The 243,793-nt window shown below is 42.4% G+C and overlaps 2 protein-coding genes across 2 annotated transcripts; both read right to left on the bottom strand.

Annotated features, from left to right (window-relative positions):
• Nucleotides 1-17,099: 17,099 nt before the first annotated feature.
• On the bottom strand, nucleotides 17,100-92,575 carry LOC115904554 (basic salivary proline-rich protein 1-like). Its single transcript, XM_030950046.1, has 2 exons — nucleotides 92,510-92,575; nucleotides 17,100-17,882 (listed from the first exon to the last, which is right to left on the bottom strand). Exons 1-2 carry the CDS (start codon nucleotides 92,573-92,575, stop codon nucleotides 17,100-17,102), a joined length of 849 nt encoding a protein of 282 aa, XP_030805906.1.
• Nucleotides 92,576-95,307: 2,732 nt separating this feature from the next.
• ESRRB (estrogen related receptor beta) lies at nucleotides 95,308-133,704 on the bottom strand. Its single transcript, XM_030949659.1, is given in 7 exon segments — nucleotides 95,308-96,154; nucleotides 102,326-102,595; nucleotides 108,463-108,624; nucleotides 109,242-109,352; nucleotides 123,594-123,710; nucleotides 133,294-133,636; nucleotides 133,638-133,704. Coding segments are annotated over 7 exon segments (1,302 nt in total). The 5' UTR covers nucleotides 133,692-133,704; the 3' UTR covers nucleotides 95,308-95,909.
• Between the last annotated feature and the right edge of the window lie 110,089 nt (nucleotides 133,705-243,793).

Genomic DNA, 243,793 nt, shown 5'->3' with positions numbered 1-243,793 from the left:
TTTTATATTTCTTTCCCATGGGAGAAAATCATGCCATTGTTTTTTCCTGTGCTGCTACAATAAGCTACAAAGCTGATTCTGATGAAAAAATAGACTATGATCTCTTTATGATTGATCAAAGCAGGTGATTTTGAACTTGGTTTTAATCTATTATTTAAACAATATGCTAAATAAAAAAACACTTGAATATCTTCACATTTGTTTTACCTTTATAGTTCTTAGTGTTTTTTTAAAAGAAAAATCATATTCACTGTAAACAAGCAAATTTGTAGCTTTTACTCTGACTTTCACAGGCCTGTTGACGTCACTTCTACAGCCACTGCACATAGGAGTACAGTTCACATGGTACCACCTAACAGCTCTGCTGCTTCCCAGAAGTGTCAGTTCTCCTGTGTGAATGTTGTAAAGGCTTCTTCTGTGTGGATGTGAATGAATTCCGTGGGTATTTATGTATGGGGGCTAGAAAGGGACACCAGAAGAGAGTGAGTCAGAGGGCAAAAGAGCATGCTAAGAGGTCGTGTCTGAAAGTCTCTCAAAACCTGATTAGCTCTAGAGTCAGTAATGCTGTTGCATCCATAAGCATGGATATATTAGCATGTGAGGCAGACAAATTTGTTGAAGGCCACCAGGCCTCCATCAAACATCAGGATCAACAGTGGGATGCCAAACTCACATGGTGACTGAGGCAGTGGTGGCTGCTCTCTGCAGAAAGCAACTACAGGTTCAATACTGCCCAGTGTTGTTTTTGTTTTGTTTTAATTTGTCAAGCTGGATTTTGGATAAAAACGACAATTTATTAAAAGTTGGCAATAAAGCATTAAAATTTTATTAAAGTGTGTGGAATATGTTAGCCACATACACTAACTTTAAAAATGATTTAAAATTTCATTTTAATTTATTTAATTATTTTTTCAATTTAATTTTTATTTAATTAAATTTTAATTATAGGCATTTTATTAGTATTTGGACATTTCCTTATTAGATAACTAAATCCTGAAGAGCAGAATTAACAGTGACATGCTGGAGGACAGAAAATTTTATATGAAAGAAGGAAGGACATCAACAGATGAAAATAGTATTAGAATATATAGGGGAATAGACTGGAAGGGCTAGGACTTACTTTGCCATATTTTGGTACTGGTAGATGCCACTCTTCTCTCTGGCTCTTAGATGTGACTGGAAACAGGAATATTAGTTTCTTTCTTTTTCAATTCCCAGGTGAATTTCAACTGTCATTGAGTTAATGCATCTGATGAAAATTGTCTTTTTTCACTTTCCAGCTAGCAATAGCAAAACTAATTAAGGCATAATTTTTTTGCACAATGAGAGCTGGAAGTACTGGAACAATGAAAACACATGGTTTTGTTCTGTGGTGAAGACTGGAAATATGCTTGTCACGAATAACTGTGGTTTATAGAAATGAAAGACTATTATGTAAATTCGTATTTGTCAGAGCTGCAAAATGGAGACTAAGTACCAGCTCTGCTGCCAGTGTTATACAGACCTTTGATTATGAAAGGCTGAGTTCTGTAGAGCACACCAGTGCACAAGAGACAGGCTGGTTGGAGAAAAAAACTCAAGACTTTTATTCCCTGCAAAGGCAGTTCATTCAAAGAGGTGTTCAGACTGCTGGGAATATCTATTTCACCCTAGGCATGCTTTTACTGTGTGCTTCACAATAGGACATGGTTTTAGTAGTGCTCTGAAAATTTTAAATCTGCATGAAACACGGCACAAGCTTGCAATGATGGTAGGATGGCTTTCAGGAGATCAAAGAGCAGCTTTTAATATTCAAATGCTGTGACTGTGTATCCATAAAAAAAATCTCATAAAATCATTAACCTTAAATTTTAATGGAAAAAGCAAAACCTGTTAGTTCTTCAGACCTTTACAGTGAGATTTCAATTGACTTTGAGGCAAGGATTTTGCTCAGTAATAAAACTGTTAACTGATTCAGTTGCTACAGTAATTACTTGTTGTGTTTTGCTGAAAGGTGATCTAGCAAAGCAGAACATGTCTCTCTGCAATTCTCAGTATGATGCCTGTGAAGAGCCATGTATGGGTAAATTTAAAATTTGAAAGAAAAATATACGCTATTTTATTAGCTAAAGATTTAATTTTCCTTTTGCTATTACAACATTAATTTAAGCACCTTACAATTACTGAAAATATTCATGATTTACAAAGCTGTGTGAGACAGAAAAAAAGCTAATTTTTCTATTATCTGTGTCTCACTTATTCACTTCACTGTCATGTGAATTAATCCAACATTAGGCACCAAAGCATCAAATGTAATATTAACTACTGGGGGATGTTATTTGCCTCATATTGCTCACCTACTGTAATCTTAAATAAAAAAAACCTAATAGAATCCAGCTCATGAGACAACCCTTCACTGACAAAAAGTCAGTGTTAATTCAGGATCTTCCCCTTGATTGAACAAGTCACTGTAGAAAACTGAGTGGAAATAAAATTTGCTGCGGACCTCATAGTGAGGAAATGCTTCCCTGGATGAATAATTCCAGTGTTCATGAGCTCAAAGACTTGTTGTGGCAGATGTGGGAGGAGAGAAACAAGGTGTCTAAGTGCACAAGGTTCACCTCATAAAGGAAGTTCTCACACAACGATGGGCTGTGTTATCTTCTGTGGTGGCTACAGCTGATCCTTCTCCTGGCCCTTCCTTGAATACACTTTGTCCTTGAATAAAAATTATCAAGTGCATACATAGTAAAGAAAAGGGGTAAAGTGTTCTAAATTGATTTTATTAGCTAATTTAAAATCTTCATAACCTATTTGAGATGTAAAGGTCTAAAATATTGTACTCATAAGAAGTGCTTTTCCAACATTCATAACTGAATTTAAGTTCTTCATCTTCTAGGATAAAACTTTGAGTGTGCTAATACAAGAAATACAGGATAAGCATAAGAAGAAAGCTGTTGACACCAAAATCACAGATTTGCTCACTTACCTTTCTTCCAGACCAAGCATCATCCCCAGAGAATTTCTGTCTTGTCTTTTACAAATTAAATCCATACACAAAGCATTCTTTGTTGATGCTCTTACTCTATTAACTTCTCATTTGTATGTTTGTGGTCTCTAAGACAGATCAGAATATCAGTGTTGTGCATGTCCTTGTGATTCAAAAGACCTTCAGCTCTGTGGGGTTTAACCTGTTTTACTTAAGGGAGGCATGGCTGTAATTGTGTGCCAGGTTTTTCCTGTATTTTTCCCACATGATTGTGTTTTGACACTACAGACAGGTCCATGATGAGCTATAGAGGATGGGAATTTGGTGACTAATGACTTTTAATTCCTTCTGCTGTTGTGCAGGGCTGTAAAAAGAGAAAATCTTAGCAGAGCATGTTGTTCAGTAGCAAGGTAAGGTTTGGATAGGGTGATAGGGTCCTTCCAAGTCTTGTGGTACCTGTCTATCTGAGTTAAATGACACCTAACCTTGGTCAGGCCTGGAAGGACACTTTTTGTTCAAAAAAAGAAAAAAATGTACACGGTGATAAGACCATTTCCTTTCTCACAGTGTCTCCTTTAATGTCAGGCCTGAAATATGAAGTCATTAGGGGATATTAAAACAGTGCTGACAAACTAATTAACAAAAGACATTACGCCGGATGGGCTCAATTTATCCTTTTTAATGGTTCTTATAAATGGGTGCCGCCAATTAAAATTAATAAAGATTTACCAGCGATTGCCCAGCATACACTGTTAAAGAGCTTCACTGAAGGTCGCCTTAAAGTCAGCCTTGTCAAAGCTGCAAGTTCAGCTCCCAACACCAACCCGTGCTGAGCTACCCTCAGTTACATTTTCCCAGGCAGTTTCTCTTTCTTTGTGTTTGGCTGAAGTTTATACACTTCTGTCTCTGCCTGTCTAAAATCTCATCCATCTGCCTGTTGACTCTATTAAAAAATATCCCCCCATGCACTATTAGATTTGTCACAGTTTCACAAAGGAGAATCTCAACAGTCAGTATAATGAGAACTTTGTTCTTTCCAAATCTGTCTGTTATGACAAAATCCTTGACTAACAGCTTTCATTTTAAACCACTCTTTATTTTCTTGCTGTCAAATTAAGGTACAACAGTGTCCCTGCTTAGGGGAAGAGTATGGATGATTGAGAATGCCCTGTGTGGCTATAGCTTTGTACAGTCTAGACCAGACTGAATTCTGCCAGGCCATGCTCTTATGGCTTCCAGCATTTCTCTATGTGTTGGTGATAAGATATTAAAAATATGAATTATGAATGCATCAAGGGAGAAGGCTGCTATTACCCCAGTGCCTAAAACTTGGTGACAAATAATAATTTCTTTGCAATCTGTCCACCAAAGGAAAACAACTAGGAGACTAGCCATGCAGCCACGAGCTTACTTCTGATGTTCTGCCCTCCATTTCCATTTTGTAAGGCAGGCAAACTGGCTGAATGCCACTCTTTTTTCACCCTTGACAGAAATGCTGTCAGAAAAACTGCTGTGAGTGGATAGATGGAGATGCAGCTGTAGCTTGTGCTGGGCTATGTTGCCAGGTCTATGCGGGTCTCTGTGTCATGGGAATGTATCAGTTGTAATGGGCAGGAGACAGACTGCAGGAGAAGATGGAATTGTCTGCCTAAGAACTGAATTCTCTGGCACAATCTTTTGGTGTTGCTGCTATTAAGGCTTCCCCAGAAGGCAGCACTAAGGGCCAGCTGATGTTGTCTTCTCATGCATATTTAGGTCTAGATTATCAGTGTGAGATGGCAAGACATGCTGATGCTTTTGGAGAATAGCAAACAGTTCCAGATGCATTACTCTTCAGTCCCTGGGAAGCAACTGCTGTATGATAGAAGGAGGACCCCAGAAACAGTATCCTCTGTTTTGTTCTTTGTAAAAACATTGATGAAGCACAGTAAATTAACAGTTAAAAAAAAAAGGGAAGAGACCCATGGGAGCAATGCTAAACATAGTGTTACACGAGTTAGAGAAACAGCTCAACTGATTTTGTGGGACACCACCTCAGATTGCCACAACCAGCGCAAAGTGACCCTGCTGGGTAAGTTGATGAAGGTTCAGGGAAATGAGAAGGATTAAATCTCTGAGAACTTCAAGAGAGCTGAAGCTTCATGTTGGTGTATAACTGTAACTGTCTCACTGGAGCTGGTTCCTTGCTTTTTTACTTTTGCCACCTCATTCCCCCATTTTGAGTATGCTAAGCACATGCAGGAAATCTATACATTATATTCCAGAAGTGAACATGTCCTCCTTGTGAAGCTTAAAGGACACGATAACAGAGAAAAGATTTGCAGATTTTTTGAGCAAGACGAGAGGGAGGGTGTAGGAAGGAGAAAGAGAAGAAATAAAATCTAAAGAGGAACTGGAAAGAAAGTTAAACTGAATCATTGCTACTGAGTAGTCTTTCAAATTGCTCTTAACCCTTGTCTGATATTTTAGTAACTCCTCTAGATGAACACTTATAAATCCTTTTCTCACTTACAAGCAGTATTCTTTGGCAGAAAGGTACATGATTTTTTCCAATTAGGAGTATGACACGTGGGGACTAAGGGTCAAACTTTGGATTTTGGAAGCAAATTCTCTGCTCTATTGAAACAAATCAACTGCAAAATTATAGGATTAGAAATGTGAGTCCATCCAAGATTTTTCAGAAATGACTTGTGGGTTCAACCTGTCTCAATTTCTGTATTTATTTCTCTTCTATTTGCTGTGTGAAAAGACGACTCAGTTCTGGACAGGGTACAGTGGTACAGCAGTGGATGGAAACTCTAAAGCCATTTATTCTTAGTGGAGAAGGGATAAATCTGTTACCAGGCTTCCTGTAGAGTGTCTATGGCTAAATCTGATTATTTCAAAACACATCTCATTACAGAGCTCTCAGAATTCCTCTTGAGGTGACTGAATACCTAAAAGCCCCAGTAGATGCAACAGCTATGGGATCAGTTGCCCAGCACAAATTCTCTGTTGGTTTGTCTAGTGAGTCCATATTTCAGCTGATGACAAGAAGGTATTTGCACACCATGTCAGCATTGATTTTAGTAGTATGCAGAGTCTGTACTTTTCCTATTCCACTTGTTTAAAATCTCCTTTTCTGTAGTGTTGCAAATATCCTTGAAACAAGAATTTTGTTGAATACAGGTTACTACCTTGTGTACTATTACACTTAATGTGACAGGACTATAAATTGTTTACTGTCTCATAGTAAAATTTTGGCACAGATATTTATGGCAGAGGTCCTAATCTTTGTAAATCTCCTTAAATGTCTTTTCCTGTGCTATATTAAAATAAGCATAGTCCTTTAAGCTTCTGGTGCCTAATAATGGTGCTTAGAACAAAAATTGTCTTCAGATAATTAATTTTTCCTCTTAATTTTCTTTCTTCTATATCTGATGCATATGTAAGCAAGAGCTTTGTAGTGTCCCTGTAAGCTGTTCCATGTTTGCTCTCACTTTTCATGTTAATTTGAAGAAGGGAAAATGAAGAAAGAAAATGCATCTTCTAATTTAAGGAATATTCACCTAAAGGCAAGAATTGTATTTTGTGTGTTAAGACTTCTCTTACCCGATCCCCTACCTGTCCTGCAGCAGAGGATGCAGGATTTTTTCTAGCTTTGTACTATTCAATCTTTAATTTTCAGTTGCTTTTGCAGGTTTGCTTGAGCTAGATCCCCAGTAAAATATCAAGTTAAACAGGTGTAAAAAACAGCAGTTGAGAGCTAAAAGTGAAAAGCAGCAGAGCATTGTAATTTCAAAAAGTCTAAATAGCAGGAAAGAAAATAGAATGTGAGAGATTTCACTGTGTTATCAAGTTTTGTTCCTACAAACAGTGGCTATTCTGGAGCTTCCCTGGCTTAATCTCCCACAGTGTGCAGAGCTGGGGGCACCTGGTGATTAATGGTGGCAGATCTCTCAGTACTCCTTTGGATCTTTGCATCCTCATGGGCCTTGTCACCTAAACTCCTTGGCATCCTGGAATCTTCTCATGCAGTGAACATACAAACCCCCCTGCTATTCAGGAACAGCCATATATAAACTTCAGTCTTCTCTGGCTTGAAAGTTTGCTTGTGTACGTTTGGGTATGAGCGCTCACCCTTCCATATGCAGTGACTGCCAGCCAGACTTTCAGGGTGTGTTAGAGGGAAATATCGGGGTCTATGTGCTGCAACCTGGTTCTAGGCTGCTAAGGTTTTCAGTTTCCTCAAACAACCCTGCACTGAGGGATCACCAGCTTTTGCCTGCACTCTTGATGTACAGCACATTAATCGTGCCCTCCCTAATTCGTGCTTCAAGATAAATCTCTTGCGCTCCCATTATTGGGCTAATTGCTGTGGATTATATGGCAGTCAGTTGCTCTTTGGCAGGGAAAGATTAATGGAGGACACTTCCTTTGTTTTGATTTCATTTGCTAATTGCTGTATGGAGAAGTGGTTATGTTAATTCATCCTCTCCCCCTGTTAGATAGCAAGGTTTTGTTTAGCATGTGCTGGGAGAGGAGCAGTTGCCAGGAATCCTAAACGTTTCTTTGTCTTGCTCTATGGATTTGGGATGGTTTTAACAACTCACAGAGAGAGTGCTTATATGTTTATGTGGGTTTTTTCTGTGTTTCCAAGCATAGGATGTGCTAATTACAGGTGCACAAAATGAGGAATAAAGAATTTTTTGCATTTTGTGTATGGGCTGAATTGTTTGGTTGGTCTCTTTGTACCTCTGTCAGACTCATGGCAGGAAGTCAGGACCCCACTGAAAAACCTGGGCCTTTTAATTGAGCATATATGTCACCATTCTGGCCCCTGGACAAGGGACAGAGCCTGTGAGCAGCTAAGCACCTGGGAATTGAGTGTTGTTACTAGCTTTGTTTTTATTAGGTAATTTAAAAAACAACTGTGACCAAGTGTGCAGTTTTCTCAGCTTTAGATAGATGCAGAGGTCTGAGAGAACTGGACAGAAAATTAAGCCATTCACACTTGTTAACCAGAAAGGAGTCCAAGCCAGTCACTAGTGAATGAAAATTGCTGCCATCTGTTGCTTGTTGTTTGGCTTCTGCAAAGTGTCTGGATGTCACTCTTTCCTTCTTAGACAGATGTTTCCCACTGCACATCTGCCGTCCAGGATTTGTGCTAACTGCCACCCTCACCGCAGCAGAGATGCCTCAGAACAGAGATTTTATTTGAGTAACAACTGAAAGATGTAGTTGTGAAGAATCTGCCCAGTGCCTTCTATAATTTAATTGCTCTATGAATAGATGAGACCCCTCAGTCTCCAGAATTATCAGCTTGACAGTTTTTACTAGAATAAAATTCTTTTGATCCGGTGGCTGCAGCTATTAATTTAGGGATCCAGACATAAAGGCTTTATTATAGAAGACTGCCAGTCTTTTTACCGAGAAACCTCTCAGCCAGTCTTCTTAGTTTGTGGAAGATGAACAATCTGGCCATCTTTAGATCTGCATGTTTCAAAGACCTTTAAATTGAGCACAATAAAAATCAACCATGGATAGTGACAGAAATAATTGTGCTAAACTATTTATGTTTCTGGTTGTTTGTAGCAAATGGAGGGAGAGGATTTAGTTATCTTTGGATTTATAAATTCCAATTATTATTATTATTATTAAAATTCCAGTGGAAGCCTATCTGTCTTCACTTTATTAGACTATAGAGCATACTTACCTGCTCCAGACTGTTCATTATTTTTCTATTGCAATGAAAATGTTCTCTTTTCTCTGCTGGCATCAAGCAGGCAGAAGGAAGCATTTTGGGGCCTCTCACAATTTTGTTGCCCCATTGTTATTGCTATTGTTTCAAGGTAGGCTCTCTGAATTATGTCACTGGCAATTTCTGCTGTGCCTGTGTTACTTTTTGCATCCTTTTTAATCTTCTTCCCATTGCTGTGAGCTTAGCCTACAGACGATCTTGGCTGAGCAGTAAAATTCCACTTCCTATAATGTCCATACTTCAAATAACCATGCAATGTCATATCTGATCTTGGATATTGCTGGATTACAAGTTAGGATTCTTCAGCACTTCCTTGATCTTCTTAAAAAAAAACATACTTTTTTATTCAGAGTGCATTCTGTATGCAAACTGTCAAAATTGCTTTGTGTAGGCCTTCAAATTGTATTTCAGGTCTCCCAGGAGGATTCTGATTTCAAGAATTTGCCAGGAGGTTTTAAGACACTGCCCTGTTTCAGGTGTCTCAGAAGATGGCTGGGCAGGCTAACCTCTGCTCTGTTATAAATAGTTCCATTTGGAGCACTTGGAACTTCTCCTATTTCAGGTTGACAAACTTCAGCCTCAAGCAGGTTTCTTGGTATAAGGTAGTCATTGTCTGGAGTGTGAAAAGTGGTTTTCAGAAATCTCTTCACAGCTACTGAGAGCATCAGAATTTACCACTCATAATGTAGCTGGGAAAACTGCTTTATTTTGCCATATATATCACTGCTATAATGTTTCTGTAATTGTGAGTGAGGGTGGGGGAAACATGAAACATTACAGGATGTTTCATGTTAGAAATGAGTTTGAGATAGGCTGTGACTAGCAGTGTTTTACAGTGGGTGCCTGAGAGAAGGCCCACTATGAACTAAGTCATGTGGAAATGATTCCAAGACACTTAATGTATTTTGCAATTCATAGTACTTATTATCTATGGCTCTCAAAGCACTTTCAAGAAAGGTTAATGCTGTGAGAAGCCTTTAACACAGGGGCTGCTGTTTTGCATGGAATAAACTCACAGAATATTGAACAGGGCAAGCTGACTGAGAAATGCAGACAGGAAAGTTGGTTAGGAAAAAGATGAGGCTCAGCTCCTCAGATGACTAGGTAAGCTGCACTGCACATGGTACTCATTTGCTGCTAATAAACTGATTTTGCTCCAGTAGTCCTAGCTCTTAGTTAATGTCTAAACTCTGGCTATTGCTCCCTACTGTGAACCATCAATGAAACAGTTGCAAGGCTCGATAGGGGAGACACAGTTCAATAGCAGGGAACAATAGCATCAGCACACCAGGACCTCTTCAACCTAAAGGATGCAACAGTCAGAGGCCTGTGAAGACACTTATGGCTCTAAGAACAACAGACAGCATTGCCATCATGGCATTGAAGCCATGAAGCCTAAAGGTAAAGTAGCTAATGCTCCCTTGAAATAGCAAAGAAAAAAATGTACTACAGTGACCTAGCACTTAGCTAGAAGTGGCCTTCATCTTGCATGTGTGTGTGCATCTGATGATTTAACTGAGATTATACATTTTTTAGTGCACTACTGGAAACATGAGCTTGCAACACATGTTACTGGTGGGAATATGGTCTGGCATACACCACTCATCTGGAAAGGAGTTCTTGATGAAACATCATTAGCAGCGAATTCACCAGGAGAGCAGAAATTATTTCCATAGACCACAGAATGAAAACCAATCATGCTAAGTATTGGTCCCAGTTCCTGGCAGTTTCTGATAAACTTGAAAGCTGTGTAAAGGGAAGGGGTTTAGGACATTTAGTCCCGTGCCTCTACTACTTTGCCAGCTGTTGTTAGTTCTAGTAATAACTGATTCCTCAGGGTGACTTTCCTGATCTCCTAATCTTTTAATTAGCCAGAACTGATAACAAGGAGGTGACCTCTATAGACAGGGCAATGGAAATTATACTGAATCCCAAACAGAGGGGAGACTTACACTATTTTAGAGTTGAAAACTTATTATTTAAGGTAACATTCATTGTTCAGAATGTGGCATTTCCCCTATGAAATGACGCACAGGTGGAGGACACAAGCATGCAGCTTTGAAAGATACCTAAGGTATTATTAATGTACATGCTACAGGAACAGATAATGATAACCTCATGCATACCCACACTACACAGACATTTTATTTGTGCCCTGTGTAGAAGAAAGACCATGTGCAGCAATGGAGGGATGGGGCTTTTTGACAAAGTCTGCTAACTGCACTGGATATTTGGACTTCCTCTGCCTTCCTTCCTGCTTCTGTGCTAAAATTTGCCTATTCACTTCATGTAGAGTATGACTCCCAGTGTTTGTTGAGAAGTCACTGGAATCTAAGCACATGCTTTTGATGAAGCTGATGCGGATTACCTAAAAAAGGAAATCTGTCTCTGCCAAAATGCTCTACGCTGTTTCATCTTCCAAGGCAGCTTCCACAGGAAGTGAGCTGCTGGACATTCTCCTTCCCAAGTCAAAGAACACAGAGAAATTGATACCTGCTCTCTGATGTGCAGGTCACACTCTTGTGGATCCTTGTAAACTAGCAACCTTGTAAAGCAGGAACCAGCTAATATTCTCTCAGTAAGGAAGGCAGCAGGGAATACACTGTTATGTACCTATCAATATGTAAGAGAACATAACAGAAAGGGATGTACTTTCCATGCTTTTCTGTTTCCTCTTTGAAAATAAAAAGAAAAATCCGGGCAAGGAAATGTAGAATTTATCATCATGGTATGTTTCTGCCTCTGAAGTATGTGATGGGTGTTTCAGGCAGTTTTCTCCTCACTGAGGAGAGACCTAATTTACTTCTCCAGCAGTGCTGCTACAGCTATGGCTTTGCTTAAAATGGCTGTAGATGGCTGTTGTACAGCTGTGATGTACCACATCTCACCAGCTGCTGCCATGGGGGGAGCCCATTCCCAAGGCTCAGTAGTGTCTGTCCCTTATTAGGCTACAAGTGCAGGATGCATGGGAAGCCCCTTTATGTTATGGCACCTTGCCTTCCAAGGAGAGTTGGCGTTGAGCAGGCAGGAGGCAGACAGGGGACTCAGTGGTGAGTCTTCATGGCAGGATGTGGAGGATACCAGGTTATCTTGGAGTTTTGAAATAGATCTGTGGAGCTTTTGCTTTGCTGCCATTCCTATCAAACCTGTGTTTTAAACAATTGTTAAAGCTGTGCTTCCTGCTTGTTTTTAGAACAGTAAGCTAGTTGGGTTGTAGACATCCAGTGAAGTGGAAATGTGCGTATGTTAGTTATTCTTTTGATTTACTTACTCATGCAGAGGAGGTGGAGATGAGCCATGACCACATGGGTCCAGTCATTACAGAAACACAAAACAGATTGACCCTTACCCTAAAGCTGTTATAGTTTACATGTAACTGAGTTGATTTTTAGGAGAAAATGATGATTTGTCACAAAGTATTTGAAATACTTGAAGAGTCTTCCAACTCTGTAAAATATATGAAATGATCAATGGAGATTATAATGCCCAGTTGTGCAAAACCTTGGGTGATTACTAGGGCCTGATTGTGAGAAATTATTTATACCATGGTAGTAAAGGGAGTATAAGCAAAGCAGTTCCATAATTTCCCATAGTTTCAGAAGGAAAGCCATTAAAAAATTAAATTTGTTGCAAAATGAAATTTAAAATGCAGAATGCAGTGAGACAGTATCCTTAATAGAGGCCAGAAGGGTCATATCCATTGATTTTTATTTTTGTCCATGGGATGTTGCCATCTGAGAATACTGTCATGTCCCAAGCTGAATTCTGAAATAGGGAGTCTGCAAGTTCATTTAATCAATCTGTAATTATTGATTTGGTTTCGGAGGGGAATGTATGGTCAGTGAAATGACAGGCTGGCTGTACTTTCTGTTCTCCTCCCAGAACCTAAGGGAAGACCATGATAGCCCAAGAATATTGCCAGAATCTGTCTGGATGTTTACAATGACTGTCCTATCTTCAGTGATTCCTACATTGCAATAAGGAACAAAAAAACATTGCTTGTTCTCATGCATGTTCTGTTCACTTGCTTGAAACCTCAGAAAGAAATTTCCTCCAATACGGCAGCTGGAAGGTGTCCAAAATGGGTTATAACCAGAACTACTACCCCAAGAGAGTATCTGCTCTTTCTGGGAAACAGAAAATGCACATCAATCAGAAAAGCACACACAAAAGGTAGGCCATAAAATGTTAGTAGACCTGGCCACAGATGAAGCTTTCTGGCCTTGATACAAATATAACTGTGTCATGCAAAATCAGTTCTTGAGCTCCCAACTCATCATAACCAACAAATTCATCTTGGGTAGATGCACCTCTTCCAGTTTGTGCAACAGGATAAAGCCTACTGTTCCTAAACTGTCTATGGCTCATTTCCTTGACTGATCCTGTTCCTGTCATCAGTTCATTGGAACATGGTTACAGAAATAAAAATATGTGGACTGAAAAAAATGTAGTGCTGACACAGTGAGAAGAAGTACCAAGTTACCTGTAAATGAGTCAACAGAATCCTACAGACCTGTCAAATTAAAACTGGATGGATCAGTGAGCCTGAGAGAGGAGAGTACAAAGGAACATAAAATGTCCAACAGAAATCTGCTCACACACAAAAATGAAGAAAGAGGTTCTGAAACATGTAGTGAAAAGATGAGGCTTGTAAACAATAGAATTGAGGTAAAGAGTGGGAGGGAAATATACCTACTTATACTGTAAGGAAGTTACAATGGAAGGGAAGAGTAGATTCTTCAGTAGATTAGAAAGGATTATATTATCTGAGGGTACCACTACATTTTTTTCAAGTCACATGGACAAGACTTCAAAGAGACAAAGACTTCTTAAAGACTAACAATGTGAGATCAGTCTACACAAAAGACAGGAAGGAGTTCCCAACAATCAATGTAACTGCTAATAAAGTAGCACAGACAAATATATTTAGGTTTTATTTGAGCATCAGCTAGTGCTTGCACATAGATAATATGGACAATGGGATCTCTAGGTGAAGAATCTGGGGACTGCAGTAAAAGTGAATGGCTCCAGTGAGGGATTCTGAGTGTCTGTTTTTACAGAGCACTCACCTTCAAATGGTTTTGATCTGCCATACCTATCAATAAAAAAAATTGAGCATGCTCCATAAAGCCTAGGCCCTGGGAGTTAGCTCCTGAATCTGCTAAGCTCTGAAGGAGTTGCCTGATTTTCTTAGCTGATGCACACCCCTTGCTTGAGATGGGATGAAACCCAGGTGGACCACGCTCTGCTGGAGACACCATAAGGCCAATGGAGACACTAGGGAAGAAAAGTAAACTAGTAAGATTGATGTCTCCAGAGAAAATTCAACGTTCAGTGCTTAGATATCCACTGCTCCCAGAGTCCCCTGCCATTGTTTGGGTGGATGTTTGCTGGGAAGCATTTTCACTGTTCTTGGAGTCTATGGAGGAATGAAAATGATTTATTCTAACAGATAATAGTTTGGACACAAAAGTAACCATTTCCATCTGGCTGTAAATGAGGTACCAAACCTTTCATTAGAACACTTATTTTGGATCTAAAATACTAAATCATTCAACCTGTTGGCTATTAAAAGCTTGACAGTTTAAGATACAGAATCAAGACATTTCTGGAAGCTGGAATTTTCTCTCTATAGACTGTTCTAGTCTTTGATGTGTATAATTTGTGATTTTTCAGTACAATTTGAAAAATGTAGTTCTTCATGGGTTTTTTCTCTGTTTAATAAAAATCATGTTTTTTTGAGTTATGTGATGGTATATTTAATGTTTGGTGATAATGTGATTTCATTTTAACTACCAGCTGTCTGAAAGACACATCTAAGCGATTTCAATGACTCCTTTTTAGCTGTAGCAATCTGGGAGATCAGCCTGTCAGGTAGCAAAAGTTTTATTTACAGTGTGTTTACATGCATAGGCAAACTCCTTTTTTCTTGTTTTTCCTGTGTGCCAGGGATCAGGAAGAATGTTAGTACTTAGCAAGACTTCTCAGTTGTCTGGAGTAAAGAAAGGAAATGGCCTCTGTACTTGTTCTTCTTAATTGACTTCTGTTTTCCTGAGTAGAAGTTTAAAAATCCATTGCAAATCAAGAGTTTTCTCACTGTTGAGCAACATGTAATTCCAGGAAGATTAGTGTAATCCATCAGATCCATTCTTTTGTTCTTTGGACTAACAAATTTAGCTAAAATCTAATTTCTTAGTCCACTTTTATGTCCACTCCAGGAGTTTGAAAGGTTATATGGATTCAACATTCAATAAGATCGAAGACTTAAACTGAGGAACAGGAAATATGATCTTAAATCTCTTTTAATCTTGTCATGCAATTTTCCATTTTGAATTTCTGTGGAAACACTGATTTTATTTTTGTGTTCACCATTGAACATATATGCTGGTATACTCTGTATGACAATTCCCCTGACTAAGAGGATAGATTATACCTATACCAGTCTGAGTCAAGCAATAGTACAATTTAATGTGCACCCATTTAGGATCCTAATTTTTGCATTTTATTATACTAAAAAAAATCACGGGTTCATTTTTTATCAGAAGATTAATTTGTGTCAAGATCTAATTAGATTAAAATTGGAATTCAATTACAGTGCTCAGCTTTAGATGTTTTATTTTTGTTACCTATCCAGACTGTTGGTGGTAGTTTTACTTAAAGCTTTAGAAAACATTTTTTTACTGAAAATTGAGTGTTAAATCCATCTATATTTAGGGAATTGAACAGGTTGTTTGTTCATGTCTTTTGGTATTTTAAACTAGCTTAATTTCCCCTCTCACATGTTATTTTTCTTAATATTTTGTAAAAAAACCCCCAACTTTTCCTGGCCTTTCAGTTCCCAGTTGATTTTTCAGCTTTCAGTGAACAAGTCTTTGAACTGAACTAGTTGAATAAACCAAAACATTTCCCTATACTAAGAAAAAAGTTGTCCAAATAAGATTCCTATCTTTTAACAAGCCATGAATCTAGAAGTTTGGAGAGTGGGTTATGTGGATTTAGTGGTTTGGTTTTAAGTGTCAACTGAGAACCTGTACTACTTGCTCTTTACAAGTTGATTTTTAAACAGGTTATTTAAGAAAAACCCCAAAGGGAATATGCTTCTGCACTTCAGATGCTTTGGTTTACAGTCCAACAGAAGTTTAAATTACCTATATTTGTAATGTTTCCTGCATCCAGTGACAGCAGCAGTGGCTGATAAAGGAGCAGGTGCTGAGTAGGTTACATGCATACCTATTACACTGAAAACAGTAAAAATGTAATCTCCCTCCCACTACTGCTGGAAGATAGGTGTTCATAATTTCATTATATTATTTCTGCCTAGAGGTGGGTGTGCTGTCTTCTAAGCTAATTCTAGGGGTTTTTTTCCCCCTCTTCATTGTGGAGCATGCAAATAGATTAAGGAAGCCCATTACACACTGAAAGTCTTGCTTTGTTCAAAAATTAGATTAGAATTAGGGTGAAGGTATTCAGGTACTGAATGGTACAAATCCTGACTTGTAACACCAGCCCTAGACTGACTATTCCAGTGTCTCTTCAGCTATTCTAAGATGAATTGTGTTCAAAGAGAGGCCATGTTCAGGTTTCCTTAAAATGCAGCCTGCATCATTCTTTGCTTTTTGTCACCTGTAAGGCCATCTTCTTGCATTGTTGTAATACTGCTAGCTGAATTTAGTTTCATTTTCTCTCTGTTTATAAATTTCTACTGTCAAACAGTTGACAGCAGGACCCAGCCGTGAGTATTGTGGAGTAATCCCAGGAGACGAATGGCTGTCCCTCTGTTTCACACTGGAATGTCTGTACTCCTGTACGCGCTTTGTACTGTGAACCCCCTCTTCTTTCCCTCTGGGTTCCACTTTTGTCCAGGGAGCCTTCCTGCTTTCCGGCTGAGTACCCCCGGTGAGTATGTAACATTGGTTTGGTTTGGTTTTTTCCCCTCACAGCTCCCTTTGAGTTCTCTCATTTAATGCCTGGAGCTCTTTTCACTCAGCTATTCAGTCAGCAAAATTTACGACTACATACTGCTTTCCCTGAAGTTTTTCCCGTAGGTGTGTTTAAAGCATGGTTTGAAGGAAATCAGGATGGTGACTCTTGCTCTTTTTATGATGAATAAATGTCTCTCATTCACAAAAAAAACCAATAACAACAATAAATGTGTTCCCTGCCGTCTCTCCCTACTCTCAGAAAAAAGCCTGCATCCTTTGCTATGTTTCCTACGGGAAGGCTCTTTGGAGAGGTCGAAAACAGCATCCTTCATATTAGAGTTGTTGAAGCCTTTTTATCCTAACCAACAAAAACTCTTTACTGCGTTTTTCACTGCTGCTTAGAAGCAGGGCAAAGTTAGAGCCGTGTGCTTCCGCTGCCGAGGAGAAGCGGGAAGGAGCTGAGCCCCGCTCAGGGCTCCTCGGAGCGAGGGCGCGGAGCTCCCGCGGGCCGCTCCGGGGCTGCGCCTGCCGCTCGGCCTCTGCCCACGGGGCGGCGCCAGAGCACCGCGCTTGGCGCGGCGGGGCCGCGGAGCCCCCGGAGAGCCGCGGGCAGAGCCGGAGTTCCCTGCGCGCTCAGTGGAGCCCCGCTCTCCCTGCCTAGGGGCGGCCTGAGGGCAGAGCCGGGGTTCCCTGTGCCCTCGGTGAAGCCCCGCTCTCCCTGCCTAGGGGCGGCCTGAGGGCAGAGCCGGGGTTCCCTGTGCCCTCGGTGAAGCCCCGCTCTCCCCGCCGAGGGGCGGCCTGAGGGCAGAGCCGGGGTTCCCTGTGCCCTCGGTGGAGCCCCGCTCTCCCCGCCGAGGGGCGGCCCCGGGGCAGAGCCGGGGTTCCCTGGGCCGGAGCCCCGCTCCCCGCCGAGGGGCGGCCCCGGGGCAGAGCCGGGGTTCCCTGTGCCCTCGTTGGAGCCCCGCTCTCCCTGCCGAGGGGCGGCCTGAGGGCAGAACCGGGGTTCCCTGTGCCCTCGGTGCAGCCGCGCTCTCCCCGCCGCGGGGCGGCCCCAGGCCAGCGCTGGAGGAGGGGACACCATCAGGGAGCCGCTGATGGCCCGGCCGCTGGGCTTTCGCCGCTCCCCGGCGCGGCGGTTCCGCGGCTGCCCTGCTCTGCCCCCTGCTCTCCTCTTGCGGCGTCGCAGCCGTCGAGCCCGGGGTAAGGGAATGCTACGAGCTCCATCTGCAGCCCTGCATTTGTTACCCGGTGGCTGGGGAGGGAAAAGCCGAATAGGTTAGCGTGTCTGCCCTGGGAGGCTTGTCACGTCGCCCCACACAGTACTCGGGTGCTGCCTTCAGCCACCACCGTCTCTCAGAGTACCAACCACCTGCCAATCTCTTCTGCATTGTGTTTCGATGCCACATTAAAAAATTACTCAGAAATCTGGAAAAGCTTTTCAAAGTAATATTTTTAAACAATCCTCCTTTTCATCAGAGATTGGCAGACACTTAGTGAAGAGTGGACCAGGATCCAGAGAGTGTGAAACAACTGTGCAACCATTTCATGTTGATTATGATACAGACTCATAGAAATATAGGTGGTATGAGTCTGGCCCAGGTTACTCCTGTAGCTCTATGGGAAGACAGCTGGGAGAGCCTGATTCTGCACGATGTCTGAATGTGAATGTTGGCTACTTTGGGGACCAGTGCACACTGGAAAATACAGTGGACATCTTTGAAAATCACTCTATTACAGTTTCCCTCCATTAAATGCCTCTGTTTTGCTAAACAGAGATGTAGGGAAGCTCTAGTGTGCCTGTTGCCATCAGTTTAGTGTACAGCAGCTGGCTTGGTGGCGAGGCACGAGGAGGTGCTGGTGGATGGTCATGTAGGGCAAGGTGGCAAGGGAATCCTTGATTATAGTTTGGTCCTGTGTATAACTGTGGTAGAGAACTGATCAGGCCTCTGCATCTGAGGGAGGTTGAATAGAAGACAAGCTAACATAAAATGTATTGATAAAAGTCTTTCTATTGCATGAAAAGTGTTGGTGCTCAGGCTCCACAAGTCACAAGCCCACAAGCTCTGTCTCCAGTGACAGTACCCAGATGTGCAGCTCAGAACATCGATGTTCCTGCTGGTGCTGGCAAACAGGCTGAACTCAGAGCCAGCTTTAGCCCAGTGTATTCTTTGGCTTCTCAGACCTAAGTTGCTCTGTGGATCATGAGGGAGTGTGGGAGCACCTGGGAACAAAGACATCCCTGGGCACTAGTGGAGAGTGTAAAAAATAGATGGCATGTTGGTGAGAAAGCAGCTTAGCAGTTGTGGTGTTGAAGAGCGTGTACTCGTACTTGCTTGCATAGAGGTGGATAGCTCAAGCAAGGTTGTCAGTGGCTTCCTGTAACTTGTCCAAGCACCACTGCCCTCTGTCTGCCTTGCTTTCTGTCTCAATGGAAGGTTTTGTTCCCAAATCCTTGCTGTATAGCCATTTAGAAACAGATGGTCATGGAAATGCTGAGTGTTCAGATACAGCAGAGTAGTAGAATTCCTTCATCTCTTGATGTAAATGCCAAAAGCTGCAGGGACTACAGCAGTGAGGAGTGGGAAGGGCAGTCTGGGGCTTTAAGCTTCCTACAGGAACCACCTGATGACACCAGTCTGTATAGTTTTGCGGCCCTCCAGGAAACTGAGAAACATGCTGAGAGATTGAATTCCAGAGTATAGGTTTCTATTCAGGGGATAAATCTTGCAGAAAACTCTTTTGCTACCTGGTGCATGAACCCTGATGTCCTGCAATCCTTAGTATCTTTCTCAGAGCACCCCAAAGTACTTAGCTATGTTTTTAAATGCTCCACTGTCCTATTAGTTGGTCCAGAGTTTAAAGTCCTGACTGACTGATGGGGGCCCCAAGGCATAGAACTAGGTTACGGGATTCTTGCAAGGTCATACTAGTTTATTAGCTCCCATTTGCTGGCTTAAAACTTTAAAGGTTTTATAAAGCTTCAGAGCTTAAATCCCCTTTCAATTCTCTGTCTCTGTGATTTTTTGCCTTTATTTTTTTTAATGTAAACCTATTAAATCTCCTATGGGCAGCCTTTTCTGTTTGTAGAAGATCACATAATCTAACTCATGGTGGGAGGAGGCTTCCAAAGCTGTACATGCTAGACAAAAATCCTGCTGAGTTCTGTGTATTTATTTAACCTCTGCAGAACCTGACACGTGCAGAAAATAGTTTTGTCCTATGTCTGAAAAGAACAGCGTGCTTGTGAACCATGTGAGGATCCATTGGCGCTTCTGGTCCACTAGTTACCACAAGTGAGTGTTAAACAACATTCAAAATGAGAAAATCCTTTTAAATAAGCAAATTGTGGGTCTTAGGAAATCTCTGAGTTACTGATAGTAGCTTTTGTTCCATTTGGGTATTTCTTTACTGTTTCAAGGACTGTAAGATCACCTGGAGAAGATTCACCCTGGATATGGAATGGGAGACAGCTAGGGAGACTGCAATTTCCTATTAGTACTGTTTGGTGGTGCCTTTGGGAAAGACAATATCACCACATATCTCTTCTCTTGCACTTCTCCCTTTCCCAGCCATGCTGTAACTGCATCATGCCCTGTCTTTGTATGCCAGAAGTCAAAAAAGAACAAGGGAGTAATGGGAAATCTGATATGGAAGTCAGTTGCTAAAGAATAGGGATATAATTAATGCCAGTCGACATAGTTTTATGGAAACTAGGTCTTGTCAAACAAACTTGATCTCAATAATGTAATCTCAAAGAATGGATTGTTAAAGGCAATTGTATAGATGTGAGGTACTTATACTTTCATAAAGCATTTGGCTTAGTACTGCCTGATAGTCTGGCTAAAATTTTAGTATTACACGATATCAGTGAAGTGCCTGTTAAATGGATTAGGAACTGGTTAGTGAAGAGAGCTCAAAGGCATCATTTGTGGGAAGTATCACTGAATGAGAGAGTGTCCAGGGGATTTGGCAAGAACTGATATCAAGTGCTATTCAACAGGTTTGTCTATGATTTGGAAGTAACTATCAACCCTAGCTGAGTGTTAAGTTTTGCAATGTCACAAGATAGGGTGATAAATAATGAGAAAAACTATAATATAAAGTGATTAGCATCACAAGGAAAGTTAATTCTACCAAAATGTGTATTAGCAGTCATGTTCAAAGCAATACACTTGGGAGCAAGTATCTTTCAGTCCTCCATTCTGTAGCTTTATATTAAAAAAAAAGTTATTGCATTCCTTTGAGTTGACCATAGGATCAGGAAGTGAGAGTGCTCTGTAACCTCCGTATATGGCACTGGCAGACTGCTAGTAGAATGTCGCATACACTTGAGTTTGTAGTTTTTAAAGGAAAGTAGAAAAATTTAAGAGCTCAAAGCAGAGGAACCAAGATTATTTGGAATGAGAAAATAGATCTCAGCTAGTTTCAAAAACATTGAGAATGGTAGTGTAGAAATACGTCAATGGAGAAAAAATCCCAGGTGCACTTTTACCCCCCCATGATCAGAGGACCCTTTCAGGACAACAGGAACCAATATCTGGAACCTAGAACAGTTTCTATTTCTACAGAAATTTATATTAAAAGAAGGTACATTTCTTTCAATAGAAGAATCAACAAATATTGGAAAGACTTAAAAGGATGTTTTTTGTTTTGCATATCCTTAGCATCTCTCCAGTGCCTTAACGAAAGAGTCATTTTAACTCGTTCAGATCAAAGTGTAATTTTGTGGTCTGAAATGTACAGGAAGACATCCACATGGACTTCACTCCCTTAAGTATGAATCCATGAAATTAACACAGTGCTAAAGTTTCCTGTAGGCTAAGCATCATCTTTGTCTTTGCATCATATGAGGTCATAGGCAGCCCTGCAGTGTTTCACTGTGCCCATATTCAAAAAGAGCAAACCACATGACCAGGTGATGTATTCTGTATACATATACATACACTCTATATCTGTATATGACTTGCAAAAATCCATTGTTCTTCCATCTTGTGCTCCCAAGCCACGAGTGAGTAAAGGCTTCTGTTGCTAACAGCTTAGGCTGCATTTCCAACCTGCTGCCTTCAGTCATCTTGCTAAGTCAGGTAGCCTGCTGTGTTCCAATCTTGTTTTCTGGCCCCTTTGCCTACACCTAGAGCTCCTGACTCTTCTGAAGACTTTGTTTGGTCCACATTGCTCTATTTCCCTCTTCCTCAACCTAGATTTCAGGTAGGTTATTTCTGGCCTTCTGTACTGGTAGGCATCAATGTGGAGAGCTGTGAAAAACTAAAAAGATGCTAAGGAAGTCTCAGTAGGTCCAGGTAAGGAAATGCTCTGTTGTGTCCCCTTTCTGTGCACCAATGAGTCTGCAGATCCAGGGGAGGGGCAATATTGGAAATACTCAGAGGCCTTGGACAAAAATTAATAAGCAAAGATGGGAGCAGGCAAAAGATATGAGATAGAGGAAGCAGAAAGAACCATAGGAGGAGACTGACAGGAGGTCTTTCTAATTTTTTTTTATTAGAAAGTTTCAGGGGAATAAGAAAAATAATTTGCAGCCAAAGCTGCAGTTTTGAAAACCCAGAGGCTTATGTGTCTGTCTCATGAAAGAACTGCAACACAATCCTGTTTCTTTCTCATAATGGACATGGGCATGTGTCCTCTCCTCCTGTTTTGTGCTTCCTGTGGAGTTGGGTTTGCTGAGCTCAGGTATCAGCTGATCCTGTTGTCAATACTGATGCTGTGTTCCTGGCAGTACCCCTGCGTTCCCACAGTGGCTGTGGCCAGGGTTAGTCACCCTTGCAACAGCTGTGTGCCCTTTACCCTTGCCTTCATTCTCTGTAATGGCACTACCACTGATTTAATGGCATTAATGTCTCAGATCATTCTACTTCCACTGGCCTTCTTCTTTTATCTTAATTTGGCTGGAAGAAATGGCAGCTTTTCTTGTTGTTTGCTAGTGAACCTGCCTAGAGCAACTTTGCAGGTGGCAAGGAAAGCGATGTGTCTGTGGCACAGAGCAAAGCCTGCCAGTGTCTCTGTGGACCAAGACTTTTTCTCAGGTATGTTTCATGTTCTCAAATACAATGGCTTATTTTGTGAGTTATATTTTTTTCTGTTCTGTGTGTGATTAAATCAGCACTCTGTAAAGGTTTGTGAGAGGAAGAGAAAAATATTTGGCTTGTAGGATAGACAGTATTAAGCTGGTCAGGATTCTTATGTGGGATACTGCAAATATTTACTGCAGCAAATCTGAGCTGGACTTTTCCACAGGCTGGTGCAGCTGTAGGACTGTAGCAGCTGTAGGACTGAGCCCTTGCCAAAGAAGCACTTACTAACTCACACAGAATGAAAAAGTTCCAACCGGAGAGACTGTTCTCAGAAGGAGAAATTGCACTATTCAAAGTATTTAGCTAAAGGAGGAGCTAAAGTCAAGTTTCAGGTCCAGAAAAGTAGACCAGGAACTAAAGCCCAAATCCCTTATATCTGATGTAGGTCTCCTTCTACATGCAGGCTTCTGTACTGCCTAATGCAAATTTGGGGAGCCAAAACATGTAGATTCAACAAACTGAGTATCTTCCAACAAAGCTGGTTATGCCAAAGACACAAGGAAAAGAACTCCACAGCCCATAAGCAGTTCTGTGGATGAGATGCTTGGACAACTATCTAATTATCTCTCTTAACATCTCCCTCTCCAGAGGCAGTTGTTAGGAGAGATAATTAGATAGTTGCCCAAGCATGGGCAGACTTGTGGCAACTGCTTAACCCATGTCTCTCTTTGAGTTCTTGCAACTGTCTTTTGTGTTTGGGCTGCAGCATGTGGCAAATGAACTTTATGATTCCAACTTTATTTGGAATCTTAGGGAAGATTGGGAGGTTTAAATAATTCTCTATGCAGTCTATGCCTGCAAAATACCATATTCCCTTTCCTTTGCCAATAGGAATGGAACTGTGTTTTGATGTGTGGTGCTTTTATGTGCAGACATGAACTTTGGGATTTTAGCACATATGGAAACAAACCTAGCTCTACTTTTACATTTGCTCTACTTTTCCTGTTTTCAGTGCTATTTTGGAGCAGTTCCTGGGACTGTTTATTTCAGATTAATGGCTGCTTCTTCTTTGTGCCCATTTGGACTGGGACTGCTAATCAGTGCTATCAAAAGACATCTGAGTAGGTCTTTAATTCACCACCTTACCCTTCCTAGAATGATTGTTGTGCTTGCTTGTAGGTGGAAGGATGTGTTCTCTCCAGACCCTTGGTATTGCATCATGTAAATGCAAGGTCACTTCTACAGCACTGGTTTTCATCCAGCTCCACTACTGCTTGTAAAGCATTCTCTAAAAACTGCCGGGCCTTTGGAATGAGACAGTCTCAGTCTATTGCCAGTGGACATCTGGATCACAGTCACGGCTGGCATTGACCAGCCCCCTTGACAGTAGTCTTGGCAAAGAAGTCAGGAGTTGAACAGACCATTAGATAATTACAATCTACTCCTGTGCCTTGCAATTAAAGATCCTAAAGAAATGGATGCAGAGGGTCCTCTTGTACTCATAGAAATAGTAAGTCCATAAGTATAAGTAAGCCCATAATAAGTAAGGAGTAATAGTGGCTCTGAAAATGTTTTGTTTTCTCTGACACAAACCCCTGTGTGTATGGCAAGCTTTTGCAGAGTTTCCTGACCAACTGCTATCTCTCCTAGGTGGCTTGCAAAGCCAGGAGGTTTATAGAAGACAGGCCTGGATCTTTCTGTGGCTTGTTTGTGCTAACCATCCATATGATGGTTAAATGTTTCAGTTGTAGAGTTTTCTATTGCTAGCTGAGGAATCAGAGAGAGTATAGTTCTAAAGTGTAAGCTGAACTTTAAGATATCTCTTCTTTCTTCTCCAGGTTGAGCACGAAAGAGTGGAGAGTTTTATAAGTCTGAAAATCTGACATTGAAGTTGTTGTTTTTCTAAGGAAACAAAGGGAATGGGGATTGATCATAGCATCTGTTTTCAACCTTTTTTATTTTGCTAGTATTTTTAGTGAGAAAACTCAACTTTTCCATTTCCCCTCTGCCCTCTTGCTCTCCTGTGAGAGTGAACAAGATTGATAGCTGGGCCTACACACTTAGAGAAGTTTGAAACTAACAGTGTAAATTGAAGCTGGATTTTCTGTAAATATTTTCTCTTAGCAAAGATATTCCTAAATCAGCGGTGTTTGTGTCTATTGTTTGCAGGTCCTCAGATAAAGTGTGATGAAATATAAAGTCACTAGTCAGCAGCAGCCTGTCTGAATGGCCTTTAATGAGGCTTTGGTGAAGAGTGTTTTAAGACTTTGTCTTCAAAATCAGAGCCTTTGCCTGTGCTATGTTAGCACCATTTCATAGCCAGAATCTGTATGAAGAAACTAATCTAGAGGGAGACTTGACTAACAGACCCAAAATTTATTTGGAATCAAAGGTCAGGACACTCACGTTAATTATGTTGAACTGTCTCAGCAGTAGTTTGTAGTGCACTTTTCTCTCTGCATCAGTCCTGTGCTACATTTATTTCCTTTACTGATGGTTTGGACTGATACAGAAACTGCTAACGGATTTCTGTAGGGAAGACTTCACACTCCAGATAGAATCACCTCTCAAAATGAATATCACTTTTGTTGTTACAGTGACCTATGACAGAGACATTATTTTTACTTTAATTTGTGGCTTATAACAGGGGAGTTAAACAGATTTCAGGACTGTAGTTCAAACAGGTATGCATGTAGAATATTTTTGTCACATGAATCTTGCTGATTCCCCTCATTCTTGATTCTCTCTGCTGTTTGTCACATATCATTTCAAGAGCTAGCCCCATCTCTGACTGCAGCTATTCGTTATCAGTCCCTTTGCCTTTACCACTTCCATTTGTAATTTAAACACCCTAATTTAATAGGTTTGTCTCATTATTTTGATTAATCATATTAACTCATATTAATTAAGAGATGGATTTAGGTAATGACAGAGGTTAATGGAGTCAGTTTTCACTTTCCCCTGGTTTTTCAGGGAAGGGGGGACTTCAGTAGGAAGAGAAAATAGAAAGAGAGACCAGAAAGAGTGAAAAAGAGAAACTGTTAGGGGGGAAATCTCAGTTAGCAATCAGAAATTCCCTGCTAATTGAATGTCTGATTTTATTAATGATGAAATTTATAAAGGTCCTTAAGAAAAGAAAAGAATTTAGCCAGTTCAGCAGTTAAGTGTGAATATTAACTAACTCCAAGATAAAAGTTAAAATATCCATTTTCTTTTCTTTTCTCTAGTTCTTTAAATAAAAATCTCTCTTTGACACTTCATCCCATTAGACCTCTAGCTTCCTTTGCCATCCATTGCTAAATGTCCGGAGACTATGCAGAGAATGTAATGTCCTGTATGATTTAAGAAATGCTGACCCTGGAGGACAGGAAGTTAATACATGGATCACCTTAGTGCTTATTTTCCTTGATGCTTGCTCTCTGATGAGGCTTTGGTAAGTGGGAGAAGGTTTCCAGCTCTGCCCTGCACTCTGTCTCTGCTCTGTCACACTTGTTTCCCTGAGCTCCAGAAAACACCAACCCCGAGCAGAGTGTCAGATCCAGACTGAATTTTGTGTTGGTGCTGTGGGCTACATTTCCATCTTCACAAAGGCATGGGGAGTCATTTGCTTGTCCAAGACCTCCATGGCAGGGTCTCATGGTTATTATTCCCAGGCATGTGCAGACTACTCCTAATTTGTCTCTTTCCTATTTGCACCAATGCTATATAGGCATGGAATCCCATTTGGGGAGCGGAACTCTTCATAGCCCTACTACCATTGTGCAAATAATAGCATGAGGGCAAATCAGTGGAAAGGACTTTCATCCTGTGCTCCATGACATTTCAACTGACCTGCTTCAGTCAACATTTGAACAGAAAGTGATTTTGGAGCTGGAATCAGTTGGTAGTGAAGTGTGGGGTTAGCTATGCAAGTCGCCAGAGCAAGCAGTGAACCTTTTTCCTTACCAGGGAAGACATTTCCATGACAATAGTAACATTCCAATAGTAATATTTTTGTAAGAATGGTAACAAGTTGTACAAAATTTAGTGACTTAGCCATACAGGAACAAAATCTGCTGTGCAAACCCTAAATTAATAAACCCAAGTAAGCACTTTGTACAATTTGTCACAAATCTGACTCAAAAAAAATTAGACGAAAAAAGTTGTTTTGTGAAGCAATTGTTACCAAAAATATTTTAACAAAGTTGACATCTTTGTATACACTCTTGCAGCAAATGTTGCTGTTGAAATGTGGTACCCATAGGTGACTTGTGAAAGGTAGCCAGTGAAGTTTGTAAGACCAGGTTCTTGTCTGAAGTGCAGTGCACTGTCAGCCCAAATATTATAGGGCAATAAATTACAAGGCAAAACACTAGGAACATGGTGACCATTTCCTGTGAAGTGCCTGGGGAAATACCCTTTCAGTGAGACCAATTGTAGTCATTGTATTTATGTTAAATTGGTAGAATATGCTGTCTGTGGAAGGACACACAGTTCTCTTGAGTATCCAGACTGTGCATCTGTGGGACAGTCCTTGCTCTCAGCTACTTTAAAGTTTGCAACATAGACAATCTCATATGAGTTTTTAATTTCATCCAGCTGAAGTGCTAATACCTAACCTGACTACCACTCAGAAAAAAATTAATATTTATTACAGAAGTTGATTATTTTCTGGTGATCTCTCAGTAAAATTGTGGAAATCTAAAGTGGAATTTTTCCATAATCAGTATTTCAGAGTGGATGAATGTGACACATTTTTGTTCAAAATGCACTAGAGAAGTTGAAATCTGATAGACTAAAGACTGACTGACCTTTTTTGTGACTTTGATGAGAACATCAAAAATCAATTTTGCTTTATGTATGGTGTTTCAGAACGGGTAAAAAATATACTATATTTCAAGATTGTTGGCAACTCAGAAATGTTGACTATTTTTATGAAGATAGGAAACACTATAAAATTAACATTCTATTTGTTGTAATTTTGTTTAATCTTTGCTTAATATAAGCATAATTCAACGAAGGAATGATTTCTGTGCAAAATGGCAGGTGTCCTGAACAGTGGAGAACCACGAGTTTGAAAGATCCAGTTGGTATTCCCAGTTCAGTATCTTTTGGCTTGCATATAGAGATATAAGCCTGTAGGACTTGTATTTCAAAAGCACGAGGTTCAGAAGAGAGAGAATGCTGGGTATGTACCATTAAGGGACTTCAGAAATAGATGACTGGAAGCATCTGAATGCAGCCTGACATTATGAAATAACCCAGCAAAATTTCACTAAATTGGGAATTATAACAATATAACTGGCAGCATGTTTTTGTTCAGAGAGCTAAGGTCTTGTTCAAGCAGGGAAAGCCTCTCAGGCAGACTTTGTCTCTGTGGAGTCTTCCTTTGTGGTTACTGACCCATCACAGCTTCTTCTCTACCTGGGAGTATTTCTAAAACTCCAGTCTCTGAAATCCTGATTTCCCTTGAAGAATTCTTACTTTATTAAAGTCTGCAAAGCTTTTATCTCTTCAGAAAAGCTTGAAACAGTGGAATATTAATGGCTCAGAAAATGTAAAAGCCTGACAGGAAAATACAATACTTGTATATGAATGTGTGTGTATATGTGTGTATATATATATATGTAAAATTCAACAGTACCTTGTGATATTTTAAGACATTTGGGAGATTATTTTGGAAACCAACTCACACTTGAAGTCTTTCATTTAGCAAAACAGTCAATGATCTCAGTGAAGGTTCAGAGGGACAGGACATCAGGTACAATATTTTCACTGTGGTATTGGAAGGACAGAAATACTCCTTTTTTGAGACTCCTAATGGATACTATTTAAATTAATAAGTGTCTAAAGGGCAAGTTTGAAAAAAAAGCTTGACTTTAAGGGTTAGGATTTTTTTTCACACTCCATCATTATTGTTTGAGGTTTTTTAATTACAATGAACATACAACCAGAGATTTGCATACTGAGAAAAAGTACTAAATAGGCAAAAGCAGATTGTACTGTTGGAGTCTGACTACAAATAAAGATTGAAAAAAAAGAGCACAGAAAAATTCTATAAATAGGATATTTTTCACCTAAATAAACCCTGTGGTAGTTTAATCCTGACTTTTTGTGTGTTGAATTTACACCAGATGAAAGTCAGTGGAGTTGCTGCACAGTGTACAGTAGCACAAGGTTAGAACCAAGTGCTGTATCATAAAATATTACATGTAAGTGTATACATGCTTCTTTGTGGGTGCACTGTATCTCTGTGTCTATGCATATTCAAGTGTATATATTTCACAGCTGCTGTCTGCATAATTCACTTCCAAACCCAGCATGCGTTCATTTTCATAACTTTTTGTTCTATTACAATATTAATGGGACTATCAATGGGAAAGGACAAGAGAAGCATTTTTAATGTTTATCTGACAGTTGCAAATTTCACTTGAGGTTGTTTACTGGGATCTGATTGTTGGCAAAGAGGAGTAGGAAAGGCAGCAAGATGAATGGGATCACAGGAAGAAGAGATGTATTTATGGGTCCTCTTAGCACCATCTAAGAGTACTAAAAAGTCCTGTTTTACCCCTCCTTTACCCAGTCTTCAGTTTAAAACACCAAAAAATGAGGGATTGTTTTAATTAGCTTCTATTTAATCCAGGTGGCCTGTTCAAAGTGAAACACATTGCATTTAAATATGTGAAAAATAGGTGTATATGTATATTCTCATCCAGTATCTTTTCCCCAGTGGGAAAAATGCCTGCAAATAAGAGAGAGTTTGTGGACTTGTGGATGAATCTGCAATGTGATGTCAAACTGTGTACCAAATTACTGTCTGAACTTGTCTTTTTTGACCTTCAGTTCTTGGACTATCCTAAGTGAGACTTATTTTTTTATGGGGAGAGCTAAACATTTTCCCAATTTTGCTCTGCAGTTTTATGAATTGGGGCATTGCACATCCAAATTTTCTGCTCTACGAAAAACATTACCTCAGGCAAAGAAAAAAAATGGGCAAAAAAGAGCCTCCAAAACAACAAAACCAACAAAAAATTTGGAATTCAATTTGTATGTTAGTTTATATTTTAAAGTGTTTGAATTTTTCAACTAGAAGTTCAGAGCAACTGACTTTCCATGAGCCAATGTTTAAGAACAGAATAAAAAATTTATAGGCTATGGGTAGCACAGAAATGGTAATGTGGTAGCCTAAGAGTATTGTGTTCCACTCCGGTCACCTCTGTCACAGACTACTGCAGAAACAGAAGAATTTCAGAGCTAGGTAAAGACAAGGCTAAGTTCTTGGGAAAAACAGGCTGTTTATCTGTAGTGGTAATGTGAGGGAAGAGTTTAATTTTTCACACAAAATGAAATAAATTTTAACTAGTTATGTAGATTTGAACTGCTAAATTTTCCTTTCCGGAAATCACAACTCATGTGGTTCTCTTGCTGTTCTTCTCATTAGGCTGGGCTTTTTTGGTGGACTCTGTCTCCTTTGATGCACCTTGACTGCTCCACTAAGAAACTTTTGTATGGGCTTAGGCCACCACTACAGAGCACTGTGGCAGATTTTTTTCAAATAAAACGTATGAAGTTTCTACAGGAAGCAGAAACTTTCCCCAAAATTATAATTATGTCAAAGGTAATTAATTTGGAGGAAAGCTTGCAAGAACTTTCATTTGTCAGTGTATAAAATAATAATTGTCATAGTACATAGTACATGAATTCTTACTGTGCTTTATCAGTGGGGAAAAATAAATTTGGAAAGAAAAAGATAAAAAACCCTTGAGAGAGAAATCAAACAGCTGTACAAATTGGATGACTTCTGCCATTTGCTGTCTTTTGGCCAAGCAGTTCTCAGACAGAGTTAGACTGCTTTGTCTTGCACCGAAAGTACTGTGGTAGAAATAGATGTATCACAGGTAGTACATGGGAAAGACAGCTTGGATGGGTAATGAGGGAATTTGACAATGAACCAGTCAACCAAAACAGTGACCTTTCCAAGATGCTGTTGTGAGCTTGCCTGATCTGTGAGCATTTGGGCTGGATTGTTTTGGTAGGGACTCCCTTTTCTGACCTGTGGTCCTGCCTTTCCTGGATCCCTCTCTCTCCCATTCTGTGAGCTGGGGAGACCCATGGAGGCAGACAGTCTATAGTCATGCACACAGTTCAGCTGCTTGGAAAACTGTCATGTGGGAAAAAGGGGGGAGGTGAGAACGTGCTTCACTGCTGCTTGTGACAGGAATCCCAGGGAGACACAGAGACATCAGTGGAGTCCACACATCACTGCCCCTTAACTCCACTCACTGTTTATCAACTACCAGCACTAATTTCTGTTCAGTGTTATGTTTGGGTTAATTACAGTTAGGTTCCTTTCAGTAGTTGGGTTAATTACAGTTGTGTATTCCCTGTTGTCACTGCCCCCAAAAGAGGGTCTGATCCTGGCTCGGTTTCCTGCCTGCAAAGTCCAAATTCAAACTGGGACTAAGGTGGTCTGGGGCAGTGCTTTGTTAAAAAGCCAATGGAGCATCAGCCATGCTGCAGGTGTCTTTACCAAAGGCTTCCCCAGCACTTTAAAATCAATCTAGATTTAGTGTGTCCCTGTTTAGAGATCCTTCCATGCACTGTACACAATGGGCAGTACACTTACCCCTGTGATCCATGTGCAGCTCTCTCTACAGTGCAACGGGTCCGTGCCCACCTTGAGAGCTGAAGCCTCCTTATTTGGAAGATCTGCAGGAAAAGAAGAGTCCTACCCTTTAGTTTAATACTGAAATTGTTGGTATAGTATCCAAACATATATTAACTGGCTGCCAGGGCCAAACCCACTGTAATTTCTCCCCAGTTTGCTGCAAACTAGCCTCTGGATTCCAGTTCTTTGTAGCAAGATGGCCTCAGCAATCTACCACCCTAAAGGTGGCATCAGCAGTGCCGTTATTCTCTCATGCAAATATCTACATCTTCAGTCCCAATCAATGAATCTTTCTAACCTGATTCTTCTGGTAAGAAACTAGAGTGTTTTTTGGTCATAGACACAGCCTTCTGCACAGGGGACAGTCTCATCTGTTGGTCTAACCATTAAACTGAAAGTCCCTGTCTAAAGACACAGGTCCCTCTTCAGTGCAGTCAAGTCACTTGACTTCACTGTCCCAGCTTTTTCCTTTGGGGAAAGGAATTCAGCTCCTTCTTGCAGGGCAAGGGCTGAGGAATGCAGCTGACAGACTGGCAAATGAGCCTACTGGAGTGGAGTAGGCTCATTTCTTCCTCTTGGTTGTACCTGATCCTATTTTTAGGGCCCCTATGGTAAAAAGTACAATCTGGGAACAGACACCTCTCACAGCAAAGGTGGCAAATATTTGGTAGCTTCTGGAAAAAGCTCTGCAGGAGTGCTTTCAAAAGGTGCCTTTATGAAATAAGATAATACATAGGGGAAATGGAGAACAGTTACGTGCTAAATTCTACTGTACTAGAACAAGGCAGAGCTGTACAATCCTGACAGGAGGTTGGTTTAAAGTAGATAAACTTCTGTGCTTGGCTGCTGGAGGCTGTAGCACCCAAGAGCATGAGAATGTTTAAAGAGGAACTAAGCAAATTTGTGGATAACAGACTAATTAAATTGGTGCCAAAGAGAACTTGGGGAGGTACTGCTGAATGTTACAGTTCTGAAGGAAGAAAGGAGCTGCAAAGATGGATTTAGAAGACATGGTACATGGCTCTGCTCAGCTTGCTTTGGTTTGGAGTGTTGTGTATGACAGAAAACTGGTGTGACAGGACTAAACGTGAGGTGACCTGTGGACAGAATTACCAGAAGAGCTTGTGATCCCAGTGGCCTACACAGGTTTTATGTGAAAGTAGATACCTCTGCTGACTCTGAGGTGGGTGTAGCACTCAGTGAATTGTTTCCTCAGGGTGATATTGACTGACATTATTATTTATGTGCTTTAATTTTCCTTAATATATCCCAGGTTGGCTGCTGGATGAAACGGAATGGACACCAACCGCATAAATCCATGAAAAAATACCTTCAGCAGTGCTATGTATGCACCAAGACTGGAGCTTGTTCTGTGGCTCAGGATGTTGGGACAGACTGTGTGCTTTCTGCCTCTTATTCTTCAGAAGCCACTTCAGCAATGAGCATTGATGTGCAGTAGGCTCTGCTGGAGCATGCTGGCGGCAGTGATTCTCAGCTAGGTGACGTGATCACAGATGGTACATGTTCATGCTTCATGCTTATCCTAGAAGCTTGTTTCCCAGGATCATCCCAAAATGTTGAGAACAACTATGTTATTAATGCAGAAATATTATTACAATGCCTTTGAAGCTGTGATGCTGAAAGTCATGTTCCATGTGCTTATGTGAAGCTCTGCTCTAAGACAGCTTGATTCCATTTCCAGGTCATATCCTGAAGTAGTAAAGGTGTTTGCTGTATTTATTCTCTCTTTCCAAAGGAATGTCTTGCAGCTGTACACAGCTCTTCTCAGAATAACCTTTCATAGGACACAATGGGGAAATTTGGGAGTTATGTTTAATATATTTGTAGTTACCTTTATTCATATTCATAAAGTGCTTTCCAGGCATTTACAGTGCATTTTCTCATCCTGCTCCTAAAATAAGGAAGTGTTATGTCTAACTTGAGGGAAGGAGAGTAAAGGTAGAAGAAGGCAAAGGCTTTTGTTTAGGATTACCTAGTGGCTCTGCAGAAAGAGTCACTAGACATTGACATCTGAAGTCTGGTGCTTTTATTTGTGCCTCAGAATTTGGCTACGCTGCTGATGGTTTGGGGAATCACTAAATAGTAACTTTGCTATGCTTGGTAGTAATAAACATACTCTCATTTGTACTTCTTGGGAGGGTGGCACTGAAGTGTGCATGATGGGAAGGTTGTACAGACTGGCGAATAAGTCTCCAGGTTTCACTGGGTGCTGGGTACGTGAAGATGAGAAGAAGCAAAAACTCTGAAGTATCAAGTTGAATTTAGCAGTAGAATTTATTCTCACTGGATGTTGTAGGTGACCGAGAATATAAATGATATTAGGTATTCAAGTCCATTGATGGGTAATAAATGGAATGGTTTTAATACAGCCTTTGGCTTTATTAACTGCCCAAAGGACTGGGAACTAGAAGAGTAGGTAGACACTTTGCCAAACACCTGGCACCAGCTGTTGGTGAGACAGGATATTTGGTGTGATGGACCTTTAGTCTGTCTGCTCTTATGAACTTCACGATGCACATTTTGCTATGACAATCAATATAAGCTGTAGTCTTGAGAATGATGGATAGTTAGTAATATTAAAAGCTATGACAAGGTCCTACAGCAACTCTTCCACTTCAATATTCCTTGCTCTGTCCTTGCAGCACTTTATGCAAAAGCCCAGTTCTCCACTCTAAGAAGTTGATAAGTATCAGGTAGCACAGGTCCTGCTATCAGAACTGGTGGTAGGGACTTGCTCAATCTGTGATTACATAAGTCATACTGATCTCCTACTATGCTGTGCTCATGAAATTGCAGTGTTTCAGAAGCAGTTTGAGATCCTTTTATGTTGATACATGAGCCAATGTTAAACGTTGTTGTTCTAGACTTTTACAAATATGTTAATTATGTTCTGTGTTCTCTAAGTACTGTTACAGCAATATTGTTCACTTTCTGTCCTGACTTTTGCTGTCTGTGTTGTGAAGTAGTCTGACATATATCTGGTTTACAGGTGCCAGTGTTTTCAAGCAAAGTGAAATTATTCCAAGCTCTTTTTGAAATGAAACACTCCATGTGCCTAGTACATAATAAGCCTTTTTTCAAATGCCAATTGAGCAACAAAGCTGATGCCATCTCAGTGTTTTGTATACTTTTGAGAAGTCAAATGGCCAGTATTAAGAAAAGCATGTATCCTGCATCAAAAATGTAAGACATAAATGAAGCAATTGGGGACAAAGCTTCCCAGACCCCTTCCTTATTTTCAAAAATCTTAAATAAGTTTTAATTTGAAATCTGGTGTTCATTTGTGGGCTGGGCTTGTAACATTCAGCTTTGTTTCTGTGACTTACATGGCTGGGAAAGGAAGAAATTTTGGAGCATGGTGAAGTTTTTTCAGAAATCACACACCTCTGTGTCTGCTTGGGAAGAATGTAAATGTTGTTGCTGTGTTTCCCCATGATTGTCCAGAAGATAGCCTCTTCGGCATTCCACCGGACGGCCACCTGTCCGCCTGTAATAAATGATGGCTATAAAGGGAAGTGATTGCAGCTACGATACAGCCAGCAGCATTTGTTTATATTCTTATAATATGTATCAGATTGAATGGAAATTATCACAATTGACAAATGGAGAGTGAAGATAGTTGGTGGGTATGAGGAAGCTCAGTAAGAACTGGGCCAGCTGCAAACTTTCTCCAGTGAAGGCTGTCACCAGAAAGCAGGTGTCAAGCCAGCCAGTGATGAATGGTGAAGCTGGAGGCTTGCTTGTGTTAATGATCCACATATCTTTGTATAGCAGCTCACAGTCAGTAAAGCCTTTTGTTGCTACTCAGAAAGGCTCCTGATGGGTAAAGGCTGTCATTTTGGGCACAGAGTCTGTAATTCAGTAAATGAGAGGCAAAGCAGAGGAGTATTCCTGAGCATTTCTCCAGAAGAGTAGTACTGACAAGCAGTGTTTCCCCTCATAGTTTAAGCATTGGCAAGACCAGATGGCTGAACTCAAGCAGAGCACACCTGGCTGGATGCAGAAATGCTATTATATGTTACTATAATGATAATACTGTTGTGTGAACAGGGGAAAGGGATATTCCTCAGAACATTTTCAGATCAATAAATTGCCTTACATGAGTGCTTTCCTGGATGGCTGCTACTATTTCTCCCTCTTGTCTCTGTGTAGACGTAACTCTTCCTTCTCCAGATCAAGAAACTCAGTATGTCGAAGTGAGAAGTCTAAGAACTTATTAGTGGCCTGGAGAGAGAAAGTGCATTCAATCTGAAAACAGACTGAATGTTTTAAGCTCCCAGTAGCATCTGATCTTTTTTGCCAAGTCTTTGGAGGGATACTGGAACTAAAGAAAAATCTTGGACCAGAGATGAAAAAATGTCATGCCTTAACCCTAGCTGGCAGTGAAACACCATCCATATGCTCCCTTATTCCCCATAACAGGATGAGGGGAGAAAGGATGAGAATCAGAAGAGTAAAAGTGAGAAAACTCATGGGCTGCGATAAAGACAGTTTAATAGGTCAAGAAAAAGCCATGCACACAAGGAAAGCAAAACAAAGAATTCATTCACCACTTCCCATGGTCAGGCAGGTGTTCAGCCATCTCCAGGAAAGCAGAGCTCCATCATGTGTAATGATTACTTTGGAATACAAATACCATAATTCTGAACATTCCCCCCTTCCTTCTTCTCCCTCCCCCACTTAAATGCTGAACATGATGCCAATATGATACGTGACATACCTTTGGTCAGTTGATGTCAGCTGTCCTAGCTGTGTCTAACTCCTTCTACACCCCCAGACTCCTTGCTGGTGGGGTGATGTGAGGAGAAACTATCCAAAACAGCATAAGAAACAATTTCTCAAGACAAGTAACAGCACCCGTGGTGCTTGACATAAATATAAAACAAGAGTGGACAAATCTCTAGAATATATGCAGCTGGTAGAAGCAGTGAATATATGCCCTCTATATGCCCTCTGTGATTTGCAGGAGAGCTTTTTGGATTCTACATGTGAAGATATTTTCCTGCAGATACCTGTAATGATGTGCCATATTCTTATTTCCTGTAGGAAGCTTTGGAGGTGGGGTTGTTGAAAGAGATGAAGTAGGAGTGGCTGTGGAAGCAAAGTGCAGGTGAGAGTGCTGCAGAACAGGTCAGTTCCATTCTTTGTGCTTTTTTCCCATTTTTGTATGAAGGAATAAAGATAGCATCACCATCTATCTTGAGTGGAGAGAAACCCTATGGAACAGGCAACAAGATCTAGAAGAACTTAATGTCTTCTCGCCCTTCTGTTGGTCTCTGAAAATGTTCCATATGGGCCCAATCTATTTGTGAGTCTGTGGGATACAGAGCTGACTTGACAGAAAGCTCCTCAAGAGAGAGGCTCATCACATAGCTACGGTCAGGAGTGGGAATAGACTGGGTTATAAGGTGCCTTGTGCTCTTCTGTTTACTAAAGTACTGCCTTGTGGCTGGTAAGGGCGGCTACCCCCTGATTCTTGGAGCCTTTCCCCAGAGGTGTCTTTTCAGTTTGGTAGAAAATGTATGTCCCAAATATGAGAACTCATTACTCCTGCTGGATGATAAGTTCAGGGAGTGCTGCCAGTCAACCCTATGCAAGGACTTTGAACTTGGAAAGGAATGTTCTCTCTCTTAATTTTCTATCCAGATACTGAATACTACTAGGGAAAGGGTTATTCATGAGCTGGGTGATTGAAAACAACATTACAGAAAAGTGAAACATTTGAAAGAAACTCCAATTTTTCCCTCATGCATTAGCTCTGCTGACAGCTGCTACCTTAGGTTTCCCCAACAACACAGGAAGCTGTTGGGTACAAATAAACTCTCCTTTCTTTTTTTTATGCTGCTTACAGTTAGAAGATGAATGATTATTTGTCTGGCTTCAAATGGAACAGCACTATTGGCTTTGGCTTGCTTCCTTGTCTTAAATTTCTTTTCACACCTCATGTTTGTGCAGTGAGAAGGCTCCTCTCCAGGGACCTGGCTTAGATAGAGTTCACTGCTCTACACACTACTGTCTGCTCTTGCTAGGACAGAATGTTCTTTGCATAAATTCATAAATCACAGAATGCCTGATGTGATCAATACATCCCTTCCATATTGAAATTTTGCTAATCAGCTTCTCCAAGAAAGTAGGAGGCTAAACTTGGTACGTATACGCTTCAAATCCTGTTATGTCTATCAATATGCTGTTTCAGGGGATTTTGGCACAGATGCTGGCACTGTAAAGTCTCTAAAGCAGTAATTATGATGTATTTCTGCTTATGAACCATTGTTCAACAGTAGGACATTATTTTTATCCTCATGTTTAGAATGATATATTTATTTTAAGTTTAATGTCACAGCTGTGGGCTTGTATTCTTAGTTCTGCCATCAACTCCTGTGCTTTGGAGAAATCACTATTGGTCTCTGTCCTGTACTTTTGATGGGACAGCAATACTTCTGAAACCACTCCAAAGTCTTTAGGCAAGATGAACCACCCAAAGAATGTTTTGTGCATAAACTGCTTGGCTGAAAGGTAAAGCAGAAACTTAAAAATCCCTTTGTTGATTTCTTAATATCTTATTGTTAAAAAAAATAAAAAAATCAACTCTCCTTCTTATAAAGCTTTCAGCTGAATAATTTTGACACTTGTTTTAAACCTGAAAATCCTTACAATAGGAAAAAAGCTGTTTATTGCCTTAGCTTTACTATACTTTTCTTTGTGTGTTACATTGACAAATTTGTGTCATCTCTTAATACAGAGAAGCACAAAATGGTGTTTTAAGGGTGAATCTAAGGCAGTCTGAATTTATCGACTCAGACCTGGTACTGAGGTGATAATAAAATACTTACAACTTTGCTTAGATAAGTGCCACTTTGTTGAGGTATCAGAAGTAAGGTCTCTGCAGTTTTAACAATTAAATTAGCTACTGGCAGTAATTAGGCGTTGCCTCCTAAATATATTTGTTAGCAGGCGTGGACACACCTAGACTTGTGATGTGTGATTGAGTGAAAGATATGTCTTAAAAAAACCCCCAAAACATTGAAAACCAAAATCATGTAACAAAACCATCAACTCCTCCTCACTTTTGGATGTTCACTTTCTGATGTTTGATGGAACATTATAGATCTGAAGGGCAGTACTGTTGCACTCATCTAACTGGCATTTCAGTAATAACTTAATTTGCTGCAGCTTCAGCATAGCTGTGCTTACCCACTTTAGAGTTTAACTGAGTATTATCCTTCATGTTCTTACTCCGCTGTCTTCTTGTAGCTGAAGTTGAAAGTGTCTGCTTTCTACTGCCATATTCTTTTGTGAACACTGACTTTCATTCCGAGATACACTTGAGCTACAGAAACATTTAAAATTAAATGGAAAGAGATAACAGGCAGGCAGTGACAGCATATCTCACCAGTATAGTGCTAAATTAATTAAACACTGTGAACTCATTAGTAAAGTTACAGAAGATACAGGAGGCCATAATATATATTGTATATTATATAATTATATTATATAATTATATAATATATAATATAATTACATAACTGCCACCTGGATATTTTCCTAGCTGCAAAGGCTTTTCCCCTAACACAAACTGCTGTGGGTTGGGTGTGAGTTTTCTTTTCCCAACCAGGACTTTTGTACATAGTATAATGGCCAAACTCAAGTTTGGAAAGTCCTCTCTGTTTCATCAGCACGAATGTATGAAAAAAAAACCCAGTGGACAATGAGAGGAGCTGAAAAGGATTAAATTAGTCTGTGAGGATACTGTCAGTGGAGGTAAAAATGAGTGTAAGCTGACAAAAGCTGTTGTAGAGCTAATGAGAAGCAATGGGCTGAGCATGGCTGCTCAGTGTGCTTCCTAGAGAAGAATGTCTTTGCTCTGCTGTTGGTTGGGAAACTTTCCATCTTTGTCCTCTCTATTCACATTGACAAAATCCATGGGAACTTTGGCAGTATGAAGCAGCTGTTAATGTTGCAACAAGAATTCATGTCACTTGGTATCCTGTTTGATGATGACACTATTGCGTACTTTGAGAAGGACAGTAGCATTTGGAAATCTAGCATTTGGGCTTCCTGAGCTAAAAGTTTCCTATTAACTGCCATGATGAACTACATTCAGCAAAGCAAGAAGGAGAGCTGTGTAACTTAGATCTTCTTTGATACTTGAAATATACTCAGAAGTGAAACCAAAATACCTTTAGTCAAGTATAGAGGTTGTTGTAGGGCAACAGTGCCCTGGCTATTTTGATGTACTCAAAAGAGCAAAGTTCATCTTTAAAATAAATGGGAAGGAGTTAAATGAAACCCTGTGACCGGGAAGAAGGTAGGACTGAAAAATAGAATCTGTATGGAGCATTATTTCAGTCCAGAAGAGGTCTTGTCTCTTTGGTGTAGGATATGAATCACACACACGCATACACGCTCCCAACTGTGTACTTGTTCTCAAATTTCAATCTAGATGGTGACCTCCGCATTTTGTTCTGTTGCATCGCAGACATCTTGCATGCAGGTGAATATTCTTCCCATACAGAACTGAGGGCCCTTCTCTCTTGAGTAAGTCTGAGTTGCCCCTACCTGCTGGATAGGAGCAGGAGGTATAACATCGCTGGTCCTCCTTTTGTAACAGTTTTGCCCTCTGTGAAGGGTGTGTCCTGTGGCAGTATATCTCAGCATATCCTCGGTGCATAATTTGCTCTGGAGCTGAGTTTTAACAGCGATAATTACGTTCCCTGTTGTTTTCCAATAAGGAACCACCACATGCTTTACATGGGTTAATGAATTGAGTACCCCATGTGACATCAGTCTCTCTCATTATGTTTGTTCCTGGTGAATGAAGTAAACTAAGCATTATGATGGGAATTGACAACAACTTGTAGCCCAATGCAGACCACACAGCTCTTTCCACTAAATGAAAGGGCACATTCACTCTGAGCTGGATAGCTTTTGGGTTCTGACTTGCAGCCACTAGCTCATGACATTAGGCAATGCTTCCTCTTCTCCTTGTCTCTTTCTTTTTCACTTTGACTCTTCTATCTGCTCACCTGAACAAAATCCAAGTGAAGAGAGTTAACAACAAATAACATGGGGTGGGAATCTTTCCACTGCACCCTCTCCCCACCCCCCCTCCTGTCCATACAAGATTGATAATGAAACTGATACCTTTCACCAGCGTAATTTTCATATTTAATGAGCGTGACTCAGAAACTATTACATTAATTAGTCAAATCCCACAAACCGTTAATGGTGCACGTGGTAATTAATATTGTATTCAATTAAAAGATGACCTGTTTCAGGTGCCTTCCCCTTGTTTGGGGGGCTCTTTGCAGACAGCGTATGTTCCAATGCCTGAGGCCAAGCCTTTCATTTTGTTCCAGTGGTGGGCAAGGGAGGTATTTTTTTTCCTATTTAGATTTTATGTTTTTTTTCTCCATGAACATATGCTGGTTTCTCCCCCCAGCCCCCGCCCCTCCTTCTCCAAACGTGCTGCTCTCACTATACAGACAACCTGCTTGCTGTGATTTATGGGTTAGCGCAGCGCGGGGCTCACAGACTGGAAAATTTCCAGTTTACACAAGAATTCCCTGAAAAATGAGCTTGGTTAATTTATTTCTTTCATTAACGAGTTTGAACTGTGAGATAATCTTTCTGAAGCCCTCTATCCTCGCCTTCACAAACACTGAGAAGCAAATAGGGTTCCTGTTCTGCTTTCACAGGGCTCAAAATTGCACCTTAACTAGCTGTGGACAAGTATGTGTGGTCAAAACTTATTTTTGAAACGTATTTAAAGAGGAGAGGATTTTTTTTTCACCTGAAGGCGTGGAGGTCCTAAGTCCTAATGTTAATGCTGCAGTTCCGCTCATCTGAGTTAACTCACTTCTATATCCTGCCTGTGGAGTTGCTGCTCATTGGTTCTGTGGGAGGAGAATGCAGGCTTTAAGATAAGCCCCCTCTTGTTCAGCTGTGGTTCACTGGTTGCCTAAAATCCACAGACTTTTTCCTGTAGTTTCCTGTGCTGTTTCCTCCTGTTCAGTATGAGATGAGGAATTGTGCACAGGACCAGTCCTGATGCTTCTGTCTGCTGATGTCATCTGAGGACCACTGGTTACAGTTGGGGTTGTTTCTTCGTATCAGTTTGGGCCATTCCATTAGAATCATTAACAACAGCAGTGATTGTCTGTGGTGTGCTACGACTACTACCACTACCATTCTAATAATAATAATAATAATAATAATAATAATAATAATAATAATAATAAGAATAATAATAATAAGAATAAGTTTATTTATTTTTGTAGTGTGTGTGTGTGTGTTTTGTTTGTTTGGGCTTTATTTTAGCTTTTTCATTTTTCCTCTGTTGTCCTGGTCACAGTTAGGGTATGTTTCCATAATACTTCTACTCCATGTTGAATGGCTTGGAGTCATCTGGCTAAATCCTTCCAAGACCTTGCTTGATGTCTCTCTGATTTTTCTGTGTTCTGATGTAAGAAGGATGTGGACTTATTGGAGCAAGTCCAGACGAGGGCCATAAAGTTCATGAGAGGACTGGTGCCTATGAAGACAGGCTGAGAAATGTGGGGCAGTTCAGCCTGGAGAAGAGCAGGTTATGTGGAGACCTCGCAGCAAACTTCAAGTATCTGAAGGGGGCCTACAGGAAAGCCAGAGAAAGACTCTTCATCAGGAACTGCAGTGGTAGACCATGGGTATAGACTGAAAGAGGGAAGATTAGATATTAGGAAGAAATTCCTTACTATTAAGGCAATGAGAGATTGGAAGAGGGTGCCGTTGGAGGCTGTGGATGCCTCAGTTACAGCAGTGTTCAAGGCCAGGTTGAATAAGGCCTTGAGCAGCCTGATCTAGTGACATCCCTGGCCAGGCAGGGAGTGGTGGGGACTCGATGATCTTTACAGACCATTAAAATAACTCAACATTCTGTGATTTTGTGACATCCAATGGGGCAACAATGAATATTGCTCTAACGTTGCTCACTTAAGTTGAATTACGAGGAACCAGTGTCAGCAATAAAAGCAGCCTTGGCTGAGGCTGGTTCCAAGAAAAAAGTTGTGAAGGAAGTAACGTTGTGCAAGTTTTGTGTTCCCCTTGGGATGCCTTTTGCAGCTGCAGTGCGCCTGGAGCTCTGGGCTTTGTGGTTTTGAAAACCCTAACCCCAGGCTCAACCTTAACTGTAGGCAGAGCAGTTAAAGAGCCCTGACCTATGTGTCTCAGAAAAGTTGTGTATGTGGATGAATAATAAAATGTCATTTGTTTTAAAATCACCCTTTTTGCTCTCTAACAATTTGATATCTTGTTTAGCCTGTGGGCTTTCTCCTGAATCACTGCTCTCTAAAGAAATCTCGTTGTTTCTGTAGTATTTTTTTTAGTGTAACGAAAAATATGTGTAAATTTCTGCAGAACGGAAGGTAAAAATATGCTAATATTGAAAATATGCTATTTTTTCATAGACTTTGAATGAGAAATGCATGAAACATCACTGGGATTGTTTTCTAAATAAGTTTCATTATTTTTTTAGATAGTTTTTAAAAGCCCACTTTTAAACAATTTAATACTGATGCTTTGTAAACACATATTATTGTCCTTTAAATCAATAGAATTTATAAGTTTTTGGACTTTTGATACAGTATGTTCTGAATTTGTGGGCTCCTTTATATTTCCACTGAGCCTCCTGACCATGGGTTTGATTCCTGTGGAAGTCTCTTGTGATTCTTTTGTGAATATTTTTAGGAATCCAGGTACTCTGCAGCATAGCCTGAGAAATGAATGATGCAGGTATGCCTATATTTGATTTCTGTGCCTTATAGGGCAGGAAGAATGTTGTCTTCTCTTCCTTGACAGGAATTATTATTTACTTTATTAAATACCTTTAAAAGTACCAGCTGAGTAAAGTATCACAAACTCTTTTAACGTGCATATGCTTCCTTGTGAAGGGCAGGTTATATAGTGACCGTTTTGTCCATATAGCCTTCAATGCTTTGTGTTGAACAGAGAGACAGATCTTTGATGTGGAAGTTTAGCTTAAATTTCTTCCTTACATTACTGTGCTAGACCATATGGTTAGAGGAAAACAAGTGAATTTTCCCATATTTTTGAGGGCTGGAGTTTTCCACTGAGCAACTGATGATATTGATTAAGAAGAGTGGGGGCAGGGCAAAGTTGAGCACATGTTGAAGCTGGGTTCCTGTCTGTCCTCTAGAGACTGAAGTTAGTGGGGTAGCATGTGAAGTCCCCTTGGTGAACAACAACAGTCACTGAATGTCTGCCAGTTGTTCTCTTCCCATCATTAGGTAGGAAGCTCATTGTGCCTAAATGAAGGAAAGCCTAATTTTTTTTTTTTTTTTTTGGGGGGGGGGGGGGAGACATATAAATGCACATATTTCATAACAGGAAAAACATAAGAATTCTCTAAGTCTTGCTGACAGTGCTTTAGTCTCAGTCTGAGGGTAAGCTCTAAGATAGGTGGGTAAAAAATTCTTTGATCATGTATTAAAGTGTGGAAGGTAAGACAGCTGGACTGAGGAGAAACCGTGGGATGGGTGTTGCTTGATAAACTTAGGATGGAAGAGACTTTTACATTTGGGTTTCTTAGAGTTCTCACTTAAAAGGAAATAAAAATGTGAGTAGGAATGTAATTCTTCTGCCTTCGATTCCTAGGACAGTCCCACTCCTTTAACATAATTTGCAAATGAGAACAGATTAAAGTAATGCTAGTTGACAATCTCTAAAAAGAATCAGAGGAAGAAAATGTGATTCAGTTCTTCTGCTTGAGAAAAAGACATTTCTAGATCAAATTACATTAGAACAATAGATAGCTGCTTTTTTTCTTTCATTGTAGAAATACTTTTATTTGATTTCCAAAAATACTGCCATGAAGAACTGGGCATATTACTTGCTAAGTAACTAATTTGGAGGATAGATGAAAACAAATAACTTGGATGTACCTACATTTTATTTTTTAGGTTTTTCCTCAGTTAGTGAACCACAAGTAATCGGACTCAATATATTTATAAAAACGAAATGTCATCCTAGAATAGGTTCCACCCCGAGGCAGTTGTCTGCTTTATCTGCTTGCAAACATGATGCTGTGTTTTTAGCAGCTCTATCACAGATACCTTGCAGAGGATCTTTGTATGGCCCATGCACAGTTCTCAGCCTTCAACGATCATAATTCAGAAAGGCAACAGGGTTTTAAATACTATTCATATCTGAGTTTTACCCTTCTTAAATCTCTTTGCCTTGACATTTCTTTTTGCTTCGTACTAATTTTCTCTTGTAAATGGCTGTTCTTGTTCCTCCATCCATTGAGGTCTAGCTGGCCTGGGGCTGCTAATTTGTGCCTTTCTCATTCAACAAGTTCTTCAGGGACCTCACTGGTTCTGTCTGTAGGGAAAAGGGCATTTTCCACCACCACTATAATATGCAGTAGTTGAGCTTCTGGAGGAGTTCCATTGACATAATCAGTTCTGTAAACCTGCCTATAATACATCCAAAGTGACAGGCATGTAAATATAGATATCACTGCCAAAATCTGGTAATGCAAAAACCATAAGGATGCTCTGAGAGCATAATGTTTCTGTTATTAGTTAGCTACTTTTTGTGGAACAAATCTGCAATTGAAGAACACAGTTGAAGAACTTACTGGCAGTCTTCTCCCTTATCTTTTCTGTTCCAGATCCAGCTGTTTGTTCTCTGGATGCTAATACAGCAGAGTCCATTTATAATTTCTGTAGCTCACAGTCCTTTGTCTGATATCTACTAAATCTTCTAGCCCTGAGCCCAGAGGCTTCTCATTCATATTTTTTTCCCTAGAGATTGAATGAGTAACTCCTTGGCTGATGCCCAGTTTGTAGCTACCTGGAAATCTCCTGTTTTGGGAGTACTTGCTTTTTAACATATCTTATTTTGTATCTTATTTCATATGTAATGTAGACAAGGACACTGTCTTGGCCTTCACCAAGAGTCCTGCAGGCCAAGTTCTGGCCTAATGGAAGGTGCATGAATGCCCTACCTGTGAACATTTATGTACACCATCATGACACGTTTCACTTGTTAGGACAGTTACCCTTTCTCTCTGTTCCAGCTGAGGCTCCTCTCCCTTCATCATCTCTGTCGGTATTGATCACCAAAATTGTCAAGACAATAGTAGCTGTGATCCAAAGCACATGATTCTCTTAGTTCAAAGGAAAAGATGTCTGGGAAAATGCTGTTTTTTATTTTCTTTTTCTTGTTTACAAAGAAGATACATAAAGGCAAATAAACGGGGGTTTTTTTGTACTGGTATGACTGGATAAATCCCAGCCTGAGTCAAAGTTGTCTCTCACCTTCCTCCTGAAGCTCTCTCTCTATAAACATGTCCCCCAATATAGATGGTTGCTGTTACATTTCATTTCTCCTGGCAATCTAAGCAAGAAGTAACTCAGATTCCAAGGATTATCTAGCCCCTCATCTTGGATGGAACATCTAAGCAAGGCAAATGTAGTGGCGTGCAGGATTAGGCTTGGAGTTTGCAAGGAGCCTCAAGTACAACATCAAATGGTCTGAAACTTTCTAAGAACCATTTTGAAACCCTAGAGATGAGAATCTTCACATTACTCCTATTTGCTCAATGGTACCTGGGTTAGAGGACGTAAGATTTGGCTGCTGGACATGGATACCTTTCAGAGAGCAGGAGACACTGCACTTTCCTGATCACAATGCTGAGAGCTGCTTGTGAGGATGGCAGTACCCATGCATGAGGAAAGCAGCTGTGAACTCTGCGTATCTGTGTCTCTGTGTATATCTTGTGTGTGTGTGTGTGTGTGTCTCCATTTCCAGCACAGGAGAGAATCCAACAATATTTCACCCAAATGAGAAATGTTATTCTGCAGATTAAAGCCACGCAGTGCCTGGTTTTGTCTTTATTTATGCCTTTCTATTTCCTTCTCTGCTGACATGGGTGCACATGCCGGGAAGCACTGAAGGACATAATTGGCGTTGTGAAAAATTATTGGGAAGCCAGGACGTTCCCTTGCAGTGATCCCCCCCTTCTCTTTCCCATCTGTCACCATCTAATGTGACAAAGTTTTTATCGGGCATTGAGGCAGAGGAGATTAAAAGTAAATACTGCAATCAGGAAGCAGCTGGGGGGAAAATGTAACACATTTCACACTAAGCTGAACAGCTCATCAACTTAGCCTTGTATATCTACGGTGGATGAGAGAGAGGGAGGGAGGGCTGCAGGGGTGTGGTGTGGTTCAACATGCTTCTCCACACTGGGAGTGTGAAGACAAACAGGACTTGTGCTTTCTGGCACTTGCTTGCTTTGGGAAGGGAAAACCTCAGGAGCCCTGTAGCTCTCCATTTACTTTTGCAACAAGCTCCTGTAAAACACTGTTTTCTCAGTCCTCAGTTCATATATTTTTGAACTCCCTTCCTGCTTTAGTGAAGATCTGGATGCTATCATGTCCTGTTCAGATAGGAGGCTTTACCAAGCATCTATCTCTTGCTGTTGTGGGCATCCAGATGCCATGCCATCTCTGGGGAGGAAAGTTTGTTGGCTAAATGGGAGATACTACAGGGAGATACAATAATGTTTCATGCTCATGAAACTGGACACTGAGATATTCTCAGTACTGGGCACTGTTCTATTCTGTCCAAATGGATCTGCCTGCAAAGGCCAAGAAACTGAAAACTTTGTATCATATTGCTTTATTCTTATTTGTGTATATAAAACTTAAGGTAGTTTTCCAGTCATATTTTCTTACAAGACTTTTGGAAGTATTTGTTTTCATTCCCAAAAATGTTGTCTGCTTCATTTTTTGCTGTGATGATATCACACGAGCTCAGTGCTGTTGAACCTAAATAGACTGGTGCACGTGGAGGACTGTGAGAATCTTCTTATCCCTAGGATAAACAAAGCTTTGGAAAGTGTTGCAGGCTTCCCTAGTATCCCTGCCCCTGTGAATGTGTCATCTGCTATGGAAGGTCAGGATCATCCTACTTCAGGAGAATCTCAGTCTCCAGCATGTGTTTGGTCCTTGGCTTTATAGCTGAGTGCCAATAAAATCTAATCTCTGTCATTTTGGCTGTCATTTCTTGTAAGGCGTTTTTTCTTCAATTTTGCTGGGAAATCCCTGTTTATTTAATTTTATGTGATAGCCTTCATTTACAATTACTTTGTCATTTTCATGTCACTTGCTCTTCAGTGTTGATGAGATGGTCCTGTCGTGGTTGACAAGTTTTCTAAGGGTAAAAAAACCCCTAAAATCTTTACAGCTACTTGCTGAACAGTTAGATTGAACAGCGTCTCCTAACATGGAGGTCCTTTTGCTGTGCTTGGTAATCTTTCAGGATTCCTAAAACTATAGACAGCCTTGGCTCTGAGGTAAGTTTTTGTAGCTTTTGTTGTTTGTTTATTTGCAGTTTTTTAGTGGTGGTCTTCAGTTTCGAAACACTCCTAGTGCAGCTGTGGTGGGGAGCCTCCTGTTTTGGCCTTATGTTAGCTTTTGGTGCCTTGTTCTGGTGGTGTCACTCTGGGGCCATCCAGAAAAACTTGGCCAGGTTGTAGAACATATGCCAGCATTAAATATTTTGTCCATATAATAACACTTTCATTATTGGCTAAGGAACCCTTTTATCTCTGCAGTGTGAAGGTAATGAGGTAAGAATGTCAAACTGGGAAGCTTGACATGATCTAACATGCACCTGCATCCCAGAAAGCCAAACGTAACCTGGGCTGCATCAAAGGCAGTGTGCCCAGTACTCTTCTACTCTGCTCTCCTGGAACCCTACTGGGAGTCCTGCATCCAGCTCTGGGGTCCTCCGCACAAGAAAGATGCAAACTGGTTAGAGAGGGCCCAGAGGAGGGCCACAAAGAGGTTGAAAAGGAAGGAGCACCTCTCCTATGAAGATGGGCTGAGAGAGTTGGGGTTGTTCAGTTTGGAGAAGAGAAAGCCTTGGGGAGACCTTTAGAGCACCCTTCCAGTACCTACAGGTGGCTACAAGAAAGCTCAAGAGGGACTTTTTACAAGGGGATGTGCTGATAGAACAAGGGAGAAGGGCTTTAAAGTAAAAGAGGGCAGGTTTAGATTGGATATTAGAAAGCAAATTTCTCCTGTGAGGGTGGTGACCCACTGAAACAGGTTGAGCAGAGAAATTGTGGATACCCCGTCCCTGGAGGTGTTCATAGTCAGGTTGGATGGGGCTCTGAGCAAGCTGGTCTAGTGGAAGGTGTCCCTGCCCAAGGCAGGGAGTTGAAACTAGATGATCTTTAATATCCCTTCCAATCCAAGCCATTCTATGGTTTACAGTAAGGCAAAGGGCCATTATTATACTTTCTTCAGTATCCCTGCATTATAAAACGTAGGTAACTTACTGAGATTTTTTTCTGTAGCTCATATGAGACCAATAACTGCTTGCTAGTGTTTGGCAGTTAAATTCTCATAGTGCTGTCTGTAACAAGCCCTCATTATGGACTACTCATATGCTCTTCTATTGATGCAAATATATGCTTTATCTTAGGTCAGTGGGCCTTGATCTGGTCTTCTATGTCATTGTTTTTCCAAACATCTGAAGGGCACTGTCATCTTACAGACCACAACTGGAAGCTTTGCTCTTATAGTCTTTCCTCTCATACTGGCATCAAAGCCAGAAGGAGACAAAGGAGCCACTGTCATGCAGAACATAAGATACAGAGGAAGTAAAATGAGGAGGAAGGAGCTCGGGCAAAAGTGCTGGATGGGCAGAGGAATGTGTGTGGGAAAGATAAGACTGGACCATGAAACCCTCTAAGGATGGAAGGCTTCTGTACCTATACCCTCCTTAAAACCTCATTTGACGTCCAGAAGATTTTACACCTTTTGGTATTATGTAAGGTATTGAGCAAGCTGCTAGGGCTGACCAGAATAGAGATGGGACATGCATAACTTGGGGACTGACAGCAGCTGCATTGGCCTTTACCTATCAAGAAATTGCTGGATAAATCCCCCTATGTTTTCCACCTGCCCCGGAATACATGTTACATGGGACCTTTCAGGCTGATGCTATCAATTCCTTAGAAGGATTTTTCCCCTGTCTTAACCTGTGCCATATTTCTTTTTAGCTCTGGCACTAATAAAGGATATGGCAAACAGTCCATAATGTAATAAAGGAGGGAAAGATTTTTCTCTCTTTTTATTTTTGACTGCACTTATTCTTGCAATATGTCAGCTAATTCTGAGAGAAAGAATTAGCTGAAAGAAAAGACAATCATCAACACCTGGAAGTTTTATGTAATTCTAGGGCTAGATTATTACCTTTTATATTCAAATATCTGTGAGCTATTTCTTTTTGGGTTTCAAGAGAACAAATTTTGGTTAAAATCCCTGAGCACCTGGGTCTCTCACCCACTTTGGATAATTTGGCATGACTTGGTCTTTGATCAGATTAGAGCCAACATTTGTACTGCAGCCATTTCAAAAGTGATATGGTGGAGAAAAGGTCGATACTCAGCTTACACCATGGCAAGAGCCATGTTTGCTAAAAGCCACTGTTGGCCTCACACTTTCACAGGCACCATATTTATTAGAGAATCTCTGGGGGTTTTTTGTTTTGTTTTGTTTTGTTTTTTAATGCACCTCACTTAATTCTCTGACAAAGTCATGGAGGTAGAGATGGTGTTGCTCCTTTAAAACTTTTAGACTGGGTGGAGAAAATATTTAGGTTGATTACCTATCATCTCAGTCATGAGTTCCCAGCTTCACTCTGTATCCCTTAGGTTTGGAAATGTAAAAGCTAGGTCCAAGATCTGGGATTCCCTTTTGGTGGGGAACAGCAGCAGCTGATCAACTCAGGCACGTACCTGGTGCATTTCCTTTCCCACTCCAAGTTAAACAGAGGAGAAGGGAACTGGATGATTTGCTTCAAAACTTTAGTGCTGAGCATCATATTGTGCTCAGTATTTGCTCAAAATTCTTGCCAGGAAGTCTGCCTGAGTATTCCTCCTGTTTAATTTTTTTTGCAACCCTTAAGAAGCACAAGGAGCCTATATTGATGGCTACTGATGTTTCATTGCTAGTAGTTTTCTGTTTAATAGTATTTTTTTAAAACAGAAGGAACTGATTGTTTTTAGCAGCTACTGTCTGAGGGTGCAGTCATGTGAGCAGGCAGACTCAACTCTGGGTCATGTCCTCTCCGAGGACTGCTTTACTGCAAGAAGCCTTACTAGAAGTAGTGCAGAAAGTAGTACTTTTCTAGGGTTAGGTGGATGCTCTCCTGCTAAAGATTCTGCCTTTTGGATAAGACATAGAACTGAAGTTATGAACTCTTTCATATTTTCTTAAGTATTCCCTGACTCTCTGCTGGGTGTGTTGCTTGTGCTTTGTTTGGGCAATACCAAGTACTGTGATGAAGTGCAAGTAACTCAATGGGATTTATACGAGCTTATGAAGCGGAGAATAAACCCCATAGTTTGCACAGTAAATCAATTTGTAAAGTGCTTTGGGATCTTTCTGGATGAAAGGCCCTATATAAATGTAAGGCATGACCATTCATCATTATTGAATATGAAATAGAGATATACACTCTATCAAGCTAGAAGCAATAGGCTTGGGCTCATGATTGCTCGCAGGACCCAATCAGTCATCAGATCATGACATAATGTAGCTAGAATAAAAAAGAAAACCCACAGCAAATCATTTCAAGAAATGCAATTAATGGGCATCCAGTATAAATAGTGATCTTGGTCAGGAAGACTGGGCTTTTCCTGAGCAGTAGAGTTGATGTCAGAGTGTTAGCAAGGGAAGGAAAAATTCCTTACCAGCTGTACACCATATAAACCTACAGCTAGATAAGAAAACGTATCTATGCTTTTCAGAATTGGCTTTCCATTTGGGAAATGAAACAGAAAATGGTTTTGTAAAGTGTTAGCTTTTGTTCTACAATGCGCCGCAGAGATGTTAATTTTTTGCATCAAGTTCTAGTCCAGGCACCTAGTGTTGTCACCTAAACTTGGTTGTCAGATGTAGCATCTGTGGCTCTGGCAATGCAACATGCACATCCATGGCAGCATATATAATCTGTTTCTACTGCTTATCCTTGAAGATACTGACTGCTGTCATGTGCACTGTTTTGTGACAAATACGTCAAAACGTAGGGTGCTACAGTCCTCTGCTTCAAGAGCCAAGCAAACTGAAGGCCTTCTTCACTTGTGCTGGAGTTCTTTCTGTCTGTATACTTGCCTTCTGAGGCAAGGCAGTACTTTGTATGATCTTCCTCTCCTCCTCCTTTTGGTTGTGGTGATGTGTCTGTCTCAGACTGCTGTGATGCCATGGATATAATATTGTACTCTCATTTGCTTTTTTTTGTTTGTTACCTAAGAGAGATTGAGCTTTTATAAAATAGAAGGGAAGGAGGTGAAAACTGAAATAAGAAATATGAAGGATCCCATTTCATAAAATCCATCTTACCACTGATCAGCTCATGAAGAATGGGAAATTCCCATCAGCTCTTCTACTGCCATGACCACCAAGCTGCAGCCTCAGGTTGTATATAGTCTATAGTGCCCTATATTGTCGCCTGCAGCTATCTTCATCTCTTGTACAGGCTTGCAGCTGACATGTTCTGAAATCACTAGATGGAGCAGATACAGTGCCTTAGACTACCCTTCTTTACCAGGGGTGCTGCTAACACAATTCAATATCCCATCAGAAGTATGACTATAGGGAAGACAGGTGGAAAAGGCCTGCTTGTCCTCACTGCTCCATATTGTGGTGTCCTCTCTGGAGAGCTAGACTGTTTTCTATTGCTTTCTTGACAAGGTAGGCCATCTTTCTTCTCCCTCTCTCTCTGTTCATTTAATCTCAGAGTGAGAAGATGAGGGGAATGCTGAAGTCCTGACCTTTCCTCCGCCCCTCACTCCCCAGCCTTAGCTTTGAACTAGCTATTGTGAACCAGAGACCTTTCTTTTGCCCACAGACTAGAGATTGTGGTTCAAAGATTTGTCCGTTTTGCTTCCTTTGACTCTGCTAACAAATATTTGGACCTTCTTCCCGCTCTCCAGTGAGGCACAGGTGATCAGGCTGTCCTGCTATGTCTGGTCCATGTGGCCTCAGAGAAGGCAAAAATTGTGGTGTCTGATACAACCATTTAAGGGTCAGATACTGAACTAGGAAAAAAGTATGTAGGAGTTGGGGGAATACAATTTGTAAATTATTCCTAAATGTGCCCTAAATTGTCAGTTGCAAACAAATTCAGCTGCCCTTATATCTGTTTTCTGTTCTGCACATGAGGTGTATTTTCTGACCTTGAATTACAAATCATATGTTGATTTTGTGGTGTTGCTAAGGCATATCAAAATGTGTGTGTAATTTTTGCAAGAAGCGTGGGTTAGAATCCATGTGGTTAGAGAGCAGCTCTGCAGCAAAGAACCTAGGAGGTCAGGTACACAAGTTGAAGATCAATCAGCAGTGTGTCTGAGGTAGAGAAAGCTGAGTACCTACTAGGTTGCATTAATGGGATTTTATCCAGCAACTCAAGGAGTGATTATTCCCGTCTATTAGGCAATCACAGGACTGTACCTGTAGTCCTGTCTTCATTTTTGGGCTTCTTGGTATAGGTAAGATGTTGACAAAGCAGAGCAAGCCCAACAATGACAAAGGTGGTTAGAGGACTGGAGTACATGATATAAAATGAGAGACTGGAAGACCTGAGTTTATTCAGCTAGGAAGAAAAAACTAAAAGAGGTCTAATTGTAGTCTTCAACTGCCTAATGGATGGTTAAAGGCAGAGAGAGTCCCAGAGAAAGAATGAGGAGCAATGAATAGAGCCTGCAATAGGGGAGTTACAATAGCTCTGAGGAAAAAGTTCTTCATAATGGGAGTGGTTGTCTTCTTCAGAAGAGACTCACAGTTCGCCCTGAGCAGTCTGATCTAAGTCTGAAGCTGGGCCTGCTTTGAGCACAGGTTGGGATCAGAAGACCTCTAGGGTTCCTTTCCAATCCTAATTTTGTGATTCTAAGTGTGATTTATAAGACAACTACACTAAATTATGCAGTGAGCCAAGTTGGAACATGGACTAAAACTAGTTCTCTCCATTAGCCAGAGAAGTGGATAAAGAGCTGAATTATGTACATGAGTTTTGGTTTTTTAGTCTTCTCTTGAACTGAATCAGAAGAATATCCTGAAGAAATGGCTTCCTGAAGTCAAGACATGCTTTATTTGGTATTATACAATGGGTTTTTCTTGATGGATGGTTGCATGTGTATGAGCTGCCCTCATACATCTAGCTTATGACGAGTTTCAGTGGCATTAATTAGAACCAGAGGGGACAAGTGTGCCCCTGTGAGTTTATTTGTGCTTGATAACTACCTTAGAGAAACTGAGTAGTATAAATGAGGGATCATAATCAGAGATTGAAATCCCTGCTCTGTAAAACACCCTACTGAACAGAGTACACCATGAAAGTTAGGCTTGCATTCAGACATTGTTTAATGTCTTCTTGATTGTTTTCGTGCTGCTTTATTCTGTCAGAGGGAGTATCAGAGTACCATAATCTTTCTTCAGTTCTGCTGACTGAGAGAGCTGTTGAAAACAGAAATCCTGAAGGAGTTCCTGTAGTTAGTGCTAAGTTTCAGGTAGTATGAGAAATGCATTTGTACTCTCTTTGTGAATCTGTTTCCAAATGTTTGCTTATTTTTATTCATGTTTTGCTTACCATCTTTAAAATAGTCTGGGTAGGACTTGGTTATCTGAAAGCTGTGGCCACCAGTGTATCCTGTGTCTTGGCATATGCAAAGCAGGCATAGGGCCATCAAAAGAAACACAAAATAGGGGAAAGTCCCACTTCAGAACGAAAGCCCCAAAACTTCCCTCCAGTTTTGAGGAGGTCGCTGGATGATTCCTTCTCTCTCAAGACACCTGTTCTCACAGGAAGAGCAGATATGTTCATAGGGTAGCCAGTTGTCTTATATCAAACAATGCTGCAAGGACAGCTTGAGCTGAGACAGGTGGACTGTGCTGCACCTTGGGGCTGGCCCGGGTTTGCTGGAGAAGGTGTGGTGTGAAGGTGTTTTAGGTGCTGTATCTGTTTTTTTTCTAGGAAAATTCTGGCTTGCTGCATCTCCACGTCAGCTTCCCTCCATGTTCTCACTCTGTGTGTCAGAGTCATGGAGCCAGCAGCAGCCTTGGGAATTGCTAGAGAAATCAGTGTATGCTTCTCATAACCTTGCACAGCTCAGCCCTTTCTTCCACTTCACTCTGGAGTTTTTGGCCTCAAGCTTAGAACCACCCTGCAAAGATCAAACTGTAGTGGGGAGCAATAACCCATTCTCTCCTGGAGATCAAGAAGAATATGAAGGACCCATGGTTCATCCAGCCTAACAGACAATTGATGACACTTGTAGCACTCTCAAGCCCTGCTGCAAGATATAATATTTAATGGGACGACTAAGGCCTGTTGGAGACAACTAATTAAACTGATAGATGACCTCTATGTCTGCTAGCAAAATCAGTGTTGGTTCCACTGCAACATTCTTGTCTGAGGGTGAGAGCAGCTCCTGGTGTTTTGGCTGGTAAAGGTAGAGAACTGGTTTAAAGTGCGGTTTTGGTTGAACTGGTAAACCCTTTTCATGTATACAAGTGTTTGTGTATTATTTTCAAGACTTCCTCGCTAGGTTTGTATGGATGAAAAAGTTTCACAAGTCATTGCCTGGATTATCAAAAATTAATTGTTAGGAAGAGCTTCACAGCAGTGGTGTATTACCAAGTCTGCAAATAGACATGTTCTTCTGCTCTTCTTGGGTTTGATAGACAAAACCATGGAGACTGGCTGACCTCACCTTGCTGGAGCCAACAGTGAATATGAAACCAGTTACTGTATCACAGACCTATTTCATTGTTTTGCTTTTGTACATTTCCACATTGTTACATTACAGAGCTGCCCCTCAGGTAGGGTATGCCAACCCTTTCTGGGAGGAAGCGTGATGGCTTTGCAGGGCCAAGCACTCACGTGCAGTAGCTGTGCACTTGCTGGCTGCGTGCTTACCCAGGTTTCACACTAGGATCTCTGGAGGAACATCCCAGAGTTCAGGTAGTATAACCTGAAAATATCTTTTTAGAAATTAGTTTCTACTGCACCATGCAAGAACTTCCCAGACTCTCCTGAGGCTGTGTGCACAAGTGCTCTCTGCGTGCCTGTGCACTAAGTGAGTCCAAGTGTGCTTTCCCTTCAGCCCATCCCTGCCTTTTACTGAGCTGTGGGACAGCACATGTGCAAGTGCTCTTCTGCTTGTGACTGCATTGCTTATTGCAAGAATATTCAAAGGCAGGTGATGGAAATGTGATTGAGTGATTTAACTGAACAGTGCAGTGAGCACTGAAAGTTTGTCAGGCTTGACATCTTCCTCTTTTTAGAAAATGGATCAATTCAACTATTGGTGAGCCATGGCAAAACACCCACGAGCCCAAACTTGTGCAAATATTGACAAGATTACGTTTCAGGAAACACAGATGTTGAGACTTGGAGGTAGCAAAACAGTCAGCCCTCAAAATTGTGCTGTGCATGGAGACTATGGGAATGTCAAATGCTGACATGAACAGGGGCTTCTTTAACATATTATGGCCACAGGATTTGCTTCAGGTTGTTTGGGGTGATCTTGTTGTGCTATGTGTGCTGGCATGGCAGACTGATGAAGAGATCAGTTTGTGCTGAAATACAGGACATGCTCACTAAATCAGTAACCATAACTTCAAGCAATCTGTTCAAAATAGTCTGGAAAAAAATCTCTCCTTGTATGTACACATTCCACCCTCACCCCTCAGCTGGAAACCATCTTGTAACACATGTGAAGAGAAAAAGCATGACTTAGCACTTTGCATGGAATCCAAAGCTATTCTGTGGCACATCATAAATTGTTATCTGTTGTTAAGAAGTTATTGATCAGAACTCAGGACCTTTTCCATTTATACCACAGCTTTCTCAACATTGAAACAGAGATAAGTTTTATGCCCACTTTTTATCCCTTGGGCATGCCCCGATCAATCCTTAAAATGGAGTCACAGGACATGCCACACCTTAGTGGACTGCGTGGCCTGTTCCAGGACTTCCTCTGACCTCGCGCTTTTGGAACTTTCTTCACTGTTATCTTCTTGCCTTTTTTCAGAAGCTCACGTGAGTGATAGTAAGACCACATTTTCTTGATGTGGTGTGAGCTTTCAGCCTCATTACCTGTAGAAGAGGTAGATATACCTGATCTGTTAACTTCTGCTCTGTCCCTGTGGGATCATATCTATTTCAGGTATTTCCAATTGAAAATTGTAATTACAGTTATACATAGGAGAGCCAAACATATTGCAGTATAGGTCTACATGGATATCTCAGAACATCCTACGTTAACCCGATTTCCAGGGACCCTTTGCAGTTGTGGAAGTTTTTAAAAATTTGTGTTTCCATTATCAAATTCATCTGACTTTTAAAATAACTGAATTTTCCTGTAATGTTGTCACAAGAGGGCAGAATCGGAGTTTGTACATGCAGTAACATTTAGCACAACTGAACAAATTGCTGTGTATCAGCTGAGCCGTGGTAACAGCTGTGTGCACAACTAGCCTGCAGCAGACATGGAGTAATTCCACTTAACGCTGTCTTCTCCCAGGTTAAGTCAAATGACCTTGCATTTATCACATGCCAGAAGCATGCACATGCTCAATTATGAAGCTAGGATTATATGCCACAACTTCTTAAGGCTCAGTAACTTAATCCGCTATTTGAGCCCTAAAGGCTGTTTGTGTACCTTGAATGGGTATCTTCCTTATTCCCCTAAAGCCAGACTGCACTGGCTGTCAGAGTAGCAGAGTCTGCTCTTTGGAATGCACTGAAGAATCTGCAGCTCATTTCCTTACAAAAAGCTAGTTTTGGAAATCTGGGACTGTGTGGGTAGCCCTGTCCCAACCAAAGTTACCTTCACCTAGTTACTGATAGCTTCCCAGCATTAACTACTTCCATACCCATGGCTGAGTTATTTCTACCATTGCAACAATCTCAGCTTAAAGGTGACTAAAGTTGTTGACTTCAATCTGTTTGGCAACTACAATAACCACACAGATCACTTTGAATTAATTCATTGGCAAATACATAATTTTAAAAAATTATAATATTATAATTATTATATGTAATATAATAATATATATAGATAATAGTTGCTGTGATTTTCTTTCCCATTGTTACTGGACTTTGAAACAGCCTTTCATTTATAAAGAAACCACTCACAACTTTGGAAGTAATAAACACTCAGTGAGAAGTACCTACTGAACTAGTCTGAATCACTCTGCTTTCTAGGTGAGATCCATGAGGCTGTAGTCCAGAAGGGACCTAAAAAAATGTTCTTTATGATGGCTGTCTTTACTAGCAGGTGGCACAACTATAAGGGGTGCTGCATGTAGTGTTTTCCTGTTGATCTGCTTGAAACTACAAATGAAAGGAAAAATTAAAAAGAGACTAAGTTCAAAAACACACTTCACCCCTGAGCCATCCAGGTTCCTGAAGGAACCACATCATAACCAATCAAATACATTCTTCCCAAATTAGCATCTCTTCTAGTTTGTTAAGCAGAACCTGTAAGACTCTTATGTTAGTGTCTTCTACAGTACTACATACAGCTACATCTGCAATCACCCTTACTCAAGAAGCATCTCTAAGGAGATTACATGGCATGGTCCCACCTTGCAATGGAGAGGGTACTCAAATAGAGGTGACTTGTTGGTGGAATTTGTAGTCTCTGGGAACAGTGCCACTGGACAGAAGAGAATATATGAAGGATTTTACTCTCCTGTAGTAAATTAGGAGCTTGTCTTGAGAGCAAGTTGCTCTCTTTCAGGGCAAGTTTAGATGACCTCAGTCTGAATCATGGATATTGTGCCTCCTGTTTTCCCTTTTCCCAGCTGCTGTTGAACACTTGAGATGGCACTGGCTTGTTATCTGTTGCTCGTTGTGGGTACAGAGGAACCTGTGCTCTGTGTGTGAGCATGCATGTGTGTGTCTGGCTGCCTGTCATTACAGCACTAATGGAAATACTGCACGGATCACAACTCTCAATTAGCTCCTCGGGAGATTGCTGTGACAGCCAGTTACTGAACAGCAAGGCCTGAAGGAATGAATTAATTTGTAGTACACGGCAGTTAGAGTCAGAGTGTTAGCAATGGAATAAGACAGCAATAGACCCTGATTAGACTTTGGCTGCATGGTGCAAGAGACGGTTACCTGGGGCACTGTTACCTGTTACCTTTCTTTTTTCCTCTATCACTTCTGGAGTTAGAAAATATCTTGAACCATGAATGAATGAGTTTAGAGCTCTTAGTTCAGTTCTTGGAATCACTGTCTGTCTGCCTGAGGCTGTTTGGCAGCAGGCAATGGGCTTTCATTCAACACAGACAAGGGCATGCTGCTCTCCTCCTGGCCTGGAGCCAGCCCACAGGCACTAAAGTGAGTGGTATTCAGGGGAGGTAACCCGATCTTTCTGTCCTCTTCAAACAACAGCTCTCTTCCTTATTAGTTCAGATAATTGTGTATCACAGAGGGTGTCCTAAGCCTGCTGCACCAGGGGATGCGGGTGTCCTGCCTTTGCAGTAATACATTTATACACAGGCTTAGAGGAGCAAAATGTGCTTGATAAGGCAGTCTTGGCGATCTTTTTAGACAGTGTAAAGTTTCCAGGGCTTCTGCCCACAAGCAGCCACATGTTCCCTGTACTCTGGTACCACGCTGTTCAAAGATTTGCAGTCTCTTATTCTGTCATTCACAAAGATAAGTATTAGCTTTTTTCAATTATGAAATCACTTTTTCTTAAAACTTGATTTTAACATCTTTTATAGAGATGGCTTATTTATGTGAAGAAAGGATTTGTCACAGTGGGACCCCATCCTTTCTTTACCCTTGATCAACCATTGAAAAGCCATGTGAAGCCAATGTAGTTTTGCATGTGGTACTTGTTTTAGCTGGGTCAGATCTGACCCTCTGAACTCTGTGACATGCAGTGCTAGGAAGGAGTAAGGTGAAAATAAAGGAATGTTCACAGAGCAGTCCGTGTGGAAGGTAAGAAACATTAAAAGAAAGTTTCTTATGAAATTGTGTTGCTCTGGTAGGCTAAATTCTTCATGTTCTAGAAAGAAAGATTTCTGAGTGGAGAGGGAAAGAGAAGTGGTTAACTGACAATGCAAGCCCTAAAGGCGGTTGTCCTCTGTTTATTGGAAAAGGACATGGAAGCAGCACCAGCCAAGTCTTTTTATACCATCCTGGTTTTTAGGCACAAGAGGAATCTTTTGTTTTGACTGACTTCCCAAGAATCATTCAGTCTGTAGTCCCTGCACGGTCAACCAATAAATGGAGCAGTTAACATGACCTTTGTTAATAGAAGGCAGGAAATCAAGCCCAAGCTCCTCTCAGCACTAGCGTCCTTGTAGCTTGCAAGTCAGCAAAGTGGTTGTAAACGGGTTGGCAGCTCTGGCAGTGCTCCTCCCGTGGGCAGTATCACATTGATGTGCTTTTGTTTTCCTTCATTTTGAGTACAAACAAAGTCCAAACAGTTGATCTTTTCCTCTGCAGCCCGTGACACTTCCTTGATCTTTGTGTCTGCTGTTAGTATGAAGCATGTCCCTTGCTGCACATTCTGGCCAGTAAGTGGTGCTCCCCCCTTCCTTCCTGTGGCTCCATTCTTTGTGCAGAGCTGAGAGTGCTGTCAGGCACTGCTGGTGCTTTCAGGTGTGTCTCACCCAGACGGTACGTCATGCTTTGATGTAGTATATGGATACAATAATGGTATTTCTTAATGGGACTCCTAATGGTGTGTTTTGAATGACACTTCTTGGCATTATCCTGTTGTCTTACATTCTGCTACAGAGGCCCTTGGATAGGTTGCTCTGATGCAGAGCACCAGGGGAGATGCGTCTCAGCTGGGTTTATGTGTGCAGTGTTGAATGTGAAGAGAACATTTATGTGGCTGGCATGGCTATAAGGAGACTAGAAATATTGGGAAAACGAGACCTTGTGATTTGGTAGATTTTGGATCCATACATCCCAGTACTGTGTTCTCACCAGCTGAAGAAACATGTTTCTTTGCAAGTCTATGCGATTTGGCTAGTTTATGGGATATGCCTTCTCCACTGGCCCTTTAAGACAGGATCTTTTCAGTGACATTATTCCACAATGAACTTGGATGAACTTGGTTGTGATTTTGTCGTGCTTGATCACTATTGTCCTGGGGTTTTTGCCTGGATATAAAATTCTAACATGCTGACGTGGTACCAGTGTTGAGTTTGTTTTTCTATGTTAAAAACATGACACCAGGACCAAGGCAGAAGTAGTTCATCCTTAAGTGGTGGTACAGTTTTTGAAAGTAGCAAATAGCTACCCAAATAGTTATGTTGCAGAGACAGGGAGTAAGACATAGCTGAAGAACAGGTAAGAAGAAATGAACTAAAAGAGAGAAGCAAAGAAGATGGTAGTACAGAAAGAGAGGAAAATTGATAAATAAAATAAAGAGAAGTGACTAAAGCAAGAGAAGAGAGAGGGAGATTCTCTCCTGATTAGAATTCATGAACTCCATTCTTACATTAAGTCTATATATGACACCTGGCCTTTAATGTGAAGCTGCCTACGAGCATTAAAAATTAAAAGCAGAAGGTAGGATCCATCCATCTCGGGCAGTGCTGCTCCCCTCCTATCTGAGCTCTGCACAAAGCTATTACACATTGATAAATTATTTTGGGTAATAGCTGAGATATTACATTGTTTCTGAGTGAAGGTAAAATCTCTCCCTGACATGGGCATTTATCAGGAGCGCATTTCATCCTATTTATTATGGCCGAGACGAGATCGCAGGCTGCGGGCAGAGCTGGCACGTCGTGCTGATCACCTCCCCCATCGCCTCCCTTCCCTCTGTCACTTAGATGATGGGATATTGATGGAGCTCATGACAAGTCAATTATTAACCAAAGATATGCAGTTCACCTTTGCCAGGGGAGGGGGCATAGAAGAGAGCAACAATAGTTCTTAAAAAAAATAAATATGTCCATTGTATCTTAAAATTCTTTTCTTCACCTTCCTCTCCCTTCTACCTGTGGTATTTTACAGACCCCCAAATAAATCAGATATGTTATATGAATACCAGTATGGTCTAGAAGGCCAACAGAAATGGAAGAAGCTCTAAGAACCTTTAGTTTTCTTCAAAAAAATGTACACATAAACTTTTTATCCACTAACTTGGGACTGGAAATAGCTAGGGAGAAATTTTTGTTGTCCACTGAGTAACAGTGATTTCTCTCACTCTTGAGAGGACCAGAAAGCAGAGGCACGGAGTTTTGATTCTGTCCAATAAATGAATACATTCTTTATAAGGAAGAGATGTCTTGACACGATCTGAATATTTCAGCTAATCCCTTCCACTGAGTGCTGGCTGTTCCCCTGGGAGCTGGCTGGTTGTGCAGGAAGGCAATGGCTGCAAAGATAATGCCTGCTTGCATGCTCATCTGAGCTCCCAGGCTAAACAGGATGAGTTTGCCAGCACATGAAGGAGAGTTGCTCAGTTGATTGGTTCTGATCCTGCAGTTTGTTGACCAGGTTGGAGCCAAGGCAGTAAAAAGCAGTGAGGTGCCAGAGGTAACTGGTACACCATTTTACACTCAGCAGCTTCTGGTTTGTTCATAAAGTATCTTAATATTATGTTGTTCAGGTAGTTCTAGAAGAAAGGAGCCATGGCTGTAAACAACCATGACACTGGTCATTTAGAAAATAATCACAAGGCAAAATAAAACAGTCTATCAAAGGAATCATTCCCTCCATATGGTCATTTAGCAAGACCTGCCAAGTAAGTTTTCACCACTTAAGAGTCCTTCAGGAGAAAATGTTTGTGTTTCAAAACCCAAGCTGCTCTAGATGCCAGCTTAAACTACAGGCACACCAAATTTCACACAGGTTAGATTTGAGCCATATAGCTCATTTAGGACCCATCTAATTCCCTTCCTTAAAGAAAGCATAAGATCATTACTTCTGCATTGGGAAAAAAGAAAAAGGTTATTTTTCTAGTTGTCCTCTTATGAGCTGTGGTAGGGGGTGCAAGATCACTGCCTTTTGTGTCTGCAACAGACTGGTCTCTCCAGAGTAAAATTGTACATACTTTCTTCATCCTGTTCTACTTGAAGTATTCCAAAACTTGTGAAAGCTGCTGGTCTCTATTGTGTGAAACATTTATGCCTGTGAAGCAGCACTGATCAGGGTAAGGGAAAGCCAGCACCATTCTTTGCAATCCACCAGTTCTGTTCCCTTAGATTAGTGACTTATACAGAAATTTCAGGAGCAGACATTTTGTTTTACTGATTTTTGGCTTCTCCAATGAAATCTGAAGTTTTGGTTCTGGGCTAATGCTGAAAGGAATCCTAATTCCTTTAAAAAAATTAATTATTTAAATAAGTATAATTTCCTATTCTACAGCTGTGAGAACTTTCTCTTTGAAAATACAGATTTCTAATTATTTGCCTCAAAATGGCAAATTTTAAGTACATTTAAGCAGGTCAGTTTGGATTCTCAGGTGTAACTCTTTGTCTATGACACTATGCTAGATATACATGCATTGAAATTGCTGCGTATAAAAGCAAAACTTTCAGAGCCTTAATTTGCTTCATATACTTCAGCTTTTTGAAATCTCTGAAAATCTAGTTGCTTGCTACCAAAGGTATGAGGAAGAGAGATGGGATTGGGCTCTCATGTACAGATAAAGTGAGTGCTGTCTGAAACATGGTGGGTAGTTTAGCTCTCTGGTTTCCAAGTAAGAAACTGCCCATCACTGTAGTAAGGCTAATCTCCCTGTCCTTGTCTGGTCATAGTGATCAGTTTGCCCTCCACTTAATATAATAAGATATATAATAAAAATGTATTAACAACTGAGAACCACCCTCATCTCCCTTCCTAAACCCCTTGGGATCCTCCAAGGTTAGAGGATGTGCAGTATACTCACCTCAAAGTAAATTCATGGTCATTATCTTCACCTTTTATTGCACACCTTGTCCTTGTCTGTTGCCTCTCTTGCAGCTGCTTTTTACTCTGGGCCTCGGTCTCTAGTCCCTGTCTGTGCAATGTAGCTGTGTTGACATCACTGGTAAAATACTGATGGTGTAATACCTGGTGGTCTCATTTATCTTCCAAAGATATCTTTCTAGCGAGCTTTGTGAGAGCCACATCAGGCTGTGAACGTGTAAATACGTGTTCAGGGGGTCTGGGCTCATACGCTGTCTGTAACTCCTCCAAGACAGAGGCTCCATCACTGTTTCCAAGCAACGTGCCCACCTGCTGGTTTTGGTAATGACAAGGCTTATAGCTTTTCCCTAACTTTTTTTACTTTACCTAGCCTTTTCTCCTAGACACCTCATAACTCAAGCTGTAATTTCTTATTCAAAGAGTGCCTCTCACACTAACATAGGTAAGAGCAGGAATTCAGTGCTCCCATGTTGTTCATTAACACACAGCTCTGTATTAGTATGAATAAGGAGGTGATGGAGAAGGGGCTCTGCTTGAACTTGGAAATCAAGGCATTGAAAGCCCATATGAAGAAGCCTTGTATTGAGAGACAATGGTATTAATATATTTTTGTTGAGGTCCAAAAGTACCTATTCATAAAATTAGCGTTTTCTAGCAAAAATGTGGTGATGCATGGCTGTATTACCTGCTGGCTCTCAAACTATAAGAGAAATTCTGAGTTAAGCTTTACTGACTTAGCTCAGTTTTGAATGTAACTCAGTGTGATTTACCTGTAAGTGACAGATCTGTACCCAGGAGAGTGTGTTTGGCCTGGTAGTATGGGAAATGTCACAGGGCAGAGAGCAGCAGCAATTCAGACAGACCAAGATTCATCAGAACAGGATTCCTTCCCAAGAGCTAGAACTGAATGTGCAGTTTAATCAGTGTTGTCTCCTGTTGTATGTGATAGTTTTCCCTGAGTGTGAGCTGTTAGGCAGGCAGCCTAGTTGTTCCACAAGGCTTTATGGCTGTGCTGCCCTAGATGGGAGGTTATCCTTTGCTAACCTGGTTCCTTCTCTTTTGTTGTGACTGATGCAATGTCAGCTGAGGAGGTGCAAGGACTCCAGGCAGGTGGAAAGTTAATGAACTGCTGAACAGTAAGGTCACAACTACCGAGACTGTATATGTAGAAGTTGTGCAGGGGCTCAGCTATTGGTCTCCACACCAACATAAGTCTAGATCTATCCTTGGACCTACCTTACATTTTTCAAATGTGCCAAGCTTCTGGCATTAATAGCAAATGAGGTGAAGATTGAACAAATTATTGGTGTTTGGAAACATTACTTTGTCATCTTTTCATTGCAGTGAATATCCCCTTCTTCCTTTTATACTCTAGTTTAGACTAATGGAAATAGCAACCCAACTCTTAGCTTTTCTTTTCCTGTTCTTTATTCCTCAATATCCTCAGCAATTTGCACTTCCTGTTTCTTACTCATGAGGGAAACCTAGCTGATCTGTCTTCTTTGGTGTCCTTTATACTCTTTCTTTTGTATTCCCTGAAATGACTGGCAAAACCACTTCATCCTTCGAATCTTTTCTTGTGTTCCACTTCAGTATTTTGATGCTTTTAGCAAAATAACTGGTTCTAATGTCAGTAAGAAACTTGGTATTTATTAGTATGTATTTGTCTTACAATTTTATATTAAAAGCATATTTTAAAATTATTTTTTCTTAAAAGTCATCTACTCTTGCTTCTGGTGAGTCTGTCACTGTATGCCACCTTCTTTCTTCACATGAATTTAAGCAGTAAACTGAACAGTGAGACCTTGTGCTTGAGGGGGGTGCGGTGGCTTTGAGTGGTATGGTACCATAAAATAAATCATTCCTACTAATTATGTGCTCTAGGCCAGACCTGGTGCTGCCTTCCAGACATGGCAGGCACACAGTGAGATACGGCATAGCACTGTGCTCATTCTGTACACCTGCAAGCCTTGGGCGCCCCCAAGCCCCCCACCTTCTCTCTTCCATAGCATAAATGGAGGATCATGTTCCATATGCTTCCAGGTCAAACCCAGTTTAGGCAGCTTGGAGAAACACACAACAACCTAAAGAGTTAGCCCTACAGTAATTGTGAGGGAGAGGGGGGAAACAGTGTAATGGAGGGGGTGAAGAGTTTCCATAAACCCATTGCCTTAGCTCAGAGAATCTGCTAAGGGGCAGTGGTCAGAGAGAAACAGAAGGAGAGAGAGAGATATCAAGTGTAGTAATCAGAATGAAAAATGGAGCTCCAGTTACTTTAAACAAGAGCTAATTTATCACGGGAACGAGTGGATAAGTAGCTGAGTTTCAGGCGTTCAGTAAGTTCCCCGTTCTGCTCCAAAAATTATTCCACCCCTGTCTCCATGCTCCCATAAATCATCCCCTTCTTCACTTCTGCTCCGATTACCAATTACTCCTGCCTACGACACGCTTTCCCCTGCCCGACACAATCTGATGGGCCCCTGCCTTTTAATTTTACAAATGCTTTTTCCTTCTTGCTTCCCAGCTCCCTGTCTCTACTCCTCCCCTCCCCAGTTTCCCTCTGTATCTTTGTTTTCCCTTTTCCTTCTCATCTACTTTTTTTTTCTTTTAATTTGAAGAAAGGGAGGGCAGTAATGTTTTCTGGCACCTCCCCCCATAAGGTTGACTGAGCTGAAGGAGAGGAATAGAAATTAATTATTTTCCCAAACCTGAACTCTCTTTGGGTTTGTGAGTCTTCTCCCTAAGCACAAGATGAATTCTAGATCCAGTACAACTGTATCAAAGGTGAAAGACTTGTTCTTGAAAGGATATGTTGCTTTTTGTCGAATCTTTGAAGAAAAATATAGGGTTTTTTTCGTTTTTCCCTTTTCTTTATTGTACACAGAATTTTTTGCAGAACAGAGATATTTTGTGAACTGCACAGCTGCAGGCAAAAGAATTTTAATTTATATTGTATTGTGCAATTTTTCTGTGTATGCTTCACCACTGCTAATATTTACACTGGAGTACTTCTAGATAGCTGTCATACAAATGCAGGAGGACTGACCTGATAATTTAGAAAAGGCTCACACAAGAAACTTTTGTTGGCTTCAATGACTCCATACATGAAATCAACTTAAACTAAAGTTGTACTAATTAGCAAATATCTACTTTAGGAGCTTGTGTTGAATTTATTGATATAGCTACACCTTTCTAATACAAAATCCTTTAATGCTGTTAATGAATGGTAATCTAGTGTATCATAAGTCTGGTGCATTATTCAGATGCTGCATATGTATGGACTTGGATTGCATATATCAAAATCCTAGAAAGAGATTTCAAACATCAAAGAACTGGCATACAATAATGTATTATTTTATTTCTATACGTTTTCTTTTCACAACATGAATTACTTCTGAATGTTTGCCCAGGCTACAGTTAGAGTGTTCGAAATCACAGTACATCACATTTATGAGTTCAGCATAGACAGACTCAACAGTTCTGTTTGATTGTAGCAAAATAGGTTCTGGATGCTTCATTAATTGAGACTGAAATAGCCTGTGTTTAGGAGGGCTAACTTGCATCAGAGTAGTAGGTGCTGGCAGCTGCTAAGTTGGAAGAGCCATCCCAACTGAAGGGAAATATTTATACAGGTCAACAGTCTGTGCACAGAGCTGTTATTTCCACCTGTAAGACATTCAATAAAATTGCCATGAGGCTTACTGAATCTGGAAGGAGAAAATTCCCTTGCCCTGCTGAGAATAGGGTAGGCAAAGTGACAGCTCTGCCTGCTCTGCTGCAGAGAAAGCGGCTGTCCAGAGCTGGTTTTTGTGCAGGATAATGGATGGAGGAGATGGATTGCCAGGTGATAAATCACACAAAAGAATTGGCGGGTGCCAGAACCCATGAGCAAGAAAATAGCTGGCACGCTCTGCAGTGGGTATTACCATCTCCATCTAAGGAGCCACAGCCTTTATGCACAAACAGTAACACAAAACAGGAGTTATAGTGCAGCTTCTTGACATAAGACTTGTACAGCAAAACGAGAATGGCAAAGGGAATACATCAGTTCATGTTTATTGGACAGTTTATCTTTTTCTTTTTGGGGAAAGAGTTGAGGAAATCCTCTCTGTGTTCTGATTTCCCCTTTTTATTCTCATCTTGTCTTTTTTCACATTCTTTAAAGCCATAAGTGTTATTTTCTGACCAAGGATTCTTGCAGGAATCTTTCAATAAAGAAATAGAGGAGCTAACCAAGCATGACTCAAAGTCATTCCTATCTCACATGATACAAATGTAGTCCCTCTGTCCTGTCAGGCAAAGAATGGCTGCTGGCATTCACTATATAACTCAGTAATCAATAATACTGCTCCACATCACCCTAAAGACCAGTGATACTCTGAGTTTAGTATACTCTGGCCTGGGAAATCCATGCATAAAAAAGAGTTACTTGGAGATGGTGGAAATTTGGCTTCATCCTACAACATCTTCCTGCGATCCAAAAGACAATATTATGTTGTGTACTTTAAGTGCACCCAAAAAGTGTGCAGAGGTGCACTTTCTATGTGAAATCCTTTTCCTTTAAGAGCAGTACAAGGTAATTCTTAATTCTCCTATTGACTGTGCCCATGAAAACAGAGCCAAAAAGAGCACCATGCTTCTGACATGCAGGGACAGTTGCGGCTCCAGGTCAAGACTTGCCAGGATGAAGTGTGTTCTGTTTAGCTGCCTTTAATAACAATACTTTATTATCATTAAAAGCATAATGGCATAATGAAGAAAGAGGTTGTTGATACTGTTTTATAAAAAGCTGTCTTTACTGAAGAGAGAAGAATCACAGAATCACAGACTGGGTAAGGTTGGAAGGGAACACAGTGGGTCATTTGGTACAACCTCCCTGCTCTAGCAGGGTCATCCTAGAGCACATGGCAAAGGGTTGTATTCAGACATTTCTTTAATATCTTCGGTGAGGGAGACTCCACAATCTCTCTGGACAACCTGTTCCAGTGCATAGTCACCCACACAGTAAAGAAATTATTCTTCACATTTTCAGGTGGAATTTTCTGTGCATCAGTTTCTGCCTGTTTCCTCTTGTCCTGTTCCTTGGTGCCGCCAAGAAGAGCCCAGCTCCACCCTCTTGGCACCCTCTCTTCAGGTACTTAGAGACATTGGTGAGACTCCCTTTCAGTCGTTTCTTCTCGAGGCCTTAACAGGTCCAGCTACCTCAGCCTTTCCTTGTAAAGAGAGATGCTTCTCTCTCTTAATCGTCTTTGTTGCCCTCCCCTGGATCTGGTCCACGTCTGTCTTGTACTGAGGAGCCCAGAGCTGGACACAGCACTCCAGCTGTGGCCTCACCAGGGCTGAGCAGAAGGATAGGATCACCTCCCTCAACCTGCTGGCAATGGTCTTCCTAATGCACTCCAAGATATTTTCAGGTGTTCAATACTGGGCTGGCATCACAGTGGAAACTGTACTAAAGTAAATTGAATTATTCCTGACTTGGGAGTACCCTAGTGTGCATGGCCTGTGTAAGCATGAAGATGACAATGGTGATCCTATTTGACAGAACTGTGGCAGAAAGTTGTTGGCAAAGAATCAGAAGGGGAAGATACAACAAATGGAACTTGTGCAAGGTGTTTCCAACATGTCAAATTTCTTGAAAAGTTCAGCAAAAGTAGAGCTCATGCAGCTCTCTAGGAGGTGCTAGAAGTCAAAGAGTTAATGAGAGCAAGTCTTTGAATTCATTTTTTCAGTACAATAGTCCTTCAAACTAATCTTTTCAGGACAGTTGTCCACGGACAGGAAAACTTAAAAGTTTTCAATATAATGTCCAAAGACTTGGTGACTTGATACGTTTTTAGTAATTGTAGCCTGACACTGTTGTTTTTAATAATGTAAAACATTTGACCGAATCTTGACAAAGTCATCCATTACACATGGAATTAGCCCATAAAGTGTTTCATGACTTGTAGAGCAAGTGAGATTCACTCTACTTGGGTGACACATGGGCACTGGATTAACATCTGACACACTAGCAGGCCCTCACCAGCACATGTCACTGACTGTCTCTTTTTGACAAAGATCCTTGAAGCTTTACCTAAATATTTTGAACATAATTTTAAAAGGTAGTTTGATAGTAGATTAATCTTTCAGTTGGCTCCTCCCAAGGACCTGGCATGTACTGCACACTGACATGACAGATCCACTACCTTGCTGTGCTCATTGTTGAAAATTCTGCGTGGGATTTAATGTTCAGAGATTTCCCCAGAAATCCTTACTATTTCACAGCAGTCTCATCCTAGAGAAAAAGAGAGTGACCTTAGTTTGCCTTGAATCAAGCATTCTTAAACTTATGTGTCTTAGATGCTCTGACAGGTACGCTATTTTATGGTCTTGTGAAATTTGCCATGGAAAGAACTTTGAAAAGGGTTCTTTTTTGGTTTTTATGAAGACTTGGCTGCTAGAAATCTCTGTTTCCTTCTTACAGCTTGTGTTTTTTTAGGACAACACTGACACAGTATCAAGGCAGTAAACATGCAGGCTTTGTGGCCAAGCCAACAGTTGTGTTGCATAATCTGAAACCTGGTAGAGCTACCTAAGACTGCAGTAAGAGACAGCTGGGCTTGCGTGGACTGCCTCCCACCTCATCTCACCTTCCTTTGGATCTGATAGGGGGCTTTTCCAGGGTCCCTGTCCCTTTTGTGTGACACCAGCTGTCCACTCCCCACTTCAAAATGCACTGACTCAGCTGGTTGGGAGCAAGAGCAAATCTGAGAGTTTCACTGATAGAACATCATTCAATTTGAGGTGGAACAATTTTTTTGAAACCTAGATTTGGTGTGAGGTCATAGATGTGCCTGAGGCTTTCTCTGCAGAGCAACTGTGGCAGAAGTAATGGCCATTACACTTCTCCTGGCTTTCTGTTCTCAGTACAGTCACCTTCCAGTGAGAATACTTAGCTCAAAATCCTAGACAGAAGGTTTGTCCCTCCCACCTCAGCTGGGTGAGTGTTTCTACATCAAGAAGGGGGTTGAGAACTTCCTATTAATTTCATAGGTGACTGAATGTTTATGATATCGTCACTGTGAGAATGAGCCCTTCCCATATTGAGAGATCTTCAGGCTAATACTACCTGCCACATCCATTTTGTCTTGAAAACAAATCTCACTGAGGAAGGTTATCATGGAGCTCTTTAACTGATCCCCTCGTATGTCCACACAACAAAGAAAAACCAATTAGGCCTTACTGCCTGCTTGCCTAACCATCACTGAGGAAAGAAAGGAGCTGACAGGATTAGGGATACAATGGGATAGAGGAAAATGGCTCTATTTCAGAATCCTTACCTAGAAAAAGTACCCCTTTTATTTCTCTTGGCTTTCAGTGACAGTAACACTGTAAAGGGACAGGACTTAGAACTTGATCTGCCTAAAGCATAGTTTGAATGACTCATCTAATGCATTCAGTCTCTTCCTACACTAACACTTATCTGCCATTTTCTAATTATCTGACATTGAATTTTCCAAATAATACTGTATACTTATTAATTTTTGAATGATTTTCTGAATAATTTCTGAATGATTTCTGAATAATTTTCAATGAATTTAGTTAAAGAAGCCCATTTTTCTCCCCCAAAGGAAGAAATGGAGTTTATGTGTGCTATGAGGAGAGAAACACAGTTTTTTCAAGCATACAGCAAGATTCCTGCTTGCAAAAACTTTAATCAGAAGGACAGCAAGGTACAGAGAGACAAGTGGATTTCAGAAGTAATACATCATGAAAATTTTTCACTTGGCATTTTCTGGAAATTGACTCTGGTATTTCTTATGACAACCACAGATGTAACACTGACCTGTCTATAGTCTTAGAGCAGCGGAATTTAGCTCTGTTGTGGGCAAGTGTTAACACTCAAGTCTTTATTGACAGAGAGCACTGGTATACCACAGCCACAGATAATAGGGAAAATGGAAAACACATTTCTGAAATCTGTCTTTGAATGTGTTACCTTTGTGTTAGCAGTTATATAGTTTTGGAAGCAAAAAAAAGAAGCATTTGTGATATTTAAATTGCAGTTTGATCAAGTCAGGAGGAAAGGATGAAGGTTTCTGTTCCTTCCTTACCTATTGAGTCTGTGACTTCCCAGAACAGATGTGGAGGGAAGCAGGGGAACAGTTGCATTGTGCCTGTAGCTTTAGTCAGAGCCAGACACATATATGCAGTAGAGCATTTCTTACTGACAAGGCACAAGGAATCAGAGTACAGCATGATTTTGTGAGACTTGATTGAGTTTACTCATGACAAGTAATGATAGCTTTATGAAAACAAGCACATCAGTTTTGAAGTCATTAGACTTCAAGTACTCACACCTTCCCATATGCGTCTAACCACCATTTATTTATGGAAGTACAGGGGAGATAAATAGCTGTGTGTGTACATTGCAGCATGCACTGGTGGCCAGAAGTTTTCAACAGAAACCAGTCATGTGGTGCACCAGAGACCAACTATGGCTGTATGGCCTTAGAGGTTCTACAGGCCTCATCTGTTTCTTCTGGAGGAAAAGCCTCCGGGGTTTTTGATAATAAGCTTCCAACTTCTGATTAGGAAAGATTTAGAGCTTGTGCAGCTTTTAGTGAAGTAGCTGGTGCTTCCAGGTGCTCAGTGCTATTCTGATTTGGAGCTTGGCTAGACTTTGGGGTAGCCTGGCTCTTTTTATTTATGTGCTTATTAATGAGGATGTTCTGGGTGGAGAACTTTTTATTCTTTTTTATGAACATGCCTGGATTTTTATAAGAAGACGTGTCCTGTAAACTAATACATAAATATTTCTTGTGGTCACTTCAAAATTTCCCCATGGTTCACAGTACAGAAATGTGATGCTTTGTAAACCAACAGCCTACCTAATTCAGCTTGCTTTCTCAAGTCTCTCCTGCTGTGGGAGGGCATTTCTCAGGCTACCTCTCAAGCTGCATTTTTACTATTGTTAGATGCCTTCATCCCTAAGTGCTAGAAATCTATCTCCTTTAATTCCAGACACTAATATCTTTGGAGAAAATCTTTTTTATATTAAGTCAAAACAAGAAAAGGCTAGATAAAAAAAAAACAGAGAAGCATGAAGAGTCTGGTTATGCAGCTGAACCCCCAAGAGTGTGTAAGAAAATATAATATTATGATAAAGAGACCACTGCACATCACCATCACTCACCCCAAAAAGGGAACAGAATTGCCTAATATTGTGCTGTAAACCATATATGATTAGCTGGCAATAGGGATTTTTCTTTAACTTACACATTAGTTTTGTACACTTAAAGGAAAAGGACCTGCGCAAGAGCAAAACAGAAGATGGGATAAACAGCAAGGAGATAGCTGGCTTTGATAAGATAACTGGCTAGAGCTTGCTTATCATGAGCTCAGAAAATCTTTAGATAAGGTGGCACAAGGTGATTAGTGGAGGAATCATAGGGGTGACTGAGTGGGGGGACAGCAACAGGTGCTGCTGAAAATCAAAATATTATGCTGAAAGGAACTTTTCTCAGAACTGATCTTCTCTTCACCATTGGCCTTGGACAAATGATCAACATGGCCCTGAGGAAAGGTCCAAAGCCAAGAGGCATTTTCAGCATAGAAATGCTTCCAGTAGAGAAATGGAGTTACTGTGCAGTAGTCCAAAAGCCTGTTGTGAACACTCCTGAAGCAGCACATGCAATTCCAGTCACAACTACCCCAGAGGGAAGAGTACAAAGGCAACTGAGCACAGAAAGGTACTGGGCTGACCAATAATATGGAGAATGCGTTTTGCAGGATAATAAGAAATTTGCTAGTTCAGCCAGGCAAAATGAGGAAAGAGGGGATAGGATTTCTATCAATACATCAAACTGCAAAACCCTCAAGAGAGAGAACAGCTATTTAAGCTTAAGGAAATGTTGGCACAAGAAAAAATGGGTATAAACTGGCTGAGAATAAATTAGCCTGGAAATTAAACAAACGTTTCTAGTCATCAGAAAGGGAAGTGAGATTCTGTAAAGGACTTACAAGGGAAAAGGAGCAGAATAAATTTTAAGATAGAGCTTGATCTTTTATGAAAGGTCTTCTGTAATGGAAGAGAGTAGTCTACATGACCAAGGAGTCTCTTTCAATCTGTACTCCCACTCCACTCCCCTTTCCTCATCCTACACTGTGCCACTTCTCTTCCTTGGTACCTGAGCTCCACCTGCTCCTGCTCTGAAGGCACCATGGATCCCTTATCAAAATTCTGCACTGCAATAGGTTGTTTTTAATCCTCTCCGTATCTCCCTATTTTTTTTCCTTGCCAAGCTTGCTGGGCTGTAATGTTTCCCTTCGTGTAATCCATCACAGACACAATGTCGCTTGTGCAAATTAAAATGCACCTTGGAATAATAAAAAAGGGTGGGTTTTTTTTCTTCCTTCCCAGCAGCAGTTCCTCAACACAAACCATTTGTCTCTGGAAAGAAATTCAAGAATGTTAACCCTGTGTATGCTCCTATGGGGTACCCAGTGCCTCCTGTGAGAACAACACTTAAAGGAGACCTTGGAGTTGTGGACCTTGCTGATAGCTGGAACTGTAACCCACTACTTTTCTAGTGAAAACATTGGTGATAGAGTCCAGTGTAACAAATTAAAGATACCCCATGTGAGGACAAAGAGATACAATCCAGGAAAACTACACAGCAAACCTTGCGGTGCTCTGCAGAACTCAAATTGGACATTGGGACCTTTAGAAGGAACCACTGGAAACCATTTGAGTGACAAAAGAGTCACCAGGCTATCCCATACTGATGTACAGTCCTGGAGGCTATAACTGGCTCATGGATCAGGCACTGGCCACTTGTGATATAGAAATAAACTTACAATGAACCGCTGCTGAATGAATTCCATCTTTGATGAGATGTGCTTGTAAAAGGTTACCTCAAGGACAGGATTTTATATTTCTTCCTTCTTTCATTTCGGGGGAGGGTGTGAATTTCTCCTCAGTGGCATATAAATTCCATTAAGTTAAAGATGCATTTTAAAAATCCATTTTATGTGGTAAGAAATGTTCAGAGTTGGATTGAGAGGTAGGCAGGCACTAGATGATTTGAATGCTTGGCCACAGAGGTGGTGTGGCATTGCACAACCATCTAGGCTGCAATGACATGGAAATAGCAGTGTGGACTGTAGACCAAGAGGAACTACATACCCTGCAGAGAAGCACTGGTGCTTTGATACAGGATGCTTTCACAAGGTCATTATTGAGAGATAGGACATCTTTTTTGTCTGTGGCATCGGCTTTTGGCTTATGGCTTCAGATTTGTGCATCGTAGATTTTGCTCAGACACAGATGGATGATTTTTCTTACTTCTGCCAAAACCTGTTTGATCCCAGATTTCGACTCCTATCATAGATGTTGTTTTATTTACTATCAGAGTAAGAGGGCCAGTGGGTCACCTCATACTCCCACGGAGTCAGTATTCTTTACTCTCCAGTTCCTCTCTTTCTTGCTGTTTTCCAGTTTATGAGCTCACTAAGCTCTTCAGTGCGTGATCTTATTGGGAACTTATGTTGATGTACACTTACATGGCTTTCCATGTCAGGCACAAGGCTGGAATCATCCACTTCAACATGGGGAGATATCATATCCCCAAAACAGGAGCTAGACTAAGCCATGAAAGATGCAGAAAAGACAGCTGGTGTATGAGAGAAAAAGAGGACCAAGCTTGGCTGGAACAAAGCAACTCAAAGCTTCAGGTCTCCAAGAGAGGGGATGTCTTCATTGTTCTTCATCCTTACTTGGAAAAAGAAGACCAGTAGTGCTTAGACAAATGGGCATGTATTCAACAGTTTAAAATGCACAGGCATACTGAACATCACTAGCTAGGCTTCCAGAGGAAGCTCTTCTCTCTTTGGAATGGCCTGATTTTGCCCTTATAATTTGAGGGTTTTTATTTTTACAGTTTTGTAGAGGGTGGGTAGGTGGCTGGAATTCACTCTGTAGAGTACCAAATTCTTTTTCTATATTGTGTTTTGTCTCAGTAGCAAGGTTGTTCTATTTTTCATTTTCTTTAGGGGTCTCAAACAAATGACATAAAATCCTGGGGGATTGTTTCTTTAGAATTTTTTTTCCCCAACTTTCTCCTATTGTGAGTCTTGCTGTTTCCATGGTTCACCATTACAATCTGAAAATAATAATTCCAAGTTCAATCTCTTCTCAAAATTTTTGTTGCAAAAGAAATAGTGCTGTTTTCTTACAGTGTGATTGTCTTCCTTAAGCTTCCTCTTATAATTCAGATTTCATAATTTAAAGAACCACCAGTTTTCTGGTAAACTTTCTATCTCCTGTGGATACAGAGAAGATTTAAATTCCTCTAAGCCCAACTTCCAAAGGAAACAAGGCTTAAGAGATCACACTGTCTGTCCATGACAGTCTTTATCTGTCTATATCACTCATTCCTCACAATAAGTTTTGAATTGAACCTCTTACCCACAAATAAATATGCCTGAAAGAGATGCAGGGATCTTAAATGTGCTAGGTCCCATCAATTTTCCTGGACAGAAATTACAGTTTTTCAGTATCAGCTCTGAGTGAAAGATTCCTAATCTCACCACTTGCTAGAGAGACAAAAAGTCCTGAAAAGGGGATGCATGAACCTCTTAGTTGTGGAGAAAACTCTGACTGGAGTTTACCTGTTTTGATATGCAGCATAGTAAATTCAACACAAGACACAAATCTCTAGAAAGCTGGGATTCATTCATCCCACTGCTCACAAAACTACTTGTAATGGGTTCAGTAGGTGCTTTCAGGATTCCCCACACATGCTCAGTTGAGTTTTACCTGCCATGTGAATTTGTATATTTCTTTCTATTGCTTTCTTCTAGACTGAACTTGCCTTTTCCACTGAATACTCACACTTTTCCCATTTCGCTTGTGCTCTTAATCATAGGGTGTCTTTAGCAGTGCATTCTGCTTAAGTGTCTGGGTCCATGGTCATCCTTCACAGCAGGAGGGGAAGTAGCCAGCAGTGCTCAGATCCTAAAGAAGACAAGTCCAAGCTGGTGTGGCAGAGCCTTCCTGCTTGGTGGGGCCTTACAGAGTTGTTGTCTGCAGTGAGATGAGAATGTCTACCTAGTTTGTGGACAGTTAAATATGTGGTTGGCTGTGCTGGTTTGGGCTGGAGTAGAGCTTATTTTCTTCACAGTGGCTGGTATGGGGCTGAGTTTTGGATTTGTGCTGGATGCAGCGTTGATAATAGAGAGATGTTTTTGTTATTGCTGGGCAGGGCTTGCACAGAACCAAGGCTTTTTCTGCTTTTTGTACTGCTAAGCTGGTGGGGAAGCTGGGAGGAGATTCAGCAGGGACAGATGACACCAACTGACCAAAGGGATATTCCAGATCATGTGGCATCATGCTCAGTATTTGAAACTGAGGGAAGAAAGAGGAAAGGAGAATGTTTCAAGTGATGGCATTCGTCTTCCCAAGTCACTGCTACAGGTGATGGGGCCCTGCTCTCCTGGAGATAGCTGCATACCTGCCTGCCATGGGAAGCAGCGAATCTCTTCCTTGTTTTGCTTTGCTTGTGCGTGTGGCTTTTGCTTTTCGTATTAAACTGTTTTTATCTCAATCTGTGAGTTATCTCACTTTTACTCATCTGATTTTCTTCCTGATCACATTGGTGATCTCCTTGATCACACCTGGGGGAGTGAGTGAGTGGCTCCTTGGGGCTGGGTTGCTGGCTGATGTTAAATCATAACAGCTGCTAAAAGTTTTAGGTCAGCTTGAGAGAGAGCATTTGCTAAAGGAGATTAGAAACAGTATGGAGAATAGGGAGTTGAGAAAGCTTGTATATGAATCCTTGCTGTGTTTGGCCTTGGAAGCTCCCTTCCCTTGCAGAGTCTCAGTTTCCCCAGATGCAGACAAAGAACAGTAACAGGTCTCTGTGTCTCTTGCCATTAGTGGAGTAAAATGAGATGTGCTTGCCAGCGGAAGAGTCACTGAGTATTGTTGCTGTTCTGTTAAAGAGAATTGGGACTTTAGCAGGATATACTTTCACTGGAGTTTAGCAGGAGTTACTTTCCAGTGCCCCCTAATATTGAGAGGAACAATCTGTCAGAACAGTAGTGCTTGAAAGTCCTTCCTGGCTCAGGCACACAGATTCACTGGGTGTCATGTTTTCTGGTTGATTCAGTGTGGGAACAGGGCCAACTTGGGTCACAGAAGGAGACAATAGAGAGCTGCTAAAGGCAAAACTGGGCATGATACCCCATTCCATTCTTAATTCTGTGGTGGGCAGTGACCTTTACCTCACTACTAAGCCTTGGACTACAACAAGGGCAGCTACACTGAGCAGAGCACTTATTCACCAACCTGGTCGTCAGGATGCCTGACAGAGGTAGTTGCTTTGGAAGCCTTGCAATCCAGTTACTGCCATGGCCCTGGTGACCGCCTCCTGAGAGAGCATGGTAACATGAGGTAAGCCCCAGGAAGGGATTTTTATGCTCCTCTGCAGGAAGGCAAAGCTTTGTGTGGAGTCTGAATCTGGGGGAGCACTGAATAGTATTGGACACTGTAATACTCATCTTCTGTAGTACTTTTTCCAGTCTGTCTCACAGCAGTGTCCCATAGTACCCTTTGATAATTACTAGGGCAGTGTGAGAAAAATTCATGATCATCTAGAGCTCTGTGATCCACATCCTTTTACAGGTCTTCTGCACTGGTATCCACTGCTGTTCTGACCCTGTCTATTGGATTCAATGCTCTATGGAGCAGCTGAAGTTCTTAGCTAACTGAAGAGAAATGACTGCCTCTTTCTCCCTTGCCCTTTTCTGCAGGAACCTGGAGAAGATGAATTGGTCTGTTGATTCAGAGCAGAAGTAACTTGATTGTTGTGTGCTTCTCTGGAAAATGACCACACTGCCCTGTGCCCACGTCTTGGTGTTTGCCGGTTTCACTGCTCTGACAGCATGAAAGATGTTTGGTTTTGTTCCTAATGCTGTTATCATTTATCATCCTCTTGTAAAGTCAGAACCTGCTGCTCACCATCCTCCCTCTACGTTAGGTTTTCTGCTCCCCCTCCACTCCTGCCCTGGTAGAGAAACTGCTTGTATGCCAGAAACAAACTGTCTGTCCACTGGGTACTAGAAAAGACACAGGATCCTTTTTGCTCCCTGAAATCACTGTTGTGATAAATGGTGATGGTTTGACTGGGTTTCAGCTCTTGGGTTTTGGAGGAGCAGCTCCAATCATGGAGTGGAGAGCTGATAGTAACCTTATTTTATCCCATAAAGATGGTAGTTGGTCCTGAATCCAGGGCACTCTTCTACAGCTGATGCCTGTGGAAGGACATAATCATTCAAAGGTTAGAGATGGTGAAGGGGAGGCAGTGTGTAAAATCCCTATCCTTCTGCTGAGTAAGTATCTCAAGGCTGCTTGGGCTATAGCATGCATGTGTCAGAGCTGTGGAATATGTGGGGCTAACACGTGGCTAAGAGAGCATCCTGCCATCTTCTGTCTTGTGTGCATGTCCCCAAATAATACACAGGCAGCCCTCTAACTGCAGATCAATGGTACATCAATTTCTGTGGATAAGCTGAAATAATTCAGAAGGAAGCAGAAATATCTGATAGGACTTGGAGATGACAGGGTGAAGGAAGGAGACTTACCATTCATCCCTTCATTCTCTCTGGCAATGTTTTCAGATAGCAACAGCCTGAAACCTACAAAAACGTAGTTTGGGACGAGAGGTAGGCAGCACACTGCTACTGTTTGTGGTGTTAACATGGACTATGCTGAAGGATGTATTTCTCCTCTCTTCCCTGTCTCACTCCTGGTTCAGCAGTGATGATAAGTCTCATCTCTAGAAGCTTACAAACATTGTACTATGTTTCTAGAAATGTTGTGTACACCCTGTATGGGATTCCTCACCCACCTTGCAGAGCCAGGCTGGGATGAGCCAAGCCAGACTGCTTGCAGAAGGACCAGCTCTGTGAGGTTAATGATGGAAACTCCTATGTGGGAGGACGGGATCTGGTGCCCTCGTGATTTAGAGGGGCATACATCACAAATCTGCAGCTGGGATGGTGGCACCTTCTCTGATGTCAAACTCTTCGTGGACCAGAGTGGCCCGATACTTTCTAGGAAAGCAGAAGTTACTTTTCACTATCTGGTATCCCTGGACATTACTTCTTATGTGAACTCTTTGTAATTATGTGTTGCTTGGTAGCCAGATGTGCACTTGTGTAAATTGTTGCATCAAATTGGCTTCCTAACACAGCACTAGCTTTGCTCTTGCTAGATGGAGAAGGATTTTGATAGGTATTGGACCTCATGCAGCAGCCCATTTTGATATAAAGTCTTCCCATAAGCAGAATGATTTCATTCCATGGGCAGGCCATCATCCTTTTCCTATACATCTGCCAGAGTTGCCAGCATTAGACTCTTACTATCCTTATTTATAGAGCAATATAAACGTTCTGAGCATTTTACAGATACATAAAAGAGAAGATTCTCTCTCTTCAAGATGCTGACAGTATCTCATATATATTGGAGAGATGGGACAATAACTCATGTTCTGAGGAGGGCTAACATAGTGCAAGAAGAGCTCAGAGTAGAAGTCTGCCACAGGAGGCTGTGAGAAGAGGGAAGATATTGGCAACAATTTGTGCAGGAAACAGGTGTGGGTGATGTGCCCAGGGACATGATGAGAAAAGCTGAGAGAAGGTGGCAAGGTAGAAGTCTTAGGACTTGACTAGTAAGATAAGGGGAGCTAGGGGTCAGTAAAACTGCTATTGATGAACGGATTAAAACCAGCCTAGTCAGAAGTGCTCTATTCCTTTTCTGTTCTCAGCACTGAGAAGATTGAGAACTTCTGCACCCTCCCTACTCTCCTTCTACTGCTCTGGTGGCTGAGAAAGAGAAGAAATTATGTCTATGACTTCAGTAGCAGTACTTACAGTTTGTCCGCCAGAACGGGACAGGGGCTGAAGTTCACCTGTAGTTGGTACAATGAGAGTTGTGGTGTTTTTTCCCTAGTGACTCTTGGGCTCTGTCTACAATGTGTTTTGCTCCTCCTTCATGACATGCTAAACAAATAATTGTTTCTATGCAACTCTAGTTTCTTGTGTCAGTCTGTGGGTCCCTAGGCTTGATGCAGACCCCTGTTTTAGGTCCATATAAGCTTAATAACAGTGGAGTTGCATGGTCTTTTACCTCTCCTTTATGGACTCATGTTCCCCTGGGACTACAAACCACAAGTCAGCAATGTCATCTGTTCAAGTCAGTGCATGTGGTCTGCACTGACCTTCCTCCACAAGTATGATAATGATTGTGGGAGAAGGCTGCAAGTTTTGCTTTTTTGTGTGTGTCTGTGGTAATGGGCAACAGCTGCTAGACTGAAAGAAACCTTTGTCCTCCCCCCTCACCTCCCCCCCCCGACTTGGTGCCCAACTGAGGCTGAGTACTCCTGCTGCCTTTTATTAATCTTCTCCTGGGACAGCACTGTCAGTGGCCCATCAGCGTTCAACATGCCCTCAGTCACTAGTGCTAACTCGATTAGGGCAGTGAGGAGTGACTTACAGGGGAAGCTCTTCTCCACAGGCTGTGTTTGCATACAGTGATTGATGCTGGTACCTCCTCTAAACACATCCACATTTTGCATTTTAAACAAAGCAATTGCTGTAGAGCTGCTCTCTGTCGCTCTGTGGGATTCCCAGTACCAGTGTAGGAAGTACCTACTCTTTCTTGAAATGGCCTCTCCTTCTCAGAGGACACTGCAGCAGGATGAGGAGAAGGTCACTGACTCCACCTTACGTTTGAGGGCATGACACTAAAACCTATTGTGTGTCCTGTCTTGTGAAGTGGCTTGTGGAGAATTCTGGACTGTGTGGTCAATGTCACACTGTTGGTAGAATTTAACCAAGAAGGTCAAGCTCATGTGGAGTACATAGCCTGAAACCTCCTGAGTTTCCTTCAGTCTTTCCTTGTCAGATTTCAGGCTGAAAGTAGGCTCCCACCATATTGACCCCTGTCTCTGTCTTGGGAATACATGAGCTGACTGCACCATGGAGCACTGAATGAATTGTGTGTGTTATCCACAAGCATTTTTCATATTATATGTACATATTATATGTGTACACCCCTCCCCCCATATATATGTATTTCAAAAAATCCATCTTGCAAATTGTCCAAAGAAGCAACAGGTGCCATACTTTATTACAGCTTTTACTGTGGATTTTTTAGCAGGATGTGTCCAAGTGAAATTCTGATTTGGAGGTAGGTGTCCTAAGCCATGTCTCTGAAGAGGAAAATGTACAAGGGAGGAAATGGGTGTGTTTAACTTCAGTTTGAAGGAAGGACAAAAGGAACAAAAAAAAAATCTGTGGTGATACTGCTGGTATCATGGATTACTTTGCAAAGTGGCAGTTGTTTTATCTTTATTATATCCTAAGTGTTTCCTTTCTTTCAAAACAGAAGGAAATTTGCCTGGAAAGTAACCCCCTTTGAACAGCAGCAGAGACTTACCTGCAGTTGAGTCTGTGAGTCCCTTGGAGCAGGCACTCAGTCCTCCCCTTTGTCCCTGGGGCGCAGGGATCACTATGAAGGCTAAATAAACAAATATCACTTCCATCCACTGTCTAGCGGTCCCAGAAAGAATGGCTCTAAAGGCCCAGTGCTCTTTGCCTTGCAGGTTGCCTGCTGCACTGTGAGGGTTTAACACCTTCAACAAAACTCAGAGACCTGCTGGGACAGTGTTCCAGTGAGGCCCAGAAGAGTTTTGATAAGGTTTAGTAGGAAATACCTGTTTTCACTCATTCCTGTCATTATTTTATCATCTTCGTGCTTATCTTAAAGGACTTGCCATGTGCTGCTAATTCCCCTCTTCATGTCTGAAAATTTCATGGTTGTGCAAAACCAGGCACTTCGCCATTGTGCTCACTCTGTCTGGCTCTGTAGACGTGGGAGCTCCACAGTGAAGGTGGCCCTTCCATCTCCTGCCACACCATATTAATTTTGCAAATGTGACAAGCTCAGCTTTGCAAAAATAACATATTGCCCATGTCTTGTTCTATTTAATATTGTATTCAAACGGTCCAAGTGCTCAGCAACGTGGGCTGGGGGAATGGCTCTGCAGACTTCTTTGTCACTTGAGTGGCAGCTGGCTCCAGGAGTAATTATAGCTGTTCTGTGCTGTGGTACATCAAACCTCTTGGGGATTAGTGAGGCATCAGGTGCATGGTGACTGAGAGGCAAGAAGAGAGATGGTCCTGTTCCCAAGCCATAAAGGTCATAATCTTTAGAAATCCTGATGTCCACCTAGACTTTGGACTTCAGTGAAAAGGAAGCATTGCAGTGACCTTGCAGAGAGCATTCTAATTTTCCATAAATCCAAACAGAGAAGCTTAGACCTTAGGAGTCTGAAAGTGAATTGCATTGCCATCATGTGGATGCACGGAAGCTAACGTCTAGTCAGAAAAATTCAGGAACCCTCATTTATTAGTTAGAAATAAAACCAAAGTCATGATAGCTATGAAAGTTGTCAAGTCAGAATGCTTATCAAAAAGTGGAACGAGATTGTAATAACAATTTAACTATGGTACTGTCCGAATAAACACTGAAGTTAGTTTGACCCAAGTAATATGGGTTATTATTATGAATTAGAGTCTAACATGTTCATTAATGTCACTAGGTAGTGAGATTTGGGGCTTACAGAATTAGGTATTAGAAACATTAAGGAATTAGCAAATGAATATGCAAAATAGCTAAAGTGGTATGGGATCAACATGATTCTTTTATGTGTTCTTCAGGGTGGTATTTCCAGACACAGAACTGCATGAAGAGGTGTTAGGGAAAATCCTATCTGCTCTGCTTGAACAATTACAGCTGTTAAAAATGGTAGCTCCTTTCATTTCTACTTAAGTAAATGTGATTTTATGTAGCAATTGCAGTACCAGAAGCAAACCTGCAAAATTAATGAGTGTTTATTACGCTCTATATAATCTTAAATTAATCTAAGTCAACAATGGCTGCTCAAGATAGGGTAGGTTTGCAAATACTCATAGTGCAAAGATCTAAACAGAAAATGAAAAACTGTAATAGTGCCTGTCTGTGCTCTTTCAGGGCATGTGAACTGCAGGCTGGTTGCCTGCATGGCTCCAGCTTAGATTTTTGCAGGACACATACCTGTGCTCTTGAGTTTTCTGATTGGAATCTTCTACTACTCTGCCTCTAGCCTCTGATGTTTCCCCATGGGTAAGAACCTAGCATATTGCTTGGCTGTCCCAGAAAAAACCCATGCTGGTTTCTGTCTTTGCTTCAAGCTGCCCTGCTCCCAGTTCCTCAAGTGGAGCACACTCTGTATCTGTCACGTGCTCTGCTCCTGACTTGTCACCTGCTGGCTGTGCCCTCAACAGCTTGACCATAGCTTGGCCAGCATCTTTCATAGGTCACTGCTTCTTCCCACGACTTGTTCAGAAAATAAAGTGTTGTGCTGCAATACAAAAGCAAATCCTGAGTCAGGCACAGAACTGAGACAACTGGTGGATCATTCTCTTCAGTGTATCTTACTAAGGAAACTGAAGAGGTGATCTGGCCTTTCATTTCATCTTAAGACTCCATCTGGATCAGGAATCATATAAGGGTGTAGAAAACTCTTTGCTAGAATGTTCTTACAGGTGGTTGCATGGTCTTAACATGGTAAAGCACAGTTTGCAGTGGTTTAAGCAATTGTCCTCCTAGAATTTATAGTTCCTGTCTGTTAAAACTGGGACAAGTGAGAGACTGATGATGAATCACTGGGACATCAGGTAGGATTTCTGCTATTACCACTTTTCTCTGTAGTACCCACAATGGCAATAGAGTTATGACATGAATAAATACAAATATTTCCTTATGCAGTTTTCCCCTGGACAGAATTGGGTGAAAAGAAGGAAGAAGAAAAGCCTTTTATTTCTGCAGGACATAGCCAAATGCACAAAAAGTAAAGAGGAATAACCTAAGCAGGAGAATTCAGAAGAATCAACAGGATTTTTAAAGTAGTGAGAAACAGTGGAAAGAGAGCAAGGACACTGGAGCAAAACTAAATGAATTCTTTGTGATAGTCCTTCCCTGTGATTCTAATTTTACTTGATAATTCAACCAATTTACCTGATTCAGAGTAAAGTTCAGTGGTCTGTGACTTGCCAGATCATCCCAAATGCCTTTTTTAGAACAACTTACAGCACTTGCTACCCTTCATTACTCCAGTATAACAGATGACTTTAATGAGAGAATTCATGTCTTCAGCAGCTCAGCCACTTCCATTCAAAACTCCTACAGATCTCTTGGATGTACATGATACACTGCGCTGGTGATTTATCTGTTATTTAGCAGCTTGTTCCAACATCTTATCTCCTGACACTTTTGACCCAGAAGGTGTCTCATCTTCATTACTTGGAAAGGGTAATTGTAGGAGAGATGTCTCTCCAGTGGGTCTCTCTCTCTCTGGTGCAGTCTGGCACAGAGGAGCACCATCTTTTGATGTCTGGGCAATTACTTGTCTTTAAGGCCTGCTTTTCTTTCTTGTTTGCTGAAGAGACACAGCCATCTCTTCTCCACAAAAAAGAGCACTAGGAACCACATGAATGTGGGAGCAGGAGACACCCTGTGTCTCACACAAATGTATATGAGTTGAGCTGCATTTCAGCAGCTGCAATTTTTGCTGCTGGGAAGCAGTCCCAGAATTTCTAACACTACTCACTCCCTCTTTTTTGGATTCTTTGCTCCTGGCTATCAAAACACAGATTTGGGATAATAGGTTAAATTCTTCTTTTTAAACAAAAAGATGATTAGATATTTGGAAGATTAGATATTAAGAAGAAATTCTTTTCTGTGAGGGTGATGAAGCGCTGGACCATGTTGCCCAGAGAAGCTGTGGCTGCCACATCCCTGGAAGTGTTCATGACCAGGCTAGATGGGGCTTTAAGCAACTTGGTCTGGCAGAAGGTGTCCCTGCACATGGCAGAGGGGTTTGAACTAGATGATCTTCACAGTCCCCTTCCAACTCAAACCATTATCTGATCCAACAGAAAATAATATTGTGCCCGTGTCTCCCTACTCCCAGTAAGAAGTGCAGGTTGGGGACTGGGAAGGGGAGAAGTAACGGAAGAGGGATTGATTATTTTTTTATTTAACCTGCTTAGCAGCAGTAGCTGTGAAGCATAAAGTTATCTGCAAAGGATGATTGATTCCTCAGCAAAGTCTGAAGCACAGAGAGGCTGTGGTACTGCTTAATGTTCCCTTTGTGTTATAATTATATATTTTTCTCTCCTGTTTGTTTCAGAGGTACTATGTGTTCCTGGCTTGCTGGGTAGCTGGTTACCTGATGAGTGCTCATGGAAGAGATGATTATTTCATTTCTCCATCATGGGTAGGAGGTCATGCAGATACTTTTGTGAAGGACATCTAGCCAGCTCTGCTCACCTTGTGAAGCATTGTCCCAGTGCAGATTAGTTGCTCTCCCTTGGCATCTAGAAGGTGAATTGCAACTATTCGTAGACATACCCCAGACAGTTTCTGTTGAAGTTTCTGTTCTTTGACTTTTTTGAGTCTGACAGATGAACAATTTGTGCCATGGAGGGTGCAGAGCCAGATTCAATGAAAAGGGCATTTGCTGTGATGACCTGTGTGAGAATTAATGTAACCCGCAGGGTATGGGACGTGCTACCAAGGAGGTGACAGCATCAGCACTTAGCATGATGTCACTGACAGCTTGGTGGTAGGTTATTTATTCCTTGTATTGGAACAAATAACACACACAGCAGGTAGCTGTAGGTAGCCTGCTTGGGGAGATACCTTTGCTTGTGAAAATGTCCAGAGGATTGACAGGAGCAGCTTAGCAACATACTCTAGGACACACAGCAATCACAAGCTCCAGAATGAGTCATTGTTGTACACTTTTGAGAATGTGCTCCACGTGAAAGCAATACCCAAAGACAATTGTCAAGTCCCAGTCCAAGCTAATTCAGCCAGAGTGATTAGGTTTCCCAGAATTTGAGAGGTCCCCAGGCATCTTCTATATTAGGTTTTCAGTCACTTTTTACTTATTTACAAGCCCCATTCCCTGGGGAAGAAGAGGTGAGCCAGGGGCCTGCTGTGTGTGCAGTGAGCAGCCATGCAAGGAAAAGGACCCTGCTCAAAATGCTTGCAATAGGCAATGGATGGCAGAAGGAAGTGCTGAGCTATAATGGCTCAGTGTGCTGGGCAGAGGTGTAATCCAGCTGCAATCTCTCTTTCAGAGTTCAGAATACACTGAGAGTATATTCCTCCCACACACTTTTACTCTGCTTGCAGCACAGGCTAGTGGGCTCAGAGGAGATCTGCAAAATGGTGTCACATTTGCTTATCTATCAATTAAAATTCTACATAGTACTTTTATAGTTATGATAATAACATTGTAATTTTGGTCAACTCAGAACATTTTATTTGCCTGTCCTTGGAGGTTTTGTTTATCCCTTACTCATTTACAGATGCCAGTACCCAGTTCTAAGGTAGTCCAGGCATTTTCTTTTTCTTTTAAAAAGGTGGAGTGGTCTCTTGATTCAAGCAAATTGAGAAACAGAGCCTAACGTATGTCCATGCAGGCTTTGTTATTTTCCACTGGTTGTTTCTCTCATGTTTACATTTCTAGGCACATTTAGAAGGTGTCTATGATTTATTTATTAAAGGTTTTTATTTTCTGTGATCATTTAGTGTGAATTTCATAGTATTTCTGTAATTGCTATAGCTCAGTTTGGATTAATAACTATTTGCAAGGGAAACACAGCATCATGGGAATGCAACTGTTCTAGTTAAAGCGCTGGCAACCCCACATGTGGCTGTGTGCTGCTGCCTGGCCTCACTGGCTTATACAAGCAGGATTTTGAGGTTCTCTTGAGTTGTGCAGTGGAGCCTGAGGTGAATGTGGTATTTCTCTGATTTGGCATGGTTTGTCCAATTAACTAGAGCTGCTGCAGCAGCTGCTGTGATCTAATGTGGCTGTGGACATAAGTTTGAGAATGAGAGGAAAGGGTAATGTGACCTAAAGGGCATCAAAGGTGTAATTTTACAAATATCCTCCTGTAGCCCTTTGTTTTGGAGAATGTTGTTTAGGTGACACTGCATTTCTTGCGGCACTGGAAAACCAGGACATCTGAGAAAAGCTTCAGCAATGGGGAACAATAAACACTGTTAGCTGGGGTGACTCTCTTTCCAAGTGGAGGGTGTCCAGAGCAGTGATTTGGCGGCCAGACACAGGGACTGTGTTTTTAAGGAAGCTGGAACAGTCTATCCCACCAGAGATCTGGAGTTCAGTGTGATTGGCTGCCACAGGGGATGCCACTTCTAGCCTCCTCATCCACGTGTTTTTGGCAGTGTGCCAGAAACAGGACAGGAGGAGAGAGCCAAGAGAAAAAGAGACTGATTAGTAGTGTAAAAACAAAAAAACTATCCAAGCTAGCCAGGGAAACAGGCTGGATCAGAGCAGGAACCTTCTGACAAGAAATCTTAGAGCTGTGATGAAAAGACGAAATGTGCAAAGGAGTGATTTAGGGTTTTCTGCACCTAGAAAAAGAGAGTCTGAGCTAGAAGAGCCCAAGACAGCAGAAGAGCTGGATGTAGCACCCCTCAAAGCTGATGTTTGTGCCAATGCTGGAAGCATCACTCCCTTAGGACACTGCTGAATTTTTGTGGTGTATGACAAAACCAATGGGGGACATAAGTGATTACCGGAGTCTTGGTTACAAGGGTTCATTAGATCAAAAAATATCTGATGAAACCATACTTCCTAAGACTGACCCAGAGGATCATTGATTTGTAGCAGCATTAAATACTGACAAAAATAAAACAAGGGTTTGGTTAATGTGTTTGAGTTTAATAATGTAAATAGTAATAGAAAATTATTTGCAGCATTGACTGCTTTCAGTGCTGCAATGGAAAAGAATTTGCAGTGCTGGAAATGCAATTATTGAAGGTGATTATAATTTTGGCTTCAGCTAAAGAATTTTCATTCCTAGTATAACACTCTCCACTCCAATGAGATTATTTATAACTTATGTATTGCACTTGAATTAATTGGCATATGGTGCAAATTAACCCCTCTCAAAAACATGATTTATGTGCTTTGTTCTAACTGATCTGTTAAATGCAGCTTTGTTTTATGTTGATTCTTGCCAATTTAGACAAAGTGGTTTGAGTTTACACTCTCCTGGCTTCTCCTTATCTGATCACTGCCCTGCTTTTTATAATTTAACAATTGCAGATATGTCAGTGATATATGATAAGGCTTATTGAAAATATAACGCCAGTTTCTTAAAATCAGAAAAAAAAAGTATAATAATTTCATTCATCAAAATAATGAGCTTGTTTCTGAGCCTTTTTATGTAATGGTGAATGTGCTGATTTTAAGCACTAAAAGAAGTAAGAGGTTGGTATTTCTGAATTAAGCAAGCTGGGACTTCTAAACAGAAATCAACTTCTTACTGTGCAATTGGAAGAAGTACATTAAAAATTATTTTGTTCAATATGTCAAGGAATGCTTTAAAATATGCAGGGTTTAAAACAGTCATTTGTATTATAATAAAAGGATTACATCAGAAAAGGTGTCTTATTAGTTTCTTCTGTTTTTCAGGTAGATCAAAAAGAGAAAAAGATTGAGGAAAAGACTGCATCCATATAAAGGAGGAAGGCTTCCAACCTGTTATTGTTATTATTATTAGGAAAATGTGATTTAAATAGGCTAATCTTGTTTCTAAGTTACTTTGAAGGGAATTGTGAGCTGCAGTAGTGCTGTGAATGAGAACATAACTAAATAATGCAAAGGGTGTGTACATTTGTACATTTGCTAGCTACAGCAAGAGAGGTCTCTATATGTCTGTGGATCTCAGGTAGGGATTAGATTTTTGTACTTGTCTTTAAAACATCAAGAATAAGTGATGGAAGGCAGCCATTTGCCTTTCTCATTGTCACATTTTCTTAACTTAATTGGTGGTGAGTGTACCCAGGGAAGGTGTAAGGCTGGCAGCCATACTTCCTGCCTGAGAAGAAATGACTGTGGGTGAAAACAAGACACCTAGAAGATTGTGAATGATAAGGAAAATTGAGCAGAATCTTCGATCCTTAAATTTAAGGACCTTTGATCCTTAAATTGCTGGGAGACTTAATTATACCTCTTTGCCATATTTTTACATTCTTCTCTGATCATCTGCTGCTGGCCATGTTAGCAGAGAGGGGTGGTGGGATAAATGGGTCTGTGGTCTGAACCAAGCCAGATGTTCCTGCATGTGCTGTGTGTGCTGCCAAGAGATGGTTGCAGTAGGCATGTGACTCGTATTTATGAAGGACTCTGTGAAGCACTGAAGTCTTTAGCAAATCTGTGTTATGTCACTGGTAGCTGTTTTCTTTCTTCTGTTTTTCTTGCAGGAGATGCTTTGAGCCTCTAGCCAGTTCTGATCTTTTCTGTGACTTCTACTTATAATTATTTGCATGCTGCTGCTCTCAGCACACTGCTAGGTTAGTCCTCCTGCTCCCCAGGTACAGGTGTTCTGCTTTTCCCTGGTGTCATTTCAAAAACGCTGCAATGGGAGAAAATGTCTTTCTAAAGAAATCCAGGTACACAGTGTAAGCTCTCCAGCTTTCCATTACTGGAAGTTGAACATTAAAGTTTCCTGTACCTCAACCAATGTTCGCTTTGATTTCCTGTGTAATACCTTGGCCTGAAAGAGGAAAATCATCATAGAATGATAGAGTGGCCTGAGTTGGAAGGGACAGTTCTCTTGCTGGTTTTCCTTTTATTTTGTGTGTAGGTACCCACAAAAAACTACTGCACTCATGTTTTAACATTTAAAATTTAAGCACATATCCTAGCAGTTAAGCATGCCCTTAATTTTGGTGGGAGAAATGTGTTTAGAGAACTCAACACTGAGTAGTAAAGAAACCTGTTTCCCTCTCAAGCTAATCAGAGAAATTAGAGTATTTTCCTAGTATTTCCTGTGAAGCTCATCTGTAAGAGGAAATATCAGGTTTGGCCTCAGTTTCTCTCAGTGCTACACAGGCTCACTATGAAGTCAATCCCCTTCTCTTTCTTTCTTTAATTCCAGTGTGAGTGAACACTAGTAAGCAAAGCAAAGAAAGCCTCAAACAAACCTAGACAAAGAAGGATGCCCAGGAAATGCCAGTACGGCAGCCACAACCTTAAAGTAAGGGACTGAGGAATGCTAACAGCCCTTAAATGGTGTTTGAAGAGTGGTGCTCAAGCTCTCTGTAGTCTGCCAGCTATCCTTACCAATCTCTTGACACCATCAGCTCCAGTGCCAAGGAACTTTTCAGAATCCCAAAAGCCACACATTTACATCCCTTCGCTATATTTAATCTGAAGTAGGATCCATTTGGCCACTGAGGTGGCCAAATCCAAACCTTCTTCGAATGGCTACAATGTTGAGAGGACTTATGCACAGAATGTAGGAGTGCTGTGTGTGACTGTGAGCTGCTATGTGAACTTGGAAGGGGATTGTGTTGGTTCCAAGACTGCATCTGTCACAGTCAGGGTGCTGCTGCTGTGGGGCTGGGAGTAGCTGTTTCCAATGTAGAAAAAGCTTCTCATACTTCATGTCCCACTACAGCTCTGTGCTCATCTTGTTTTTTCATTCAGGCTCATTTTTAGCCCATGGCCTTTCCCACTGGCCACCACTAAATCAGCCACCACCTCCTCTTCAGAGGGCAGGCTGAGCAGCCTCTTGATTGCCTGGTTTGATGCATCATTAGGACATTAGCAGGGTTGGCTAAGGTGTCTTGGAGGTGCTTAAACAGGGTGGGATGGTGTCTGGTACCTGATACAATCAGAGGTAGAACAAAAACCTGGAGTCCTTGTTTCTCACATCTCTGCCCCAATTAGCAGAGTGCATTTCCTTCTGCTTTCTCAAGCAGCTATGAGCCTTCCCTCTTGTGCTGCCTGACCGAGCAGATCAATATGAATGCCACAACTTCAGCATTTGCATCCATAAGCACTGGACAGCTGCTGTAATGCTTGCAACACTCATGATGTCACTGCTGGGTTTAAGCCAGTGGTCTATTTTATGATTAGAGGTTTTTCTTCACTGGAACCACTTCAAGATTTTTTCGTCACTAGCTCCTGTTTATCCCTTGCACCACTGAAGTGTAGAACATGGAAAGAAAAGGAGTGAGGGGGAGAAATAAACTGGTCTGTGGCAGAGACTGGCAACAGTGCCTGTCTTAAAAGTTCTCAGCAAAGCTCATCTCACAAAAACTCAGAAGCTTGCTGAGGATTTTTTTTTATATGGGAAAACATGAAATGAGCATTTCTAAGTGAGAGGGCTGGGGGTTTCCTGCTCTTCCACAGCAAATACAGACAGATCACGCTTTCCCCCCACCGGCCTTTTCTGTGGAGCCATGTGCATCCTGAGGGACAGAACAGAGCAGCTCCTAACACAATAAACATTACTCTGTCTGCATTAGTTTTTACATTTCTTTGTTTTATTTCTTGTTTTGTTTGAAATGACCTGTACCACAGGAATACAATTTATTTAACAGGTTGTTATTTTTTTAGGAGCAGATAATAGTTAAGTAGATACTGTTTATTTCACTGACTGTCTATGACTACCTGCATCATTCTCACAGCCTCTGTCTCTCTCTGGCTTCTCCATGTAACCCAGCCACAAGAACAACAGAGCAGCCTTTGGCCATATGATTGATTATAGCTCTGATTGGTAATAAAAGCTCAACATGTTACATTCTAGGGTCTTTCTCAATTAATTGCCCCTCTAATAGCTGCTTACATGTTTCTGGTGAAGCATGTTTTATTTTATATATTTATAATAGTTTAAAAAAAAAAGATGACATAGCTTACAAAGAGAAAAATAATGCCCCCTTAGCATGAGCAATACTGCAAGGTTCTGATTGTTGTGGGGATGTTTCTTGTAGCTTCACAGTTTTGCTGCGAGGTGTAATGCCCAAGTTTCCCTAGAAACCTAAATTCAGAGTGGTAATTTACCTTTTAATTGATCCCCATGAAATTTGTTTTGCATTACAGGTCAGACACTGCTGTTCCCAGAGAAGAATGTGCCCAAAACAGAAGAGTTGGTCACTTGGGAAGAACTGTCTTTTGTAGTAGCTGGCAGGTACATGGTTTCTGTTATCCACACATGCAAATTGGGGGCTGGAGCTGCTTTTACCATAGTTGCTGGTGTGGGTTTATTCACTGTCACTGCTATACTTACCTCTACTGCTTCTCTTTTCTTTAAGTCACAGAGCCCATCTGTGTCGCAAGGCTCAAGCTCCATCATCTTTTGCCCTGTGAAGGACAGCTGTATGACTCTGACTCTGTGAATCCTATATTACAAATGAGCAGCATAAAGACTACTGACCTAAAACCCATCTCCTAGTTCATGCCTCACCTTCCACATCCCCAGACCTTTTTGTAAGAGACTGTGAGCATTCAAAGACCTAAGCAGTTGCTGAAGCTTTGTTTCCTGCTTCAAAGTGCATTGGAGGGACTACACTGTTACACTCCTCTGCAATCCCAGCCCATTGTGTAGCTGGAAATGCTCCTCAGCTGTGTCAGTGTGATAGTACTAGCAATGCACAGCAGATCAGAGTAACTGGAAAGAGATGATTGGGATTCCTGCACTTGTTTGAAGGGTTCAAGAGACCTGACCTGCTTCCCAATTTAGGATGGTACAAGCCTTTTAAGGGTTAAATCTAGACAGGTGTTTGTGTCCCATTTCCTGGGAAAGAGTTTGCATTCCTTGGTTAGAGAGTTTAATATATCCTAAGTACTGTCTGCTTCACTTCCCATCCTATTTCAGAAGAAATGCAAACATTTCCCTGCATATTATCTTCAAGCAATGGAGAGTATTTGGATGGGCTCCAACATTATGCAGCTTTAATGGAGAAAGAAGTTCCTGGAAAAAATGTATTTGGTATCTTCATATTGCTATGGCAAGGCAGGAGTTGCCCCCATCCCATAGCCCTAATCTAAATAGCCAGCAGTCTTTGTGAGCTAGAAGCTAACTCGGCAGCTCTCCATAATCATGTTTTGTAGATAGTGTCCTGTTATGGAGAGCAGGCCTGAGTTCAAATACAACAAAGCTAGAAGAGCCTTTTGGGGTTGTTTTTGGGTAGTTTTGGGGTTTTTTTGAGGGGGGAGATTGGGTGGGTGTGTTGGCATGTGAGTAGTGACCTTTCTGGCAGGGCCCAACAGAGTAAGAACTGCTTCTTAGGATCTTTTCAGCCCATTTTGGGCCAGCTACCTTTGCACAGCAGGTTGGGGCACAATGTGCTGTGGCTCAGCTGGGTGGCACTTGGCAGCATTGCAGCAGTGCTCGAGTGAGTCAAACTTACAGGTGATAATGCAACTCAGCACATCTGTGAACGCAATTCTACCACAGCCAGAAAGTTGCCAGAGTGCAGCACATGGCAAGCTGGCTCTGTAATGGTGGCATGCATTTCACTTTGGTCCCTCAGTCATAGATGGGTACAGGGATCATGAGCACAACCAGAAGCCTCTCATTTTCTCCCCAGCTGCCTTTGGGAGGGAGTGGGGGAGAGAAGCACAGGTATCCTCTTGAAGCACAAGGATACTGTGTAATTGCTACTGCTGTGAGCACAGAAGGAGTCCCAGTTCCAATGTGCCTTCTGCCCCTAAGGTCTCTGGTGGTTATTACTAATATGCCTGAAGTAAGACAATTCCTTTATCAAGTGAGTACAAAATGAGTGACTGTGTAGCATAGGAAGAAGTCAAAGGAGATGAAATGGAACTAACTTAAGTTCAAGGTGTGGGCTGGCTATGGGAGCTGAGAGGTCACTATGCCAGCCCCCCTGTGTCTGAGCCTGCCAGGGCAGGGGTCTGCAGTATTGACAGCCCTGCTGGGACACATTCTGCTCCAGCAGAAAACAAGCACCCAGTGTTTCTGACCACACACCTCAACCCTGCTTTGGAAGACTTCCTCCTGAGGGCAATTTACTCCTCTTACACACCACCTTTCTTCTGGGGAAGCTAGGAAGGGGTGGAAGCTTGAGGAGAACAGACACAATAGAGTTAGTGGCGTCTCAAACGTAGATCAGAGATCTTTTCTCACCACTAGTGCCATGCTGTTGACCATAAAAAAAGAGAATACACTCAGGTTTTGTCAGCTCAGGATGGCTTAAAACTAAGTGACCTAGAAAATAAAGTTTCAGAGAACACCAACAGTCAGTTTTGTCAGTCACCTACATTCCTCTCTGGCTACTGGGAATGCAGCAGTTATGGCTTAGGCAGCAGATCTAAACCAGGTCTTGGAGACAGTAGGAACCTGGTTATATAAGAGTAAATAAACACTCCCCCTGTTCTTCTCCCACCACCTCAAGGTCAGGTATTTGCTTTCTGATCAGCAAGAGAACCTCCTACCAGCCCCAGGTATAATCTATGCTAGCTCTTCCTGCTGTTGAGGATAATGGGATGAGGCAGGGGAAGATAGTAGTTGGAGTATCAGGGGTTTCATGCCATCCTCTAATTTATTTCCCTAGCCTGCCACAATAAAGCAATCTCTCAGGCTCTAGAGCTGCCTCCTCTGAAAAGCAGTGCCCTTGATTCCTAACTAGAATTTGGCAATAAGCCTAAAGTCTCTGTGGAGCCAAAGAGCTCTAATGAAGTCTAGGAAAGATCTGGTTTGGGGTGTATTTTTACTTGGGCAGTAACCATGCAGACAAAGCCTTGTGTTCTCTGCCACAAGGAACAGGTGGGGAATGGCACTCAGCTGAGCTGAAGAGGCAGGTGTGATACACTATGGGGTGAAAAGTGTGGAAGAATTGAAGTTAGCACCACATAGGAGAGGATGCAGAGATTATCAAGTCAACCCAGCACTGAAGTATAACATCAGGCTCTTCTCTCTTGCCATTTGGGAAAGACTTGCATTTTCTCAGGGACATACATCCTACCTCTTCAGGGGCCTGCAGGGGTTGTACACGGGAGGGACTAGCCAGGCGTAATGACACACTGTACAAGGTCGCAGAATATCTTACACAGTTAGGAGCAGCTTTCCCAGTAAGAAGTGGGGCCTCTGTATGTACAAGTGTTAGAGGAGTCTGGGAGGCAGCCTTTTTGTTCAGGAGAGGTCCAGCAGCATTGTTCTCCAAAGGAGCATCTACTCTATGGTAAGAGGAAGAAAGATGACAAAAAGAAGGACCGTGGCTGCTTCCCTTTCTAATTGACCCCTCATAACACCAGCAGATAAAGTTTATATTGACTCTATTCTTCCTCTCTTCCTGCTTCTGTCCCCACTCCCCCTCCAGAACTGGCAGAGGGTGCTAGGGAGCAGGCAGCCTGGACAGCGCTGAGAGCATCACTGATCAGAGGGGCTGAGCCCCCACGATGCCTCAACAAGTGCAAGAGCATAATCTGGTATTTCCCACAGAGAAAACAATGAAAAAAAGAGAAACAGGTGACTGATTAAAAGTTTCCCCCCTCCTGTACACAAGATTCTGCAGTCACGCCGACAGATAGACATTAAATAATTCTTCCATAATAAATGATTGGAGATAAAAGCCGGCGGTGGCTGCTGCTGCTGTTTGGATTGCTCCGTTGTCTGCATCTTTGTTTCTAGTTTGTTCCCCGGCCACTGTCGGCTGGTGCTGGGGCTGTCAGACCTTTGCCTCTAGCATTTCTAGGAAGAGTTTATGCATGGGAACCTTGCCCTGCAGTTTGATGCTGTAGAAGTGCTGCACAGCTTTAGCAGCCGTCTGCCGCAGGAGGGGCAAGGTCAGGAGCAGCTTGCCTGCTCGCCGGGGCTCCTCGTTGCGCTGACTCAGCTCGTAGTCCTGCAGGGCTTCGTGGAGAAGGTCCTGGAGTTTCTGCACTGCATCCATGTCCTCTATGTGCATGGAGTCTGGGGTGAGGGAGAAAAGACAGCAAACAGACAAGTCAGATGTGAGAAAGGAAATAATCTATGGTTCTGAAGCTAATGATGTTTTCTTTCCTTCTTATTTGTTCTTGTAGGGGTTTTTTGGGTTGTTTTGGTTCCCCCCCTTTCCCCCCCCTCCCCAGGCAAGGGGTGAGGGCTGTTGTTTGGTTTGTTTCTCAAGCAGAAAAAACCAGCTAGTTGACAGGTGTGGTGCTGCTGCATGAAGTTTGGCAGCACCCCAGTGTGTTGGCCCTAGCAGTGCAGGGACAGTAGGGTTGCCAGGGGTAGCTGAGTGACACATGTGCTCCTCTGTGTGCTGCCCATTTTGCCAGCCACCCCAGTGCAATGCAGGGGTCAGGCAGGGGCCTTTGTGATTTGCACTTTCACTTGCCCTCCATGCTCCTTATGGGGAGAGTCACCCTGCAAGGGGCAGCAGCTGCTGTGCTGCCGCTTGGGAGCAATCTCATTAAGAATAATTAACGCTGCTACAGCGCTTCATCTGTCTAAACTGCCTAATTGCTGTGCAGCTGCTAAGGGTATCAGCAAGACAGAAAAGCCCCATAGGTCACAACCAGTGTGCCCAGGGGTGTTGCCAGACCCACCTTTGTGCATATGCCCCTACTTTCAGAGACTGCCAGCAGCTGCTCAAGGAGCTTCCTGCTGCAATAAAGGAATCCCATGTCTCCTGCAAGGCCTCTTCCCTTAGGCTGCCAGTTAGATTTCTATGAGCTGTTGGAGGGGCTAGCAAGGCTCCTTGGTGTGTCTGTGAAGCGAAGGTAGCTAGCTGGTAAGGACGCAGTCCAGGGCTGAGATAGGGAACCAGACTGAACACAGACTGCTAAACTTGTGGGTAAGTCATGGTGTGAGAGAGCAGCACCAAAGAGCAGAGAGGCACAGCATCACCAAAGGTTTTCTCCTTTTTCATCTTGCTGATATGTGCTTCTTTCTTACAGCCATGACAGAGCCAGAGACACTGATGCCTCATCTTCATTGTTCAGAGACTTTTAATCAATACTGAACCTATTGATAAAGGTTCCTGCCACAAGGCAACAAATCCAGAAGCAATGGCAAAGAGAGAGAGTGTGGCAAGCACACATATGCACATGTAATTGCACCGCCTACCATCACAGCCTGGGCTTTGCTTTGTGGCAAAGTAGTCTCAGTGTAGTCTCAGCCTACACACAAACACAAATGTGAGGACATGGGTTCCCAAGAGTGACAGTGAAGAGGAGGAAAGCTGACTGAAGTGCTAAAATCTCTCTAGAAATATGTGTCATCTTTATGGAGAGCACAACACAAATTAGAGACTGTGAATTTTGCATGATACATTTATGGTAAAAATGCTATTTCTGATGCATGATTTATAAGGTATTACAACAGTTGGGAAAATGTTATGTCTAGCAAGAAAGCTGTTTAAGAAGCTGTTCAGAAGGAATGCACTAATTAAGTATTAAAGGGAAGTATTCCCAAGAAGCCTATTGAAGAACAACTCTTGATACATTTACACTTTTTATCCAAGACGCCAGGCAAAGAAGCTCAGAAGAGGGCTGCTAGGTCATCACAGTGACCTGAGCTAGACACAGAGGTTGATTCTGAAAAGCAGGAAGGAAGAAGCATGTTGCCAAGTCAGTCTGGCAACTTCTCCCAGCCAGGTAGCACCTCTGAAAAATTTCCATACACAATCCAAGAGAATTGAGTGTGATCTGTTTCCTGCCAAGTCACAGAGGTCATTTTGAAGACTGGAAGTATCAAAAGCTGGGATGTCTTCTATCCTTTCTGTTTAATGTCCTTCTGGCTAGGGGCATAAAGGGGAGAAGTAATCGCAGCCTGTCAGAGTTTGCAGATCCCAGCAGGTGCTAGAATTACCATGCAATGAGCCACGCTTAAGGGTAAAGTGGGTACTCTGCTTTTGGGTACTGATGCTGCTGAACACTAGACAGAATCCCAAAACTGCTCTTCTGCCATCTGGCTTTCTGTAAGGTGACAAGACTTAACAGCAGTAAATAAGTGTATATACAGTGAGAGAAACTGGGGAAATAAAGCTCAAAGCCTGCCCCACCCCCACCACACTCTGCTGAAAGAAGCTCAAAATTGGCAGCTGACTGCAAAAAATAAAACAACATTGCAGGATTAATTTCCTTGCAATCCATCAGTGAACTGGTGTCAATGGCATTGATAAACTGTTAATTACAAAATCAATAGCTATGAATTTTTACAGCTATCAGAGCACTGAGGTGGGGGCAGGCTGCCTGACCATGTCCCTGAGGGTCAGCTGGCCTAGAAGCTGGGCTTCATACCAGGAGCCCTTCTCCAGCACATGGGGCACAGGGCAGGTGTGAGAATGGACAAGGCCCACTGTTTCCTCACCTAACTCTGTCCTTGCAGCTTCTGACAGGAACAGGAACCTCACAGGACCCATTAGTACAGAATTTGCTATGCATCTCTTTGCCAGGTCCAGACATTGCTCGCTCCATTTTAGCATTAAAATGCATTGCAGAAAAAAAAAAAGGGGAAATAAATTTTGGCCACTCTTGGCTGTCCTAAAATGAATTTGTGCTGTATGCTAACCTAGAGGGCTCCTCAATACATAGGTTGATCAATTTTTTTTTTCCTAAGGAAAGAGGACCTAGGAATGCTTAAAAATGGACTGCTGACTCTGAAGGGTAAAAAATTAGGTCTACATCACCTCTGTCAAAAAATGGGTGATCATATTGTCTGGGACTTGCCTGCTGCTCTGGGAATTAAGAATTCATCCCTCAGCTCTCTAGAATGCACTTACTAAACAGAGATCCCTTGAATTATCTTTGCCAATCCCAGCAGGTGTGTTGTTGGTGCGTCACACCAAGGACTCAGAGATCAGCCTACTGTCAGCTTCTTCTCTTGTAAAGAGTGAGTGAGCTCCCACTTCTATTTTCATTTGTTTTAATTCCTAGAACCAAAGGGTCAAGTATACACAGGGCTGCCTAAGTCCCTAGAACTTGGATTGTGTGAGCAATTACACCCAGAATTTATCTGTGTGGGAGGGAAGGCAGAGAGCAGTTTTAGGCAGCACAGGTGTTAATCCAGGTGTTCATCTTTAAGCCCTATCTCTGATCCAAGGGAGCTGAAGCCTGGCCCAAACTGCTTTCCTCCCACTTTAGGAATTGGCTGTTTGCATGCAAGCACACACATGCAGGCTCTGTAAGTTTGTCCCTGTCAAAAATACACTAAAAAAAAATAAGTGGCATTAAAAGAATGTGAAAGTTCAATGTTAAGTTACAAGAGAAAAATACGCTTGCCCTATTCCAGCTTCCTTACCTGTGTGTCATGAGAAGCTTTAATTACATGGAAAACAAAATCCCATGCTTCACTTTCCTACGTTTCAATACAAATAACAAAACAGGACTTTTGTGGATTATGCTTCTACATAGCTACACTTCTAGCTGCACTAGGAGAAACCAGTGAAGTCTGAGTGATTATTCCCATCCAGCTGAGAACATGCTTTGGCCTGTGCCTCCTGATCCTTATCTTGGTTTCTTTGCTCCACAGTACTGGAAATGGAACCCCAAAGCATCTGATGAGTGTTGGTTGTTCTGCTCTGTCTTTGCTCAGTGTTACTCCACTCCTGTGGAGACTGTCTCATAAGGTTTACTCTGGGCTTAGTCCTGAAAGCACAGTGAGCAGCAACAGCACAGAGTGCTTCTGTTGCACTGTGAAGAACTTGACAGCAGTGTCCAGAGCACGGGCCAGGTAAATATCCCAGTGTGACACTTCTCCTGTCACAGCTGCTACCTTAGCACTTCAGCCTTTCTGAGGAGCCCTTCTCCCTGTTTAGTCCTGTGACCCTCGGGTAGACAGGTTCTTTAACAAGTTGATTATCTCACCCATAGCCACCATGGCACAGAGGAGAGAGGCTAGCCTTGGCCATCTGCCCATCCTGGTTCACTGGCAAAGTGAAGGCAGCAATTAAAACTAAAAAAGCACTAGATGAGAAATTGAAAAAGGGAACAAAGTTATAAAGTGCAGAAAAACCATAAGGGAAATGAAGGACATAGGAGGAAAAGCAATGTCTAGAAGGGCTAAGGACAGTAAAGAAGTTTTATAAATATTTAAGGAATAGAAGAAAAATGATCATTTGTAGGGGGGCTCTTTTCAACTGGAGATGATTAAGCTATTAATAGCAGTGCAGAGTAGATAGAAGTCCTCTGTATTTCTGTCTTATTTGGAAAAGAAAAGCTTTATATATCTGTGTTATATGAAGGGGACGAAGACTTCATAATCTGTTGTTTATGCAAGAAGATATTAGAACTATTAGAACAAACTTCACAGAAGTCAGCAGAGCGGCATAACTTGGCTTTAAGAGTTCTAAAATTGCTGGCTGGGGGTCATCCACGGCAGATTAATGATTAGTAAGTCTTGGTATTTTTATGAAATTCAAGATGACTGGAAATGTTCTAATGATGCACACATTTTCCTAGGTCTTACTTGATAATTTCTATGCTAGCTTGATGTGAACCAGGGCAAAAGAAAGGAAAAAATAAAGGTGACATTCAATTAAGACTAATAAGATGGCATTTATAAGACATGTAAATGTGGCACTTAAGGACATAGTTTTGTGTTGGACTTGGCAGTGCTGGGTTAACAGTTGGAAGTGGTGGTCTTAAAGGTTTTTTCCATCATAAATGATTCTGTGATTTTACTGCCAGTCAACATGATACTTGAGAAGAGAGGTCTTGTCAAACAAACTTGATTTCATTCTCTGATGAGATTACAAGTTTGGTTGATAAAGTTAACTGCACAGATTTAATAGACTTAGGTTTTTATAAAGCACTTGGCTTAGGACCACAGGACATTCTCATTAAAAAATTAGCACTATGCAATATCAATAAAGAACACTTTCAATTGATTAGTAACTGGATAGATGACAGTTCTCACAGTAGCTATCAGTGATGAATCATCCCTGAAGAAGGAGTTTTCTCATGGAAATCCCCAGGGATCAGTAGAAAAACCAGCTGCTACTCAACATTTTTATCAATGAGCTGTAAGGAAATTTTTTTTTTATTTTATATTGGTATTGTTAAGGAGTGGATGGATGGCAAACAGGGACAGGGACAATGGCATAAAATGGTGAGGCAGCCTCACAGAATCCTGGACCACGTCCTATCACTTGAAGTAATATATCCATAGCAAAGGAACATGACTATGGAACAGGAAGTTTATCATGTCAAGCTGTCAGATGTAAAAAGACCCAGAGTCATAGGACCCAACTCAACAAAGATCATTCTTTTGAGGCTAAACTCAAGCAAACAAACATTAAGATATGGTGCCTTTTTTTTTTTTTTTTTTACTGAGAGAATGAGTAATTATTACTCACAATAATGAGTCAGCTGCCAAACAAGATGAAGATTCACCCTCTTTTAATCCTTCCAGTTTCACACTGGGTATTTTTCTGTAAAGTGGCTTTAGCCAAACATAGATACTGGTTTCAGGGCTGGCTGCAAGGGTGAATTCTGCGACGTGCATGATGCAAATTTGGCAAAGAGATCTGATGTGAAACAATGAGACTCAGGGGATATAGAGGGAACCCTTGTAACGCAGTAGCTTTAGCAGTTTCCCGTTCAGATGGGGCTCCTAAGCAAATCTGTGTCTGGCTGGCTTTGATACAATGCAGTCTTGCTGGATTGAGAGCTGCAATCTACATCCACACTGTCTCTCAGTTACAGGGGGATTCAGTGTCTCTGGTACCTCAACATCTCCAGGACAGGGCCAGGCAGCCTCAGCCCCACAGCTTTTTGAAATTGGGATGAGAGTTTCCCTGTTTGCTGTATCTCACCAACACTATGGAGTTGCATGCAAGTGTGACTCCCTTTTCTGAGCCCATGGCACTGGAGTTAGCTTGCTAGTGAAAAAGGCCTCCACAGACCCTTTTACTGCCTGAAACCAGCAACCAGTCCATCCCTGTCTGTTCCACTCCCTACTACAGGGTCAGAGCACAGCTGGGGCTCTAGCAGCTGTAAGCCTCATTTCTCTCTGCTTTCCAGCTTAGAGTGGATCTTTGAGAATATCGCATGACACAGGCAGTGATTCTTAGGCAGCAGGTTCTAGTTTCCTCCCAGGTAAAATAACAGCATGAGCCTGGACTGGCTGGGTGCAAGGCTGGCTGGGCCAGGGCTGTACCTGAGTTGGCGAGGGCCAGAGCTTTGAGTGTGACAAACTCCTCCTTTTCCACCTTGAGCTTCTTATAGCGGCGCACCAGCTGTAGGATGGCCAGGTAGAGCTCCAGCAGCCCTGTCAGACGAGAGTGCTCTTCATCCATTATGTAGTCCTCAGCATAGACCAGCTTGTCCTCGTATGGCAGGGAGCGGTACACAATGCCCAGGATGAGAATTTCCATCCAGGCACTCTGCAGAAGGCTCATCTGGTCTCCAAGCGAGAGGTTGGAGAACCCTAACAGGGCAAAAGACAAGCAGGGTCAAATGGGTGTGCAGCAAAGCCTTTAAGAGACTAGGGCCCTTAGTTTCCCTGAGATCCAAACCATGCACTCTTCCCTACTGACTTGCTTCTTTAAAAACACCCCAAACAACACACTAAAGTGACTCTGTAACAATCAGCACGCATGGACCTTACCCTTCTCCTTGCTTCTATGCCCACCCACAGTCTCAAACAGGAATTCTGATGCTCTGATTGCATTTATGGGAGCCCAAGGTTGGTGACAACCTCTTTTCAATGACCACTGCTTCTTTCATAGCTGCAACTCTTTTGTACTACATTGCCTTCCCTCTCTTCCTCAGTAGGTCTGTATTGCAGCCCATTTAGTCTGTTCCAGCTGAAAAATAAGCAGAGAAGAGCTCCAGATGACAGAAAAGAGAGCTTCTGATGGGATAGGAGGGAATGACACAGGCCTGAATTACAAGTATACTACAGTCTTATATTTTGGCAAAGATGAGAAAAAGTCCTGCCACAACAAAGCACCAAAATGTGTTCAAAAATTAATACCTCCTCTATTCCTCATCCCACTCTGATTTCCATACCAGCAGCTCTGCCTACAACCCTACCCAGAGCTAAAAATACCTTTGTGGGGATGCTGAAGTACCTAAATCATAGCCAAACCTGGTAGCAATGGAACAAGCCCCTGTGAACTAAATATTCTTGCCAAATACAGAAAGAGCCTGACAGCCCCATAATCCACTTGAGAGAGTGGAGAGGACAAAAAACAGAGGCAATGTCCACCTCAAGGTGGAGAAAAAAAGTGTATGGGAAGGAAAACTGTCTGTTATGCCTTCCATACCTGGTACCCTTGAAGGCCAGACCATGAAAGATCCTGGGAAATGGGCACTCTAACAGTAATTTCAAACAGGAATGTCAAGCACAGTGTGCTGGTTCTCTCTAGGCAGCTTTTGCCCACCATGGACAGACAGAAATTGCACTTTTTTTGGCAGGCCCTTGCTTCCAACAGTTCCTAGGGCTGTGAAAGAATGGGACACCCAGGCATGCCTCAGCTGGAAAGCTGAAGCCTCTGCAGGCAGTTTTCCCCCAAGATGCATATGAAGCCTTGGGGATCACCAAGAGACCTGTGAACTCATGAGCCTCTATGCAGAAGCCTCCCAGCTCCACTGGCTGCGTGAAGGCTCAGCTGGGCTTCTTCATCCCACACCCCACCCTGCTCACAGCTCTTGGCCCCACGTCGCGGCTGGCTTATGTAGACAGCCACCATGATGATCATTTGATTTCTCCTGTTATCAAGTTGGCAATTAACAAAAGAGCTGATGATTGCTATATTGACTGACTGTGGGATCTCTTTTTCTATCTGCACTATCTCAGCTGGGGAAGGGAAGGCAGAAGGGTGGGTTAGTGGTATTTATTTATCTCTACGCCATGTTTTGTGTTTGTGTTGCCAGGGGAAGCAAAGGGTGATAATGGCCTGGCAGCCCTTGGACATCCAATTTCCCTTATCAGGCCACTGAATAGAAAAGAGGCCCCAGGCCACATTAATTAACAGATACCAATCAGCTGTCACGTGCTGTGTGTGCAAGGTCTGAGGGGAGCAGTGGGTGGGAGGGAAGAATCAATAAACCATTGGGGAGGAGTGCCAGAGGGAACAGCTAAAGAGGAGTCCAGGCTACTGGGGAGAAGAGCTGCAAATCCAGCTCCATGACTATGAGAGTGATTCCTGTACAGCACATCCTGTGCTCCACATAGCCCCGATGAATCCCACCTCTTGCTTGGGCTGGGAAGTGGGTGCCTGGTCCTTTACCTCACCCTTCTGCCCCTCATGCCCTGCACTCAGAACTGTGCTGCTCTGGAATGCAGCCCTCCTGACTCAGTCCAAGTGCAGGCTGCTGCAGCTCCAGTGCTGGGGATCCTGTCTCCACAGCTCTGCCTGCTGCACAAGGAATTGATGAGATTAGCCCTGAGATTAGAGTAAAGTTGCACAGCCACTGTTCCACTCTTTAGAACCTGAGATCTCTCCTTTGGTCATCCGTCTCCTAGCTCTGACCATGGAGATAAGTCTAGCATTTAGGCTGCTGCCTTAAGTCCATTTTCTGGATCAGTCACAAGGCATTTCTGTATCTTCATCCCCACCTGGATTACAAAGGGCATTAGGCCATTACCTCACTGCAGTCTGCCAACAACATTTCTTTAAGATTGGCAAACAGTCACATAGCAGAGTGAGAGGATCCAGGACAAGCATGGCTTGTACTTTTCTGCTACAGAATAAAGTAGAAAAATTGATTTAACTCTAGCAGTAGCCTGCACACACAGCATCTCTATTAACTGCCCTTTCCCGGAGGCTGTTGTGGCAGGTGAGAACAGGAGATACCATATTTTACCCTTTGCCAAGAAGAACAGAAGAGCCAGCTGCAGTTGCCTTACCCACCTGGTAAAGCCCCTGGCCAGAAGCGCTCCCAGGTAGGCAACAACTCCAGCTCCAGCAGGCAAGTGGGAAGAGGGAGCCTGGTGTCAAGCCTGGACTTGAAATGTCTGACAGAACTGGGACCTTTTCCTCCAGTGTTCACACATGTGGAGTGCAAGGGCTAAAGAACTGTCCCTGAATCACTGAAGTAAAGGGGAAACCATATAACTCTCTTCATGCTGTAAGAGTTGAGATCAGGGAAAATAAATTTTAAATTCACCTGGCCAAAATCATAGGCTTGCTATTTATTATAGGATTGTAACACTGGGGAACCTCTAGTTATGAAATTATCTGTCATCTTACAGCTCCCAGGAATTGCTAGAACACACCTGCTTTGCATTCTTGAGCTGTTGATGGCTCAGCATCCACAAAATGCCCTTCGTGATCTGTTTCATGCTGCTTTTCTCAAGTCTGACCCTGAAAGGTGCCTAATCCACCACTATCCCAAAAAGAGAGCCCCTGGCTCTAGCACAGGTCTGCATGCATGTTTTCCTCCTTCCCAGGTGCACGGTGAGAAAAGCTGCTTTATTTGCAACAGCTGATGTGACATTCAGGTTGGGGAGTTTTTTTTAATTTCAATTTTTTTTTTTTTATTATTATTTCAGTGGTTTGGCAGTGGGAGCTCCCAGAATTAAAAAAAAAAATCACATAATTTGTGGCAAGTGGAGTTCATAATCTGTTAATTTATTATCATTTCTGTCATCCTGGAGGGCCATTAGCAGAGGTAATAAAAGGAGATGTAATTATAGGATCTGAGGCCACTCCAGACACAGCTGCTGTCACTCCACTAGCCATATTTCATTCTGTGCTAGTACTAATGTCTTCCTGGTGAGAACAGCACAACAGCTACCCTGGGAGAGCCTTCATCGTCTCCCCTCCAGAGAAGTCCTGTCACCCTGCATCAAAGCAAGAAGAAAAGGAGGATGTTGTTCCAAGACAATTTCCACGGGGGGAGAGTGAATAGTGGGGAGGGGGCCTCATACAGAAGGGAACAACTCCACCTTGGCTAAGTGTGGCTTTTGAGCTCATGGCTAATAAGGCTATTGAGCTAATAACATTTAAACACGATTAAACATGTTTTATTGTTATCATAGGAAAATGTGTTTAAGTTTTACTGATTTTATTTGCTAATACTGTGGGATGGAAGTTTGTGTTGACACCTGGGAACCTTCAGGGCTGGTATGACTTTAATGTCACATCTTTCTTTACTAATTCCAGCGTGAATACAAGGCAGGAATGTGTGACTTTTTCTCCTTTCTCCATTCTTCTCTGATGAATAGTTTATGCACAAAGGAAGCAATGTAATGTTTTACTCAAAATTTTTGGAAGGCAGAAATACAGGGCATAGATAATTTAGACACCTGGCAGACTCCTGGCCCTGCCCTGCTCTGCCCCCTTGCTGCATAACTCAGTATGCTTCATACTTGTTGCAGAACTACAGAGTTTTTGTTCCATTATTATGAACTGTCTTTTTTATCTTTTTTTCTCAGTACTGCTCTCTTATGTAACAATTCTTGAGCTCTCGCCTGTGCACAGTCCTGTTATAAAATACTCCTGCTGGTCTGCACTGTGCCAGGCTGATTGCTGTGGCTGTTACTGTGTTGTAGGGCCTTTGATAGGAGAGGAAAATACACAGAGAAATTTGAGATGATGGCTGGTATGTCCTGATTTCAGAAAGGAGAGGAAGAGCACCTTTCACAGTGCAGGAGCAATCTCTACTATACTCCAGTTCTGGGACAGTATAGCCAGGATGGAAAAAATTGTCGGAATTCAGCTCTTCCCACAGCCACAAGGCAGGGAACCACAGTAGGGCACACTGTGTGAACAGATATAGCCAAGGTTAGAGGGATGTACAACAGCACCTCACTGGACAGCCACAGCAGCTAATTGCATTGCATTAAAACCATCCCTGTTAACACGCCAGGTATTGGGTTAGTAGAGCAATCCAGGCTGAGTTCTCTAATCACCACTGTAACCCCACTTGTGATGAATCAGCCCCAGATGGATTCCAGCACTAGCGATGGTTATAATCCCTTCAGATATGGCAGATCTCATGTAAGAAGGGCATCACCAAGATTAACCTCTTCTCAGAAATACTGTCCTGAAAATGTTTCTTCAGACTTCAGAGTCCCATCTCATAACAATCCATATTCCATATAGCCCATAAAACCATTAACTCTGGGGTCCCAGGAGAAACACATTACAGAAAAAGAGAAGCAGCTGCCAAAAAGCCAAGTGAGAAGCAACAGAAAGAAATAAAATACATGGGAAAACTAAACTGTCTGATCACATATGTTAAAATGCTTCGTCAAAAGAAAAAAGAAGAAAGCCAAGAAGCGAAACAAAACAACACAGACCAATGCAGTGGAAGACATAGTGAGCATGCAGTAAATCCTGTGATCCTGTATCAGAGCCTCATATAGTCTCCTGACAAAAGGAAGGGGAACAGAAGGCAGGAGATAACTGAAGCAAGCTGTTTATAAACAGCTTTAGTAAGGTGTTCATAGTGAATTTCTGAAGCAATCTTTGGAAAGCAGCCTTGTAAATTCCAAGGATATCCTCTAAGTTCCCTGGCTAGCCTTCTCCACACACAAATCCAACCTATCTGTTTCTGGTGTGGCTGGAGAAAGACTAGAGAGAGGGGAGTATTTTCCCTTCCGAATACAAATCTGGGAAGAACCCGTAAGTCAACACTGAGGACCGTATCTGCTCCTTCAGCCTTGGTCCACCCTACCTGCAGGTGTGGGACACTTGCTATGTCACTCAGTCACACAGACACACACTGCATATAGTCAGTGAGCCTTCCAAGGCCAGTCACACTGCCAAGAAGTTGTCCTCATTATTTGTCAACAAAAAAGCTTTGAGATTCACTGGCAATAGCACATCGTCCATCACAATGGGATTTGTTCTGTCACGAATCCATTAGGACAAGATTTCCTGAGTCTGGACAAGAATGCCCACTGCTGAGAAAGTGTGTATCTGCCTTGTTATTAGCAGTAAATCCAGTCACTGCCATAGTATTTATTCAGCTATGAGCACAACCGACCTAGGTCATGTTGATGTAGTGCAAAACCACGCAAGTCCACCATACCATCCGTAAGGCTGTCCCCCAAGTGCTTCCACTGGGCCACTAAATGTGACAGAGAACTTCATTGTATCATATCAAAGCCTTCTGCATACACACATGTACAGTGATCAATTTATGCACCTCCATCATAGGCTGCACTGGAATTTGTTACCAATGAGAGCCCATCACTAGCAGTATTTTCCACCCATCCAACAGTACTTTCCACCCATCACTATAGGAAAAAGTCCTTGTTGAGACCAAAATGGATAGGCACATAGATAAATAATAGCTCCCTTGCTGTTCATGCTTACACCCTTGTAATTCCCCATTTACCTGGGATGTGCTTTGCCCAGCCAATGATCACCACCAGTTCCCTGTCTGCCAGGTCACAGAGGGTTGTCAGGGCTTTGATGTCACTCTCTGGCATGGTTGGATCAGGCATGGCATAAATCTTCTCTGGCTCAGCCACCAGCAAGTGGGAGACGATCTTAGTCACTGCACATTTCAAAGGAGAAGTTGTTGTATCTCTTGTGACACAAGGTGAACCCTCCTGGGATAAGATATGACTATAGAGCCCCCAGGACCTCAGTAATGGTTTTGATCACAACAGAAAACCACACTGCAACTACACAAGCTGTAGTGATCTGCCTATGACAAACCAGCTCTGCGCAGGGATGACAAAAGCAGGGAGCTGCTTTAATGTTGTCATTGTCTCAGGCAGGTCCACTGAGGGGAGAAGGAGGTATAAACAAAAAGTTGGTAGGATGTGGAAAAGTTTAAAGAGCTATGGGTAGTATTGAAGAGAGTAATCAGAATGGGACTGGTTTTGTTAACATTGCTTGGGTAAAGGAAAAGATCAGAATATCACTAAATGGATTTACATAATCTCCTAGGAAAGGTCTGGTATTTAACCTTAGGTACAATGAATACAGTACCTGAGCTGTACCTAGGCCTGTATAGTTACCTCTACAATACAATCATAAGAAAAAATTCCAGTACTGTTGACTGATACAGGAATTGGAAGTGACAATTGCTATGCCATACTTTTGGGAGACCAGTGAGAAGAAATATACTGGCAGCTCAGAGGACCACAATTCAAGATCAATACATACATGGCTTTTTAGCTGGGGGAGGGATCTGTAAGCTCAGGTAAGTGCTGCTCTCAGAATCCAGTCTCCTTTTGTACTTCTGACGGCCTCCACGGACGCGATCCAGACGAACACCTGCAGGTAAAACCAAAAAGTCCTCATGATTCCTTAGTGCCTTACAGAACCTTGACATGCAAATACTAAAATTTGCTGAGATGTTCCCCACACTCCAGGGAGCTTCCCTCTCCCTTGAGGGAAGATCTCAGAAATCTCACTTGAGATCTCAGCTGAGCCCATAAATCTCAATACCAGCTAGACTGCCTCCAGCTCTAAGCATGCTGCTCTGAGCTTTACTTTTATTCAAAACATTAATGAACACAGAAATTAACCCATTCAAACTCTTGAATCACTATAAATCTGATGGGAAAATTAAAAGCTTCAGAACTCAATGCCCTCTACATGATCCTGCTTTTAAAAAGAAAGACTTTAAATGTCAATCAAGCCAGCAGTTATAAAAATAGCTTTTAGATTGTTCTTAAAAATGAGAAGTTAAGTGTTCTGTGACCTCTCACTGTTTATATTTGAAAAAAGTGACCTATAGCAAACAGATAATGAACTATGAATTCCACAAAGATGTTTCAGCCTTGATCAAGTAAGGCAACTGTAATAAAAGTAGAATCCAAATAAATAGAAACAACCTTGACTACAATAAAGCAATGATAAAGACGAAGTAGGGAGACACTGAAGAATTTGTTGCCACTCTTTCAAAGTACAGTAAAAAACTCCCAGTGACTGGGAAATACCAGTGATTGTCACCATGCAAAAAACCATAGCATCATCAACAGACCAGGAACAGCAACTAAGTTGTCACGTTAGTACAAAATATGATGTTAAAAAGAAACGGTGAAAAAAACCCTACAGGTATTTGTGCAGTTGTCTGTTTTTTTCTGAGCAGCCATATGGACTCTGATAGTCAGTCTGTGAAATTGGGGTAACTCAGTCTTGCTGGTACAAACAACTTTGGGAAAAAAAAATCTTTCCAGGTAAATGTAGGAGCATTTGATTAGAATAAAATTTTGAATTTACACTATACAAGTACTTCCTTAGAAACACACAGGAGTTTACCGAGTCTGATCATGGGAACCAATTATGTTATACACTTACTAATCACATTAAGTCATTAATATTTTGCAATCATACCGCTACATAAGCACAAACAACTAAAAGCAAACACTCCACATCAGTTTTGAAGTGACACTTTTTTAACAACCAATACACCTGAAAAGATCTGCAGTCGGCTAGCAAATATTCTACCTTAGAAGGAGGCATGTCTGTCACACTGCCTTTCAATGCCATGTTTGCTTACTCTGTCAGGGAAAAGATAAAGCTTTTACTGTGATGCTCACACCAGCCACACCTGCACCACCTGAAACCACTACTTGCAACAACGTCTAGATCCTGATACTCTTCCTGGCTAGAGCACCAAAACCATTTCACTACCAATTGCCCCCTAAGCAACAAGAATACCAGGCCAGCAACATTCAGTCCAGCAGCAGGATCTCACAGTGAGCAGGAGAAGCAGGAATGAGCAGGTGTAGAGCTCTGCACAGCAAGGGAGCTGCTGCTGTGGGTGGCTGCCATGGGAGGACAGCAGGTGTTGAAGAAGATGGAGAGAAAGGTGTGAAGCTGATGTAGGTGAACTCAGGTCACACCGAGTAATTTCTTTCCCCTGTCCCATTTTCTATTTCTTACTCTGTACAGAGAATTTACGGACATCCCTAAGTACCGCCCTTCTCTTCTGTTACATGGTATTGTTTCTGAAAATCATGCCTATTGCTTCTTTTACTTCCATTTCCCATGGCAGATAGCCTGTGGGCAAGACTCCTTCCTGGGAGGCCAAACACACTTCAGAGAGCAATTTCAGAAAGGACAGCCAGGGAATCCCAAACCTGAGGTTATCTAGGGAGATCCCTAAGGAACAGCAGTAATAAAATCCTGGACAAAGCAGGAAATTTTCACTTTCATCCATGATTTCTTTCCCTCTATAAACGTGCCCTGGTTTCTTAAGAAATAAGACTCTATTCCATGCTTTGCTGAATGAATGACAGCTACCTATAAGCCAGGAGACAAGGGAGGGACACAAATTTCTGTAACTGCCAGTAAACCATACAACCAGGTATGAAAAATAAAAGAACCAGGAATACACTGTTGGAAGATTATAGAGGAACAGGCTGCCAAGATTCAGGACTGAATCACATCTTCCCAGGACCCTCCCAGATAAGGATCATAGCTGGGTGCATTCCCTCACACTAGTGGTCAGGGGGAGGGAAAGAGGGAGATGCCATTCTCGGCTGGCAGAAACCAACACACAGCCCTCCAGGATGCTTTTGCTGTGCAGTTTGCTAAGCAGCGGGAGGGGGAACTAGGAGGAGTAGAGAGGAAATGGGGGAAGGAGCCTGTTTCCTCCTCCCAAGGAGAATGCCATCCTCCAGTGCTTGGCAGAGGGATGGCTGCACAGGTTGCAGCAGTATTAGGGACCCTCAATCAGATTATAAGGACACAAGGGACTTAAGTGCATTAAAAAAAGATAAGAAAGACGCAGAGAGATTTACCCTCCATCCCTCCTTCCCCCACTGAGCAGATAGAGGTCTGTTTGCCCAAGGACTTCAGCTTGTTAATTTTGAACAACTGTTTGTCCTCCTCTTGTTCCCCTTCCCTTGTGACACTCCTTGAGGCAAACATTTTCAATCAGCACTTTCAGAGCCACAATTCTAGCCTGTCATCATAGCTCCAACGGCAGAGCTGGTGAACAGGCTGAGCCCCACACAGCACATGCCAGGCCCAGCTGCTGAGTGAAGTGACTACAGGTTCTGTAGTCTACAGTGACAGGTACTACAGTAAACAAAAGCATTTCAACCCTCCAACTCCCTGAATGCGACACTCCAGACATAAGCATCATGGTAAAATCCTTTTCCTAAAGGTCTGACAGTCTAATGGGTCATATCTAGATGGAAGGAAAGGGCATGGCCAAAAATCAGTGCCTGTGGTATCTAGGTACTCAGGTTAATGCCTGCTGCTCTGCTTGATTTCCTCTGTGGCTGATTTTAAGACAGGCAGGCTGTTACAGGGCAGCTCTGAGAGGGACACTAAAGGACAGACATTAACATGGAGTGGGGAGGTGTGGTGGGTGAGCTCAGAGAAGCAGCATGAAGGAAAACACTAAGCAGAGAAGAAATGGAGGGGAATGTAAGCTGGGATATGAATGGAAGTGAGAGAATGTAAGGAAAAGGAAGATGAAAGAGAGAGGGCTGGAGCAAAGCTGAGGGGCATGTACACTGTAATCACAAGGGCAGGTTAAACACCACATGTGCAGCTACCTGAGTGTTAACTGCAAGGTGCAGCAGCTGCACAAGAAATGCAGCTGTCCATACTGAAGACTTAGGATTTGGTACTGCAGCCTCACAACAAGACAGCAGCAAAATAAAGCTCCTGCACAAACCCTATGCTCACATCAATCACAACTGGCCAGTTCAAAGGAGAGAAGACACTCACCCTACAAAAATGTCACTGCCACAGGCACTCCTGGACCCCCCATTTGTGTCAGCAAGGAGTTGAGATCAACAGTATAGGACAAAGTTTGGAAAGCACCACCCCTTGATAACTTATCTTGGCAGTTCCTTCAAATCAAGGCTATCTATTCTGGAAACATGCCCTATCCTCCCATTCCCCTGTATGGCAATAAACTGCTGCTGTTCATACAATTTTGTTACCTTTTGAGAGATGCTGCATAAAAGTCCTCCTCATCTGACCTAGCTATGGAGCTGACCCTGGTGTACACACCAGGGATTGAGTTCCAGCTCCCCCACAGCTTGTTCTCAGCTTCCCCTGCCTGCCCAAGCCCCTCTGACCTTGCAGGGAGGAGGGCAGGGCCAGGACTTGTGCAGGACTTCTCAGCTCAGCATCCTGCCGGGGCAGAGATGTCAGTTTTCTAAGTGTCCTGTGGGTGCCACTCGTGTTCCAAGCACTCTGGCAGAGAGGTCTGTGCCAGCACCAAGCCTCTGCAGTGGGAGAGCTGATCTGCTGATCATTCAGCTCCCTGCACTTCTCTGACGTGCCCCTTGGAGAGACGTCTGCCCGACAACTTTGGGATCAGATGTCCCCTTACCGACTTGATAACATCAGGCCTTGGGGTTTTTTTCTTAATGGAAGTAAAATAATTCCATCTTTTTTTAAAAGCTGGACCCAGGCCGAGACTGTCGGAAGTAAAAATAGCCAAGTAGGCAGAGGCGACAGCACACAGAGTCAGGTTTAGTTTCTCTTTTATTTTCTGGGCACTAAAAATACCCTTAAAAGCTCTGTGAAGCTAAGCCCTGGCCAGTGGGAAATGCAGTCAAGGCCCAATATCAGCTGTCGTGTCAAATTACCAGCCTCACCTCACTTTCCATCGAGTCCTATCACATGGCCATGGATTGATAGGAATAGAAAGATCTATCTTGCCAAAAGAGCTAACAGAGGAGCCAAGCTACAGGGCTTGCATGGTACAATATGTGTCTAGACCAAGAAGGACACAACCAAAGGGAGCACAGGTCAAGTGCTGGCCAGGAAGCAAAAGGGCATGCTCAGCTTTTGCTGAGCTTCCCTGACACACTAGCCAGGTTCTGTGTCCACTGCCCACCTAATCCTTGAGCTGCAGTTTCCACACTGCTCTCCCAGGGTCTGAGCTGGGGTGGTGCTCTGTAGCTAGCAGAGCACCTGTCTCCAGGAGCTGCAGTCTAAAGTGCATGGGTTGGTACTGGTCAAGGAAGCCAGTATAGGCTAAAAGCAGAGAAGAAAGGAAGGGAGAAGTTGTATCCAGTGTCTCCTACAAAATTTCCCTCTTCCTTTCTGCTCAGAACTTCAAGAGACAACAGCATGTGGTAATGGGATGAGTGAGCCAGGAGAAAGCCTCTCAAGAAAACAGAAAGCAGAGGTGACCATTAAAAGTCAGGTCTGCCAAGATGGAGAAAGAAATAGACTACAGGGAAAAGCATCTCTGCCTAACAGGAATGGAGAGGTTGCAAACTGACTAGGCTCTCTTCTGTGACTCAGATTCCAGCTTGGGAATGAGAAAAGATCCCTTTATACTATTAGGCTCTAACATTGTGGCAAAAAGAGGCCAGCCCCTAGAGGTGACTGATGTGATTACCCAACTCATCTGAAATACAGGAAAGCATCTTGAGGGTCACAAATCAGCACCACCAGAAGAATCTAGTGACTAGCCTGATGCAGGTGACCAAACCTGGAAATTGCACTTGGAAAGAGAGGTTGAAGAACTATCCTGGAGAAGAGGGGAAGTGGAGATGAAAATCCATCGCCTGTGTTTCAAGAGCCTACAGAGAAATTAGATCAGTTCAAGTAGGATGCTGCAGCCTCTTCCACCTTTGATGGTTTCAGGGTTATGTTAGTCAGGTAGGAAAGTTTCTTCACTGTCAGGCTGACTGAAGAGTCCCTGGATGCAGAGAGACAGGTTAGCCCTGTGACACCTGATGATACCTGGTCCCAGAGGCTCCCAGATGCCTTGGAGCAGAAAACAAGGTGTCAGCTCCTCACAAACAGAAACACAAGCAGCATGTCCCAAACGGTTGGTCCAAAGCATACAGAGTCAGGTGGAACCCACACAGCTTCGGACCAGTCCTTCTCCTCTGCCAATGCCAGCTGCATGCCTGCCAGCTCTGCAGGGCTGTCTGCAGCACCAGCCACTGCTGTCTCTCAAATGTACATCTTTCTTCCCCTGCTGAGCCCCTCTCACTTTGCTCCCTCACCTTTGCTCCCTCTGGAAACTCAGGACTTAACAAGGACCTCAAAGGCAAATGGGAATAAAGAATACCTCAGTACCTTGTTCTCTGCAACAACTCTGTAATAAGCCCCACACCCGTGTGTTCACCCTGTATCCATGGTCCATGCAAATGTTCTCCTCTGACTGCCTCCCCCTCAGCCCTCCAAACAGTCTGAAGTAGGTCAGCAGCCGTATTGGTGATGTCACCCACGGTCACAATACCTGCACAGCAGAGGGCTGAGGGGCACTGTGCAAAAGTAACAGATGCAGGCACATGCCTGCTAGGAAAAGACCAAGGCTGCCTTTCACAACAGGACCTAAAAGATGACAAAGCCTCAGTCCCACTGATTTCCTGAGAGGTAGAACTAAGAAATAAAGCCCCAAAGCAGTGTTTGCTGCCTAGAGGAACTTGCAGCCCTAGGTGTGATTTAACTCACCTTACTTTAGACTTTGATAGCTCCTTCTGGGCTTCCTTGACCCGCAACAGAGAAAAAGGCACCTCCACATTCAGCTCACCAGCCAGACACTTACCTGAGGAGGCATCATGACCTTCTGATACTTCTCTTGACTGACTACCAAGAGAAACCCTGTGGGGTGAAACCAATGCTACCTCTAGTCCAGTTTTCTTTCTCATGTATTTCAGTGGAGCAGATTTTAGAACAGGTAGACGAGCATAAGTATGGATCAGGAACAACAATTTTTTATATCTGACACAATGGAGAAGCCCCCACCATTACATGGAAAGAGGTCTACTTGTGATGGAGATCCACAGAGGACAGGGAGTTAGACCCATCTACACAGTATGCTCTGCTTTGTCCAGCCTCTAACAGCAACTCTGCTTGAGCCTTGAAGAATCTCCTCAAGTCCTCACCTCAGCAGTGGGTTTCTAATGGAACTACTGTCCACTTATTGAATTCTTAAATTGGCACAGTTGTGCCAAGAAGTTCTGAATAATGATCCTCTCAGGATACCCTGCAGATCAAGAGCTGGCACAGTCTTCAAAGGTGAGTCAGGGAAAGGGATTGAGGATCTCAGGAGAGCTGAGTCACTGGTGCACACAGGTTATCAGAGGCACATGCCCAAAGCTACTGTACAGCAGTAGGGGCATATATTCAGTCCCATCCCATTCTTGCTTACACTGAAGAATCTTACCTGCTGTGTTGTCAAAACTGCCTAAAAGCTTCTAGGACAATGGCTGGGTTCTAAAAATCCCAGGAGGGTTGTCGCAGTTTGTATCAGCTTCCTCTTTTCTGTACATATTATAAGAGCACTAAGCACAGTTTTGGTGACAGAATACACAAAGTATTTATTATAAACCTATGTAGAAGTGATGCCTCTCTGAACCCACCTAGTTGTATATTGATGGAACCTGGACTTCAATGTTTAAAAGAATGGAGATCTAGTTAGGTGTGGTGAGAACAACAAAATTCAAAATTAATGAGAGGAACCAAATCAAACACATTCATAATCCATTTGATAAGGGAGAAGGTGTAGGGATGGTCCTGGATGTGCCATTTTTATGTCCAGAAAACAGACACCAAGTGCACTCAGCCAAATGTACAATTTGTGAACAGTCCATCTGCTGGAACCCTCCTCTTTGGAGAATTACCATCAACCTGCCAAAGGCAGCACATGCTCTCTGTCACAACTCAGCTCCAGCCACATTGCAAATGCTCAATTTATGCCTTGGAAAATAGTTGGGTGTGGAAGATAGAGTCATCAAGATGCCACTCACTGCTCTCAGAGATCCCGTTTCAAAGGACAGGGGGTTGCCTGTCTGTTTTTAAACACAAAGATATTTTAGAGAAAGAAAAATCATTTTTTCATTCTCTTTTTTCATTTGGGTACCTCCAATAGTGATATATCTGGCAGCGGCTGGAGGCAGAATACTCTATAAATACAAAGCCATTAAATTGCACACAGCAGCAACCTGATCGGGGCTACCTTTTAATTTCCTGACATGAGCTGGCCACTAACCCAATTACCCGGGGTCCCCAGAGGAGCCCTCATCCTTCCCAGGAAGCACAAAGCAGGAGCCCAAGCATATTGCAGGGATGTCAGCTGAGCTTTCACTGAAATCAAATATCTTTTTGAGAACACATGGTCTGGAAGCGGGAATGGGGGCAGGAGGGAGAGGCTGCTGGAAGCACTTTGCTCCATTGAGAGATTCTTTCACTTGAAAACAGAAATTAAACACCCTCCATTTGGTTACATTGCTGAAAAGAAGTGCAGCTGTTGATTCAGTTACCCAGATTTTAGTAGAAGATGAAGGCAAAGTTGTAAGTGGAAGTGGTTTGAAGTCGCCAGTGCTTGGAATCCCTTGCTCAGATACAACATGACTGCATCAAATTTACAACATCACACAGCCAAGTCTGTCCAGGATGACAGATTTTATTCCTTGTGAAAAATTTATGACATCAGCAGCTGCTAAGGGAAACTAAAGAGTTAGGAATAAACACCAGGGCAATTCCACTGAGTACAGGGTTTCAGAATCAGCCAGGCTCTTGAAGAGGAAATGGATTTAAGAGAGAGCTGCTTCTGAAATTTGGAGATTACAGTCTCACCATCTTGCAAGTGGGGATCACCTCCAGCATTCACAGAGAGGCAGGCACTAGGTAACACAAGGGTTACCAGGTTATTGCAAGTTTCTGGGAGGCAGGGTATTCCCAAAGACACCAGGGAGAGGAAGGAAAAGGGAACAGGAAGACGAGATGAATGAACTTTGTGACTCTCTTCTGTAGACTTCTCTTGACTGTTTCACTGCCTGCTGCTGCAGTGTCAGTATCCACACATACCAGCAAACGTTACATCAGAAATTATATTAGACCGATAGGAGTCCAGGAGCTTGGGAGATTTGTAGCAAAGAATTTGGGTTCCCTATTGAATTCAATTTTTGAATGTTCTCTAGCGCTTCTTATTGAAATGCATTGGGAGCAAAGGAACAAAACCTGGGCAAGGAATGGTTGTACCTGAGCTTACTACAGCATGACAGTTTTGGGAAGAAAGAGAGCCATGCAGATGAGATAAATCACATGTCTTTACTGGATAATTACCTAACTTCTCCCTTGCTGTTAAAAAGCCTCCCTTTGGTGCATCCAGATCAAGATTACATATCTTTCTACCTTCCTTCCTTCTATTTGTAGACTTCACCCTCACCACGCAAGGGTGATTCTTGAGAGCCAGGAGGCAAAGCCTGAGGACAACTTACCTTCAAAAACATTCAGAGTGGGGTAAAACACCTCAAACAGGGCAGGTTTCCTATCTGAGGAATCCCTACTCCTGCTTTTAGCGCGTGCAGTGAATGTGCTCCTGTGAACTCCTATCTTCTACTTTCTGAAATAAGGTAACCTGGTCTATCACTGGACACATCCCCAGGGTCCTTTCAGTCTTTGCTCTCTTTCTTGGAAGCCAGCCAATGATGTCTGCAAGAAACTGGGCAGAAGCCACTCATACATCCCAGAAAGTTGCACTTAGGACTCAGTCATGAGCAGGACTCTGAGGAGACAAGTCTCAGCGCTGGCAGGAGCAGAGGACAACTTCAGCATCATAATATACTTTACTTCCATTAAGAAGGAAAATAAGACTCAAAGGCTGGGGGAATAATCAATGGCATTTCAATGCCTGGATGAGATTTTTTTTACCAACATTTTCTTTGCTGTGTGGTTTTCTGCTGTGATGTGACACAATTGCATGTGCATGCACTTCATGAAAAGCATTTCATGACCCAGCTTTGCTTCCTTTTCAGAACTGTTTATGCTCTGTTTGGGTCTCTGCAGATGTGCCAGCACAGAACAGGGAACAACACAGCTTTAGAAACAATACAATCCTTTGAAGAAAAAGTTCTGCAGAGCTTCCACAAGAGAAAGGGCCAAACAGCCAGAAAACAGCCAGTCTATTCTCTTTGGTGTGGAATGGTTTGCTATGTCTGATACTGCCTCTCCTTTACTTGCCTGTCTGTCATTTCCAGCCAAAGATGAGTTCTATAATGAGAGGCCTTGATTAATTGCAATTCACATGTTATCCCCATCCCTCTTCTGATGATCTCAGAACATTTCCCTTTCACGGGCATTACTGCATTTATGTGATGAGGTTTTTGTAGCAGGAGACTGAAGGGGTGGTTTTTGTGAGAAGGCATCAGAAACTGTCCCTATGTCCACTCCAGACAGCTCCAAAATGGACCCACCACTGCCCAAAGCTCAGCAATCCTGGTGGCGCCTCTGTGATGAGAAATTCAAGAAGGCGTAAAAGGTGAGCGAGAGGCATGAGAAAATACAGAAGAAACAGGCCTACAGATACCAAGGTCAGAGAAGAGGAGTTGCCACAGGTTCTGGAGGACCCGGGGTGCCCCAGGTTCAGAGAGGCAGCAGAGGTGTGGAGGGCAAAGTTGTGAGGTCATGTTTAACCAGACAACCAATGTCCAAAATGAAACCTCTAAGCCCACATACACAAGCATTGTGTCATCTGAAATTACATCTGCCTCTTGAAGACAAAGAAATTGCTGTACAACAGAAAGGTTGTGGGTGTCTGGAGCGTGAATGGCAAGGGTATATTCTTCCTAAAACTGACAAGGTATACTGAGTTTTTTAAAGAGTTTTGAGCAGCCAAACTGCTGAAATTTCTCAGTCTATCATTCCAGAAATCCAGGAAGATCTAGATCTCCTCTGTAGGGCCCACAGTTAAAGAACAACACTTAGTCATTGGAGGCACAAGACAGACAGTGAAGGGAGCAAAGAGAGGCCATGGGCCTGACGAACCCCAGGATTGCCAGCTCTGAACAATGCCTCTCCACTGCAAGTTGTAGGGCACATTTTTCCTGCACAGGCCATCCCCCCACACCAGACATAATCTTCCCCATTTGGGGTGAGCAGTATCACTGGTTTCCCTGACTTTTGCAGAGCAGAGGGATATGCAATTCTACTGGACAAAGCAGTGAAGATGCCCATCTCCACTGCCTGCAGGCTGGTGGTGCAGCAAGGCAAAGAGCAGCAGAGCACAGATTTTCTGGGGACAGTGCATCCCTACATGAACACTGGGACTGGAGTCTGCTGGAATGCTGGACTTGGGATTCAGCAGGTTCCTATAGAGCCTGCTAGGGCTAATTAATGCTCCCTGGGGGCACACTCCAGATGGAAGGGGAAAGTGAGAGACAGACAGCCAGACAGGCCAACACTTCAGACATCTGAGCCAGCTGGGCTCCGTGGGCAGAGCTTTCTGCTTGCCACTTTCCCCAGTGAGTCTTGCCTGCTCTGCAGCACCACGCCAGGAGAACCTGAGACAGCAAAACTCTGGTGTTCATGCAGTTCCCTTGTTGCAATACATTGATCAGAGCTCTCTTAAAGAAAGTGGCCTGGATATTTGAGACACCTATTGATTGCTCCATTGGCTCTCTTCCTGTCTTGATCCTCATTCACTTGGCATTGCCTGAATAACCTGCATGTCTGTGTCAGGGCCAGTCTCCCTGGATCTTAAAGGGCTACATTCACAGCTTTCTGCCCAGCTGCAGCCTATGCAGGGAGAAGAGATGTCTGGTGACCCTTATATGCAGTCCCCAAGTGGAGGATTCAAGTCTCCTGCAGCATCAGGTTGAGCATTTCAAGTGCAAAGCAGACCTTGAAGTCATGGTTATTTATTTTTTGCCATCTTTGAGTACTGATGCCTTCTGCTTCTACAACAAGGTAATGCCACACACCCAGCAGGCAGGAGATGGCATCATGTATGGCAACAATAATCAGGAAAATGAGAAGAAATCATGAAGCCCTTAACTAATTACTAATGGAATATCATATTCTTCTTGAGCAAAAGCATAGTTTCTTTACCCAGAAACATCCCCACTGAGTTACAAGCCCAGTGGCTTGCCCAAGGACATCAAGGAGAAAACTGAAGAGAAGAACTGATTTCTATATCTTGCCTTTTACCAAAAGACTGCTTTCCTCCAAGCTTTTGATAGTCAAGCAGGACAAAGAACATGGCTTAGCAACCTTGGCCATGCATGAACCCAGGGATGATGAGAGAAGTACACCAAGGCAAAGTAGAAAGGGGATCCATTAAAAGGAAAAATAATCATAACCCAAATATCAAGAGACATCTTGTCCTAATGAGAGTTTGGAGACAGCAGAATAGGGTTTCTGGGGAAACTAAAACATCAGGGATTCTTAAAAACAGTTAAACTACTAGAATGGTACAGTTGGGAACACTTGTGCCTTGGCAGAGAAAAGGGATGGATGAGCTAACAGGATGACAGATCAGAGATGGAAAAGACCATTGAACCTTTTCTAATCTGAAATCCCTTGTCAATTCTGCATTTTGAGCAATTCAAACAATTATGGATTTGCTCTTTCTAGAAACTCTTGGCTCTGTGGAGACCAAATCGTGTGACACCATTTTTCTCCCTTCTTGGATTTGGCTTTTAAAGATGTTTATTGATTGAATTCTGTATACTAATACTTTGTGCTTCCACCAAGCTTCACATAAAGTTAACTAACTGGTCCTCACAATTATTTTGCAAAGCAAAGCAGTATGACCCTTATTTCTCAGCTTGGGATACTGAGCAAAAGAAAGAAAAAAGACGCCTGCCCAACATCACTTGACCACTCTCTGTTAGGACACAGGAGCCCTATTTGCAGATTGCTAGTCTCCTCTGCTCTTCTTGATATTATCATGTGCTCTTGTATCCCATTGCTATCAATAAATCTTTATGCTGTATTTTCCACAGCTCTAAATATTATGGGCAGGATCATAGATACACTAACATCAATAGCAAACCACCCTTCCCCAGTGACTTTAATGATGCCTGATCAATCCCTATATGAATAACTAACTGAATACACTTCAGCACAAAAGCAGCCATAGAGTCAAATTTCAGTTTGCCACGGGCAGTATCCCACAGGGTTTGGGAGTTCAGGCACAGCACGGTGTGAGTGAATTTACACTGCTTTCCAGACTAACTCTGGTCTGGAAGGAGTTAACTGTTTTCACAGAACTTGGAGGCTAAGACATAAAACCCTTCACAGGACCCTGCTCTGAACAGTGCTGAACTCCTGGAACTGGAAGCAGAGATGCCCTGAGCACACAGCCAGCACTGCCTCCTGCGACTGCTCCCCCAGCTGCCAGCTCCAAGAGGCTCAGCTGCTCAGAAGCAGGACAGCACAGACACTGGCAGCCAGCAAGCCTGAATCTGTGCTGCTGCTCTGCAGGATGACTGGAGCCACTACAGGCATTTAAGGTTGTTTTTTGGGATTCATATGAATAGGCTACAGCGCATTAACAACCTGCACTGCCACTAAAGCCAGTGTCACCAGTGTATATTGGCTTTAGTGGGTAGTGGGATACATCCCCTCGCTGAACTACCACATGAAGAGAAGCAGGTTTCCAGTGGTCTCTTAAGTACAAAGTAGGTGCCTCCCTCCCAGTAGGAGATCAAGACGCTCTGAGTCTACCACCTCTACACCTAGGTCAGGAAGGGCCAAACTGCAGAAGGTTGTATCTCCTCCCGTGGTAACTGGTATGCTCTAGAAGACAGATATTTAACCACAGAAACTACACATCCATCGAAGAACAAAATGGGTTTAATGTCTAATCTACATTCTTAACAACACTGGCTGCCATCAACCTGCCTCTCAAGAAATGAGAGAGCTCCAGTGAGCAATACACACTCAACTGACATTGTACAATTTATTACCAGCTGCTGTGATGTTGTGACCTGGAATAAAGTTGTATGCTGGCATCTTGGCTCCAGCATACAGGACTCATGCATAACCACAGCCAGCAGCTGTGGTTAAGCTGAGAGGACCTTGCTCTGCTGGCATAGTGATGCAGAGGGCTATGTGCAGTGCTTCTCCTTCCTTCCCCTCCTCCCCTCACTGCCTTTCCCAGAGGGACCCAAGGGAAAAAAACCTTTAAAGTCAATCCATAAGAATGTGTTTAATTGCCACTGAATTCCCTGTGGTTCCTCTTGAATGGACAAGGATTGAAAAGGGGGGTGTGGGAGGAAAAACAGCACAGGAGAGAAGCTGAACACTGCTCAAAGAGCGCTGAACAGATCAATAGGCTGAGCAAAACACAGACTGAGTATGCAGGGCAGGGGACCCACAGCTCCCAGACAAACCTGTGCTACCAACCATCTTCAGAAAGTCTCCTGAGTGGTAATGCAGGCAGATTTTCACTGCACACTGTGCCACAGCTATGCATTAACTCCATCCTTCCCTTATGAAATGCTGCCAACCTAGCAATAAGAGTCTCTCCTCCTCAACACCAAAAAATTACTAGAGTACAAGAAGAGAAACACCCTCCAGCCCAGAGTTCCTTTGGGAAAGGAAAGAGTCTGGCACCACCAGTTTCCAGTTATTTAATAACAGAGCATGAGAGCACTGGCTAGAACCACTCTCCTCTCTGGACTGCCCTCTTGGTCACTGCCCATCCTGACTCTCTTACAAAGCCTGTAGAAAGATACATTCAGAAACACAAAGAGGGCAAGCATGTAGTTAGCCTGGGAGATTCTGTAGTGTCTGGAATCCCAGGCACTGTCGGGACAGAGAAAAATTTTCATTCTGTCTCTGTCTTACCTTCTTTTAGCATCCCCACTTTGAGGCATTTCATGAAGCGACAGGCCTGACAGGACTTGCGCCTCCGTTTCGTGATCTCACACTCATTGGTGGCCGGGCAGCTGTACTCAATGTTCCCTGAAAGCAAACACAGACATGGTCACCCAGGAATCATGTTCTCCCCATGCATCCAGGGACAGGCTGCAGTGCCCAGATATTTCCATCGCCATCAGTCTGTAAATGTTGCATGTTTGCTCATTCACTCACACACATCCTCTGGGACTATACCCTGCTGACCCAGCCAAGGGGATGGATGACTGCAGTGCTGGGCTTTCAGGCATGTGTCCTCCAGGCATGTCATCATCCCTTGTGCTGCACCCTTGAAACCTGGCCTGTTCCCTGAAGTCCAGGGATGAGAGTGGGAGCAGTTCAGACATTACTAGAACTTCCCTTGCTGCCAGTCTTGCTCCATGTCTATGGGATGGATGTCACCTGCCCTTTCTTGTCCGGCTTGGGCAACCAGGGAGCTCAGAGACAGCATTTTCTCCTTTGCTTCCTCCTGCCAGCTGGCATACTACAGGTAGCAGGGAAGCAATAGGTCTGCATTGAGAAAGGTGGGTAACATGTCCTGTAAAATGAACATGGGTTCTCTGTGCAATCTTTACATTTTTATTTTATTAGTCCTTGTGTTCCTGCTCTCATCCTCTGCACAGGATTCTTTCCCTCTTCCCACTTTCCTCATTCCCTTTTATTTATGATCACCCCTCAACACTGCCTATAAGACAAAATGAGAAAGAAGTATCCCAAATTTATTTCTAATCACATCACATTTTATTATAAGCCAAAATATAACCAAAACATGGATGCAAGGGTCTGATAAAAGGATGTAAGTGGAATTATGCTGGATCACAGTGTAAGGCAACAATTATTTAGTACTAGAAGACAACAAACAGAATCCTGCCATTCACTTTGAGCTGATGTTTCTGAAGAGGGCTGGGCAATGTTTGCTGTGGAGCTGGGCTAGAAATTTAAATTTGGCATGGATGCATTGACAATGACAATACATGTAAGGCAGTCTAGTTACTGGTAAACCAGGTAGCACTGAAAAAGGTACCTAAGCTCTACATGAGTGGAACAATAGAAAAGCTGGTTTAATGATTTAGAGTAGGAAACTGAGGTTTGAGAGTTCAATCAGACCTCTAGGGAGAAATGTAGGTAAGAGCTGAGAGAACACACAATATGGACTTTGTATAGCATCAGATTAGAAGTATAGTTTACAGTTTAGTAATACTGGGACAAGACTTGATTTCTATTCCTACTTTTGTAATGGATCTTTGTGTTTTGTGCAAGACCATTCCCTCCTCTAAATAAAGATCAACAATCTGAAACATACCAATCTCTGGGGGTGGTAAATAGACCTTGGGGTTCACTAAGCTATTGGAAAGTCCCCTAGATTTCTGAGTGGAAAAACAAAGCACAGAATCAAAAGAAAGAAAGCACCATTTGATTTATCTCATTATTCTTGGCCTGTGCTGAGTGAAACTCCAGGGGCACACATCCCCCAAAGCCTAAAGGTGGTCAGCCTACTAGCTATAAACATTCTTCCTCTTGCTTCTTATTTTGTCATAAGACTTGCAACTTCCCCCTAAGCTTCAGCCCAGCCACCCCATTCCTGTCACCACTGCTCATCTGCCCCCAAATTCAGTTTGTCAGCAAGAGCAGAGTGTGCGGCACAAGTTGCTTCCACTCAGGCTGTATTTCGTCATTGTGCAGCATCTGAATTTCAATAGCCAGCCATGTATCATCATTCTCAGAGAGCTGGGAATTGAGATTCAAGCTAGATCTCAAGGTGATAAACCAATTCCTGTTCTAGACACAGAGCTCCAGCACATTACAGACCCATGAGTATGGTGGCCTTGATCTCATGATCTGATTCTCGTGCTGCCCCACACAGGAAGGAACAGAGTAGGAGCAAACCTGGGAAAAATCTCAGACACAGTCTCACTTTTTTTTTTTTTGCCTTTGTTTGAATGCCAACCTTTCTCACCAAAGACAGGATCAGAGCTCTGGAGAGATGCTAGATTTCATGTTTTGTGGTCCAAAAGCCAAAAATTTGCGCCCTAACACAGTGACACTACAGTAAGGATACCGAGCCTTTATAAGAGTGGGAGACAGTGACAGCTCTCATCTGGGAGCTCGAGGTCCCTCCATAGTGTCAAGCAGATCCCCAGGCTTCCCCATGCCTCTATTCCCTGGATCCTTTAGCAAGCATAGGCTGGAAAGAGTCTACAAATCCTACACCACAACTAAATGGAGAATGTGAGAGGTGTGTAGGTACCGGTTACCATATACACACTCCATGTGCAGCTCGAATAAGCAGCTCTCAAAGACATGTCTGTGCTGGGATCATGATTGCTAAAGGAGCCTCAGAGGAGGCTAAGCATTGGGAGTTTTATATCAGGCCCCAAAAGATGCTGTGCACTGCAGAGATTGAGAGCCACAGCTGGGGGCAATGCCTGCCATTACTGCAGAAAGCAGGGGCATCACTAGGGAAGGCACAATCAGCATTACCCAAGCAGAACTCGACCAGAAAAAAAACTCTCATTTCCAAAAGTTTACCAGAGTTCTCGAATTTTTTTTTTCTTCTTTTTTTTTTTTTTGTGTCTCAATTTCTTTTATGGGTCCTGGGGCTGGCTGCCAGCAATTTCTGTAAGTGCCCTGTGATAAAGTGATGAGATTAACTCATCGAAATTCCAACAGCCTCCCAGTGGCTGGCAGTCACATCACCAGCCCAGCTGCCAGCACAGGGGCCTCGGAGAGAGCTTCCCTTCACTGCAGCAGCTGGGGATGGTGCAAAGTCCTGCAGAAGAGTGTCAGCACACAAAGGTGCACACAGACATGGACAACTCTGTATGCAACTATGAAATGTGAGTCAAGTCTCTGTGTGTCATGAACTGTAGATTATGTGCCCCAGAAGGAAGCGGAAAAAAAGGGGATAATTCAACAGACAAGGCCTTGCTTTGAGCTGTTGCTTATTATAGAGATATCCTTTACTTAGAAAATATTTACATTTGATCTTAAAAAAATGGTAGAACCTCACCGATGCCATGGCACAAGATTTACCTTAAAAATGGCTTCAAAAATCAAGTGATAGGCGAACAGATCAGAGTTTGGATTCCTTCTAAGCCTTGGAGGTCAAATCACTTCCTCACCATGTCCTAGTTTGCTCATCTGCAAAATGAAATGAACACCAAACCTACCTTCTGGAGAGATTGTGAGTCTTTATTCATTAAGGTGTCACTGTACTTTAAAGCCCTTAGATGAGAGATGCTACAAAACAGCAAAGGACTGTTAAAGTGATAGATCATGCTTTTTTATGCTGGAGAACTGCAAAACTACCCTATTGTCTGCAAAATTAGACCTCTGTCTGTTAAACAATTTGGAACATATTTTCTACTGCACATATAATTAGTAGCACCTGAAAATTGTACACCAAAACTTCAAGAGACCCTATATTCACCCTACCTCTCTGGAACAGGATGGACTGGGAAGACAAGAATGCCTCCCTGATCTTGGAGAGCACAGAAAAATCCCACCCATCTCCTGCTTAAATTAGAGATAAGGTTCAGGGGAACAGAGCTTGAAATCAGTACAGCACTGGGGACACAAGCTACTCCCTGCTTACTGATTCTACCTTTCTAGAAAGTCTTTCTGCAAGGAAACTCAGGAAAGACTGAATAAAAATAGCCAATAAATTGCTTAAATAATTTTCAGATTCTGAATGCTAAAAAAAGCCCATCTTGCTTTTTCTTGTTTCTTCTTCATTGCTCTTCACTTCAATTAGTCCTTCTAGCTGAGGCATCATAGCTCAAGCCCTGATGTGAGGAGAGGTACTTCGTGAAAATCAGAGGAAAATCTCCCAGGGATCTGCATGAAGTAAGAAGGGTTATTTTTTAAGCCTCAGCTTTCAAAGAAAAGGATTCAAATGATGCTGCAAGGAAATCAGGATACATATAGGTGTAACACCAGCACTGTTTGCCTCCTCAGGGTGGCACACCTGCCTCCTGCTCACAAAAGAAGGCTTGGACATTTCACAAAACCTCACTCAAATCATCCTCCTGCTTGCACAAGCATGCAGGATGGGGGTTCTGGGGCTCCCTATCAGCAGCAGATTTGTCTATAGGGTTTCAGACACAGAAATATTTTACAGAACTTCCACAGAAAAGATCCTTCTGCACAGAGGTCACTGTACAGATGTACTGAGGCAAACAGAAAACACTAGATTAATAGACCTGAGGTTGCACTGAAGATGTTTTTTTAAATTCAACTGATCTGTGAATAGATCAATAGATCAAGCACTAGATCATTAAATACTGCACTTTCCCTGGGTAAGTTTTAGAAGTTTTTGGAAAGCTGTGAACTCCCACCTGAAAAGTAGCAGGCACATTTCTGAGAAGGACAGAAGGACAGGATAGTGGCCAGCTGATATGAATGCTACTGTAGGGACACAAAACCTCCTTTGTGAGTGTGGATTGTAACACTCTTCTGCTCAGGAAAAGCTCTGTCAAGCACTCCTCTTCCTAGGAGCCACTCCAAGCACCACAACAAGAAGCAGAAAGCCCTAGAAGACTGTATTACAAGCCTGTTAAAAATCCCTACAAGTCTTCTGAGCTGCATTATCCACCTTTTAAGCCCCTTATTGGTGTAAAGGAATCCCAACACAGCAGTTCTGCTGCTACACTCAGCTTGAAGCTTGCAAGACTCAAGCTGCAAATCCACAGATGGAGGGACTTTGCCTAACACAACTTTCCTATCCAGAAGATGATGGTAAATGTGTCTCTTTTCTCTGAATCTCCAATGTTTTGCTGAGCTTTGAGTTTTTATTTTATAATAATAGGTCATTTTAGAAATAGCCTTTATTTTCACCATATGAAGATGAAAAATAGATGCAAGGTAGTTATAGTCATGAGTATATTGAATAATAAAGGACTCATATCGTTACACAGCACTGTTAGTTAATATTCAAAGTAGGCAAAACTACCTACTAGTTGTAACAATTAATGAACAAAAGAGAATGACAATATATTTGACTGATATATAATGCTCTACCTACTGAGCAAACTATTAAGAGAAGGAATAGACTTTGATTGAGAATTTCTATCCTGTAAAAAATCCAGTATTTGCCTTTGTCTAAATTTGGATGAAAGGATTAGTTAGGATTTCCATGAAACAGAAATTTAAAAAGCTTTTATTTATAACCATCCAAAACTATACTTGATGTAACAGACCCATTCCTTTACATTCAGCCAATATGAAATCTTTTGTTTCAAATCAGACTTCTCTTAAGCATCAATGGCAGCACACTTAAACATGTCTGAAACCAGATTCTCTCCTATCTGCACTAGATTGCGCATTCCACAATATTCACAGTCAGGCGAGGTAAATGCAAACTGCTACTAGAATATAATCCCATGAAACAGTACAATGATAGAGAAACAGGATTAAAATTTTGTCAGCCTAGCTGAGACTGAAGATGCTTCAGGTCAGTTTAGGATTTCTGACTGCTTCAAAGCATGGGAAATACAATCCTGGGGTTCAAAATATCATGTTCAGAGAGAAAGACCTGCAGCCCAGGGATGTGTTCTCTCATCTTGCCTCAGGTTTTCACTTTTCTGTCTCAAGCATTGCCAACTCTGCTAAGTGGAAATGCCACACAGGTTTCCGGGCCTTGATCCTTGGGCAATGTAACACAACATAAGAAAGGACAGAGGTGTGACACTTGCCCATAATCTGTGGGACAGGTTAAGGGTGTGTTGGTTGATCCTGTCTTCCTGTCCTAGCTCAGGAAAACCAAACACTCCATTTCAGCTAGAAGGGAATCAATGGTTTAGATTTTCCTGCCTTCCTTTTTTTTTTTTTTCCTATCATCAAAATTTTTCTTGAGGAAATCTGACTTGATAAAAACTCCACTTTTCTTTGGAAAAATCCTACTGACAGAAAACTCCCACACAGCAATATTAGCGACCTCAGAGATATTCCGCCATGTCCACGCTGGCTCTCAGTCTATCTTCTCCCCATCATTTGAAAAGCAGCAGCCCTTGTGCTGTCCATGACAACCTGGCCTCACCTGGCCAGGTGAAAGTCAGCTGCAAAAAAGTCCTCATGCTTAAAGAAGGTCTGCAGCTTGGATGTCCCTTCTTCTTGCTGCTGCTAGAGCAGCAGAGGGAGTCAAAAGGCCATTGCAAGATACTCTTGCCTCAAGATATGCAGGTTTTACCTGAGCTAATGCAGCTTAAAAAAACGTAATAGATTAAAAAACATAAAAGGTACGGGGTAATTTGTAGTGGGGGGAGGGGGCAGGGCTAGTTGGAAGTGGGACTTGATGTGAAGCTCTGCTTCATGATGAGGGGTATCTAGACAGGGCAGCAGTAGTTTAGTAACTCAGCACGGATTTAGATCCATTTTATGGCAGCATGCATGTGTAAGGCCAGCAGAGTAAGCACTGTCACAGTGTCGGGACCCAGGACACACCTCTGGCTGTCCAGGACACCAGGACCCCTGTTAGGGGTCTCAGAGACCCTGTCACAGAGCCCAAGACACCTGTGGTTTTGATTATGACCCATGGAGCAAATTACCAACCTTATATGAAGATCAGCAAGCCACAACAGTTTAGGTAGAATAATAGTGAAATTATCACGGGCTGGAAAAGAAGATTTTGGGTTTTTTGGTATGGGGGTTCAGGAGGCAAGATGGAGGGAACTGGGTGTGTCCAGCCTTTCTCCTTCTTCTTCTTGGCCTCCATCTTCTGCTGTGATGTTAGCACTTGGGGATTGGTTTAGAATATAGGTGCACTGTCTAACATGGGTGATAGGTATTGGGAGGTAAAGGTAAATATGATATACGTAATTTGTGGTATAAGAGACGGCGCAGCCTTGGGGGCGGGCGGAGAGCGTCGTGGCTGCCTTGCTGGTCAGACCTCTGTCTGCCAGGGAGAAAATTTTGTAGATAAGACTTAATAAACAACCTGAAGACCGAACAGCAAAGAGTCCAGTCTCATTCTTCAGAGCCTGGAGTCGCTCCCTGGACCACCCAACTCACCTCGGGGGCAGAGAACAAGCAGCCGACCCCGAGATCACAGTATTCATTAGTTTTTCACCTGTCAATACTCAAGCACAGAGAGGTGAAGTGGCTTGTCCAAGACCACAAAAGCCTGATGATGAATTTACCTATTTCATCTCTTGAGCATCTGGGAAATCCTGGGGTCATTGCTCCATCTCAGTGCTCAAACCACTGAGTCAATGCCACTCCCACATACTGAATCGTGGCAAGGTTTTGGTACTAGGATACTAGGAAAGCAGTTGTACAACATACACATCTGCATCCTTTCTGCAAAGCCTACATCAGTGCTGGATGAAGATGTTTCACTTTGTTCGATGCTTCAAACAGCTACTGAATATAATAGAGTTGCAGGATAAACACCTTTTGGAAATGCTCTTGCCACTTGCCTCCTCTTTCATTTGATCCTTAAATCCTTTCCCCTGCACACCCAGGGCTATACTTGGATATCACAGCCACAGCAGCAGAGCCCTGGGAACAGTGCATTTTCTTCACTCTACCAAACTCTGCAGACCTGTTTGCTGCCCACTTCCCTGGGCTCAGCCTTCAGCTCCATAGCTGAAATTGCTTACCCTCAGGCACAGCACACTTGACTCTCACACTCTGAGGAATAAAAGCATAAAGTATAAGCATAAAGAATAAAAGCATAAAGAATAAAAGTACCTCAGCTGCCAGCCCAAGCTGATGACAGCGTGAGAGAAATTTCCACTTACTCCTTTCCCCCCCGTCTGCTACATGTTAACAGGCAATCAATTAGGGAACCACAGGGAGAAAGAATATGGCTCTGCTAGGGAAAGGAAGATGGAGGGAAGCACTCTCCCCTGTTGGGATTCAGTCAGCATATCACCTGGTTGATACAGGCTCCATGTTCTGCTGCCATGCATTTTCTTTTGAAGAGTTTTCAGAGAGAATCAAAAGTTCCTATGTCTTTTTCTCCCTCTCAAGATCTCTTCTGCTCTGCCACAGAGGTCCTCCAGTATCACTTTCATGAAGGGTTAATTATCTGGTCTTTCCCTGTATTAGGAGACACCAGGACTTTGCTTCAGAGTGCTACCCTGTCCCTGCTCGAGCACCTGGATGTGCCTAAAAGAAACACTAGGAAGGGTCCAAGGGCTGGAGAAGGGATGGAGTCAGTGCTGACAGGAATGCAAGTAAAAGTTCACATTCAATCACAGAGTTTCAGCAATGACAAATCACAGAAACCCTACCAGGGAACAGGCCAATGCTCTAGAGATGGCCATGGTATAATAAAGAAGGAAGTATCAGTAATTATTTCCACAGCTGGATTTTGACATTAAGGAGAGAGATATCTGAAATCTATGAAAACAAGATAGATATAGTGACTTTTGCGGAGACCTGGGATAAACTGCACCCTGTACTGCTCAAGAGTTGAACATCCCCAGCAACAGAGTGTAATCAGATCCATTCAATTAACAAAGTGAGTGGTCTCTCCACATGTGCATTTCTTTCATTTCACAGGAGGCAAGGAAGTATTGATGTGGTGGACTAACCCCAGCCAACAGCCAAGTACGTGCACAGCTGCCTGCTAACTGTAGAGCTGCCTTCAGTCAGCATTCCATACTTGGGCAAACCCAATACACTTCCCACTGGCAGATGAATGATCCTGTCCTTTTCCCAGTTAGTGGAGGAAATAAAGGGAGTATCTGTACATCCAGGCATGTTTGCTCACGTGGGCCATGTGTATATAAGTATACCCAAGCATCCATGGATATTGGAAGATGTTTGGATGCACTCCTGCTTTTGATTATATTGTAGCTGCACATGTGCACATCTGCAAGCACACTTTTGGCAGTCAGGACATAGCCATGCTCCTCATATGTGAATTGTACATGAAGGAGCAACGCACTGCAATTCATCTACACATGCGTGCATTGAGGTTTTCAAAATCACCTGAGGAATTGCTCATCCTTAGTGTGGCTGACAAAAACTTCATCTTCTTCAGTGCCTAGTTTTTTTTTATCTTCGAAGAATATGCATCTTAATGAAAAAGGTTGGTGAAACTGGAAAAGGAGAAAAAGACTGACTATCACAAAAGTTCTCTGTCCAGATTTGTGCTGAGGTTTGTATGGAGTTCATTGCTACATATCAGGACTAGTAGGACAGTAGAATTTCTCTACTCTTGTAATGCTGGAGCTTTCACCTCAAGGTACAGATATGTCTACATAAATTCCATCTCTTGGCAGAAGCATCTGCTCTTCAAATGGGCCTTAAAATACCATTAGAAGGCAAAGCACTTCCTTTCGAGGCCTTACTCCACTAGCTGCCACATTCTCATAGTATCAGTGCCACTAGAAGAGGCAGGAAGATCCACTAGTCCAGATACCCAGATCTGTAGCCAGTCAGGCATGGAATTGGCAAGGGTTCCTACTATCACATAGTCTAACTCCATGTCCATGTTGATTTGGAAGGACCAGAACTGAGCAGAAGGAGAGAGGAAGCACACAAAAGGATGGAGAGTTAGGTGCATTACATTCATTCTCCCTTTCCCCCTTTTATATGACACCGCAGTCTCAGCAATGTCTGGGGCCATGTCCCTTTATTTCTATGGAGTGAATGCCTCAGTTTGCATTCCTTCCCACCATACCTTGAATAGTCCTCTTGAAGAAGGCTTTACATGCCTCACAGGAAGCCACACCGTAGTGGTACCCCGAAGCAATGTCCCCGCACACCAGGCACAGCCGCTTGGGGATTGCGTTGAGCATGTACTCGCACTTGGTGGGCGAGTCCTCCATGATGGCGCTGGCACAGTCATCGTAGCGCTTGCGGCAGGACCCGCCGCCGATGCCCGTGCCATTGAACATGGGTGGCGAGTCCAGGCCATTGGGGTGGCCCCCCATGGCCATCCCGTAGCCACCGCTGGCGTCGGAGGAGCCGCTTGGGCTGTGGTGGCTGATGGCGTCGATGCCGGAAGATGGGCTTGAGGGCTCTGGTCTTGATGAACGACCCACAGCTGGAGGAGAGGTGCCGCTCCTCCGTGGCCATTCTGCCGAGCAGCCTGCAGGGAGAGAGCAAAGGCACTCAGCAACCACCTGGCCAAACCTGCTTCCAGGTTTACTCAAGAGAGAGCCCTCCTTTTGCCACCTCAGTCCAACTCCAGTTGGCTCAGGAAGTTCAACCCCATGCAGGCTCTTCTTGAGGAATATCAGTACAATTGACTAAGACCAGCCCACCTGCTCCCCACAGACTCACACTAGGGTAAAGACAAAGCTCTTTGTGTAGATCATAATTTTAGGCTCTTCATGAGCTGCAGTGCTGGGAAGGGTCATGAGTGCTGATGAAGCACAGTCTACCCAGAGCATCATCTACCCTGAGACAGCGGAAAGAAACTAGCTTGCCTGTGGCAGACCAGGTGAAAAAGGTGTTTGGTAGAGAATGGGCTGTCCTAGCTTTATGCAAGAGGTTCAGTAGCATATTCTGCAGAAAGGACCTGCTCAGATTGGATTTTCATTTTTTCATTTGTAATACAGAAGTCTTTGGTTAATTTTCAAGTTTGACTCCTTTTCTCACCACATCTCACCCTTTACCCTGCCCTGCTGCACTATCATCACTAAAAGAGGAGCTTTGAAACAGAAGGAAAAATCATCTGCTCAAAAAATCATCCGCTCAGTCTTAAATCTTAATCTTTCTTCTATTTACTAGTATTGAGCCTTTGCATGGCCACACAAACTCCCACTTCTTAAAGAGGGGTTATACTCTAAAATTTATGGAAAGAACATCACCATTTCAGTTCAGGAAAGAACTTTTCAAGCATTTTGTATTTATTTTAGTCACAGATAGTCTTATTCCTTTTAAAAGTCAGTCTTTTTTTGGAAGACTGCTAAATGTTATGATATTTACAGCAATGAGTTTCAGGGATTACTTGTGTAGTGTATGAACAAATCCCAGTTTTATTTGCCTATAATATATTCGCAGCCTATCAGGATCCCTGAACATCTCCTGAGTCTCCTTCTCAGGAAATGTAGTTTTGCCATGTTCTCCTCATTCAGCTCTTCATTATCTATATGATTGCTCTCCATGCAGAAGATTTTGCAGATCTCTTATCTGCTTCATCATCCATCTCTGAACTTCCTCTAGTCTGGCTATTTCTGTTCAGTCCAGAACAGAGTTCAATGAGCCAGCTCCAAAGCAGCATGGAACTGGCACTGCTCCATCACTTCTCCAGCTGAAGGTCTGGACAGTAGTCAAGGCAAAGGCACGCCATTACCTAGTGACGCTACAATATTTTCAAAGTTATTTTCAGTCTACATATTATGTAACTCCTTGCACTGTTTGCTATTTTCCCCTCTTTAAATGAAAATCTGAATTGCTACCATTTCTTCAACAAATAGTATCAGGAAGTTACTTAATGCAATGCTCAATCTTATTCCTGAGTTGCTACAGTTAATTTAGAATCCATTAAGATGTATGAAAAAAATCAAATTAACCCTTCTGGTGTGCAATGTTTTGCAATAGTCAACAGTCTATTTCATGTGCTACTATGATGGGTAGGCCACACACCTAGATTTATTAGGATCCTCTGAAGTTCTTCACTCTTCCTTGGTAATTTGATTTCATCTGCAGCCTCATTGTTCACCCACTTCCCAGATCATTAACACATGAATCAAACACCACAATACTGATCTTTGTGGGTAATGCATGTTAGCCTTTATCATGCTGAAAATTGACTTCTCTTTCTTTTCTGAGTAGGGTCTTTGACATCTTTTAATTGATTATAGTGTTAACCTGAGAGGTTAAATTTTCCTTTCAGCAAGACAATTTGTCAAAGGCCTTAAGAAAAACTAAACATGCATTTTCCTGATGACATGGCAAAGAATTCTGACTGACTGGAGATGCTTGACTTTTCTTCTTGGAACCTCTGCTCGTTTAAAGCTTCCACACCATGGTCATGTGGGTAATTTCTATTTCAGTTTCAGCCTATTTACCTGGTATTTGTGGCAACTCCTTCTGCCAAGGATTCAAATCCATCAGGGGACAGGACAAAACATGCTGTGAATCAGCAAAGCTGGAGTGCACAATTTTATGTATCACATCTGTGAGTCTGATGATGGGAATATAGATGTTTGATATGCAGTAAATTCACAGTCCTGCATCCTTATGATCTCATTTGACCTAAGTATCTCCTAATTTTCCCTTCTCTGTTTCATCCTCAAAGTTTGACCTCATCTTCTAGCTCTGGGATCGATCAGCCAAGTTTGTTTTTTGGCAAGACTGTTGACCTTGAGAATATGGGCAGGCATCTCACGTTCCTCAGCTGCTTTGCCTGGTGTTACTTGAGAGGAATCCAGGGTTGGGCCCTCTCAGAGACAGTGTGATGAGTTGATAAATGCCCATGCTTTGCCCAGAGGGCCACAATGAACTGGAGGTCATGGAGCAGTTACAGAAATCACTGCAGGTGCATCCATCTCTATTCCCACAGGGCACCTAGACATATTGCAGATTTGGAGTAATGACAGCTGACTGTGTGAAGGAAGATGAAACTTTGCTAGCTGAGACTAGATCTTAGCATCTCACAGCAAAGCTGAAACCTGCTGTGCGGGCTCTGGAACCTCTCCCTTCCTGAGAAGTGCATCTGTTGTAAAGAAATGAAGATCACTGGACACAGCAACATGAGATTAAGGTTAAAATGGAGGGCAAACAAACCATAAAATACTGTTCTGCCCTGTGGAACTCCACTGTAAGAGGACCTGGAGTTGTAATTTTCAAGGCAGACAGAGGAAAACACTATGAAACAGGAATAATAGGGAGATGAGCTGTACTGGCAGATTCCAACAGTGGAGCCCAAAACCCAACTTCTGTTACTTAAACAGCCCAACATTCACAGATGACCTCAAGAGTGCTTACCAAGGTACTTTCCTTCTGTGGAGAGAAAACAAAAAATAACAACAAAAAATAACAATAAAATAATTTATAAAAGAAGAAAAAAAGAAGAAAAAAAGAAGAAAAAAGAAGAAGAAGAAAAAATAAAAAGAAAAAGGGAAAAAAAGAAGAAAAAAAAAGAAGAAAAAGAAGAAAAAAAAAAGAAAAAGAAGAAGAAAAGAAAAGAAAAAGAAAAAGAAAAAGAAAAGAAAAAGAAAAAGAAAAAAAAAAGAAAAAGAAAAAGAAAAAGAAAAAGAAAAAGAAAAAGAAAAAGAAAAAGAAAAAGAAAAAGAAAAAGAAAAAAAAAAAAGAAAAAGAGAAAAAAAAAAAAGAAAAAAGAAAAAAGAAAAAGAACCTGGGGAGATAAGGAGCCTTCTTCCCCCAAGGCATGCAAACAGTGAGTGTTTGATGGTGAATGAAGAAACAAGCCCCCTACATCCTTACGGCTGAGGACCCTCCTGTTCCCTTCCAGCAGGCAGCAGTACATAGCAAATTCTGGTTGGATGTGAATGCATGCTTGAGAGCTAAAGCCCTTAACACGAAGATAGATCAAAGATTACAGCTAAGGTGACCCCAGCCGTTCCAGAGCATGTGCTTTTCTTTTCTGGCTTCTGACTTTCTGCAAGTCTCATGGAGATCCCGTGCTGATTTTTAAACAGTCAGAGTGTCCCCTGGCAATGAGATACAACATCTTGAACTTCAAGAAGAACAGCTAAATGTTTTTTGCAAAGAGTTCAAAGTGATGAACAGCCATTTTGCTTGGCTCTAGTTACCTTAATAGGAATGTAAAAGGAGAGAGACTTGATCCAACTCTCCTCCGTGCTGGCACAGGAAACTCCGTTACTATTTCTGTGCCCATGTAACAGGCTTAGAGGTTCTAAACATTTCGTTCTTTTCACCTTTCCTCATCATAGGTCATTCCTTCTAATCCCTTTAGCATCTTTGTGGTCCTTCTCTGGATTTGTTCCAACTTCCCTGGGTCTCTGTTGCAGCAAGGTGCCCTGAACTGCACAGTGCAATGCTGCAGCACTACAGGGGAGAGTCACTCTGGAAAGCACACAGTCAGGAAGACATAAGGACCAACAGAGCAGTAGCTTTGCCAGACATCAGGATGCACATCAGCTCACACAATTTGATAGCCTGTCTCATTGGGACCTCTCTGAACATAAGCTGCTTTGGCCACTGTGCTCTGCACAACATGAAATTTGGAGATTCTCCTTGTTCTAAAGTAGACCTAGTATCATCTTTGAACTACACAGTGCTAATTATTGCTTGTTTTACCAAAGCCCATTCACAATGCTCATTTTTTCAGCCTACCTCTTATTTTTTTTTCTATGCTGATTTTTAAAATATTTTTTGGTTCTGTCAACTGCAAATTTGAGAGTGATCACTTTTACATTCCTTCCAGGTCACCAATGAGTATTTACAGTCAAAGCATTTTCCTTTTGGACATCATCTTTGCAGAAGGAGAAAGAGTATCTCTAACCCTTCTGTTTACACTCTGTCATTTAATCCATTATTCATTTCACTGGATTTGTATCAAAACCAATTTGATCTAATTTCCCTAATAAGATTTTGCACAGCTTTGTGTCAAAAGCCCATGCATGGTCCAGAGTCAGTCTATTCACTGCATTCCTTTTGCCCACTAATTATCTAATTGCATCAAGAAAGGTTATTGTCTGCTGTACTCCTGTTTCACAAACCTACCGCTGTTTATCACTAACAGTGTTCTTAGCCTTTACGTGCTTGTAACTGCCCTCAGAGGAGTGTGCTCTGACCTCAGTGATTCTGGATGTAAACGCACAAGTTTAGACCAAGTCAAGACTGTGCTTTAGGTTTTTATCCATTAGCATTCTCTCCTTTGGGCAGCAGTGTTGGTTAATATTCCTCAATTCTCCAGCCTTTCGTCTTTTCTATTTCTCTGCAATGGTTGGTATTTAGCAATTAAAGGCTTATGAGTTTAATGATTTTTTGATAACAACAGCAATAATAAGAGAGGGAAAGATTACTAGATAGGGAGGAACAGAAAGGGACAGAAGACTGGAGTTATAAAATTAGGGCAGTGGTACCCCTGATTTTCATTCTTTTAAACATCAAGGATTACAAGTTTGGGATTGACACAGGTAAGGCTATTTTATTGCACATCCTTCTGAAATAGTAATTTGTACCTTCATTCAGCTCTTTATCCCACTTATGGATTTGTGGGGTACTACAATAATTCAGTAGACTTTATGTATAACTGAGAAAAAAAAATGTCCACCACTCACACCTGCTTAGCAGGACAGCCAGAACACCCAGCTTTCTAACAGAAGGTAACTTCTCCCTTCCAGAGCAACTTTTTATCAGCTAAAGGTATACACAATTCAGTAACTTAATACCATCTGAGCATTGAAGTGCTCATGCAAACATAAGTATTTGACTTTCTACATTCTCCAAGTACCACTTGCTATTCTAAAACTGGATCAAAAAGAGTTTAGTGACAACACTGCTAAGCTTCCTTAGTGTCTGAAACCTCATCTTCAACAGGAAATGCAAGGATAGATTGGTTCTATACTCCAGTTTCCTGAAGAAAGGTAAGGAATGGGCATACATTCTGCCAAGTAGTCCAGCCCCTTCACCAGTATTTTCTGGATTAGTCATTAAGTCACCAACTCAGCATGTTGGAGATTTTCAACAAAAAGACTAAAATCATAATTAAAATGGGTACTGAAATACAGCTGTAGAACTAGTATCAGCTTATGGAGGGGAGAAAGAGAAAACATTCAGGCCCTCCTCAGGAAAAATCTTCCCTATTCTGGGCACAATGAGAAATGTAAAAGGTCAGAAATTGACTTTTTATTGGATGGCTCTCACACTGGATATGGATTCCAGACAGAATGAAATTTTGATTTTCTAAAGTTCCATAAACTGGAAAATCCTGCAGGAAAGATGCCTGTAGAGCTTGTGACTTCCAGGAGCCATATGGCTGTACTTGTAGAACTGTACTTCAGTCCTGAAGTCCTCACAGTAGATTTAAGTTATACTTAAATAACAAAGTTATTGAACTGACAAAACCTGAGAAATCTGCCATTATAAAGCAGCTCAGTTCAGGCACCAGCTGGTGACAAAAGCACACTTTGGATTGCACAGAAATTTTTAAACCAGTCATGGTAGATGAAACTAGCTCTAATCTGCAGAAACACCAATGATAAGAGAGATGAAACATCCATTCTCTTCTCTGGTACAGACCTATTTTGCTATCAGTATTTGTCAGTTCAGATGACACAAGCTTGCATTACATGCAATGCAATTAATGCAATGCACTGCATGTAAATGGGATGTGCACATCATAGGCAACATAGACTCTGTGTCTTTTGTGAGCCACATGAGAGAGCTTTGCAATCCACAGTGGAATGACAAACAATGTAGGTCAGCTTCTCAAACTCTGGCTGCAACTCCAACAAGCCAAATTCTGTCAGGTGTTTTTTTTAGATACAGAGGACAGAAATAAATAACGTTTTCCAAGTGTCAGGCTAGATGTGGCAGCTGCAATAACAGCCAGCGTAATTTTAGGCCACTTATGCAAAGAGTTAATGTCACAGAGCTCAGCCACACCTGTTGGTCAACCTGCTTTTACCATGGACAGCTCACAGACACACTCCCACTCTTGCCACACTGAGAACACCCACCAAAGTGCTAGGGAGGAAAGGGATCAGTGCCCACACTACTTTCTCATGCTCTTCTACTCCATATGGACTTCAAATGAGAGAGCCACCATTTAGAGACTATCTATATTGACAGCTTTTCTCCATTCAACAGTCCAAGAATAATGGGATCTGTCAATGTGCCACTTTACTCCTGTACAGTGGATAACTGTGGGTAACTCAGTCATATCAGGAATCTTTTCTGGGCTTACTCTGTCACACAGGAACATACTCTGTTCCCAGGACAAACCTAATTTCTCTCTGAGCATAGGCAAGAGCTTGGGTAGTACCAGCATGATGGGCATGATCATAAACATAAATACACCAGTACATGCGCTTTAGAGATTTTTTGTTTCAATCACAGTATTTGGCATTGCTATAAAGGACAAGAGGCAGAACTCAGCTCCATTTAACTATTTTTCTCTGGAGTACAGATCTGATTTTTAAGAGTCCTGCCATGTTTCCTAGTGATGGCTCCCTTCGGTTTGCATGGGTTACGCTCCTATTCTGTTGTGGCAAACCCCAGACAGCCAGTTTTCAAGGCATTTGTCCACAGTATGCCCCCTCAGCACCCTAATACTACATACTTGTCTTTGGACAAGCTAGTGCTCACATTCTGGCTATTACACAAATAGTACTTGCTTGTCTAATGCTCATAAGATATTTTATCCCTTTGACCCATTGCATAACCAGAGCCCAGTTACATATCAGTAGATCTTCTCTAGCCCAAGTTAGCTCATGCTGAAAAAAGCTGCCACAGCAAAATGTCTGGAGGCTGCTTAATAAATAAAAAAGGCTCTCATGGGCAGAAGACATTATGGATTTCCCACTAGCCTTCATCCCTCTCCTCATTACTGTAATTTCTCTTCACCCTTACAACAACAGTCTTGTTAGTAAACGGTAAAAAGTATTACAAAGATGAAGTGACAATTAATCTGGAGGTGTGACATATATTATCAGTTCACTCTCTTATTGACACACTGCCTTTTGAAGGTATCTTGCCCTCTGGTGTACTAAATGGCACTTCCTCCAGAAGTGCTTTAGCACTTGAGCTAACGCCTCTTGCTTATACTTACTGCTGATACCACAGCAAAACAAGGACAGAGTTGACTTGCTGTTCACTATTTATTTATTAAGTTCTACCACACCCTTTCCCCGCAGTGTTATCATTCTGTGCTTCACATTTCCACTTACCCCACTATTCCTACATTCACAGCAGTTCAACAATTTTGCCTGCACACAGCAAAGCTGCAACTCAATCCCTGTTGAAGTGCTCAGCTAGACCTTCATTTCTTCTTGAGTGTCTTTCTTTGTACTCTGCCTATCTAGAGCACTTATAATCTGTATCTCTCTAAGCACCTTCAGTGTCCTTCAGACACTTGTGAATGAGATCCATACACAGGAGGCTCAGTAGAGCACATTTCAAACACTTATACATCAGAATTTTGCTTCCCCCTCCTCAGATGAGCAAGGAAAGGAGAACTTCTAGCACTGCCATTCATATCACACTTACTTTTGCATTGCAGCCTGATCCAACATCTCATCTCTCAGAGACCTTTGACTCAGTATCCTCTCAGCATTTCTGAGAGAAATCTGTCAGCAGTACAAATTCGTCAGCCTGCACTTCCTCGCATTTCAAGATATTCATTGAAGACATCCCCCTTCAACCTTGCCTACAATTCATGGTGAACAGTGGCAGGAAAAAAGAGAGACCCAGAAGAATTGCTTATTTTTTCTAAGTGTTTGAGGAAGGAGTTAGGATGGGAGATACATATCAAAGACATCACCCTAGAAACAAATGTGCAAAGAGACTTAGTAATTGACATTTCTTTAGGAACACTAGCTTACTGAAAAGGAGGACTTTGGATTTATCAAGACAAAATATGAACTTTAATGTTATTCAACCTGGATGCATTTAGAAATTCTCTGTGTTTGAGCTGGTAATAATTGTTGGGAAGGTTTCTCTTTCTTATGTTTAAACTACACACTTGTAGTGTTGTAGTGGGATTCTGCCTCCTTCTCCCACCCTGGCCAAGACGATACAGACAGATTAGATGGGCTTTGCCTAGACTCCACCTGTAGCTCTGAGAGAAATCTATTACTAAGTGCCTCATCATTAGAACATTGCTCAAAACCTGTCAGATCTTGAAAAACTAACTGAAATTAGTTCCACATAAATTACTGCATAGGAAATAACAAAGGGAAATTAGTGCTTTCTAATCTGTTTTTTTTAACCCTGACTATTCAGAAAGTATTTCTAAGATGATACAGTGGCAAAGGAAGGTGACTGTGACTAACTGTAGAGGAGGCTCCTTTTCTGCTAATGAATACCACAGGTGTAAGGAGAATAGGTCACACAGAAACAGCGGTTTCCTTCTGCACACCTTACTCTGCTGTAACATACAGGATTATCCTTAGCTACCTATTTAGAATAACCTCATGGTTCAGTTTTGCTGAGTCTCTAAACTCTCACCTTTGGTAAGTATTTAGGTCTCTTAGCATACACTGCATATATTAAGTAGGCAGATGTGTCTGACCCAAATTCCATCTTCTGACCCCCATAACTTATTGTAAATCTGTTTCATTCATCCATCCCACAGACTGTCCCCATTTCCTCTGACTGACAAAGCAGCTTCCCATCTACTCAAGTCTGATCCTACCTGAGGCCCCACATTCTTACTGGCCTGAACCAAGAGATGAGATCAACAAGCTGCTCACTAGACAGAAAATGTATAGCAGAATAAACACATCGTTTTCCTCAATACTCTGCAAAACTTGCATGTTCCTTTCCCTAGATTAAAAAAAAACAAAACCAAACAACCAAACAAAAACCCCCTAAAAATCTCAGTTCAGTCAAAACAAATTCTGAAGCAAAATACTTTTAATTACTTAGATTTTCCTCACAAATTGGAATCACTGTAGGAAAAATTAACTAAATGCGTTTACAAAAAACCCCACAGAAATAATCCTTTTGTCATCATCAATAGATTATCTTCTCATCCCATTAAGTTTTCACTTTTCTCTGTTACTGTTTCTGGATATGAAAGAAAGGAATGCAAGCTTGCAAGCTCCTTAACATTGGTTTCTCTTCCTCTTCCATTCTTTAGCATCCCTGCTAATGGTTAAGCAGAAGCTAACACACAGACATAGCAAAGCAGACAGGCAGTCAAACACCAGCAAAGAAGCTATACAGCTGCTTCTACACTTGCATATAGTACCTTTCTGAGATAGCTTGAAATGTTACATAGCTTCATTCTGGAGGGTATCTGTGTATGCATAAATTTATTATGCAAATACACACAATTCCTTTCTCTCACATCTCTCCTTTCCTCATTATGTGCATGCACCTAGGTACCATTCCAGTGGCTTTGCTATAGGAGCCAAACTATGACTTCATACTTCCTGATCATCGCTGTGAGTGGTCAGACCTTTACAGCAAACATAATGCAGTAAAGCAAAAACAAACAATCAAAAACCACTGCCTAACTAAGCCATATCATCTGCAGTCTGCAACTTGAGGCACACTCCTCTGTCTATCAGAGCATGGGAGGAAGAAGACCTCACATAGTTTTACACGTTTGCAATCTGTCCTAGCCCATATTTAAACTTGTTTTCTCTCCAGAGGTCAGGAAACCTTTGCTGATGCAACTAGGAGGGAGCCCACCCTCCTTCAAGCAGGGATGCAAAAAGAAGCAAATTTCGGGAACTGACGGCCTGGTGTGACCCAACTGAAACCAGCCCACCCTGACGGCATGTCCTCCCTGCTGAGCTTGTTCCCTTTGCCCTTGGAATGCTATCACTTGTTATCACGCTGACTTCTCCAGATGGGGCATTTTGGCTATTGATCTGATAAATAAACAGCCTGCTCGCTCGATCAAAATGTTATTTTGCATTTCAATTACTGTTCGCTAATGCAACCTTCATCCCGCCAAGAGTGCTGCTGGCAATGACACTCGACCTGGCACAGGCGGTTGCAAGCAAATTCGGCAGCACCCGCTGCAAGCACCTAACGGGATTACCAACTTCCATTAGATGCACAGAGAGAGAGGATGATGAACAGACAGGAGTGGGCTGAAGGGGAACAGACACGCAGAACAGAAGGTGTGAGCAACCTGGCCAAGGGGTAGAGAGAGGCAACAAGACAGCTTTACCAGATATTTTGGCAGTGAGAGATCTTGGAAGCTAAAGACTTTCCCTCCAGTGAACAACCCCAGCAGCTCATAGCAGATAGACTGAGCTCTCTGTGTGTGAGCCATGCAAGAGTTCAGAGCAATGGGAAACAGAAATCAATGTCTGCTGGCCAGCCAGCAGTGAGCACTGCAACCCATCAGGGCAAACAGGGTCAATTCTAAAGCAAGTTCTGAAGCCTAGCTCCACCAGGGTTCAGTAGGCCCTAGAGATACGCACAGCATTCTGTATCTAAACTTGCAGGGAGGAAACCCTCTTAAACCTTTCTGGATTCTTCTGGGAAATATGACTGCCTCTGGAGAATCTGGTGGTGATACAGGAAGAAAGGGGCATCCAGACGCGTTGCTAAAATCTCTGGTATGTGTTGATCTCTATTAATTCAGCACTCTGTTTGCATCAGGGAATCCTGTGCCAAATCCACAGACTGGTTTCACTCAAACCCTGTCTACAATAAGAAACAGAACACAAATACTAAGCTAGTGAGCAGCCACCAGCAGTGAGATCAAGCATGACCATATGGTTATGAGCCAGCTTCTAGTCCCAACTCTTCTGGTCACATGACATACTCACCAGGTGTCTGGTTTTGCACCAGACTCCTGCATCAAGCAGAATGTACCTTACCCCCTTTCTTTTTCCTATCTAAACTCCTAAAGGAAATGTAACAAAGTGACACAATCATTTACCATTGCAAACAAATAGTGGTCAGGGCTTTCACCACCCCATGCACAGATTGCCTGTCTGGATTTTGCTCCCAGCTGACAAGATAATATAAGTCAAGTAAATGCATTTCTCCCAATTTCCAGAAAGCCTTTGTCAAAGATCTCTTGCCAGGTCTGGACAAATTTCTCCCATTCATAAACAGACAGGATTCAGACTGAAACTGCCAGTCATCCAGGAGTTAAAAATAAACAAACCCCTGTAACACCCTGAGATTATATAAACAAAATGCTAAGTATAACACACTGAATGAGATCAATGTGATGCATAAAGACAGGATCTATAACTCCACATACTCACACTTCATCTGCTCTGTCTGTCCAACCTTCCAGTTCCCTCTGCCCTTGGCAAACGAAGTCCCACACCCATCTCTCTCTAACCAGTCTATACTGTAGACCTTACCCTCCCAGACCTGCCTCTGTGCCCAGCCTTTCTCTGTGCCCACTCTTAGGAGCAGAGTTTTGGGAATCATTCCACATGTCAATCACCACTAGGTAGCCATGCCCCAAGGACCCACACACATCTCATGACTCCTAGTCACTGGCTCTGTGCTACAACGTGGGGCAGTGAAGTACAGTGTACTCAGCCCTTCAAATGCAGCCAAAAGTCTAATTCCAACCTCAACACTGATATTCTTATAGACTTCAGCAAATCATTGCAGGTCTCCAGGACACTGCTTCTCCCAGCTGACATGGTCCTGAAGGACCTACCTCTCAGGAGCACCTTGAGAGTCAAACAGCAACTATGATTGAAAGAATGGAGCATGCAGACAAGTGTCGTAACCAGAATGACGGACAGATAAATTCTATGCTTACATGATGTCCTCTGCTCCAGGCTATCAGGAGAATTTGAACCTCTTTCTGCAGCACCACAGCTTTCCAGTTTGCCTGTGTTAAGCAGTGTGAGTAGCTAGTGTTTTCCTGCATGTAAGCCAGCCAGAGAAAGAAAACACTGGCTTTGCAAATCTTTCTTTAATATACACCAATTCTGACCTCCTTCTACACCTCACCATACTTTAAGCCCAGACCCCTGTGACCCAGTCTCCACAATAACCTAATCTCTAATACTGCCTAATCCTATCTCCATCTCCCCACATGCTATTTCACACACCAGCTGCCTCCTGATCACACCTCCATTCAACCCATTTTTCTATTCTCCTTTGCAATTATACTTCAAGTTTTTCATCAAAAATCCATTTTTGTATAAAAATGCTACTCTGTTTCATTACAGAACTAAGTCAATTTTAGTAATGTTTTTACTGTAGAATTTTCAAACCAACTCTAAAAAAATTAGATGTTTAATTTTGCTTTGCTCCTAGCACTTTTAGCCTGTCACATGTTTTCTTCTGTTGTTTGATGAACTAATCACAAACTGTTTCAGGTACATAATGAAACAAAATATTGGAACTTTCTCCAAAATAAATTTTATTGGAATTTCTACTTTGCCTAAAAGTTTAGGTTGCAGTCAGATTTGTGATGAAATAACATTGTCAGACAACAAATATTCTTGAACCAAGGTTCATGCAGCTCCCCTCCCTGAGATTTCCACACAGCCCTGCTTGTGCTTCACTCAGTAAGTCTCTTTTCTCTACTTATACGCATTCAGAAATATCTATGTTCTAATGTACACAGAAATGTTTTGACACTTCATGCTATCTTCTTTAGGCAGGCAACATAGAGAGATTGAGACTGGAAAACAAACTGCATCTAAATCCTCTGAAAAGGTGGAATTCTACATAAAAGTTCTGGAAATTCAAGAGTACTACAAAATCTATGCCATCAACTCATATAAAATGGTTATCCTGTATTACTCAGAGATTAACCATGTGTCAAGGAGCATCCTGCAGCCAAAAATCAATCCCTCTGATTTAAAAGCTGAGTACTGTTGGAGAAACAGAGTTCCACTTTTCCATCTGGTGCCATTTAAGCTTTACCGCAATCCCGCTGCATCACAATGAAATCACTGCTGACATGTGATCAGAAGCTCTGAAACCCTGGCTGCCTATCAGTTTACAAAAATTGACCTGGACATTCTATCCACTTTGATGGGGGCCTGAATGAAACTTCTTTCTCATTCACTCCTGGTAAGGAGTGCTACTTCTTAGCATCTCTGTGACTCACAAAAAATGCTTTCTTTTACAGCTTGCTGAGGAAAAAGTGTTGGAATTGAGTATAAGTATCTTACCTGACACCTAAACCTTACCCAGAATTTTCCAGCTACAGGGGAAATAAATCACAAGTAGTTGTTACAGTATCCTGGCTCTTCATTTAAGCCTTGATCCAACTCCTTTTGAAATCAAATTGTAATTCCTATTGATCTGAACACAAACCAGTCCTCAGGATCTGAAAAGCCATCTGAATGTCCAACACTGCAGCTATCCCATGACCTTTACTGCATTTCTGGAGATTGTTTTCTAGAGTCTAACTACTCCTTCTCCAAACACACTTTTATTCCAAATGTTCCTGGGAAGGAAAGGAAGCCAAACTTTTCCCAATAGAGGACTTTCTCTGAAATTCCCACTTACACCAACACTCTTCCCCTGCCAGTCACACTGCTCAGATTGATGGCCCTACCCAACACATTGCAAATCACAGGGTACAGTGCATCCATTCATACATCTCCATCTCCAGGTGACATTCATTGGCCTGAGCATCTCTTGGACATCATGTGCTGCCAGTTCTAACAGGCTTCTCCACTCTGATCAGTTCACTTCAGAGAGGAAATTCAACAATAACAAGCTTCTTAAAAACATCTAATATGGATTAGTTTATTTCCTTGGATTCATCCTAAGCAGATAAATCAAAACTCTAAATACCTCTGACAACTTCCCTGCTTGCAAAGAGGAGACAAATTCTGTTCATGCTAAAGCAATCTTCTCACTTCCCACTTTTCCAGCCTGGAAATAACATTATTCTCAGACCACAATGAATTTATGGAACCCAAGATACAAATCAAAACAGCTACAAGTAGCTAAATCGTCTCCCATGCTGTACCAACCACCTTCACAGAGAGAATGCCAGTCCACAGGGTTAATAGCAGTTGTAGGAAAATCACTGCTCCTCCTAGCTACACCTGAGCTGCCTGTTCTGACTTCCTGAGGTACTGGCTGCAGCACTGTTCACCCCTTGGCATTGACAGCATATGGTACAAAACAGGCTGAATCAGCAAGGGAGCTACTGGATTGCAGTGCTAGGAGAGGTTGTTCCTGACTGTGCACTAAGCTGGTGAAAACATGAACTTCAATGTTAGTTTTCCTATTTTTTTGTGCATAATTTAGCTGAGGTGTTTAAGTTCTTGACAAATCTGCAAACACTTTAAAGTTCCTCTGTCCCTGCAGAACTGCTGGATAGGGTTTCAGGCCACGAGTTGGTGAGAGAGTGCCTTGTAATATGCTCCTTCCAAAAAAAACCAAAAAACAACTGTCAAATTTGGTACAGCAAAAACCTCACTCAAGGTGAGATCCCTCTAAAGAGACTCATGGCCTGAAACCCTCCTGGAGGAATACACAACCTGTTGGATAAGGGACCAGATCGTAAGTAGGAAGCACATTTCCTTCAAACCTATAGTCTTTGACCAGTTTGGAAGACTAAAACAAAAACAGGAGTTGTTTTGTCCAGCTTCAACACTGAACAGGGGAAAACATGGGTTTAGCAAAAGCACTGGCTTGCAAACCAGAGCCGTTATTAAGGGTCTGTAGTCTTCCACCAATCCAGACACATGAATTTTGGTCACACTTAGTTAAAAAACAGAAAGAAGGCAAGTTTTAAAATGCCACTTTGCATTACAATCCCCTGCTTCACATTGTGCCTGGAGAAGCCTGAGCTAAAGTATCAGTAAAAAAGGAAAAGGAGTTATGGATTCTGGTGTATCCCATCAGAGCAGTGTTTATTCTAATCAATCAACTGAAAAAATAGTAGCTGAGAGTAATTATTAATAATCAAGTAAAATTGGATTATTTCTCTGCACTGCAGTGTCATCTGGATGGGAAGGCTGCTATAGAAGTAAAGTTCATCAGTGTAAGCTGCTGAAATAAAATTGCTGACCTCATCAGTTCATCAAAGGAGATGGAAAAAGGAATCTCAACTATGCATATGGTAGACAATCTGTAGAGCACAAAGACTAACTAAAATAATTACTTGAAGGTGGCTCAATAGCTGAGCTCAGGCATTGAATCAACCCAGTTGTATACTCAAATAAGAGCAGCAAGACCTATTGCCAAAGTCTTCCATTTCTGAGGTATCTGGTTTTGTGATTTCTCATTCCTGAAAGCACAGTCAGCTCCCCCTCCAAAAATGCACTTCTTGAGAGGAAGTGTCTCAAACTGTCTCTGGAAATGTTGTGTCCTCTGTGTAGCTGTGGTCGAGGCTGATTTTATACTCAAGGAATGCAACTGAAACATGTATCATAAGGGACCTCTCTACTGAACATTTTGCAATGTACTGAAGTCAGGAGATCTGGTGTTACTCTGCCTAACCAGCCTTAACATGCCATTGCACAGAGAGGGTCACAAGCACAAATACTGAATTGTAACTACAAAACATGCACTTTTACTGCAAAACCAATGGCTCGGTGAACTTCCCTCACAAACACATAGGTGCAATTATATTAGCCATTTGTGTCCAGGAGTCCCTTGCCTATGCAATCAAATGGACATCTTGTAAAGACTTTGCAAACACAAATTAAGAGCCTCCACTGAAAATAAAAGGCAGACATGATAACAATGGCCAGACTGGGAATAAAGTCAGTAAAGCTTCCTTGCAAAAAATGGAACTGTACCAGTTAAAAAATTTAAGGCAGCAACTCCTAGAACACTATACTTCTTGCAAGAAGAAATAATACCCAGCTGCAGGGGGAATATAATACTGCTACTGAAGGAGGCAGAACTTGGAGTTTTCTGATATCAGTGTGTGCAAGACTTCAGCCATAAAACCAAATAAACGCAGCAAACATTTTGCGTTTAACAGCTTATTAATTACATTTTTAAATTAAATATTTCCTCCTATCTTGAGAGTTTCTATAGCACCCAACAGAATCTGAGTTGTTCCTCCATTTATAGTAACAATTTCTTGAATTAAAATAATTCTTTATTTTAAAAGGGTCGTGGAGAACCTGGAGAGTTTCTTCCCCTCCCTGTCCCCCTTCCAATTGGTTGCTCCACAATCCCCACTACATATCATACAGGAATATGGGATCTGAAGAATGAAGTCTAACAGCCCCCAGGGCTGGCTTTTGCATATCACCTGGAGCAAAGAACTGCCTTCACTGTCCCACTGCAAAGACCAGCTGTGCTGATCTATTTCTTTCTTTCTAACATTTTTCCCCCCCTATTTCAGGAAGTAAGGAGGAAGGAAGGAGATACACATGGTTTAATATTTTACCTCAAGTTGGATCAGTCCTGAAAAGTTTTGATAGTGTGGATCATTTGCTAGAGCAAAAGCATACTATTACTTCTGCAAGGTTAGTGTCTGTTTTGAGCAGCAGCCCCAGTGCAGGATGAAGGAATGAGAAGAAAAGACAATTCTATATAAAAAGCATGTCAAGTTCTGTTTGCATGGGAAGAAGGGGCTAAGCCGGCTTTGAGGTTCACTTTGTTCTCCATGGTTTGTGCAAGGCCATCAATCAATCAATCAATCAATCAATCAATCAATCAATCTTCTCTCTTTCTTCCTTTTTTTTCCTGGGACCCACTGCAGGAATATCATGCCCAGGATCTTGTTTAAATCCACGACTCCTCTCTGTCAAGCCAATTCTTCCAATCCTCCCCCCAAGGCCCCCCTCAAGACACCCCCTCCTTCTCTCCCCGAAAAGGGGCCTTCTGAGCTCGTTTTGCTAATGTATTCTCAAACCAAATTAGGGGCTCTGACTCTCGGTGAAGTTCGTGAGTTAGTTGCGGCAATGCACTGAATTAAAGATACCATCTCGGACTCAAATCAGATTAGAGCCCACACACACACATGCAAAAGCCCACTTTCTAATCAATTTTATAAAGGGCCTTCAGCAGAGATACACTAATGGTATTGAGCTGAGATCTTTAAACTAAGTCTGCAAGAAGTCTGCGGAGATAAAACACACACTGTATTAAAGAGAAAGCTCTCCACTGTGCCCTTCCCACCCAGAACCCTGTGCACATTGCAAGAGCACCTCAAAATACAAAACAGCTCTCCCAAACCTGACGTGTTCCCTCACATCCTCCTCTCCTCTTCCTGCTTCAGACCTTTAAATCCCTTCTTTCATTCAGTTCCTGTCAAATGGCTGCAGAAGGTCCCTGCACAGAGGGCAGAGGAGACAGGGGAGCTACACAGCCATGATACATGTGAAGAATCAGACATAATGAGAACACATGAACCCTTTTAGGCCTGTCACACGGATATGTAAGAAGTGGGCAAGGTGAAAAATCAGCTGACCAGCTTCAAGGAGAGCTCCTACTTCAATACAGGTGCCCTGCAGTTACACACACAGGTGTAGGCACTGACCTGGTGCTGGGCACATACAACTGAGATGCCACAATAGCCACATCCTGAGAAAGATGTGACTGTGTGCTAAAGGATCCTTTCAGAGAGCAGCTGCTCTATATGCCCAGCATCTTCGCATCCTGCCCTCATCTCTCCGTTTAGCAGTGGAAGTTCTCATCTATAGCAGCAGGTTTCCTTCTCTGAAACCAACATTCTGACATGAAAAATAATGTTGCCTAAGGTGGCCCAGAGAAGGTGATGATAAAAGGGAGACAGAAGGGTTTATTAAAGAAGCTGTAACTAAATATTTAATAGACCAGCTATTGCTCAGTCATCACTAACCAGAGAATAAGGCTATCTCTGAATATTCTGGTTATGCCAGGTTCTCTGTGTCAGATCATGGAATAATCTTTTGCTTTGTTTTAATATTTTCAGTAAAAAATATCTCAAAACATTTCAAACAAATTAGGAAGCCAAATCTCAGACCCCAACATTAGACTTTATTTGCTTTCTAGGATGCCATTTCTAACAAAAGGGCAAGAGGATGCTCGCTAAAGTAACAGAAAGTCTGTATTTAAAAAAAAATCACTGCAAAAATTGAGATTCACCAGCTTTCTCTAAGCAAAGTAAAGGGACCTTAGCAAGAGAACTGTGACAGATAGGTATCTGAATGCCCTGCACAGAAGCCTTGCTCAGAAAATTTTCTCAGAGTTCAGAGGGGCTTCCTTGAGACAGCTTCAGGACTCACACCACTGTGGAGCTCTACAATGATCATGTGCTGAGGATGACGCCAGTTTTTAATGCAATTAACCTTTCCAGCCTAATGAAATGGGTCTATTGGCTGCAGTGGCAGCAAGGAGCCCCTTGACTCTGGCAGCCTCCTCAGGACAGGTTATCGAGGTTGCAGAGTGTTACTGCTCCCCTTCTATTTGCAGGCTGCAGCTAATTGATGCCAGACCTGAAAGGAGTAGGCAATGCCAGCCCCAGTGTTGTACTCCAACATCATATTGATCCATGGGAGCAGGGACTTGGGTCTGTGCCCACTGATGTGCTGTGTCACAGGCAGCGTTCTTCCAGGAACATCCCCTGGGCAGCAGAAGCACACAACTGGGAGAAAGAGGAAAGTTCCTCAGATGGGAAAGCAAATGGACCACTCTAGGGCTGATACTACCCTGTGACTTAGAGAGAACCAGATCTGGGATGGAGCCTCAAGCTTTTGTGCTTTTTTTTTCCAGCTGGGAAAATAAAGGAATAACAGCCCTCCCAAGGGTGGCGGACAATTGCTGTACTCTAAGGGCTGATACTTATGAGTCCCTTCTTTCCTTTCTAGCTGTTGTACTTTGACAAGTGGTGAGCAAAGAAAAGGGGTGGGATGTAAATCTGGTATTATGGGATACAGCCACAAACACACACTGCATGTAGAGCGAGGGAGGGACGGGTACCTTTGAGTCCTGCGTCAGGCCATCCTGCCAACACAGCCCATAGACATTTTAGTCTTGGAGTTCCAGAGAACTACAAATCAGACCCACATTTACATGTGACTTTAGGAGTGGCTATTGAGATTTATCCTGCAGTGCTCAGTCCACCATATTTCATTAATTTCCAACCTGCCACAGGGATGTCACCAAACTTAAGCACCCAAAATATTAGAATCCAAATTATGCCCTTAAACTAATTAAAATGGCATTAAAAGCAGAAAAGAATGCAGATTAAAAAAGCAATTTTTGTCTTTTGTGCTTGTTTCATGCTCTTAAGCTGTAATACCAAACTTCCTTCTAATGCTGAGGGAAAAAATTTGCATTAAGAAACAAAACAATAATGATTTTCACACACCTTCCTCACTGTCTTTTACAAATTGTTGCTGTATTTTTTTCAAATACCCAGTGTATATCTTCAGTGTTCCAGTGTGAAAAGTATATAGCAAGGATATATTCAGGACTTGGTTTCATATCCTACCTGAAACTCTAGTTCTGTTTTGTACACTCACTCATTGGAAAATAAAGAAGTGAAAGAAGAGCTGCCAGCCAGCTGGCCTTAGGAGCTTTGAGATGCATTGTCCATGTGCACCTTACAAGGGGAGTCTTCCCTGCTTTGTGTGCAGACCTTGTGGAACAGCACAAACCTCCCACAGTACCTCAATATTCAAAGGCAGAGGAAACAGTGCAGGAGACAGAACACGCATATGGAAATACATTTTGAAAAAAATCAAATTATTATTAACATCTTTAACAATGTAGGGCTATACACATTCTGCATTACATCCAGTAATATCTGCTTCACCAGGAGGTTAGTCTGGAGCCTAGTGTTGCACAAGATGATAATCTTTGGATAGGAATCATTGATTTCTTTGGAACTTTAGACTACAGGAAAGACAAGTTGAGGAAACCTAGACTTCTGGCACAAGAAGGGACAACAAGAATTCTCATATCTGACAAGTTCAGTGATGTTTCAGTTCTTAAAGAGCAACTTCCTCTCCTGTCATTACAGAAAGAGTTTGTCACATTTTAGCTCCAGTGAATATTTCAGGACAGCTAGCACTGAATCCAACATGTGGAAAAGGATCTCCTACAATCCCAAACAAGCATCATACTCTCACTGCTGCACTTCAGGGTCAGTGATGTGTGGTCCCATTTTCCTGGGAAATTGAGGGTAGGCTGCTGAATAGCACCCTGTCACAAAAAGGTAAGTGCTGCCAAGGCAGCAGTCTCCAGACAGGTGAAGATGCAATGTTAGTGTTTAAATCACAGCCATTAGGTGAGGAAGGAAGGAAGTAGGAAGTAACATTTCTGTTGTGGAGACCATTATATGTTGCTTGGGCCTGAAGAGAGCCATATGATTGCAGGGCACATCAGGCAAACAGATGGTGAACTTGTTGAAGCCCCACAGTACAGAGACTCCCAGAGTCAGCTGTCCACAGGCTGCCTCCTCTGGTGTTGGTACCAAGGAAAATTTCCTTATTAGAACTTTCTGTTAAAAGAGCCATTGGCCAGGAGGGTGCTAACTTTGACAAGTAAAGGGTGACACTGCAGAACTGCCCAGGAGATAAGCCTAAGTAGTAGCTTTGCCCTCCTTACTGACCTGGGAAATAATTAAACCATCAATATTGGCTTCTTCAGGTTACAAAGTTTCCCAGAATAGCAGAGTATATAGCAGAATATATCATTCACACTGGTGGAATTCTAACACTTTAACTCATCCAGTCTGCAGCAAAGCAACACTGCAGATGAGGGGGGGGCCTGGCTGAGGTGGGAGGAAAGTGAACCTTGAGGCTTTAACAGGCATGTGATGCAGTCTTGGGAAGCCAATTTAACTAGTGAGACAATGTGAGGAAGATGGGAATCATGGGGAATGAAATGGATGTAGAAGAGAAATTAACTCTGAAAACTCTAAAATCTGTCAGAAACAGAAAAATAAGTTCCAATAACTTTAATTCAAAGGCAATCTGGATCAGACTGAAGCAGATACACCTCAAAAGGAGAAAGCCAACAGGTTAGCAGGAGAAGCAAGAAAAACATTTTGTCATTTATGACTTTGGCACAGAGTATGAATAGACACAGGACACAGACAGTGTGATACAGACGCTGCCAAGATTAAAGGTCTCTGAAATTAGTGCTTACGCACACACTGCAACACACAGAGATCTCCTCACCAAGGAGGATGTTTTGCAGAAATAAGAAATGTGCTTACTTTGTGGGCTTCCAAGAGTGATGTATGTATTTTGTTTATTGGTAGGCACAGAATACCTCAGGAAAAAAAAAAAATCTTTTTAAAAATAACAACAAAAAAATAACAAAAAAAAAATCTGCAAAAACTTTTTGATTTGCTCCAAAACTTCTATTATAAATACATTAGAACAGTTTTCAGGATTTGTTTTCCTTCATTATGTATGTTTGATTTTGCTTCAGTTATTTTAAGAGAAAGATCATTTTCAGTCAGAACTGACAACAATGCAAAGACATAGTTTTGCTTCAGCACAGCTAGGAAAAAAAAAACAATCAATTTTCTCCAGCTAAAATTTTAGCACTACCTTAAGGAAGTTGGGAAAAACCACCCAAAATGCTGTAGAGATAATCTCCACTCACTGGGAACATGAACCAAACAGCAGAAGAAGGTCCTGGGCAGGAGAAACATCCACTTGACTGTCTGCAAGGAAAGGAAGGAAGGAAACGGGGAAAGGTTCCCTCTGCCAGGCCAGAAAGCATTAACTCCACACTCTGTCAGCACTGCAGGATTTGGGGAGCCTGTGCTGCCATCTTCAGGGATGCTCTCACCTTTCCGTGACCCAAAATTGCAAACGAAGGAAAACAAAAGGGGGAAATTTCCACAAAAAAATAAGGAAGAGAAAAATGAGATACCTCATTTAGCTCTGCTCGTTTACCTCTGGGTTTGCTGGCTGCCTGATCTTGACTAGCTCACAGAGAAACACAGAAATTAAAATTGGGAGAGCCAAATAAATCCCGCCTAGACCACATGCATCCCCAGGCTGCACTAAAGCTAACTAATCATTGCTGTTTCACCCTGTCTGATTTCTCTCCTGTTCTAATGCAGAGTGGGATTATTCACTGAGCCTCCATGGCTGATGCTCAGTCGATGCTAACTAACCATCTCTCCTACAAAGCAATTTCAAAGAGACAGAGTGAGAGACCCCTACCCTTTCCCACAAGGGCTGAATTAAAATGAGTTAATCATGTGCCCACAGGCTTCTCAAAGTCCTGTTTTGCAAGAACAAATCACAGGTATTCTGAAAACACATGTATCTGTTACTCTTCCTCAGACAAAACCTGAGGTTTGAGATGTTGTGGGGGTATGTACTGCATAATAACAATGTTATATTGAAGAGGACAAACCAGATTCTCATGGTTTCTGACCTAGTGGACAAGTGTCTATCCTGAATATTTTTAAAGTGCTTTCTGATATGTGAATTTCTCCCTTTTTTTCCCTGCTACAACCCATTCCACACTGTTGTAAATTCTTTGCCTCTTCTCTTACTTCTTACCTTGTTACACATTCCTTACATTTTTCAGATTGCTTTACAGGCTTCCAGCCACAGGGCCGTCATGGATCAAATATTACACAACAAAAAAAATCCACTAATATTGCATTTTGAAGCTGAAGATCATGTTGTTCCCTTCTTACTATGCTAGGACAGGACTTTCTTTGCTGGTCAAAATATTGACTGAATGAGTACTGTATTCTCCAGATCGCTCTTGTCCTCTGGCCTCACTATCCCCACACCCTCAGCAAATATGACTGCTTCATCTTCTCAATTCATCTAAGTGACAAAAGAAGAAATAACATTTTTATTCAAATTAATCACCAAGTATTTGCTCCTACTTAAATCAGGATAATTGCTGAACGTTAGAGTATAAAACAGTATTATTGTATTTTATTAACATTAACAATCCATTCTTGTATAAAGCTTTTAGCTTTGTACTTTATTTCATCTAGGTTACCATTATTACTTCACAAAATGGAAGAGTTCCTTTTCTATCTGCTCAGGTCACTGTAAAAAATACATTAGAAATTATGATTTACAGTGAATAATAAGCAACATGCAGTATATTTCATCCACAAGCTACTCAAAATTATATGCACAATAGGAGGCCATTTCACTCATGCCATCTCTGAAGCCTAATACAGCAGCTCTTCTGCTGTGTACAGCCAGAGCTTCTGAAGCAAAAAAGAGAATTGTTTGTCCCATTAAGACTGTAATGGAAAATAAGGAAAAATGTAAATGTCTGAGCTGAAATTTAATCAGAACACTGGAATCCACCAAAAAATCAATGCTGCAATGCCAAGATGGGTGCCAGGGACACAGGACAACCCTGATTCCAGGTGGAGGTGCCAGCTCTCAGAGCAAAGAATTTTTGGTCAGCAACACCAGCTCTTGCCCTGCCTTCCACACTTGCTTGCTTGGCTCCTGCTCAGCTTTGCTAACCTGCAAGAACACTCAGGATCACAATTTAGCATAAGTGTGAATGAAAGAGGAAGGAAAAAGGAAATGGTTTACTCCTAATTGCAGAGACTCTTACTAAAAAAGTTGACTGAACAGAGTAGAAAATTTTCCATTTGCTGACAGATTAGTTATTCCACAAAATTTGATAGACAGTCATGTCTCACATTGTCCTAGTCCTCTCTGTGATCCATCACATGCACTCAGCTTGGTCCATCTGTTTTGCTTATTTCTCAATTATGCACCTGCCTTCCCCATGCTGTCCCTCACTTCACTCAGCCAACTCTGATGTTGTCCTGAAGACAGTGCCTGCAATGCCCCTCTCTACAAGACCTATATCTACTGAAAACTCTGGCAGAAAGCAACTCACTAATGATGGGCGAGATGCGCAATGAAGGATTCACGCTTTGTCTTGCTGAAATCTGTACAAAACATAATCACAGTCTATAAAACTGGGCAGATGGTTTTTCTTTTCCCCAGCATGAGCCTGCCGCTGGTCTGAGGGAAAGAACAGAGCTGTCAAATCCTTCATCTCTGGAGCTCCCTGAACTCTGCCTTAGTGCCTTCGCTGCCGACCCCTTTCCTTTCCCCAGTCACACCACACCTTCCAGGGCAGTACCCTGTTTCACCACACCCCCAGTGCTGGGAGTGCCCGCAGCCTGGGCCCTGGGAAGGGGCATTCCCGGAATTCCAGAGGGAACCCGCAGTTCTGGTGCCTCTGGAGCTCCGTGACTGCTCCCACGAGGAGCTGCGGAGGCGCAGGGGAGGTGTGTGTCACACCGGCTGCACGGATGCTGCTGCAAGGGAGGGTATGAAAGGCAGACCGTAGGAAATAGCAGTGGCTACTGCAGGCCACCACAGGGGAGCATGAACAGAGCCAGCAGGAGACAGCTCATCCATGCTGTGCTTTGGTCTATGCAGTAGTTCCAGCCTCTCACTTTCATAAGTGCTAAATTCACACAAAAATGTTTTTTTTTTAAACCCACCACAGGCGATTAAGCTGTGATCTAGATTAATTAGCTGCCATATTTCATTTTAAAAATCAGAACTGGCCTCTGCTGACACCAGGGAAACTTATAATATTTTCACTCGTACCTAACTGGCTCTGATTTTTCACGCTGCCTAGAACTGAGTGGCTGCTCCCAGCCTCACCCATCCATGCCAGGCAAGTGCCTGTACCTTCTGCAGGCACCCATCCAGGGTGCTGGGGTGAGGGTGGAGGACCAGGGATCTCCTAATGAAAGTGCTGACCCTGGTGTAACCTGTGTGCCCCAAGTAGCATTGCTTCAGTGTTGAAAACAAAAGATCGATGAATTGTATAATGTACTTTTACTGCTGCTAATTTTTCTGAGTGCTGCTGGTTTGTGTCTCCTGGAGGCTAACAGGACCCTTTGGCCACAAAGCAATACTCTATCCTGACAGCTGGGCTGCTGGAGGCAAAAGATGCATCCTTGCTCCCCAAATTTTAAGGAAATGATAAGGAAATGCACATCATGGAAAGGACATATCTGATAGAGCCTCAGCACCACTGCATACAAATATGGCTCAGCCCTAGCTCCTACTCCTGTGAAGTTCTTCCACTTTGCTCCTTTAAATCATTCCAGAAAGCAGGAGGTAGGCAACAATACTGTTTAAGCAAGATCTTACAACTGACTTTTTCAAAACTGATTTTTCAGGTAGTAGACTCTCTTGTCCAGCACTAAATTGCTCCCTGTCCTTAAAACTGTAGCTCCTCAGGACAAATACTATTCAGCTGACCACCACAAAGTACCTTTTAGTCCTGATGACACTTGAAGTAAGTGTTTGCTCAAAAAGCCCAGCCCCAAATCTCCAATTCCTACTGGAATTCTCTCATGGATTTGATATGTTCACACTCCTGTTATGTTGTTTTATGTACTGCCTTTACGGAAGCCATCCTTACAGCACCTTCCTTAAGCCAAGGAGTTACACTGAGACTCAGCTCAGTGAGAAGCATCTTCTGCAACAGAGACAGAGCTTCACAGACGATATCCTTGCTTGCTTTAGCATAGCTGGAGACACACAGGAGGTGTGCAAACAGTGAATGCATAAGGCACACAGGCGAGGCAACCAACTGATTTACACCAACAAGTAGAAGACAGACAACATGCTACTCTCCTTATGTTCATTGGCATATGAAGTATTTATATGAATAACAATGCAAAGTATTCCTCAAAACCAGGTAAAACACAGAACCTTCCATTCTTTCCCCATCTCTGTGTACAATTTCTAGAGCGAGAACTGCACAACCGTAAAGAGCTGCCAGAACAGGAACTACATGGCAATTCCATCAGCTCATGAACTTCTCAAGTAGAAAAGGTTTGCCATGTGCTGTTCTCTGTTCCCTCCATCCCACTCAGCAGGAAGGACTTCAGGTAGAAGTTGGGGAAAGTGAAACCCTCTCTTGTACCACACTGCAAAAGCCAAAAGGTAAGCAACCTCTAATCCTGCAACACAGCATGAATACCTGAAACCATATTAGTACCCAGCAGTGGCCAGTAGAACATGCCAGAAAATTTTTAGAACTGATTAGTGGCCCACAGTTCTCTCATTTTCCAGCTCACTGACTGAGCTTTTTCTCTGGGGGATATCAGCAATATCTCTATTCCCACGAAAAACATCAGTTAAGATTTTCCTTCTTCCACCCCAAGTCAGCATTCCTCTAATTTGCCCCAGTCAATGTGCAGAGCTCCACTCCCATCCCACCTCACAGCAATGTGTCGTTCCTGCCTTTTCCACTGGACCAGAAGTGCAGCACAGGCCTCCTACCAGCTGCTAATGTGTATCTTTCTTCTCTACTTGCAGGGGTGCTAAACACACTGCAATAAATCTCCTCATCCCAAGGGAGCAGTTCTCTTTCTTCAGGCTCCATGATATTATACACAACAGCTCTTCCCGACGTCAGAAGCTCCATTTCAATGCTCCTCTTCCCTCTGAAAGATCCTGCTGCTTTATATCTTATCACAGGGCAGTTTGCTCCCGTCACCACCCAGCTTGCAGATTCCCCACCATGGGGGTGGGCTGTGCTTTCAGCCAGTGACAGGGTCATGACAGGGCTATCAGGCAGAAGGAACCTGTGTGCTTGTGTGGGCAAGCTTTTCACGTGTACCTCTTCCTCATCTCACAAGGATGCTGATCACTACTTTCATCTTGCAGCAGAAAGACAAAACAAGACATTCGGCAAGTGTGAAGGAAAGTCCCATTCCAGTGCAACAGCCAAATAGTGCATACTGAATTAGAAAGCTGGGAGAGAAACAAAGTAGTAGTTTTGTAAGGGTTGACCCCAGTTTTTAAGCCAATTCTCATTCAATTTTAACAACAGAAACCCGTGCATGTGCTAGCAGAATCCTTCTTCCACCGCTGTGATCTCTCTTTCTCCTAAAGCTGTTGTATTCTAATTCCATCTTTTTGCAGAAAGTAATGGTTGTGTGTTTTCAGAGGATCTTCAGGAAAGTTAAATGAGAAAAGGTGTGAGGAACAGCTATTTTCTACCACACCTCACACAAAAACCTTAGTCACAAGCCAAAATTCAGCTACAGTGACAGGACCTTGCTGTTGGCTCTTCGGCCACCATTTCTCTGTCCCATTGTGACCTCAAACTCCATGGCACAGGTTCTACCCTTGCTTGTCCTTCCCCAGTGTACCATCTCCAATCAAACACAGCTCCAACAGTGTTCAGTGGAAGTACACTGTTTACAATCCAAAATCAAGATAATTCTGAATGATCAACTCTCCTTTGGATCTTGTGCAGAGCAGTAGAATATTGTCTGACCCTGCATCTTGCATTCCCTTGCAGCATCAGAATTCTCAGGATACTACAGAATCAGATAGTACTAAACTTAGACTTCCTCCCCAGAGGGAGCTTTTGCTTAAGGTATGATTTCTTACATTTGCCTTCTTTATCTTGATTTTATCTATTGCTAAAAAGATGCAATTGCTACTCAACTTGATGGCATTATATATATAGATACCTTAAAAGAAGCTTAAAACCAGAGCTGAGTCTCCTTCCCAGCTATCCTGTTGCAGTCTTCTCCTTTGCATAGGAGATGGGTTTCATCCATACTCCATGGGTTTCATCCTCATAAATTTGGCAAAGGGCATTCTCCTCTGGAGATCTCTGGAATTCTCCACATGCTGGAATGCATCTTTGGAGTCCTGCTTTACTCACCTCTGGTGTGTTTTTATCTGGATAATATTCTTCGCAACTTCAGTGAGTTCACACTTCACCTGCTCTCACACCTCATTTGGCATTTTGTCCTCTGTGCATTTTAGCAATGCATCAAACTGCTCCCCAATTACCACTATGCTGCCTTCTCCAACATACTCCAAATTATTCCCAAAGGGGTGAAAGAATCATTTCATGCATTAGAAGCATGAAACCTGAACACTGAAAGAATCGGCCAGTGATCTGAGGCACTAATAACACCTGGCAGAGTTTTATGGAAAGAAAATTGCTTGTTTCTGCCACTCCCATACAACGCTTTAGTTGATTCCTGCCCCCTCACTTCAATATGATTTTTTATATGGCTTCTGAATATTTCTTCTTCTACTGTGATGTTGAACTGAATGGCCCAATATTAATCTTGAACCAATTTTACATTGGTGTAACCAATCTGATTTTCAGAGTTCCTTGTCATTTACAGTAGCAAAAATGACAACAGATTCATATTCAAAGTACCTTGGAAGACAGTTATAAAAAGAAAGTCCCCAAGCATGCTCAAAGGTTGTAGATGTCTTCTTCATCTTGTAGTTTCTGCTTATCTAGTTTCCCATATAAATTTTCAACACCAGCCTCTTTCTTCAACAGCAGTGACAGCATTTCATGGTTGTTAGCTGCTCTCAGAAGATGAACTAACCTGATATAAATTACCTATTGCAGCGACTGCAAGAGAACCTGTTAGCACAGTAGTCACTTCTAGAAGGCTGCAAGTACTGACTACATTATTACAGGCAGAAGGTTTTCTATCATGGTAGAAGTCATTTTAATATGGCATTCTCCTCCAAGATTTTTCTCTATGGCTATTCAAGGTTTTTTCCCTGGTTCAGTAGCCCACATTATGAACAGTGGACTACATTCGTGTTCTAACTCTCACATCGGTGACGTACCAGAAAAAGCTACCAGAGACGACAGGGATGGCATTCTTCCAGAAGAAACCAGAGGCATTGAGGATTGAGAACAGCAGTCACAGTAATGGGAACTGCCAAATGAATGGACTGTTCCTGGTTAAATCTGCATTTAATTGATGCTCACTGCTATTCATTTACCCTGTTAAGACAAGACTGGGTAGCTGATAAATAAGATGATAAACCAGCTAGTGAGTAAAAAAAATAGAGGATATCTAAAACAAATACCTCTACATATTCATATTGTGATTTGGATAAGCTATATTCTAAAATAGATGAGAAATTCCTGTATATCCTCATGAGACATAATAGATGCTTTTGGTGAACCAATTGTAATTTTAAGACAACATATCTGTCATTCTTAGCTCAGGTTGCCAGAGCCCAACAATTCAGGTCTCAATGATCTCAATAACTGTTATATTCCCAAGGAACCAGGTAGGGGATACTTCTCTTCCACAAACATTAACCTAAAAGGATCTAGAATTTCTGTGTGCTGCTTTATTAGCCAGTGACTGACAAACTAGAAAGAGTTTTGAGACACCATAAAATGACTGGGCAAACTCAAGTAGGAGATAAAAACCCTCAAAGGATACATGAGGCCATGAACTCAAATACAGTAGGGTCTTTATGAACATAAGCCAACACTTTATGACTACTATGGGTGACCAAGCACTTGCATAGTTTGCTCAGAAAGGTTGTGGTGTCCCCTATCTTGAAGATACTCAAGAGCAGTGTGGACCTGGTTCTAAGCAACCGGCCTTAGATGGTCCTGCTTGAGCACAGGGTTGGACCAGATGACCTGCAAAGGTCCCTTCCAACCTCAGCAGTTCTGTGATTCTGTGAGAAAGCAAAAGTTAGCTCCACTCTGGAAAAAGTGTACATAAACACAAATTATGCGGTCATGAAGATTAATGTATTTCTCAAAGTCTGCATGAAACACATATATCAAACACTAAGGTTTCTCTTTCCCTATCAAGCTTCCTTACCATGAGATCTGCATAGACTGTGGAATCGCCCTTCAGGCATCCAAACTTACACTAGTAAGAAGCTAAAGGGAATACACAGCAGGGATGACAGAGAACCTCCCCGAAGACTCCATCAGTTCCATGAACATGGAAATGCTCTCTTAATGCAGTACTGAGAGCCAAGATGCCCAGGAGAAACCCGCACGTACTTTTAGAGGACAGAGAAATTTGACCATTTTCAAAGATCTGCCTGTGGAAACAGAGGTGCGCGGGCTGCTCTGCAGGCCAGCCCCGCAGCCCCTGTGCAGCCCGGCGCACTGTCAGCGGAGCCCTGCAGATGGCTGCAGAGCTCTTCCAGCTCCTACCTGTGCTACGGCAATGGGCGCTTGGAGGCAAGGACACCGGCCAGTCCTGCACTGAAGGAAGCAAAATTGTTCTCCTTTTAAAAGATGGACACCTCTCTGCTGCCTTTATTTCTACCCAAATGTAACAGCCAGTGGCCTGCAGGCTGAATATCACTGTCTTTAACCTCACAAAGATCCTCCGTTTACAAGTTTTCCCACAACACAGCTGAAAGACAGAGGTGCTGTGGCTCTCAAATGCGACAGTGAACTCCCCACACACAAGAACAATTTATTGCTCAAGATGCTTTTCTTAACAAGGGTCTGTAGTCCTAAGAAGCTCTTATGGAGCAGATATTTGAAAAGATGTTGTGGGCAAGATCTTGTCTTGCCCACGGCAGCCACATCCTCTTTGTCCCTTCCCCAGACTTCCACCTAACTGAGCTGAAGGACCCGCAGCCTTCTTCTTATACCCCACATCAGGCTCAAGCACTGTTCATAAAACAAGCCACCTTCATCCACTGTCTTTCCCTTAAACTCTACCTTTAGCAATGAATCCTTAAAAAAAAAAAAACAACTGAGATCTCTGTCACTTTGGATGCCTTTCCTCCAAAGCCGCGTCTCCTACTTCCTTCTCCCCTCTCCAGTGTTACACAGCACATCTGTGTAGGGACAGGGGTTTTGTGTCACAAAATTTTGTGTGCAAATCTGTCTTTATCTCAAGGGATTAATGAGTTTTTTCTGTGTCCACCTTGTATCAGTGACATGCTTTGAACACAGGGTAGCCTGATGTCTGTGCAGGTGTCTCAACAATTATGGACAGCTCCCCACCACAGGCACACTGACACTCAATGGAATTCAGTGCCCAAGTCAGATCACTCTGCTTGAAAATTCCAGCTACAGTATGATAGCAGGAACCAGCAGGAACTACTAATTTCTTCATAGTTTATATTTACCTGGTCCCTTTCCAATCTATCCATTTGAATCAAGTAATTGTCTTCTAAGAGGGAGTCAAGAACTTATAATAGACACCAGCTGCCCATTCTCTTTTAACCCATCTAATATTAGACTCATTAGTCATCAGGATAACAATCCTGTTTGCAAATCAGCTACCTTTATCAGATAACCAGTGGGACCTAGTACAATATCTATTAGTCCAACAATATCACAACAAAGATATATAACTGCTTCTGTACAAAATCCTTTCTTCTAATCCTTCTTAAATTCAACAAGACTGATTGGCTTTTATTATTCGTGAATTAATTTTTAACTCTTGGTCTAGCAAGGGAATTGAATCTATAACATTTTGCAGAGACCAAGCAAAGTAACAGTATGTTAAGAAAGTAAACCAGCCAAAAGCAGGTATTTTTTCTTCTTTCAACGAACAATTAAGAGGACTGAATCTGTTTTTCCCTAAACACCCAAGGGAAAATTCTAGGGAAAATTAGCACATTGTAACATATATAGAGAGCACGTCACTGTACTGTGAGAGCTTTTGTTTTTGTTTCATAATTATGTTATTTAAAAAAGGCCGTGGAATTAATTTGTTAGTATTTTAAGAAACAAATCCATGTTAGACTAGGAGATCAAGAAGGGAAATTTCAAGGCAGTGAGACAGTCCATATTATTAGAGAAGTAATGATCATGGGCAGTGATTAGGGCTTATAGTTGCTATGTAATGACAGTCCCCTAAATGTAATTGCTAGGAAAAAAGAAACTGCTCTATAGGAAAATAAAAAACACTTTAAAAAAGAATAAAAAGACAATTGTCAGATACACTGTAGGTGATGAAATTAAAACACCAAAATATTTCATAATCAAATAACCTTTTAAGTTAATCCATAAGGGGAAGCACACTACATTTTGTGGCTTACTAAACCAAGATCGCATTAAAAAAAGAAAAAGAAAATTTCCAAAACCATCAAAAAGTAAATAAACAGATAAAAGAAATTCCAAATCGCTGACTTTTATGGCTATGGCATTCGAGCCCATCTTTATCTTGACAATGTTATAGTTGGATCTGTGTTCTGCATACTGTTTTTCAAATTACTCTGTGATACTCCATTTAAAGAAAATCTCTGTTCCTCTTTAAAAAACACCAGTTCATTGATTTATAAACAGGAGATCTAACTGCAATTATTTAGTAGCACCTAATCCTATATAATCCATAATAATATATATTCCCAGAGAAACACCCAATTTTTCTCAGTGCAAATGTTCTGCATGGTATATTTGTACAGCATTTTACATTTACAAAACACCTTCAGTGTAAGGCCATGAACAGATTTACAAGCTTGAATTACTAAAAATTGGGAACAATCTTGTGATGAAGACAGACAGACCTACCCTTATTTCTTTCTATACATTTATACACTAATACATGGAGAAATACGTAACCACACAGAAAGTCCTGCGCGTGCATCCAAAAAGACATTGGATGGATAAGTAAAATAGTTCATTATGCAACATCAAATGAACACTTGATTATATATAAAATTGTGTCATTTATATACATGTGTGTTCTGTTAAATTATAGCATGTGCACAATTACGTAAAATTAAGCGTGCACACACACCCCTGACGGACATACATCCATGTACTCACAGACCTCTGTATGCAAGAAATCTCTTTTCTGTCCTACTCTGGCGCATTCTAGTCCTCCACAGCGGGCTTGGTGCCCCTACACAACTTGTATCAATTATTTCAAAGGAGATGCATCTGGCATCATCGATGTAAAATAATACCTATGAATGCATCATACACTTAAACATCATTTTCATAAAGTCATATCTGCTACAACCTATTAAGGCAAAGAAAACCCACAGAAGGTGAAGTCATCAACCTTCACAATGCCCAAGCACAAAAAATGCAAGTTCCTGTGTGGGGATTTGCTTGGCTTTGAAGGTGAGTTTTGATTGCACCAGACAGCTGTGGCCTCGTCCCTGCCGCAGTCCCTGGTTAGGCTACACATCATTGCTCAAAGTCGCTGTTTAACACCAGTGAGGAGAGCCCTCATCCAGCCAGATACCTCTGCACTACTGATGAATCTGATAACAAATATTGTCTACTATAGAGTGTCGCCCAATAGGCACCAGTGCTTTTAGAATTTTTTCCAGTGTCTCACTGTACCATTACCTCCTTAGCCTACAAAAATCATAAAAAAAAAAAAGCCCTCATCAACAGAAATACAAAAAGTATGAAGAAACTGAATTAAACTCTTAAAGATAAAAAAAGAAGCGACATCATATATGTTTGGAAAGGAACTGAAGCAGTACTGAATTAATGTTTTCTAAAGAATTAAATCGCTCTCCCTCTACAGCACTTTCTGAACTGTTAAAACTAGATGGTAATCACATGCCATACACGGTCGTGAAACAAAGAGAAATAAAAAAACAGCAAGTCCTTAAAATTAATGTGTTAATTATAAATGGTTTTAAAAGTTATAAGCAAAGCACATAAAAAATGTACACATTGAAAATGTGTATCCGTTAATTCTGGTTATGTACAGTAAAAATAAATTTTACACCAAATCCCCGAAATCAGTAACATCCTATGTTCTTCACTGCTACATTGCCACATTTGTGAAAAATTCATCTAGATAAGTGTAATTTCTTAAATCATGAAACAAATACGTTTGAGAAAAAAAAACTTGTCAGTTTGACCTGAACAAAAACAAAAAAACCACAGAAGACTTTGGAAAAATAAAATCTGTTGAAGAATAATTCTTTAGTGTCCTTCAGCTCTTTAATTTTTTAATACGTAAAATGATGTAAATCTCACTGAGAAATTTGGTTTGTAATTATTCATGTCAATACATTAAAAAAAGTACTTGCGGAAACTGACGGAAAATTGTATTTCTGTTTTATTTTCACCCAAGTGCTTATACATTCTTAAAATTATCTTCCTATGCAAAGTCATAATTGGAGAATTGAACATTTTTTGAAGCTGTTCTTTTGACCTTTGTCTTGAGTGAAAGGACAGCGAGACAATACACTCACCAGCATTGTTCACAGTGACGGCTCCATCACCGGAGATTGAGGGCCATTATTACAAGAGGGAACTTTAAAGTGACATGAGAAAAAGGGGGAAAAAATCTAGAAAATAACACTTCTTAATATGCCGTAAGCACAAACAGCCTTTCAGACCAGCAGACATACAGCAAGAAAAAATCTTCTTGTAAAAAGATTTGCAGTAAAACACAGACAATCAATTCAAAACAAAAGGTGGTGTAAGAAATTTTCTCCTGTTATGCAGGATACTCTAAGCTGGAGGTCCTCCTTCCATCACCCACATTACAGTCTATGCTAATTTAAGGAAAATATAGGACTCTTACAATACGTGGCAAAGCAAAGACAATTTCCGGGAATGGAAAAGGAAAATTTGGACAGAAAGAAGGGGTCCTCATCAAATGCTCTTATCCTACCAAGAAGAAACTAGAACAGATTTCCTTTTCCTTCCAAGCCTTCAACAGCCTTCAACAGTGATATTTGGACATGCTCTTACTGTCATTACAAAAATTATTTAAAAACAGCCACCCCTCTCTACATTTAATGGATTTCCTTTCACATATATGAAAATGCAAGAATAAATAGAACTCTGCCCAAAACAAGAGCAATGCTATCACAAATTTTATTGCAATTTAAGTTTTATCTTGAAAAGAAAACAGAAAAAAGAGACTATTAATATGAAAAAGTGAAGCAGCCCCTTTTTGCTTCCTATACACACATAAGTTTGTGACTTTATGAACTGATTCTGTGTTGTTCACTAAATCCACACGGACCAGGGATATCTTTTGTAGGACAAAAAAAGTCATCCTAAGGGTGACTAGACTGAGATTCGCCAGGATTCCATAAAGCGAATGGGATTTGCTAGATATTTATTCCTCCCCCATTCAGAAAGGGAGTGCAAGAAAATTCCAGCTCAGCAGGGACAGAGAGCCCTCGCAGGTTGTGTGATAACAGCTTGCCACCTGCTTTTCGCAAGTTGTCTCTGCGAAGTGCAAGGGGCACTGAGTAGTAACGTTGCCTGTAGTGATAGGAATGCACTGAACAGCTCAGTATGCAAAAGCACTTACTGGTACACAGTGCTCTTCACAAAGGGCATTGCAGAATGCTTTCCAGGCTGTGTCAGAAGTGCTAGGAAAGGAAATATTAGTGCATGTGTCACAGGAGGAACATAAGCACTTGCTATCACAATAAAAGAAGGTATAAGCAAATATAGGTAAAATGCTGCTCATAGCCAAAAAAAAGAGGGGGGAGGTGGGGGAGAGCGAGATGGGGGCCAGGGAGAGGGAGAAGACAGGGAACTTAGCAGCAGTCACATTTGAGGGAGCATTTCTGTGCAAGAACAACAAGGGTTAACAGTGACATGTAAGCTCCAGTCCAGTCAAGATAGGGTCGAATGATGTGCCGTGAAAGTTTCAAGTCCTCAATCCCCCAGAGCTTGTTTGCTAATTACATTTGCAATTACAAACATGACAAATATATTATTATACAGTGTGTTCCACCTTGAGCAGACATGTTTCTCCTCACGGACAGTCATTGCCAGCAGCCAGACTCTCAAGCACTGGAAGAATCAAAGTGCACTGTGCTCCAGCTGCAAACAGCATTTTTGTATGGGCATCTCTATTGCTCTGAAGAGACAGGGCAAAGCTTTAGAGAGAGGCAGCATAACAAGGATGGAAACAAATGCAAAGAGTAAGTTATTACAATTTAATTTCTAAGAAGTAAAACTTGCCAAGTCAGTAGCTATTACTAAGAAGTACTACTAAATTGTGTTCTGTTCCCAACGACACCCACAAAGCATTTTACACGTGCAAGCTGCATAGAAGTTACTACATTCAAAACCCAAGTGCAGCTAATACTGCAAAGACAGAAAGAAACCAAGTGTTTCCTTTGCTTTTAGGCAAGGTCACCATAACTATCTACTGCTAATATCTTCTATATTAAGAGCCTTCTGTAAACAAACAACGATTCTGATTCATAGTTTGTCACAGAAACTCTGATCTTTCCCCTTTTCCCCCCAGTTTCCACAGCAGCATTACCTAAGACACTCACTGCTGTGTTCGGGGCAGATGCTATATTTACTTGCTCACACTGTGCAGACTAAAAATTCTGTTGTGCTCCCTGGCTGTAATGTTACCGCCAGTAGCTCCACAGAATAAAGAACAGGTCTGACTGGGAGGAATCTCCTTGTCTCTGCAATCTACACTGGAATTGCTGATGTGCAGCTCTATGACCCCCAACTCTTAAACCAAGGAGCACAAGTTAGAATAAGAAGATGGGGAAAGGATTTTGGCTTTGTTATCCCAGATTTCTCGCCACATTTTTCTACTTTTACTATTTCTTTCCTTAATTAAATCTCTCTTAGACACTTTACACTCTTTGGAGAAATTCTACCTTGCTCCTGACAGACCCCGTAAATTTCATCTACACTCAGGTTTAAGCCTTTTTACCTTCTCCCTGTTTCTGTTCCCTAAGAGAAATTGTATCCTTCAAGCCATGAAAAATTTTGTAAAGATACCCACTGACACAATGCACAAAACTTCTTATTGAACTGAAATAATTTGAGGAATACAGGTATTTTCAAGCAACATGAAATTCAGAGCAGTAGTGACAGTGCAGAAACAGGGCTGGGAAATAACAGCGGAAAGGGCACAGAGAGTAGAGCAACATTCTCTTGGAGAGGAAGAAAACGGGATATGAAACCTCTATCACAGCAACTTTCTCTGATGCAATCTCTCCAAAGTCTTTCCCCTCTCAGGCTAAATGCAATATTTATTGATTACTTCAAATCAATACAATGAAAAAATCCTATTTTTTAAATATATTGATCTTTCCATATTTCTCAATAATTGATAATGATTAGATCATGTTTACTTTTACAAGTGGAATTAGAAGAGGAGGGAAAAGTTAATACAAATACTCTAAAGGTACTGATTTCCTCATCAGCCCTCCGCTCACTAAGCTTAGTGTACTGAGACCCCATTTTATGATGGGAACCTTGTCAGAAACCCAGTAACTACCCCAATTCCTTATAGAGGTTTTTCAGTTTATTCTGTCAACGAAACAAACAACTCCATCCTATTCTCTCCAATTAACATCTCCTCCCAATTCCAGACTCTGAGATATATTCAGAGCAGACAGTTGCATTCAGATTCTCTGACTCAGATTTCTTCCCATTCACAGAATATGGAGATTTCCAGTAACCTCTGAAATCAAGTCACATTACTTCAGTCTATGCATTAGGGTCAGCGACAGCAACTTTGTTAATTCGCTGCTGCAGGGTCTGGAATTTGCTCCTTCATTGCCTTAAAACTCCAACATTATACCATTTCACCTCTCTATCAAATTTGTAATTTACTCCTTTCAACTTTTTCCTTCTCTTCATAAAATAATTTTTATTTTTATTACATCAGTGACTCACGTGTCTTTCTTTTACCTCAGAGGAAACAGTGTAAGAGACATAGCATCTAGCAGGATGCTGTCATTTGCCAGTGATTTTTATTTTATCTTCATAATGGCTCCTTGGTCACTTTCTGTCTGCCGTGTAGAATATTAATAAGAAACAGAAATGGCAATTTTGTAGTCCTGTCAACATTTCTAGTGGTAACTATAACGAGGCAGAAAACAAAATTCTCTGAGATTTTGAAGTTAATACGGGAAAGTAAAAATGCCGTATTCTACTCTCTACTGAAACAGGCTTAGGTTTGCACATGAGGAGATACAACACCAGTACTCCACATGACCATACATATTCATGCGTGTATACCAACACACAAATATTTACAGATGCACACATGTGTTTGAGTGTGACTATAATGACATATTTCACATGGCAGTGTGTACATTAGTGGTGTCTGCACACGCATTCCCTTCCCGCCGTACCGCAGACAGGCGCTGTCAGTACAGTTTAACTAATGTATTCTCACCATATGCCCTCACCTGAGAGACAAACTGCAGGTACAAATCATTGCCTTTGTTAATTTCCTAATTTGAAAATGTTTTAAACAAATTCCAATTCATACAAAAGCTTCTTTCTTGGACCTGCATCATCTACCCCGGGAACAATTCTCCCAGAGGTCAGTACCAAAATGTAGTAAGCGGTTGCTGAAGAGTGGATTTCTGTGTAAGAAAATAAAACATACATGGCCTTAGAGTGCATGCACAGAGGATCAAAATTAGGAAGAAGCATTTTCTTACTCATCCTGAAAGATTCTGCACTGAGAGAACCACACACCTGCTAACCAGAACTTCCACAGGTTCCTGGTGCAATCGCTTAGATTAGCACACACAGGCAATGGAAAAGGAATTTTCACTGCTTGAGCAAGATAAATACAAAACCCGAAGAATGAATTAAAGGAAAGGAATTCCTTTGCTTAGGTTTTGTTCAGACTCCTTTTGGGTCTGACTGTTGCAAAAATTAAGATCTCATCAAACTCCAAGGTGAAAGGAGTCACCTCTCCTCTCCTTTGCCTTGCTCCTTCGCTTGCTGTTTCAATAATTATAAGGTGAAATACAGTTTCCAGGGAACTGTATGGATCATATATTGAGTGACCACATCCACTTCCCTCCCAACATTTCCCAACATGAGCCTTCCTCATATTTTTTCCTATAGCTTAACAAGTAACTAAACAAGAAGAAGCAGTTTGCAATATTTTTTAATTAGCTCCTAATTTAAGGTTTAATGTGACAAAAAATGCCATCCACAGAATTACAAGTAGTATTTAAAAAAAAAAGGAGGAAAATAATTTAAAATCATTTCAATGGCTAGCAGTCAAAAGAATAAATCAATACAGTAAGAATAATATGCTCACACCCCTAGTTAGGGATACAGGCACAAATACAACACCTGTATTTACTTTGTATGTTCACAGGCAACTGTGTTACAGTGAGAGAAAAAGATGGTTAAACAGATATAGACGGGCCAACTCATCCTCAGCTACAGGAATATAATGTGAAATCTAGCCTTAATAAAACCAGAATGTAAATCAAGCCAGTACCAGACATGCTGCACATACACCTTTTTATATATTGTATTTTTAAAGCTGGTCATATCTTACTTCTCTCAGTAACTTTTTTCAGACTTTCCTGCACCCTCATACTCCTTTAAATTAAAAACATTGAAAAAAATTGAGGTTGAAATATTTTAAATCATATTTCTCTATTTTACCAAACCTCAACAATGTTAAAGAGAAGGTCAGTTGGCATACAGAACCAAGCACCTCTTAAAACAAAGAGCTCTCCAACAGTTTCTCATTTCAAAAAGCAGCACTCTCTGTCTGCTGTAAAGCCATAGGGGCTCAGTGGCACTTCCTCCAGGGCCACCTTCATCTGTCTACTCAGCAGCCAAGGAGTTGTGGATATGGGTAAGGTGCACTTGACATTTTTGAGAGCTGACTGAAAGCCCATGAAAAAGTAAAAAGGGTGAACAGCAATACAACACGTAGATTACTTCTTACTATTTTCATGTTGTTTGAGTTCCTTTTTCTCAATTCCAAAAGTACAAAAAAATAAAAGGAAAAAGTTAAGAGCCAACATAGTAAGTGATGAAGATCTAGGTTTTCATTGTGGCATTTTGTTATTTTCGTTTTTTCATGAAGGTAAATACATCTTCTATTTTTGCCTTAATATTAAGATTCCCAGCAGCATACAGAATACATTTCCCTTAAGAAACTGTTTGTTTATTTTAATTCAAAGTGGAGCAGCCACAAGTGTAGCACCAGTGGGGAAAAGAAAACCACATGGGTTAGATTATTAATTTCTATTAACAATACAAAGTCTCATTTTAATGAAACTGCTGGAAGCTGGGGATTAAAGGAAAGAGAAATGAGTGTAAAGACAGATGGAATATCAGAAAACAAGGTACAGAAAGACAAATAAAAGCCAAAATTAAGAGGGGTATTTGTGGATGATTTGTTTGACTTTAATTATTTTAATTGTACTAAATACAATGTATTCTTAGGAAAAAAGCAATGAAAAAGGCAAAATTACTTAATTCCCACCTCTGATGACACAAAACCTGCATAGGTGACACACGGATTAACATGCAAACACACAAAAGAGGACTCTTCTCAGGGTGGGATTTATCAGAGAAATGCATTTAAAATTAATTGTTCCAGTCAGCTGGATGTAAATGCTGAAAAGGTTTTGCCTTGTTTCCTAACTTCCCCAACAGGATCAAACCAAACTTAACACGCTAAAGTGATTTTAAACACAGCATTACCAGGCACAGCCCACTTTGGAATACAAAGAGCAGTAGCAGGTGCTAAGGTATCAGCCACCAGTCCCAGCTTGGGATGTCTGTTTGCCAGCCCTCCGACTCACTTCACTCTTTCCCAGAGCAGGCTATCCAAAACAGTAGTCTGTGGGAAACTGAATTTCCATAGTGCATTTCAGATGAAAAACAGACTTTTAAAATAAAAGACGGTGCTTTAATGGATCAGGTTCGTATAATTTTATATGCACATCTCTTTATAGGCACCTAGTAATTCATCTAATAAAAACCCTAGCACAGACGGAAAGTAAAACTGCGCAGAAAGGACTGCCAGTGCCCGCTGTTAGCTGCCTGTTCCTAGGAGATGAAGCATTAGAGGGAGAAGTTACACGGCAAGAAAGAAACACACCAGCACGCCTACACCCCCAAGTGCTGTTCCGCGGGCTCTTCCGCACCTGCCGGCGCGGAGGTGCTCCCTGCCCTGCCGTGCCCGCGGCCGGCCGCTCCGAGGCACCCGGCTCCGCCGTGCCCCGCGGGGGTGGGCGGCGGCGGCGGCGGCTCTGCGGCACGGAGGCAGCGGGACTGCGGGGTCGCTGCCCCATCCCATCCGCAGCGGGACGCAACGCCGGTCCCAGCCCGCTCCCGACCCGCCCGCTCCCGGCACGGCACACTCACTGGTTGTGGTAGCCGAGCGGGTCGGAGATGCACAGCTCGGAAATGTCCATCAGTCCAGTTTGAGCATTCCCAGTTGGAGGAGAAAAAAAAAAAAAGAAGAAGAAGAAAGAAAGAAAAAACACAAGATAACAACTAAACTGCGGCGGGCTGGGAAGGTGGGGAGCGCCGGGAAGAGGAGCCGGCCCGAGCCCGGCGGCGGGGCAGGGGCGGCGGGAGGCAGCGCCGCTCCGCTCCGCTCCCGCACCCGCGTGCGGACACACTGACGGCGGCAGGAGGCGGGCGGCGCGCAGGACACGGCCACGGGGGATTTCGCCGCCCCGAGCCCCGCTGTAGCTTTAACGCCGGGAGACGGATGGAGACGGCAGGGCGGCTATTGGCTCCCGCGCAGGGGCTGGGCTTGGACGGCAGCTGGGGGAGGCACGGCCGGGGGGGCCGCCGGACCCGGCACCGCAGCGCGGCCGGCGGCACCGCGCAGCCCCGGCCCGGCACCGTCGCTCTCCGCCGGGACGGAGCGGGGAGTCCCGGTCCGGGGCCGCAGGAGTCGGGGCGCAGTGCGGGCCGGCAGCCGGGCTGCCCTGGCGCGGATGGCACGGGTGGCACGGGATAGCGGCTCCGGCTCGGTCCCGCCGCGGGAGCGGTGGCAGCGGCAGCGCACGCGCCCCTTCCCTCTCACCCACCGGTCTGTGTCCGTGGGCAGCGGCTGCAGAGTTCAGGGGTTTGCAAAAACTTGAGGTACAGGGTGCCCCATGGCTGCGGACACGGGCGTGCCGGCGGGCGGCTGAGCGCCCACCCGGCACCCCCCATGCTGGGCGCAGGGCACCAGCGTGCCGCTGGAACACGCGTGTCCCGGGCACTGTTACATGCAAACACACGGCTCCACAAACACTTCGTGCACATGCAGACCCGCGTCTCAGCGCGTCCGCAGCGCTGCGCTCGGAACCGTCTCTTTTCCCATACCTATATCCATTGCCACAAACGTGTGCAGAAGAGTGCCCGAATCCTGTTTCAAAGCAGTGTAATTCAGATGTCACTTCAGTGCAGTTTATGAAACCACACTGGAATAAGTCGTGGCATGTGAGATCAGAATCAGGCATTCAGGATAATAGCACACATTCCCAGGCACAAAAAACATAGCTTCAAACCCCCAGAAGTCTCCACAAACATCAAAACTGGCACATACAAGTAATTTCATGAAGGACGCATTTTCAAAGCTCTGCATATGTACTGACTGCTGCTAGAGTCTGTGTCCTGTCACAGTTCCAGCACACATTTTCACACTCACACAACAGCACTGCATATTTACAGCAACACACCAACACCTCTCTGAAGGTCCCTCTCCACAAAGCACGGCAGCCTCTCCGGCATGTGCCCACCACACGCAGTCCTGCGCTGAACGCCTGACTCACACGGAGCTGTACTGAAGGTTCTGTTTGCCCCTTGCTACCTACTCCCTACCTTTCAAACTGCACTCACAAACCCCACTTGTATCTCTCCTATGCTTCTAGCTCATGCTTAGATGTTTGCTGCTCAAATATATAAAAATATCCTTAAGAGGTAGACAAAAACCAGAGGCCTTTCTAAAACAAAAAATATACACAACTATACCTGGATAAAAGCTTCATGCTCTTATGCCAGGCAAACAAAAATTTTTTAAAAAGTAGAAATCAGGAGGGTATTTCTAAATATAAAACCCAGAATCTAATTTGAGGCAAAGATGTACAACACCAGGAGAAGCGAAGGGCAGACTAGAGCTTTTTGGATGATGGAGGTAATACATAATAAAAGAAAAATAGTGAGAATAAAAGAAAATGCAGTGTGGCTCAGCTCTAAGCAATAAACACAGGACAAATGAAGCTACAACTTTTTATACAATCAGTATTTGTAGAAACTTGAGAATATTTGGAAAAGAGGAATGTGCAAATTCAAAACCAGTGTAACTATCTCCTCTACCAGAGATTTTAAATGCATATAAAATAATGGTGTGCCCTAACTTGTCCCCAGGCCGTGTGAGGACAAGTTAGGTGATTCTGATCATCTGCCTTTAAAGGATGTCAAGACAGAGGTCTTTTATGGTAAAAGATACACATGAATACAGCACAGAAAACAGGTTAGTTTAATAAATGGAGACAGAGAGAAGACTTATCTGGCTTTAAAGTGCAGCAGAATCAGATTACCTGAATGTTGCAGGTGGCACAATTCAGATTATACATTTTTCCTCAACCAGAATTAACACAAATGAAACATATATACATATACCTTTGTACACTTCAGTGATATATCATCACAGCAGAAACTCTAAGATGCTTTAAGTGTTGCAGAGACAAGAGACAAGCTTTAAGAAGGCATTAGTATTAGTAGGGCCCAAGGTTGTAAGGAATCTCACTAACAACCTCAGAGAACACCTGACCAAGTAGAGGCAAGGACAAAACCAGCACCTTTGTGTTTCCAACAGAAAGCTGAGGCCAGAGGGGGACTGACTGCTGACTTAGTTGCCCCATTACAAAGATTCCTGGTACATTGTAGGGTGAGAGGCAGGAGGAGGCACACAAGGTCAGGGTTTAGGCAGACTGCAGTGCAAGAGCAGTCAGGGTGTTTGCAGTGAGCTGATTTTGACAGGAAACTATTTTCTTCAGAAAGGTGCACCCTGACTGGATCCTGACTGTGCAGAGATTAACTCTGGTGTAGGCTCTCAGCGAATGGGAGGCCAGAGTGGGAATGGCTTGGCAGGCAGGTCCTGCTCTCCCAACAGCTGATGTTTTAATTTTGCACTTTAACTTTTATCCAGGCTGAGGTGATGCAAGCAGGGAGCCATGAGATTGCCTGGCACAAGATCCACAGGGCTGAATTAACTGATATAAACAGTACAATAGTGGGTTTGTACACTGGAAATGGGCTGTTGCTGACAGAGGGCTACCTGGGTGAGGTGGGCATTTGCAGAGTGGTGCAGAAACATAATATTAATCTCTTCTGACCCAGTGCAAATGGACAAATTGAGCTTCCTCTGCCTTGAGAGTAACCTGTGCAGAGGTCTGACCCTTCCCTTCTGAGAAGGACAGAAAGGAATAGTCACTGCTGGCTGGGCTTGATCTGCTGACCTGAATTCGCTAAGAAAGAGAACAAGAGTCCTGCAAGCTGGTTTTGGAAATCCAGAAGGCTGCATCCTTTGCAAACCTCCAAACACAGCTGAGCTCTTCTCACAGCTTTGGCCATTTTCTCTTCCCCCAAAGAATAAAGAAGGACACACAGATCTCAACATGGCTATCCTTCAGATATGTGTGGGTTTTAAAATAAGTTCCAAGACAAAGTTAGAAAGGATTGTGAGATTAAGCTGGTAGATCTGGAAGCAAAAGAGCCCTGTTAGGGTAAATCCAAGGCAGAACTCCACACAGAACAGAAGCACCAGGCTTGGTTTGTGAGCACAGCCTTTGTTTGCTGCCCTGACCAAATCCTCTCCTGGAATTGCTGCTCTCTCACTGCAGGAGGGGCAGGGAACCATCCTGGCCAACTCTGTCTGTGGCTCTGAGCAGAGCCTACCCAGAGGTGCTCTGGTAAGTGCCACCCTTTGGGATGACTTTCATAAGGCAGCCTCTGGCTTTTGGGGTCACCTGTTCTCCTCAGACATTGTCCCAATACACAGCAACAACGTTCCATCAATATTAGCCTTGGACAGATCACAATCAGAGCACTACAGGCTGATGGAGTGATAGGCAGTATCAGTTCTTTGAGACATGCAGTATGAAAAGAAAAAGAAAAACAAAAGAAAAAGAAAAAACAAAAGGAAAAGGAAAAGGAAAAGGAAAAGGAAAAGGAAAAGGAAAAGGAAAAGGAAAAGGAAAACAAAAAGAAAAAGAATTGTGATATATGTCTCTAATTTTCCTGGCTCTTCCAAGATATAATGGATAGATACTTTCTTTGAAGACTTTTCTCCAGCCTTTAAGGACCAATCTGGTTTTGAGAAACTGATGTTTTACTTTTTAAAAACTTCTATCATGGAATAATGACCAACTTTCCAGCAAGTTGACTGATTGATTGACAGAAATTTCATTTGGTCTAATATATGAGTAACCTGGAAATCATGCCAAACAAACTCTTGATTTCACTTGTTGATAAGGTGCCTTTTTTTTCCCTAAGGAAAATGCAGAAGAGGAAGAGATCTAGTTACTTTCAGGGTTTGTGATAGTTTTTTTTCCCTTTTATGAAGGCTCTCTTATTGTATTTGCACAAGAAAGTGAATGAAATGCTGTCTGTAGAGAGCAAAACAAAAGATAATAATTAGGAGACCTGAACTGGGCTGAGCAGTTTTGTGTATACACTTTTTTATCTTGTCTGCTGGCGAAGGAGGAGATTGATGACACAAAATCTTTCCCAGCCTGTGTCTCATTTAAGTTACAGAGGAGTCATTGGGTTGAATTCAGAAGACAAGCCTTTCACACCTTTGAGGCCAACAGAACTGCCTGACCTCACACAAGTCACTGTTACATGCCCTGATCTCTTTGCTTTGCAGGGCTAGTAGCCCTAAAGACAAAGTTAGGTACTCTAAACACAGGTCCCTGGTGGCTGGTAGGCTCTTACAGACCAGTCTTCTTTATTTAGGGCTCTAGTCTATTTTCTCTTACTCACCCAAACAAAATAGTTTGTTCTCCCCACCAAAGGCAGTGTCTTCTTTTCTACCAAACTCCAATAGTTGTTTTTTTTTTCTGTAAAGATCAAATTGGCCTTGCAAACAATATGCTTCCATCTAAAGGTATCATGATGAAGGTCAACATCTATTTAAACAGAAAACAGTTTTCATGTTGGGATTTTCAAACAATGAACATCCATCTGATCATCCTTAGATGTGCTTCAAACATTACCTAGTCTTTAGAATGTGTTAAAATTCACAACTTAAAGACTGCCCAATCCTACCATAAAGAGGTTGTGTGGCTTGCCCCAGAGCAGTCTGAGCAGATCTGTAGCACAACAGTCTGAATGTGTCTTAACCCTTACTGTCCTGCTTTAAATAAGAATCCTCTGTCTCAAAACTGTGACCTTAAATTCTGTGCTTGGGTATGGTGCTGGGAGCTCTGTGCTTCAGTATGACACAGTGCTCCTAACAGTGTTAGGAGACCTGAGTTAAGACAAACATAGTCTCTACATTGCCAGTGAAAAGTCAAGGCTTTCTTTTAATAACCATTTATAACTTTTTTTTCATATATGGCCAGTGATGTTTTGTGTGGTTGTATACACATTTTTGTCTTTGCAGTGTTAATAGCAGGACTCAGTTCTACAGCAGAGCATGTTCCTGCTGACATCTTAAATGAAAGTTCACTTCAGAGACACAAAGACAAACCAGGCAAAAGAAACCTAACTTTTGTAAAATTAAAACAGCATCAGAGTAAGAGGCAGGTGCAGAGTATTTTACCAAATGGAAAAGAATAAAGACATCAGAAGAGAAACATTTCTTTCCAGATTATGGAAGAATTTGTAATAAGAAAGACACAGAGAGGCAGGAGAGGAAATTATATAGCTGGGATTATGCCTTCTGCTCTTCCTTGCATCATCAGTTAGCTGGGGTATTTGATAAGAACTTCTATCCTATTTGCCCAGAAACACAGCAATGTATCTTCTTCATGCTTTGGCAACCTACTCCTTAGTCAGTCTCTAACTGTTGTTTAACCAAGTGGACAGAAACCTTCCTCAGAAAAGACAACCAATTAGAGAGGTAGTTTGATCTTGTAGGATTAGAAGATTTCAATGGAGAGCTGTGATCCAGCTCCAAATCTGGATCTGTTGGTGATCGTTTTTCCATGATATGTTACACTAATCCTCAGCTGGGTTACTGTGGTCAGGCAGAACATGGCCAGGACCTTGACTAGAAAGGGATTTTTATTCACACTCACACCTACACATAATTTACTAGCACAGTAACTGCTACTTCCTATACTCTTTCAATTCCAGCAAAGCAGAAATTAATCCTTCCCCCTCCATGATTCCAGGTGTCCACAGGGCAGTAGCTGGCCTATTTGCTCAGCTACCAGGAGGAAGGAGAGAACACAAGTCATCAAGGAATCTTTACCTCTGCTTAGCTGTTGCAAATCCTCCATCACAAGCATGGCCTTCCTAGTATGGTGGTTCATCCTGTCAGATGGGACATAAAGTCAAAGAGCATCTTTTCAACTTTAGCTTTCCTAAAATTACACTAGCTTCAAGTCTCGTATTGCAGAAGGCCAAGGAGGAGGATGGTCAGTAGAACAGGGGGTGCTTGTTCATTGCTCTCATTTGGGGAGATGATTAGCTGGTTTCCTCTCCAAGCCCATGCACTCCAAGCCCATCCATTCTAATCACCCTAGGACCCTAATATTTACAGTATCAGCTTACTCACTGGACTAATCAAAAGAAATGCCTGTCTTGTCAGGAGAAATAATGGTTATTTACTCTTATGCTGCATGCCAAAAATGAAAACACTTTTGGCATGTGCACTGATAGTGTTGAGCATCTCGACCCAGAAAAGGAGTGGGGCTTAAAGAGCCAAATTTTTTCAGAGTTACTATTGGTAAGAAAGTATGCCTACTGAGGGTCAGGCAGTGAGGGCAAAGGGTAATTTTTCCAAGTCTGTGATGGAAACACATGCAAGATAACTTATTTCCCAGCAACAGCAATGAGGTGTCTGCAGTTTGAATACAATGATGTGACAAAAAGCAGTGGGTAAATGTACAGGTTCCTCTTAGCTGGGTTCTCTGGGTAGGTAACAGTTATTTTAGAACACGAGGTAGGCTGTTATAAAGAAGAAATGCAGTGAAAGGACTTTTCTTCCCAGGGTGTAAGGGATGAAAAAAGCAAGGAGAAAGACCTTCCTTTCCCTGCAGGAACCTCCATCTGGCCTCATCTGGACACAGTTGATAGAAGACTATTGACTTCACCAGGTCAGTCAGGCCAAATACAGAGAAGCTCACCAACAGTGGATCTATACAAAAGTATTTAACAGTGAGATGAACCTGCAGGTCCCAAGTGACATTAGCAAACTTGATATAGTTTCTGTCTGGAAAAAGCAGAGATATCAGATGATCAGGACTGCTCTTCTGGTCATCATCTCCAGCCTCAGAATATTCCAGTTTCTAATAGTAATGGACTACAGGTTCTGGCTAGAACCACACATGACAGGCCAGCTTCATTCTGATATGCTGTATCAGCAGCACAACAACCTCAACTCTCCTCTGCTCTGAATCTCCAAACAGCTCAGTTAAGTACATGACCTTTTTTAAGATTTGTTCTGTACTAACTTGAGTGTTTGAAGAACAATGCAGATTTTTTACACAGCTCCCTCTTGAGTTTATTTATTACTTGAATAACATTTATTTCACTTGTTGGACAAAAGCAAATTGCTGTGGCAGATTATTTGATTAGATAGCTTTGCCAACAAACCCCATCCCAAGCTTAACATACTTTTAAGTACCATCATGAGTTACATATCTGCATTGCATTCAGATACCTTCAAGTAAAGTGCATTAGGAAACCACTGTTCTGTCTACAAGTCATTAACATTCAAACACTATGCCTACACACCATGAATGATCAAGTTTTTGCAATACATTTCTGAAAAATAAAGAGAAAAAATAACAATAAGAATAATCCTTGCTTATACCACAAAGCATCACTTAGAAGAGGCAGTGCAACTCAGGACCATACCTACACAATATATGAACATACAGTGTCAAGAGAGTAGCCAGTCATGAAGAGACAGATGCTGGTTAGAAGATAAAAAAGCTCTTCCCTGCAATGGAAAGGAGAAGTTTCACCAGCTCAGTTCTAATTCTGTTGTGCTGCTCTATGTATTCCAAAAGACAGAAATCTGTCTTATGTGTGGAAGTACAAGCCCCTGGACATCTTTGAAAAGCTCTTGTTGAATGAGTTACAAGTCTTAAAATTTCTCTGAGATCCCAGCACAGAGGCAGTTGTGGGCAGCAGTAAAATCTTCTCCTGACAGACCTGAACATGTGTCAGTGGATTTCAGGAAAAATACTTTCATCCTTCATAGTCACGTGTTGCCAGCTTCACTGTTTCTATGGCAGCAGTAGAAAGGATTACTTTTCAGTTTCATTGTTAAGGCAAACTCAAATCTCAGTCCCATGTGGTTGGAGGGTGACTTTGGTGCTGCAGCCTCCTAGCAACAGGTCCTCTTGGTCTTCACATTGTTACAAAAGAAAATCCAGTATTGGTCTTTTGCTAATCTCTTGAACACCTTTATTTTAGTGGTGATCAACGACTACCAATGCCTCCCCTCTCAGTTTCTCTGTTGAACATAGCAATCTTCCATTAAACATTTCTAGTCAGCTGAACTCAGTAGTGCTCAACTCATCTTTTAGACCTTGCCCCTCAACATTTGGCAGTATTTCATAACCACTGCAGTCAGCAACACAGTAAAGTGTAGGCTTTTGTGATGTAACTTCCAGAAGTTGTTGCTACCAGGTTTGTCCTGGGAACCATACAGTCTGGGGACAGCACTTCTCTTTGTTAAACCCATTGCTTTTCCAGAGTAGTGAGAAGTTAGACAGAAACAGAAGAGAAGGAAGACAGTGGGAAAGACTGTCAGCGCTTCAGAAACAGAGGTCCACTTAACCACTGATGATGTAGCACCCAGCAGGCCCTGCCTTGCTAATGAAATAGAAGGTTCTAGGTAACAATATCACCTTGAGATGCTACTTTGTTTCTAGCGGCTCATTTCATGAAGATACTCACGAAAGTGACTGGTCAAGGGGGATGTTAACACCAGCAAAAAGCAAAAGTCATTAGCCATCAGCCATGGGCTGAATCAGCCCATTTAGCACTGTAACCATAGACAGGGCAGCTGCATTCCCCCAGACAGACCAGCGCCTCTTCCAAAGGCACTGTGGGGATGAGGGTCATCAGCCTGCAACACAACACAGGCTGTGCTAGTACACATCCCACAGGACAGCTGGCCAGCACTGTGAGGATGTTCAGATCATGCCTTGCATGTCCTACTGCCAGACAGATATGTTCTGCCGGTGCAGGTAGTGCTAATACTTCTCTACAGCCAAACCTAGATGACACCCATCAGAGGAGCAATAAGTATCTCCAAGGGTTGCACTAGGATACAAAGCAAAAACATTTAGATTGACTGTCCACTTGCTATTTAAGGAGCACTCTTTCTTTTAATCTTCTACAGTTCATACACACAAGGTACAAAAGCAACAATATAAGGTATAAATATTTGTCAAGTTGTCAATTGCCCATTAATGAGATGCTGTAAGTCAGCTGAACTGAAAAGTGAGAGCTTACACTCCTAATTTATGTTCCCAGACTTTTACCTACACACTGTGGAGCAAAGGATAAGCACTCAGATGTCTCAGTGATTAGCTCTCCCAATAGTAAAACACATACCAAAAATATAGTGTCTTAGGAGTGGTGTAAGAGTTATTAAATGTTTGTGGGATGTCTGCGAATATCACAGGTGTCCAATGCTCTCAAGCAAGGGTCAATGCTATTTGCAATACCCTCAGAGGTGTCCTGTAGAGATTTGTCAAAATAAGGTATGGGACAGCCTGAGAGAACCAGAGAACTGCGGCTTTGCTGGCACTGCTATACTATTTCACCCAGCCAAAACCCTTGACACAACAGAAATATCCCCCAAACCCCTCTCTCTAAAAGAAGAAATTGTTCCTCTGAAGCTAGGATGAGAAGCTGGGTCATCAGATGAGGGCAAAATTGGTTTAAAAGCCATTAAGAAGAAAGCAACCTAGGCATTCAGGAGCAATCACAGCTGCTTGGGCTGATCAGGAGAGACAGAGGGAATTATTTATTTATGGACTTCCTGCTCTCCCTGAGCAGATCTCTCCACTGGGGGAAGCTTTAAGAGGAGTGGGGAGCAGAAGGCAGGTGCTGCTTGGAGTCCTCCAGAGATTTTCCTGGTCTGGGCCTCAGGAGAGTTAAACACAGTTCACGCTCAAAGCATCCTAGAGCCATCAACTTACCTTTCTCAGAGCAGGAAAGGCAAGCAAGAGCATCACACAGATCTCTGCTGGGATGAAGCACATGGAGAGCCCCAGGCACCCAGACCGCCATGCAAGCTTTGCACAGCTTTCAGCAAGATCCCTTTAGAGCAATAGTGCTTGAGTACACAGACATTTCTCTCTTCTTGTGGTTCAGCTGCTTCCCTTTAAACACAGATCAAGTGTCTCTAGGGACCCAGCAAGCATTTAACAGACCTGCCTGATGGAAGGACCTCCAATGAGAAAACCAAGACCTGAAACTCCCAACAGACATCCTCAATTCAATCCACATCTGAGAAAGCAACCCTGAAGTTACATGCAACTAGATTCTAACTGCACAGAAAGGATGTCAGTCTGGTCTGTATTCAAAGCTCACCTAAACCTTTTAAACTTAAGGGGAGGGAAAGACTAGCAGAGTAAACATAAAGAAATATGTGAACTGAAAAAGGTCAGCATGGAAATACAGAGTCTTTCTGCATGGAAATGCAGTACTGCATGGAAATGCAGTACTGTCTTTCTCAATGCAATTTCTTACTGTTTCCCAAAACTGGAGGATAAGGAGGAACTATTCCCTAAAATCACAGTTGATAGTCTTCTATCAACTGCTCCCTAAAAGAACACACTTCAGCATTCAGAGATGACCTTTCATAACAAACTAAAAAAAGGTGTAGAGACAGACAGATCTGCCCAGTGAGCCCGATCTGGTAACTATCTTCTTGTTCTGGCTTTGGTCAGAGGGTCAGAGGAGGGTACAAGGGAGTGGAAGCTACCAACCACTGCCGGTGTCTTTCACTAGATCATGTTGCAGAACTAGTGTTACAGGAGGGTCACTGATGGGGATTGAACAGATTATGAGAGAGGTACAGCCTGCACTGTGTCAGTTCATGTCTGCCTGCAATTCATTACTGATGAAATGCCAGAAATTGAGATGAAAAGGGCAGGAGCAGATGGCAAGCTACTGCTTTAGACACATCTCATTCAAGCCCAGTTTATTTCTGCCCGGCCTCTGCTAGTATATCTTGCATTACTCCTCACCAGTAATGCTTCTCCTCAACTCTGGTCTCAAATCAGTACATTGTTTTGTGCCATTAAAGCTACTGCAAAGGCAGTTGTGGTAGCAAAATAACTCATTATGCTTTGGGAAACCTTTGAAAAGGAAAGGACTGAAGAGCAAGAGTATCATCTTCGTCAAGATCAGTGATCCAAGGCAACCTCAACATCAAAAAAGCACAAAATCTAACCATAAGGGTGTTTCAGCAAGTCCTAACTGCCTCCTCCCCATTCTGCTCCTCCCCACACTTAAAGGGGTTTCTGCTACTTGTAAATATATAAAACCAGATTTGTTCTTACAGTCTATATTCCTCCAAACAAAGGGCAGTAAAAAGGGGATCCATTTTCCTTTCAACAAAACAGGTTGTACTTGGCCTCTCAAAGGAAAATTCTTCTGCTGCCCATTCAGAGACAGGTTATGTTTTTAGAGTTGTGTAACCTTTGTTTCCCGCTCTGGGAAGCACATCATTAAGCACTGACAGCTACATAGCCCTGAGAGGGGAGTGCTCCAGAGATGGCTGCATCCCCCAGGGAGCTAGAACCAGCAAGCCTCTCCAAGCTAGGGCTCTCCAGGGAGCTGTTCTGCTTTGACCATTGACTTGTGGCTTTATAGGGCCAAACCGAATACAATTCTAGTTCATAAGGGCTGGGGTTTTTAATTTGTGTGCTTTAACAGATGTTGTTTGGGAAATTCAATTTATCCCTTAGTTTGCTAAATACAGCTTTATGTTCTAAAATCCTTCAGAGTCTGTAGTGTCCCTTACCCCTTCATACTCATATGCCTTTTTTATTTCCCTTCCAACTTGCTAAAATAAAAAAAAAATCCATTTTGATTCTGTTTCTGGACACTTGACCTTGCTTTCAGGTTGGCACACCAACTTTCCCTGCCACAATGGTCAGATTTGTGACAAAACCAAAATAAGAACATTTCCCTCCTTGCTGCCTGGGCACAGGCAGCTGCTGATAGTATTAGTGATGCCCAGTGTTCACCTCCTCTCATTTCAGGCTTTCTTTGCATGAGAATGTTACCACAGAATAATTCAAGGTACAATTTGAAATAGATTAACTTAAGCTAGTGCAAGAGGCACTCATTACTATTGAAACTTAATCTGTTTAGACAAGCAATGAGCAAAAATGAAACATCCTCAAACTGGCAGGAGAGCATCCACAATTGGGATTTTCAGTAGTTTAAATGGATTGTTCCAAAATCAATGCAATTTAAAGAGTACATCGTACTTGTGTAGAAAATATATTCTCTGAACTGAGGAAACAACAGCACTGGTGGAATAAATGACTGCCTGTCCAAGAGTGCAACAGCCATTAATGACTACTACAAAGCAACAGGAAGAAGCAGCTGGGGAGGTAAGGTCGCTTTCTTGCACAGAGCCTGTTAGGAAATAGTGCATTCAAATTGACTGCCTACAAGTGCCCAAGAAAGAGCATCCAGAAGTGACAGCCAGGTAACAAAAGTTTCAGAGACATCCCAGTATATTCAGGATCCTCCCTTGCCTGGGAAACAGGAGGGGAAAAGAAAAAAAAAGCACTTGTGTGTGCTGCTTTGGAATGTTTTCTGCTGCTCATGCAGCACATGCATTACACAGAGGTGCAGGGTTGCAGCCAGCAGAGGATGCAGATAAGTTCTTGTAAAGGGAGCTGTGGACAGAGCAATAATGTACATCTTGCAGCACTCCTGCCCTCTGTCCCTGCCATCCACAGAGCCCTGTTATGAAGAAAAACCTCTCAGAAGATGCAAGAGCCTTTGGGAGAGGCTGGGGCCAGAATCCCCTCCTGTCAAACAGCTCTCCAGCCCAGGATGTGACTGCGGCTGGCCAAACACGTTAGCTAATGAAGATTGAGGCAGGCAGGCAGAGACATCCCTTCAGCCTGTTAATCCACTTAGGGAACGAGAAGGGAAACCTGAGCTGAATTCCTCTGTTCCCTGCAAGGGACTGTACTGTCCTGGCTTTAGCACTCTAGGCAGAGCAAATCCAGCCAGAGATGGGCCACAGAAAGCTCTGAGTGCAAGTCTAGAGCTTTTGGGAGACAGGAGCAAGAGCCCAGGCAGGAAACCACAGTCCCTAGAGAGAGAGTCAGGGCAGGATTTTGTGTCCACTGGGAATTAATGAAGTAAATTGAATTTTACTTGCCCTCTCATTGGGACAAAGCAAGAAGGGCATGTAAGTGGGCTTTTACACAACAGCCTGGTAGGGAGAACAAACACACCTTACACGCTTTTCACTGCTCTAAAATGGTTCCTGAGAACCAGATTCCTGGGTTAGCGAGTCAGAGTGAATATCTGCGCCCCAAATACCCTTCCCAACAGTGACAGCATGCCAGCATTGCCTCACGTCCACCTTAACTGGCAGCTTGTAGGGATGATGGGCGCCTATCCCAGGAAATGTCAGATTATCCTTAACCACCAGAGGGTGCTCCCCATCTCAAAGACAGAGTCAATGTCACAGATGCACCCAGACAGCCAGAGGAGCCCTGATTTCCAGCAATTGTGGAATCCGAGCAAGGGAAAAATTAGAAAATTAATAATAAATAACTATTAGCGATTCCAATCCTGTGCCTCACTTCTGTTTTCCCATCCCTCCTGGCCAGGCAAGCTAAGGCCCCCTGTCCCATTTGTCCTCTGTGTCCTGCTCAGTCAGGTGATTTTCCTCACACTGAAGATTAAATCACTTTTATTCATTCCTCCTGGATCGTGGATCCAGAGCAGGAAATAAACACTTTCTGCTTGGCAGGTCTGTAAGAGTGAGACTCCAACTTCCTGCCCCTGGGCAAGGTTAGGATCATAGCCTCTGGTCAAACACAGTTTTTGCAAATGAAGGCCTGACCTAACCCCTGCACTGCCACAACAGTGCGAGGGCCACTAGCCCTTATGTTCAGGTTCATTTACCCCACTCTGTCCTAAGCTAGTTTTCCAGAGAGCAGAGTGCCTGTTGTGCAGGGATGCTTCAGGATGGTGTTTTAAAACATCACTTTGGGGGCACTACTGCCTAAGTCTATCAATAAAACACCTGTAGGCAAAGACTGTTTACTTTGGTAATGCAGTGACCCACAGGCTACCTCCTTCTCTCTCTGAAGGGAAGCAGAGGTGTGTGGCTGGGGTTGTACATTCATGAGCTGTGCACCTGGCACACACCACCCTGTGCCTCAGCTTCCTGCTTGCATAGGTTAGAAGTAATACCCAAGAGTTGCATCATATGTGGAGAACAGAGCAGTTAGGATGAAATCATAATGGCTATAGTCCACCCTGAGATTCAGAGAGAGCTTAAGCATGCCAAGTAAGATCAGACACCTATGCAAAACAGACTAGCTCTGCTGACGTGTCTGGCATAACATCTGTTTGTCCTAGCCCCAGCTTACTTTGATAGTCCAGGTCTGTATATCCCATGGGGAAACCAGCTCTCATTGATGCCTCCCACCCAGCACATGTGCTGCCTCTTGCTGTCTGACCCCTACAAGAACAGATTGTTATATTATTTAAATTGTTCTTTGCTCTCCTTTTGCCACTAATGCCAGGCCCTGCCTAAGGGGATTTTTGTGAGAGCTCCTGCACTTGGGTACCCTGGCATCACTTTTTCGTGTGTTGTCTTTAAACCCCACAATACATTTATCTGATGAAACTGTTAACACTGAGCAGTTAAGCCACTGCAAATGACACTCATTCAGTCTCTTACACAGGTTAAAATATGTTTGATAGGTTTGGCTTACTTTATTTCCTGAGTGAACCATCATCTGTAGCACATGTGGGAACCAGTGCTTTCCAAGACATAAACCAGCCAACAGCAATACTAGTCATCCTTGAGAGAAGCATCGCATTCTACAGCCTAAATGGGCCAACGAATTCTTCAAGTATTTGAAATAGTTAATAAGGGAGAAAAGGGGGAAAATATAAGAGAAAAATATTTTATGGCACATTTTTTAGACATCTTAGACACCTGCAACAGACAACTCTAATCCTTACAAACAAAATGTCAGGGATAGATGACAAAGGTCTACTTCCTCTACCATTCATAACATTCTCTCTTCAAATTACAGCAAATATCAGACATGGCATGGAAAGATTAACCAGCATTAGGTTTGTACACTGATCATCCCAACACCATTAACCTTTTACTTCTCAACTTGATAGAGTTTAACACTTCTGCATTACAGTCACTACACACTTCATAGAATCAAAGAATGGTTTGGGTTGGAAAGGACCTTGAAGATCACTTAATTCCACCCCCCGGCTATGGACAGGGACACTTTCCATTAGACCAGGTGGCTTCAAGCCCCATCCAGTCTGGCAATGAACACTTCCAAGGAGGAGGCAGCCACAACTTCTCTGGGCAACCTGTTCCAGTGCCTCACCATCCCCACTGTAAAAATTTCTTCCTAAAATCTAATGTAAAGCTACCCCCTTTCACTTTGAAGCCATTCCCCCTTGTCCTATTGCTACATACCTTTGTAAAATGTCCCTCTTATATTTGTTCCTAAACAAGCACATAAGTAGTCATCAAAATTGTCGTCATTTAAAGTTATGTACTTTGAATGTTATATTTCTGCATACATTCAGCAATTCCTTAAGCTTTGCCATTCTTCCTGCACACCTTACAGCTTCTAAAGAAATTTCCTAGCCCTAGTGACATTGTCCTCTTGCATATTGCTGCTGGGGGGCTTATTGTTTAATTACTGTTAGTAGGCTGTAAGTTCTCAAATATCCCAAATTCCTTCACTGTTAAGAACAAGAGCATCTGCATGTCAGTTTTGCTCATGATGGCAAATTACAGGGTCAGATCTGCCTTTCTCACTCACACAAATCTGCACCTCAGTGGAGATTACAACATGTGGAATACAAAATATAGAAATGAGCAGGTTTTGACTACCTGCATCTAGTTGATCTGCAACGACATGAAATGACAGCACTTAATCCAAATTGAGAGGCTGGGACAAAATGATCTTAAGCTCATAGATCTGCAAAACTTGATAGGACTCAGGAAACAAAGACAAAAACTGTCTGTTAAATAGAGCAACTACAAGTGAAGTCAAGAGTTAGGAAAAACCACAATTGTGTTTACTTGTGAAAAATAATCTTAACCCTCAAGTACATATGTATTATTTTAGAGTCCATAATTACAGGATCATATTTTTTTCACAGTACCTCATCTCAGACTGCACTCAGAAGGAATTTTTCCTATGTAATGAGCAGCTGCTTGAGATGCTGGTTTCTGCTCATTGTTCAGGGTGTGGCCCCAGGCCTTATGTACTGCACATTATTCACACCTGGCTCTAGAGATTTATTAATTTCTTTATGTGTTTTTCTATGGGTTTGTCATTATACTGTCCAAGAGCTTCACTATCCCAAGATCATTTATTTCCACATACCTCTGTGAGAGGAGAGGGTATTTTTATTCCCATTTTGTGGATGAATGACTGAACATGGTGTTAAAACATATCTGCTAATTCTCGGTGCCTACTCTAAGACACCAACAGCCTGGCTGATCTGTGCTTGTATAGGACCTTGGGTTTAGTGGATTCTCATTCAGTTAATTTGCAGCTTTAAGCACTCAGTGTTTCTGTAAAGCAGGCCCTTTGGGACCAAAAGGTCCCCTATAAAATAAGGAACACACAATTAAACAACCCCTGGCATAGCAGCTGCTTCAAAAAACCCCAAAAACTATCATATAGAAATGGTCACATACAGAAAAGAAGTCAGCTGTCAGGTCAGAATTTCACTGCCTCAGCTGTAAAAGCTTCCCTTTCTCTCCTGCAGTCCCTTGTCTCACTCAATACACACCTGACAAATGAGGCAGGGGTCCTACAGATGGTGTCTTTCACTGTGTAACTCTGATTTACCTCAGAGCAGGTCCATCACATGCAGTGAATGAGGCAGGGGTCCTGCAAAGGAAAAGCACACAGCGATGTAGCTCAAACATGAGTTGCATGAGACACACAGTCAGGGAGACAGAAGTGCTTGAAGAGGATAACTGGTCTTTTTCCATCGTCCAGTTTTTGCATTAGTCCCATTTGAAATACCATTTTTAGAGTTTGTTGTTACTTTTACAGCAAAGAAATTCTGTCAGGAAGCATCACAATGACACTTTTGTGGATTATCAGAATGGACGAATCCTTCACTTGGGCCACTACAACCAAGGTAACAGAGTAAACAGGCTGCAAAGGTAGCTCATCCTCCTTTGTGAAAACTGTCATGAGGAGCATGGCACTGAATGAATTTCAGACCCTGGTGACAGCTGAGAAGTCATGATGCAGAGGCTCCTCCAACGATGCAATCCAAGTCATGCCTCTCTCCTCTCTAGCCCACCCCAGCCCACTTTCTTCTCCTCACTGTCCCTGCCTTCCCATGCTAACCCTTTCCTTTGCCCTCATCTCACCCTTCCAAACACCATTCCCCCACACTCCACAGCCTTAGCCACTTGTTCATCAACTGCTTAGAACTATTTGCTTCCTCTCATCTCCTTTTTGCCCAGCCCCCCTTGCACTGTATTTCCATTCCTGTTTGGTGGCCCCACTTACTGACATTAGCTGATTTAGAGCTTAGCAAAGAGGAATCTTCTTCATTTGCTTCTAAATGGAAGGAAGGATGTTTTCTTTAAAATGTAATAAGTGTTGTTTTGGATAATAATTTCCGCAAAAAATTCCACAAATAATGGAAAGTGGCAGTGGTATGATCAACTGGAATGAAACCCCACTGGATGAACCAGCAAAGAAAAGGGATGGTGCTACTAGTCTGTCTGTTGTATGAAGCAGTGGAAACAAAGATAAAAACTAAGGAAGTTGGTTAAGCAAGACTGAGTGCTGTTGCCATCTCTTTTGAAGAGTTACCTGGTTAGGTATATCAGCATTTGGATGGCAGACTTTTGAAGGAATGTGGAGCACTTGTACTCCTTTGTAAACCATCCTGGTACCTTGCAGATGCTAGTGCTTATTTGATATAGGCACCTGCACACATCTCAAGCTTGCATCAGCTGGACATACATGTCTTAACATCTCACAGTCACAAAAAAGAGGGCTAGGACCAGGTCAGGTGTGAGGTGCATCCTTCCATCCCAATGGATAATGCTATAGCAGCGTTATTCTTTCAAAAGAGGCTAGAAAAATATCTGACAAAAATTTTATCCCCTCTCAGACAGTCTGTTCTAATGCTTCTGTATCAGCACCAGTTTGTAACATCAAACTGAGATCTCCCACGTTGCAATCAAAGCCCATTTACTTCCAGCTCTGTCAACATTAGACATAGCAAATGACTTTAATCACTTCCTCTTGGACAAAGCCTCTTACTATTTGAAGATACATGCCCCAGATCTTGCCTAACATCTAGATTTCCAAGACAGAAATACTAACCTGTCTAACAGAAGCAAATTAGCACTTCAGTCCCTTTAACTTAATTTCTGGGCATCCAATTTTTTTCACTTGGAAGGCCAGACAGTTTATAGGAACATCCAGAACAAGGTACAAGTTTGCAACTGGCCTGCTGGCTTGCAGTAGAGAAACCAAATTTCCCCTCACCTCCAGGAAAACTCACTGTAGTTTAAAAAAACAAAAAAGGGAGAGGGGTGAAGAACATGAGAGTGTTAGCCCTTCACTGAGGCCTATCTCCCACCTGGATTCAATTTCTCACACATTTTCAAAATCTTGATCTGGAATTTTGGGAAACTTGAGAAGATATATTCTGATAAATCAAGTCTATCATATGTTACATTCTCTATATAGAACAGCAAAATTTCTTAGCAGTCTTTGATGAGGCTGAGAGCTGTTCCTGTGTCCTTACGTCCAGTGCTGTGCCTTGAGTACAAACCAGACAGATTTAAAATAAAACAGTTCCCTGGAAACTGGAAGTCCACATCCTTGGTGCACGTAGGTATGAGTGTACACAATAGCCAGAACTGTGACCAGAAATGTCATAAACTTAAAAATGTGGGATTTAATATTAATTAGATAACACAGATTTGCCTCCAGTGTTACAACCTGTGAGCTCCCAGGAAAGCCAGGAGCCATTCCATGGAGACAGGAAGCAGAGGCCCCTTCTCTGCCATAGATGCTGCGATGGGGGAAGGCGAGCTGGCAGCTCAGAGGCAGAGGCAATGGCTCTGCACTGTGTGTTTGCACAATTGCTGGGGAGCGTATCCCTGGGTGATGTTATTCACAGGCCTTGGCCGACAGTAAATAAGACGGTGGAGCTTGATTCATGAGGGATGACAGGAAATCTATAATGTGTGGGCTCTATAATCTGCTCGCTACTGCGTAGCAAAATGAAAGAACAACAGTCCAATTACCAAGTCCTTGCTGATCCCAAGCACATCCTCCAGATCTTGTTCTGCTCAGAGCAGTGGGAGTTTATTGGCAACAACAGAAACCAAGCTCTGGCACCTGCCATCTTCCATTTTGGGATGGCAACAGTATTTTGGAAGCATCAGACTGCCTTAAGGTGGATAAAAACGCAGCCAAGACTGTGGCATGATCCTCAGAGAAAATTTCTGCTGAGTTTAGTCCACTTTAGGGCTGCTCTCATGGACACCAGCTGCTGCACTCCACTACAGGCACTGTCTGTCCCAAGGGGCTGGTTGAGCCAGGGAGCAGTGATCTACCAGCCTCTTGCTCTGTGGGGACTGTGAACACCATTCCCCTGTCATAACACAAGACAATCAAAAGGTAGCTCCACAAAACTGAAAGCAGGGCTATGATCCAGCAGGACACAGCAGCTGGAACACAAATGATTACCAAAATGGAATGGGTATGTGTATTCTGGGGCCAAACAGAAGAGAATTGGCTGAAGATAGTATTCATACCAGGTGCAGAATTGGCCCAAAAGACAGCAGGGATCAAGGCCATGTCAGAAGCAACCACAGAGCAGACTGCCCTCATACCACCAGTGCTGAAGACACATGGAAAGATGGAAGAAGGTTTCTTTCAGACAAAACAGCCACGGTGGTAGTGGGAGGGAGGAGGGCTGACAGTTCCAGACAGAAGGAGAAGAAAATAATTTTGATTCCTACTGTGCAGTGCCAGAAAATCCACAGGGAAGCCCAGGGCTGGCACAGGACCAGTCAGGCGAGGATCCTGGTAGTTTAGAAGAGCCAGTTCTCTCATTTTTCTCTAACCAAATGTAAATTTCATTCCTTGGGTCTCTGGTCCTTTACACCTTTCAGATCTATCTTCTGCCGTCTAGGAAAGGGGCAAGGGGAACCCTTCCCACTCTGACAACAGGTAAACAGCATGTCAGGGTGGAGAGAGCAGAACAGTTTCCACTCGATCCCTAGCAGAGGCCTTCTTCGCTGAGTACACACTCTGGGGACTGCCGTCCTTTCCCCGCTTCCCCCTACAACAATCTGCTGCCACCTCCCCTCCCTTGTTATCTGTCAGTAAACAGTAATTAAAGAAGTGGCCTGCTTGATAAAGCTCCCGCCTGCCCTCACACGGTGCTGCCCTCTCGGACGTGTCTAATTAAAATCCTGATGAGAAGATGAAGAAATCCCAGCAGCTGGGAGTCCGCTGACTCTCTCTGCGCTCGGCCTCTTCACTACTGACGAGGAGGCAAAGAGATATAAAGGACCCCGGGAAATGCTCCGACAGCCCAATCGATACAGCCTTTTGTGGAGCGTGCTGCTCCGCTCGGGGCTGCTTTTTGAACGGCGTGGATAATGAGGACGCTGGAGCGTGGCTCGCGGCACGGGGCTGACGGGGCCGGACCCCCCCGATCCCGCTCCACCTCCGCTCCCAGGAACATGCTCGGGGCCCCACAGCTTGGCAGCCACTCCCACCGTACCGTGAATCCACTGTTATAACAGCTGGGGCACTTGCCTGCCCCCCACCACGCCAGGAATCATTGCTTGTAGTGCCAGATCCCTGTCAAACCTCTAAGCACTCCATCAGTTCTGTGCGAACACGGAGCGTGCATCGGTGGTGTTACATACAGCGGCAAAATCCTGAGCGACAGCACAAACCTTCCCTAAGCAAAACCAGCACCACACACAATGTGCACATCAGTGCGTTTACATGTCTGCTTATACATGAGAAGGCTGTGTTTTCACTGCTGTCCCAGGATTTTGTGCCAGAAGGAAAATGTTGGTGTGCACAAAATGAAACAGCAAAGGTTTACACACGTGCACAGCAATATCGTCATTGTGACTCACTATAACTGTATTTAGACACACTTCACTTCATGCAAATACATCCACTACATGGTTTTATTAATGTGGAAGATTTTTAATGTGAGATCAGCTTTACCTGGAAACGAGCCATTTTCACTGTCCAATTCATGTTTATGTCAAACAGCAGAGATTTCCTTGCTCTGAGTTTGAAGATGAAAGGAACAGTAAAAAGGTGGAGCAGATCTTTCTAAAGTTCGGAAGCGCATGTGAGGCACCTGCCTCCATGTCCCTTCTGAAACAGCAGCAAGCCCACAGGAGGCACAGCACCTTGGGAATTAAGATCATGTGCAAGTGTGGGAGTGCACACATGCTTGCAAATACAAGTGCAGAGTGTATGTGCATGAAGGACATGCACATTCCACATGTGAAATCAATAAAAGAGTGAGCTTGATTCTGAGTTCACACCTCTTGCCTCACAAACCACTACTCTTCATGCAATCAGCAACAGTCCAGCAATAGTTGGTTCCATTTTCAGAGTCTCATTTAAGTCCTTGTATGCAATTTATTCAACAGACTCAGTCCCTTTCTTTCCCATTTCCTCAATTGTAATTACTTTTACAGACCACATGTACTGGGAAAAAAGAAAAAAAAAAAAAAAAAAAAAAAAAAAAAAAAGAAAAAGAAAAAGAAAGCTTGAGAAAAGAATATTTCATTAAAGTCTATGAAGTAAAAAAATATTTATTTCTGTTACAATTGCCATAATCTCTCCCCACTGTCCTCCTTGTCATGCCAGGTTCAAGGAAAAGGAACAAATCATTCCTGGACTGGCTTACCACTGAATTAAACTTGCCAAAAATCCCAAACCATCTCAAAACAAATAGCAGAAAAATACAATCAGCAACAGCAAGAAGTGATCAGGCAAATACAGAAGCAGCGGACTCAATGTTAAAAGCTCAGGAATGCCACTACTAAGGGGTTTTGGGGAGTCCACTGGAAAAGACGAAGAGGGGCAGCAGATGAGAGGTCCCATGGCAATGGTGGCAGAAGCACTGTCACTGGGAAGTTCACAGCTTCTCTTGGCCCTCAGCCTCCCCTGGCAAGAGATGCTGTTGTGCAGATCAAGGCAGCAGTGCTGGATGCACGGAGCTCAGCACGCAATCCCTGCCTGTCCCACTACCTGTGCTTGATGGAATGACACATTGCTGCAGCAGCTAATAAATAGAAGTAATTTGATTAGCTTTCCCTAACTAGTGATAAGATCCTGACAAACCCTTTTTAATGCATTTCTGGAGCAGGATGAAATTGTTTCATTTGGCGAGCAGGGCCCCACGGGAGTTGCCTCCAAGCTCCTTTAGTGAGAGGTAAAAATATGCCAATCATTAATGAGGGGAGAATTACGGAGACTTTAATGCAATCAGAAAAGAGGAGCCCTGAGGCAGCTGGGGAATAAAACCTGCCCTTAAATCAGAGGCAGGCAGCCGGAGCATGGAAATAAAGGCATACACAAGCATGTACATGCACACACACACACCTACCACACACACACAGACCTTGCAGAGCTGCTGTAAATACACTGGGAGTTTTCCTGGGCAACAAACACCTATCTCAGCAGATGGAATCCATCTTCCCTCCAAAAGATTTTTAAAATCACAGCAAACTATATCCATTTATCAGTCCCCTCCCTCTGCCAGGAGTGGACCATTGCCCAAGAGAATTGCAGGTTTAAACATTTAAAAAGCTAGAGCCTTTTTTGAAGGAGGCATATTAGCTGCTTGGGTGTCCAGCAGCAGCAGCAGCAGCAGCAGCAGCAGCAGCAGCGAGGCAGCTTTGCCAAGTGGAAAGGTGCCTCTCTCAGGGCCAGACTTGCTGCGTGAACACAACATGTATAAACTGCTCACTGTCCTGCACTCATGCCAGAGGCAACATCTGCTATGTGGTGAAAGGCACCTCCTCCCATCCCCTCTCCACTCCCTCCTCAACCACTTCAGTGAATTCCCTCCCTCGTGCACAAATCACGTAACATTTATTCCTTAGTGAAACAGAAGTTTAAAGCTGCTGGCATTTTCTCTGGCACTGTGGCAGGCCCTAGTGGCCTGGCTGGTCTGTATTTTGTAGGGGTGTATGTGTTCTTCCAGAAACCCCTCCTATGAAAGAAAGCATTCCATCTTTCTGCAGCGATTCTCTAGCCCTTGCTTGCATAATACAGATAGCTGTATCAGCACAGACCATCCCAGAGAATGCTAGCTCTCAGTTTAATGGCATAAAAAGCAGGACAGGAGTTTTCCCATATCTCTTTCAGATTCATCTTGTTTACTTGAAAATAATGAGCAAGAGTACTGGGATATCAAACACCAGATACCTTTTCTCTGCCAGATACACAAAACATGATGCTACAAAGGCTGGGCATGCAGTACTTCAGCCCTTTTCCCCTACAGAAAAGCAACTGAATCGCTGCTGAAAACTCTAAGAGGAAAATCAGTTCTAATTTCTGGCCTTAATATACACTTGAAGAGATGTGAGACAGCTGTTTTTTCCTCTCATAACTCCTGTACTGCAGTGAGAGAGTGTGGCACCCCTGCCTTGTGCTAGGTGGAATGACTGTCCTGCTTAGCGTGCACTGAAACAATACACTCCTGTATTGAGAAAGCAAGGCTGTTGCTTCTTCTGCCCCTGAGATGTATCAGACACCTCTGCCACAAAAAGGCTGTGCTTCTGCGCCACATTCTCACATACACAGACAACTGTGGAGCTAAAACCCTGGGCAAGTGACTACCAGCTACTTAGCCCTAAAGGCAAAGTCACAAAGTCACCAACACAGAGTAAAATATTAAGAACAAGTAAAGAGGGAGCTGTCCTGATACATGGAGCTTGAAGCTTAGCAGGTAAGTTATGGTATGCAGCTGGCACATTCCCAAACATGTATCAAGCACAGAGCTGCATGTCTCGCTGTTAAATGATCATAGAATACTTACGCCCAGATAAGGAGGCCTGCACGTCCCTCAGCAGCAACTCCTGCTGCCTACTTGCACCCTGTGATGATGGGCTTCCAAAGGTAGTATTGCAAAGCTCTCTGTAGCTGAAAGTTTGGAATGAAAAGCACCTCAGAAGAAAAGAAAACCTCCAGGGTTCTCCCAAATTCTGTGTATCTGAGAGATCAAAGCAACTATCGCTCAGACAGACTGTATGGCTTCAAAAGTCAAAGAAAACACTTTCCAGAAACACAAACAAGTGAGAAGAGCCTATCACAGAAACCATCAAGACTGCAAAAATAGCTAGCAGGAAATTCAGCATGGCTATAGCACAATGCTGTCTAGCATCTAGAAATTATATTTCTGCCCCTTTTGAGTCAGGGCCAATTTTGGCCCAAAGTTCCAGTTGAATTCAGTGATATCTTCCAGTCAAGAGCTTTGGGCTATTCAAGACAGTTACTATACCTCTTCCTTGGTTCCACTTCTAGTGGTGATCTAGGTCTTACCGTCACAGTCCAACCTAATTTGTGGTGGCACTCAAGCAAGCAGAGCAACTTTGTGTCTCCCCTGAGCAGCAGGCAGAGGTCTGAGATGGTGTCACACACTGTGGCTCCACACACAGGCCTGCCTTGCTGCAAGCAGCTCCTTCTCATTCTGGTTTGTTATGATTAAAAATGCACATCACCCAGCGAGGCCTTGGAGTGGAACTCAGCTGGAAATTGGATCATTAATATTCCTTCTCATGCCCATTGCCACAATTTCTTACCTCTCCACAAGCAATTGCTAACAATGCAACAATTGAGGGTCTCAGACTAAAAGTCAGGACTAAAATGCCCATTGTTACTCCAATTCATCAACCTTTGTCCATACCCTGGCATGCCATCAAACTTAGGCCAATGTGCTGCATGTCAGCTGTCTTTTGATCCTTTGAACTGCCTTTCCCCAGTTCATCTACCAAAAGCTCTTAGGATCCATATCCTCTTAAACCATCAAAAACAGTATTCAAGATTATCCTCATTCCCAAGCAGATGGAAACACAAGGAAAGGAAACAATTAATTCAAAGAATCTATCCACTCCTGCTTTTAACTCTTGGTCACCACACTTTCCACACAGTTAAAGTACTCTAAATGGGTTGGAGAGATCAATGCAAAGCAAGGGTAGGATGTACCACATGATGGAGAATCCCACAAACGTTCAAAGGGGGGTATTTTTTAATCTAGCAGAATTATCTACAGGAGCTCATATTAATCCTATGCGCTGCCACTGCTGCAACTAATTAACTGGGCAAACTAGGAGACTTGCAAATCCCCCACCACTAAAATGATCCTTTGACAAAAAGGATCCAGAAGCAAAGAAATGGCACAGGACACAGAGCATAAGTCTCATTGTATGCACTCATTGGCCTATTTGAATGTACCTTCCTGTATGGTGTTTACATTAGACAGCAAAAAGCACAACACGAACAGGACAACAGCACTGATTATGGAAAAATAAAAATGAATAGGCATATTTTCCATTGGGACATTAGCATCATCTCTATGGACATTGGTACCAGGCAGAGAAAGTTTGTTCATGCTGAAGTTCCTTCAGCTGTGTGCTGCACAGTGTCCAAGAGGTTGAACATCTGCTTGAGAAGTGGAGAAACCTGCAGGCCAGCACCTAGCATAAGGCAGCTGGGAAAACATCACTAGAGTCTGGACAACACCACCTATAAATTCTGCTCCAAATAGCTGTTAATTCTCCATTGCCTTACTCAACTACCTCAGAAACATCTCCTCCCAGTAAACATTTTGCATCTTAGGTGGATAAACTGTTTGGGACTCAAAGGATCTGTTACATATCACTGAAATGCCCCTCAGGCTGAGGACTTGCTTCATGTCCCTCTCCACAGCACAAATACAATACAAATATCTCCAGAATTAAGTGTTCACTAATTATCACAAGGGCATGATTTAATTTTAAACTGCTCCTGCCACACACAAATTTGCATGCTTGGCACCTGCATTTTGATGTCACTGTTTCTTTAGTTATGTTTTATGTCAGAAATAATAATTTTCAATGAAAAAAACTCTGACAGTAAAACACATATACTTCATTACCAGCCACTTCAGTGCAGAAACATGAATGGTGATCATCTCAGAGTGACAGGCTTCATGAATGTACACAGCAGTATCAGCTGTGGAAAGGAATTCAGAGAAGGAGCTGTCCCATCAGTGAGATGGAATAAACAAAACCCTGCCACACTAATTTGAGATAAGCACAAAGAAATAAAAGAAGAACCAGAAAGTCTGAAATTATATGACTGGCCTTACCTACTTAAAATATGTACACTTTTCAAAACCAAAATCCTAATAAATTTACTGTGCCACGGCACAGACATTTCCCTTCAAGGAAGAGGAAGAAGCCTCTGCCTGTTCCCTTTGGCAGCTCAGTCAGTCACTGGCATCTCAGCTCAGCACTCTGTTCACAAGGGCAGAGCCCTGATGGCTCCTGAAAGCCAACAGACCTCCAGCAAACACAAATCTGCAGCCCACAGAAAGAGAGGCAAGTCTTACATACATTAAATGTATTTTAAAGAGACAATAGATAAGAACAAAGCTCTGCTATAGGATTTGTCAGCTCTGGACTCCTTTGAAGATATACAACATTCAATCTCTATGCAAGGATGAGTGACTTCTTGTGAATCATTGAAAGCTACAGACTGTGGGTACCTCAGTCATTCAGCCTTCCATCAATGCTTGAGTGTCAGCTTTTCCTACCTGAACTGAGAGGCAGCTCCTGAGTTTTCCTAATCCTACAAGCCCCAGCCTCCCCAGCATTCCTGGGGCCAACTTACATGCCTTTCTAGACATCCCTCTCTGTGACCATGACAAGGGCAGAGCAGAGGGTGCTCGTGGCAGTCTTGCTCAGGGAGCACTGGCTACCATGCCACAAATTAATTTGACCCTCAATTTATTTAAGGGGGGGAGGCAGGCAGAAAAATATTGAAAGGTTTCTTCTTTCCTGACAATTTTTCCCATCTTCTACCTCAGTTCTGGCTGGATTTCCCCTTCCCCCTGTCCTCAGCTAGCACTGCCAGGCTCAGTCCTCCTCACCCTAGCCCCCCCTCCCCAAGGACAAGCAAAGTTATTACAATAATGAATTAGCCAGGCTGCTTACTGCTGCCAGTGGCGAAGGCAATTATCCCACTCCACGTCCCCAGCCACCACTCAGCTCCCTCATAAAGAGAGGCTTTTGGGGCCGCTTTGTGCTTTGATTGGAAATGAAGAGATTGCTAATTAGGGAACCCCTGCTGGGATCGGGCTGGCAGGAACAATGGTGAAACGGACGGAGCACACGTCCATTTAGAGAGGGGGGAGAAGAGAGAAATGTGAGCCCCTCTGTAATGTAGTGCATCCTCTACTCACACCATAAACAACAGGGCAGACAATTTTATAGAGATTTTCACCTTTTAAAGTATGCTAATTTGTTTATAGAAAGCAATAATCTGGTGTGTGTTTGCATAGGTCAAAGCCTGTAGTTTTTGTGTACAGTATGCACTGGCGCATGCGTGCGTACTTACGCTCCTGAAGAAAACACCTCTGGCAACAGCTGTGGGTATCTACACAGCTGACCACATCTCTCTTGTTATTCACTGGGCAGCAGGCATCAATCCTGCATTAACAGGGAAAGATGCTTAGAAAAGCCTGTTGATGAGCATTAACATGGAATTTCAATGCCTGATTCACAAATCACCGAAGTTGAAAATGACTTCCCAAATTAGTCAGCTCACCTGAGGCTTGCCCAGGAACAACTTCCACTGCTTTGCCCACGAGCTTTAAATGACAAGTGGACCTCCAGGAGGAGAAAATTTCAACATTAACACAATATTTTCTTATACTCATTGTGAAATTTCTTTTTAATTCAATTGCTCTAAATGCCCATGGAGGGTCACAGGAGCTAAATTCACCTTTCTCATCTGATAAACTATGCACCAAAAAATTAGAAAAGACCTCCCTCACAGTGCACAAGCATACCTTGATGACTTCACAAAACTGCACCAACAGCCCTTATACACATATTGTGCCATGGTGTTGGGGTCTAGTGACTTATAACTCTTGTCAAAGAAAAAAGTATCTCCCCAAACATTTCAACATGTAAATCTCACCATTTATAAAATACAACCTGTCAACAAAAGCAAATGTCTCACCTTTTTGTGCAAAGCTGATAGAAAGCAGTTGGAACCTATCCTGCATTACTTGGTCAACGAAGTAATTGCATCAGGGGAGCATACAAACACCATGTTAAAACTGAAAATACAGTTTTCAACCATATATTTGACTTGTCATGCAAAAAATTTGCATACTGTTGATTAGTGCAATTCATACACTATACACTAAGTGATTTATGTAAACTAAAGCAAATTTCAAATTTGAAATTTCAGAATTCCCTTGCAGGAAGCATTTGAATATACAAGTGTAGTATTCCCTGAAAATATTTTCAGTAAAGCACAAGTCTTAACAGAAAGTGATTACTAAAGGCAGAAACACAGCTGAACTGAAAATGACTTTCAAATTCACAGACTATTTGTCCCCACTGTTTGCTCACCTCTAGTGTTTATATCCTTTCAAACAGCTGTAGGTGGTTTTCACGTTCCCTTCTTAGTCATCACTTAGCCAAGCTTCACATATTTAGTTCTTTTGATCTTCCCTCATAAAAACAATCCCTCCAGCTCTGTTATCATTTTTGTTGTTCTTCTCTTACTACCTTCCAAGTTTCCTCTGCATTTTTTTGCTGCTAGTGCCCAGAGCTGAACACCTCACCAGAACACCTCTCACTGCCTGGCGGTGTCCTGCCTGCACACAGCCCAGTCCAGCCTCATACAAAGGGCAATGTCTGCCCCTGCCCACTCTGCTCCCTAGTCCTGTCATGCCATATTGCCAACACACATGAAACTTGGCTGTCTCTACCATTCCCCCAGACTCTCTCACTCACTTTTCACCAGTGCTCCACTTACCTGATGGGAGTGTTTCTCCTTGTGGAGGAATACACTTGGAAAGTAAAGCCCTGTGCTAAAACCATGCCTAGGGTTGTTTTAGGTTGCTGAAAATCCTGTAGTTACTTGCTGTATGCATGAAAACCTGACCACTTAAAAGCAAGGAAACATCTACATAGTGACACCAGAAGCCAACTAGTAATGTGGTGTACAGTGGCAGAGCTTATTTGCTTTCACTGCAGCTGTACCAGTTTATACCAGCTGAGAAGCTATTTCCATAGGTCTTGGATTGCCCATATCACAAACAATCACAGTCAGAGAAAGTACAAAGAAGGTTATATTTCACTGCAGCAGCTGTTACTGTGATGTATGAAGCCTCTTTACCTTGATTTCACGATCTAAGCATTTACATTGTAGGGATACAGCTATACTGAATGTACAAGCAATTCAATATACCACCAACTGGTGCAGGAATTCTTTGGTAAAGCACTTACCATTGCACTCTTGATAATCAAATTCTTATTTAACAGAAGAGGAATAAAACTCACGGTAAAATTATGGATTGACAGGCCACCTATATTTGAGACTGATGAATGGGCCTCATTACTACATCCATTCACAGGGTCTGATTTTGACTAGCCTAAATATCCTAGCAAAGGGGGATGAAAGAAAGTGGCCTTCTCATGATGTTGTAGCAGGCAGGGCAGGGGGACATGCTGGAAGAAATAATCAAATGTTTTAAAACCCTGACAGACAGAAGAAAGCCCATTCTCTCTTAGACTGATTCTATTGTGCCCTTAGTAACACACTACTGGTTCTGTCCTCATGTAAAATTCACTCTCTTTTAGAGTCCAACTTCCTTGAACTGTGTTCTTAATATTCATTCCTGTGTAAAGGCGGGGAAGTATGAACATAAAAGCACCCAAACTAGGACTTCTTCCCCAAATTCTTCCTGAAGCAACACAACCACATTCTGCCACATAGAGTATGGGCAAACCCAAAAGGCTTTTGGAGTGTATCAAATTTCTTTCTCTAGTGGATTTAAGGGTAAGAATTTGTATTTTAAATTACCAATGAATCACATCCCTTCCTACCCTCTGCAGAAGTGTAGATTTCCCCTTAATTTGACACAAATATGTGCTACATTCACAGAGCATAAAACTACATTGTTCCTGCCTATTTGTTTCCTTTAGTTGAACTTTTAGAAATTCAATTGTAGAAAAATGAAGTCCCACTACTTAAGCTCTTTAATGCATCTCTGTTGCAGGAAGCAGAGATCTTACCCTCCTTCTCAACTGAGCCACATTTGTCCTGCCTCCTCCCTTGTGTTAACACATGTGTTTGTACAGCTCAGATTGAAGAGCTGGTCTGGGGTAAAAATTCCAAAAGGCTGGCTTAATTCAAACTGAGCACATGCAGGATTATTGGCAGTCCAGCTGAACACAAATACCTGTACACGGCATATGACTTGCAGCAGTTGGGAAAGTTGTGAAACCATTAGCAATGTCAAAGGGTTTCTTAAAAACATTCATATATGGGGTATTTTTCTTGGAAAATGTCCCCATTTGTGTAGATAAATGATGACATGGTTGAGACAGAATGAGATTGAAAGACATAAGTTACTGAACTGAAAAGCATGGTGCTGTCAAACTAATGCCTGCTTGAAACAAAACCTATCCAATGACAGATCTGAGAAGCATAATAAATTTAATTCCAAGAATAGGCTAAGAGTTGACCTGATCTAATTGTAAGTGGGGGGAAAACTAATCATGGAAAGTTCTTTAATCTAGCTTTAAAAGAATATAAGACAAGATTATTCTTGGTATCTGAAACTAGACAAATTTCACTTAGCTGTAAAGACATTTTTAAACAGCCAGAACCAGCCATTGGGACCACTTGTCATGAGGCATGCTGGTTATTCTACACAATGTCTCTAAATCAAGGTTGTATGTCTCTCTAGAAGATGTTGATGTTGAGAAACTGCCCAGACAAGTGCAGGAGTTGTTAGGTGGGTTTTAGATTTTAATGCAGTTAGGCCTAAAGCATGAGTGGCATAGGTCTGCCTTAAAATCTGTTGAGAGGCCTCATGGTTCTCTGAGAGTTGTAGAAAACAAGACAAGCATTCCAAGACAGCTTCTGCTTTGCCTAAGCTGTTCACTAAGTGTTTGAGCTGTTTGTCCAGTACTTGTTTGTCCCCAGTAAGCTTCAATTGTGACAAGTCATACGTGGCTTTCATAAAGCAATTTCTTATACATGATAGTAATCCTGCTATGAAAAATTACACATTTTTGCCCAAGGATGTATGCTTTATCTACCAGAAAGTATAAAGCATATACAAAGAAAGGCAAATGCTGTTCAGTGCACAAATCTTAAACAGAAAAAGTGGTCAGTTAAATTTGTCCATGTCTTGAATTCAATAATCTTTGTGTTGGTTAGAGGTGAAAAAAAAGAGATTTAATTTTATTTAAAATATCTTTCACTGCTTTGAAATTTAGTTCAAGCTTCATAGAGCAAGTTGCTAATGAGAACAAATACTATAAATTCATCACATCATGCTTACAAAAGGGTGAAGCAATCTGCTTGTCAATCAGTCAAGCCCAAAACATTTGCCTTGTATCAAGGTTTGCCTACACTACTACAGTACTCATTTTCAGGGTGGGTGCACTGAAGTCAAGCTGAGAACTCTGCTGTAACACAAGCTCGTAAACAAGAGAGGAAAAACTGTTCTTCCAATTTCTCACATATTCTGGCTAACTAAACATGGCTCTAGTTTTAACAGATAAAACAAATCCATCATTTCATTCAAGCTCTTTCATAATACTGGGAAAAACACTTCTATTCTTCTCCATCTCATGTTCATTTATTACTTTATTGCCCACTGAAGGCTTCTCAAAGGCACACACTGTTGTTCTCCAGCTCCCTCTGATTTGTGTCATTGCAGGCTGTGTTCAAAAACTGATCACCTGTTCCCTCTGCAACATCTCTCAAAAATCAACCTTGCTTTCCTACTACTTACTGCCCCTTGGCTCTCAGCAAGGAAAAGCTATATTGCCTTTTCTCTAAAGGGATCACACCAGCCTTCTTATCCTTCTGGATTCTATCTTTTCATAAGGATGACCCAGGAAAAAGTATGTTCACCTCATCAGGAAAAGCAAAGAACTTAGAAAAAGATATTTTACATGTATTGAATATTTTTTAGAGTTTTGTTTACTCTAACATGAAACTATTAAATACTCTAGCTGAATTCAGTGAGGTGTCTTTTGAAAACACTTTCTGAAACAACTCATTGTAGGAGCAGAAGTCCTTGATGATACTGTTAATCTTTAGGAAGCCCAAGTCATACTTAATAATCTGAAAAGCCACACTAGCACAGCTTGGGGAGAGAGGAGACAGCAACCATCAAAATAATTTGTGGTCTCAGTTTCAAGTACCTGACTGAAGAAGCAGACCCTGAATCCTGCCAGATGCAGAGTTCCCTTATAGAGCTCCATGAGGGCTGCAGCAAGGCTGGCCCAGACCACAGGTGCAGGACTTGTCAGGTGGAAGCCTCTTGAAAAAATCTTTGTCCAGGCTTGAGAGAACATCCTCCTACACACAAAGACCTGCTACCTTTGACTGGCCTTGAAGACAGGTTTAAAACAGAGAAAGGAGTCACTAAACTCAAAGAGTGAAACATTCTTAATAGAACCACAACAAAGATTATACAGCAGTTCCAGAGACTGATGCATGGTTGTAACAGGGGGCAAAAAACAACCCCATAGAGTCTACTGGAGGCAAAGAGCATTTAGAGACAGGATTTAAATCCAAAAAGTATCAAAGAGTGTAAACAGTGAGGAAGGACCTGGGCAACATGAGAGAGAACTCGGGGAAGAAAAAAAGATTAGAAAATAATTTCAACTGTATAACTATGAAAATTTCACTGGTAGTCAAAGGAATTTGCTTGCACAACTGTCATCCCAGATGTGAACAGAGGTTTGCTTATACAAGCAAAGCAAAACAAAGAGAACAAAAAGAATGGAATTACTCAAGAAGCTTTTCCACCTCTGACTGTTATTATCTCACAACCTGGAATATTTGGTAAACTTAGGAGATTTGTAGCTACTATCACAAAACACACACAGAAAACAGAGGACTAACACCTCCCCACCAAATCAGCGGTATGTTACTGTTAAGAAACAGTTTTCCATGCTCAGAAGAGTTTTTGGGCTTCCCCTTTAAGGGACATTTAAGCATGGGACTGTTTTTTCTTCTCTAATGATAGGAGAAGGAAGTGGAGGAGGTCAGAGTCCTATAGACCTCTGTGCACTCCCTATGGTCTAGTTTAGGAGACTTAAAAGGATTCAGATTAACTGGGGTGGCTTTGTTGATTACACACAGAGAGGAAAATGACCCCATGTGGTAAGTGTTTCCAGGACAGCTGCTTCGTTGGTGAAACACTGCTGCATTCCAGAAATAAACTCCTACAGTCAAATTAGCAGCTCGAGTCCTCTCCACAGAAATGTGTCTTTACTAAAGTTGCAGCGTTTCCCAGATGAATGGGAAACCAGCAAACAAAAAATCCTGCTTAGCTCCACTTTTAAATAGAAAATTATACAAAAGATGTTTGTAAAATATCAAATCGTTCTTCATAGTCACATAATTGCCCCACATTATTGATGGGCTCCAAAAAAAAAAGAAGTTTGGAATATTTCTGGGCTGGTTGGAGAGCTAAATCTAGCATGGTTCCCCAACACTTCAGGCCTGTCAAAGTTTTCCAGGTCTGAGGGCTTATCAAGACTTCAGTGTGAAAGATTTTGGGTTGATTCCCATGTACATCAGTACCTACCAGTGCAAAGTACTGAAATATGCAAAAGATTACAATCTACATGTGAAGCAGGATAGGAAGCACTGCTGCCCTTGCCTGGCCTCTTCTAGCTCCCAAAAAGTAACGCACAGCTGTCTTCTCACCGCAGAGGTGAGTTCTGACCCATGAAGGTAAATGTGCTCAGAAGCCTGAAGTCATTTCACATCTTACTGAAGACATACAGCAGCAAAATACACGAGATTACATGCGCTTCCAAGCTTACACAGGTTTACAATTACGAATTTACAGATGGCAGCATTGATAAAGGCCCAAGAAATCCTGGGGAAAAAAAAAGCCAAAACACCAAACCACAGTTTTCAGCAAATAAGAGGGCACATTTTCAGTACTCTGGCTCACAGGATAGGTGTTGTACAAGAAGCATGCTCCACTACATAACCACTGAGTGCAAGATGTTTGTGGTCCTTCCTTTTTCTCATACTGTACTATCTTAAAAGCAAAATATCTTCTTCTCCAAATTCCTCCTCTGTCAGCTAAAACCTGGGAAGGTGTTCCCATGTGCTGCACTGCAGAAAGAAGGTATGGAGGGCATATCACTCCCTCTCACTCACAGATGGGAAAGTTGAAGTCAGAAGCCGTTGACAAAATTACAAGGAGCAAGTATCAGCAAGACAAGGGCCCTGCTGGCTGTTCTAATGCAGTGACCATTTGCTTCAAGAAACCTTTGCCAGCTGATGATACAGCAATGCAAAGCTCCTCTGCCTTAACACATCACCAAACCAAAACCCATCAGGTGACTAAACCTTCTGCAGAGCTCAGCATTACAGAGCAAAGGATGGGATACATGGAAACAAACTCCCAGCTGCTGCATAATGTGGCCTTAAACATAAACACCTGACAGGATCCTCTAACCCACTGCCTCTTTCCCTTTAGGCCTAACTTCTGCCCTGAAAACGTTACCTCAAGAACCATGCAGTCAGTGGGAAGGAGCACAGTACCATACAGAAAGGGTAAATTTCTGCTTAGCTCAGTCTTGCTCCATGGCTGCAATGTTCTCTTCACTACTACTTTTAAATTGGCATAGTTTTCTATCCTAGGGACTTCAGCAGCTTTAGAAACACTACCTACAGCAGGAGAAAAACATTCAGGGTAAGCAAGATTGGGTATCCCAAAATGTAGATTCTACATATCTGTAGCAGAGTATCATGTAAACAACTAACTGCAAAAAGTGACAACACTGAATTCAGTTGCAAGAAAAGTTATTAGCAGAGCTACACCAGGCCAAGTTAAGATGTCACTTTGTCCCATATTCTACCTCTGATATTAAACACTAATGTGTGCTCAGCGAAAGACTGTACGAGAGTTTTCCCCCTGTTCTTAACCTTGTTGGACCTTTGCAGATCTCATTCATCAGTATGCTGGCAGCCTGTGGCTTAGACATTTCCCTCTAGACCATAACATGTACTTGCCACTATTGAGTCCACAGGTCCAGTAAATGCCTTTATGGGGATAGCTTTTTGAATCCATCCATAACTTTGTCACTGAATGACACAGAAAAAAACCCCAAGATTAATTTTATGTGATACAGTATTTTATTTGTTTTATTTAAAGCACTTCTTTATAAAAAGATGACTACCTCATTGAAAAAAGTAAGGAAAAGACTCAGGTATGTAAAGATACTGAGAACATACAGCAGAGCTCTCTTAGCTAAGAAAGTGGAGGTGCTAATTTTGCAAAGCAAAGAATTAGACAAGTGTTACACAGGAAAATAGAGGCCTATGCTTCTTTTGTTAAGTCCATATCAAGCAAAGTCACCTGTACTCCCAAGAAGCCACACTTTCAGCAATATATTACCACAAATTCCTACTTCAGTTGTCCTCATCTTTCCTCTAGCCACAGACTTCCTGACTGGCTCTACCCCTAGTAGTCTCTTGTTTTGAATCAAATTGGAAGCTCTTTCAGACAGAAGCTGTCTCTTGGCTAAATGCAGCAGCCTCAGCTGTAGGGAATGTGTCATGATACAAACAACAAGAGCAAAACAGAAGCAACATCCAAAGCTGCCAGTAGAACTCATCACTATAGTCTGAGAGCTAGTTAAGAAGAAGTAGAACAGTCACAGCATGAGATTTATTAAGTAGTAGATAATTTTACATTACATAACATATGATGTTGCATACTATATTAAATTCATTATTTTGAGCCTTGAATGTTCAGCTACTGATCAAGTCCCAAAAGAAACATAATTATATATTCTATTATGCATTGGTGGTTATTAATATCATCTCTTTTTTTTTAAAGAATATAGCTGGCATTAGTTTTTAGTTGTTCCCTGAAATCTTGTGGTATAGACACTTCTCTTCTTAAAAAAAAACCTGCAATTTTTCTCATCATCTCATTTCACATAGTTGAGATGTAAAGTCAAACATCAAGTGCTGGAATAAAGTTGTTGGCAACATCAAAGAGGATGAAGTATAGAAATTATATGTAGGGTAATTAAATGGCTCTGTATTTTATTTGCATATCTCTATATATAAGCTGGCCTGACTCAACAAAGAAGCATTTCACAATAGCTTTTTGGCCCTCCTAGCTTTGTGCAAGATTTTGCAATGCGCTCCAAGTGGCCTCAAGATTTCTTGGCCTTCTGACCTTGCTATGGGAAGTTGCAGAGACCTGCCTGAGATTCCTCAAAACACAACACATCCAAAAAGAGAAAGGGTGCAAAGCTTGTTGAAGTACAAAGCAGAGACAAAAGGATATAGGGAGCATCATGAGCAATCTCCTCATTTATTTCTACAGGCGAGAGTCCAAAACTTGTAGTTACCAGCCGTGGTCCAGCAATGGTGTGAGCCAAGCCCAGTTCATCAGCTGCTTGCGACTGATGCCTCAGGGGCAACAGTGCAAGGGCTTCCCCAGCCCACTGTGCTACTGGACAACTGAGAGCCCAGACACAGCCAGGGCCTCCACTTCTCACAGGCCCGTGGTTGTTTCCTTCTGCCACCCTGAGGCCAGAAGGAAATACCTGACTTCTCAGGGCACGTGCTTCTGTGCAAAGGAGGTGGGATGTTTCATCATCCACTTCCCATCAGCCAACACAAGTGGGCTGGCTCCTGGCTAGGAGGTGGCATTGGGATCACAGGATAAAAAGCACTTGGACCACCCTGGTTCAACAAGTTGGTCCAGCAAGACCAGCTGAGTGGTGATTGCCAATTGACCAGAAAGGTGAAGGGAAGGAAAGGAATGGGAGAGATGGATATCCTGTGACATGACAGCCCAAGACTTTGTAGAATCACAGAACAGTTTGGGTTGGAAAGGACCTTAAAGACCTTCTAATACAACCAGTGCTTCGGACCAAGACACTGCCAGCAAAGACTCAGCATGGCATTTCAGAAGCTACCATTTGCAGCCACCCATTAAGCACTATAAAATGCAAACACGTTCTGAGCTACTGCTGCTCAGTCACCTCTCCCTGGGAGCAGACAGACAAGTGGCAAACTCAACATGTCTGGCATGGTTTTTTTCTGGAATGAGTTAGCAACAGTGCAGCTCTTCCTTTGCGCTAGCCTAGGTAAACAGAGGTTGTTGCTGGTACAAAATGCCTCAAAGTGGCAGGAACAGCATTATCACTTCGGTGCTGTTTCCTGAAGGATCAATAAGCCAAGACAATCAATTCTTCTGGCTAGTCCTTATTCCCTAGGAGAAGCTGTGACTCTCATCCCCCATCATTTAACTCTTCACAAACATAGCAGCAGCCCCATTAATTCTGTCCTCCTTAAGCACACATTTCCCAAACCCACGTGCCAGGAGAGATTACAGAGCTAGAACTGCTATATCCAGGTCAACATGGTGTTACCAAGAGGTATGGCCCACCACTTCAGAGATTATGGGGGGCAAAGCAGGACCATACTCAAAGCATGCAGTAACACAGCATTTTGCTGGGATCATGCAATTCTCCACAGAGAATTGAGAATGGGGAAGGAGGAACCCAGTTAAGAGATGGGCAAAAGACATCTATCTCATTAGTGAAGAGGCTCACCTTGAACTGAACAGGGAGCCTGTTAGAGCTAGAATGGAAGAACAGCAGTGATACAAACATCTTGGTCTAAAGATTGGCATGAACATGCTTAAAGCTGTACACAGCAGTTTCCACCTAAAAAGCAGTGGGACTTGAGATAGGCTCCTCGAATGTCTTTCTGAGCATCTGAGAGGATGCTGGTGCAAGTAATCTCTTCCTAGCCAATGTTGCACTCAGAAAATCCTTGTCTCCCTTTCCCATGCAAAGATAGCATTCACCAATATTTATAACTTGAGTGTTACCACACTCTCAGTGCTACAGACTGTAGATCAAAAATATATCACTGAGAAAATCCTATTCATACAAGCTCTTCACCAATCTACTTGAGTTCACATCCCCAACAGGGAAAGGTTGGAGCCCCCTGTACCAGGCCATGGGGACATGATGCAACAGGAAAGAATTTCTTATTTAAAGGGAAGAAGTAGAAAAATCTGCCAATGACAATAACTGCAATTTTTAAAAGTCCAAGAAGCCTGTGGGGGAAAAAAAGGTCTTAGGATGAATAAAAAAGCAAACGAAAAGAAAGGCAAGCCTGGTGGCAGACATACCCTCTTCTCACCCAGAAAGTTACCCTCTAGGTCCTGTGAGCTTTAGGGGATGTGAATTAAATGCCTGTTTTAGTACACTGCTACCAGTCATTTGTTGAGGCCTACTACAAAGAGGTGATCACGCAAGACTGGGGGAAGAACTTGTGGAGTACATTTCCTGCTGATCCAGCAAACACAGTTCTGAAGAAAAAGAGAATCCATTCTAAGAGCAGCATGAAACTCTTGTGAGCAGGATCATTCGCATCTCACATGCTTGGGGGAAAGGAAAGGGCAGCAACTCCTCAATGAATAAAAATAGCCACTTGGGCATATGCTGTCCAATATCCAAACAGCAAGATTTAGTTGCAAGATTCATCCCTCCAAAAAAAGTAATTTCCCCTAAAGGTGCAGCACTTTTTCTAGAGATTTTCAAGAGTGCTGAGACTTTAAAACTGCTGTTACTTTGAAGACATAACATGAATTAAACTATGTATTTTAAAGTTTTTGACCTGCATTATTTCCTTCCTTGAAATTCCTATGCTACTATATTTTCTAAAGTAGTTGTAGCATGCAAGAACAAAGTAGCTTTCTTGGGAAAGTTGAAGAATACTTTTCAGTTTCCCAGTGCTTCATAAAATGTATATATCGCAGGCAAAGCTTCACTGAAGTGCAGCCACCTTCAGGGTAAACAGTAGCAAGTCATTCGTAAGAATCAGCATAGCACTGGAAAGGACAAAAAGAGGAGAAGGAAGTGTATTTTGTCTGAAAGGTCAGCAGGGAAAATCTAAGTATGAACTGGCCACAGCAGAATAGAATAGCAGGAGAGGAAAAGGTTGAGGCAAAAAGAAAGGAAACCACGACGGGAAGGAGAAGGCAGGAAAGAAATGTTACAAAGTTTTCAGCTCAGCCACAGAAAGCTTTTGTTTCAAAGTGATCTGCTGTATATTCCAGTGATTAGAGGGAAAGAACACAGTTAATATGTATTTCAAATGCATTTAGTAAAGTACACTCTAGCTGACGGTGCTCTCCTCAGCAGGTCCAGGCACAGAGCACAAAGAGAAAGGGGCCTCAGGCATTCACATCAGGTCGCAGTTTTAAATAATTTTAAAACTAGGGCAAGATGCCAAATCTTATCTCAAGGTGCTACATCCAGATAGACATGTCAGCAAAAATGCCAAGTTTGGTGCATACAGGATGACCATTGATACACATGGCTCCAGATGAAACAGTGACTTAATTTTTGGCCAGAATTTACCATTTTTGGGCAATAAACCTGGAGCTTCATCTCAGCACGGGTCACTAAGACTAAACTCAGACCTAGTGTATAGGACAACGCTACTGAATGTTACACAAGAAGTTATTCTTCTATTTCCTAGCTATGCCAAAATCAGAAAACCATATTGGTGGCTAGTACAAAATGTGTTAAAAAAACTGTAACCAAACAAACCAAAACCCCTACCAAACAACAACAACAAATGAAGTGAAGGGAGGCAACTCTTGTTCTCAGCACAAACCCTCTTGTTTTCAACTATGCACCTATGCCAGTGATTCGCAGTTTTTCCCACAGGCAAATCAGCCACTTGGGATTTATATAGGATTGTTCTTTGCAGATCTTGGAGTTATTTTGATGGCAGTCACATATCATTTTACAAATAGGGAAACTGAGGAACACAGAGAACTGACCTGGCCATGTGTCAGAAAACAATAGGTTTCTATCCCCATTCCTTTCCAGAGCCTCTTTTCAGAACAGAGGCAGGATCATGGCACAGTCTTGATTTTGTGCAGTTCACCTGCTGCAGACAAATTTTTTGAGTCCCAGCTCAGAGCAAAAAAGCTTACTGCTGGCTAGTTCACAACACACCAGCCCTTAGCAGCACAGAGGTCCTGGGCTTGCTGCAGACAGGCAGGCCTGCTCTTTTGCAGCAACAGAAAGCTCTACTCAAGCTGCCCACGCATGTATGATGAACTCATCACAAAAGCAATCAGCCATTAATTTGGTCAATCATTCCTGTCACAGCAAATACAGTTCTTCAACTAGACTGTTTGATACAAGACTCCAGCTAAACTGAAGGACAGAAAAAAATGCCTCAAAAGGTACCAGTCTACAGAACAGAAGGAGGACAATTTAGATATTGACCCATCCATACTTCCTTTTTATTTTTTTTCTTTTTTAAAGAAAAGGTGACCCAAGAATTAAGTAGAAACAAAAATAAGAAGCATTAGAAAATTAAATTGTGTCTTCCAGGCATTAATAATAAAAAGGCAACCCACCCTCCAATCCTTCTCATTTAGAGGAGTATTTATTTGGTGTTTCTGTTAGGCGGCTGCATGCACTGCATGCATCCTGCTTCACTGAAGAAGAGCCTTTTTGAAGCATCACTTGACTTTGTTTTAAATATCTTGCTACAGTTTCCATTTTAGCTCGTGAGATGATTATTTTCTCTCAAACTGAAGTTATACAGCAGTTGAAAATGCTGATGGCTTAACTGGTTTCCTTTTTTTTTTTTTCCCTCTCCACAGCAGCCCTGAGGGGTTTTAACTCTTTCTTGCAGCACTGAAATCCTGCTTTTGGAGTTCAATGTTTAACTCTCGCTGGGAGACTCATAAATATTCGGAGTCACTCTCTCCCTCTCTGTTTGATTAGGAAATGAGCCTTTAACTCAATGTAATCCCCAAGCCATTAACAAAAAAGCCCTCAACAGCTCCACTATTAGAATTTCACTCCTAGCCCACAGAGGATTGAATTAGATTAACATAACTACCCGCAATCTGAGTTTATTTTCTGTGCCAGATAGAAATGTGTCTTCAGGAAAGGAAAAGAAGAGAGCTGGAGAGCAAGCACAGCATAATGAAATGTAAAAATAGATGAGAAATAGATGGACAGATGTACAGGTAAAGCGATAGAAAAGGTAAGAGGGAGAGAAAGCTACACAGTCTAATAACTGGCTGCTGGCTTTGGGGGGTTTATGCAGAAGGCCCCTCTAAACACAGAATTGTTTCAGGAAGAGTATTTTTATTCTGCTTGTGTTTACTTCATATTCTCAGGGATTTACAGTGAGGCACCTGAGCATGCTGTACTCCAGACACCTGTGCAGCAGATCTGGCACAGGTTTTATTTATAATTCCCTAGAGATGTCATACTCAGCAATGAAAGGAGAGGCGTGGAAAAGAGAATCTGCATGTCAATCATTGCTTTGCAGTCAAAGAAACAAATAAACTGGGATAAAACAAAAGATGTTTGTTGGGTTTTTTGAGGAATGAAAAAAACCCCATGCAATAGCATATGTACAGTAAGACAGTCCAGAGGTTAATAGGTGCTTAGTCCACAAAATGCGAATCATTAGTGAAGCAGAAACTAAATAACAAACTCTTTCTGCTACATAATGCATTGGCCTTCCCTTTAACCACAGGTAACGCCTTCGTTCCCAATAAAAGTGGTCCTATAAAGCAGTTTATCTGATCATTATCCCAAAGGACAATAGGTGCTTGGTTATTTTTTTCCAAATCAGTAATAACAAGATATGGCAGGTAACAGGGCAAAATATTCACATGTGGTTGAAAGAGAAGACTAAAGTCCAGCATTATGTGGACACAACTATAGAATAGCCCAGATAAATTCTTAATACTGAACCTTTTATAGCTTTATACTTAGAAAACTTCTTTGATTTCTCAGATTTCTGCAAAAATGTATGGTAAATGGGTGGGGGTGAAGGTTTGCAGTAATTTCCAAGCACAATCATGCTAATATTTGTTTTGTGTAGGGAAGAAAATAATTCAGGGTTTTTTTCACCAATGTCTCTTGGTTTTTAATTCTTAGTGGGACCTCAGACCAGCTATATGATAGATTCTTTGATTCTTTTTGGTTACAGAGTCAGCAATTTTAGTCCTTTAATGCTTTTCAGAAAAATTTGCTTCTTTTATTACAAGATAACATTGCATTATTACAGAGAAGCAATAAGTGTAATATCATAGCAAAACAAACAGAAAAGGACTTAAATAATTTAAATATGTTCATTTTTAAGTAAAACAGAAAGCTTTAATAATCAAAATGAAGCTTCATATGATGACAACAATCACGGTTTTATTTGTGAGAAAAAAGGTTCATAGCAGGCAAAGTGTTGTGATGGTCTTTTGGGGCATTATTTGGGCATATTATTTCACCTTATTTATCTATATCCTCATAAAAGCCTTCCTTATATCAGAATTCTAGCTGAGTGAGGGAGTATTCATATCAATGGTTAAAAACTTAAAGAGCATTTATATGTAGTCAATATTTTTTTATTCCTAGTTACTTAAGCCAAATGTTCTAAGTATTATAAAATGTACATTGAAGAAATGCAAAATAAAGAACTAAAGAAGAAGCCTATTTGTCACCCTTCTACAGTCAATCCAAGAAATTTGTCTCTCAAGTATTCCTCAAAATCTGATGTTTTAACTGTGAGGCAGCTCTGGTTTTATTTTTCTGTTTCTATTAGACACTTTTCCCTCCAAATTATTTTAAGTTTAGCTTCATTTTATTTGCTGTTACCTTCAAGAATGATACATTTTGGGGGTAAAAAAAGTTTTCTAGAACATATATTTAAAGAGAAATTGATGCTAAAAACTTGACATACTAAAATTAAAATAGCAATATTAAGATTTTGGGGGGTAGATACAGCAAGGTTATTTTCCTATGCTTAGAAAGAAATATTAACCCTGAATTTTGTAAAAAGATGTAACACAAACCTCTGAAGCAAAACTATGAAACAAGAAAAACCTCTTATATTTTGACAAAAAATATTATACTAACAGCTATTAACAAAAAATTCAGAGTAATTATTTTTCTCCCTCTCTTCATATTTCTGCTGAAAGCTATTAATAAAAAAAATCTGACTAATTATTGTTCTCCCTCTCTTCAAATTTCTGTTAATAAAAATACTCCAGAAATGTATAACTGTTCAAACATTTTACATCTTGGCTGCTTTAAAGCAAACATCTCATTGGTGATGAGAGAGTAAGTTCCTTCTTTGATTATCACTGTGCCAACTTCGCAAAGACTTGCACCCCTCTTTTGTCACTGAAGATTCTTCAGTTGCTTTGGGACTTTTAAAATTAAAGAAACATCAACCTCTTAATGCTAAATGCCTTCAGTAAAAGCAAAATTTCATTGCATGTGTCTGATAAGAAAAGATTTCATTTGCAGCTGGGGGGGTTTTGGGTTTTTTAATAGAGGGAAGGTTGTCACTTGGTTCTTTTAAGACAGGACTGCTAAAGTTCCCAGGTTTGCCTTTACCAGCATGGGATAAATAGCACCTGTCCTTGGTAAGCCCTTAAGCAGAGTTACGTTATACATTGACCTTTTTGGAATGCCAGCAAACCTGACTGTTTCTATTCCCAAAACAAAACTGTTCCACTCAAACTTTCATTTACTTATTTCCAGAGGAAAAAGCCACACTCAAATAGTGAAACCGCCTGATTTCTACAAAGTTCTGAACCAACTCCTCTCCTTGTGGGTCGCACTGACCTTCCTCTGACAGAATGAAAATCAAAAAAATATTACCTTTAACTGTATTGAGATGCTGCCAAAATTTTTAGACCAGATAAAAGGATTTGTGCAGAGCAATGTTTGGATTAAAAAAATAAAAAAAGAAACAAAACACAAGCCCATAAACACAATAAAAGATAGAAGTTCACTACTTACATGCTGCAGGCTGAGAGATGAGGCTTGAGGCTGGAGTAGAATTTCCCTTGCCCTCAGGTGTTTCTAATTGCTGATTAAATATCTTTTGGTTCTGCCTGCACCAGCCGACAGTCCCCTCTGCGTCTCTGCCTCTCTTTGTGACTAGGACACAGTACTCCGAGTCCCAACCTATAAATAGATCCCAGCTCTGTGATTGATATAACAGGCAGCTGACAAAAAAAAAAAAAAAAAAAAAAAAAAAAAAAAAAAAGAAAGAAAGAAAGAAAGAAAGAACCAGGTCTTAAGCAAGGCAGCAAAAGCTGGGCTTTTAACTCTGCACTGTGCCCAGGGAGGAGTCCCCCACAGTCACCCGTGGGCATCAGAAAGAGAAAGTGCAAGGCAATTACTTTCCCAGCAGCATTACAGCAACTTGAGGCATGTAAAGTGAATGAACAAAATTCACTGCACAAAGAAGGAGAGGCAAAACACAACTAGCAGATTGCATCCAACTCTTTTGCAATTTAACAAAAATGAATTCCATTTTCAAAACAGGCTGGGAATTCTGACAGAACGAGAGAGGAGTTCAGAGCTGAGTTCTGGGGGTTGGTCCAGGCACGCTTGTATTTCTGCTGCAGAATGAACCAGTGGGTAGGTTGGCAATTTAACAGCTCGGCAGTCTACTTAGGGTCTCTGCCCACAAACACTATTTGATGAGGCTGTTCCTGCAAACAAAACTGAGGGCAGTGATGGTACCTCCCTATTGACTCAGCAGAAGTTACTTAGCTCTCAAGGACCTGAACCCTCTTTTCTGCTTAAGTCCTTGGCTGCCAGGAGAAAGTGATGAGTTACAGATATCAACAAAGCTCTCTTACAGAGGCTGAGCTGGGAGCCCACCATCCGGAGAGTGACTTGAGAGAACGCATCACAAATGCTTCTGGTCTGGTCCTTATTACCTGACACAGGGGGAATGGTCCTGGATTTTCCCATATTTACTCCCTACAGATTCTCCTGTTAAAGCCACAGTCAGGCAAGGCCAGTAACATTTCCAGCAGGCAGCTGTTTCTCCAAGCCTTCACCAGCTCCTAGACATTCATGATCTCCAGTAGAGCCTTAGTGGCTCAGGAGCTTCATAGCAAATGGAATCAAAGGCAAGGCAGCTAATGATGAAGACCAGTGGAAGAGTGGGGAAGAAGAGGGAGAATAGTAGGCAGGGAGAGGCAAAACAGATTTCATGACACTGCTGTCTTTGGCAACATCTCCTACAAACAACCCTAGTACCACGCTCACTTCTGCTGGAAAAAGTACTAGAGCAGACAGGGTACCAGACCCACCAGCCTTCTTTTCAACATATTGCAAGGCTTGCTGGAGCTGAGATGGTAAAGAAATGCTAAACTCAAAGAGCAGGATAAAATCCTCAGGCACCAAGCCCATGCTGAGCCCCATGGTTCTTTGGCTCAGTGGCTAGCAGTACCTGAGCTATTTAAGCTAGTTTGGGCACGTCTACACCGTGCTGCAGCTGCTGCTGTTACTGGAGTAAAGAAAGTTAGTTCAACAAGAGCAGCTAATCAAGGCAAGACCCACCACATCAGAGCCAAGGTCTCATTCAGTTTCAGCCATTGATTATATAGGAAGATACAGTAATTTCCTCTCTTTTGGCCAAATCCTACTGCATGCTTAATTCACCTCGTGTCAGTGTCCTTTGTGTCTAAGTTGGTAGGACTTAGTCAAGGATTTTCCAAAAAACCACTGTGTTCACTGGAGAGAGCTCTGCTGAAGCACTGGGCAAAGACTCATGAGGATTAGCCATTTTCCCCAGTTGAGCTACTGTCCTGTGTGAAGTCTGGCTTGTCGCTCTAACAGAGCTGCATATCCCTCAGCTTTAAAAAAACAGAGATAACAATACTTAACACTGTGCTTTAAAGCACTTTGATATCTACAGATGAAGACCTACAAATGAAGAGGGGGAAAAAGGTATCTGACAGGCTGAGCTCCAGCATGGAAACACACCCTCAATTGCCTGCTGGATTCTGGTCCTTCATCTTGTTGAATCAGATCTCAGATCAAAAATTAACTGATAAACAATGAAAAATTTTATTTTTGCCCTCTCATTTGGGCTGGCTAGTACAAGATATTCTGGGCTTTAATACTGAGAGCTGTAAAACCTTTTACACTGCCATCAGAAGGAATTTTAGACACTCAGTACGCAAAATAAGCAGGCTGAGGCATGGCAGATGGAGGTCCCAAAACCTAAATCCAGAAGTCACTTTTGAAAAACTCAGCTATAACTGTCAGATTGATCTTTGCTGTTATATATTGCTGACATCTAAAATTCTTCAAATACTACTCTGTCAAGATTTGTGTTGCATGGAAAAGCATCATCCCTGCCCCCTTTACATTGTCATGGGCTAAACTGATGCTCTGGGGGGAATACCCATGGTGTAGTCTAAACCACAAGAACTTTTTGGGTACGTCTCAAGCACAGCTAGGAAGATGTGCTAGGAAGTTCTATTCAGTTCTTAGGTCCATGTCCAGGGTTATCTCTAGCATCCCATACCTACGCAGCAGAAGAGGTCCTGGGCATACAGTAGTACCCCATTCTTCCCCTTTCTGCTTGAAGTGTGAAGGGAGGAGGTCTTGACAGCATGCCACAATAAACTAGCATGAATGAACTTTGAATGGAGTCAGAATTCCTCCATCCTTCCTCTCTGCCTTTAGACAGCAGGATGTATGACTTTAATTGCACCCCAGTGGGGTACCCAGCAATCCAGAGAAGATCTGCTTCAGATAAAACTTCAAACACAACTTCCCCACCCCCTCTGCCAGCACCCTTGTGCATAAACAGCACTTAATTCCAGACTCCAGACTTAGGGCAAGGCAGGAAAGAATCCAAGAGTGGAGGCCATAAGACTGAATGCCCACTCAAAATACTGCACAAAGAAAGTCAGAAGACTTCAAAAGCATATATATTAAAAACAAAAAAATGTACAAAGATAAACATTAGTGACTTGTAGACTCCAGAAAGGCTCACCCTTTCCTTGTGGTACCCAAGTACAAGGTATTCTTGAGGTACCTTTTACCCATTGTGAAGTAAAGTGTAAGTGAAGCAAGAGTACTTGTTGCTTGGGAAGGTATTTTTTAAATGCTTCTTGCTAGGGCCACTTTGATCATGGACCTGTATTTCAGTCTCAGATCCTCAATTCTACTGTGGAGGTAAAATTTCAGTGCTTATTTTCCTTCAGACAGAGAGTTTGAGTCTTGCACATATAAATCTGGGCAGAATTTGCTCAGCTGCATGCAAGTTATTATAGAAGAATGCAAAATGTACTTTCCTTTTAAAGACAAAACCAAAAATTCACAGATACCTTTTCTTAGATAGGGCCAAAGCAAAAACAGTTTAAGCTTGAAAATACTGGTCCAATCCATGTAATCTTCCAGTTGCCTCCACCTGTACATTAAACTACACAGATAATCTTTGTCCCTTCTCCTGTGTGCCTGAAATGGTGCAAATCTGATTTACATGTTGTAAGTTTAGAGCTCAGAGTCACTGCTGCTTTTATATCAGGAAACTGAGGTATGAATACAAGTATTACAAGACAAACAAAGTAACCTTTGCAGTTTCCAAGGCTAGCCACAAACTATGAAGAATAATTATAACACACAATAAAAAGTATCTTCATCAGAATAACACTTCTTTGAAAGAGCCTCACAAACCCAAAATTTCTAAACAGCTGTGTTAGTGTCCTGCTGGATTTCGTGAGATATGAATTGCAGCGATTTCAAACAGGGAAATTTTACTTACACCAAAAAAAAAATTTTTTTTTTACATAAAGGAAATTAATGTAAAAAACCCAAGCTAACAAACCTGTTCCAAGACTGAAAATTACATGACAAGAAGTAAAAGAATGAAAAAGTTTGAATAGCAACTCTCTTCTGTATGCATGGCACATACAGTATGATTCTTAGATCTAATAGGAAGTTAAATATACTATGCATTTTGATGCAAAATAATCTGAAAAACAGAAATTGCTCAAGAGGGAAATGCTGATATTATTGCAAGATTAGTGTTTTTTAATTCCTTAGTTAATTTTAATGCCATAAACTTCATAATGCTTCAATATTCTTTTTCTGTGCAACCAACAGCCAACATTGAACACAAAGTTCATACGCTTGCATCCAGTTTTTCCATGTACCGTCCAGGATGCTTCATGCCATGTTGCCATGTCAAGTCTCTGTCATCAGCAGGGAAAGTCACACTGTTCTAATACTCTTGCAAACTTTGCTCCTTCTTTAGTTCTGCTATATTTTTTAAGTTTTCAGGAATGTAAAAATTACTAAGATTTTAATGCAAGCCTCCTACCAGATTTAACCATTCCAGCTAAAGATGTTAGCACTGTCCAGCTGTTGGCCAGCTGGAGATTAGGACTCTAGCAGTTCTTTGGCAGAAGGGAGTATCCAAACTTTCTGAATAGATACAAGTAAAGCACGTCAGGCTAGGACTAGGGAACTTCCCTGGATTTTCGAACCTGTTGGCAGAGAAAAGTCCTTACCTGGCACAGCTATTAGTAGAATTAGACTATGGAGATGCACCATCTGTGGCTGCTCTAGCAGAGGTTACACCATTGGCTTGAAGAAGAACAAATGCAAGCACAGAAGAGTGCCTTCTCCCTCATTTTTCTTAGTCCACCAGTAATAACAATGCACTAATGAAAACTAGCTTGGCCTGAGTAACAAAACACATACCAGAGTGTGTTCAGAAACTGTCCAGAGCAAGTATTCAGTTCTACATCTACACACAGAAATAAAATCTGTAAGGATTTAACTAAAGCCTGCAAGCACTAGGACAATCATAGGCTGTATTACATTTAAGTACACAGCCTTTGTCAGTCTATCACACACAGTACAATAATACAGTCTCTTCCACCCTTACCTCGCTTAGTTCCATTCTAAACTTTTACTCCTACTACATAGCCTCTGCCTAAAAAGGCTTCTGTGTCCACACCCATGGGAAAAAAAAAAAAACCAAGCAGAATAAGAATTCTTGGATGTACTCCTGCCTAAATTATGCAACCACGATATTCACTCACTGGAAAGCACCCCCATCCTCTTCCAGCAGCACGCTGCAATGCATTCCTCCAGCGCTGGGCTGTCCGTTGCATCATCTGGGGCAAGCACCTTCTGCACTTTTTTTTTTTTTTTGCTGCAGATGCTTTGCAGAAGCTCACCACTGTTGTTGTACCACTTGCTCAGAACCTTGTCTAGCACCAGCAAGTCCACACCTGTGCTGGCAGGGCATTAGCTGTGCATTCAGACAAAGCTCAAAGCAGCCCAGCAGCCTACTAGGATCGGCTTCAGGCAGCAGATACTGTTTCACGTTCTCAGTGACCTTGGCGTGGTGGGCAGGGAGAGGAAGCACGGTAACTGTCATAACAGAGCTGGTACCAATTCTGATATCAAGATAAGGAGGACAAAGTGAGATTTAAGCCAGCTCTGGTGTCACATCAAATAGAGACCAGGATCGCCAGAAACAGCTCCCCTTGGGTTTTTGTTTTGTTCTTAGTTCAGATTCCATCAGACAACTTCTACAAAACCCAAACAACTACATTATAACCACAGACAGGCCTAACCATGATGTCTGGCTCCAGATCTAAACTCTCTACAGCCAGACTGTTAGCTCAGCTCCCCTGAAAAAGCATCACCATCCTCCAGATTTGTGTGTCGGGGAGCTGTTAGTGCTCTCTTCTCCTCTCCGGGAAAAGGCTCTGTACTCTTTGTGTGTCTTGCTTGATTAAAAGGTGTATTTCTAAAAATAAGAATGATGGGAAATAACTGGTGAAGTTCCTCAGAGGAAGAGGATATTCTGCTTGCAGACACCCAGATGAGGAATAAGCTTTTCCAGGAGAAGCCCTCTGCATGCAAGCTGAGGGGTTTCACCTGCCCCCGTTCCCACTGAGGACATGCCAGAAGGCTGGCACAACTCAGCAGAGCTCTCAAAAGAAAGTGAGGTGCTGTGCAAATCCTGCAGCTTCCAAAGTGAGGAAAGACCTATTCTGCAGTGGGTCCTACATGAGTCCACTCCAAAGCAACACCATTGATCTCAGTCCTGCCTGACCTCCCAGCCTCATTAACTGTGTCAGAAAGAGCCCTTATCTCTGCCCTGGGGGTAGGACTCTCACCAGTCTAAGGAGAAGGTGCAGCTCTTCCCCCTGTCAAAATCCCATCAGCCAGGTGTCATTCAGCATGCCCTCACCAGGTGTCTGTGCCCAGGTGCTGGCTGTAGGGTGGCTGCAGGGCAGCCTTAGTGAGGAGAGGCAGGGGCTGTCTCATGCCTGAAATGGCTCCAACCCACCCACCACAGGGCACAGCTGAGCCCCTTGGACAAGATGGTGGTGGCCAGGGGAAAACATATTTAAGAAAAGGCAGAAAATACTGCCCAAGCAGTGAAGAGTAAGAGATGGCCCCACAGGCCCTCAGGTCAGAGCAGGAGGGGAGGAGGCACTCGAGGTGCCGAAGCAGACAGTGCCCCCATGCCCTGCTGAGGCCATGGTGCAGCAGGTGGATATTTCTTGAAGGAACTGCAGCTCACAGCTGGTCAAGGTCAGCCCACCACAGTGTGTCACAATAGATAGAAAAAATCAGCTTCCTTCAGTAGCTCTCCCTCTGTACCCCAGCCCTGGTCAAACAAGTGCTCCTGACCAGGTGATCTCTGGGTGATGTTGCCAGGGGTTTTGTGTCAGGCTGGATATGCCACAGGGACAGGTAGGAGAAGGCAGGCAACAAAAAATAACCCTGAACGATACTAGAAACTGTCTTGATATTATGGGAGAGCCTATTCTCCCACATAGATCACACCAAACCCCTACCTACAATTCCTGACTGATGAGGAAATGAAACAATTGTGTTTGGGAGGCACCGGAGGGCACACATGACTTCCACAGACACAGCACAGTTTATGCAGATGCCTGCTTCAATTCCCTTGCTGGCAGTGAAGTTCTGCCACCATAATACACTCCATCACTGTGGGTAAATCAAACACAAAATGTCTGGCTAAGCATTATCCCCACAGAAATCTCCCTAGCACATAAAGGTACAAAAAGGTTCCTTTGCACCCCTATGGGAACAGGAATCTGCATTTCCAACTAAAGCCTTTCAGCTTCTCTGTGCCATCTAAAACCACTTCTGAGCCCACTATATGGCTGCCAGGCCTTTGGCAGAGAGCTCTAAGCCCTTTTAAAATGTTGAACAGGTACAGACCCAGCTAGTACCCTTCTCTCCTATCTCTTTCTGTCTTTAGGCTAACTATAGCAAGTTCTGCTGAACTTTGGCTCATCTTCCTCTTAGCAGTAAGTGAGGTGGTTTCTTCCTCTTCACTACAATTCTGTTGCAGTCTTCTTTGCCCCCTCATTCCATCACCTCAAGTCATTTTTCATCTCAGAGTTGCCAGTCATTTCTGAAACTCTTCCAAACTGGACCCTTCCTGCTCTGCAGCCTGGAGCACCTCAAAACTCAGAGCATTTCCTCTTTAAGAGAGTGGAGAGAGAGAGAAGGGGGAAATGGAAAGAGCCTTTTCTTTGAATGTAGTTACCCATATATGCCAGAAAGAAGTTTCACAGAAGGATTTAGCATTCCTTTCCTCTACCCTCCAGGCAGCCAGAAACTCAGCTACTCAGCATGGAGTTCATCCCACAGGAAGGAGCAAGGCTACAGCACACAGAGGGGACAAGCTGCAGGGGAAGTCAGTGCAGCTGCACAGCTTTACTGCTTGGAAATCAGTCACTTAGGATTTGGCCTGAAGATGCTTTGCACTGAGAGAATGTGAAGGAAGGGACACACACATGGGCTCAGGAGAGAGGTGGCAGTGCCAGTGGGTACCAGGATAAGGTGCCAGGTGCTCAGACAAGTGCACCACAGCTGTCCCCACAGCCCAAAAGAGCCATGTGCTGCCAGCCAACAGAGTGTGAGACCAAGAAAGAGCCAAAACACCAACACTTTCTCTGCAGACAGCCTGGGCATGTCCCACAGAGAACATCCCCCTTGTAATGTCTCTGTGGCATTCTTCCCCCTCCTCCTCCACTTCTGTGCCCCTGGAAGTGCCATGGGCCACTTCTGTGCACAAAGCTGTTCTGCAGTTCATCACAGGTATTCAGAGCTGCTAGAACCTGAGCTGGAGATCAGGTACAGCACAGTCCATAGCCAACTATACTGCCCTCCATACTCCCCTCCTCCTCCCCATCCCCACCTACCCCCTGTAAAAAGATGTCACATTCACCAAGGCTTAACAGTGAGAAGGGGGGAAAAAACATCTGTCAAATTCTTAACTTCAAGTGGATTTACCCAAAGCCCCTTGGAAACAGCCGCTTGAGGAAGGTTGCTGTGGAGCCTGTGTTCCAGATGCAGACATTTGGTTGCTCAGTCCTTTGCTGTTGCTTTAGTCTGTGCTCTTGCCACACCTGGACCTGCCCTCACCTGGAATAACCAGTCCCTTCCATGGCTTCTGCCTAGGGCCCTGCTGCTGTTGGGAGGTGAGGCCCAGCTCCTCTCCTGCTCCCTCCCTTAAGGAATGTGTCACAGGCATGGCCTCACACACTCATCCACCGCCTTGTGTGACTGCCCACTGAGCACAGAGAGGAAGATCTAAAGCACTCATAGCAGCTTCTTCCCTGACACATCACGTACCACACAACTGTCCTGTGCTTACAAAAAAACACACAACTGTCCTGTGCTTGGGGGAAAAAAACTCTATGAAATCGCCACCTTCCTTTATTACCTCTGTGCAGCAATAAGCTTTGTGCCAGAAGTGTTGCATTCTGCCCCATGCACGCTGTCGAGGCTGGGCAGCAGTGTCATTTTGCAGCCAGGTAACAGGAACTCCAGGAGAAGTCCCATTTTTACACCACACAGCAAATAAAGGTACATTAACGAAACAAAGCTATATAGGGCTATTTGAGCATGCTCCTAACAAGCTGGTTTGGATTTCAGCAGAAAGACAGCCTCATTCATTTGGACTTGATATCCAGATGAGATCTAGGCTATATTAATTCAAATGCAAAGCACCACGAGATTGTATCTAGGCTGAGTTATCGCTGAGTTAATATACCTTAATATAGACAAGAACAGAACCTCTCTTTCTTGAATGTACTTTGTGCCTTGCCATGAGATCCTGGGATTCATTTACCTGGTGAAACCCCATGGAAACTTGAAGGACAGACTATCGTCTTCTCTTTGGAAGCTGTTCTCCAAAGCTGTTGAGCTACATATGGGTCATTCTCCCAAAGAAATTTCTTTTTGCCACTATATCAGATGACACAATCCACATTTTTAAATTTGTAAAAATGTGATGTTAGAAAACATATAGCTTGTGGAAATGTTTTCATGTCTCCTTCTTAAGTTTTCAAAAAACAATTCATATTTAGAAAAAAAAAAGTCAATTTATTTTTCATTTTCTCCCTGGTCATTAGGCAGAAAATGAGACTCTAGAGACATGTGGACTGCTCTTTGTAATCATGGGGCATTTCATATTTCTTGATGGTATTAGCAAATTCCTCAAGAAAATATTCTCCTAAATCTCTGTGGTTCTCTCACAAAATTTAACAAAACACTCAATTTTTTAAAGAATAATATTCAAGTCTTCTGTGTTAACTACCATTGTTCTGAGTTGTGGCAGTAACTTGGAGAAATTGTTATTCACTCTAGAAAAGCTTAATTAAAGAGCAAACAAGCAAACAAGACTTGATGGCCAAAGCCACAAGGAAGCAGTTCCTTGCCCTGAATTGCTCATTGATTCCCTCCTTCAAAGGTGATTTCTTCAGCCAGGTTCTCCATAAATGCAAACACCTATTCAGCTCCTTCTTCAGAATGTGTGAGACTGTGCAGAGAAACTGCATCTGCATTGCTACATTACGTTTGCAAAATGTTGCCTGTTACCTTTGCAAACATATTTAAGTGAGTCATGGACAGCCTCAGTGGTCTACGTAATGGCAAAATTGCAAACAAAAGCTCTTCAGCCATTACCTTAATTTAGTGTTCAGAGCAGGCAAAAGTAAGGAAGTTCTCAGACAAAAATGTCATTAAGGTTGTGCCCTGACAGAGATGACTACATAGGTACTGTTCATCTCTGAGACTAAATGTTTCCAGATGCCTCATAAATGATAATTTTTACTTCAACTAATTACAGACACGCTGTGGTGACTCCCTAGACAGACTTTTAGGTTATTTGTCTTATTATTATTGTTGTTATTATTATAAGCAGCATTCAGAACCTGTGGTCCTTTGACACTTAGCACCACACATATGTAAATATGCAAATATGGTCTTTACTGCAAATACTTTGTAATTTGAGGCCTGGTCTGCATCATTTTTGTGCAAATGTAACTATCCCACTCTACAGGAATGATTTTACAAGAATATTTCACTGAAAAAAGTTATGTAACTATAACCACATTTGTGTTAGTCTAGCTTACATCTCCAAAGAACCTGTGCTGAGCTAAGTGTGTCAGACGAAAGTAATATTTGTGTCAGAACTGGACCAGGTTGACTATACTGGGATCCAAAATCACAGTGAAACCAGTACTCAAGAGTCTGATGAAAACTGGGCCACACATAAGTTGAGGGCAGAGGACGTGGTCAGTAAAGACATCAGCAATTTTATATCTGCACTTCAACTTAACTTCTTTAAGGATCTTCTATCTGAAACAAAGATGCCTTGTTTGCAATAGCATTCTCTGTTGTGTTTGACTGGATTTTAACTCTATTACACTGAGGCTGCACTGTTACTCACCTCTTATTAAATTCCAGGGAATCCACATGAATTAGCAGGATTATGAATGTCCAAAAAGAAGGAAGCTCATGCCTTACTATTCACTAGAGAATCTGCGAGACACTGACCAAATAATGGATCCTCTCATGCACTCATAGTAAGATGTGAGCCTCAACTGAACTCTTCTGTAATTGGGGCATTTGGACAGTGCCTGTCCCATGTGGATTTCCTGGACTCTAATAAGCATGAGCTCATCTTTCCCTAAGGTATAATAATAAGGTCTCTACCTGTCACCTATTTCATGAAACTTGTCTGAACTTAATACCTTTCAGACTCTGACTGGGTGTAAAATGCATTTGAAATTAGATAACAGATTAAAAAGCTACACAGATTTAACCAATATAATCACATACTCAGTGTTCCCTTAGAAAAGCAGGCCTAACAATAAATTCAAATTAAACTGACAGGGAATTTTTCTAAGGAATACAATTATCTGTATTTCATTTTCTTTAAAAACAAAACCAAACCAGACAGACAAATGACACCTACAAGGAACCAAGGCCAAAAAGATCTGAATGTGGAACCAGCAGCCCTCACCTGTGCAATGCTCAGCTTCTTCCTGCTTCACTCTTCTGGTGCTGCCATATCGCTCCTTGGTGATGAGCATCATCCCACCTCAACCCTAGACTGCCTCACATGAAGCATAGGAAGAGAGTAGGCAAGGGCTTCATGAGCACTCCTGGATTCTGTAATTGGTGGCAGATTTAGGGCTAACAGTTTCCTTGGCCCCCGAGATGTGCACAGACTAAGAACAATCTTTCACGTGCTGATAAATTGTCACTATTGTGCACAAACATCTGAAATTGAAAGCCAAATTATTCTTCCAGATTTAGGGCCTCTTTTTTGCCAGCTTCTCTGTTTTGAACCACCCCTGCTCACTCTAGATCTCTTAGGGAACCTGAGGATTGGAAGTGGTGATGGTAGGCTGCAATCTGGATTGCTGTTTTCCTTCTGTGCCCTATTACTCCAAGGAGGGTGGCTAGATTCTCTGCATGTTCCAATAGTAGACAGGTTTCTTGGAAGAAAATGCAGCAGACAGCTACATTCTCTAGAGGCAGATCACAGGATAAATAGATCTGGATTGTGTTGGTCCCATATGAGGTATCAATTCTATGTCTTTGTCTTATCACTCCATCCCTCCCGTTTTGCAAACCCAAAACACTTTCTCTGAATAATCACAACTGCACTGATTTCTTCCCTCTGCAAGGGAGCCAGGAGCCTGCACTGATATTTTTAGGTAACCCACTTGCTCTGTTTTCTTTCCCCTCTGTGAATAGATTCCTCACTTATTCTAACCTATAATCTCACATACATTTCTCATCTCTTTCTGTTCTGGCACTCTCTCAGAACTGCAAATGCAGCACCTACTGCTTACATACAGGGCGGCACTATTGCTTTCTGCTAGGGTTTTCTTGCATTCAGCCCTCTCCCAGGGCTGAACCAGAAATACATGACCAGAAGAATAGAGCTAGAGACTGCAAAAAGGCATTGATAAAAGGAGAAAGTGGTTGAATATTGTATATAAAGCCAAGCAAATCTTCCAATGAATATTTTTATGATTATTCATCAAAGCTGATAAAGATCCCATTCCAAAGGAAGGGGGGTAAAAGAGCCAGCCAGTAAAGGAAGGTAATCTACAACCAAAGAAGTTTCTCATCTAAATTCTCTCCTGTTTTCTAGTGACGGTTGGCATAAAGTATCACTGCTCTGACATGCAGAAGCCTTGGTGCCAAGTTTGTGGAAGCATGAACAACAAAACCAGCAACAAGGCAGGAGAGGATCAGTCAGTCCTTTTGTGGCCATGTCCAACCCATACTGCTATGGTCTCAAAGGAGTTCCCCCTTTGATTCTAACCATATCCTGGTTTTTCATTTTTTCTCATCTTCTGCTTTGGGAATCTTAGGAATGTCTTTTTACACACACCTCTTTCAGCCTGTGTGCTTTGTCCTACCTATCTCCTTTTTTCCTCATGCTTTCCATGCTTGATCCCAGTCTTTCAGTTTCTCTTTTTATTTTGGCCCACAAACAGCCCCCTTCCCCTGCATGTCAACAGCAGTGGGAAGTAACCTAATTAATAGTTTCTTGATAGGCTACCCCACACATGCACACACCCATCCCCCCAGTATCCCGCTGGCAATTCAACAGCCCTCTCTCAAGAAAGGAAAATATTTCCATACTAATTAATAACAACACCGGGTAGTTCTGGGCGGAAGGATCTGGGATTCCCATCTGGGCCTACATCTCTCGAGCTGAAGGAGCAACTGTACCTCAGAGCACATTTGGTTTGCCAAATCCTTGTGTTATTAACTGTTTACACTGTTCTCAGTATCAAACATCTTTGCAGCCTGGCTCCTATGTTAGCTGGTATCTCTGCAAGTGAGTTCAGGCTGAATTCCTTCAGCACTCAGGCTGTGCCTCTCATTTAACGCATGGCACTTGTTCAGAAACCTACAGTGCTTCCCTTCTCCATCAGGATTCACACCAGCCAAAGACCTTTGCATGCTGTGGTTCTCAAAGGACACAGACAATACTGTATCCATTTAAAATGTCTTTGCTGCTTGACTTCCCTTGACACGCATTTCCCTGTCTCTGTTTCTGCCACAACCAATTGCAAAAAAAAAATAATAAAAAGCTCTGTTTTTGAAGTATTCTGCAGAGAAGGAGTAGTTCTCAGTGTTGACTGAGCTAGAGCACAGATGTTTTTCTCCAGGTGTACTAGGGTAGTCCCACTCCTGTCTTCACTCAGGAGAGGGGAAAGGTACTAAATGCTTCATTAAGGACTGTGCTCAGAGATGGGCTTCCAGAGAAGAGGTGAAGCATATGAGAATTTTGCTGTCCTGTCCCAGAATCACCAACAAGGGAGAGTTGTGCCTTCTGCCTCTAGAGGGGACCTGACACAATATGACTACTTGCTTCTTCTGCATCACAGGCCAGAAAAAAAAAGAAAATCAAAGTGTGAGAAGCATTAGTGCTTCTGAAAAAAATGCAAAAGACAGAGCTCTTCCCAGTAAGAAAAACAATACAGATCCTTTACCATCTATCAGCTCCCCAAGGCTATGACAATTAAGCAAGAGTATTTCCTAGAAGCCCTGTACAGACAGCTTTGTGCATTGAAGCAAGACTGCCATTCTCCATCACATACACTGGAGGACAACAGGCTGTCTCCAGGGACTGCTGAAGATGCAGAAACACCAGCAGCAGCTACAGAAAAGTTCACACTACGCAGGAAGATACCCACAAGAACAGGTCCTTCTTCTGTACAGAGTGACCTGGAAAAATACTTCCAGAAAAATACTTAGATAAAAGAAATGTACAAGGAGCACATTTAAGAAGCAGTGGGCCAATGAAAGGCATCTTCAAAACAGAGTAATAAGGAAGGAAGAGTAAAACAGAGAAAATGAAGATAAGTGAGGTGCCCCCAGTTATTCTGTCACAGCAGTGCTGCCTGCTCAGCCTTCACAGTGTCATATCCTCCACGTATCCACTTCCCATGCCAGCCTTCTTCTGAAGGGCCTTTCATTCCCCAGCTGCTGTCTAAGCCTCAGTGCATTCTCACTGTCCCCAGTGCCTGCTTGGCCACAGCATGGCCCAGTCTCCCCCATCTCCAGAAACAACCATCCTTGTACAGCAAAGCACATGTGTCCATCCACAAGGCTGAAAGAAGGAAGGAATGAAGGAAGAAAGTATCCCTCTTAAAGAAGGGGGAAGAAGGATGGAGACAGAGGCAAATAGGAGGGAGAGTGAGAGGGGCCATAAATTCCCTTCTAATTCCAAATAATTCCGATTACATGGATGAGTAGTTTTCAATCAGAAAGATAATCTCAAAGATAGATGGCGGGATAATTGCTCGTCGGCGCGACGTAAATATTGTGTCGTTTCTATTAATCTCAGCGAATCGGGTGTCAGGGTTGTCACTCATTCATCAAAACAAATTAAAAAAAAAATATTAAAAAAGAGAGAGATGCTGGAGGGAGGGGGATGTGTATCCAATAGGCAGCTGAAGGCGTGCAAGGTAATGAATGCTGCTTACAAGCTGTTTGCATTTTTTGCTTTATAAAAGCTAAACGTAACTCAGGCAGTAGATCTTTATTAAACTCTTGGTAGGCACTGCTGCACAGAGAACTGAGCAATAGGGCTGCAGAATGGGACTGTGGTTGTGAAACAAGGGAGGGAAAGAAGTGGACAATACACACTAGATATGGGGTGAATAGTCTGGGCATTAACAACAGGCAGGAAGTACTGCAGGGTCATCATGGTACCTGGAAGAAAGGACACAGATCACAGCACAGAACAAAGGCAGTGCCTCCATTGCCAAGTACAGGAGTAGGCAGGGAATGGAGAATGATGTGGAGAGGCCAGCTAGCAGGGACACAGTGCCTTGGTGCAATTTTGCCACACTGGCTGCAGGATGATAGCGCGTCACTGCCCCACTGCTGTATCAACCCGTCTGCCATGTATTACATCCCCAGGCATTGTGCACCTCCTCTCCCTGCCTTGCAAACCACATGGCCTTAGGCATCTTCCTCACACCCCTTTGGTCCCCTGACTCTACTGTATTGGCTTAGTTCATTACTGCTGACCCAGCAGGACAGATGTCCCCCTGCACCCCCCAGCACTCTCCCCCTCTCCTGAAACACACTCACTTGCCTGGACAGTGCCCTGGTCTGGGACCTACAGGTAAAGAGTTTGGGTCATTCACTGGTCAGTCACCAGTGTTTTCCCACCGACTACGCAGAAAATTTCTTGGGAAGACTCTCATTCCATTCTGACATCCATTTGCTGACATCCTGTTTCCTGAGAACACCACGTTTACCAGTTCAGGAGCCCTAGACTCAGCTTCTGTACAAGGGATTTTCTGTAGTGGTGCTGGACTGAAGCTACCACTCACATGACACAGCTGGCACAGCTTTCTTGGTAGAGATCAGGTAGGAACAAATAACCTCAAAGAAAAGGCTCACCATACAACTTTCACCTTACCCAAGGATAGAGTGGAAGAGCGGAAAACTTCTGCTTGACAATAACTTCCAGCCATGCCATCCTGTGCAGCAATCCACCAGAGCTGGTGAACTAGTCAAGGCTAGATTAGCATTTGAACAAATAACTTCCCCAGAAAATTCAGCCATGGGCAGGAGCAGTTCATAACTGTGCAGGAAGGTTCTCTGAGCCAGGACTGTTTGAACCTGCTGCTCACTGCTCTGATGCAACAGGGAGGCCTTTCAGTACATCTCAGTCACCTGTAGTCACTGAAGTGGTGCTCTTCAAACAAATTACCTCACTTTGCTCTTGAACAAAACCGTTTCCTTTTCCTTGCCTAAAGTCTGGAGCAGCCAAAACACTACCTGAAGCTTGTGCTCTTGACTGGTGTATCCTAAGTATCTTGGGATGAAAGAAATGCAAAGCTATTAAGTTTTTAGACCAGACTTAGTTTGTCAATAAGTCAGACAAGTCTTGCCCTCCTGTGCTCCAGGAAAAAGCTGGCAGGTTTTGGCTGTAAGTTAGCTGAGTGCTTTGCAAACAGCCCCCTAACACAAGGACCTGAACCAGTGCCCAGGGGCTGTCTTCACTAAACGGATTTGAAAAATGCTAATATTTCATCCCTGACCACATCAGTGTTTCTGTTCATTTACTGCTGCTGTTTGCTAAGTGAACTTTTTTATTTTAAAAGCCGTTCTATTGGTAGCTCCTGTTGAAATTTGGAAACAAATTCTCCATGAACATCCTCCTGCCAGGCTACGACAGAACTGGTCCTAGTGTAGAACAAGATTCATTAGGATTGAGTGCTGTTCTCAGTGCACAGTCCTCTGGGACAGAGGGAGCAGGGATACTTGTCCCAGCAGCACATTTAACCTGTCACTCCAGCCAGCAACGCAATATCCGCTGGGGATTTCAGTTGCTTCTGTGATCCTGCCTTATCTCCCTACATCCCCCGGCGTGCCCACCGCTCGGTGAAATGTCACTTCTCTCTCCCTTCTTCCAAGATGGAAGTGAACTTGTGTGCCTGGCAGGGGTCTGACAGACATGAGCTGAAAGGCTGTCAAGGACCCACTGAAAAGCAGGCAACCCACGCTGTGTCAGATTTCGGGGTGTAACACTGCAGCCTTCTGTCTGCTCTTGGGCTAACTCTAAATGGAACCTTTGATAGGCAGCCAGGCAGCTGTCAGCACAGGGTCAGCCTCAGAAGCAGGAGGGTAGGAGCACCTGGGAAGTACATGCCAGTGAGCAGAGAATAGCAGCAGTATTGTAAGGCTCAGTACTGCAGGGAACCAGGAACACCAGAATGAAGGGAGAGTCAAGCATTGGATAGTGAAATAGACCAAGGGCATCCATCCATAAGTCCTGAGAAAACCTCGGTTCCACAATGATTTCTCAGGGGTGGATGTCCCACAAAACCAGCCTCCTACTAACTCCTCAATGCTCATTTCCCTCTCCTAGAAATTAGCCAAAGGAGACTCTTCAAGGGGAAAGACTGCAAAGGTAATTCTCTTCAATAACCACCCAGTGTCATTTTTCACATCCCATCAGCCTCTGACTTCACTACGGCTGGTGTCAGAGCATCTGAACATGACTTAATGCTCAAGAAGAATTTGCCATTTCTCTGTATGTCACACCTTTCCCAGTGAGTCCCTGAATGGCTCTCTACAACAAATGACTGAGCTCACCCATGAAGGATGTGAGGGAAGAGTAAATCCACACTGAAGGGAAGCTCCCCAATTCCCTGATTCAATGGTCTGATCCCTATGCCCATGGAAATTGGAGTTAGAATTATGAGCTTAAATAACTAAAACTGTATAAACTATACACAACAATATTAAAAAAAAAAAAACTTACAGTACTAATTTAGTCAGTGCTCTCACTCCTGAACAAGAGTTGGTCCTTTATTAAGTGGACTTCTTTAAATGTACCTCTGCAACAGCTTTGAGCTGACAATCTAGACCTTCAGGTAACACTTTTTCAGAGACATTCTTGGAAAGCCAACATCTCACAAATGAGAAAGTGGATTAAACTGAAAACGTTAGTAGAGAATGAAAAGAATGAAAAGATACTCTTCAGAATGTGTACAGCTCAAAAACTTAGTCACACCAGGGTCTGTGCTAGGGCTACTGAGGTATATTGTGTGCAACCTAGAAACTGAGAAGAACAGGTGGTAGAAAAATGCAGATGACAGATCCATTTAAATTAATCAAGATAAAAGTGGACCAAGAAGAACCTCAGAGTGACAAAGCTGGATAGAAAAGCAGAAAACTGCTGGTGAAATTCAGCATCAGCCAAAGCCAGGCAATGCTGACTGCCCTCAGAGAGCGCTTCAATATGCCTGGAAGTTCCAAAGGAACACAGGAAACATGAAGAGTTAAATGGAAATGACCTTTCGCTCCACATTCGTGGCAAAGGGAAAAAAAAGAGCAGGGAAAAAAATTCACCACTTATTCAGCTACACCAGGAAGGAAATACTAACTGATAATAGGAATTTTTGTCCCTGTGTTCTGTTCAGTACAGTAGCACTGTCTCTAGTAGTATGCATAGAAAATTTCTCAGGAGAAACATTGCTGTTCTTCATCTTGTTCCTTCCTTACACACCACCAAAAAGAGTAAAAGGAAACCATGCTCTCAGAAAGACCCATAATAGCTGGTCAGCACTGAGTATCTTCTGGAAGAGAGCAGAAACAGGAATGTAAAGCTGAGAGAGGAAAGTTTCTGGAGAACATAGAACATATGAAACCACATTAACTCATGGGACTTGCTCCACCAAGTAGTACTGAGTTAAGTAGCACAGTTTAAGCAGGATTAAAAACTGTATCAGATACATATTTGAATTATAGTGTGATCTATACAGGTTCTTCAGTCCTCCTCACTGACAGCAGCCAAAACTTGCAGCAAGAATATCGTAGTAGTTTGGAACAATCTGCCTCTTCACAGAAAACTATCATCATGACAGTCAGAGATTCAGTTAAAACTCATGAGCTAGTAAAACTCTGAACATCAGTGAGTAACTCTGCACCCAAGCCCACATCAGGGACTGGATGCCACCTAAGGGAATATTCCACAAATTTTATAGATAAATTGAGTGGCAGCTCTTTGGCTTAAGTGGTGATTTGTGTACTGACAATAGCTGTTTCTATATCTAAGTTCTTACAAAAAGATGAGAACATACAAAGCTGTCCCCTGAGCTTGCCAATGTGCCACCAGCTGGACCCACCTTCTTGGAGAAAAGCCAAAAAATATCCAAAATTGGAGGCTGAAGTCAACCTCTGACCAGCAGACAGAAAAACACCTTTCCCCCAAACTGGACTCTTCTGAAGCATCAGCCAGGCTGGGAAACAGGACTCAGGGGCAGGGAGATAATTGGTGCAAATTGGCATGATTCCATACTTGTACATGCCACCCCACCTAGCTTATGTCAAGTTCTGGATGGCTCTTTTCTGTGTAACTGCCCTGCACATTGTTATATCTAGACCTCCCTCCTTTGTCTCTCTAGAGGAGGAGAAAGGTGTGCCCAGAGGCAGAACCACTGTACTGGCCACTAGAACCACTTGCAGAGGCTGGAAAGCATTGCAGGGTAGAAAGAGCCATCAAAGGCAAAATTGATAAGCTTCCCTTGTTACATTTCCCATCTCTGCCTCACCCTTCCATGACCTTTACAGACTGGCAACCCATCACTGCTGAAATCCCCCTCTTGCAGAGAGCATTTCCCACATTCTGTAAGAGCCCAGGATCAGCCACTTCCAGCACCTAAACTGAGTAGCAATACTTCATTCAAAGTTTTTTGTAAAAGTGATTCTTGAGTCTGTCAGGATCAATGCTACTCTACAAAACAGTTTTAATATATGTTCTATTTAATCTTCTCACTTCTTCCTGCTCCACAGCAGAAGCTGTCAAGACTGGTAAGGTGCATGGTACAACTAACCCCAAGGAAAGCTCATTTGCTTCCACTCAGCCTCTGTCAGCCTCTCCTGAGCACTACAAAGACTATGTAGAGATTTTATCACTGCTGTGAGCACCTCTGGGAGCATCCATGACGCTGCTCACAGGAAAGCCCACACACAGAGCACTCAAGACACCCAGCCATGAGAGGAGAGACATGCAGAATTGTTCTTCAAGGGATGGATTTTCAGAGTCCTCTCACATCACCTACCTCACTGACCCGACCTGCCACCTACAGTTGGTGGGAGATGCAGCAGCATGTTTACCACATGTCCCAGCTGAACCGGAAAGTCAGGGACATAAGAGAGAACATCCTACAGCAAGGGCTTAAAGCAGTCTAGGCTGACAATGAGGCAGATTCCCCAACAACATAAAGGGTGAAAGCTAACCTCCAGGACCTATGCTGTTCTCTTTTCTCTCTGAAATGATAAATGGACAAAACACAGAGAATGACACTCTAATGCCACAACAAAATCCTGGGAACTCCCAGGCCTGAGCTTGGCTCCACATAAATAGCTCTCTGCTATTTATCTCATTACTTCCCTGCTCCTCTGTTTCTCCACCAAATGTTACCCTGGGTACAGTGTTGACTAGGAGCACTGCTTTTCAGCATCTCATTCTCCAGTCTATACATACATCCAGGGTGGCCCCATCTCAGGTGCAGAACCTGGTATTTGTCTTTCTTAAACTTTGTATGGCTGATGATTGCCAATCTCCATCAATTTCAAGGTCTCTTTGCAGAGCCTCTCTGCCTTTAAGGGAGTCAACAGTTCCTCCCAGTCCTGTACCTTCAGCATTCTGAAGATGTCAAAGAACTGGACCAAGGATGGAGCTGAGCCCTGTGAAACCCCACTAGTGACCAGTCACCAGTCTGATGTCATCTCATTTGCTATAATGGTTCACCCTTGAACTAGTTGTTTACCTGTCTCATCACTTTTTTTTCCACTCTGTGCTGGTTGTGAGCTGACCAAGGAAAAAGCAGCTGAAAGAGGCTGACTTTACACACTATGGGTTTCTCTCTGACCTATAATTTCCTTCTGATCCATTTTCAAGAGGTCCAAAATCCAATAAATTAGGGTCAATCACCCTCACATGTGTCCTTGGGAAAATCATGTAGTTAGTCCCCTCAGAATGCATTTTGGGCACACAGAGGAGAAGAAGGTGATTAGGAACAGTCAGAGTGGATATTCCAAGAATAAATCATGCCTGACCAACCTGATTCTCTCCTATGATAAAATAAGAGCACTTGTGGACAAGGGGAGAGGCATGAAAGGCATTTGCCTTGACTTCAGCAAAACATTCAGCACTCTTTCCCAGAATGCCTCAAGACTGACAGTAAACCATTATGAGTGGACTATCAGATGAGTTAAAAACAGGTTGGATGATGAAGCTCAGAGGGCCATGTTTATACCCTACCTGTAGGCCAGTAACAAGATACATGCAGGGGACCTGTCCTGTTTAACATCTGTATCCATGACCTAGAGGACACAACAAAGCACACTCTTATCAAGCTTGCACTTGACACCGAACTGGAGAGACCAGCTGATATGCTTAAGGCAGGGTTGCCATCCAAAATGCCCTAGAGAGGCTGCAGGGCTAACATGAACCTTACAAAATTCAGCAAGGACAAATGCAAAAGCCCTATAACTTGGAAGACATAATCCACTGTGACAGTACATACTAGGGTCTGCCTGCCTGGGTAGCAGCTCTGCTGAAGAGGACCTGGGGGCCTGATGTGTCTTAAGCTGAATATGAGCCATCAGTGCACCCTGGCAGCAAAAACAGCCAACAGTGCCCTGCATGGTACTCACGGGACCATGGTCACACAGGTCCCAGGCATGTGGTTATTCCACTTCACCTGGCACTTGCCAAACTCCATCTAGAATATGTTGTCTAGATTGGATACCCCATTACAAGAGAAAGATTGATAAACTGGTCCAAGAAATGGAGGGTGAGCGAGGGGATCAGCAGTTCAGAGCATTTGCCCTGTGATGAGAGACTGAGGGACCCAGGTTTGTTGAGCCTGGAGAAGGTTTTAGAGGGACCTAACAGCAGGCTTTCAATATGCACCTTATCAAGAACACAGAGACAGGCTCTTCACAGTGAATCCTGCACTGGCAGTACACAACACATACAAATGGAAACAAGAGAGGTTCAAACTGAACAGAAGAAAAAGCTTTCCAGCATGAGGTCAACCAAGCATTGAAATGAGCTGCACACACAGGCTGTACAACATTAATTTTTGTAGGTTTTCATGATCTAACTCCATAAAGACCTGAGCAACCAAGTCTGAATTTCAGTGTTGATCCTGCCTTAAGCAAGGGACTGTATCAGAAACCTCCTGAAATCTCCTTTAACCTGAATTATTTTGTTATTCAATGATTCTACAAACAGTTTGCAGAAGACATTAATTTGTTGCAGAGGTGTTTCTGGAGTAGGAGCAGGTAAGGAAGCAACATGACCTGCCTGCTACTTCCCACCAGCTCTTCTCATGGCACCACGAATAGATGGGCCAGGACCAGAGAGAAATACAGCTGCTCTAAGATGATGACCTGACCCTGGCCACTGCCAAACCCATCAAACTACAGCCATCTTTTCTAGTTCCAGTGAGGGACTGGCTCATGCCTTATCAGAGGCACCACTGACCACCCTGCCAGTAACAGCAGTGGTCTGAATGCAGTATGCTGTACAAGTATCAACTTCTCCACAAGAATAAAAATCTTTCAGAAGAAAACTCCTAAAAGGATATTTGTACCAAGAAATATGCAAAGCTATTTCTATACGGGCAAAGTAAACTGGTCCTTGGGCAGAGCTGCATCACAAAGAAGTTTGAGCAGTTTATTTCTTATCATCACATCTTTTAAAAAAAATGTTATTTCCCAGCAACACACACATAGACCCGTCTCCTTATAAAACCAGATATTGTGGTAGAAAGATTATCCTTGTCTAGGCCAAGATAGTTGGAGAGATGGCAGAAATCTGTAGCTACTAATTCTCTCTAAAACCCAAGGAACACAAGATGGCTCAAGCCATCCTTTGTGTTTTTTATATTCAAGACATGAGGAAATATCTTTCAAAAGTAAAACTTTCCATTGAAACAACTCAGAGAGCTCCCAAGAACTCACCAGTGATGTCACTTAACACCTTTATAAAAACAAAACCAAAAAAACCACCCAACATGATACATGACTGAAGTAATGATGATAGGAAAAATCTTGTAGTTTGAAAAGGACAAAGGGGATGGTGTCAGAGAATTCTAGATCAGTTAAACTTGATCTCAACCTGGACAAACAATGAAAGAGTTAATCCAGAATTATACTGGGAAAAATAAAATCAGAGGCTAAAAATATAGTGAAAAGTAGGTCTTGCTAGGCTGCTAGCCTCTCTCTCTAGTTCTTTCTTTTTTTGTTGGTTGGGTTTTTTTCCCCACTTTTTTTTTTTAACATGAACGCAGGCCTGGTAGGCAAAAACAGCTGTGCAAATGCAGCCTACCTGGATATCTACAGCAAGGCTACAGCCATGGCCACTTCAGGTATAACTTCAGTGCATTATGCAGGTCCTAACATATTCCTAGCCCAAAAACCACCCTGTTCAGTGCATGCACCAAGCTCAGCCCCAACTGTCCTCTGTACATAGGAAGGCAGTAGTGGCAGTCTGATGACAGTGGCATGCTGGCTGCAGGGGAAAGCACTGGACAGGCTGCTTTCACTCAGTCTGCTCAGTGCACTTTGCTCTGCACATCCTGGAGCCACGAAGGCTCTGGGCTGGGCTGCAGGAGGCAACAACAGAGCACTAAGTCAAAGGACTGACAGGCAAGAATGGCAGGGCAATCTATGTTCCCATGGAAGGAAAGAATAGAGCTGGGGGTTTCTGGTTATGGGCAGGCTGCAGCCCCTGTCTCTGGAGAAACAAGTGTCATGACAGACTTGGAGCAATGTGACACAGAACAGGAATGTGGGCAGGATACAAACATGTGCCTTGGTCTGGAACAAGGAAGACACTGGGCTGAGTTTTCAGGAACCTCATGAGGAGAGGAACATGTAGGACCAGATTCTTTGTCTCAAACTTCCTTCTGTGACACCTCAAGTAATGAATGTGTGCTGTGAACAACCCACAGGATATGTAATCCATGGATTAAAAACAGGCTCCCCATTTGAGATTCAAGAGCAATTGCCAACAGTAAGATGATATTACACACAGACACGAGCAGAAGTCTGCACTGATCCATTGCAACCCCAGCTCAATGTTGGTATTGGTACTACCTACAGATGGATGGGGGGGGGTAAAAACATGGAAAAGAGGCTGCTGTCAACGACCAAGGCTCACATCGTTCTCTATAACCCAGCAACGCACAGCCCAGGGTAAAACAAAGTTGGAGGGACAGATGCTGCAGGGGACTATCATAGAGATAAATTTGGGGCTCCCAAGCACAGCATGAGCTCTCATGTGACCCTAGGATCTCCAACATGGGAAAGATTAAAAGCACTATATAAACATCTTGCTTAAATCAATGAGACAGTTGCTAGAGCCCTTGTCCCCCACAGGGGCAAGCTGTTTGTCCCCTTGACTAGTCAAGACAGTGAGAATGTGCTTGCCATGGTAAAGCACCTGAGAGCACAGTGCCAGTCTTGTAGAAAGAATTGTAAGGAGATACAGAGCCAGAAGGCTGAAGCTGCTGGATTCAGTTCAGAATGAAATACTGCCACAGTGCCTCCTAATGGCAGGGGGAATTATACTCCAGCCAAGGGAGTAGAGCACTAACTCACTTTTCTGTGGCTTACACCTGTTTACATGAGATAAGTTACAACACAAAATTGTCTTCAAACACTGCTTACCAACCCTTGCAGATGTCCTGGAAGAAATACTGTTGCAGGACTCTATTTTCACCTGATGAGAATACAATATCTTGGACTGCTGAAAGACAAACTGTGTGAATCTGAGAACATATTAAAAGCCAGCTATCAACAGAGGACCTGCAACAGGACTCTAGAGATATGGAACAGATCGCACAAGATTAGTAGAGAC

Source organism: Camarhynchus parvulus, chromosome 5 (genome assembly GCF_901933205.1).
Source record: "Camarhynchus parvulus chromosome 5, STF_HiC, whole genome shotgun sequence".
Taxonomy (NCBI): domain Eukaryota; kingdom Metazoa; phylum Chordata; class Aves; order Passeriformes; family Thraupidae; genus Camarhynchus; species Camarhynchus parvulus.
The sequence above is the reverse complement of the archived record's forward strand: the minus strand, read 5'-3'. Positions and strand labels throughout refer to the sequence as shown.

Coding starts and splice junctions, on each gene's coding strand:
- LOC115904554 (XM_030950046.1), bottom strand. CDS start 92,575: ATGATGGAGCTTGAGCCTTGCGACACAGATGGGCTCTGTGACTTAAAG. Junction 17,883..92,509: donor AGAAAAGAGAAGCAGTAGAG/GTAAGTATAGCA, acceptor TTCCCTCCCCAG/CCACCGGGTAACAAATGCAG.